General features: G+C 35.6%; 1 protein-coding gene across 4 annotated transcripts; it reads left to right on the top strand.

Moving 5' to 3' along the window:
* The first annotated feature begins 106,089 nt into the window (after nt 1-106,089).
* LOC149569808 (uncharacterized) lies at nt 106,090-270,040 on the top strand. Of its 4 annotated transcripts, none has more exons than XM_089822533.1 (8): nt 106,090-106,373; nt 106,998-107,149; nt 107,702-107,835; nt 108,233-108,574; nt 193,483-193,557; nt 225,315-225,448; nt 225,870-225,963; nt 229,268-229,397. In XM_089822533.1, the coding sequence occupies exons 1-8, from the start codon at nt 106,224-106,226 to the stop codon at nt 229,270-229,272; spliced, it is 1,086 nt and encodes a 361-aa protein (XP_089678659.1). In that variant the 5' UTR covers nt 106,090-106,223; the 3' UTR covers nt 229,273-229,397. The 4 variants fall into 4 exon arrangements, with proteins under 4 accessions (XP_089678659.1, XP_089678657.1, XP_089678658.1 ...); XM_089822531.1 differs by lacking the exon at nt 225,870-225,963 and adding an exon at nt 269,704-270,040 and having other exon boundaries at nt 106,096-106,373; nt 229,268-229,443; XM_089822534.1 differs by lacking the exon at nt 225,870-225,963 and adding an exon at nt 269,704-270,040 and having other exon boundaries at nt 106,180-106,373; nt 107,099-107,149; nt 229,268-229,443.
* The last annotated feature ends 18,318 nt before the right edge of the window (nt 270,041-288,358 follow it).

Genomic DNA, 288,358 nt, shown 5'->3' with positions numbered 1-288,358 from the left:
TAAGCTGAATGAAGATGGAAAAGTGCCAAGAAACAAAGAAAGGTTGGTATGTAAAGGCTATTCTCAAGAAGAAGGTATTGATTACAGTGAGACTTTTTCCCCTATTGCAATATTAAAAGGTGTTAGGACTTTAATAGCATATGAAACTCACAGAGGATTCAGAGTATATCAGATGGATGTTAAATCTACATTCTTGATGAGGAAGTCTAGATTGAACAGGCAAAAGGCTTTGTTGATCCAAACAAAAGAGACATAGTCTACAAATTACATAAAGCCCTATATGGTCTAAAACAAGCTCCTAGAGCCTAGTATGAAAGATTATATAACTATTTGTTACAGATTGATTTTCAAAGAACAAATGATAACAATAGTTTGTATATCAAAGAAGGACCAAATAAGAAAATTTTGTTGGTAGAAATATTTATGGATGATACTCTATTTACAAAAAATGATGACTTATGCAAAGCATTCTCAGAAAAAATGAATAAAAATTTTGAGATGTCCATGTTTGGTGAAATAAAATTCTTTTTTGGATTACAAATACAACAAAACAAAAATGGTATCTATATCACTCAATCTACGTACATCAAAGAGATACTCAAAAAAATTGGAATGGAAGATTCAAAACTAGTTGGAACCCCATGTGTACTGGACTTAAGCTTACCAAAGATGATGACTCCAAAGTGTTTTTACTTAAATTTACTTAGTTTAATGCATTTATTTAATAGTTTTAGTTGATGAGTTTTTGACAACATAAGAGTTTTTTCCTATCTAGTCATACTTATCCTCTCACCTTGATCGAGGATATTCCACCTTTTGTGGAGGTATGCTTAGTTGTCCACCTTATCTTCTAACACTTTCTAGCTTGTTCTAAAAGCTTCTTTGAGACCTTTATATTTGGTCTCTCTCATTGTAAATTCATATCATATTGTACAGCAATTTTCATTTTATCTAAGAATACAATTTTCTTATTTTCAGACCAAACCCTTGCCTCTTCATGTCTTTTTCTTCTCTATGATAGGTTTTCTATGTGCAGGTGATTCGAGGGCTTATGAATTTTATTTGCATATTTTCTCAAATCCAACATGGTATTAAGGCCTCCCTACTACTTCTTGATTGAAGGTTTTTTGAAGCCACAATTCGGAGACACAAACCTTAGTTTGTGATTTTTTCTTCAATCAAGAGGTAGAGAATTTGTTCAGTATTTGGAGAAAAAGGAGAAAGAGGGTTTGACATAATAGATCTAACATTTTTTGAACTTTTTTTTTAATTTTTTGGAGGTTTGACGATGGCGATTCAAAAAAATTAACTACAGAGGTGATTTTCAAACAGCAATATCTCCCTCATACGGTAGAATTTTTTTGTTTTAGGGTAGAATTTCATGATCTACACATTGGTACAGGAAGTTTGACATCTCTATTCCTAAATTTTTTTACAACTTGAAAATCTCATTTTTTGCACCTTCAAAGGCTTCATTCAGGCTCTTATGGACACATATTTCAATTGTTTTTTTTTTAAGTGCATTATTTATTGTCTAATCTCTAGATCTAGAATCAATTTGGAGTAATATTGAGCTCCTATTTTTGGTGTTGAAGTAGAGGCTTCAGTTTCCTCCTTCTCTACAGCCAAAATCCAAGTTTTTTTTTAGTTTTCATGCTTTCTATATTTGTTTTTTTGGTACTTGAAGGATATCTTTATACATTGTGGGGGGGGTGCATTTTCTTTTCTGTAATCTAATTTAGAATAAGACCTGTCTACTTCCATCTTTTTCTCTCAATGTTGGATCCATCTATGACCTAACTCATGCCACACAACTATCATACTTCGAATGTACAAATGACAAGGCTTCTCATGTCAAGAGGCTTATGGTCATGTCTAGATGAGAACCAACCTATTCTAATACACCCTTTTGAGGTTCTTTAGCACAAGAATAAAATGGATGAGACCATGGGATTGATTGCACTAAACATCTCAGATAGTCTTCTATTTCACTTGGATGGTTTGACCACTTCGTAGGCTATTTGGATGAAATTCTAGTCTTTGTTTGGCATAGTGAATGAGTTTTGGGCACTTCAGCTTGATGCAAAGTTTACATCTTTGACACCTACCAACTTCTCCACCATTGAGGACTTCTTGATGAAGTTCAAATATTTGTGTACACCTTTGTAGGGATGTGGGAAAAATAAGACAGATGATCAGTGTATCTTTTTAATACTCTCAAAGCTAAGGGGACAATATCAGATCTTCTTTGCCACCTTCTACTCCACTATGGATGCCTTGGGTGATAGACACAAGATGCCTTCATTTGAGATATTTTGTGATTAGTTAACTCATGAACAGTCTAAGATCAGTCAAATGGATTCATTTTTAGGTTCATAGTCATAGCCATTGCTTGCCAAGGATACACAAGAGCAGAAGCTAAAGAAAATATCTAATTCCTCCTCTCAGCACTCTACTAGTTCATCCTCTTCTTCTAAGAAGAAAAAGAAAAATAATACTGAGACTCCCACTTGTTCCTATTTTTAGAAAGGATCTCATGATGAGTCATGTTGTTTTCAAAAGAGATTTGATGGCTATGAGAAACAGATTATAGATTTGCAAGCTCTCCTTCAAAAGAGCATTGTTTCCTCTCCATCCTCTTATACCTCACAAGGGCCTTCCTTTTAGGTTTCTTCCACCTCTTTGATATCTACACCAGATCCTAGAAAGGGTCATGCATTACAAGCTTCCATTGCATCCTATTCATAGGTCCCTTGGATGCTAGATTTAGATGCTTCTCACCATATGACATCTTCTCAAGGTGTCTTCTCTACTCTTAACGCTTCTCCCATTCCTCATATTTTCATGGGGAATAATAATGCCCTACCAGTCTATAGGAAAGGTTTAGTTCACATCCAAGATGGTATATTTAATGATGTATTGTATGTTCCATCTTTGTCTACCAACCTTCTCTCGATTTCTCAGATTACATGTAGTGGATCAGGGAAGACAGTTGAGTTCACTATTGATTCAATCTTCATTCAGGATCATGTAATAGGAGGTCTTATTGCTATAGGGGTAGTTGATCCTTTCACTTGTCTCTACACCTTCTCACACTTTGGTCCACCATCTCCATTTTTGGAGTAGACTACTTCTTTTTCGCAAGAGCATCATGTGGTGCAATCAGGATACTTGAACCTTCGTATTGTTCCTAAGATCCCTATTTTTACTACCACACTACATCCAGTTGAGGTATTTTCTCTTCAATAGGATTCTTCTTCTACTCTTCCTAATCCTCCAGCTCTATTCATCAAGCCTCCAAGTGCACCTATTACAGATTCTATAGTGGACATTCATGATAGTGTCATCACACCTGCCTTAGGGATTCCCTTTTAGGATCCTCATATTTTCTCCTTTGAGCATCAACTAGGCCTTCTAGTTTTCCCTCTCATTTAAGGGTTCCCTTGTTTTTTTCCCTTGTTTCCTCCACATTGGAGTTTCATTGGTTTGGTTCTTTCTCTAGGGGCTCCATTATTCTGGGGGAACTTTGGCATCTTTTCTATCTCTCATAGGGGGGCTGGTTGTACTTATGGTTTTAAAAGAGTCTCTTGAAACATTTTTGATGGAATTTTTCCTTTGGGGGTCTTGTTGAGGCCTTCCTTCACTTTTTTTTTAGCATGTTTGTACTTACCTCTTTTTGAGGGAGGGTTTTTCCCATGAGGTTTTTCCTCTTTTCCCATTTTCAAAGGTTGCATTTCTTTGCATTGTACATGGGTACCTAACATGGCCTTGTTGTTAGGACCCATTCTGCATTTCATCTTAGTTTTTGTAAGCTTAAGACATTCCCCTAAGTTGCACTTAAGGGGGGGGTGTTAGAGTAAATAATTATTTATTAATTATTTATTCTTTTACTTAAGTTTACTTAGGTTAATGCATTTATTTAATAGTTATAGTTGATGAGTTGTTGACAACACGGGAGTTTGTTCCTATCTAGTCATACTCATCCTCTCACCTTGATTGAGGATATTCCACCTTTTGTAGACATATGCTTAGTTGTCAACCTTATCTTCTAGCACTTTCTAGCTTGTGCTACAAGCTTCTTTGAGGCCTTTATATTCAATCTCTCTCATTGTAAATTCATATAATATTGTATAACAATTTGCATTTTATCTGAGAATACAATTTTCTTATTTTCAGACCAAACCCTTACCTCTTCTTATCTTTTTCTTCTCTGTGATAGGTTTTCTACATGCAAGTGATTCAAGGGCTTGTGGATTTGATTTTCATATTTGCTCAAATCCAACACAAAGAAGTAGATCACACCTTATACAGATCAATAATTGAGAAATTACAGTATGTAGTACATATAAGGCTTGATATTGTCTTAGTAGTTGGGATAGTGGTAAGATTCTAAGAAAAACCCAAAGAAAACCACATGATGGCAATAAAAAGAATCTTAAGATATCTAAAAGGTACTGAAGACTATGGCTAATGGTACAAACTTGGAGGAAATCTTGACTTAAAAGTATTTAGTGATGTTGATTGGGCAGGAAATCTTGATGACAAAAAAAGCACTAGTGATGGAGCATTCTTTCTTGGTAAAAGGCTAGTATCTTGGACAAGCAAGAAGCAAAACTGCACATCTCAATCTATAGCAAAAGCAGAATATGTAGCTACAATAGTAAATTTCTCTAACATTGTTTGGTTCAAACAATTGTTGGAAGGAATGAAGTTTGAAATCAAAGAGCCAATATTCACGTATTGTGATAACACCAGTGCAATCAACATATCAAATAATCTAGTGATGCATTCTAAAACAAATCACATTGCTATAAAATATCACTTTGTAAGAGAATTAGTATAGGACAAAGAAATTAGATTGGAATATGTGCATACAAAAGAATAAATTGCAGATATATTCACCAAGCCATTATCTAAGGATGCATTTTTGTATCTAAGAGGTAAGTTAGGGGTCATTCCCCTATCTAGAGCTCACTAAATAAATTTTAGTGATGCATCAATAGGAACTCAATTGAAGATCAATCAGTTGATGCAGTATTGACAAGGACATATTGCAAATGAATCTATACTCAATGTACATTGATACTAATCAAAATTGTCTTTGGCATGTGTTTTCAAAGAGGGAGAAGTTTAATGTCATATATTTCAGAAATTTAATCATTCCAAGAAGGAGAAGTTAAGTAGTTCATTCACAGAGGGAGAATACTATAGAAGAAGTTTTCTGTATAAAATCAAAGTGGGAGAAACTTTCTAACAGAGGGAGTCTTATTCTCAAAATTTTCTTGTACTATGACATGTTGTATTACCATCAATGCAAAAGAGGGAGATTTTTGGATACAATTGATTAATTGTGTGTTGTCTTTGATGTTACACAAATGTCATATCAGTTGATAGTCAGTGCATGCTGAGCTCACTTGGTCAGTAAAGATAGTTTTCCTTGTCTACTGAGTGTTCTTGAGTCTGCTATGTACATAAGGTAGTATCTACCAAGCTCACTCGGGCGTTGAAGGAATTTATGCAGAAAGGGGTGTTAACCAAGCTCACTCAATTAACAAAGGAAAATTGAGTAGAGCTAGTATTAATTGAGTTTACTTGGTTACCAAAGGAATTTTTTAAGTTCATAGTGTTAACCAAGCTCCTATTGGTTAACACAAGAAATCACTTTAGAATTAGTTTCTACTGAGCTGGGTCAGCTACCAAAGGATTTTCTTATTTTGGCTTGTAAAGCTTAGTTATTTTACCTATTGATTCTAGCTAACTATGGTAATGAATATTGGTTATTCTAATTCTTATTTGAGTTGACTTGACAATCTGTAAGTTATAAGTAAAAGATCAATTCATGATTTCAAATTATGCAAGTTAAATGAAGTTGAAAAGAGATAAGAAGAGAGGAAGTGAACTTGAAGGATAAGAAGGTATCCTTGTGGAATAGAAAAGTGTTATTCAATTAGGAAGGATCAAGTAAAAGCCAGAACAAAGATCTGTAATCAGCAATTTAGTTGCATCTCAATCATATCATTTCATTATTACTCTCTAACCATTGTAGCAACAATCTAAAATTCTTAACAGAGTTGGTTTAGTAGCCATTTGTAAATCTTCTAACAAGGTGGAAATTCCTTTGAATTGTTTCAAGACCTCTCATAAGGCCACTCCTAATAGGGTGATCAAATCCTTTAACAAGGTCACACCTAATAGTGTGTTTTGTAACCTTTAATAGGGTTGGCTCCTAACAAGGCTTATTCAGAAGAGTGAAAAATAGTAACTAGTTGCATTTGGTTGTTTTTCCCATATTGGGTTTCCACATTAAATCTTAGTGGCATATTTTCTCATGTTATTTCTTTCATGCTTGCAAGTAAATTACTGACAATATCTTAAGGTTTGTTAAGTTAAACACACTCTACATTTACCAAGTTATAGCAATTTCTGTATGCTTACCAAGTATCAGCAGTAATAAGTTTTGTCAGTCTAAATTTTATTTGACATCTAAGGGATCTAGGATTTATTTTAGTAGTAACTAATTCACCCCTCCCCTCTCAATTACTCCTCTTATATTTCCAACATCAACACCCTATGATTTTTCTTTGGGCGGAGCAAAGGTGTGTGGAATTTGGGAGAGCTGATAGTCCTACTCAGGTTATGCTACCTGGAACTGCCAAGTTTTGCACATATTTTTTTTTAAGAGAGTAACTTTGGGATGGTACACTTTTATTGGAGCACATGTCTACTCCAAGGTCACTACCACCTATTTTGAGACCACATGCCGAGACTACACCTTCTCAAAGTGTCATTTAGTAATTTCCATGTTTCCAATAATGATTCTTGGCAGTATTTTATGGGGATGGTGTTGTTTTAGATTTTTTCATCCACGTGCAGATTTGGTTCCTTTTTCACTATACACTTGCATACTTTCATGTTGTTTTTGGTGGATGCATCTTCTTTCGTGGGAATTAGGCTTAGCCTTGGAGATTGTACAGGTCATGCACTCAATTTGAGGAATTTCATTTTCTTTTTGGGAGCTTCCATGCGCTTGGTCCCACGTGGCTACAAGACTGGTATTGGTTTTCAAGCACATATCAGACTTTTCCATTGATGGAGATGTTATCAAGGCACTTGAGGGTTTTGATGGATTCATGCCCTCAAATTTGTAGGTCCTTTATGTGTAAGGTATTGTAAAGGAATTTTTCAAGGTTTCTTTTGCACGATCAATGGGCACCAATCCTACTTCAACATTCATGTCGTTGCCTACATCATCTGACCTCTATCCTTGTCTACTTGTAGTAATTGGACTCTACATGAGATATGCATATGGTGGATGCACTCTTTGGGAATCATCAACATCATTCTTCTTAGGCTTCTCTCTATTTTGAGAAAACCCACTGATTGCAAAGAGGCCACATAGAGTGAGTGTTAGGAGGCCAATGATTCATGGCATTTTTTTTTAAGAACTTGTCAAAATATTTTTAGACTTTCTTCATTGGCTACCAATTACTTTTACTAGCACTGGCTTTTATTGGAGATTTGGCAAAAATTTTAATTACCTCCTTAGGCATCTTTTTCATTAACATTTGTTTCCATACAAAAAAATTTATTAAACTTTTTTGGCACATGCTTTTGGCCACTGATTTTTAATCTAACACCAACCCTTTTCCCAGCATAGTGTTTTCGATGATCAAAAAAATTTCTTGATAGGGATCATTTGTTAGGCTTTTTTTTTGCCTTGACAACCTTTTTCCCATCAAATTTAAGCTCATCACTTGCTGACATCAACACCAAACTAGCACTGGACCAGTGTTCCTATCACCTCTTTAGGCTCTAATTAGACCTACCTTCACATTTTTGCTCATATCTCGAGCATATAGAGCCCATTTTCCACAAACAAGATATCATTAGAAAGCTAGTTCTAAACCCATCATAGTGGTATAGTTATTTTTTAGTTTTGATGTTTTTTTTATGGCTTTTTCTATTGTCAAAGTTAGGTGTTCTATCTTTCACTCCTAGAGACATATCTTGAGCATCGAATCTCTAATGTAGGATTTCTTTTTATCATTGGAAAGGTCTTTCTAAGCTCTTTCTAGTGATGTTGGTTGTTTTTCCATATTATTCTCCAAGAATATTCTATTCAATCTTTTTCATTTTTGCATTCTTGTAGATATCTTGATTTTTTCAAGTCTGGGGATTGATTTTGTTGTTCAAATGATTCATCATGACTTGTACTATCTATTGTATTAGTCTTATGTCTCTTCTAATCTATTTAGACATCATTTGTATGCATTCTTGCAAACACGTTGAGATAAAGTGCCATATTCCATCTGTATTTTTTTGTTTCAATTTTTTTTCCTTCTTTTGCCTTCTAATTTGAGTGTCATCTAAGAACACTCATGTAGATTATTATATTCTTTGGATTAACCATATCTTGTGCCTTATTGTATATGCACCACTCATGATTAAAGTTCCCTAGCGGATTTTTTTTGCCTTTGATTTCCATCTTCCTTTGTCGAGTGAGATTCCCTTTTGTGACATTAGCCTCATATAATGTTAGAGATTGATCACATTAATACACACATATGTACCCTTTTGTGCATCTTGATAGTGGTTCCTTGACTTGCAGTTCTTTTGGTCCACTTTTCTAGTTTTCTATCACCTCACCCTTGTCTACATTAGGGGGGTTCTATTGTTTCTCATTCTTCCTTGGTTTGATGGAGTGATCTATGTATTCAGTATCTGTTCCTATGTACTAGGTGGATGTAGTAGCTGGGTACTTATGAATTTTAGTGAGATGGACCATTTACAATATAGACGCTCTTATTTTCATTCCTACTTTGGTTGCAACCTTCCATGTTTGATTGATCAGCTCTTCGAGCTTTGGTGTTTCATGTCATCTGTATCTTTGAGTTTAGTTGTTTTCCTTATAATGCCTCCTAATTTGATGCAGATTAGTATCTTATCTACCTGGTTAGGTTCTATTTGAGTGGAGGTTCTTTAGATCAGCAAATACTTTCAATAAATCTTTGCAGCTTCTATATGCTTCAGTGGTGTTCTTCATGATCATCTTTTGTTCCCATCTTTTGGGACATTCCCTAGTTTGGAGGCTTCGTTAGTCCTTCACTAGTTTCTTTTAGCATTATTTCCATCTCATTTTGGAGTAGGGTTTTTCCCATGTGATTTTCTCTATTTCTCCTCTTTTCAAAGATTTGCTTGCACTTTGGGTACCTCATCAAGCTTTGTTTTTCGAGACCCATTTCTACTTTTAATTATATTTTCTACATTTTTAGCTACTCCCTAAGTTTATCTTAAGAGGGGGTGGTAGAGTAATTAGATATTTTCTAATTAACTCTAGCCTAGTTAAGCTAAACTTTAGGCATCTACTAATTAATTTCTTTATTAATTACTTTGATGCAACCTAGGTTAGACCTTTTTAGGGTTTTGATCTCCTTTCTAAGGATGATCTCTCATTGCAACCATTTTTTGTGAATTGAGATTAATTCATTGTTGATTATAGCAATCTACTTTTTTGCTCATCAACAATGTCTCATCTATGGATCTAGCAATTTTTGCCTCCATAGCTTTTTGCTTCTCTCTTTTGTAATAGGTGTTTGCATGTAGGTGATTCTTGGGAGCTATGGGTTTGATCTTTCATCAACTTCAACATAAGATGTAGGATGAAATAATATGAAGCTAAGATGCAAGACTATAATTTTCACATCACAACAGAAGTAATTCTTTTAACTTTAGTAATTCTCTAATTACATGTCATTTCATTAAATTAAAAAGAGAAACAAAATTATTTTTGTCTTTAGATTTATAATCTAACTTGAAAGACATACACAAACTAACATATACGTGGAGCAGTAAACCAATGGTATCAAATACTTATATTCTTGTCTCTTCAACAAAGAGTATTTCACACCAAAACTTTTTGACCTTTTCATTAACTATAAGAGTTACATTTATAGGTCTTTAGATACTTGACTATTATAATTCAATATTACATTTTAGAGCACTTGAATTGTTCATAATAGGATAGACAAGTAGTCTCTCATTGCATAATAATGCATTAGAGAGAGAAGGAGAAACTATAAAGATAAGGTTGATAATGAAGTGTCACGCAATATTTCTAGCATGATCTTGGTGGTTGACCTTCCTCGCCGAACCCAAAACCACCCATGGCTTTTTCAATCCTCGGATTACCCTAAGAAACATTTAATCTTCCTTTGGTTCCATCAACTACATCTTCATATTCTAATAGACACCCAAATTAAAATTACCATTGTTGATATATCTTTCCTTATTGCCTGAAGGAAGGTCATGATTAAGTCTTCACATGTTGACAAAGAAAATGCCTTTACCTTCTCTTGACATGTAGTGCTTTTTAATTTGTTTTTGGGCTTAAACCCTTTAACACGATGTCTTTCCTTTACTTTATCTTGGGATACCATTGATTATGGGTCCATTTGCAACTTGTCATTATTTCATAACATCATGTGCCCACCTTTACTTCTAATAACATGTGTTGCTATTTCAGAAGATTTTCTAAAATGAGTTTGTACTTGTAAGAAAACTTTCGAAATAAAAAAGCATCATTGATCTTGGGCTTAATCAGTGGTTGAGATTTATCCTTCCTATTGATGCTTCATGGGTCCACCTATACACATGTGTCCAGTACTCACTTTCCTATATTGGTTATTCTTCATGCATCTTTGAAAAGCAGGAAAATGACATTCATGGATCCTTTAAAATTTGACGGTTGAATGATATCTCCTCTTTCCATGTTGCATCTTTACTACAGTTCAATATTTAACATTTCTTCTAACTATGAAAAAATGATGGCTAAAATAATTAAAACCTTTGGATCTAACCACATCACTTCTTTGGAACTATTAATCAATTAATACCTTTATCCCTTGTGATGTTGCAATGATAATTTGACTTAATCATTGTTGTCTCTCATAGCTTCATAGCCTTCTTTGAGGTTCAACATAATCATGGTGCGATGATGTCATTTATATACTTTTTCCACTTTGCAACTTAATATGAAATTTTAGCTGACTACATGTGATGCAGCAATCATTGTCTAATGTTTAACCATTATCACTTTCACTAGATTGCAAATTGAAATCTCAAGTTAACTTTAATCTTGTGATGCCACAATCAAGGTATTTTTTAATTTCTCCACTTTAATCTAGGTTTCCTTTAACCACTTGTGACCATGCGATGTCATTGCTTCATCACTTTGCTACCCAGACCAGAGATTATAATTAACTCTCTGTAAAGATGAGAATACATGTTTTTGCTTTATCAAAACACTAACTTTAGGTCAACTTTAACTGCCAATGAACATGTGATAAGCATTAATCTGACAGCTGAAGAGATGCATCGTTGAATACTTACAATTCCATCTTAAAATGTCATCTGTTGATCTGCTCTTTGTCTAACAATTTGGAGTTAACCTCTAAGTCGTTTGTCTTGTCAACTTTGTAATGTAGATGCATAGGTTAAATATAATCCATCTATTGGATTTCAAAAGAGTCATACCACCTTTGATAAGGTTCTTTCACCATTTCTAAGGATTTTTTTGCTTCTCTTGCATTGAATATGATTTATATTTCTCCTATGATGTACCTATGATCTATGCATTCGTCCTTGTTGGTGTAAATAAGTATTTACTTATTACACCTACTTAAGTTTACTTAGGTTAATTCATTATATTAATAATTATTTATTAGTCACCTAGGAGTATGTGTACTCTTGTGAGTTGTCATGATGACATCACATGGGTCCGCACCTCTTTTAAGCACATGTTGTCTACAACATAAGAATCTTCTACACACATATGACACTTTGTCATTCTTATCCATTCATCTAGAATGTTGGATAAGGTGCTTAGTTTTCTTATCTCCTGGTTGTTTCTAGAGACATTTCAGGTGCTTCCTAAGAGGCCTTTATATAAAGGCACTCCTAGTGTACTCTTAAGTTGGCTAAGCTAGCATATTGAATGAATATTGCTATTCTGATCATACTCTCTCTATTTTGGTCTATTGTGTGCTTATGTTGAGTTCTTTAGTTCTTGGGTTAATTATGGCCTAAGCCAAATTCTTACAATCCTCAACTTCAATCCTAATTCTTTTAGTCATCTTCTTTGAATCTAGTGTGATCTCTCCTTTTAGATATCTTTCTCCTTTAGATAGAGACCTTTGACCATTAAGTTATAACTTCTTAGAAAACTAGAATCGCTTCCCTCTCATATGGGAATGGACTGATACTTATCCTCCCACCTAAATCCCCGAGTAGGACGTGAATGCACTTTGACTTGATTCATTCCCACCTAGGAAAACTTAGGGAAGAGATGAGAGAAGAAGCCCTAAATGGAAAACTAGACCCAAACAAGACATCACATTGACTCAACCCTAATCCTAGAAGTTCAAAAACTATAGTGGACTGAAATCATGGCAAACTTGGCTTTGATTAGGGACTTGCACATTTCCATGTCTAAGCAAGGAATCCTAGATCTCTAGTTTTGCAAATGAACAAACAAAAGGTGGCAACACAACCAAACAAAACAAGGAAAAAGAAAACAAAGAAAGGAGAAGAAAGCAAAGGAAACTAACTAGGGAAACAAAAATAAGAACTAAATGTAACTATAATACAATACATGGGTTACATATTTTCAATTAGAAACTTGGTATAATATCAAATCTTAACTGTTATAATTCAAGGGTAATACTTCACCATCTGGATACACCAACTTGAAAGAGTTTCTCTCAAAATCCTGATGAATGGTGAATGGACCCTTCCAAAGTGTCTCAAATTTTCCATGCATACCTTTAGGCACTCTTCTCTTATCCCATAACAACACCACATCTTCCGCCATGAACTTATGGGTTTTGGTTTTCTTATCAAACAAATTATTTACCTTCATATGATGTATAATGTGATCTACAATCCCCTTTCTTTCATCTTTGAGTTTTCTCAGATACAGGATCTACTTTTCTAAACCATCTTTGTAAATGTCATCTTCTATCACGGTTCTCAACTTACTAGTAGTCAATTCTAAGGTAGGGGAAGACTTGCCTCAACTCCATAAACAAGCTCAAAAGGGGAAATTCCAATTGCCCTCTTTGAAGTCACTCTATCAGCCTAGAGTGATTCATGAATTTTCTTGTGCCAATTTTGTGTTTATCTGACACAAGCTTCTTCACAGTGTTGATATAAAAAAAATTATTGGATTTAGCTTGACCATTTCCTTGTGGAAAATAATCAGAGTAGTGACTAATTTTTATTACCATATTCAAAACAAAATTTATTAATTTCAATAGTGGAAAAATAAGCTGCATTATCTGTCACTATTTTTTTGGGCACCCCAAATGTTACCATGATGTTCTCTTTGATAAACTTGCACACTGCCTCAGAAGTAGTTTTTTTTTGTTTCCTTGGCTTCCACCCACTTTGTGAAGTAATTTGTGGTGGTGATTATTTAGGTATGACTAGCACTAGATGTAGGATTTATAGGACCTATGAAATCAAGACTCCACTGTTGAAATGAGCTATCAATTACTACTAGCCTGAGAGGTAATGTCGTTAATTGAGGTCTATCTGTGAACATCTTGCACTTCACACATTTAGGTACCCAATGGTAGGCATCTTTGAACATTCCAAGACAATAGTAACATTGCCTAAGTATCTTGAAAGTAGTGACTGAAGAAGAGAAGTTTCCAACATAGGCTTCATTGTGGAATGTCTTCAACAACCTCTCTTGTTGTTGCTTATCTACACATCTGAGGAAGATTCCATCTATGGACTTTTTTTATAATTTGTCCCCCCATATAATGTATTTGGTTTCCTTCAGCTTCAAATCTCTCCTTTGATTCATTTTTATCCCTTCGGAACATTCTCCATATGTTAAGAAGTATGTGATATTTTTAAACCATGGATCCTGCAAACTCATTGTCAAGACTAACTGATTCACTTCAGGTTCTTTATCTATTTTTTTTTTCTTCATAGCTCTACACAATACATTCCCCCTTACCAACTTTGTGGGCTTGATCTCTATGTCATATTCCTAAATTTTCACTATCCATGTCCCTCTATTAGTACATCCCATATCTTGTTGGATCAATATGCTTTTGACCACTATATCAGGAATATACACTACAAAATGAGAATGTGGGACATAGAATCTAAAATTCTTCAAGGCCTTTACCATAGTGAAGGCATTCTTTTCTGCTTGAGAATACCTCAACTCATGATATTTTAGGGGTATACTCATGAATGTGATAGGAGCTTGATCCCCTTCACTATTTTCTTGCATAAGGATTGCTCACAATGTATGCTTAGAAGTGTAGCAATAGATCATGAAGTCCTTCTTATAATGTGGGTGTTACAAAACATGAGCATTAGCTATAGCTTCTTTAATATATTTAAAAGCTCATTTTCTAGGATCACTCGATTCAAAAAATGAATTTCCTCTCATCATATCCATGATACATTTGGTGATCTTGGAAAAGTTTGGAACAGATCTCCTAAGAAAGTTTACTTGACCAAAGAAAGATTTGACCCTAGTCTTATTTGTAGGAAGACTCAATTTTTGTATAGAATTGACTCATTATGGGTCAATTCTTATACCTTCCTAACATACTATGTGGCCAAGTAGTTTTCCTTTAGTCACACAAAAGACTAACTTCTTGAGATTCAAGGAAATCTCATGTTCTTGGCATCATTGCAATGCTTTCCTCAAATCTCCTATATGATATTTCCTCTTCTTTGAAAACATTATCAAGTTGTCTAAATATATGACAATAGTCTTATCTTCCATATCTGCAAAAGAGACTTGCATATCTCATTGGAAAGTGGGACCAACATTGATGAGGCCGAAATGCATTTTTTGATATGTGAAAGTTCTCCATGGGGTGGTGAAATAGGTTTATGTTGATCTTTTTTTTCCACTTCAAACTAATTGTAGCCTAAGAAGCCATCAAGCATAGACATCATTTTTTCACCTGCCATTGTTTGTAATAGGTGATCCCTATTAAGAAGTGTGTAATTATCTTTTAGTGATGCTTGATTTAGGCTTTGGAAATCTACGCATATCCTTATCTCTCAATTTTTCTTCCTAATTGACACTATGTTAGCTATCTAGGTGGAATGATGGATTGAGTATGTGATTCTTGCCTTAAGCATTTTATCCACATCTCTGAGTATGGCATCAACAAACTTCAAATTATAGCTTTTCTATTTTTCTCAAAAAGGAGTAGCATCTAGTTTTAAATGAATTTCATGCTTGAAGTTTTTGTTCATGAAAATTGTTAAATCTTCATAACTCCATGTGAACACATCTTAGTATTCGAGAAAAATTTTCTCAACATCTTCCCTTTCTTCTTGTGTGCAACATTTTCTAATATTAATCATTTTAGGGATCTTTTCACATCGGGTGTTCACTCCTTCATATTCACCAATGACAGGTCCTTTCTCCACTCTTTTCTTCATGATATAAGTATCATTGTGATTGAATAATTTTTCCAATGATACAAAGTAGGGGAAGTAGTGTTTCCTTGTAACTAGATGATGCCAAATTTCTCTTTCTTCTATTTTCCATGATGATCCTCTTGACAACCACTTGAATCATTTCCATTAAAACTCCTAGCATTATTTAGAAATAGTTGTAGGCTCTTATCATCTTTGAATATTTTCTAGTTTTCTGTAGATGGTATGTATATGACTTCCACATGATACTTTTTATCTTTAAATTTTGGGTGGGGAAATAATAGGGATGTAGATACTACTAATGAGTCTACCTTTGAATTCAAATCTATTTGCACAAACCCTATTGAGAAGGCATCCAATCCTTCAATCTTGTCCCATACTCTATCGTGATAGTTTTGCAATTGATAATTTTTCATAGAATACTGACCCTTTACCTGGAAAACAATCAATTCAACCTCCCCTTGAGCTTTTAGAATTTTCACTGCCTTCTTTTTCGTGACAATTATTCTGAGGAAAAGGGCCTCATACTTGGTTGTATTATTTGTGTTCCGAAAATTCTAACTTGGAAGACGTAGGTTCTGGTTCATTATCTAAAGGTATCAATACAATTCTTGCACCTAAGCCAGAGGAAGAGCAACTTCTATCAAATTCTAGTATCTAGATCTATGATTTTTGTTCCTTAGTGGAGTCCTAAATTTTTTATTCTTCACCTTTATGCTTATCAATATTATCATTAGTTAATAGCATATAATTTCCAAATTCTAATTCTTGATATAGGATCTGAGCTTTGGGATAATTGAATAGTGAGTTTGGCCTTCTCTTTAGGTTTCAGCTTAACTTTCTTGTTACCCACCAGAATTATGGCTTTTGACTGGTCTAATTCTATTTCTTCACCTAAATCTCTGCAAAAACTTCTACTCAACACTAACCCATAGGTAGCAAGAATATTAGTAACCAAGATAGTCAACAATAGTTTCTTCTCCAAATGAATAGCCAGGGCTATCTGAGCATCATTGATTTGTCCAAGCAATGGGACTTGCTTGGCATCCATACAATAACATCTACCATGAACCGCGATGAGAGTGAGACCTAAGGTTTTAGCTCCAGGGTAGGGAAAACATTGTCAAAAGCCCCTAAGTCTATAATATAGGTATTCAACTTGTAGCTATTTATATAAAGGGATACATACAAAAGATCAAGCTTTTGGCTAGGAAAGGTGGCTAGAATAGTAGGTTCCTCTTTTTCAAAAAGAATGGATGTCAAGAATTTATCTTCTAAAGTTGAGGCAACATTATGATTCAAATTTATATTAACACCTTTATAGTGGTTTATGAATCTCTTTAATTCAATGGGATTAGATTTCAAATAATCTATGGGAGAAATTTGAATTTTGGACTCTTTATAGAATTTAACAAAATCAAAGGGACCTTGTTCCTTGCCTGATTGAAGAATCTTCATTCCTTGATTGGTATCTTTAGTACCTGAAGTAGATAGATCATGGGTTCCTAAAGGAGAATTAGGAACCATGGTTTTTCCTTTTTTACTTCTACTAAGCATGGCATATGTAGTACCATCTATAGTAGCATGGCATTCTTTGTGCCTTTTGGAGTTAGACTTGTACTCTAAAAATAAATTTACAGTCACCAATCAAGCACGAATCTATTTTAGCCCCTGACATTGAGGTACTCAATTTGTTAGTCATCGGCAACTAAATCATGCAAACTAATTATGGGCAACTTTCTTCATCATTGTTCATTGTCAAATGAAGTACACACATGCTTCCATTTTTAGGGGGTGCTTCTATAGCCAATCTTGGTTGTGGACCAGTCAATTGTAGGGTTCTACCTTCATTATTTCTTCCATCATTATTCCTTCTAGTCTAGTCTTGGAAATTCCACTAATAAGGGTTATTGAATTTGGGAAGTTGTCTCTTCATGGCAATAAGCTCATTTGATAACTTTTGAATCATTTCCTCCAAAGAGGTAGTACCACTAGTACTAGTCTTAGTTTGTATCTCATGTTTCCATCTTCTTGCCAAGATCATATCATCTTCTAATTCCATAGTCATTCTTTGCATTGCTTCCAAATCAATAGGATGGGCCCTTCTTAAATAAAATTTGATATCAAGTGGCACAGCACTTATGAAGAAGATTTTCAAGTTTCCTACACTAGGCCTATCTGCCACAGGAATCTTCTTAGTGATTTTGTCAAAATTAGCAACAAAATATCTCATGCTTATAGAGGATTTTTTCTTGATGGATGTTAGTTGTGCTAGCAACACATGTTTATCTTTAGCCATTTTGAATCTCACTTTGAAGGTCATCCTCATTGTCACCTAGCTTGTAATTGTGGCATTACCTAAATAATAGAACCAATCGGTCGCAGCTTTGACCAAACTTTCAACAAATAACTTGACAGCCACATCTTCATGTCCAACTCTCAGAATATGAGTTGCTACAAAGAAAGCGTTGATATGTTCATCTGTAGAAGTTTTCCCATCTCTTGAAAATTTAGGAAAATTCTTCTTAGAATCTGAAGGAAGTATGTTGCAAGTTGTAAAGGACCAGTCAAATTGGCCCAAGGCACTTCCATGACTGTTTGTGCAAAGTATTGCAAAAAAATAATAATAGGAGGAGCAACTACTCTGATTAGGGTCAATCCTTGGCAAGTGGTAGATAACAGAGTTCGTGCTTTGGGAGGTGAAGGTGGTCTACTTCTACTCTTCCTATCACTTCTTCAATAGGGTATTTCTAGTAGAGGAAAACCAAATTCTATAAGTTATTCAAATGTAGGATCTTTTCCACCTTGTTCCTTAATGCTTATGAGAAACCTATGTTGCTCCAAAGTGTTAGATTAGTGTTATTGTCAAGCTTCATGCTCAGGTCTTCTTTGTGCTCTATGAAGTTCCTTTCTTTGGATTGCTCTTTCTAGTGTTTTCGCTCTAGCTTCTTCTTCTTCAAGCAATTGACTAGTGTATCTATAGTGTTTGAAATATTCTTTCTATATCTCTAGATGAATGTATTTAAGGAAGAAATAACTTCTTCTTGGTTGTCTTGGAAACCAAGGCTAGGTTGAAATGTAGGGCATACATTTTCATGAGGTAGCACCATCTATCCTAATGATATATTTCTTCTAGTCTAGTGATTGTTCAATTCCATAGTAGAATCGCCAAAAATTTGTTGGTAAACAGATTGTTCTTTCTTATAATAACTCTCAAACTGCCCAAATGTATAAAGAACAATTGAATACAATAGTTGGGAAAAATTTATTTGATAACTAATTTCCCTCTGAATTATAGGTATAGCTCCCTTGCCTATGATTTTGAAAGAATTTGTTTATTTCTAATTCTACTATGGTGTGTTCTTGACTAGAGAACAAAAGAGGTAAACCAAGTTAGGTCTAGGTAGAACTAACTCAAGCAATGGATTGATCTTGGAATGAGATCAATTCCAAAAATTCACACATCTTATGAATCTACACAATTGATAATGCAATTGTGAAAACTTGTAATATGAATAAAATGCAGGATGAAATGATATGAAGCTAAGATGCAAGACTATAATTTGCACATCACAAAAAAAAAAGTATTTCTTTTAAATTTAGTAATTCTCTAATTACTTATTAGTTCATTAAATTGAAAAGAGAAACAAAACTTTTTTTGTCTTTAAATTTCTAATCTAACTTGAAAGAAATATACAAACTTGTTAGAAATAGGGAATACTAAGAGGGGGAGTGAATCGGTATTCTACAAACTTTTTCCACCAATTGGATATTATTAATTACTTTGAACCATGAATAAGAAAGTAAATAAGTAATATTGAGTAGTAATAATAACCATGCATAAAGAGAACTCATAACACCATATTTTGTTAACTAGGGAAACCCTAGCCAAGGGAAAACCCCGGTGGGGGTGATACACACTAGATATATTGATATATATGTTCATTGTTAGAGGATGGACCTTGTTAGGAGTCAATGAGAAATTTTAGTATATAGATTCCCTGTTAGGAGACTTTAAATCCTTGTTAGGAGATTCCAACCCTGTTAGGAATTTTAGTACAATGGATGCGAGAAGAGCTCATTGCCCAAACATGTACTTCCAATTAGCAGAAGAGCTCATTGCCTAAACAAGTAACTAAACTTTAAGCTCCTCAAATATAGATGTATAGATTTTTTAACTTCTTTTTGGCTGATCTCTAACCTCAGCATGATCTCAGATCACAAAATTAGGTTCTCAAAAACTTTACATATATCACTTCACAAAAGTTTGTATATCACTTTTCACATCACAAAATGCACACTTAATATTGCAAGATATCCTTTGCATAAATACCATACCTTTTCACAAATGTTTCCTAGGTCAGCTAAGACCACAATATATTTTTCCAACTTAGAGTAAACATCTAGGATGTTGGCCCTAATTGGTCAAGTAATTATTTTGTAAACAAAATAATTCCTTTACCTTTAATTCTATTGTTTCGTTCATTGGTAAATCATGAATATCTCTTTTTTGTACTATTTGTACTAATGTTCGAGGTTATACACATCATCATCAACATGTATACTACCTCCATATATCTTCACTAGTCATAATATGATGTCAGAAACATTTGACATATAAAATAATGTACTATTGTAAACTATTTTCATGCTTAGACAATTTGTTGAGCACTAAAAGCTAAGTATCTTTATTTCTAAGGTTTTCTACAAGTATGTACATTATGTGTTTCCATTAATGACAATAATCACATCACTAAATATAGCCAATTATCAATTATCTCCCCCTTTGGCATTGATGGCAACAAAGTAAGGAAAATTGGCTAAGTGATAAAAACTTAACAAAACTTACAATACTTATCATCTATTACATTACACATACTTCAAATTACAAATGCTCAATTACTCCCCCTTTGGCTACGATTACTACACAATTTTCTTCTACAACTTCTCCCCCTTTGACATCAATGAAAAAGGTCGGAAAGTCCAAAAACTATCAAAAATTGGTGTATATTTGTTGTCAAACATTGTCAAAAAATTATGTCTTGCTTCCTCAAGCTACTAATATCTTCATACAATCATCAAAATATCCCTTCAAACTATTCATACCTTTTTCCCATGTGTCCTTTTCTGCTTCGATAGTAGTGAGCATTGCACATAAGACATATGATGCAATCTCAACTGCATTAAGGTCAGAGTAGGTGAAATTAGCATAAGTGTCCTTGGCTTTGACAGATTCTTCCAATTGTCTCTCAACAGTTAATATCTTCAAAGCAATAGATTCTCTAAATTCTAATAGACTTCTCAAAATTTTCTCTTTTTCAAGTTGTAGTTTCCTGATGTTTGTGTGAACAACAACAACTTGTTCTTCAAACTCATCAACTCTGCAAGAGGGTTGTTGTATCTGACTATTTAGAGCTTCCAACTCACTCAGCTTCCCTTGAATCTTACAATCTAGATCTTTAGTCAACTTATGAGATAAAATACATTTGATGTACAATACTTTTGCAACTTTTTGACATCTTCAGAGTTCCTTGATACAAGTATCAAGACTCAGCAAATCATTTTGAAATTTTTGACAAATGGTGCTAAAAAGATTAGCATCATGTGAAATTTGAGTCGTAGACTCAGTCACATTCAAAAAAAATTTAAACTCATCATCAAATGATTTTACAACTGCTTGAGCTCTCTATTTGGGATTTGTTTCTGTATGTTTAGTGTGAGGGTGTTGTGCAATATGTCAGTCACCTCTATTAATGCTCTCTATAGACTCTTGACTCTTTTTGTTCTTCTCAAACAATTTTTTCAAGGATGAGATCAAGTTAGATTGATCATCATCATAACCTATAATCTTAGCAAGAGATATAAGAGAGGATGAGCTAGATGCTTTCACCTCATCTTCCTTTTGTTTCTTCTCTGTTGCCTTCTTTGATTTTCTCTCTTCTTCTTCCTTCTCCTCTCTTTCTTTCCTTTCTTTTTCTTTCTTTTCTTCTTCCAACTTCTTCTCTTTTTCTTCTTCTCTCCTCTTTTCTTCTTCTTTCTACTTCTTTTCCTCTTCAAGCAATTTCAGCTTGGTTTCTTCAATCTTCTTATTTTCTTCATCTAGTTGTCTTTTCTCTTCTTCAATCTATCTCAACTATTCCTGAATATCTTTGAAAAGAGGCTCAAGCTAATCATAACTTACAAAAGGATTATCATCAATGTTGACTATGACACTTGTTTGATCAATTTGCATAGTATCACCACTAATTGATACTTTCAAAGTTTTCTCTGTAGTGGTAGGAGCTATCTCTACCTCAATCATCATTTTATTGATAGCCACAACAGTCTCACTTCTTATTACATTCTTATCACCACCCATAAATAGGATTAGCCTCATTTTTTTCTATAGATAATGTGCTAGTTTACCCATCAATTTCTTTACTTCGTCTTCATCTTTAGTCTTGCACATGGTTCTTATCATTGATTTTTGAAGTTCCATTTCTTCTTCCCAAACTAATGCCTTCTTTGCTATAAGTTTGTTATAGAGTTTTTGATTTAAAATACCTTTAATGTCTTCAAGTTTCAAGTTATTTAGAATCATATATCTCACAATAGAGATATCAATCTATTCTTTCTCAATATCACCATACAAAACATAAAGCTTATTCATCTTCATAAAGTTCCCTTCATTAACAATGGCTATGTTAACCTTCTTTATCTTTGGTTTCCAGGGTTGCCTTGTTTTACCTATTGGCTACTTGGAAACAATGACCTTCTCTAGTTGTTTGTCTTTTTGTTCCTCTTCTTCTTCTTCATCATTGGAGTCTTTAATTGTCAACAATTTCTTCTTTCTTTTTTCTAGTCCAATAGCTTGCTACTTAACTCTTTTAAACTATCTTTTAGATCCACTTGGTTGTTCATCTGATACAGTAGCATAAGGGATGCTATATTCCATAGAAGTTTCTACAATGGATAGATCGGATGCTTGGCCACCTAACAGAAGTGTCACATACATTACACCTTGTTCACCAAATTTTTTTAGGCCGAATATTGTTTGCCTAACTACCTAAGATTCTTCTTTTGACATACTGGCCTCAAATAGTGCTTTGTTCATTACAGATGCAACCTTCTTATGAGATGTCTTCTCTAATGATGTCTAGTAAGATGACTGAGTTATCCCCTCATACATTCCAAATTTGTATGATGCTTGATCTATTTTAAATTTCAACAATAAATAAATATAACCAATAGTTGTATCATCACTCAACTCATAACCTAGGGGCTCAAGAAATGTTTCCCTAGGTTCTACTACTTCAATATGAGTTACGTTTGTATCCACCATAAGACATATTTCATTCTTAAATTTTTCAACAATTGCAAGGGTAATTCGGAATCTTTGTTTCATCTCATTCTAAAATGTCCTCATAATCAAATTACCATTGTCTAAGATTTTCTTTGTAGGATGCCTTCTGCACACATTTGTTGTTTTGTCCATAGTGCATCTTTCACTACTCATAATATTAGTAATTGATAAGAATGGAAATCTCTAAAGTACATGAAATAAAATATTATTAATTAGAGACTAGAATCTTAATACACCATTCTTAGTTCTCTTAATATTTTCCAAATTCTCAAGGATTTGTACTCTCATAATCTCACTTAAATTTACTTGCTCCTTCTCAATGCAAATCTTATAGGCTACATAGATAAAAATTGATGACAACACATCACTATTAAAACTTGCACAAATAGAATATGTGATGATTCTACTCAAGAATCTCACATCATATGTCTGGTGGTGCTGATCACCATTGCTTTACCATTATAAACTACTATAGTGTAATTTTCAACCTTTTTCTTAACTAGTTTCTCGCCAATAGGTACACTACCTTGTTTGCTAAGACTAGTGACCTCATGAATAAGGTCGACAGAGATGTCAACTACATTTTCTCTCATCCAAATCTTTCCATTATGAATTATGCTTAATATGATCTGAGTCCACTCTTCAGTATCAAGTTCACAGTAAAAGTGATATTTAACTAAGTCTAAGTCTTTCAGATGCTCATTTCTAGGCTTAATAGTCTAATCATGATTGAAAACAATTTCCATATCTTTTTTCATAAACTCACTTCCAATGATTTCAAACTTACTACACAAGTAACTTCCTACATCTTCCAAGTAAACTAAGTTGTTTAGAGTAAGTGATAAAGCTAAATTAGGGTTTTCTTCTAGGGATTTCACTAGAAAAACCTTTAATTTGGGTCCCTCAACATTCTCAACATTCTGAGCAACTGACATATCCATGATTACACCGAATATAAATTTATCAAAGAATTTTTGTGTAGAAAATGATAAAATGCCTCTTTTTCAAAGTAGATATTTTCTTGAAATCACTTTTCCAATTTTCTTTAGGGTGCTCTAAGCTTCTAAGATTATCGCAATGTATAAATAATCAAGTTAGTACTCTATTTATTGAACTAGAACTTGCATTAATTATGTACTTTGTTAAATTGAAAAAGTTGTTAATTTTGCTCTAAAATCAAATATCTACTCAAGATCTTTTCTCTGATCTCTAATGTTATCTGAGGTTCACCATAGCTTCTTTTCATCATGACAATTCTTTAGAAAAATTTGCTCCATGAAATTTGCTATAAAAACATAGATCTCATCTTCTGTCATAGAATAAACTTTCTCTGCTATAATAGTAACTCTTATTTCCTTCACAACTTGTTTCAATAAGCTCCAAATTGTAAGTGACCTTAGGTACAATCCAAACTCATCAAGATACATCTTATCTCAACCTCGCTACTCATAGCTCAATTTCTAAATGAAGTTTCATATTCTAGTGTTGTGAACAAGCTTAATTCAACTTGGTTGAATCAAACTCAATTGCTGACTTCAATTTTCCTATCTTAGCATCATCTAAATTTTCTTCTAAAATGTCTAATCCCTTTACAAATGTCTCATTAAGTTCTTCTCAAAGTTCACTTACTACATTTGTTTAATCTTCATTGTCTTTCTTAGTTCTGGAGTTACTTTCTTGATTCCTTTTATCATTTCCATTGTTGCTTATATTTTCGAAGTTTCTTTCATGATTCCTTCTTTCATTTCCAAAGTTCCTTCTATCCATTCTGTAGTACCTTGACGTATGTCCAAAGTTTATTCATAACTAACATATTGGGGTTCTGCTTCTAGGATTTTGCTGATCAATAGGTGTTTGACAATTATGGGCTATGTATCCAAAGTTATTACACTTCTAACACATGATATGATTTCTTTCTTCATAAGGTTTTTTTTCTCTTTATGTAATTTCATTAGATCTTCCTCTATCTATAGGGTTAGTGTCTCCAAACATTCTACTATTTATTCCATCATTGTCATATTTAGGTTTCTTACAATCAATTGCCTTATGACCAATACCATGACAATTATGATAGTAAAAGTTTGTAACATGATTAAATGACTTATTCATACAATCTCTTTTCAAAATGACCTATTTCATTACATGAAAAACACTTACCTCAAAATTCATACATGGTTTCCTTGGGAGATTCCACTTGCTTAGGTTCATCCAATTTCTTAGTTTCCTTCTCTTGTCCAACTTCTTTGGATTTATCAAAAGATTGACTGGATTTAATATTATCATTAGATTTATCTTTCTCTTTCAATTTTGATATGCTTTCAAGTTTCTTTGTAGACATATTAAATAAATAACCAAGACCAGTCTTATCATAGGTAGGTCTTTATATTGACATTGACTCATCAATCTTTTTGTTAGAAATAGTAGTCCACCACTATAACTGAGAGGAGGGAGTGAATCAATTATACAGTAATCTAAAAATTAAACCTCTTAAACAATTATTAATCATTCAACCAAAGCAAATAGCAACCATAAAGAAATGTGCATACACAATTACACCAAATATGTTGACTAGGGAAACCTTGATCAGAGGGAAAACCCTAGTGGGAATGATGCCCACAAAATAATGTGCTAATCTAAATATTCCTTGTTAGAGAATGGACCCTATAAGGAGTCTACTACAATGTTTAGTACAAATAGTCCCTATTAGGAGACTTTGAATCTCTGTTAGGAGATTCGAACCCTATTAGGAGTTATGGAAGGTAATTGAACCCACTATCTAATTGATCTCGGTACTATTCCTTTCAAAATCATAGATGTGTGATAGTCTTTTGCTTCTTCCTCTATCCAATATGTCAGACTACTTCATCTTCAGATCATGCAATCAAATCTGGAACTATGTATCCATCAACAGTAACCCTTGAGGCCACTTACATGCATTAGCAGATTGCTCTACTCCTCTACTTCATAATTCACAAGTTCTCTTTACTTCTCAATCACAATCCTGATAATTAAAACTTATAAAACAACTTTCCTTTATGCCACACTCAATATTAATTCCTTAAGTCAAATCCATACTTTATTATAAGTTAATTAAATGAGATACACATTTAATTAATGCTGTCGGCCCATACTTACACACAAAATTTCACACATGCGACTTTCGTACCTATGCACTTGCTAACATTATCAATAGTTAGTGTGCTACCTCCAATTAATTGCACAACCCTTAATTCCAAATACAATGCTCTATATTGGTCATACAATAGAAACTATTTTTCCACTACTCTATTTTCCTATGGTTCTTTGTAAATTATCAATATCTTTCGTACACTATCGATTCAAGTTTTGCACACTTTCCCACATGTCAAATACATGTTGTAGTATATGTTGGTAACTGCACATAGGTAGATACACAATGTGATGTTTGTAATACATAAGTCTCAGTCAACTGCTTTGACAGTATTATACAATCTTATTGCTATGTTGTCATCAATGACAAACAATGTTCTATAATGCTCCCCCATAGCATTAGCATCAACATTCATTCTAACAATCTCCCCCTTTGGTATTGATGGCAACATAGATGAAAAACATCTAGTTCCAAGAATACCAACAATTTTTCTTCATCACTAATATCTTTATGCAAATATTCTATTGCACCAATTCTCCCCCATAGTACAAATTATTTCTAATGTTTTTCATGTCACTCTCCCCGCCATTGACATCAATATCAAAGGTAGTACAAAAATTGAACATATAACAATCTATCAACACGACCACAAGCTGATCTATTGCTTTACAACTTTTGCATATAATTCTATAAACAACACAAGTGTCTAAAGACAATGTTGTACACCAATTATCACTTACCAAGAGTCCTTGCTAACTCTGTTCATCATAGATATTCCCCCATAGAGGAAGCATCAGCATTCAGTCCAGTCTAATAATGGTGTTATGTACCCTAGACTGATGCACTTCTGCAGGGACATAATCCCAAGCATAAATCTTATGTACTCAAAGGTATAATTTGGTAAGGCCTTTGTGAAAATGTCTGCAATTTGTTCCTTAGTGTTAATGTACTCCAGTCTAATTCCTTTTTCTATGACTTCCTCCTTCAGCACATGATACTTTATTGCTATGTGCTTAGTTTTGGAGTGCAAAATAGAATTCTTAGACATATTAACAGTACTTGTGTTATCATAGTAAATGATAATGGGTTTTGTGAATGTAATTCCAATATCCTTCATCACCTACTTCATCCATATGAATTGATTATATTTTTTTGTTGTTGCAACATATTTTGCTTCAACAATAATTTGTGAGGTACAATCTTACTTCTTGCTAAGCCAAGAAACTAGTCTTCCTCCATATAAAATTGCTCCTCCACTAGTTCTTTTTCTGTCATCCCTATCTCCAACCCAATCAGCATCTGTGTGAACCAATTTCAGCTTTTGTGTAGTACAATACTGCTTGCTAGGAAATGAGACTCTCTTTTTCTTAGCCAAGATACATTCCTTACAAATAGTGTCAGTGGGCTTAGTGATCTTGGGTAAATCTCTTACAAAAAGTGTATTACTAGCCTTCACAATGTTATCAAAGTTAATGTGACAAAATCTTTTGTTCCATAACCAACTGTTATCAATCTTTGCTACTAACATGTTATTTTAGTGGAGTTTAACTAAAATACATTACCTCTAGTTTTTGTGCCAGTACCAAGTAGTTTTCTTTCCTTGTTCTTGATAATGCATGTGTCATTGCCAAATTGCAGTTGATAGCCCTTGTCCATAAGTTGTCCAACACTTAACAGGTTATGCTTCAATCCATCAACAAAGTAAACATCATCAATGTATGTTTTACCATCAAGAGTGATAGATCTAATTCCCATAATGTGACAGGTTGCATTGTTCCCTACTTTGACAATTCCTCCATCATAGTTTTTGAATTTGACAAACTTGCTCATATCGCTAGTCATGTGATGTGAACAACCACTATTAATGATCCAATCTTTCTTTTCAACTTGTGAGATCAGTGCACTTTCTTCTTTGATTTCTCTATCAAGATGTCCTCATTTATAGCTATGAACCCTAATTCATCTTCACTCATGTTTTGATCAAATTCCTCTTCTTCTTCTTCATTAGCATATAAGAAATTTCTAGATCTTCTTGACTTGAACCTTCCCTTAAACTCTCTTTATCTTTTAGGATACTTAGATTAATAATGGCCATATTCATTACATGTCCAACATTTGAAGATATTCTTACCATATTTTTCTTTTTCCACAAGAAGAGCTACTCCCTCTTGGATCTTTTCCTCAATGGACTTGCTGTTACTGGCAATGTCTCCTTGCACTTTTGTGTTCCTTGCTAAACTAGGTTTGATGTTTAATGCACTGAGTCTCAACCTTTGCTAATTCTTTAGATTGTTTTAGATCAAATTCTTTAGCTTCCAATCTCCCAAGCAATGTTTCTTTGGTGAAGTTAGTGGTGCAAGGTAACATTACTTGAATCATCTACGTTACTGTCTTGAAGGGTGGTGTTAGACTTTTCAAGATCTTCCATATTACTTCATCGTCAGATTTCTTTCCATCAAGAGATTTGATTCCTACAACAATCTCAGATATTCTGCCAACATAACTTCTTACAGATTCATCTTCCATCATTTTAGCATCTTGGAATGTAAAATACAAATTTTGCAATCTGACCCTCTTTGCATGTGTATCACCTTCATAATTAGCCTCTAAAATTTTCCAAATTTTATGAGATGTTTCTCATAAACACTTCTCTCTGTTCCTTAGTGCAAGTTTCAAAATTGTCTTCTTCTGCAATGTTCTTAGATGTCTTGGTTACAAGCCAATATCTTGGACCCATGCACAAGAGATGAGTCTTCATTTATCTTTCCAACTATCATAGTTTGTGCCATCAAATCTAGGACTTTTCTTCCTAAACAGATTTGCCATGGATCTCCCAAAGTTGTTAGAAATTCCCTTCAAGGACTTGATGCTCTGATACCAATTTTTAGAAATACTAGTCCACCAATATAACTAAGAGGGGGCATGAATCAATGATACAGTAATCTAAAAATTAAACCTCTTAAACAATTCTTAATCATTCAACCAAAGCAAATAGCAACCATAAAGAAATCTGCATACACAATTACACTAGATATGTTGACTAGGGAAACCCTTAATTAGAGGGAAAACCCCAATGAGAATGATGCCCAAAAAATAGTGTACTAATCTAAATATTCCTTGCTAGAGGATGGACCCTGTGACAAGTTTGTTACAACACTTAGTACAAAGAGTCCCTATTAGGAGACTTTGAATCTTTGTTAGGAGATTCCAACCCTGTTAGGAGTTGTCGAAGGCTTAATCCATTGTTCAAATAGCTTCAAGATCATACCAACAAACCCACTATCCAAGTGATCTTGGTACTATTCCTTTCAAAATAATAGATGTGTGACAATCTTTTGCTTCTTCCTTTGTCTAGTATGTTGGATTACTTCACCTTCAAATCATGCAATCAAATCTAGAACTGTGTATCCATCAATAGTAACCCTTGAGGTAAACATCTACTTTTCCAAAATAATTTTTTAACTTAGAATAAACATCTAGGATGTCGTCCCTAATTGGTCAAGTAATTATATTGTAAACAAAATAATCCCTTTACCTTTAATTCTATTATTTTTTTAATTAGTAAATCATGAATATCTCTTTTCCATACTGTTTATACTGATGTCTAAGGTTATACACATAATCATCAACATGTATACTATCTCCATCTATCTTCACTTGTCATAATGTGATGTCAGAAACATTTTACATATAAAACAATGTATTGTTGTAAACCATTTTCATACTTAGACAATTTTCTGAGTACTAAAAGATAAGTATCTTTATTTCTAAGGTTTACTTGTCTGTTCATTAAATTGAAAAGCATAAAAAAACTATATTTTTCTTTAGATTTCTAATCTAACTTGAAAGAAATATAGAAACTAACATATGCATGGAACAATAAATCAATGGTATCAAATACTTCTACTCTTGTCTCTACAACAAAGAGTATTTCACACCAAAAAATTTTGACCTTTTCATTAACTATGAGAGTTACATTTATAGGCCTTTAGATACCTAACCATTAAAATTAATGATTACATTTTGGAGTAATTTAAGTGTTCAAAAAAGGACAAACAAATAGTCATCTATTACATAATCATACATCAGACAGAGAAGAAGATTATGTAAAGATAAGGTTTATAATGAAGCATCACACAATATTTTTGGCATGATCTTGGTGGTTGACCTTCCTCATTGACACTTGACACAACCCATGGCTTTTGCAATCCTTGGATTGCCCTAAGAAACATATATTCTTCCTTCCACACTGTCAACTACATCTTCATATTCTAACAAACACCCAAGTTTAAGTTTCTATCATTGATATAACTTTCCTTATTGCCTAATGGAAAGTCATGATTAAATCCTCATGTGTTACCTTCTCTTCACACATGGCACATTTTAATTTATTTTTGGGCTTAAACCTTTTAACCTGATGTCTTTTCTTTACTTTTTCCTAGGAGACCATTAATTGTGGGCCCACTTGCAACCAGTCATTATTTTGTAACATCTTGTGCCCATCTTCACTTCTAACAACATGTGGCATTATTTTGGGAGATTTTTTGGAATAATCTTGTACTTGCAAGAAAACTTTCAAAATGAAAAAGGTGTCATTGATCTTGGGCTTAATCAATGGTTGAGATTTATCCTTTGTATTGATGCTTCATGGGTCCACTTATCTACATGTGTCTAGTGCTCACTTTCCCACAATCGTTATTCTTCATGCATCTTTGAAAAGTAGGAAAGCAATAGTCATTGATCCTTTAAAATCTGACGGTTAAATGCTATCTCCTCTTTCCATGTCATATCTTCACTACAGTTCAAGATTTAACATTTCTTCTTACTGTGAAACAACAATGGCTCAAACAATTAAAATCTTTGAATCTGACCATGTTGCTTCTTTGCAATTCTTAATCAATTAACACCTTTATCTCTTGCAATATTGTGATGACCGTTTGACTTAACTACTACTGTCTCTCGCAACTTCATAACCTTCTTTGAGGTTCAACGTAATCATGGTGTGATGATGCAATTTATATACTTTCACCACTTTGCAAATTAATAGGAAAGTTTAGCTGACTGCATGCAATGTTGTGATCATTATTTAATGTTTAATTATTATCACTTTCACTAGATTGCAACCTGAAATCTCAAGTTAACTTTAACTTTGTGATGTCATGATCAAGGTATTTTGCAATTTTGCCACCTCAACTCTTGGGTTCCTTTAACCACCAATGACCATGCGATGACATTGCTTCGTCACTTTGTTGCCCAAACTAGAGTTTAGAATTAACTCTTTGCAAAGATGTGAATATATTTTTTCTCGTTGTTGCAACACTAACTTTGGGTCAACTTTAACCAACAACAAATATCAGATAAGCATTGATCTAATTACTGAAGAGATGCATTATTGAATACTTACAATTCTATCTTAAAACACCACCTCTCAGTCTGGTCTTCATCTAATGATCTAGATGTAATCTCTGAGCCATTTGTCTTGTCAACTTTGTAATGTAGACTTGCAGATTAAATATAAACCATCGATTGGATTTCAAAAGATTCATACCACCTTTGACCAGGTTCTTTCACCATTTCTAAGGACTCATCTACTTTTGTTGCATTCAATATTATTTCTCTTGCTCTTATGATGTTCCTATGATATGCCCATTTGTCCTTAGCTTCAATCCTGATGTTTTTAGTCGCCATCTACTTTGAATCTAGTCTGATCTCTCCTTTTAGATATATTTCTCTTTTAGATAGAGACCTTTGACCATGAATTTATAAATTCTCAGAGAACTAGAACTTCTTCCCTCTCATCTAGGAATGGATTGATACTTACCCTCCCACCTAAATCACCTAGTAGGACCTAAATGCACTTTGAGTTGATTGATTCTCACCTAGGTAAACTTAGGGAAGAGATGAGAGAAGAAGCCCTAAATGGAAAACTAGACCCAAAAAAGATATCACATTAACTCAACCCTAATCTTAGAAGTTTGAAAAACTATAGGGGATTGAAATCATGGAAACAAGAACAAAATGTATTTATTACATAGCATATAGATGAATGTAGACATGATTGTGACAATGGTTAATTAGGATTTTAGGCTAGAGAACAAAGTGTCCGCTTGGACGAATGACCTAGAGGCATTATAAATATTAAAGGGCCAAAGATACCAAATGTCGCTTAATGTTTATATGAGAGAGGAGCTAGATAAGATTGATGACTGGATTGAGAAGATTTGATTAGGGAATAAGGTCGTGTTGGCCTTATATGATGACATCCAAGACATGCAAGCTAGAACTAAGCCCCAAATTTTTGTAGCAAATAAGTATTATAGTGCAACTAGTCTAGAGATATTTTATGATGACTCCAAGACCCATCTATGCTCAATGGAAGTAGTAGTACAATAATTCCATTCAAATTTTGAAGAAGTATCCTCTAAGGATCATGTACAATGCATATTTAAAGACAAAGAGACACTAAAGGAATTAGACTCCAAGATGGATTTGTTGAAGTAAGGTAGGAGGTCTGAGATTTTCACAAAGAAGTGATATAAAAATATCAAGCCCTTGACCTACTAGAGCTTCAAGAGATTATTGCCACCATCATGAAGTTTAACCAAACACATCTAGACATCATTTTGGTAGAAGGTCAACAAGATCTAGATGCTAGAAACTAAAATTTTGGGACTTAGAAAAATCCTACTAGTTTTGACCCTGTAATACCTTAAGGTACGTACGTGCACAATTTTCCAAGGTGTGCAGGTGCATCAATTTTTTATCATTCACAGTGGCACTAATAGTTAATAGCCAGTTCTATTTTCTTAGTGTTTCATGCACTAAAAAAACATTTTAGTGGTAGTTTAACTAGTAGAGATACTCAAAGAAGGTGGATTTTACAATCTTAGAAATCCCAGAGACTCTCAAATCATCTAAAGTCTCCTCTCTTACTATCTCTTTTTTCTTTTCTAGTTCTAGAGTCATGTAAAGGTTCATGTACCATGTAATTAAATTAAATAAAGAGTGCATGCCTACTTATCACCTAGTTAGGAATCTATTTGTACATAATTTGCTTAATATTAGTTATTTTAGCATGTTTTTGCAAGGAAAAATCCCTAGCTTCAAAAAAATTCATGAAGAATAGGGTTTATTATAAATACCAGGATATAATATGTATTCAAGGTTGATATTTTGATGCAATAGCATAAGTTATTGGTGCTCTTATTCCATGTGTAGTCTTTCTAGCTGGAATGTGTGTTTCCTTTATGAATTTTATATTCATGAATAGTGATGGAGTCAACAGTTTTATTATATTTTAGTGCTTGTGTGATCAATTAATTCTTGTGTTTATCATATTTTCTTAAAAAAATCATTTATTATGATGAATTAGAGAAATGACCACCTTCAAGTTCTTGCGTAGTGATTTGTCTCATGTGCATGCACTTGAACCATGGCTACATGATTTCATGAATCATGAAACATTATTTAGTTGTGATTAGTTCCCTTTATGATAGCATTGATGGAGTTAAGGACATGTTGCTCAGATGATTTCATTGATTTTCTACTTAATAATTTTGAAGATTTAATTCATAGACACATTGTTTCTATGACTTATGTCCATTAGGAATTTCATTTTCAGTAATTTACTTTAAGTTCTTGTTACCCTATCTGTGCAATTTTATTTTGAACATGTGGTTAGAATAAGAATTTATATAGTTACATTGTTAGAAACTTGCATTCATCATAGAATCTAAAGAAAAATTTAAAAAAATTATTTTGCGGTTACATTTCTAAGTTTTCTATTGGATTTACAAATACCAACAAAGACGTCCTTGTGAACATACATGTTTATCTTCAATTGAGCTACCCATGGGTTGAAAAATAGTCATCTAGAACCTTGGAGTTGGTTAACTTGATCAACTTTTTAGGAAACAAATTAGTAAGGATTTATGTCATTGTCATTGTGCAAAATGACTGCTAAACAGGTAGTTTGCACTAAGGTTTCAGCGGAAGTACAAAAATGCCTCCAGAGATCATAGCATTAGAGGTGTTACACATAAAGGTTTTAGAGGCCTGTAGTGAAAAATGTAACCATTGCAAGAAAAAATGTGTAGAGGGACAACTCTTTCTATATGAGATGAAGTGAGGATGATAGATAAGGAGGATGCATTAATCAAGAAGAAGGAAATTTTTTAACCAAGAAGATTAGAATCTTTTTATGGTCATTTTCAAGATTGGAAAAATACCTAAGTTTGAGGTCCCACATTTTTAGGAAATCTTAACCTGGAGTAATTAATCAGTTGGATCAATATGTTAGAAGAATACTTTAAGTATGAAGATATTGAAGATCCTAATAGGGCCAAGTTTATGAAAGCCAAACTGAAGGGTTGTTCAAAGATCTGGTGGCAGGAGATTCAATTAGAGAAAAATAGAAAAGGGAAAAATAAGATCAAAAGATGGGATTGAATAATAGCTAAACTAAAGTGATAGTTCATTCTTGTGGATGAAATGCAAGGGTTAAAGCAAGCGGGAAGACATGTTCAAGAGTATACAAAAGAGTTATACTAAGTTCTCATTAGAATAGTCCATGTAGAAGCTAACAAGGAGAAATTTGTTTGTTATCTTAATAGGTTGAGGCTAAGAATTTAGGAGGAGTTGATTCTAGTCTAAATGAATGGTGTTGAAGAGGCATACCAATTTTTCTGAAGAGTTTAGGAAAAGTTGAACAAAAGGCCTAACAACAAGAATAGTAGTAGAGGTTGCAGTGGAGGATTCAATGGATGATCTTATGGATGCCAAATTGATGATAAGAAGAAGAAGGTTGAGGCTAGCAGTAGTAGTTAGAACCAAAGGGGAAAAAATTACAATCATTTCCATGATCAGAATAATAGAGATTAGAGAGGAAGAGGAAGAGGACAAGGACTTGGTGAGAAGGCTTTCATGGAACATTTTTCACTATAGAGAAAAAGGGCATATGGGCTTTGAATGTCCTCAACACCAAGAAGGATAATCAAAGGTCAAGCTACAGTTGCACATGTTGATGAAGATGCTTGTATAGGGTAAAAATATGGATGATGAATAGGGTTTAGAATAAGGCACATAAAAGAGACCCTAGGCTCATATCTTACACATACATATAGATTCTTATGATATGGGATGTAAATATAGGAGATTAATATTGAAATGAAGAAATAAAGGTACTTTCCTTTGAAAAAGAATAGGCTGAAAACCCTATCAAACGATCTCAAAAATTGTCGATTTTTGCGGTCTTGAACCAAAACTATGAGATTTTCAAAACATAGAAATATATTTCTTTTTTGAGGCTAGGTTGACCTTGACCTAAATAATGGGGCACAATTGTACCCTAGGACACAATTGTGCCCCAAAAAGTTGACCTTGACCTGCACAACTCCAATGAAATTTATATTCCTGGATCCCACAAGTTTGACAAAAAGGGTATCCAAATATGCACTTTAATTTATTGTTTCACATGTCCACCTGTAAGAAAAAGGGTTTTGTTTGTTGGATGGGGGTTTTTCCTTAGTCAAACCCTAGTTTGGAATTAACCTTAAAATTGAATTGAAATTGCAATATGTATAAATAAAGTAAATGGAAAAATTCACCTTGTTTATATTGAAATCCTTGTGGAGGATTCCAATCCTTAAATCTACAAGTATCGATGCTCTAAATGAAGGTAGAAATGAATGTAAGATTGAAGGATTTGAGCAATATGCAATACAAATCCACAAAGCCCTCGAATACCTGCATGTAAAAAACCTATCACAAAGAAGAAAAATACAAGAAGAGGCAAGGGTTTGCCCTAAAAATATGTAAGTTGTATTCTCAAAAATGAAAAATATATAAAATTACAAAGAGATCAATCCTTATAAAAGGAGATTGAAACCCGAAAAGGGTAACCTAAAAAGTTACAAAGGGTAAACTAAAAGGTAAAAGCTATTCAATAATTACTAATTAATTATTAAATAGAGAATGCAAAAAGTGCATAAAGCCAAATCTTAAGAAGGGAGAAAAGGTAATTTAATTAATGAAATTAAATTAACCTTTCTACTCTAACACCCCCCCTTAAGATGAGCAACAATACAGTTCAAAACAATGCAAAAAGAGCAAAGAAACTACAATGCAATGCTGAAAGCAAACTTGGGTCCTGGCAACAAGGCATGATGAGGTGCCCAATCACAACCAAATCTCTATGAAATAGAGAAATAGAGAAAAGCCAATGGGAAAAAATCTACTCCAAACAAAGATGGAAAAAGGATGCACAAATGAAACATCTCAAGAGAATCTTTCAAGACCATAAGTACAATGAAAGCCTCCATAATAGAAGCTTGAGACTCCATAGCCCCCCTAGAATCTTAGAAATCCTATATCAATGAACATACCAATGTGACTCTAATCTGAAGGAAACAAATGTAGTGGACAAGGATGATAAAACCCACATACATAAGGTGCATCTAGAAGTCCTAGCTAATGCTCAAAGGAGAAAGCATAATAATCCTAAAATAGAATCTCCAATGAAGGTGGAATAATAAGTGTGTTGAATTTGTCATCTAAGAGGAGATGTGTGTCCTCTAATATATCCTCAACAACTATAGTAGGTGGCTCAATGACTAGAGTTGTAATAGTAGGAAATGCTAAAGAGTAATCCTATTCAAGAGATGGAATTTGAATATGAGGTGCAAGTGTAGAAGTCACAATATTGGTCTCGGGCACAACACATAAGTTCAAGCAACCCAACTTCACCTTATTAGACTCTCATGAAAAAAAAGAGTCAACCTCTAATAATGGAGATGGTGGACCAAAATGTGAGAAGGAATATAGGTGGGAAGCATGATCAATAGTCCTTGTAGCAATAATATTACTTATCTCACTATCTTTGATGCGCATTGAATCCTATGCAAACTCAACTGTCTTCCATGTCCCACTATGTGTAATTTGATAAATAGAGAGAAGATTAAGGGACAAAGATGGAACATAAAGTACATCATGAAATGTACCATCTTCAATGTCAATAGAACCTTTCCTGCATATAGTAATAAGAGTGTTATTCCCCATCAAAATGTCTGGAGTAGGAGAAGCCTCAAAAGAAGAGAAAAAATCCTAGGAAGATGCCATATGGTGTGAAGCACCTAAATCTAGTAACCAACTAGAAGAATGAGGGATAGTAGTTGCACATAGTGCATGACCCTTTCCCATATCTTTACCATCTATTTGAAATGATGATGATGAAGGTTTGTGAGAAGTAGAAGGAATATCAATTTTTCTCTTCTGAAGAAGAGTTGTCAAATCTAAAACCTGTTTGGCGTAGCCATCTAACTTCTTCTCATAGCAATGTGACTCATCATGATTAGGTTTATTACAATAAGCACACTTCAATCTTTCTAGTTTTGATTTACCCCCTTTAGGAGGAGGTGGCCTTGATGAATTGTGAGTGTTAGAATCAATCTGAAACTCTATAGAATGAGATTTTTGAGTCTTTTCCTTCGTCCCTAAAGATGGTCAAGCTGCCAATGCATGACTCTATGAGCCTATGAGAGAATCTAACTGAGAGAGCTTAGCTTGCTCTCGAGTCAATCGATCACATAAAATTTCAAAGGATGGAATGGTAAATCTATTACCCAAAGCATCTTTGGTGGAATAGAAGGTAGAAGAAAAAATCTAAAAGTTTCCATGAAGCTTAGAAAGAATCAAGTAAATACATTCAATGTTAGTCTTCATTTTCCCACAACCCTGCAATAAAGATCTCAGTTGTTTGAATTTCATCAAGAAATTCTCAATGAAGGGAAAATAATTTGGTATAAGTGAGGTAAGCTCTACCTCAATCTAAAGTGCCCTAAACTCATTCACTATACCAAACAAGCCTTCAAGCTTGGTCCACATAGCTAGAGGAGTATTGCATCCATCCAAATGAAACTGTAGACTATTAGAGACCTGTAAAGCAATCAATCCCAATGCCTCATCCATCTTGTTCCTGTGTTGTATGACCTCAATAGGCCTCTGTAAATATGGTTGCACTACATCTAAACATACCACAACCCTTTTGGCAAGAGAAGTCACGTCATCAAGGTCTTCTATGTGTAATAATTATGAGGGGTTAGAAGTTCTAAAGAAGAAGAGGTCACGGCCATTGTTTTAGAAGGGGTTTTTTATGTTTTTTGATATGTTGATATAATAATAGAAAGTAATATAAAAACACCCCCCACAATGAAAATAACCAAACCCCAGCTTATAGAAAGAATGTGTAATTGAGAGAAGAGCAAAAAAGCTTCAAATATGAATCACAAATACCTATTTTTTTGTAGGCCCAAAAATGACCAAATGATGAAAGTATGATTTCCACTCAATATTACTCAAAACTGATTTTAGATCTAGAAAGTAGACAATAAATCATGCACTTTAAAAAATATAGCATCAAAATATGTGACCATATGAGCATGAACGAAGCCTTTGAAGTTGCAAAAATTGGGATTTGCAATTTTCAAAAAAATTTAGAAACAATGATCACAAACAACCTACACCAATGTGTATATCACGAAATCCTACCCCAAAAAAAAGTTCTCAAAAAAAGAATTTTCTATGAGGGAGATATCAGTATTTGAAAATCACCTCTGTAATTATTTTTTCTAAATTACCATTGTCACACCTCCAAAAATCAAAGAAAAATGCCCAAAAAATGTCAGATCTATTATGTCAAACCCTCTTTCTCCTTTTTCTCTAAATAATGAACAAGCTATAGCAGATCTAGCTCTGATACCATGAAGGATTTGAGCAATATGCAATACAAATCCACAAAGCCCTTGAATACCTACATGTAAAAAAAACCTATCACAAAGAAGAAAAAGAAAAGAAGAGGTTAGGGTTTTCTCTGAAAATATGCAAATTATATTCTTATAAATGAAAAAGCTATAAAATTTGATGCAGGAGCATCCAGTGGTGTAAGGGCAATCCTATGTCACCCAAAAAAAATATACCTAGACATAGTTTCTGTTTCATGTGTTTTCTTTTCTAGATACCCATTTGGGTCAAATAAAGGTTCCAACTCTCATAGTTCCACTATTAGTGTTTTGGCTTAGAGTTTTTATGCACCTTGGAATTTGTGAAAATGACTTAAAAAGGGGATTAGGTAATTGACCCATAATTATGGTGAGTTAGAAAGTGTAGATTGGAGGGATGATTATAATTGTAATTTAGAACACTCCAGAAAAAGAATCAGGTCAAAAGGCTCCACAATTAGAAAGTTATTGCAATTTTTTAGTTTCTAGAGACCTCCTAAGAATAATTCAAAGTCAGGTTTGAGACACTAAATGACCTCATATGGGCCTGAAAAATGGGGGATGAGCAAAGCTAGTCAATAGGGCTATATAGAACTCCAAGAGTTTTCTAGAAATGTAAATGGTTCATCAATTGAAGCTACGGTTCAAAAGTTATGCCTCCCACAAGTTTGGCTATTGTTTATGGATTCTTCTAATTTTGCGTTGACTTCTAACGTGACTTCTGGAGCCTTCTGTTTTGGTGGTGGATGCCAACTAGCACTTTTTAGAATGTATTCCTAATCCTTATTCCATTGGGGTCTATTCAAGAACATTTCTACCATTGTAAAAGGCAATTCGGAGTGGAGTTTGAGAGAAGGTATTGCAAGAAGAAATTATCTCCAGACTTATATTGTTGTAAGCCCATAGGGCATGTTTTGGAGTCTATTTTCTCTGTACTGAGTGTATTAGCATATTTTCATAGTTAATAAGGTTTTCCTTTCCTGTTGTGTCCATTTTGGTCTTGGGTTGTGACCCCATCAAGTGGTATCAAAGCGGGTTTTCCTGAGTGTGTAGATAGAGCGCTAATTGTCAGGCAGTTTGCACCAGGACTGTGGTTGTGGGTTTGAGTTAAGAAGATGCCTCTACAAAGAGAGCACGGTGGAAGGGCCAGAGCTATTAATCTTAAGGAGGTTAGAGCCCTCCAAAGGCAGATTCAAGCATTGCAAGAGGAGCTCCATAGAGGAACAAATGTTGGCACAGGTGATAAAAGCGAGGACGAAAATGAACAAGAAGAAATTGGATAGGAAGGGGAAGGTGAAGGGGAATTTCTCAATCAGGTAGAGGAGAGGCTTTTTAGGGCCATTACTAAGTTTGGAAAAAGACCTACAATTGATGTGGGTGTATTTTCACGAAATCTAAAATCGAATGAGTTGATAAAATGGATTAATGAACTGGAGGAGTAATTTGAGTATGAGGATATTAGGGACCTAGATAGGGTTAAGTTTGCAAAGTACAAATTGAAAGGCCATGCCAAAATCTAGTGGCAAGAGGTTCAACTCGAAACAAATAGAAGAGGAAAGGAGAAGATCACAAGGTGGGATCGCATGGTGGACAAACTAAAGAAGCAGTTCATCCCTGTTGACTACGAGCTTGATTTGTTTAAGAAGATGCATGGGTTAAAGCAAGCAGGAAAATCAGTCCAAGAATATACAGAGGAGTTTTACCAACTTTTGATTAGGGTAGGGCATGTAGAAGCAAATAAGGAGAAGGTTTCACGTTATCTCAGTGGGTTGCGACCTAGCATCCAGGAGGAATTAAGTCTGTTAAGAATTACCAGCATTGAAGAGGCATAACAGTTTTCCCTACAAGTTAAAGAGAAGCTAAATAAAAGGTTTGAAGGAAGACAAAGAGGGTGCAGTCAAGGAGGAATGGGTAGTGGTAGGTCTGGAGGCCAAAATGAAACCCAAAAGAAAAATGAAGATGTGGGTACTAGCAGGAACCATAGGAACAAAGGTTTCAACCACTCCTATGATCAAAAATTTGGAGATCAGAGAGGAAGAGGTAGAGGACGTGGACAAGGTTCAGAAAGAGGAGGCTTTCATGGTACCTGTTCCCATTGCAATGAAGAAGGTCATTGTGCCTTTGAATGCCCTCAATGACAAAGAAAGATAGATAGAATAGCTGAGGGTCAAGCTAGGGTTGCTCATGTGGATGAAGATGCACACTCATCACATTCAGAGGATGTAAAAAGAGGAGAGACTTTAGTAAATGAAAGGGTCCTACTAAGTGGTGAGACTAAACCAGGACAAAGGAGTAGTCTATTTCGTACTAGGTGCAAGTGTGAGGATAAATGTTGTAATGTGATCATTGATGGTGGTAGCACTTGTATATGAGCAATGTTAGTATGCTAATAGAAACCAAATTTAAATAAAGCTTCTACAAACTAAAAAAAAATTCATAAACTTCAAGATAGACTAAGATGAGCTCTCAATTGAGAATATGAGCCATTAATGGGCTCTCTCAATAAGAAGCTCTCTTGTTGAGTGGCTTTGTCTAAATAGATAGGATGTATGCTCAAGCTTATGCTTCAAAAAAGGCTTCAAATGGAGTTGAAATTTGGGTGTGAGTGTATGGTTTTGATGTAAAATGGCTTCTTAAAATGGAATTATGACTTTACTTCATGGATTGTATTGTTTTGCAAAGGGGAAGGATCCAATTTATAGGCAAGAGGCTTGAGGGATTGAGGGCTAAGATGCAAGGATGGGAAAAAGCTCATGGAGGGCTCAGATTGCATGAGAGGAGAGCACATGGATTGTGCTTCCTTACAACCAATCAAGGAGTGACACATGTCACAGGGTGAGAGGATGGAGGAAAGGGGAAGGATGAGTCAACAAAGGAGGCTCAAGGGATAAAATCTTCATAAAGACCCTCATAATGGCTTGTAAGAGAAATGAAAGGGCTTTGGAAGAGTCATTTATGGCCTAGTGGGCTTCGTAAAGTTTTATGGTTGAGATATTTTGAGGGAGATGAGAGAAATTTCGACTTGGGCTTGATTAGGAGGGTTTTAAGCTTGCTTAAGATTGTGCAAATGATTAGAGGATGGATTAGGATGGTTTAGGATTAGCTTAGGGATAGGCAAGTGGATGGCATTTAATGAGGGTGGGTGAAGGAGGAGATATTTGTTAACTTTGGCTTGGGTTAGTAAGTCTTAACCCATGTTGAGAGAATGTGACAAGGTTAGGAGGGGATTATGATTAGGTTTAAAGAAATCTTCTAGAAGAGTCTAGACTTTGGATGAGGATAAAGACTTTCTAGAATAGTCTAGAACTTCCTAGGATGAGGAAGAAGACTTTCTAGAAGAGTCTAGAACTTCTTAGGATGAGGATAAATTAGATTTTTAGGAAATAAATAAAGGTTTATTTATTTCAAGGGTTTGGGTTAAGGAGATATTTATTAAAACTTTTTTAATAAACATGAGGATTAATATTTAATCTTAATTAAATATTTTGAGTTGGGATTAGGGGTAGAAAATGATGGGATTAGCCTTTAATCAAAATTAAACGAGGATTAGAAGATTTTGGAAGAGGTTAGTGGTCTTAAGGAAATTGGCCAAGTTTTGGGCAAAAAATAAATTTTTTATTTATTTTGGGTTTTTTGGTCAATTTATTAATTAAATAATTAATAAATAAGGAAATAATGTTTAAATAAGATTTAAACATTTTTGGGAGGGATTCCTTAATTAAATATTTTTAATTAAGATAAAGGGATTTAATGGCATAAAAATAAATTAATTAATGAAATAATTAATTAATTAATAAATGATGATGTCATCAAAATTTTTTTAGAAAATAAAAATATTTTATTTTCTAAAGGTTTTTAGGTGTCTACATTTTGACCCTCTTTGATGTGATGCCGCAAGTGGCATGGCATCAAAGATAAGAAAATAAGATGCCCAAGGCTAGAGTAGAAGAGGAGAGAATGGACTGTGAGATGCCCCCTCAAGAAGGCGGCAAGGAGAGAAAGCGAGGCTCGATGGCTTCTTGAAAAGTACAAGAATCTCGGATGAGCAAGGAAACTCAGATTGGCAAAGAGAAGGGGTTGAATTAGCTCAAACTCTCACTATGGGAGAATGATAAAGGAGAATCAGATGCACAAGAGGAAGCAAGCTTAAGACTTTAGGGAAGGTGGAGGATGAGGATAGGGAGATGGATGAGGGGATTATAAAGCTGATGCAATAGGATTTCAAAGAGTCAGATTGGCGAAAGATGGGTTTCGGAGATCCCTAGGACTAGGATTGTGGATCTCGAAAGATGAGGCTTGGTGGATTGATTTGGATTGGTGGATCCCTAAGACTAGGATTGTGGATCCCTAAAGCTAAATTTGAGGAGTGATTCAAAGAGATACTGATGCATAAGCTACGGTAGGAGAGATAGATGTTGGATATGGATGGGGGATAATGGAGATGAAGGAAAACCATTGAAGCTTTTCGAGCAGGGGAATACTTCAAAGAGAAGTACCACCACGTAGTTGAGCACTAGATTTGCTATAGGACTATTAGTTAATTGCCAAGGTTACCAAGAACATTAAGGCCTTTTCACCAACTATCCAGAGGACTGACGAACTGACTCAAAACAAACACGAAAGGATTGCCCCAATATCACACATGAATCCCAGAGGAAGCAGTGTGGAAATGGCACTGGGTAACCCACAAGCAGAAAAGAAAACAAGCAAAAGGTATGATCAAGACCTTATGCTCTGATTTCCCCATTCATAGTATACCATGATATGGAAGATCGTGGCAACCTTGAGGAGGGAACAAGGAGATAGCTTGGAAAAGATATTTCAAGACCCAACAGGGAAGAGTCCAAATCAAAAGAAAGTGAAAATCCAAAGGAGAACCATTTGCCAATGAGATGGGTAGGACGAGGTACTAACGGACCAAGATTAGACATGAGGAAAGCTATATCCTGCAAGGACCTATCGGAGAGCATCTAAGCTAGTGGATTTGGATGAGTGATGCATCTAGCAAGCTGAACTAAGAAAGATAACACTTTGGTGACAGGAAATCTAGCTAAAGGATGCATTGGAATAGCTAACCAAGATGTGCAATGGGTGCAAGATGTTGATCAAGGACGAACTGACACGAACGTTGGATAGATACAATGGTACTAAGCTAAAGAGGATGTACAAGCTGATGGACCAAGATATGTTACAAATGTAAAAGTTTGTTCATGTTTTGGTTTTTGTGAGATGGAAATGTTTGTGAAGGATGGGATGTCTATAATAGGTGATAGGTGGATAGGTAGATGGTTTGCGAAAAGCTTAAGTGAAAATGGGGTTTTGTGTGTGCACGTGATAGTATACAAGCTAGGATACAAGATTATTTACAGGCTGGAATATGGTACAAACTTTGGACAAGATTCAGATATACAAGGTATGGTACAAGATTTACAAGGTATAATACAAGCTTTGGTACAAGATTTTACAAGTTGTACAGGAGGTATTTACAAGCTCCATTAGATTTTGGATATTTGTTTGGAACACCAAGGGAACAAGCAGGTGTTTTATGGGATGGTGGGTGAATGGATGAGGGATAGGATAGTGATAGATAATGGATTAGTCTTACTACACAAGGTGCCTAAATTACCAGGTTTTCACCAAGGTACCTATCCAAGGCGCTTGAATTGCCAAGTTTTCACCATTGGACGCTTATTTCTCTTTACTATTTTTTTTTGTATTTTTCAAAAGTTGGATATACCAAGGATCTTCAAGCATAGAACTTCTTGAGATGAATGATGTTAGTAGGATCATTCAAGAGTTCTCCTTTCGATGTAGATAGTTGATAGGCTTCAGCGCCAAAGGAAGCAGTGACAACATAAGGACCAAGCCATGTAGGTTCAAACTTGCCTTTCTTTTCTCGATCTACTTGGACTTTCATGTTTTCTTTGAGGACCATGTCACCTGGCTGAAAGTGTTGTGGAAGCACCTTCTTGTTGAAATTCCTTTTGAGACGAGTTTGATAGACTGTGAGATGATCATAGGCTTTTTGTCGCTTCTTATCTAAGAGATCTAGCTGGGTGAGCCGAGCTACTCTGTATTCTTCATTTGATATTTGCCCTTGCAAAGATATACGCAAGGAGGGAAGTTCAACCTCTATAGGTAGTACCGCTTCAGCACCATAGACTAGGGAGTATGGAGTTGTGCCTGTGGATGTACAGAAGGAAGTTCGATAGGCCCATAGGGCTGGATTTATTTGTAGGTGCCAATCACGGCCGGAATCATTGACAACTTTCTTTAGGATTTTGAGGAGGGTTTTGTTAGTTGCCTCTGCCTGGCCGTTACCTTGTGGGAAATATGGGCTATAAAAGCGGTGATGGATGCAGAGGGAAGTGCATAATTCTTCCATGTTGAGATTTTCAAAGTTACCTCTGTGGTCGGTGAAGATGGTGGATGGGATGCCAAAGTGGCAAACAATGTGGTACAAGATGAACTTGGAAACCTGAACTCCTGTAGCTGAGACTAGGGGGACTGCTTCCACCCATTTAGTGAAATAGTCTGTAGCTGTTATTATCCATTTATGTCCATTAGATGAGAGGGGTGTGATAGTTCCAACTAGATCAAGGCCCCAACAAGCGAAAGGCCAAGGTGGTGCAATAGGCTGTAGATCCTGTGTTGGAGCATGCACAAGATTTGCATGCTGCTGACATGGGAGACACTTTCTAACAAAGTCATAGGAGTTTTCTTCAATGGTAGGCCAATAGTAGCCTGCTCTAAGGATTTGTCACGCTAGGACAATACCACTCGTGTGGGCACCACAAAGTTCAGATTGTACTTCCTTTAACACCATCGCGGCCTCATTTTGGTCTAAACATCAAGAGAGAGAATCGTGATAATCCTGACGATATAGGGTATTGGCTATGATAACATAGAGGGATGATTTTCGGATGAGGTTCTAGCATTGGGTACATGTGAGGTGAGGGGATATGATACCATCGTTAAGGTAAGTGTGAATCTCATGGTACCAAGGGGATTGGGGACCAACCAAGATACAAACACGGTTTGAATCCTCATTCGCATAGGTGGGTGTGAGGAGCTACTCCACTAAAAACTCATACTGTGTAGCTGCTTGGGAAATTTCCAAGAGCGAGCCTATAGTAGCCATAGCATCTACTGCTTTGTTCTGTATTTGAGGCACTTGTGTAAACTAAAGCCTTGTAAAATGCTGGGTTAGCTGATCAACTAGCTCTTTGTAGGGTAATAGCTTTTCATCTTTGGTTTGATATTCATTTAGGGCTTGCTTGATGATGAGCTGAGAATCGCCAAAGATTTGTAGCTCAGCAATGCTCCATTCTGCAGCTATCTTTAATCCTGCTATGAGGGCCTCATATTCAGCTATATTGTTGGTGCTAGGGAATTGTAGCTTGAAGGCTTTTGGAATGTAATCTCCTTGAGGTGTGACCAACAATATTCTTGCCCCTGATCCATGAGATGTGTATGAGCCATCAAAATAAAGTTTCCATGGGGGTTGTTCTTCAATTAGACAGATATGCTCATCTGGAAATTCTGTGATCAACGGATAAGCATCTATTAGAGGTGCATCAACTAGGTGATCTGCTATAGCTTTCCCTTTAATTGCCTTTCTGTCCACATACTGGATGTCAAATTCACTAAGGAGCATAACCCATTTGGCCAAACGGCCTATAAGTGTTATTCTGGAGAGCATATACTTGAGAGGGTCAATCTTGGAGACTAGTTGGATGGTATGACTTAGCATGTAATGGCGAAGCTTTTGAGTTGAGAAAACAACTGCCAAACAAGCTTTTTCCATAGGAGTTTAATTGAGTTCATAACCAACTAGGGTTCTACTAATGTAGTAGATGGCTCTTTCTCTGTTGTAGTCATCGAGCTGTGCTAGAAGTGCCCCTAGAGTAGTAGGTGTTGCTAATATGTACAAAATCAGGGGACGACTAGGAACTGGTGGAACCAAGATAGGGGGATTGATGAGATACTGCTTGAGATGGTCGAAGTTGTGCTAACATAAAGAATCCCACTTGAAGTTCTCATCCTTCTTCAGTAAATGTGAAAATGGTGTACACTTATCTGCAAGCTGGGAGATGAAGCGCTGAACAGATTGAAGCTTTCCCTGAAGAGAACAAAGTTGTCGCAGTGTCTGGGGAGGAGGCATTTCTAAGATAGCCTTGACCTTTTTGGGGTCGATCTCTATACCTCGTTTAGAAACTATAAAGCCTAGAAGCTTACCAGATGTGACCCCAAAGACACATTTCTTGGGATTCAGCATGAGATGATATTTGGCTAACCTATCAAAGACTTTTTCCAGGTCAGCAAGATGATCCATGAAGGTATGAGACTTGACCAAGATATCATCCACATAATCCTCCAAAATGCTATGGATGAGATCATGAAAAATGGCTGTCATAGCTCTTTGATAGGTAGCCCCAGCATTCTTTAGACCAAAAGGTATCATGTTGTAGCAAAAGGTTCCCCAAGGGGTAGTGAATGTTGTCTTATGCTGATCCTCTTCTGCAATCTTGATTTGATTATACCTAGAAAATCCATCCATGAGGGACAAAACTTCATGTCCAGCTGTAATATCTACAATCATATCTATGTTGGGCAAGGGAAAATCATCTTTTGGACAAGCTTTGTTAAGATCTCTAAAATCAGTGCAGATTCTGATGTCACCAGAAGGCTTAGTGACGGGGACCATGTTGGAGATCCATTCTGAATAGTCGATAGGTCGGATAACCTTAGTAGCTAACATTCTTTCTAACTCAGCTTTGACCAGTAATGCCACCTTGGGGTGCATTTTTCTAAGCTTTTTTCTGACGGGCTTGATCTGTGGATTAACTGCAAGATGATGAACTACAAGCTTTGGATCAAGCCCTGGCATGTCCTCATATGACCATGCAAATCGGCCAATGTTCTCTCTTAAGACCTCAAAGAGGAGATCAACTTGGTCTTGTGATAGGGATACAGCAATGTGAACAAGCCTAGGGATCTCTGAAGAACCGATGTTGACTTCCCTAGTATCCTCAATTAGAATAGAAGATATCTCTGGTCGATTATCTTGAGGAGGTAATGCTAAATCCTCATGTTCTACTTGTGGCTCTGGATGTTCTTGCTAAGGGGTTCTCTTTACTGCCTTAGCTAGTCTTAGATTCACCTTAGTTCCAATTTTGGGTGTATCGAAACTAGGTTGGGGATTTTCTCCAAAATACCCCTTGGGATCTAGCTTGTAGATATAGGCAGAATCTGGCTTTGTTTTCTTGTGAGGTGTTTCAGCTCCCATGAATCTCAAAAGCGCTTCCTCTACTATGAACTCATCAATGTGTATGACGCTTGGTTGGTCCCAATCTATGAGTTGTGGATGGGCGAGTGGTAGGTCAATGAGGTGGATGGATAGTTCTTGGAGAACAGAGTCTCTGAGGAAGATTTGGTCTAGGATGTCGTCGTAGGCTCTCTTTTCAACTTCCTCAGGAATGTCTTCGATTTCGACAAGGTCGTGGTGAATGTTCAAAAAAGCGTGACCGTCTGTATTGGTGCCCTCAGTTGTGGGTATGCCAAAGCCAAGACCTGACTTCGATTCCCACTTGTGTGCGTCGATGGGGCACTGCATGCCTCTTTCTTCTGGTCCTAGACCACCACCTTGATAGTTCCATTTGTCAGTGATGAGCTTATATTCTTGGGGATACTTCTGGCTGAAGTGATCAAGGCATGCATGATTCCTTTGAGGTGCATCCTTATGTAACCAATTGTTGATATCTGGAGTGAGCTCCTCATGAAGAGGGATTTTCGAGGATACAAAGGTTGTTGGGCAAAATTTTTTGTATCGAGGAAGTGGAATCTCCTTAGCTTTGTGATATGTCGGTTGTCCATGAGCATGTGGATCAAGTGGGAGTGTCCTGACAGCAAATGCATCCGACAGACTATACTCTCCACAACCCTTGTTATTGATCTTCACGGTAGACAGCATAGAGGCGAGGATGGTTTCTGGGTCATTACAAGTGTGGGATGAGCTGGCGATGGATGTGCCGATATCAATTCTAGGGCAATGGTTTGTATATGAAGCTTCAACTGCATTGCAGTAAGCAAAGGGTTTTGGATCGGCATGGATGGTTACCTCAGTGCCTTGATGCAAAAATTTGACACACTGATGGTAAGTGGATGGAACGGCTTTCATGGCATGAATCCATGGGCGACCAAGGAGGATGTTGAATGGTAGGTTTAGATCAATAACATGGCAGAGTGTTTCTTGGATGACTGGCCCAACCTTGATTGGTAGCAAAATAGTTCCTTCTGTGGTTCTTTCCAAGTTGTCATAAGCTTTGATGGTGATAACCTCACTGATGATATCTGCCTCAGTATACCCAGCTTGTTTTATGAATTTTAGGGTGCAAATATTCAAGGCTGATCCATTATCTATCATTACTCTTTTCATGGCAAAATTGGATACCATGATGGTTATGCGAAGCGGAAGGGCATGATCTGGCTCGACCATGGGTATGTCGGTGGGTTTGAACGATAGGGCACATGAGGATGAAAGGTGTCCAACAAGATTGCGAAAATTAGTAGCATTGATATCAGAAGGGACAGGAGATTCTATGAGAGCACTGTCAAGGATGTTCTTGTACACAGGACTAGTGTGAAGAAGGTCTAAAATGGAGATTTGGGATGGCATGTTCCCAAGGTGTTCCAAGATATTGTACTGGCTTTTTGATGGAGCTGATGGTGCTAGTGAAATGGGTGGGCCTGCGATGTTAAATCGGGCTCTTCGAGTGGTGACCGCACACTCATTGTTTGGTCCTTGGATATTGATAACATTGACAAAAGGCTCTTTCTCAGATATACAACCTATAAGGCTACCATAGTCTATATAGGATGAAGTGTGGTCATTGTTCTTCCCATGCTGTTGGTTTGGCTGGCGATTGTTGGTGTTGTTGTTGTTGGTTTGGATAGGTTCTTTTCCAGGATTTTGATTGTTGTGAGGAGGAAAAGCATTTTGATAGATCTGTAAGCCTGCATTGGGAGAGATTTGGGCACCAACAGTGATTTCCTTCCAATCAATGAGGTCCTGCACATAGTCTTTCAGTTTCATGCATCTGAGGGTAGTGTGACCTTTTACCCTATGAAATTTGCAGTACTCATTGCCTTTGTACCATGCAGCTTTGGATTGGCTTGGGTCAATTTGCTGGGTAGGAGGAAATTTGATGAGGTTTTCCTTGACTAATTTCTCAAAAATGACATCCAATGGCTCACCAAGGGGTGTATAGTTTCTAGGTGTAGGTTGGAATCTGGGCTTTTGTCCTGCAACTACATTGATGGCATTAGCTTGATTGCTAGACCCTTGAAAGTTTGGTCTTGGATTGTGGTTTTGATAGCTGTGGTTATTCTGCTATTGGTAGTTGACAGCTTGTTGATTGTTTGGTTGATAGGGTGGGTTGGACTGGTTGTGAGAAGGACCAACAATATTCACATGTCTGGCGTCAGTGACGCCATCTGTTGCAACATGCTTGTTTTTGTTCCAATACCTAGACTTGTCATTGGAATGTGATTGATTTTGATTGGCTTCCTTGTAAAACTTGACCACACCATCTTTAATGAGTCCTTGCTCAAGGATCATTCCTTTCTCTTTGATATCTTTGTAGGTCTACAAACAGTTCATGGTCATGTGGTGAGCCAAGCTAGGATGGGCATTATCAATAAACATTTTCACCAAATGGCGCTCTGGCAAGGTGCAAGATATGCGGGTGGTAAGGGTTTTTCATCTTTGCAGATATTCGGGAAGGCTTTCTCCACCTTTTTGCTTGGTGTGGACAAGATCAACTACTAATAGCTCTGTTTCAACAAGATGGGCATATTGGGCTACAAATGCCTCAGATAATTCAACAAAAATTTTAATTGTGCCATAGGGGATTCTATAAAACCATTTAGGAGCTGGTCCGGCCAAGCTTTTGGGAAAGAGACGCAAGAGGAAGACATCATCATATGACACTTCTTGGCAGTGCATGTAAAATTCTTTGATATGTGTGACAGGGTCTCCTTTTCCTCTAAATTTGTCAAATTTGGGTGTCTCAAAATGCTTGGGGAATGGTGTCATGGTAATGGCTCTGTCAAATGGGTAAGGGCACACATTCTCAAACTTGAAAGTTTTTGGATCATTTCCCTCTTGGATGTTCTTCAAAGTTGTTTTCATGGCTTCCCATTCTGAATTAATGGGTGATGGCTGGGGTGCCCCCAATGTAGGAGTGCCTTGAGGTAGGTATGCACTAGATGGGGCCACTGAATATGGATGGTTGTGAGGGATTTGCTGATAGGGATTGTACATTTTTTGGGTAGCTACATGGTGGATGATGGTTTGCTGAGGGGGAGGTGGCGCATAGTGCTGCATGTACTGCGAGGCTTGCTGTTGATATGGGATTTGAGGTTGGGATTGAGGAACATAAGCTGGTTGTGGGATAAATGAATTTCTTTGTAGAGGTAAGGTATAAGATGGTTGTAAAGCTTAGGGAAAGGATCGGGGGGCTTGTGGGGTTTGACCAAGGTATGTGGGATGTGCCCCCATTTGGGATGGTACCTGCAAATAATTGGTGGTTGGCTAGATTGGTGGGTTACCTCCTAGAAGTGGCATTGAAAAGTAGTTGGTAATAGGAGGTAATGGATTATTTGGTGGTGGAGGTGGTGGGAATTGAAAGCTAGGAAATGGAATTGATGGGGTTTGATAGCTTGGTGGCTAGATTTGGAAGCTTGGTAGAGTGGTGGCGGGAGCTTGGGTCACTTGAGAGCTAGGTAGAACATTGGTAGTCGCTTGTGGGGTTTGATAGCTTTGTGGAGTGAGGGTAGTAGCTTGTGGATTTGTGGTTGATGGCACTGAGCTCCCAAGACCTAATGGAAATGATGGGATTGTGCTTTGGGCTATGGTGAACAAGTTGGGGGTGATGAAAGGTTGATTACTTGGCCCCATGGGCGGCATCCCTATTTTATATTGCTGAGGTTGGCCAAAGATGCTAGCACTGATTTGGGAGATGGGTGGATTTGGAAGGCTAGGTTGGGGAGCAGCAGCAGCAATAGTGAAGGGCATGAATGGTGAGGTGTTTTGGGTAAAGGGGGTTTGGAGCAGAGAGGTATGAACCAAAGATGGAGTGGTGGTGGCTGGGTTGGCTTACGGCATGGAGATTTCAACTTGGGTGGATGATGGTATGTTTGGGTCTATTGGATCATATGGATTGGCTGGAGGCTCTTCTTTTGGCATATATTGAGGATAATTTGGATCATAAGAGCCTATGGGTGGTGGCAGCTGCCCAAACAATAGGTGAGATGGATCTGATAATGGAGGGGGTCTTCCAAAGTCAAAGGTTCCTACATTGTCCCTTCGAAAAATTAGCCATGATTGTCTCTTTGTTCTTGTCTATAATGGCGTTTACCAATACTGAATTTCCTAGTTGGTTCATGAAAGCTTCAATGTCAGTAGATGATGGCATATCTTTATCTGGGCTGAAGGATGGTTGAGTGCTCAAGGGGGGTGAGGTTGTTCGATCCAAATGATAGGGCTCCATTGTTTCTTTCTTCTTGGCTAAGCGAGTGACGGGTGGCATGAAAAATGCTCCTAGGGATGAGATGCAACAAATGCTAGTGGATGCAAAAGGGAGGAAGGCTTTTCTATGCAAATGATTTCCTAGGTTGAGGCAAAGCTATATGAAAAAACCTAAGGAGGATTGGGTTGGGGATTCTAACTTCAAAGATATGTTGCCAAAGCACAAAAGGTCTTCTTTCCTATGTGCAAGCTTGGTGGTGATTGTGTCAACTTAAGGATAGACTGATGATCCTTTAGGAAGAATACGAGATTGACCACTTGTGGATCCCAACTTTTAGCTCAAGGTGATGAGGGATAGCAAGTGGCAAAGCTAGATTACCCTAGACAAAGCTTTGTCAAAGGGATAACCTTGGTGAGATTGGTGGTTTTGAAAGATTTTAGGAATGGCAAACTTTTAGCAAGGTGACAACAATTTTTGAAGGCTTGGATGTGAAGATTTTGGATTGCTAGCTAGATGGTTTGGTCCTAAATGAGATGGATGAGCTAATAATGCTTAAGGGGATAACCTAAGATGGCTGACTTTTCTACAAAGATGACTCTAAGGTGAAGCTTATCCAAGAAGGTGTCGAGAAACAAGGGTGTCTAATCATAGAAATCATGCCTAGTTGGTAAGGCATAAGTAGGATTAACTCCTGGATGTTGGCTAAATTTGATGGTGCGCTCTAACCAGGCCTCTTGAAGTGCTTCGTTGGTAGCTTTATCCTCTGCTTTGTGGAGTTTGGCAATTCGAGGACTTGGTGTTAGTTCCTTTCTCTTGGCTGAAAGTTCTTGGTATGCCTGAGATGGTTTGAGTTTAACTTTGTGGAACTTCTGTTTGGGTTTGGGTTGCTCTGACATCAATTCTTGAATCTGCTTGGCTTTAAGAGACCTTGATTATTTTGCTTCAACTTGTTCAACTTCTGGAATAGGCAGTGACTACGCTAAGTGTACCCTAAGCTAGGATTGACCAAGTTTGGCAAACATTCATTCAACAAATAAAAAAGCAAGCAATAGATAGGAAAAACCAGATAGAAGTTTTTGATTCTCAGAATGTGATACTTGCGCTGAGGAGTGTGTATGTTTTACAAATGTTTCAATCAATCACTTCAAACACATTAACACTCTAGATGGTTGTCTACAAGGCTGACAGTTGGTTTAGCTAGGGAGTCCTCAATATACCCAAAGGTACGTGAGGCCCAAATCCATAGATGAAACCAACAAGATGTCACACAGTCGAGAGGAGCGGTAACCCACTTCTTCTCTTTCACTTCTCAAGGGTATAAAGTTCCTTGAGGCTTAGCCCAAGTGACAAAAATCTGGATTCCAAGAGAGGTGTCTTTTGATTCACCTCCCGATTCTTATACTCCGTCAGAATGCTAGAGTTGAGGTCATCCAAGGGGTGATGAAATCCCCAAGCAGGCCTCCTAAAAAGAAACAAGGTTTTGGATCCTAATCTTATGCACCCAAGATGGCCTCAAAAGATGACAAGGGGAGAGAAGACTTGGATGACCTTGGGCTAAAAAAAAAAAAAAGCTTGTTCTTTTACCAACTAACTCTTATGTGTGCTAATCTAGACTTTGCAAGCACTCATGTTTAAGAGACAATGTTCAATTCCAACTTGAAGCACCAACAAAAGTAAATCGATCGAAGACTGCAAACAAGAAGAAGAGTTAGGGTCAACAAAAGCAAACTCGCGCGCCTAGAGGCCCTCCACGTCAAGTATCGATTAATTTCTTTGAAAGCATTCAAGAGTTGGTGTGATTTTGTTTTAAGCCCAAAGCAAATATGTGTGAGACTCAATTTGTCAAGTGCGCGCCCAAAGGCCCTCCACGTCAATAGTTGTTCAATTTTAGTGCCCAAACTTGAAGTGTGATCGATTTAATCTAGAGTTTTGGTCATTTAAAAATTTTGATAAAGTTAAAGTAAACGTTCAAAGACCAAGTGAGTGAGTTAGATTGTGGAACATTTAACACCTTTTTCAAGTAGAACCATCCCCATAAATGGCGCTGAGATTGCAACCAATGGTTGAATTGATGGGTGATTAGAAAAGAGGTGAGTCCAAGGAACTACTCAAATTGATTTTTGCAAATTTGTATTTAACTTAAAAAAGTTTCTTAAATGTCCAAAAATCAAACTTTACCTAAATTGCATGTGGAAAGGAGATTTGTTTTGTTCAATTTTAGAAGCTCCAAATGAAGTGTTTGATATTGCAATGGTTAATTGATCCTTGGCATTCAAGATTGGATTTGTTATTTTAATCATGCATTCAAGAAAAATTTGATTTTAATCCATGGCATTCAAGAGTGTGTTTAGCAACATGCATTCAAAGACAAGGGATTAAACATTCAAGTTTTTTACCTTTGAGCATTCAAGATTGAGATTTTGTGTGTTGTTTTAAGAACTTTGAAGTGCTTTGTTTTAACCTTAGATCATTCAAGATTGTTTTGGACTCAAAAGTGAAAATGACTCTTTGGACTTTGGTTTTCATTCAAGATTTTGTGTTCTAGTATATTTTAAGACCAAAAATGATATTCTTAGATTGTTTTGATGCATGAAAAACCTAAGAAACATTCAAGATTTTGCAACAAGACATTTGTTTGGAACAAATAACAAAGCTTTTAGGACAATTTTTGGCAACCATTTAGGATTCTTAGTTTTCATGAGATTTTTAAGAGAACTTTAAAATATTTGCAAATGAGGTTCATTTTATCCTTGATTGATGCTTTGAGTTTGACTTAGATTTTAGTGTGCACTTAGTGTTGATTTTGAACCTTTTGAAATGGAAACTTGAAGTTCTTTTTAAATTTCCAAAAATGAAGTGTTCCTAACTTTGCATGAATGCATCTAAAACCTTGATGTTGCAAGGATGCAAATGATTGAATTGGTTTAGTTTCACTTGTTAAAAGGCTCTTTTTTTTTTCTTTTTTTTTGCAAATTTTTAGTTTTTAATGGATTTAAGTATGATTTAGGGGTTCATTTTAAGCACTAAAAAGAAGTGTGTATGATTTTGCTTCCTTCAACAACAAAAAATGGCCAAGATCTCCCACAAGAAGAAGAAGAAGTAGATGGAATAAGAATAATATAGACAAGAAGAGGAAGAAGAATTCCAAGTGCTTTGTAGACCTATAAGCTTGAAAAATCTGCAAACACTATGAGATAGATTATGAGTTCCTTTGTCTTTTTCATGCTCATGTGGACCTACAAAACCAATTTATACAATCCTACCAATCACAAAAACAAACAAAATTAGCCAAAATTAGCAAATGACATAAAAAACTTGACTAAAAAAGCTAATGAAAATGACCCATGCGGGGTCCCACCGGGCATGCCAAAATGTATATGAGCAATGTTAGTATGCTAATAGAAACCAAATTTAAATAAAGCTTCTACAAACTAAAAAAAAATTCATAAACTTCAAGATAGACTAAGATGAGCTCTCAATTGAGAATATGAGCCATTAATGGGCTCTCTCAATAAGAAGCTCTCTTGTTGAGTGGCTTTGTCTAAATAGATAGGATGTATGCTCAAGCTTATGCTTCAAAAAAGGCTTCAAATGGAGTTGAAATTTGGGTGTGAGTGTATGGTTTTGATGTAAAATGGCTTCTTAAAATGGCATTATGACTTTACTTCATGGATTGTGTTGTTTTGCAAAGGGGAAGGATCCAATTTATAGGCAAGAGGCTTGAGGGATTGAGGGCTAAGATGTAAGGATGGGAAAAAGCTCATGGAGGGCTTTGATTGCATGAGAGGAAAGAACATGGATTGTGCTTCTTTACAACCAATCAGGGAGTGACACATGTCACAAGGTGAGAGGATGGAGGAAAGGGGAAGGATGAGTCAACAAAGGAGGCTCAAGGGATAAAATCTTCATAAAGACCCTCATAATGGCTTGTAAGAGCAATGAAAGGGTTTTGGAAGAGTCATTTATGGCCTAGTGGGCTTCATAAAGTTTTATGGTTGAGATATTTTGAGGGAGATGAGAGAAATTCCGACTTGGGCTTGATTAGGAGGGTTTTAAGCTTGCTTAGGATTGTGCAAATGATTAGAGGATGGATTAGGATGGTTTAGGATTAGCTTAGGGATAGGCAAGTGGATGGCATTTAATGAGGGTGGGTGAAGGAGGAGATATTTGTTAACTTTGGCTTGGGTTAGTAAGTCTTAACCCATGTTTAGAGAATGTGACAAGGTTAGGAGGGGATTAGGATTAGGTTTAAAGACATCTTCTAGAAGAGTCTAGACTTTGGATGAGGATAAAGACTTTCTAGAATAGTCTAGAACTTCCTAGGATGAGGATGAAGACTTTCTAGAAGAGTCTAGAACCTCTTAGGATGAGGATAAATTAGATTTTTAGGAAATAAATAAAAGTTTATTTATTTCAAGGGTTTGGGTTGAGGAGATATTTATTAAAACTTTTTTAATAAACATGAGGATTAATATTTAATCTTAATTAAATATTTTGAGTTGGAATTAGGGGTAGGAAATGATGGGATTAGCCTTTAATCAAAATTAAAGAAGGATTAGAAGATTTTGGAAGAGGTTAGTGGTCTTAAGGAAATTGGCCAAGTTTTGGGCAAAAAATAAATTTTTTATTTATTTTGGATTTGTTGGTCAATTTATTAATTAAATAATTAATAAATAAGAAAATAATGTTTAAATAAGATTTAAACATTTTTGGGAGGGATTCCTTAATTAAATATTTTTAATTAAGATAAAGGGATTTAATGGCATAAAAATAAATTAATTAATTAATTAATAAATGATGATGTCATCAGAAATTTTTCAGAAAATAAAAATACTTTATTTTCTAAAGGTTTTTAGGTGTCTACAGCACTAACAACTTGGTGTCAGAGGAGATGATCTCTAACCTGAAGCTCAAGAGGGAGAAACACCCCCACCCCTATCGAATTGCTTGGGTGAAGGATGATCATAAGGTCCTAGTAAGTGAAAAATGTTTAGTGAAGTTCAAAATTGGGAGTTACCATGATGAAGTTCTCTGTGATATTATTCCAATGGATATCTACCATCTATTGTTGGGAAGACCGTAGCAATTTGATAGGCATGTAGTACATGATGGTCATGCAAACACATACTCTCTACCAAAGGATGGAGTTCACCAAAAACTGAAGCCCATGATAAAGGAAGGTGAAAAGGTATGCAATAGTGCTAGGATTTGTCTTGTTGATGGAAGAAAGTTTTTAGATGGCTTGAAACATCAGCATATGTGTTATGCTTTGATTCCTAGAAAAGATAAGGAAGGTAGTAGTGAAATACCACTTGAAGTTTTAGATTTATTAAGTGAGTTTGGAGATATCATCTCTAATAATGTTCCAGAAGGATTACCACCAGTAAGGAAAATTAGTCATCAAATAGATTTAATTCCTGGAGCTAGTTTTCCTAACAAGGCTGCTCATAGGATGACTCCTATTGAAACTAAGGAGCTAAACAGACAGGTTCAGGAGCTATTGAGGAAGGGTTTGATTTGAGAGAGCCTGAGTCCATGTGCAGTACCTGTAGTACTGGCACCAAAGAAGGATGAAGAGTGGAGAATGTGTACAGACTCTTGAGCTATAAACAAGATAACTATCAAGTATCAATTTCCTTTGCCAAGAATAGATGATCTTATGGACTGCTTGAGTAGAGCTCAGTACTTCACAAAGATAGATCTCAAGAGTGGCTATCATCAGATATGGATACCAGAAGGAGATGAGTGGAAAACTACATTCAAGACCAAGGAGGGTCTCTATGAGTGGCTAGTCATGCCCTTTGGATTGATAAATGCCCCAAGCACCTTCATGCAGCTTATGCATTAGGTACTTAAGAAGTTCTTGGGAAAATTTGTTATTGTCTATTTGGATGATATTTTAATTTTCAGCAAGACTTTGGAAGAACATCTATTGCATATTCGTAGTGTCCTTGAAAGGTTGAGGGAAGAGAAACTGTTGATTAATCTAAGGAAGTGTAGCTTTTCTAAAAAAGAGTTAGTCTACTTGGGGTTTGTTGTATCACCTAAAGGTCTCAAAATGGATCCAAAGAAGGTAAAAGCCATCTTGGAATGGCCTACTCCAAGGTCTGCTACTGAGGTGAGATCATTTCATGTTCTAGTTACTTTTTACAAAATGTTCATTAAGAATTTTAGTGGCATATGTGCACCCTTGACTGACACAATAAGAGGGGATAGAAAAGAGTTCAAATGGACTGCAGCAACTACGAGAACTTTTGAATTACTAAAGAAGAAGGTGACAGAACAACCTGTGTTGGCACATCCTGATTTTAGTAAGGTGTTCCAGGTGGATTGTGATGCTAGTGGTAGTGCTATTGGGGCTGTATTGAGCCAAGAAGGTAAGCCTATTGCATATTTTAGTGAAAAATTGAATGATGCGAAGAAGAAGTATTCTGTTTATGATCAAGAGTTCTATGCAATAGTTCAGGCCTTAAAGAAATGGAGGCATTATTTATTGCCAAAGGAATTTGTTTTATATACTGATCACCATGCATTACAGTACCTAAATAGCCAAGATAAATTGAACCAAAGGCATATGAAGTGGGTAGAGTTCTTGCAGAGCTATACATTTTTGTTGAAGCATAGAAGTGGAAAGTCTAATAGGGTTGCAAATGCATTGAGTAGGAGGCAGTTGTTGCTTATAGTAATGAAAGTTGAAGTAGTTTGGTTTGATGAACTCAAGAATCTGTACCCTAAGGATCCTGATTTTGCTGAAGCATGGAAAGCTTGTAAAGAACCTGTTGCTGTAGACAGAACCAAGTGGATAGACTATTTGATTCAAGATGGTATGTTGTTCAACGGCAGTCAATTGTGCATTCCAAGGAGTTCCATGAGGGAAAATTTGATTAAGGAGAAACACAGTGGAGGGATGATAGGACATTTTGGTCAAGATAATACCATTTCCATTCTTAGAGAACATTATTTTTGGCCTCAAATGTCACAGGATGTGAAGAAGTTTGTATAGAGTTGTCAGGTTTGTCAAGCGGCCAAAGGATTTAGTCACAATAATGGACTATATTAGCCATTGCCTATTCCATCAAAGCCATGGGAGGACATAAGTATGAATTTTGTTCTTGGATTGTCGAGGACGCAAAGGGGTAATGACTCAGTATTTGTGGTCATTGATAGGTTCTCCAAAATGGCACATTTCATTTCATGCCACAAAACTCATGATGTTGTCCATATTGCAGACTTGTTTTTCAGAGAGGTGTTAAGACTACATAGTCTCCCAAGGAGTATAGTTTCTGATAGAGATACTAAATTTGTGGGATATTTTTGGAGAACATTGTGGAAGAAGTTGAGAATGGACTTGAAGTTCAGTTCTACACATCACCCGTAGACTGACGGATAGATAGAAGTGGTAAATAAAAGTCTGGGCAATTTGCTGAGATGTTTAGTTGGGGATAAGTCCAAGGGATGGGATTTGATTCTACCACAAATAGAATTTTTTTACAATAACTCTATAAATAGGAGTACTGGTAGATCACCATTTCAAATTGTATATGAAAGTAGCCCAAGGAATACACCGGAGTTGATGAAGATGGAGCAAGGGGAGAGGACAAGTGTTGAAGCAGAAGAATTTGTTGAACATATCAAGCACCTATGTGAGGAGGTCTAGGCACACATTACCAAGATGAATCAACAGTATAAAGCTAGGGATAATCAAAGGAGAAGACATAAGGAGTTTCAAGTAGGGGATCTAGTCATGGTACACTTGAGAAAGGAAATATTTCCAATAGGTACTTACAACAAGCTAAAGATGAAGAAATTTGGCCCCTGCAAAATTCTGAAGAAACATGACTCAAGAAATGCATGTGAGGTGGAATTGCCAAATGGAATTCACATTTCTCCTATCTTCAACATTGCAGACTTAGCAGAGTATCATGATGATGGTGCAGATGAGGGGTTGACATTGGAGCCATGTCTAATTCCTACTTCTAAGAAGGAGGAAATAGAAGAGATTCTGGATAGTCATGTGGGCAGGAGTACCAGAAATAGGAAGTATGAAGAGTACCTGGTTAAGTGGAAAGGATGACCAATAGAGGACTCAACTTGGATATTAGCAGTAGAGGTTTACCATTTGGGTTTTCCTCTACCATCCATAAAGTGATAGGGTCACTTTTCAATCTACCCTGGGTGTCTTATGCAGGAGCATCTAGTGGTGTAAGGGCAATCCTGTGTCACCCAAAAAATATATACCTAGACATAGTTTATGTTTCATGTGTTTTCATTTTTGGATACCCATTTGGGTTAAATAAGGGTTCCAACTCTCACAATTCCACTATTAGTGTTCTGGGTTAGAGTTTTTAAGCACCTTGGAGTTCGTAAAAATGCCTTAAAAAGGGGATTAGGTAATTGAGCCATAATTATGGTGAGTTAGAAGGTGTAAATTGGAGGGATGATTATAATTGTAATTTAGAACACTCCAGAAAAAGAATTAGGTCAAAAGGCTCCACGGTTAGAAAGTTATTGTAGTTTTTCAATTTTTGGAGACCTCTTAAGAATGCTTCAAAGTCAGGTTTGAGGCATTAAATGACCTCGTACAGGCCCAAAAAATGGGGGACAAGCAAAGCTGGTCCATAGGGCTATAGAACACTCTGATATTTTTCAAGAAATGTAAACGGTTCATTAATAGAAGCTACGGTTCAAAAGTTATGCCTCCTAGAAGTTCGACTACCATTTTTGGATTCTTCTAATTTTGTGCCGACTTCTAATGTGACTTCTGGAGCCTTCTATTTTGGTGGTGGATGCAAACTAGCACTTTCTATAATTTATTCCTAACCCTTATTCCTTTGGGGTCTATTTAAGAACATTTATAGCATTGTAAAAGATAGTTCAGAGTGGAGTTTGAGAGAAGGTACTGGAAGAAAAAATTATCTCCAAATTTATACTATCATAAGCCCATAGGGCATGTTTTGGAGTCTTTTTTCTTTGTACTAAGTATATTAGCATATTTTCATAGTTAATAAAGTTTCCCTTTCCTGTTGTGTCCATTCTGGTCTTGGGTTGTGACCCCATCAAAATTACAAAGAGATCAATCCTTATAAAAAGAGATCAAAACTCGAAAAGGGTAACCTAAAAGGTAAAAGCTATTTAATTATTACTAATTAATTATTAAACAGAGAATGAAAAAAGTGCATAAAGTGAAATCTTAAGAAGGAAGAAAAGGTGATTTAATTAATGAAATCAACTTAACCTTTTTCTCTAACAAATATGTCTCAAATCAATGACATTAGATCTTCAACACCAATCTTGAACAGATTTTTAACAAGAGGTCTCCATAGAGCATGAATCCTTAAATGGCTACTAATTGATCTCCTTAATGAATTGAATGCTTGAATATGGATACTTTCTTGAATTCTTTAATGCTTGAATGCTTGTTCATGAAAGACTATAACTTTGTCTCATCTCCTTATACCTTATTAGAGAAAATGATGAAAGAAGGCTTCCTTATATAGAGATCTAGGGCACAAAATTCTAGAGAAGGCCAACATGGGAGCATTAAATCCAAATTAACCCTAACCCCTAGAAATAGACCTAGATTAAATGCAATTTAAGAGTTTACCATCTCGAAGACCAAAACAGCAAACCTAAAAGCAAGAAAACAATTCTTTCCAAAACCTGACATCCGAAAATCATGGAACCTTAAAATTTGGACCTAGTGTTAGGGATGAGGTCAACCCTACCCTAGGTAAGGGTTGAGGTCATCCTTGGCCTAGGTCAGGGTTAAGGTTGACCTTGACCAAAAAGGTCTACTTTAACCCTAAGGTCAGAAATCTTAGGATCTCAATCCAGAATGCTAGAAAAATGTAGAAAGAAAGTGGAAAAGGGGGCAGAATTAGGAGAAAAACTAGATCTAAGCCAAAACCCATTCAAGGTGCTTGACATGACACCTAATCACATACTCAAAAGGCTAAACACTCTTAACTTGGAAGTGCTTCCATTTTAAGATGATATATTTTGCCCCCACTTTACCAAGAGTATGGACTCAATGTAAATTCTTGGTAAAGTATATCATAATGAAAAGATAATCTTATTAAAATCAAAGGGACAAAGAGATCCTCAAGCCCCTAGGGCCTCAAGTCTTCATCAACTCCACGATTACAATAAGAGAGACATTACTAGAAAAGAGAGAGAATAGGGAGAGAGGAGTGGCTAGCTCACCCAATAAGATGTGTGTATCTCACTGTGAACCATAAAAAGGATAGGATGGCCCACCAAGAAATAACTTGATAGTCACCCCATAAAGCTTTACACCTTTTGGTGGCTTTGTGCATGTATATAGTACATCTTCTGATGGACTTTATAAAGTAACCATGGATCAATATTCTTATATCACCATAGAGTACATTTGTAAAATGTGTATCTCTTCAAGATTGAGCAACTTATGTGCATTACCTTCCAAGGATTTAGCATATTTGAAAATAGAAATGTATGTCTCTTCATAATTTAGCAACTTATGTGTGCTACCTTCCAAGATTTATCATATTGAAAATTGAAAATGTGTGTCTCTTTAGGATTTTGCAACTCATGTGTGTTACCTTCTGAGATTTAGCATGCTACAAAACAAAAGGTTAGAACAAAAATGTATAATATAGAATGAGGGAGGCCGTATATATGCCCCCCTCCTTAAGATGGAAAAAATACATACTATTTTGACATGTTAAGGAAAGAAAATAACAAGGATAAAACCTTCTTCAACATCAAGACAATATCCATAGAAAACACCCAGTCTAAGCCAAGGTCATAGCTCCTATGAGGCCTTGGAAGAGATGAATGCAAAGAGATATCATGCAAGAAGAGAAATAGTAACCCTTGTGAGGGATAACACATAATTCAGCTTCTATGGTGAGAGATTTATCAACCATGGAAAACCAATGTCAAATAATGAAATAGGTTATGATCAAGGATATAGATCCTCAATGCAAACTATAATTTTCATGTATGATTGGATATCACATAATATATAGATACTTCTTAACCAAGGAAAAATGGATCCCAAAAAGATGGAAAAGAAGGAGATGACATTCTTTCCCCCCAAGCATAGGAACAAGGATGAAAGGAGACCTATTATATCACTTGCAACACTATATAAGACAATGAGCCCTCTAAAGATTAAGCTAACATTTTTGACATAATGCGGAACTCCATAATAGGTACATAAATGTTATTTAAAGAAAATAGGATTGAAATACAACTCATTGCCACATGATGCATAAATAACCTTACTATCGGTTAGTTGCCTAATCCTATAATGTAAAGCTTGACATTCATTAGTAGAGTGATCATGAAATCTATGATATAAATAAAAAGGAAGAATCTTCAAGAGTATACTACATTTTATTTTTATGTTTAGGTCTATTAATCATCTTAGAATGAAGGAGTTTAGACAAAAGAACCTCTTGGTCAAAATCCTTCATAGTGTCATCATGTTTTGAAGTGTTATTTGAGATGTTGTTAACATTGATTTTTTGTTGAGGATTAAATCCCAATCCACAAGAATTATTATGCCCCCCATTCTGTAAGGGCATTTGAATTCCCTATTTATGCTTACCACATGCTTAACCATTGAATCCTTGTTTAAGTAGGAAATGATAACCAAGACCATAATTAGAAGCCATATTAGAAGGATTCCATGGAACTTTAGTAGTCACAATGTCATCATTAGTAGGTTTGACAATTTCATTATGGATAGAAGCAGTGAAAAAAAAATTATGAAGGGATTTAGAAGTAAAAACTCATTGTTCAAACTCTCTTTATGGCTTCACAAAATCAAGATCAGAAACCTTATACTCTCTAATAAAGGTAGGAGCAAAATCCAAGGTTCCCCAATCATCACTAGGAAGAGCATTAGAAGAAGAAAGATTACTATTAGAAATAGGAGTAGTATGATTTTGAATATTCCAACAAGGATTTGGTGCATCATCTAGCATGAATTGTGTACATCATGTTATTATGTATAAACTTAACTTTACAGTGAAGGGTGGAAGGGATAGCATGCATCTCATGCAACCAAGATCTACCCAAAATAAGGTTATAATTGAGAGGTCCAAGCATAACATGAATAGGTGTATTCAGGATGGTTGGACCTACTTTGATAGGTAAGGTAATGATTCCCATAGTGTTCTTAGAAATGTTATCAAAGCCATGTATAGGAACATTGTCAGGTTGAATAGTTGAAAGATAGGCATTAATTACTTTGAGCATGTCCATGCTACAAACAATAATCCCAAATCCATTATCAATCAAGGTCCTACGAATGATACTTTTATTGATAGTAACAACCACCATAAGAGAATCATATTGATTTTGAACTTATTTAGAAGGTAAATCCTTTTGAGTAAAAACAATGTCAGGAACACTCGAGGTACTATACATACATTGTAAGAAGTTCTTGACTAGGAGGTGGAGTGGGAAGAGTTGATAGAGCTTTTTGTAAGGCTTCATAGTAGGTAGGTGAAGTTTGAAGAAACTCCCATAAATAAATCTTGGTAGGGGTATTTTGAAATTGGTTTATCAAGCCATAATTCTTGCTAAGAAGATGAGGTGGAGGAGGAAGAATGGGTTGAGAAGATGGTAATAAAGTAGAAACCACCAGATTAGGGTGAAGGTTTCTCCTTGTATGGTATGTGTGATATATGAATCTTGGTCACTAAAAGACTCTAAAGATTCCATAGGTTTACCTTTGATAGTAATTTGAGGACAACCTTTGATAATCAACAAGGGTTTTGGAAAAACCATGTTCATTGTCTCAACACAACAAAAAAATTCAAAAGAAGGAAGAAAAGAAGACATCCTAGGAGAAGATGAAGTAGAATCTTGATTCTTCATAAGATCATCATTAAGAGGGAGAGCATTAAGGGATGTCTTATCATTCTCCACTAATGCTCATCACTAGAAGGAATCTCAAATAAAGGTAAAACATCTATAACATCATCTTCTTTCACTAAAATGTTTACATAAGGAGAGTGTGTTTTAGAAAACAAGTTATCATCATGCATGAATATTCCATCCATTAACAAATCACCCTCTTTGTGAGGAGGGGATAAATCAATGTCTTTATCCATAGGATCATCCACAATGGTTTCATGAGAAAGAGAGTAATCAACATCCAAATCCAAAGGTTCATCTCAAATAGGAAGATTATCATCCCTATCAATAATAGACATTGTAGGAGTGCCATAAATCACTAAATATTAATCCCTAAATGGGGGAAGAAGGTAAGTTATATTCTAAGTAGGCTCATAGAAAGGAAATATAGTAGGAGAAGAATCAATCCTCAACTCATCTCCATAAATAGAAATATGATGGAGAGATAGATTAAGGTCATCTTCTCGCTCTAATATATCCTTACAAGGTAATTCAAAAGAGGACAAAGCAACATCACACACACTACCCAAAGTATTTCTAGGTGTAACACCATGCAATGGTAAGATAAGAGGAGAATGTTGTGTAATCCCAAAATTCATAAAAGAATGTTTGAAAAACATTTGAAACATCTTGTACAATATGATAACGAATAAAGAAATGCATAAAAATAGATCTAGATGCATTCAAATAAACCTTATAAGGATGAAAAGGAAATCAAACACCATAAACACAATAGGGAATCTAATTCCACAAAGCATAAAAAATGTAAATGTTTTTGTATTTTTGAAGAAATGTTGAAATTTGTTGTATCTTCTAAATATAAATGAAAACAATCTAATGCAAGAGTTAAATCTAACACCAAAAAAAAAAAAAAAAAGTTGTCGTAAATAGGTTCACCAAAATGTATAGTGAAGGTGAACACACAAGATAATATGAAGATAAATCTAACACCAAAAATACAATAGAGCATCTAATTCCACAAAAGAAAGGGGGTAAGTGTGTCAAGTTCACCAAAATGTATAGGGTAAAAATATGGATGATGAATAGGGTTTAGAATAAGGCACATGAAAGAGACCCTAAGCCCATATTTTACACATACTTCTTATGGTATGGGATGTAAAAATAGGAGTTTAATATTGAAATGAAGAAATAAAGGTAGTTACCTCCTTAAAATAATTGGCTAAAAACTTTGTCAAACGATCTCAAAAACTATCAATTTTTGTAATCCTTAACCAAAATTGTGAGATCTTCAAAACCCAGAAATATTTTTCTTTTCTAAGGGTAGGTTGACCTTGACCCAAATAGGGGGGCACAATTGTACCCCAAGAAACAATTGTGCCCCAAAAAGTTGACTTTCACTTGCACAGATCCAACAAAATTTATGTTTGTGGATCTCACAAGTTCAACAAAAAGGGTATCCAAATCTACACTTTAATTTATTGTTCCACACTTGTACATACAAGAAAAAGGGTTTTGTTTGTTGGATGGGGGGTTTTCCTTAGTCAAACCCCAGTTTGGAAGTAACCTTGAAATTGAATTGAAATTGCAATATGTATAAACAAAGTAAATGGAACAATTCACCTTGCTTATGTTTAAATCCTTGAATACACAAGTATGGATGCTCTAGATGAATGTAGAAATGAATGTAAGATGTCTCAAATCAATGGCATTAGATCTTCAACACCAATCTTGAATGGATCTTGAATTTGGAAGAGGCTTGAATAGAAATAGATGAATCTTCAACAAGAGGGCTCCATAGAGCTTGAATCCTTCAATGGCTACTAATGGATATGCTTGATGAGTTGAATGCATAAACATGGATACTTGCTTGAATTATTCAATGCTTGAATGCTTGATCATGAAAGAGTATAACTCTGTCTCATCTCCTTATGCCTTGTTAGAGAAAATGAGGGAAGAAAACTTCCTTATATAGAGATCTAAGGCACAAAATTCTAGAGAAGGTTGGCATGAGAGCATTAAATACCAATTAACCTTAACCACTAGAAATGGACCTAGATTAAATACAATTTTAGAGTTTACCATTTTGGAGACCATAAAAACCAACCCAAAAGTGGGAAAACAATTCTTTCTAAAACCTAAAATCTAAAAATTATAGAACCTTGAAATATGGACCTAGGGTCAGGGATGAGGTCGACCCTACCCTAGGTCAAGATCGAGGTTGACCTTGACCTTGAGGTTAGAAATCTCAGGATCTCAATCCAAAATGCTAGAAAAATGTAGAAAGAAAGTGAGAAATGGGGTAGAATCAGGGGAAAATCTAGATCTAAACCAAAGATCCATTCAAGGCACTTGGCATGACCCCAAATCACCTACTCAAAGGGCTAAACACTCTTAACATGGAAGTTATTCCATTTTAAGATGATACAATACCAAATCATCGCATTCTGAAGATGTTGAAAGAGGACAAAACCTAGTTAATAGAAGAGTCTTATGGAGTGGTGAGAATGAACCTCATCAAAGGATGAACTTGTTTCATACAAGGTACAAATGTGAAGAGAAGTGTTGTGATGTGATCATTGATGGTGGAAGTACTAATAATCTAGTGTCAAAGAATATGGTCATGAAGCTAAAGCTCAAGAGGCGAAAATATTTGCATTCATACCATATTGTATGGGTGTAGGATGATCACAAGGTCATTATCAATGAGTAGTGCCTAGTTAAGTTCAAGATTGGAAGCTACCAAGATGAGGTGCTTTATGATATCATACCTATGGACATATGTTATTGAGTAGGTCATGGAAATTTGTAAGCATGTTGTACATGATGGGCATGCAAATACCTACAATTTGACAAAGGATGAAGTGAAACATAAGTTGAAGCCATTGAAGGATACAGATGAAAAGTTATGTAGTGTTTCTAGAGTATGTTTTATTGATGAAAAGAAGATCCTAGAGGGTATGAGGCATGTAGATATGTATTTTGTTGTAATTTCAAAAGATGGTAAAGAAGAATTAGAAGAGGTGCCTAGAAAAGTTGTAGATTTGTTTGAAGTGTTTCAGGATATTGTATCTAATAATGTACTAGGTGGATTATCACTAGTAAGGAAAATCAATCACCAGATGGACTTGAATCTAGGAGCCAATTTTCTAAATAAGGAAACATATAGAATGAAAAGGGGTTGATCTAAGAGAGTTTGAGTCCATGTGTTGTACTAGTAGTATTAGCACCAAAGAAGAATGGAGAATTGAGGATGCGCATAAATTCAAAGGCTATCAACAAGAACACAATCAAGCATAGATTTCCATTGAAACTGATCGATAATATTATGATTATTGGAGTGTGTTGGTCATTTTTTCCTTCCTACAAAAATTACCATATTTGAATTCAGACATAGTAATGTTCACATATTTGAAAATTCAAATAAAATGGGGCACAAAAATACTTTACACTAAAACCTTGGGTTATCCCCCTTTTTCCCAAGCATTGGTGTGATTTAATATCTTTGTAGGCCACAAATTTTCGCACCATCAGATCTTGCTATATTTTTTATCATCACCTTGTCACCTTGTGGAGTTACAAAGGTTTTATGGAAGGTCACAAAGTAACAAGTGGATACATAGTAGGGTGGACCCTCTTCCTCAGTTCTGACGAAGTGCATCATACATCTTCCTAGTCATCGATCTTCTCGAGATAAATGGTCCTCGCTATGGCGTTATAGGAAGTTGTGAGTATTTTAATTCATGCAAAATAGTGAGCACTTGCCATCTGGATCTGGTGATGTCATTCCCTTGGTAAGCTACAAAAGTAAAAAATTTGTCAAATAGGTTGGCATATGGATGGGTTCTGATTGGTTCAAATCTTGGCATGGTCATTAAATTGTTGCATGTTTCTAAGATGTCAGATAGAGGCAGATCAATATCTCTCATTATGTTGTTATTGAAAATTGATTGATCTTTAGTTATAGTGACATATCAAGGTCTTGATGCATGTCCCTAGTGAGCTCCTTTTCTTCAGATCGTAGGAGGTGAAGGGCTAGGGTTACAATAATATGACCAAGTTCCTATGTTATGATCTTACAATCCAGTGTAAGATCATAAACTCAATTGCCAAAGCTATCAATGTTCTGATATTTAGCTATCATAACATTGAAATTGTGTATGGTCATAGGAAATGATCAAGAAGGGTTACGATCCTACGATATATGGTTGTCATAAGATCATAGGAGTAGCTAAGGAAGTCTTTCGAAGGCACAAAGTAAGGGATTTGTTATAGCATCATGGCGATCATAATATTGTAAAGAAAACTTCAAGAGGGGATCGATGTTAAGACAAGTTGATGATTGTAAGATTGTAGAACCTTAGGTTGACCATGATAAAGTTACTTCACTTAACTAAACTAGAAAAGAAATGGGTCTTCATCCAATAGAATTGCAGGAAGGTACGTGAAAGAATCTTGAAAATGATTAACTTGCTGACACATCTAACTTGGTGTGTTGGTAACAAAGATGAAATAGCTCTTTAATGGTGAATCATATTTTTTGATTATCTACAAATTGCTTTTAGCATCCCCATGCCTAGTAAGTGCAAAAGGAGCATGCATTCATTACCTGGTTATCCACCTACCCAATTGTGCATTGATTGGAATCATTTCTATCACTTTAGGGTTTACTATAGTTAGGGTTTCCATGATTTTCATTCGTTTGCAAGTGTACCAAATCAAATATATTGTTTGGATCATCTTGATTGTTCTCTGAGCACTTAATGGTAGTGGTTGTGGAGTAACTCCAATTAGATATATCTCAGTTATGCTTGAACTATAAAAGAAACGTTGTAATTCTTTCTTAGGGTCAACCCTTCTCTATTTCTCTAATATTTCTCTACAAATTCACTATAAATTCCTTTTGCCTCTACACCTAATGACATCCTCCTTTATCTACTTTAGCCATTGATGATTGTTAAAGATCCATTTACCTCTCTTCAATGTTTTGTGACTATCTACAATTTGCATGATTGTATCTCATTTTGACCTATGAATAATATATAAATGAATTCTCCTCTTCCTTGTATGATTCATTTTGGTTGTTTGATCTACATGTGATTGTTGGATTTCAACAAGTCTAAATTTGTATAGCTTTGATGTCATAATAGTTCAAAACTGCATATATGGGTAGAGATTGGTTTGAACACTCTATTTTTGTGCATCGCCTCCTTAGAATAGATTAGGTAGTTTTCTTTTATGCATTCCTTCTCCCTTTTCCTCTCCAAGTGTAGTTAGGTGTGCCCTGATAGTAAAGGAAGCCAGCCTTCTTTGAAGACTCAAGCTCATAGTTCAAGTCCCACAACTTGGAAGTTGTTTCCATGTTTAGCAAGGATTTCCTAAGGTAAAAACTTTGGACAAGGGTGCAAACTTTTGTGAAAATATTATTTGGCTTGCTCGGTGGGACAAATTCAAGAAGATTTCAAGTCTATTGGTGTCAAAAGAGAAGATTTTAAGGTTGATGCTAAGAAGATAATGTTGCTCTCAACATTCTATGCCTTCAAGAGGCTCATTTCCATAAAGCACTTGGTAACTCTACACCCTTCATATCTGGTTTCAGATCATACTTACTATGATTCATGCCCAAAGTTGAAGCAAGGGCATCTTCTAGAGGTAATTTCCAATATCAAAAGCTTTCATCTCCCAATCCTAGAAGAAGAAAGACTAGGGTATCTCTATCACCAGTTAGGAGTACAAAAGAAATCCATACACCTACAAGATCAATCTCCACTCCTCCTATTGTTAGATCTCAACCTAGAATATCATCTACTCATATCAAGAGACCACTTATTTACATGGCTAGAGCTCATGCCTTCACCACCATTAATGGTGGAAGTCCTCTTTTGTTAGCCCAAAGACATGACATACTAGCAGCTGCACTTAAAAGTATACCTAAATTTAATGGTGAAACTTCCATCTCTCCCTTAGAACACATTAAAGAGGTTGCAAATGTCTGCAAGATCCATGGTATTATAGAAGATGATGTGGTCATTAGACTCCTGGCTTCATCTTTAAAAGGGAAAGCCCTACAATAGTACAAGGGCCTATCACATGGTTCTATAATGGATTGGGATGGATTAGGAGCAGGACTATGTAAACATTTTGAGGACAAGAGTGACTATTTGTCACTTTTAGAACAACTAACCACCACAAAAAGATCCCCCCATGAATGTATGACTAATTTAAACTATAGATTTCAAAAGAAATGGGATAGAATACCTACTTCAGTAAACCCTACCCCTGGTATTGCCTTCTTGCATTACCTCAAAGCTTTTAACAGTGATATTGCCACCACAATTCAAACCATGGGAGGAGACACCTTACCTGATGCTTATGAAATAGCAACAAGGGTAGAAAACATATTGATACAAGGAGGAAATTTAGCTCGAAGGCCTCATATTCCTTTCTTCCTTGATATCCCAAATCACCAACTAGTAATGGCCCCTATTCTCACAGCTTCCACATCATAAACCCTTGCTCTAGTCCCTCAAGATTCTACATCTTCAAATGGAATGGATGAAATCAAAGAGATGATGTAGTCTATGATGTTGAACATAGATAAAATATTGCATGATTAGGAGAAGAAGCTAGAAGATAACTTCTTTGTATGCAAAAAGTGAGCAACAAGGTGGTAACTTTGGAGAGACAATAAGCTCAAGGTAATAAGGCTCCTCAACTACAATATCAAACTTTGAATAATGGTAGGCCTCAAAATCATAATTATGGGAACAATTATTTTGATCAAAGTAGGCAGAATAGTCATGCTTCTAGCTCAAATGCAAATCAAAGTAGGGCCATAGTCCCTCAAAACAATATGGCTCAAGACCAAGATTTTTGTCCCTCCTACAACTACTCCTATGCCTATTGCATGTACCAAAAGGTTGAATCCTTTTTCACTCTAACCACTCTAGGGCCTATAATAGGATAATCATATAATGAAAGCCAACCCAAGGATGCCTCACATGTACAAAGATAGGGTGATTGCTCCATGAATCATCAAGTGGAGGAATATTAAAATGTAAACTAGGATTCCATTACTCACAACACTAGGAGCAAGAGAAGAGTTGTTGAAGATGCTACCCCTCCTCCTCCTAATAAATCTTCAACATCAAATGCAGTACCTCATGTACAAGTGGAAAATATCAATCCAAGCTCCTCAACAACAAAGACCAAATAATTGCAGAGGAGATATGAATGGCCCCCAAGTTACTCCAGCTCAACCCTTACGCATGCAACTCCCAAGGCTTCCACCAAAACACCTAATGCTTCATTTAGTGTGGTAGAATAGATGAAGAAAAAAAATGTAAATATTTCCATGTGGGATGTTGTTGCTACTATACACATGCAAAAGAGACTGTTGCAACAAGAATTGGAGAGTATTGAACCAAAGGATGAACCACATAGCATGGAAAGTGCCACAAGCCTAGTACAACCATCAAGGGAGGTAGAAACAAGTAAAAAGGTTAGGCCTCCTCCATTTTATGTTTCTTTGATTATAGGGGATAAACTAGTCCACAACCGCATGATTGATTCAAGGGCTAGTAGTTCAGTGATGCCTAAGTGTATTGTTGATGCTTTAGAAATGAAATATGAGCCCATTGTTAGGGATGTATTACAGTTGGATGGTAGCATTGTCAATACTATAGGGATCCTTAGGAATGTTAAAATGGCCCTACATACATGACCTAGTTGTACTATAACTCAAGATATATCGGTTGTTGAGGCTAAGAAACACTTTTCCATATGTCTTTCAAGAGACTTTATTGCACAAATAGGTGGTTACATATCTTCTGATTGGTCATATATGTTTTTTAGAACAAGATATGGAACCAAGGATTCAATTAGAGTAGAACCTCTAGCCCTCTATCATATTGATCCCTACACCCCTAATCTCATCAATATAAATTGCACTATCTACAAATGGAAGAGAATGACATAGTAAATGAGCCCGCCACTTCTCTAGTAGAGATACCTAATTTTCTCTTAGATGAATGGGCTAATGCATATCAATTTGATCCCATATCAAAAACCCTTGAGACAGGCCTTAGTACATACTATATGTCAAAAAAGAATGCTCTTGTCCCTAACCTTTTGAAAACCAAAGAATATGAGTGATATATGAAGTATGTATTTTGATGGATCAAGAAATAAGAATGGATCAGGGGTGGGTGTAATGTTGATTTCTCCTGCACAAGTAAGGTACTACTTCTCCTTTAGACTCCAATTTAGTTGTACCAATAATGTGGCTGAGTATGAATCCTTAATTCAGGGTCTTTTACTTGCTCAAAAAAGAGGAATTCAAGCATTAAGTGTATATGGGGATAGCAAGTTGGTGGTCAATCAGGTGATAAATTAGAATAACACTAAGAATTGTTTGTTTAAGTCTTATAAACATAGAGTATGAGATTTTCTTGAAATTTTCAATGCATTTAATATTCAGAGCATCCCTAGAAAAGAAAATAGACATGATGATAGACTTGCAGTAATAGATGCACCTTATGATATCCCAAAGAACCTTGAAGCTGAAAAGAAGCAATAGATTAAAGTGTTAGTTAGGCCTATTATTCCTAACAACAACACCAATTGGCAAGTGTTTGAATCTAATGCACAAATTGTGAGTTTCTTGTAGAATGATGCAAAATTCTCAGATAGAAACTAGTCAAGATTGCATTGCTAGTATGGTGATCAGATCATCAATCTTAGTTATCATAAGTTGCCTAAGGGTCTCATTACTTTGGAGATTGTCTTCAACCCTAATGACCAAACAAGAAACAAAAGCATAAACCTAGACACTAAAAAAGATGATTACACACCAGCTATGGTTGCTAGTGGGAAGACTTTAAACATGGGAAAGGTATGCTCTAAAACTGAGCAAGAAAGTTTTATTCATCTATGTCAAGAATTTAATGATTTATTTTCCTAGACATTTGATGATTTAAAGGGGTTTGACCCTAGTTTGTTTCAGCATACCATAGATTTAATTAATAATGTCAAACCTATAAGACAAATGCAGAGGCCAGTGAATACTAAGATTGAACCATTAATGAGAAAAGAGCTATCCAAGCTTATGGAGGCTAATATAATTTTCCCTAGCAAGCACTCATCATGGATATCAAACCTCATCCCTATCAAGAATAAGAATGGAGAAATAAGACTATGTGTAGACTTTAGGGACCTTAATCAGACTTCTCTTAAATATCATCATCCCCTTCCTTCCATGGAGTAGATACTATCCAAGGTCAATGGTTCAAAGAGGTTCTCTTTCCTAGATGGATTCCCTGGTTACAATTAGGTGTTAGCCAAGGAGTCTAACAAATACAAGACTGCATTCACCACTAAATGTGGCACCTACTCTTATAGTAAAATACCCTTTGGGATAACAAATGCAGGTGCCACATTCCAAAAGGCAATGGAGATGGCCTTCAAGAATATGATTGAAAAATTTGTGTTGGTTTACCTTGATGATATCATAGTGTACTCAAAGGATATAGAAGATCACTTTGGCCATCTCAGACATGTATTCCTAAGATGTAGAGAGTTTGGAGTATCCCTTAACCCAAGAAAGTGTGTCTTTGCCACCAATCAGGGGAAATTATTAGGACACATTGTATCTAAGGATGGTCTGACCTTTGATCCAGAGAGAACTAAAGCCATACTTGCTCTCCCCCTTCCAAGTCATAAGAAAGGTCTTCAAATTTTTCTAGGTAGAATAAATTTTGTAAGGAGATTTATCCCTAATTTAGCTACCATGTTGAAACCTCTTACAACTATGCTTAAGAAGAATATGATCTTTTCATGGACCAAGGAAGGGAAAGCAAGTTTTGAAGAGATCAAAGCAGCCATAGCCTCAGCTCCTACTCTCATCAATCCAAATTTTGATAGTCTTGCTTCTGATAAAATATGAGTATTTCATAAATATAGTTAGGATAGATTCCTTCTTGTGGTTTCCTATTTTCCAAGAAGTGCACAAGTACATGTGTTTTTGCAAAGGTTGCAAAGTATTTTGTTTCCTAGTTTTAGTTGCAAAGAGGTAGTTTTGAGGTTCTTGGGCATGTTTTCTATGATTTCAAGGTTTTCCTAAGTTGATCTTCATGGTTTCTATGACTCTATTTCCCTATGGATGTGCAGGATACTAGCCTTATGCATAGCTGGCTTGCATTCCCTCTAAGTCACCATATTTTTTGGTCATTTTTGCCTTCTCGCCAAAATTGCAATATTTGAATTTAAACATAGCAACGTTCACATATTTGAAAATTCAAATAAAATGAGGCACAAAAATAATTAAAACCTTGGGTTATCCCCCTTTTTCCTAAGTGTTGGCACAATTTAATATCTTTATAGGCTACAACTTTCCCCACCGTCAGATCTTCCTAGATCTATGGCCATCACCTTGTCACCTTGTGGAGTTACAAAAGTTTTATGGAAGGCAACAAAGCAACAAGCGGACATGTAGTAGGGTGGACCCTCTTCCTTGGTTCTAACAGAGTGCATCCTACATCTTCCTAGCCATCAATCTTCCTAGGATAAATAGTTCTTGCTATGTCGTTATAGGAAGTTGTGAGTATTTTATGTCATGCGACATAGCAAGCACTTTCCAAGTGGGTCTGGTGATGTCATTCCCTTGGTGGGTTGTAAAAGTAAAAAATTTGTCAAACACCCTAGCATATGGATGGGTTCTAATTGGTTCAAATCCTTGCATGGTTAGTAAATTATTGCATGTTTCTAAGTTGTCAGATGGAAGCATATCGATGTCTCTCATTATGTTGCCATTGAAAATTGATTAATCTTTAGTTATAGTGACACAACAAGGTCTTGATTTGCATCCCCAATGGGCCCCTTTTCTTCAAATTGTAGGAGGTAAAAGGCCAGGGTTACAATAATATGACTAGGTTCCTATGTTACGATCTTACGATCCAACATAAGATCATAAAGTCAATTGCCAAAGTCATTGATGTTACAATATTCAGCTATCATAACTACGTATGGTCGTAGAAAATGATCAAGAAGTGTAATGATCCTATGATATATGGTTGTCATAAGATTGTAAGAGTAGCTAAGGAAGTCTTCTAAAGGCAAGAAGTAAGGGATTCATCGTAGCATCATGGCAATCATAAGATCATAAAGAAAACTTCAAGAGAGGCCTGATGTTAAGACAAGTTGATGATCATAAGATTGTAGAACCTTAGGTTGACCATGATAAAGTTTCTTCACTTGTCTGAGCTGGAAAAGAAAGGGGTCTTTGTCCAATAGAATTGCAGGAAGGTACATGAACCAACATTGAAAATGATTGACTTGCTCACATATCCGACATGGTGTGTTGGTAGCGAAGATGAAACAACTCTTTAATGAAAAATTAGATTTTTTGATTGTTTACAAATTGTTTTCAGCATCCCCATGCCTAGTAAATGCAAAAGGAGCATGCATTCATCACCTGGTTATCCACCTACCCAACTATGCATTTATTGGCATCATTTCTATCACTTTAGGGTTTACTCCAGTCAGGGTTTCCATGATTTTCATGCCTCAACAAGTGTACCAAATCAAATCTATTGTTTGGATCATCTTGATTGTTCTCTAAGCACTTAATGGTAGTGATTCTAGAGTGACTCTAGTTAGAAATATCTCAGTTATGCTTGAAGTATAAAAGCAAGGTTGTAATTCTTTCTTAGGTTCGACCCTTCTCTATTTCTTTGGTATTGCTCTACAAATTCATTGTGAATTCCCTTTGTCTCTAGACCTAATGATATCCTATTTTATCTCCTTCAACCATTGATGATTATGTAAGATCTATTTACCTCTCTTCAATGTTTTGTGACTATCTACAATTTGCATGATTGTATCTCTTTTTGACCTAAGAATAATATATAAGTGAGTTCTCTTCTTCCTTGTATGATTCATTTTGGTTGTTTGATCTACATGTGATTGTTGGATTTTAACAAGTCATAATTTGTATACATTTGATGTCATAATAGTTCAAAAGTATGTATGGGCAAAGATTAGTTTGAACACTCTATTTTGGTGCATCACCTCCTTAGAATAGATTAGGTATTTTGCTTTTATGTATTCCTTCTCTCTTTTACTCTCCAAGTGTAGTTAGGTGCACCCTGATAGTAAAGGAAGCCAACCTTCTCTAGAGACAACCTCATAGTTCAAGTCTCATAGCTTGGTTTTTGTTTCCATGTTTCACAAGGTTGTCCTTAGGTAAAAATTTTGGACAAGGGTGCAAACTTTTGTGACAATAGAGTGAAATTGTGTACTTCACAAAGAAAGATGTGAAGAGTACATACCATTGTATTAGGATCAAAATAGGAGATGAATGTAAGACTACCTTCAAGACAAGGGAAGGATTGTACAAGGGGTTAATCATGCCTTTGGGGATAACCAATGCACCAAACACTTTTATGCAGCTCATGAATGAGGGACTGAAATAATTTTTGGGTAAGTTTGTCATTGTTTACTTGAATGATATTTTGATCTTTTGTAAGACATTAGAGGAGAATATGATGCATATTTGTAAGGTGTTTGAGAAGTTGAGGGAATAAAAGTTCCTAATAAATTTGAAGAAGTGTATTTTTGTGAAGAAAGAGTTGGTGTACCTAGGATTCGTAGTATTAGTAGAAGGTCTAAAAATGGACTAGGAGAAAGTGAAGATTGTCCTCGATTGTCCCACTCTAAGGAATTTTATAGAGGTCAGATCTTTTGATGGACTAGCTAGTTTTTATGGAAAATTCATCAAAGGTTTTAGCAGTATTTGTAGACCCTTGACTGAAACAAAGAGAGGGTATAGGAAAGAACTTAAGTGGACTGTAAATGCAAATAAGGGTTTCAATTTGTTAAAATAGAATTTTATAGAATAACCTATTTCAGCACTTCCATATTTTATTAAGGTGTTTCAAGTAGACTGTGATGCTAGTGGTATTGCAATAGAAGTTATTTTGAGCTAAGAAGGTAGACTTGTTTCTTATTTCACTGAGAAGTTGAATGATGAAAAAATAAAGTTTTGTGTTTATAATCAAGAATTTTACATTATAGCTTAGGCACTGAAGAAGTGGACACATTATCTTCTTCCTAAGGAGTTTTGTTTTGTATACTAATCATCAAGATTTACAATATTTGAATAGTCAAGAAAAATTGAACCAAAGACATTTGAATTGGGTTGAGTTTTTACAAAGTTATACATTTTTTTTGAAACATGGTAGTAGGAAGTCTAACATAGTTGTAGATGATCTTAGTAGAAAAATGAACTATTGATACAGATGCATATTGAGATAGTTGGGTTTAAGGAACTCAAGAATTTGTATCCAGAGGATGTTGATTTTGCTAAAGCTTGGAAGCTTGTACATAACTTGTTACACTTGATAGGACGAAGTGGTTGGATTTCGTAATCTACAAAAGAGAATCTCATCAAGGGGAAGCACAATAGAGGATTAGCTGGATATTTTATTAGGAATAAAACCGTTACTTTGGTTGTTGAGAATTTTTTACTGGCCACAATTGTTGCAAGATGTTAATAAGTTTGTAAAGAGTTGCAGAGTATGTTAGATGTTAAAAGGAGTGAAGCAGAATGTGAGTTGTATCATTCATTTCTTGTAATAGAGAAGCTGTCGGTGGCGAAGGATTCAATGAGGGCATGATTTGATCTTTATAGTGGATGACAAGTTTTCAAAGATTACACATATCATTCCCTCCAAGAAGACTAGTGATGTTGTCAATGTGATAGAGTTGTTTTTTAGAGAAGTGGTAAGACTATGTGGTCTACCAAAGAGTGTAGTTTATGATTGAGATACCAAGTTTTTTGGGTATTTATGGTGTAGATTGTGGAAGAAGTTGAAGACAGTTTTGAAGTTTCACTCTTCACATCATCCACATGCTGATGGACAAACAAAAGCTATGAATCATAGTTTGGGGAATTTTTTAAGATGCTTGGTTGGAGATAAGCCAAAAGGATGAGATCTAATTTTGTCATAGGAAGAATTTGCATACAATAATCTAGTCAATAGGAGTACTCTTAAATCACCATTCTAGATTGTATATGGGAGAAATTCTAGAAATGCTTTTGAATTGAGGGAGTTGGATAAATGAGAGATAAGTAGTACTAAAGAAAAATACTTTGTTGAACATTTAAAGAACATCTGGTTAGTGGAAAGGGAGACCAATGGAGGATTCATCATGGCTACAAAAGATGAGATTGACCATCTTGGTTTTCCTTTAATTACCTTAGACATGATAGGGTCACTTCTCAAATTACCCCACGTGTCTGATGTAGGAGCATCCTAGGCATAAGGGAAATCTTGCATCACCCAAAAATGTTTCTATTTCTAGTTGTTTTTTTTCCATAAGGGTTATTCCTATTCGGAGTTTCTATTTGTGGAAGCTTGCTAATTTTAGTAAGTTGGTCTTATATGCTTAGGTTGTTCTAATCTCAAATGTGGAGGTTCATCTTAGACATATTATCTTTCCAAATGAGTTTCATTGCCATATCATATGTGTTAGTGTAGTTAATATAGATTTTTGGCATGAATTTTGGCGATCCAAACTTCAAGCTAAATGATGAAGGCCTAAATGGCTCTGAAATGAGGTCAAACCTTGTCTAATAGATGTTTGCACAATCAACCATTGTAGAACTTTAGCTGAAGATTTTGGAATGGGGTATAATAGTGCATCAGGTTAACAATTTGTCAGTTATGGTCTCCAGAAGTGGGTCATCCAAAAATAGATTTTGTAAATTGTCTTTAATTGATTCTATGTAATAAAATAATTTATAATATGAGGTTGGTTAGCCTCAATAGGTATGGATTAGTCTCTAGAACCTTCCTAACCCGTGAAAAATGTTGATATAAGGAAGGCCCGTAGGTTTTTAGGGTAGTTATGGGTGATAGTCGCAACTTTGTCTTGTGAACTATTGTAAGGAAGGCACCCATGTGGGTTTGCATAATATAATTCTGAATTCTATAATTCCACACTTGTGGAGATAATAAGAAGCCCATTTTTTTTTGATGTAGGAGCATCCTGGGTGTAAGAGCAATCTTGCATCACCCCAAAACTATTTGTATTTCAATCTTTTCTATTTTAATAAGGACTAGTAGACAGGGTGGTTACTATTTATGGGAACTTGCTATTTTTAGTAAGTTTGTCATATGAGCTCAGAATGTTCTCATTTTCTACAAGAAGGTTCATTTTAGAGTTTTAAGCCTACCATAAAAATCTCATTGCTCAAGCATAAGTATCAGAGAAGTTATTGTAGATTTTTAGTGGAAAAATTTGCTGAAAAATCTTCAAGCTCACTGTTGGAGGCCTTAGAGTGCCTAAATGAGATCCAAAAACTCGAAGGAAGGGTGCTAGTGCCATTTCAAGATTGTAGATCAAGAGCTGGCATCTAAAAACTAGTTATAATAACCAATCAGAGTAGCGGTTCATGAGTTATGGCCTTCAAAAGTTGGGCTACTGAAATTTCAAAAATAAATTGTCAACGATGTATTTGGCCAACTCTATGTGTATTGTTAGGGTCTGTTGGCCCTAGATATTAAGTTTGAGCATCTAGAATCTTTCCAAGTGGCATAAAAACTACCTATTTAAGAAAGGCCCAAACATTGTCTAAGACAACTCTGGGTGATAGTTGGCAGCTTGTCTTATAGATTGTTGTAATGAAGGTGCCCATGTGGGTTAGCATATTGTACTTATGAAGTCTATAATTTTGCATTTGTGGTGCAAATAAGAAGTCCATATTTTTTTCTTGCATTTTTTATTATTTCTATGTTTTTGTTATGAGTTTATGGTATTAAGGGGAGCTCCCTGCATCAAGTGGTATCAGAGCTAGAGTTCTTGAGTGTGTGGATAGATCATCAACTATGAGGCAATTCACACTAGGACTGTGGTTTGGGCTGAGCATGTAGATAGATCACTGATTGTGAGGTAGTTTGCATTAGGATTTCAGAGGAAGCACAAAAATGCCTCTACAAAGAGAGTGTGGTGGAAGAGTTGTAGGTGTTACACTTGATGGTTTTCGAGCCCTCCAAAGACAAATGTAAGCATTGGAAGAACAAATGCATAGAAGAATGAATCTTCCCATAAGAGATCAAAGCAAGGATGAGGATGAAGTAGAAGAAAATTTTGAAGTAGAGGTAGTTCTAAATCTAGAGGAAGAGAGGCTTTTTAGTTCCATTTCCAAGATTGGAAAAAGGCCTAAGTTTTAGGTTCCCACATTTTTAGAAAATCTTAACCTAGAGGAGTTGATTGATTGGATCAATGAACTAGAGGAGAAATTTGAGTATGAAGATATTGATGATCCTAATAGGGTCAAGTTTGTGAAGGCAAAACTAAAGGGACATGCAAAGATCTAGTGGCAGGAGGATCAGTTGGAGCAAAATAGAAAGGGAAAGGACAAAGTCACCAGATGAGATCAGATGAAAGATAAACTAAAGTGACAATTCATTCATGTGGATTATGAGCTTGATCTATTAAAGAAAATGCAATGATTGAAGCAAGTAGTAAAATCTACTCAAGAGTATACCAAAGAGTTCTACCAAGTTCTTATTAGAACTAGCCGTGCAGAAGCTGATAAGGAGAAAGTTGTCTGTTATGTTAATGGGTTAAGGCCAAGCATTCAAGATGAGCTAACTCTAGTTTGAATGAGTAGTATTAAGGAGGCATACCAGATTGCCCTAAGATTTGAGGAGAAACTAAGCAAGAAGTTTGACAATAAGAATAGTGGAAGAGGTCGTGGTGGAAGATCTAGTGGACAATATTTTAGTGGTCATAATGATGATCAAAACACAAGGATGAAGTTGGAAGTAGTAGTCAGAACCAAAGGGGAAACAATTTCAATCATTTCCATGATCAAAATAATAGAGATCAGAGAGGAAGAGGTAGAGGACAAGGATCTAGAAGAGGAGGCTTTCGTGGAAAATGTTTTCGCTACAAAGAAGAAGGGCATAGAGCATTTGAATGTACCCAACACCAAGGAAGGATAGATCAAAGAACATAAGGTGAGGAGAGAGTTGCACATGTTGATGAAGATGCTAGATCCTCACATTCTGAAGATGCTAAAAGAGAAGTTCTAGTTAACCAAAGAGTCTTTTTCAGTGGTGAGAATGAACCTGAACAAAGGAGGAGCTTGTTTTGCATAAGGTGCAAATGTGAAGATAAGAGTTGTGATGCAATCATTGATGGTGGTAGTACTAAAAGTCTAGTGTCTAAAATGATGGTCACCAAGTTGAAGCTAAAAAGGCAGAAATGCCCATGGCCATACCATATTGCTTGGGTGCAAGATGACCATAAGGTCATGGTCAATTAGTAGTGCTCAATGAAGTTCAAGATTGGAAGCTACTAAGATGAGGTACTATGTGATATCATACCTATGGACATATGTCATATGTTGTTGGGTAGGTCGTGGCAGTTTGATAGGCATGTTGTACATGATGGGCGAGCAAATACCTACACTCTAACTAAGGATGAAGTGAAATATAAGTTGAAGCCATTGAAGGATAAAGAAGAAAATGTATGTAGTGCTACTAGAATATGCTTTGTTGATGGAAAAAACTTTCTTAAAGGTATGAAGCATAAGCATATGTGTTTTGCTATAATTCCTAAAGATAGTAAAGAAGAAGTAGAGGAGGTACCTGTAGAAGTTGCAGATATGTTGAGAGAATTTTTTGATATAGTATCAAATAATGTATCTAAAGGATTGCCCCCAGTAAGGAAGATTAGTCACCAGATAGATTTGGTTCTAGGAGCCACTTTTTCAAACATGGCAGTGCACAGAATGACACCAACAGAAAGTGAAGAGTTCAATAGGAAAGTTCATGAGTTGTTGCAGAAGGGGTTGATTCGAGAATTTGAGTCCATGTGTTGTACCAACAATATTAGCACCAAAGAAGAATGGAGAATGGAGGATGTGCATAGACTCTCACGCTATCAACAAGATCACAATAAAGTATAGATTTCCATTGCCAAGAATGGGTGATATTATGGACTGTTTGAGTGGAGCTAAGTATTTGACAAAGATAGATCTGAAGAGTGGGTACCATTAGATTCATATTAGAGAAGGTGATGAGTGGAAGATTGCTTTCAAGACAAGGGAAGGACTATATGAGTGGTTACTCATGCCTTTTGGGCTAACCAATGCACCAAGCACTTTCATGAGGCTCATGAATGAGGTACTCAAGGAGTTTCTAGGGAAGTTTGTCATTGTTTACCTAGATGATATATTGATCTTTAGTAAGAAATTAGAGGGGCATTTGATTCATATTTACAAGGTGTTTGATAAGTTGAGGGAAGAAAAGTTGTTGACAAACCTAAAGAAGTGCAGTTTTGTAAAGAAAGAGTTGGTGTACTTAGGATTTGTAGTCTTAGGAGAAGGTCTGAAAATGGACCCAGAGAAAGTGAAGGCTATCCTTGAATGCCCTACTCCAAGGAGTGTGATAGAGGTAAGATATTTTCATGGACTGGCTACATTTTACAGAAAGTTCATAAGAATTTTTAGCAGTATTTGTGGACCCTTGACTGAAACAATGAGAGGGGATAGGAAAGAGTATTAATCTATTAAAATAGAAAGTTACTGAGCAACCTATTTTAGTACTTCCTAATTTTAACAAGGTGCTTCAAGTAGACTGTGATGGTAGTGGTACTGCAATAGGAGCTATTTTGAGCTAGGAAGGTAGATCAGTTGCTTATTACAATGAAAAGTTGAATGAGGCAAAAAGAAAATATTCTATTTATGGTCAAGAATTTTATGCTATAGTTCAAGCATTGAAGAAGTGGAGACACTATCTTCTCCCTAAGGAGTTTTTTTTGTATATTAATCATCAAGCTTTGCAATATTTTAATAGTCAAGGAAAATTGAACCAAAGGCATTTAAAGTGTGTTGAGTTTTTGTAGAGTTATACATTTGTTTTGAAACACAAGAGTGAGAAGTCTAACAAAGTTGTAGATGCTCTTTGTAGAAGATAATTTTTTCTAACAGAAATACAGATAGAGGTGGTTGGGTTCAAGGAACTCAAGACATTGTATCCAGATGATCCTAATTTTGGTGAAGCATTGAAGGCTTGTACAGAACCTGTTACACTTGATAGGGCAAAATGGTTGGATTTCTTGATCCAGGATAATATGTTGTTCAAAGGAAGCCAATTGTGCATTCCCAAGAGTTCAATGAGAGAGAATCTCATCAAGGAGAAGCATAGTGGAGGATTGGTAGGACATTTTGGCATAGATAAAACCATAGTTTTGGTTATTGAAAACTATTACTAGCCATAGTTGCAGCAAGATGTGATGAAATTTGTATAAAGTTGCAGAATATGTCAGATGGCGAAAGGAGTGAAGTAGAATACAAGGTTGTATCAACCATTATTTGTACCAGAGAAGCCATGGGAGGATATCATCATGGATTTTTTTCTTGGATTACTAAGGACACAACATGGACATGATTATATTTTGTGGTGGTTGAGAGGTTTTCGAAGATGACACATTTTATTCCTTGCAAGAAGACTACTGATGTTGTTCATGTAGCATAGTTGTTTTTCAGAGAAGTGGTGAGATTGCATGGTTTGCCAAAGAGTATAGTTTCAGATTGAGATACCAAATTTGTTGGGTATTTATGGTGTACATTGTGGAAGAAGTTGAAGACAAATTTGAAGTTTAGTTCATCACATCATCCACAAACTGATGGATAGACAAAAGCTGTGAATCATAATTTGGGAAACTTGTTGAGATGCTTGGTTGGAGTTACACAAAAAGGATAGGATATGATTTTACCATAGGTAGAATTTGCATATAATAATTTTGTCAATAGGAGTATTGGTAAATCACCATTCCAGATTGTATATGGGAGTAGTCCCAAAAATGCTTCTAGATTGAGGCAGTTAGATAAAGGAGAGATAAGTAGTGTTGAAGTAGAAGATTTTGCTAAACATTTGAAGAACATCCATGAGGAGGTGGGGAAGCACATCATAAAGATGAATACATAGTATAAGGCTAAGATAGATGTGAAAAGGAGATATAAGGAATTTCATATTGGAGATGAACTCATGGTTCATTTGAGAAAGGAGCATTTTCTAGTGGGTACATATAATAAGTTGAAGATGAAGAAGTTTGGACCATGCAAGATAGTGAAGAGGCATAATTCTAGAAATGCGTATGAAGTGGGGTTGTCTACTAAATTGAATATTTCACCAGTATTTAATATTTTAGATTTGATAGAGTATTATGAAGGAGGTGATGGAGATGAAGTTGCATAAGCACAGTGGAGCATTCCAGCAGCTAGTTTGGCTACAAAGGAGATTGGGGAGATACTAGACAGTTGTGTTAGAAAAAGTGCCAGAAACAGAACTTATTAGGAATATCTAGTCAAATGGAAAGCAAGACTAGTTGAGGATTCATCATGGTGAGCAAAGGAGGAGGTTAATCATCTTGGTTTTCCTTTGAACACTTGAGACATGACAAGGTCACTTCTAAAATTACCCCGGGTGTCTGATGTAGGAGCATCCTAGGTGTAAGAGAAATCTTGCATCACCCCAAAAATATTTGTATTTTAGTCTTTTTGATTTTAATAAGGATTAGTAGATAGGGTGGTTACTATTTATAGGAACTTGCTATTTTTAGTAAGTTTGTCATATGAGCTCAGAATGTTCTCATTTTCTATAAGAAGGTTCATTTTAGAGTTTTAAGCCTACCATATAAATCTCATTCCTCAAGCATAAGTATCAAAGAAGTTATTGCAAATTTTTGGTGGAAAAATTTGTTGAAAAATCTTCAAGCTCACCGTTGAAGGTCTTAGAGTGCCCAGATGAGGTTTGAATACTAGATGGAAGGGCACTAGTGTTGTTCCAAGCCTGTAGATCACGAGCTGGTATTTCCAAAAAGTGGTTATAATACCCAATCAGAGCAATGGTTCATGAGTTATGGCTTTCGAAAGTTGGGCTACTGAAATTTCTAAAATAAATTGTCAAAGATGTATTTGGCCAACTTTATGTGTATTGTTAGGCTCTATCAGACCTAGGTATTAAGTTCGAGCATCTAGAACCTTCCCGAGTGGCATGAAAACTGCCTATTTAAGAAAGGCACACACATTGTCTAGGATAGCTCTAGGTGATAGTTGGTAGCTTGTCTTACAAATTGTTGTAATGAAGGTGCCTATGTGGGTTAGCATATTGTACTTATGAATTCTATAATTCCACATTTGCGGTGCAAATAAGAAATCCATATTTTGTTATTACATTTTTTGTTATTTCTATGTTTCTATTATGAGTTTATGGTATTAAGGGGAGCTCCCTTCATCATGTTCTCTTAAATTGTTGGTATTTCTCTATTTCTATTGTGTGTTATGGTATTAAGGGGAGCACCCTTTATCACCTGGGGATCAAAGTGAAGGAAGGTCACCAAAATTATAGGTTGAGGTCCTGTGCTTTAGCCCTTTCCCTTAGTGGCTTATGCCAAATCCATTTTGTGGTTTGGTCTCTTCCCCTTGATCTCCCAATTGTGAAGGAGGAAGTGCATTTCCCCTTTATAATTGCAATGTTGTAGATTGATTTAAATAAGTGATTATTAAGTGCAAGTATAATGACTAATTGAGGTTCAAATAATGAATTGACTTGTATGATAGTAAAAGGCATGAAAGGATAATATTTGAATCATAAAGATAAGTGTTATGAAATGAAAAATAAAGAATTAAACTCACCTTGGAAGACAATAAGGAGGATCTTTTAGGATTAGAGAGACAAAAATAACAATTACATACAAATATAACCAATATCATGAAGGAATAAAGCACACATAAGTGAATAGAAGAAACAAAGATTTGAAGTAATTTACCCAATCCCTTAGTTATATCCACCAAACAATGGGTCCAATATTATTATCTAGTTATTTTAGCCTGATCATAATCTGCAATCCCTTGCAACTTAATATTGTTGCAAGAAGCTACGAAGTCATCATACATAGTAAAATCCTTAATCCTAAGCCATTTTATACAACATTTATGCCAGTTACAAAGGGCTAGAATATGTCTTCTAATAGAAAAATAACTTATAATGGCTTTTGTAATAATAAAGTCATTTTTGGCCTTACAAGGCATTTCCCTTTGACCCCACTCTGTCCAAGACCCTACAAGGGGCATTGCCCCTTGATCCCATCATGGGGGAGCTACCCCCAAATCCTTATAGAAAAAAATGGGGAGAAATTGCACCAAAGGAAGTGGGAAAAATTAACCTCTAAGTTCTATAAGGTTCCACATAAAAAGAAGATCAAATTAGATCTAAAAATTTGTTGTAAAAATTTATTAGAATTTGAAAATGTTTTATAGCTAGGACTGACAAATTGATATTTTCATATTCTATGAATCTATGAGTCTCTAGATTGGAATGACTTGGGTGTCAGGAAAGACCTAGAGGTAAGGAATGACTTGAGTAAGGTATGAGGGTGTTCCTTACCTAACCTACACAAAATTCAAAAATCTTGAGCTAACCTATAACTTGAAACCCTAGTTTCAAGATCTGAGTTTGCTGCTCCAAAAAATTTTAGATATGCACTTGCAAGCAAGAAAAAAAGTGTTTTTTGGGAGGAGGAGATTGCATCAGTAAATCCCTAGTTGAGGAATCAAACTTAAATAGATAAAGCATGTAAAAAGAGAGACAAATATAATATTCACCTTACTTTTCAAACCTCCATGGATAGATTTAGATCCACCATCCACAAAGATGTATCAATGCTTGTATGTATATGATGATGTATGATGTCTTGAAAAATGCAAATAGATCCACTAATACTAAATCATAGATCCATGAATGAAGATATTCTCTTGAACACTTGAAGGATTGAACTCTTGAATACCCCTTGTAAGCTTATTTGAACAAATGATGCCTTGGATGACTCTTGTTCTCAAATGAATGCTTATGAATGGAAATGAATTTGCTTGCACCTATCATAAATGTAATGGATTTCCAAATGAAGAGAGAAATCCTTCTTTTTTATCAATTTCAGAAAAAAAAACCAAGAAGGAACAACTCAACAAGGCATGAAACAACTTAGCACCCTTGAAATAGTTGTGTGATCTGAGGAAAAATGCATCGGTTAAGGGACAACCTTGTCCCTTCCTAGGGGTCAAGGATGAGGTTTCCCCTTACCTAGGCATTATGGATAACCTCAATCCTAACCCCAAGGATTCTAAACCTCAAGATGCATATTAGGGCCTCGTGGATAAAAAATAATGACTAGATTCAAGCAAAACCTTGAGATGGAGCAATTTGAGCCTAAGTGCATTCGTGAACCTAGGAGATCAAAGAAAGGAGACTAGAACATGTTACAAATAAAGTGCTTACATTTTAAGACTATATTCTTATTATGTCAACAAATCTCATCCCATTCACTTATTTCAAGGACACATTTACACCTTTGGTCTATATTACATATTAGACCTTAATGCCTATTAGGCCTTGGGTAACAAACACAATTCCTTGATCAATTCTTCAAGTAAACAATAGCAACCAGTATCATCTTATTAATCAATAATAAACATTACCTTTCAAATCACAAGAATCCACTATTTTGGTCCTTTCATCATAACTCCTCAATTGCCGTTATTTGTAGTCCACCGCCATGTCTACACACAACTATTAGATTTCCACCACAATCAAAAACTTATTAGTTTGATCTCAATAACTTCATTCATCATCCAACATCAGCCAATACTATGTCATAATACTAATCCCTTGTTCAGACATTTTAGATAGCTTATTCAACAACCATCTTGCAAATATGATGGTTACACTCCAATGATAGTAAAATCTTTGACAAAGACCTTGATTGGGTAGAAAAACTTAACACAACTTTATTTAGACATGTTAAAAGATTGAAACAAATAAATGAAATGTTTCCTTAATTTGATTGTCATTGATAGTTTTAACTATACTTCTCAAACTTAGTCAATCCACTCTCTCCATCTATGGTGCATGGGTGTGTTAGCCCAAACTAATAATATAATTGGTAATGCTGTGAATATATGTAAAAGAGTCATTTCATCTGTTATGTTGTCATTGATGTCAAGCCTTAGTTGGCTAGACATTATCCTAATTTAGTAGAGTACTATATAAAATATGATTAATGAAGAGGATTTGATTGATGAAGAGGATTTGAAGAAAGTATGTTGAAGATGGAGTTGATAAGTATGGTATACAATGATCACTAAACGAGTTGGATAATGATAACGTAATGATGGTTTGATTATTTTATAATAATGTAATATTGTAACATATTGAGCTTTGCAAGCTTAACTGAGTGACAAGGTTAAAGAAGGAAGACTATATTCACTCAGTGACTGTAATTTTCACCAAGAAAATGAAAAATTATGAGGGAAATTTAGTACTGCCTAAGTATGTCTAGTATTGACCGAGTACTATATTACCCAAGTGAAATGTTATGTTCATCGAGTAACAACTGGAAGAACAAGTTGAAAAAAATGGAATCTATGCCTGACTTTTGATGGAAATATGGAATGTTTGAGATGCTCAAAGGTGTGAGTCAAAGTTTCTTTCAAGATCAACGATTGGGAAAATTCAATTAGGATCAAGGATTATGATTAAGTGGCATCTAAATAGTTGTTAAGATCAAAGTGATTAAGTGGCATCTGAGATCAAGGATTGTGATTAAGTGGAAATATATGGAAGATTCTCAAAGCACAAAAATAACTATTCCAGGAGGAGATGAGATAGTTTTAGGCTTCTAATTTGGTGATGTTGATCAAATGCTAAAGAGAAAACCAAAGTGAAAACTATTGAATTTATTGAAGGTGAAAGAAGATAGTTGAGTTAGGTGAACTCAGAAAAGGTAAAGGAAGAAGAAAGAGTTGAAAGAGAGAGTCAACCAATCAAGAAAATAGAGAAAGAAGATCAGAAGACAAAGATCAGACACATAATTTCTAAATGGTAACATCAATTAGTGGTGTTTGTAAGTCCTTTAGAGAAGATCACTCTTTAGTAATTATCAAGGAGTGATAAGGTCTAGATGAGGTTTTGGTTAAAATCCTCTAACAAGGTCACATTAACAATGTGTTTGTAATCTTTAACAAGGTTGGCTCCTAACAAAGCTCACTTAAAGAGTGCATTTTTTTGGGTTATCAATCCCAGGTGGTTTTTACCTTCATAGGGTTCCCACGTTAAAATATTGATGTCAAATGTGTTAATTTTATTATGTTGCAAGTTATTTTCATTTTACTATAACTCGGTAACAACTAAATTTATGGTCGGTAATAACTAAGTGATATTGTTAAAATAGAATAGTGAATGAATGATTTTGAGTAAAGTGATTAAATGAATTAATTGTGAAGTTGAATGGTTACACTGAGTAAAAGTGTGTGATGATTATGAATGGTTTTTGGTACTAAAATAATTTAAAGAGATTGTGGATAATTGATTCACACCCCCCTCTCAATATTTAACAATTGGTATCAGAGCTCAGTGCTTGGAGAAAGAAATTTAAGGGAACTTTAGCTAAAGATCAAAGATAAGAGAGAGGTACCAAGATTGAATACAAAGAACTTCTCATCATGAAAGGACATAATAAAGTTGCATCTAGGTAAAATTGAAGACAATGTCAAACATTGGTTTGAACATGAATACACTACCCATGTTGATCCTCTAACTATGGAGCAAATGAATGGAAAGTGAAATCACAATAGCCTGATGATTGAGATTAATTGTGCACTCAATGATGCCAAGTTTGATGATATCAATAATTGCACTACTGCCAGATAGATGTGGGATAAGTTGACACTTGTACATGAAAGAGATGATAATATGAGGAGAGATAATGTTGAAAGTCTCAGAGGAAAGTATGATGACATGAGAATGAAAGAAGGTGATAATATTGTACTATATATAAACTAAATCAAAGAAGTTGTGAGTGCAACCAAAGTGTTTGGAGGAGTTATCAATGACTCTAAAATTGTAAGTAAAGTTCTCATGACTCTTTTACCTATTTATGCTATTAAAGTTTATGCTATTCAAGAAGTGAGAGCTATGTTTGGTAATGTATTGACATTGATAGTTTAGTTGGTTGGTTGACTACATTTGAATTGAGCAATTATGACAATAGTATGGTTACAATTAGAAATAATTTTAAATCCTCACTAACCATTAGAAATTCAAAGAAACAGAAGAAAAGTAAAGAAGAAAGTGAATTGGGATCTAAGGATGATTTGGATGAACTTGAAGCATTTCTTGCAAGAAGGTTATCAAGAGGCAAAGGTAAACTACCCTTTATTTTTTTCAAATGCAATGAGGTTGGTCACTTTGCTACTAAATGTCCTAACAAAAGTAAGAGTGACAAAAATGACAAGAAATACTACAAGTACGAGAATAACAAAGATTAAGACAAAGGGAAGAATTTATGTTACATTGCTAAAGAAGAGCACACTGAGTCTAGATTTGATGATGACAAGGAAATAGTTGAAATGATATATGTTGCAATCAAAGATCCCAATAGAGAAAGATATGAAAGTGAAATTTACCTTATTTCACATGTTAGAAAGAATGACTCATGGATTATTGATAGTAGATGCTCATGTCACATGACTAGTGATCTAAATAAATTTGATAAGTTTGAAGAAATTGACAATGGTAGAACTCTTAAGCTAGGTAATGATGCTCCATATTTGATGAAAGGCAAATGATTACTAATTTTGAATGATAAGATCATATGTGATGATGCATATTGGGTACAAGGACCAAAGTATAATCTTTTGAGTGTTACACAGTTGAATAACTCAGGTCACAAGATGGAATTTCATAATAGAAAAGTCAAGATCTTTGATGATGAAGTTAGTTTTATTGGAACAAGAATACAAGCAAGAGGTAACTTATTCTATCTTGATCCTACTATTGAGACATACTTATTTTCTAAATTTGAGTATGTGTGGTTATGGCATAAAATGTTGTGTCATGTAAACATTGAGAACATGGTGAAAATTAGTAGAAATAAAAGAGTAAGAGGTTTACCAAATCTACAAAAACCTAAGAATGCTATGTGAAACAATGTTAGCTTGGTAAAATGACAAAGTTTAGTTTTTCAAGTAAGTCACATGGTTCAAATGATATCGTGGAATTAGTGCATACTGATCTATATGGTCCAATTGGTACATTAACAATTACTATGGTGACAAGTATTTCATATTGTTTGTTGATGACTATTCAAGGATGATGACTAATGACTATCATGTTCGTTAAGAGACAATTATATGCATTGAGGACATCACAACAAAATGGGATTGTTGAGAGAAGAAATATGTTAGTTGTGAATTGTGCAAGAACATTGATGAACAATTAACCACAGAGGGGAAATACAACACAAGATGCAAGATATAATACCAAACTCAACTCTTTATTCATAAAATAATTAATTACATGCAATGTGTCAGGCTATAAGGCCTTCCCAGTTATGACCAAATACAAAGAAAGTAATAGTTCTAATAGATCCCTTAAGATCCAACCTAAACCCTAGCTAGTCCAAATCTATGGGACAACAACAATCTAGTAGAAACCTCCAACAAGATCTGAACTTGTGCTCGCAAGCCACCAAGCAATCTCCTTGTTTCCCAAGTCGTAACTACTAGAAAGATTCACAAATTCACAACTCTAGATTCCTAAACTTGAATATTTTCAGTTCTCTGATTGAATTGAATGGCTACAACTTTACCTAAGCCCTACTTAAATACTTGCACGACCACAAGTCGACCTATTGCAAATAGAAGCATCTAGAAACTCAATAAACCTAATATGACACAAGCTAGCTTATACTAATCATTAAATACACATAGGATAAATAAACAAGACCAAAATAGGTTCACACACATCCCCATGCTTGATCCATGTCACAATCACATGCGACATGTATTACATGCACTAAATCATCCTATCCAATCTGCAAGAACAACATTTGGTTAGCCAAATTGTCGAGCATCAGCAAAACCACCAAGCATCATCGAGAAATAGTATACACCAAGCCCAATATACACAATATAACATAATATATGCAAAAGAATAGTATTTTTTGAGCAATATAAACTTTGTCAAGTTCCTTCAGCAATCAAATTCCTTTCACAAACAAGCTCCTTCAAAGACCAAGCTCCTCGGTCAACAGTGGAACCATGAACTATGAACTACCCCAATAAGGACCAAGAAACACTTCTCAACTGAGCAACACTTTTCAATCAAACACCAAGCTTCTCCACCAAGCCCATTCGGTCAAGCCTCCAACTGAGAGATACAATAGAGATGGTTGGTCACCTCCAATCTTCTACCAAAAATGCCAAAATCTTTAGGAACCTTGAATTCCCCTACATAGCACATGACTGTTGTGAAAAAGATATTCAGATGTCTCAATGAAACTGAAGATTATGGCTTATGGTACAAATAAGATCATGACTTTAATCTTAAAGTCTACATAGGTTTTGATTGATCTAGAAACATTAATGATAGAAAAACCACAAGTGGTGGAGCTTTCTTTTTAGGATAAAGATTGATTACATGTATAAGCAAGAAACACAATTGTATTTCACAATCTACTGTTGAAGTTGAATATGTTGCTACTGCAATCAATTGTTCCAATATTGTATGGATTAAGCTACTATTGGAAGGTATGCAAGAAAAGGTAACTGAGCCTGTTACTATTTATTGTGATAACACTAGTGCAATAAATATTTCAAAAAATCCATTGATGCATGCAAAAATAACACATAACAATCAAGTATCATTATTTGAGGGAGCAAGTACAAGAGAAACAAGTGAGGTTTGAATATGTGAAGTTTAAAAAGTGAATTGCAAACATATTTACTAATTCATTACCTAAGGATGTTTTTGAGTCTCTAAGAGGTAAATTGGGGGTTCTATCCCTATCCAAAATTCACTAGGTAAAGATGCATGTTGCATCAATTCATGGTTGAATTATAATATATTTATGGAGTTGGTGCAAGAGTTCACACTTTAGGAACATTTCCAAATTTGTGAAAATGACTATGATGAAACTGATGTATATTGTACATGTAAGTTACAAGGATAACTGCAAGGTTTTATAAGTTTCATATTGAAATTTATAATGACCTTCAACATTGTTGTCAAATGAGGAGAAGTATGGAGATAAATCTGTAAGAGAAGTATATCAAATGAGGAGAAGATTATCAAATGGTGAAGTATACCCAAAGGGGGAGAGAATTTAAAAAAGGGAGAATATTAGAGTAAGGAGAATTTGCAAAGTAGAAATGTTGAAGAAGATTGTTGTTGCTGAAGGTACATACCGAGTTACATAGAACCTACTGATGAAGACAAAGAGCTGCAAAGTTTTATTATTGACAATGCATGCATTTGATTATCTTACAGTAATATTTTGTAATGTAAAAACATATGTTATGTTTTGCCATCAATGCCAAAGGGGGAGATTGTTAACCCCAACTGGTAATATAATTGGTAATTTTATAAATGTATGTAAAGGAGTCATATTAGTTGTTATGTTGTCATTTCTATCAAGTCTTAGTTGGATAGCAATTATGCTAACTCAGTAGAGTGCTATATCAATATGATTTATGAGGAGGATTTGAAGAAAGTATGTTGAAGACAAAGTTGATAAGTATGGTATACAACAAGAACTTGAATGAGTTGGACAATGATAATGTAATCATGGTTTGATTATTTTATAATCATGTAATCTTATAATGTATTGAGCTACGCAAGCTTAACTGAGTGACAAGGTTAAAGAAGGAAGATTGTATTCATCGAGTGACTATAGAGTTCACCAAGAAAATGGTAAAGTATGAGAAAAATTTAGTATTTCCTAAGTGAGTCTAGTATTGACCGAGTACTATATTTACTCGAGTGAAATGTTATGTTCATCGAGTAACAACTAGAAGAACAAGGTGAAAGTATTGGAATATAAGGCCAACTTTTGATGGAAGTATGGAATGTTTGAGATGGTCAAAGGTGTGAGTCAAAGTTTGTTGCAAGATAAACAATTGGAAAAATCTAATAAGGATATGATGATGGAGATTAAAGAAAGATAAGGAATAGCATAAAGTCCTATGAAAGTTCCATTTTCTATGTGGTTAAGTACATTGAATATGACATGAACGATTGTGATTAAGAAATAATAAATGGAAGATTCTTGAAGAACATAAATGACTATTTGAGAAGGAGATGAAACATTTTTTAGGCTATTCATTTGGTGATGTTGATCAAATGCTAAAGAGAAAATCAAAGAGTGAACTATTGAAGTTATTGAAGGTGAAAGAAGATAGTTGAGCCAAGTGAATTGAGTACAGTTAAAGGAAGAAGAAATATTTGAAGGAGAGAATTAACTAGACAAGAGAACATAGAAAGAAGATCAAAAGATAGAGATTGAACAAAGACAAGATCACAAAAGGAGATCTAAACAAGCAAGGTAGTGCTATACCTAAATAGATAACTTTTATACTATCACTTTCTAATCATTGTACCAGAAAATCTCATAGATCGAGTAGACCTAACAAGTCTATGAAATCCTATATGGTAACATCGATTAGTGGTATTTGTAAGTCCTTTAGAGAAGTTCATTGTTTGGACAAGATCAAGGAGTGATAAGGTCTAGATGATCTATTGGTTAAAAAACCCTCTAATAAGGTCGCATTCATAATGTGTTTGTAGCCTTTAACAAGGTTGACTCCTAATAGAGCTCACTTCAAAAGAGTGAATTTTTTTGGGTTGATGATCCTAGGTGGATTTTCCCTTCACTAGGTTTCCACATTAAAATATTGGTGTCAAATGTGTTAATGTTGTTATGTTGCAAGTTATTCTACATGTTATTTTCATTTTACTACAACTTGGTAACATCTAACTTTATGGTCGATAATAACTAAGTGATATTACTATCAACATGTTTAAACAAAACTATGAATGAACAATTTTGAGTAAAGTGATCAAATGAGTTAATTGTGAAGTTGAATGGTTACATTGAGTAAAAGTTTATGATGATTATGAATGTTGTTTGGTACTAAAATTGTTTAAAGGGACCATGGATAACTAATTCACCCCCCACCACCCCCCACTCCTCAGTATTATGACTATCATTGATAGTTTTAAATGTAGTTCTCAAATTAGACCTTAAAAATTAGTGAATCCACTCTCTCCATCTATTGTATAGGAGGTAAACATGTTGTCTTAACCTTCTTTGATCACTTAAAACCATTTACAAACATGGATATTTTACATTCTCATTTGCATAAAAATCTACGAGCATCCACAAGATTACATGAATCTGTGAGACAGTTAGAGGTATAGAAGATGTAACCTCTCAAGCCTTTCCTCCAACTTTCCTACTGACTAAAACTAAAGCATTACATTAAATTTATAAGACTCTCCCTCCTATAACTGATCTAACCACCCTTAGGAACAAATGATTATCATTTTGCAACTTTTGACTAATGTTGCACTTGACAACTTCTCAACAATGTTTACATCTTTTACACGAATGACTTATAAATTTGAATGAACACTTTAAACATATTAAAATGGACTAGAGATGATAATTCCATCATTATTACCTTTCCTTGGGAATATTTGATCATATTGACCTTATAAAAACTTAATACCCAACTTAAACATCTTGATACAAATGTCTTGCATTGCCTTACATAAAGACTTACTATGACTTGAAATACATTAAAATGAGTTTAAAGACTCAAACATAAATAAAATTGTGCTGACCACTTGCCATGATTTTGTAGAACCAGATTAAGATCAAATCTAGCACCTATCGACAATGACTCCTCCTACACTTCTTGCTTGAAGTATTTCTTCTCATCACCGCCTGCCAAATGATCTCCTAAAGGCAAAAAAGAGAGCTAGAGATGATTCCATCTCCCATAAAGCCACAACAATAACATGCTATGCTATGAATAAAAAAATATAGATTGGAAAATGTACGATTCAATTAAGATCCCACTAACCAAGTGATTTCTTTGATGCTCGGAGACAAGGTCTCTCTTTATAGAACTCTGAAGAATTATTTAAATTCTATACTGATGCAAGAGTATCTTGGGTCTTTGAGCAATCTTGCATCGACCAAAAATATTTCTTTTTTTATGTACCACTCTATTGTTCGTGAAGTGGTTGTTGCTACTTTTGGTCTCAAGTAATGTGTAGTTGATATTATGTCAAGGACCTATCCTAGATCCATTTCCTAAGTTTGCATAGTTTGATGTTTCATATTCTTTGAGTTCTATCTCATTCTATGTAGTCTCTATTTCCTACAATTTTCATCCAACGAGGCATGCTATTTTTGATAGTGCAATTTCATATGATGATGTGGCATCTTGCATAGTTAGAAGGTGACTCCTAACTACTGTGTGGATCTATCCTTAAGAGCGAGTGATCTTATGTTGTTCTTTTCTTGGGTTTTGCTTATTCTTCCAAGACTAGACCTATAATGTAATTAAATGCTTGACTAGTCGACTTGTGGTTTAGCTAGCTATAAAAGAAGCTTGGTTAGATGTAGGAAGTAGATCATCTTAGAGAGTAGAAGGTAGTAGATGCGAGGTTGAAATCTATTAAGGCCACAACCCAGAAGGCCTCACAACGAGCCATGTTGCTTTCTATAAATGTGAAGTGAAATAAATACACCTATTGATATGCTACATATGGCCTCTTGTTTCTTATTGCATAATTGATTAAGCTTCCATGTGTAACTCTTAGCAAAGGGGTTGTTTATAGGTTTAAGTTGGGTTTATTCCACCTTAAGTTCTACTTACACTTCTTCCTTTACATCATATACATTTTAAATTGGACCTTTTTTGATCATGTATCAATCATCTTAAACTTTAAAAAATAAATTCTAGTTTACTTTTTATTTTCTATCTACTAAATTCAACATATTAAATAATACAATCCATGATATTACTAGTATTTATAAACATTAGAACATAATTTCTTATAGGGCTCATTTGGCTGCAAGAATTGCCCAATGTGGCATTCATCTATGCTAGAATAAGTTTTCTTCTTGTATTCGTGCATTCTTAAAATATGTCTCGGAATATCATTTGAACCTGTTAGGTTAACCTAGAAGAGGAGTCAAAATATGCATATTCTATGTTTGGTTGCAACAATTGAAATAGGAATTGGAATGATCTACTAAATTCAACATATTAAATAATACAATCCATGATATTACTAGTATCTATAAACATTAGAACATAATTTCTTTTAGGGCTCATTTGGCTACAAGAATTGCCCAATGTGACATTCATCTATGCTAGAATAAGTTCTCTTCTGGTATTCGTGCATTCTTAAAATAAGTCCTGGAATATCATTTGGACTTGTTTGATTAACCTAGAAGAGGAGTTGAAATATGCATATTTTATGTTTGGTTGCAACAATTGAAATAGGAATTGGAATAAGTTTTGTTTTACAACTTTAATAATTAAATTATTATTTTTTAGTTTGGTAATATTTTAAATAAACTAGAATTTTTATTTATAAAATCTAGTTTTTTAATAATTAAAAAAAAAGCTAAATTATTTTAATTAACGTGTTTTTATTATTATAATAAATTGACTTTATAAGTGAAAGATATACCACAACTTCTAAAATTCATCAAAATTTAAATGACATGTTATATTGTATATTATACATTTAATTTTAAATCAAATCAAATAATTTTAATGAGAATAAGATAAAAAATAAAATCATTTTATTTTAAAATATATTAAAGTAAATAAAAATACAAATAAGTCGAGATCATTAATATGATATCTAAACAATATTTCAACATAGTTTTAATTATAAGACTAAACATAAGATTTATTTGTAAAGATAATTTTATGAAAGTGTGGAAAAGATATCAAATTTGATATTAGTCTTTTTTGTCATTTAGAAAAAAAAACATATTAAGTGTTAAATAATGTTAACCTAGTTTATATCTTATGATGAATGAAGAAAATAGTCCAAAATGTTGGAGTACTTTAGAATAATTGAGGTTGTGGGGGGGGGGGGGGGGGAGGGAGGTGTTGAATCAGTTATCCAAGGTCCAGATGTATAAATAAAACTTTTCATAGCTTAGTGAACCCTTAAAACATTTATCTTCATGCATGCATTCATAAGATTATGCAATTACTTAAAACTTGTAGGTTGCTATCAAATCAACTTGCAAAAATGTAAATATGAAACATAACAGATTCATCAACACACTTGACACAATGATTTACATGGAAACCCAATTTGGAAAAAACCACGAGTAACATGCTACTCTTTTTCACTCTTTTGAAGTGATGCCCTGTGAAAGGCCAACTCTATTAAAGGTTACAATACACACTGTTAAATGTGACCCTGTTAAAGGATTTCAATCACCCTGTTAGGAGTAAGCCTTGTTAGAGGACTTTAGACCATTCGCTTGGAATGTCACTCGGTTAAAGGAATTACAAATGATTGTTAGGTCAACCTTGATTCAAATGATTTACCCTATACTGATACAATTATTAGAGAGTAACAATAAGGCTTGATTTGATAACAACCTACAACTTTATTTGCAGATTACAGATCACTGTTTCAATCCTCCATTCTGGTTTCAAAATGATAGGCCAACACTGGGGCAAATAATAATAAAGAATTAATGATTTATAATGAAGTTTGGTTGGTCTATATGTGTCAATCTGAGAGCGTAAGCTTGCGAAAGATGTTCAAGCAATATGCCATCAAGGGGTGAGAGTTGTGATTTGAGCAATTATGAATGCAACTAAAACACTTGAAAATAAACTTGCAACAAATCGAAATGGTTTTGCGACAGGAATTGTCACTTCCAATGGCAAAAACTAAAACACTTAACTCTTAAAGTAATCTATTCTAACAAACTACAATAATAGATGAAGATCAAATTAAGATCCAAAAACTTATAGTAAATAAATAATATGTTGAGATATGATATTTAAAAGTATTATTATTTACAACTAACCAACATATGAAAATAAAATGGATTTAAAGACACTGTCTGGTAGATAATTTGCACAAATCTTCAGTATTGAATCTCATTAATTTAACTACAATTGTAATCAAACAGAATAACCATTTCATATTGCTTAGAATTTAGAAGCTGATTCAATCATATGTACTTCAGGATAATCTACTAGATAATGCATAAGACACCACACAAAATACAAACTTCTAACTAATGCAAAATATAAAACAGTCTCACCAGACATTCCAAGAGTGGGCCCTTCCTTTGGTTTGCAAGGTGAGTGAAGAGAAAGATGTCTATTTATGTGAGTTTGATCAACAAAATGAATATTTTATTCCTTAGATGAGAAATGGAGAATAATACATTCCAATCTACATTAGGCTACTTTATATATATGAAAGCTAACAAGTTTATAACTGCAGGCTTAACAAAGAATAAACATTACATATCTAGTCTCTAAAAGAAATTTGCATCGTGAAGAATTAACAATTTGTTGTTATCATGTAATGTGGAATAATGTTGTATTCATCCATATTTGTGGGACCACAGGTTTGAAGTGGTTATAAATATAAGAAGAATCAGATTAGTGTGTTTCCTGTCCATACCCCACATGGTGGTTGATATTAATCCAAATCTTATTTCCATCTATAGTTTTCGAGCTATGGCTTTGAAAATAGTTCAGTTGTAACAGAGTACAAATATGGAGCAAATATGGCTGACAGGTATTTTGTTCATGTGATTCGCACACCCATTTCCTAAGAATACTTAGCAATGGTTAATCTTTGGTCTTGCTTTATTCCCATCCTTTGGCACATAACTCTCCTTCATATTCATGTCAAACGTATGAAGTCTGCAACAAATATTATAGTTAATATGTTATTTAAAACCTATACAGCTAGAAAATGCATCCTTCACCAGTCTGCAATGCCCTTTTGACATATTTACGTAGGGTGGATGATATGTGCAACAAATGCATCTTATTTCAAATTTGATGGAGTTTTATATTGATGAAAGAGCTACAAGAAGATGCATAGCAGGTGACAGGAAGAACCATAACTTGTTAGATAAATACAATCTCATCTATTTATTCACATATTCTATCTAATAACTATATTAAATATTACTCATAAATATTTGATCATATGCAACATAGAAGGAGAAAATGGAATAGAAGATGGGGATTGAAATGAGTGTGAAGGCTTGTATGAAGGTTGAAATATAGTATAATTTAGGACATAAAATGCTCTCATCAGCCTTCACGCATTTCAGCTTTGATAGCGTGCTCATCCTTCAAGAATTCATACCCTTAAGCCTTCTTGCTTAACATGCCATAATAGATTCTTCTTTTAGGTCACTTGATGAAGCAAAACCCTTTTCTCCTTGTCTTCCTTAGGTTCTCACACATGGCAACCTTTGCTTCTGACCAATCATTCCTATAAATAGGAAATTAAGATCTTTTGCCACTCATTCTCCACCGTCCAATTTAAGGTTAGGACAGATTAGGTAGGATACAATGAGTCAACCCCTTATTCCATATCTCTTTTAGATTTTTCTCATTGAGTCCTCTTTGAATTTTCCTAAAAATGGTTTACTTTGAATTCTATGCCTCCAACTTATCAATCTTATCTTCCACCCAGTTCACATAATCTAAGAAAACAAACTTGTCAACTCAAATCCATCAAATTCACGATCCTTTAAATAATGCAGCCACTCAGCATTAACTTGCTTCTGATGCTCGACACATACTGCATTGCTTGGCATCTTCTATAAAATCACTTGGCACGAGCTAAAGTTTACTGGTGCTCAACATCAACTAAACTTTACTCGACATCCACTGTTTTGCTCAGCATACACTAAAGTAGACTTTCACTTGGTTGCAAATGATTTTCTGCTCAGCTTGCACTGACTTTGCTTGACACCTATTATCTACTCGGTCAAGCTTGACAGACAAACTTTGTGTAACTTGTTCTTCTAAACTTTCTTAGTGTACTAGCCTTTGTAACCTTAAGTAGACTATCAATACATCATATTATCACTGTCTTAACTAATTTTTGTACTTCTTTACATAACCATAACTCAACCTTTCTTTTAGGTACTATTGTTACATCTTTTGGTCAAATCCTCTTCATCAATCAAATAAGTGGCAGTACTTAATTCATATAAGAAGTTGTCTTACCAACAAATAGTAGGTTTGACATCAGTGGCAAAACAATGATCGAGACATATTGATCACACTTGTATGTGCTCAACAACCACCCTCTTTGTACTGTTTTCAATCTATTCTCAACACAAAAATGCATTTGAGTGACAAAATACAATCAAATGGAAAAGTCACAGACCCAACAACCCATCAAATTGGGTTTATTAAAAACTGGAATAAGAATAAGCTATTCTTATTCCATCTTTTTTTAGGAATTCCGCTATGCTCATTTTTGGGTCAAATTAGGATAGATGAACTCTAATTCCAATTTTGTATTTTGCAAACAAACATCAAATTGACAAATGTAGGGATTTATATTTTCCTATTCTCGCCCAATTCTTGCAACCAAACATAACCTTAAGATAAACCAAAATACTCCATATTTGTTTTTTTAACATATAGCCTTATTACCTAATTTCCACCTTTCAAACTTCCATTTTATTTTCCAAATACAAAATTATTTTCCACATTCATTCTGACACGAATTTATTTTTGAATAATTTTTTTTTTTTTTTTCCATTTGTGGTGTTTTTATTATTTTCTATTTCTTTCAACATGTTTTTAACCTTTCTTCCCAATGTTTTTTTTCCCTTCCCGTTGCTTTTTTGTCATGTTTTTTCCCCCTTTCTTCCCATTGTCTTATGGACTTTTTAAAGTTTCCTTCCCGTTGCTTGTTATTAGTTCCTGCCAAGGCAGGAATACTTATGCATTCATGTCAATTCAAATATGACAATAACACTAACCAATCAAATTCAAGAATTTAAAAGATTATATGAAATTTCAAATGTTTATATATTTTTCTGATTTTTCATTATTTTATAAATCACATTTTTCATCAATTCTATTGGTCCATACTATTTTTGGTGGGGGAGAAAATTAATTTTCTTCAAGAAAAAATACAATGATTTTCTAACAACCTCATCTTGCATTAATGAATGTATTAATTATAACTTTATCTTTTCCACATATGTGACAAGTTGATAAGATTTTATTTTTTCAATCATTTTATCTTCCACCTCACACCACATGTCTAAACAATATTAATTATCACAATCTATAAAATATTTTTAATTTCTTATTTTAAATATATTTATTATTAGTTTTACATTGATTTTTTTTTGACTATTTGATATATAGAAGTATAATTTGAACTTATGCATTACATGAAGTTTTAGGAACAAGTTATATATATATATAAAACTAATAAATATGTCTTTTTAATATAATTTCAATATGTTATATCTTTGTATTTGAATTTCTAATTTATTTAAAACTTTTCTTTTTAATAAAAGTAGTTAAATTATTACTATTATTTTGCTTTAATAAGAATAAATTAAACAATATTATTTTTTAATTATATTTTATAATAGTGTTAGTAATATGTATAATTGATAAGTGTTACAATTTTTTAATTATATTATTTATTATTATTATTATTTATTTAAACAATTTATCATTTAGTTTAAATACATTTAAAACTTAAATATATATTTTAATATTAAATTAATAATTATATTTTATATCAAAAAACATACTAAAGAAATAACCACAAAATAGAAACAAGTACCACATAGTGGCTTAGTACTTGCCTTTAATAGTATTAGTTTTAATTTTGATATAAATTTAGTTGTAATTTTATTATATATTTATTATATGTATCAAACATATTAATGTGTACTTTCATAATTTTTCATAATCATATTCAATATATTTCAAATATATTTTATATATAATTGATTTTGTGCAATCATGTAATTGTGGCAAATTGTTCAAATTAATTTTTTTTTTTTTTGTAACCAACACATTAATTCACATAAGATTCAGAAATAAGTTGAAAAATAATTTTAATACTTTGACAATATATTGTTAAATATAATAATTGAAACAATATTTTTTGTGTACTATGCTATATAATTTGATAAAAAATAATTCAATTTTGTTTTATAGTATATTATTTTTAAAATTTTGTAATATAATATTAAAATTTAAATAATAATAATTGAAAGAACTATTTAATAAATATTAGTAGTGGATGAATGAAATAAATACAATATAATTTTTTTTAATATAATAAAATATTATAAATCTTTCAAACAAAAGTTGAAGAATTGGAGGGAATAAACTCATCTAAGAGTTGTAATAAATAATTAAAGTAAATGATTAAAATATTTTTAAAAAATTATTTCAATGTATTTCTTTATAATCAAACAAACTATTTATAATAGTTCTCAAATATAAGAAATATAAATAATTGATTATATTATTATAATATATAGTTTTCTATAAAGCACTTTGACCACAATAAAGAACAAATGTGTTAAAAATTAGGAATAAGAATAACAATATTCTATAAAAAAATACTTCCTGCAAACTCACAAATCCCCATATAAGACTCTAATCCATTCATCCAATTAAAAGCTAGAAAATTAATATATATAAATTGTAAAGTTAAAAAATTGACATGTATTTTTTCTATAAACATAATATTTATAGAAATATATGAAATGAAATGAATTTTTATTGGTAGAATAGAGATAATTTAATAACAAATTAACGTGAGTAATCCAAAAAAGACACAATCGTACTTAGCCTACTGACAAGTACTAATAATTTAATTCTAAAAGATATATACATTATTATTAGATTTTCATAAATTATGTATTAAAATTAAATAGTTATATTTTATTTCTTATTTATTACATCATATTTATTCATCAACATCTATATGTATTACATCTATTTATTATTTAGAAATGTACATATTAAATTATATAGATATTCTTTCATAATTAAAAATTACTTAATTTTATGAAAATTTTGGAAATACAAAACATTAAATATTAAACATTCTCTAATTGTGTAAAATCAAACAATTAGTTTTACATATAAAATATTTTTATATTTCAATACATTTCATTTTTTCTTTTAAAAATGTGAGTTTTAATATAAAAATTAAATTCTTAGTTTCATTAATTAAAATATAATATATTTTAATTTTTTATTATAGCCATGATTTTATTTTGACTATCTGTTTTATTAAGAAAATTAATTATATTTAACTCTCTCTCTCTCTCTCTCACACACACACACACACACACACACACACACACACACACACACACACAACTTACGTTGGTATCACTCTATCTTACTATTTTATCTCTCTTCCTCTTCCTATCTTTTTTACCTATCCTTTTTCCCTCTGCATATATGTTTAGGTTGTTATTGTTGTATATTACTATTTATCTATATCTATTCCTATCTTAGTTTTTGTCCAGTGCTAATGATTAAAAGTAATGAGTTCTATTTGATAATCAAGATGAGAATAATACATAGTTGGGGGAGTTATTCCAACTACTCATGGTTGTCTAGTAGCATGCATGGTATGCTTAAACATATAATGCGATGCTCCAAATGCTTCATCACTTTTTCAAGTTCTCTATTTCAAATATTGGTATGGATATCTTTCCTCACACATAATTTAAGTTGTAAATGTAGAATGTGCAAATTTGTCTAAAGCATATGTATTGATCGTAGTATGATATTAAGTACTTAGTGAAATATTGGGTACTTTGGCCTCTTATTCTTGAGCTTAAATGGCCAAAGATATAATAACATAGTACAAGAACTTAACAACAAAATATGAGCCATCCTATCAGATCACAAGCACATTTCTATAACGAGAATTTAGCAACAAAATATGAGCAATCCTATCAGATCATAGGTGCATTTCTAGGAAAAAATAAATGCATTCATAATGCTAATTTAAATTCTCACTCATCTCCACCTCTACAACTATGATGGAACTATGATGCATTGCGTCTATTGTTTTAAGTCGAATCAGAATGCATCTTAATTTATCCCATATACACATCTACATTTGATATTTCAAATTTCGTGACAGACGTTTATGGCAGACCTGCGAGGAAAGATGGAAAACCTGGGTTGCTCAGCGAAGTCAAATGCAGAAAACCTGCAGAAGCGTGATGTAATTTTGCAGACCGTTTCTCAAGCTTTTGCTCATAGACTTGTACTTTATGCATCTTCTGCAACCCTCTCTGTAAGTATTCAACAATCCTCGAGCTAACAGCAATGCGTTTTCTTCATAAGTCTCAGCATTGCTGGATTTGAACCCTGGTAAAGAACTTTAAAGCAATAAAACGCATATTATTTGGTTCACTCTGTAGTTTCCAGCTTAAATTTCTTGCAATCCCTATTTTCGTATAATTGCATAATTGAGAAAAGAAAAATACAATTGGGAACGCCCTAATTTTCTCTCTCTTATAAGTTTGTCCCTTAAATTTACTCAGGGCTTGGAGCTTCCTAATCCTTTTGTTACCCACCATGGGATATATTTGAAATGTATATATTTCTGGATTTTAGTCTTGGTTTCTGTAACATTTAAAAACCAAGAACAATATTTTGTACACAAGTCTTTGCTGCTTCAATTGGCTACTAAGAACATTGATTCTTGTGAAGGCGTCTTTTGAAACATTTTGTTGATGATAGAATGGTTATACTGCTAATTGTAGCTTTTTTAATTTATTTACTTTATGGGAAATCTATTGAAACTTTCTGGTAGTTTCAGTCTGTATGCATAAAAGAACGCTGAGTTTAGATGTTTAGTTGTGTACGTCTCTAGTTACAATATCAACTTGGATAGGTGAACATTTTTTTAACACAGGCTTTTCCACGAGAAAATGGTTTTTGTGATAGTGCCGAGGAATTGGGTTATGCGGAATCAGAATATAATGGTCCATGCTTGGTGCTCTTGCGGAATTGCAGATTAACAGCTCAAGAACTTGTGCAGTATATTCTGTCAACGTTCCTCCGCGGGTGAGTTCAGTTTTAATTTTCTAACAGCATTGGACGCTTGAATAGTTGATTTCACTGCAAGTAATAAAGTGGGTTTCAGCTAGTATTTGGTGTGTCCAAATTCTCCATACTGTTTAGTTCACTTTTAAGTTTGCCAGCAGCTTTTGGAGTGGAATATGTTTTCTCTAATCGTGTATAATTTTCAATAGATGAGATAAGTTCCATCTTTCTTTTAAAAACACTGTCTGAATAGATGGGTTTTATCCTGTTTTTGACTGGTAGCGTTTTCTAGTGGCTGCTATTGACTGATGTTATATGCAGTTATTTTGCCTGATTATGATGTGGATTCGCTCTAATCTTGTCTCTTCTGGGCTGCATCTCCAGTGATATTCTTTTGCTTTGTAGCCGGAAGTTATTTTGTGCACACAAAAGATGGTGTAGACACCAGGGGTTGACTTGTTTTTAATTCAGGAAATGAAACCCTAAATGTCACCTATGAAGCTTATCATGCCTGTGTTTCTTTGTTTGTTATGCTTTGATTTTTTACTGTCTTCATGATCTGCTGCTGTTCAGGTACATCATGAGAATATACTGGTGCCATTATAGTGGCTCTAGCAAAAGTCAAATGATCTTACACATCAGGTCATTGGTAGAGCTTTTGAGGGATACTGGAAAAACATCAGTTTGTACCAGTAGATTTGTGAATGGTATGCCAATAAGATTTTTTGTGAAGAGTTGGAATTTGTAAGCTAGGTGAAGGGAAGATCATGATAGAAATATGAAAATTGTTGTTAATAGTTAATATGCATTTGAAAGAATTAAAAAATGTGATCCCGATCTCCTTGTGTCCTCCCATTAAAAAATGTTGTTTATAGTTTGAAAGTATTTAAAAATGTGATCACAATCTCCTTGTGTCCTCCCATTAAAAAATGTTGTTCATAGTTTGAAAGTATTTAAAAATGTGACCACGATCTCCTTGTGTCCTCTCATTAAAAAATGTTGTTCATAGTTTGAAAGTAATTAAAAATGTGATCACGATCTCCTTGTTCTCATTATCATTTTAGTTAGTTTGGAAAAATAATCACGTCCACTATGTTCTAACAGATGATGAGATTCATGAAAAGGAACATGGTAGACCACAAAACACATTTGATGATTTTGGTAATACTCAATTGAAATTCAGACTGCAAACACATCCCAGAGGACTTGCAGAATTGCTACTGGATGAGCTACCAGAACTTGAATGCACTCTTCATGATTTTACATATAGTATATATGTGGTCGAGATTGATGGTACTTTTCACTATGGAATAGACGTTGGCTCAAACATGTATCTGCTGGGATCCAACAGAGATTCTCTTTCCAAAGGTTGTGTATCTAAAGCCTCCACCAAAATAGAGGAGGCATTACATGTTTTTAACTTGAAGCTAAGGGAAGGCATGCTTGGTAAGCATTTTTCCTGGTCTCTCATGGCTTTTGGTTGGTTATATTATATATATCTATTCAAGTTTGTTGGGCTTGCTCGATGGGACACATGCTTTTCTGAACAACATTGTTCATTCATTTGTAGTGCCTGAAATATGAATCATAATTGTGAGGATGTTAAAATATTGAATTATCAGTAGTGTATGTTACAGTCTATGCTACACCACCTTCTTAGATGTCATTTTAGCCTTTGAGATTACATTTTCAAACTTTCTTTTATTGTACTTACTTTGTGCTCTATTTATACATTAATGATTAAAACAAGAAATTTTTGATTATAATGCTAATATGAATGCAAATCAAGCTGAGCACTCCTGCAATAGTGATAGTACCTAACACTTCAACAAAACGGAGAGTCCTTGTGCCTATAGGGAAATCTTTATCGCCAATGGTTTCCAGCTTCTTATCACATTATTAAATAACTCATATGACTGTACATCATCAACAAATAGCTTCTAGCACAAATGACAAGCATTATTGCTTTGCAGCTCCTAACCAGAAAGAAGTAAATGTAATGTTGTGACTACGAGTTTGGTTACCTCCTCAAACTCACTATTATTTACATTGTATATTTAGAACATTGACTTTGGAAAACTTAGTAGATCAAGGTGGAAGTAATCATACCTTGTATATATTATGAGATTTAGGCACGTTAGAAAATAGTAAAAAATTTAGATATAGCAATGAATACCCTATTAAGATAATGTATGTTGCCAAACCAGCACATATACATGCCAATTCCAGTGGAGAACATCTCAGAATTGGATCACCTAAGGATTTAACTCGGGTTCAAATTTATCACACTCAAAGCTTTGCTAACTTTTCCATGAATCCGAACAACTCCAATTGTGACGTGACAATTCTAGAGCAAATCCTGAGTTTCCAAACTGCAAATATGAATTTCAAGGCCTTTTGTTTGACGTTTTGCCTCATAAAAGCTCTGAACCTTATCATTTTTTTGGGCAAAAATTATATTAATATAAATATGAAGATTACAATGCAAATAAAAGAGAGTCCAAAGCTCATAGGATTCACATGTAATACATGTGACAATTCTAGAGCAAATCCTGAGTTTTCAAACTGCAAATATGAATTTCTAAGGCCTTTTGTTTGATGTTTTGCCTCATAAAAGCCCTGAACCTTATCGTTTTTTTGGGCAAAAGACTAAATGTTTGGATTATATTAATATAAATATAAAGATTACAATGCAAATAAAAGAGAGTCCAAAGCTCATAGGATTCACATGTAATACATAGTCAAGTATTGTTTTGTTTCTATGTTCCAAAGACGTTTTGGGGATGGGAACGGGAGGACAACAGGGAATGTGGTTTTGAGATGTTTCCCAAAGAGACAAAAATAGGGGAGGCAGGGCACGATAGTATACAAATTTATAAAATTCATATATATATAAAATTTCAAAATATATTAAGATATTATTGATAGAGGGAGGGAAAGGGAGAGAGAGATATGTCAATACTTGGTAACAATAAGACAGTTTGCAAATCAATCACCAATTCACAAGTTACAACTATTAATGTTTTACCCAGAAATAAAGATAAACAACAATAAACAAAATAAAGAACATAAAGAAAACAATTTATCCTACGACAATATTTCAATGACAATAATTTCCTCTTGGATGCCTGAGGTTACCATGCAAAGTTATGCAGTATATGACATTCTCACACAACAAGTTGTCAAATACTATTAGAGAATATTTAAGAGAAATATCGTAAGTATCCTTGCAAGCGAAATCTAAAAAGGAGATATTGGTATTTAGAAGTGAAGCCAAGGAGTTCAATAAGAGAGACATTAATGAAGTATCAATGATGCACATATAAGTATTTATTATTCTTAAATATTTTTTCAATCTACTGTTTAGGGGGAAAAGGGAGGTGCTTTATTCAGACTGTAGGTCTCCCTATTTCCGGGCCACTAAGCCATTCAAATATGTATGTGAGGGAAAGAGGGGAATTTCCAAATATGATTCCACTTATGATCCAAATTAGATTAGCTAGGACCCAAAGGAAGAAGGGTGCTAATGCTAAATTTAGATTATTAAGAGGAATGCAACATAAGGAAATGTACTCTTTGGTCCTTGATAGGATAATGTGAATATGAAATTGAACTTATTGCTTAAATAATGTAAATCTAGATGCTAGGTGAACACAATTAGCCCAAGTAAGATATAGATCTAGGATAAAGATATGAAAGGAAATAAAATATGAAAGACTCACCTTGAAATGTGTAGAGGAAGATGTATTTTGGCTCAAAAACTCATAGATCTGAATTGTTTTTGAATATTTGTCCGTAGATCTTGGAATAAAATGACGAAAGAAACAAAACCCACAAATTTCCTTGAAAAAGGAGACTAAAGGACTAGGTCGACTTGGGAAGACATCTTATAACCAGGTTGATGTAGTCTAGTCACCTAAAATTGACTTCTCTAGAAAGCTCCCAAAAAGTAGGTTCCAGATATGTACACCTTTTACTAATATCCTGCAAATCAATATAGAAAAGAAGGGTTTTGTGTTTGGGATTTGACAAGGGCTTGGCTTGGTCAAGCCCTAAGTTAAGGAATTAACCTTAATTGAGAAATGTAAATGTAAATCACTGAAAGACAAGATAAATGTTAGGATTCACCTTGCTTGAAACCCTTGTTAGTAAGGATTTTGTTTGTACATATATTGTGGATGTTGAACTAGGAATGTAGGGTATCTCCACAGTTTGCAACGGATCTACCATAATCCCATCATGCTACCATGGATGTAAAAGTGCATGAATGAAGAAGATGAATGCTTCAATGTAGATATCCTCCCTTAATGGCCAACAATAAGCTAGATCTTGAAGAGGAAATGCTCATAAAGGATCCTTCAACGCTAGATAAAAATCTCCTTGCTTAAATGTTTGAAAATATTGAATACTTGAACTCTTTGAATGCAAAAGGCAAAAATTTGAACTTGAGAGCAAGAGCTTGAAAATATAATCTTATGTTATGAAAATGAAGCCTCCAAGTCTCCTTATATATGAGTTTTTAGGCAAAAAAACAATACAAGCCAATTGGAGAGTGGAGTAAAACTAATTAAATCCCCAAGGTAGATACCAAGAGAAATAGGATGGAAAGATGAAGAAGAGAGAAGAAAGGAGATTGAGCACAGGCATATCCATGGTTCGAATAAGGCATTATGAAGAGGGAGCTAAAAGGTCTTGAAAGGCAAGTGCATCCATTTAAGACAGTACATTTAGCCCGCACTTTAGTGAGAGTATGAGTTTCCTCAAACTCATGGTAAAGTAGATTAAGAGCAAAGAGACGATCTTATCACGATCTAGGAGGCAAAAAAATCATCAAGCCCCTAAGAGACTTGAGTCTTTGTCACATCCAAAATCGTAATAAGAGAGATAAGCACTACGAAGGGGTGTAGTTACTTGCCCAATAAGGTTAGTGTGCCTTATTGTGAACCACACAAGAACAAGGAAGAGAGGGAAAGGTCTCTGAAAAAATAGATAACATTGAATGGTCTAGCAAGTGTGTGTGGCATGCTAGTTAGTCCATCAAGGGATTCAACTTTAAGGGAACTCCATGTCTTAAAAAAGAAGAATCAAAAAGTGACCTGGGCATAAGGATGTGAGTGTCCTTAAGGGATCAAAACAAGACTGGGCTTCTTAGATTGTTAGTAGTCAAAAGAATGGTCAAAACAAGGATTAGGCTTCCTAAACTGTCAATAGTTTCGAGAGAGATCTGAAAAGAGACCAAACCCTCAAGAACTATCAATAGTTCCCAAAAACTTGAAGGAAAGAGCACAAGAGGGGTAAACATGAAAGAACAATGCATAGATTTGGGTATACCTTAGAAATCATACCAAGCACTAAAGGCTGAAGAACTCTAAGTTAGACATAGAATCCGTATTTGTATTTCATGGTCAAAGGATGAGCGGAGTGTATGCCCCCACGTTAAAGCGATTGCAAACACCTTAATGGGTGCATTGACTTTAACGAAAGCGTACATTCATCTACGGAAGAATATTTCCACTAGGACATGTCCCCAAGAACAGAAACATATCAAGGGAAATGAACACATAACAAAAGAAAGAGCACAAAGGGATCTAACTTTGGGGTCAGTATGATCATATGATAACATTGAATATTATATCAAGTATGAAAATATCATCATTCCCCAAAGGAAGTAGAACTACGACAGAATGGAGGAAAAGACATAGAAGAGTCTTTTTGGGCCAATAACATGGATACCAAAAAGAATCGGTGCTGCCATATCATAAGCAACTAAGAAGCCTATACAAGAGCACTAGTACAAACAATAGCAAAAGTACATCATAACATATAACAACACAGAAGAAAGAGATACAAATAGAAGAATGTATACGACAAGGCATTTTATTTATCCTCTTGAGCTCAACGAAGCAACAAGGATTGTCTAAAGCAATAAAAAACAAAAACATAAAACAAAAACACAACACGGGAGAAAACACCACATGAACACAAAGACTACCAAGATAGATGAAGTCCACATCAAGTGTTCCGCGTGCCTTCTCTCCCCATCTTGGTCTAAAATGCTAGGGGAAGGATGGCGACTCGTGAGAGGAACAACATCCATTATAGTAGGAATCACAACGAATTCTAAGCAAGGACTTTGGGAGTCACTATGCTCATTACTAGGAGTGATTGTAAGCTACGTAGAAAGCATGTTAGGCAAATCATTATCCATATCAATTAACTCTTCATCACTACTAACATGTTCGTTATCTAAAGTATCTTTCATATCTAGATTAATAGAATCTGAAATACGAACAAAATCATCATGTTTATCCATATGCCTAATGTTACCTTGTATAGCTTCCTCCAAAGACTCACGCATGGTTTGATCAAAGGAAGGTTAAGGTTGAGAAACAAGAAAACGAGCTTTAGCTTGACGATTTGCGATGCTGACAAGCATGTTGATTATGAATAGTCTTACGAGATATAGTAGGAGGATTAGGATCAACTACCATAGGTTCCGAAGAAGGAACACCAATGGGTTCAGGTATAGTAGCTGAGGGAATAGATGTAGAAGGTAAAACAGGTTTAGAACCAGATGGAGTAGAAGGAGTAGGCAAGATAGGCACAGGCAAACAACCCTTAGGAAGACTAAGTTCCCTGATCTTGACTAACTTATGCTGTTTATAGTTTCTATAAAGATGATCAAGACAAGAGGTTTTTTTTCAGGATGAGATGGCTAATAAAAATCAATCTCAGCACAATCTTTAGGACGCGATAGTTTATATAGAGAGTGATTAGTAATGATAATGTCTCCATCACAAGGAAATTTAAGGCATTTATGAATAGGAGAAGCTACAACTTGCATGACATAAAGCCATGGAATACCAAGCTTAACTTTAAATTGATCGGAAATAGGAATAACAACAAAGATAGTAAAAACAACTTTTCCTAATAGAGTAACAGATAAAGTGATAAAACCTTGAGGACGATAAAGAAAAGCATTACAAGTTTGAATCCATATAGGAGTTGAATCATAAGTATCTCTACACAACCATTTGTTAAAAATGTGTTCTTCGGTGATAATATTCACAACAGAGGAATGATCAACCAAAGTACCACGAGAAGTAATATGAGCAACTCTAGTAGTGATGTAAGGAGGACCATTAGGTGCCTTAAACATATCCAGGTGGAGAAGAAATTGGAGGTTGGGGTGCTAACTCAACATGATTTGCTTCTTGTATCTTCTCATCATAATTAATATGGTGATCAGAAGAAGAAGGTTGATTAATAACATTCGCTGAGTGTGAAGGTAAAGGATTAGTGTAAATTTGCAAATCTTGATTAGGTGACGCGACAAATTTTTTGGTCTTATTGACTTGAGCATCAACAAATATAGCCTTAGAATCAATAAGGTCCTAAATTGCATTCTTTAAACCATACCACTTTTGATTATCATGACCTGGTTGATGGTAATATCGACAAAAAACATTTGAATCAAAAGACTTAGGCAATGGTTTACTAGTATCAATAGGACGAATAGGAGGAAGGTTAAGAACTCGAGCATGAATCAATATAGTCATCACCTCAGAGAAAGGCTCAGATAATTGAGTGTATTGATGATAAGGATGATATACAAAGGAAAAAGTAGCTGCACCTCTAGATGTAGTAGTCACTTGATCAACAACTGTATTTGTAGACTTGATTTTGATGAAATTGTTAGGTTTAGAGAACTTGTTTGAATTTCTGACAGCATCACTTTTATCACTAGAAATAGGAGCCATCGAAGTAGAGTTCTCGAGTTGACTCACTTGTAACTAGTAATGGTGGAGTACTATACATAGATGTGAAAATGAGGTATACTCAGTAAGGAGAATCTTATCCCTAATGTCTTTTTGTAAATTAGAAATAAAGATACGTTGAATATCATGACAAGAGTAGGATAAGAAATTTGAGTATACAAATGTTTAAATCTACCAATAAATTCAGTAACTTTCTCTTTAACATTCTGCTTACAATGCATTAAATTAGTTAAAGAAATTTGTGGTTCAATGTTATTTTGAAAATGTTGAATGAAAGCATTAGCAAGAGTTGGAAAAGAATCAATAGAATAAGGGGGTAGAGAGCAACACCATTGCAAGGCTCTATCCCTTAAAGTATGTGGTAACAACTTAGTCGTAAGCCTATAGTTGTGAGCGAAACCACTACATATAGTCTGGAAAGCTTTAACATGAATTACGGGATCTCCCTTACTATTATAAGTCTCAAGATGAGGTACCTCAACATGTTGCAGGATAATAGCACGAAGGATATCTAAGGAAAGGGGATTAGTGACATCACATGTAGGAATATTGTACTTAGATTGCGGTAATTGAGTGAGTTGTTGTTGTAAAGCAATGACAGTTTGAACCAAGGTACTAATGGTAGGATTAGAAGAAACAATAGTAGGCATAGGTATGCTAGATGGATTAGGAATGTTATTAGAAGTGGAAGGAATATGTAAGGATGTCGGTAGAGGATTAGAAGGAACAAGTAAAGGGTTCGAATAAGTAAAAGGAACCGCATTATATGAAGGTAATGAAGAAGGAATGGAAGTAGGAGGAACACTCATGAGAAATGAAAGGCTAGGAAGACCAACACTTAAAAGAGCGGAAAGTTGTGTAGCAGTAGTCATAAGAGGTATAGCATATGTATGTATGCTAGGAGTGGTAGAAATCAGAATAGAAGGTTCAATGGTTGTGGAAGGAGGAGGATATTCTAACTCTTGAGCACATTCTGCCAAAGACTTAGCATGAGTATAATAAGATGAGATATACCATGCAAGATAGACAGGTTATTATGATCATTGTTAACAAGCTTCTTAAGAGCTTCAATAGCAGCAACACTATCGGGATTCTGATTTTCTTGAGCAAGTCAAGTTTTCAGTTTATTAAATTTATTAGAAAGCTTATCAACTTGCGAAGGAGGAACTCTTAAAGCATCATCTTCATCATGGGATAAGTGAGAAGAGTTATGCTCCATTATAGGATTAAGATCATGAGTAAAGATGTGTCATCATGAGTCCTAGGAAGAAATGAGGAATCATGATCAAGGGAGCTCATAAGCTGACAACTTTGACTAATGGGAATGCTATAGGTTGGGCTTCGTGTAATTAAACTCTAAACTCATAAAAGAGGAGATCACAAAAGGAAAACCTAATGAGATCTAACCATGCAAATGTAATAAAGAGCATAAAAGAGAGATTTAACCACACACAAGATAGCTAAATCTAACTCTATGAAAGATGGTAAGAAGGAGGTTCACCAATAGAAAGGTAAGCACCTAAAATAAACAATCAAGAGATCTAACTCCAAATTAAAAAAAGAGAGGACTTGTCAGGTTCACCAAAAGAAGTTAAATACCTAGAATAATCAATCTAACTCCAAAAATAAAGGGGTACAAGTCAGCTTCACCAAAATGTTTAGGTGAAGCTGATGCTAACTAAATAAGAGAGATCACAAGAAAGAAAGATCTAACTCCAAGAAAGAGGTTAAGAAGGTCGGGTTCACCAAAATGTTTAGGGGGAAAAGGGAGGCGCTTTAATAGGACTGTCGGTCTCGCTATTTCCGGGCACTAACCCATTCAAATATGTATGTGAGGGAAAGAGGGGAATTTCCAAATATGATTCCACTTATGATCGAAATTAGATTAGCTAGGACCCAAAGGAAGAAGGGTGCTAATTCTAAATTCAAATTATAAAGAGGAATGCAATACAAGGAAATGTACTCTTTGGCCCTTGATAGGATAATGTGAATGTGAAATTGAACTAATTGTTTAAATAATGTAAATCTAGATGCCATGTGAACACAATTAGCCCAATTAAGATATAGATCTAGGGTAAAGATATAAAAGAAAATAAAATATGAAAGACTCACCTTGAAATGTGTAGAGGAAGATGTATTTTGGCACCAAAACTCGTAGATCTGAACTATTTTTGAATATCCATCCATGGGTTTTGAATTAAAACGACAAAAGGAACAAAACCTAGAAATCTCCTTGAAAAAGTAGATCGAAGGACTAGGTTGACTTGGGAAGACATCCTATAACTAGGTTGACACAACCCGACGATCTAAAATTAACTTCTCCAAAAAACTCCTGAAAAGTAGGTTTCAGTTTTGTACACCTTTCTCTGATATCCTGCAAATCAACACAGAAAAGAAGGGTTTTGTGGTTGGGGTTTGATAAGGGCTTGCCTTGGTCAAGCCCTGGGTTAAGGAATTAACCATTATTGAGAAATGTAAATGTAAATGACTGAAAGTGTAATAACCCTGTTTGGTTATAGTTTAAAGAAAACATCAACTTCTTTAACTAATCAGAAGTTTTGATATTTTGTCAAACGCTTGGCAAACAACTTAATAGCACTGATATGAATTCCAAATGCTATTGGTACACCATTTTCCCCAATTCCAAATAATTTAAAGATAAAGACAATTTTTCAATAACAATAATGATTCTCAAACTAGTTCAGATTTAAAGGAAATATTTTGCAAATTGTTTGCTAGGCCAAATGAACACTAAAATTCTGAAATTCTGAATGAAGACTAGTTCTGACATTTATTGCAAATATATTCTTCAAACTAATTATGAAATCAGAATTTCAACATGAATTGCTTGGACCTGATGTTCACTACACATACCAATTACAAATATTTAGACCACTATTAAATGAGCAGCAAATCTGAAAATGCCGAACCCCAAAAACAAGAATGTAGACCTCAACAATTTTGAACGTAGGTCTGTAATTATGTTTGCAGATTTCAAAGATACCCAGAATGTTGATTACTTGGGCTGTCAAACAACAGTATTAATCTGGTGTCCAATGCCAAATCAGTCCAGTCTCTGGATTATCAGAACTGACACTTCAATCAGTAATTTCTTCAGCCAATAGCCACCTCACAACAATAGCAAAATCACAGATAAAGAGATTGTCAAATGCATATAGATTCAATCGCCCAACACAATTGAATTTAGCTTGACCAGTCCACAGTATTACATCTACCAAAAACTCTCAGCACTGGTGATTTATAACACAAGAGGAAGGAAGCTTAATTCAATGCAATCAAAGTCAAACTCCAATCTACTATGCCTCAGCAACAGATGAAATGCAAAACTTAAAGATTCAAAACCCTCTTAGGAATATCTAGCAATAAACAGTATCTCCCAACCATAGTATATACAGCAAGAGATATTAATAATAATTTTCATAACTTTAATCCACAATACCTTAGCTATGGATTAAAGGAAAATCCTAGATTCGAAACCCTTATACCTAAGCAAGTGAATGAAAATTAGAACTCAAAAAAAGCCACAAAGGCAACAAAAACAAATAAATATCCAAGCATGCTTTTTTCAACAAATGGGTATGTATGTATAACCTCCAAATTCCCTTTTGTTGCCAAAATGTAACTTCATTGAAGCAGCTTCACTAGACAACATTAATTAGAAGCTTCCTTTAGGTTCTCTCACTTGACATGACTTAACTAATTAATAAATGACACTTTCCAATGATAGCTCAACTCTCAACTTAAGTGAAATTATAAAGTTAAATTATAACTTTATAGTAAGCCATTTAATAATTAATAATAATTTGGCCACTAAAAAAAATAATAACTCCCAAAATACTCATCGTTTAAATGTCGTTTGAAATAGGAGTCATGCTTATTATTTCTCCATGTGACCAAATGCACTTTCCAAAAATAGAAAGGGTCCATCTTGATCAACACCAACTTATCACAAATAGTAAGTACCCAAAACTAAGCCCAGACGAAGTCCGATCTAAGCCAAATGAAGACCAACTAGTAGTTTACTGAAATGTAGAGAAGATAAGACCCTCCCAAGCCAAGCCACTGCCACAGAAGACCCTTTATCCACAATAATTAGCCTACGAGGATCACAATAATAGGCTAATTCCTGAAATTCTGATGCCGACAAAATTGGGGACATTACAGAAAGACAAGATAAATGTTAGGAGTCACCTTGCTTGAAACCCTTGTTAGTAAGGATTATGTATGTAAACGTATTGTGGATCTTGAACTAGGAATGTAGGGTATGTCCACACTTTGCAATGGATCTACCATAATCTCGTCATGGTGCTATGGATATAAAAGTGTATCAATGAAGAAAATGAATGCTTCAATGTAGATCTCCTCCTTTGATGGCCAACAATAAGCCAGATCTTGAAGAGGAAATACTCACAAAAGATCCTTCTATGCTAGATAGAAATATCCTTGCTTAAATGCTTGAAAATCTTGAATACTTGAACTCCTTGAATGCGAAAGGCAGAAATCTGAACTTGAGAGCAACAGCTTGAAAATATGATCTTATGTTATGAAAATGAAGCCTCAAAGTCTTCTTATATATGAGTTTTCGGGTGGGAAAACAATACAAGCCAACTAGTGAGTGGAGTAAAACTAATTAAACCCTTGAGGCCTTTCAGGCCTTGAGCCCCTTTAACCTCTAGGGACTAGGTTGTTCTAGTCTAGAACAGGTCATCCTGAGTTGACTTGGTCCTGTAGATCAAGTCTGGAAAGCCACAAAAAGAAGGGGCAAATAGCATGAGAAATAGGGTGGAAAGAGGAAGAAGAGAGGAGAAAAGGAGATTGAGCACATGCATATCCATGGTCTAAAGAAGACATTTTTAAGAGATAGCTAAAAGGTCTTAAAAGGCAAGTGCGTTCATTTTAATATAGGTAGTCTCTCTGTTAATTGTATTTCTATACGTACTAAAAGAGCTATTTTGCCTTGATCTTTTCCTTCGAGTATGTTCTTGCAGGAAAAGGGAGATTGATATCATATTGAGAGGCAATGTGACTTCATTAGAGGAAACATTGGACAAGGAGCTCAAAAAATTGATATTTAAAGGGAGTTTGAAAATCCATGTGTGTGACTGCATGATTTGAATCGGCCTACCCTCCTGTGTACTTATGAGGAAGTGACGACTTACAAATGATTATCACTTGTATTTGTAGAAGTTATTGAAAGGTGACAATCTTTCAATAACTTAATCCTCTATTGTAATAGACATTTTATGATGTCAAAAATAGATCATAATAGATTATAAATTGCATGGTGGATTAAGCTTCTTAAATAGACCATGGCCTTTTGTTATGATAGACATTTTATGATGTTTCAAACATATCATAATAGATTATATTTTGCATGGTGGATTAAGTTCCTTATACAGAGCATGCATGTTCCCGTGGTGAGTATCATTGAGGTGCACAAATATTATGAAAATTTATGAGTACTAGGTGAATGTCATGTAACTTGATGTTTAGGAGGCCATTACTCAGATACTTGGTGGATTTCATGTGACTTGATGTTTAGGAGGCCATTACTTAGAGAACTTGGTGAATATTATGCATCTTGACATTCAAGAGGTCATTACTCAAAGAGTACTTGGTGAATGTCATGTGACTTGACATTCATGAGGCCATTACTCTCAATATCATGAGATGATATCTAAATAGTGGATATCTTATGATCAAAGATATCCTTAATCATGCCAACTTGATATTACATTGAGTTAATATCTAAACATGTGTTTATCCACCCTAGCTGAGAGGGAGTATTGATGTTTTGATAGCTTTGGTCGGATGACAAACTCATTGGGAAAATATACATACATACATGCATGCATACATACATACATACATACACACACACACATATATATTTGTTCAACGCTCCCCTCGCGATTCGTGACAAGGGCTTAACCACCTCCTGTGTACTATAAGTTTAGTGGTTGTATCGGGCATTGAAAGATCAGTCTTTTGGTGCAATGACAACCCCACTCTAACAAGTGGTATCAGAGCTTGGTCATAGGTTCAAATCCTCAGACCCTCAAGTAATGCTAAGGGGGAGATTGTTGGAAATTTGTTCAGTGCTCCCCTCAGGATCCGTGACAAGGGCTTAACCACCTTTGTGTACTAGAAGTTGTATTGGGCATTGAAAGATCGGTCTTTTGGTGCAACAACAACCCCACTCTAACAATATATTCTCTAATATATCTATTTATATTTAATATTATTATGATAAAATATAATGACGAGAGAAATATTAATTTTATATATATATATATATGTATATATATATATATTCTTAATTATAATTATAATTGTCAGTGTGTTAATTATATAATAATGAATAGACATGTCTCTTCTTGGTTTATTCTCCATATAAATGGAATAGATTGCTGCATTTGGAAAATACATACCGAATAGGCAATTCTATTACATTTGAAGTGATCCATATTACTCAACAACATTATTCAAGAGATAATAGAAATAAAAATAAAAATAAATCTAATCTACTTTATCAATGACGTCCAGTGGTGAAGCATATGGAATGATAGCTTTTCAATAAAATGTGGGTAGTTTTGTATATTTATTGCCAATAATTCCAAATATTGGGATTTCTTTCTTTTACTTATAAACTTTATCCCAAAAATTCAAATAATTGTATCATACAAGAGAGATACCCCTCTAAAATGCAATGAAGATTGTATCTTGGAAATGATCTCTCCAACTATTGTAGGCAATTTGTCATTCTCTCATGGGGCACTTTGTCAAGAAATTCAAAGTGAGAAATTTGTTTTCCAACAAATATGATAATGTGTATCTTTGAGGTATACTTCTCTTTGCATTGGTCATATTTGTCACTACTTTTCCACGTTCCTAACATTTCATAATCTATCTTCAACATACAAACCTCTTTTTTTGATTATTGATGCCTATATATTTGAAACGTTTTATTTTTATCGGTAAAACAAGTATTTATATTAATATCATAAACAAAGGTACATTTTGATGATGCTCACCTAGTGACCATTGCTTTGACATGCCAAAAAAAGTAAACTGATATCTCGATCATCTACTACCACTCGAATACTTTCAACTAACAAAACAAAACCCCAAAACCATACCTACATAGACTTTGCACATACCCAAACAAAGGTTACCAACCATCGCAAAACATACCAAACAAAAAATGCATGCATCCGACATTTACTTGAACCATGAAGCAATGTCCTCTTTGGAAAAATTAGGAATGACATCATTTTCTCCGCTAGTGGCAAAGGCACTCCACCACTAGCAGACCCTTCACCATAAACCACCTGGCGATTAGCCAAGATAGACATGTCCACCCCTGGTACCACATCACTATGGGCCAAAGCAGAGCCATTCTTGGTTTCCTTCTTCTTGTAGCACAACTTCATCCGAGTATATTGACAAACTAAGGGGCAATCATCTGCACCAATTTGAGTCGATGATTTCACTGTAGTTACCCTGCACTTCTTGTGCACAATACCAAACCCTAGAGTATGGGCCTGCTCACAAGAATGCAAAAAGGAAACTAGTTGTGTCAATCCCATGTGAGCAATAGGAAGATGCACCTCTGCAGGCGCCTCAGATTACTACACCAACAACGACTACAACTCTCCCAGCTTGCCTCCAATCAAACGCCATTGACAATCCCCCATGTGCAGTCCAATACCAATCTCCGCCCTATTGACAATTTCTTCCACACTAAATCCGCATTTAGGCTCCAAATAAACCTTAACCACCTGCAAGACTAACATTTTTGCCTCATCCACCATTAGTGCTAATTCCAAAAACAAAGATGAGATACCTAGTTTCAAATGGGGCCTCTAATCATGCAACAGGCAATCCTCACCAAAGATTAACTTCATTGCCTCCCTGAACATTTCATCATCTATTTTGAAGACATTTTGCAAGTGTTTCACCGTTATCTGCCTTTCAAAGGAAGGAATCCGATTGTTTAGCCAAGTTCAAAAGTCACTGCTTTTGCAAAATGAACCCTTCATTGCAAGTTCTAATAAGCACTATTGAATTCTCTGGAAGGATCAAATTTTGATGATTGGTTAATCATTTACCATTGGCCTTGCTAAGCATATACATGCCAATTTCATAATACCACACACTTTCTCTTTCATCTCCACCTCCATTTACTTAATGAGGGGTGTACTCAGGATTATTAATAATAATCAAAGTTTGACAGGACAAGTCCGCTAAAATCTTCAAAAATTCGGAATTTATCATTTGTCAATCCTATTACTCCCACATTGGATAGTTTGTCATCTAAATTGTTGGCCTGTCTAGGAACATGTTGTTTACCGCATAAAGTAAACGGATTAACGCACACAGTCAATGAACAAGAAGAACAGAACTCCTTATATTATTCGCGTATGCCAAGACATTACACTATGCTTGATAAGATGATTTACAATGATCTCAGATGGGGTATAAATACTTTTTGCTGAACCTTCTTGAAGGGGTTTGTCAGCTACATAACAATCCTAATCTACCCGTTGGCTACAAAATCTTTACGGACAACATGAGCCCGTCGGCTACACAGTTTCTACCGACAACATCATCCCCCCAAAAGAAAAGTCGTCTCCTGGCGACTTCAAAACTAACAAAAACAGGAGACCACCAAATACAATAGAGAAAGAATTTACACTATAGAGGAGGTTGCAATCCTGAAGAATGCTACTACCGGCACAACTCATAGACTTGCTCCGTGCAGATGCTCAAATCCTTCTGAATCCATGTGTTAACCTCGACGGCCTCCTTCAGGAGAAGCGCTGCATTCAAAGCCTGGGTCTTTGCCAACTGTAATTCCTGCTCCGTTGCTTCCTTATCCCGCAATAGTGCTGCACGCTCAGCTACCCACGCTGCCTGCTGACTGCCTAGATCTGCATTTACCTTTTCCCTAGCCTCCTTTGCTGCTAGAGACCGCTCCGCTGCGACCCTATCTGCTACCCTGTCTGCCTCCGCACACTTGTGAGCATAGTAGACTTCTTTGTAAAATCCTACTATCTTGTGCGCCAACTTCTCCATGGAAATGTTGCACGGACCCAACTCTGGCTCGGTTGCCCAATCCGCCAACATCTCTGGTGTCTCAATTGTTGGCCAACCTTTGTCCTCAAAACATGAACGGAACCGCTGCAGACAAATCCTCCTGATATAAGCTCGAACCAAATGCCACTCTCTCCGTCGAGTCATATCCTGCAATGCCACATTGTGTCCCTTCTGCAGCGCAGCCCACATAGCCCTGAGGTAATCTTTGCATCTGTCCTCATTTGATCCATAATCTTCCTTCGGCACATCATCCATGGTCCACTCCCCATCACTATTCGTCTTTGCTACTGCTGCTGTAACCATGTCCACATCTGGTGCCGCCTCCTCCCTGGGCGCACCCTCCAATTGTGGAACTGCCACCTCCTGTGGCTCTTATACGGCTGTTGGTCCTGGAAGGACTCCTCCATGGCTGGGGGACTGGATAGACGGTTCGACCTTAGTAGGAATGAGCCGGAACTGCTGCCCTAGAAATTCGCTCGCTCTATCTATCACCTCCATTCTCTCGGGCTGTTTTGACTGTGCTTCCGTTAACAAGGAAGATGAAATGGTGACCACAGCATCTGAACCAACCACATCCAAACAAACCTAGGGTTCGGACTCTGGCGCTGACAACTCTATCAACTCTGGCTTTGTTGATGCAACAAGGTCTGGCGTACAGTCCTAGGAAGGCAAGCCCTCGGTCAAAGCTATAGGAGACACAATATCCGTCATGGCCATGGAGAAAGCAACATCTAGAGTGGTCGCCGGTGCAACAAAATCTGTCGTCGGTGGGACACCCTCAGCCACCGCCCGTGGGACATCTACTACTGACCATGGGACAACATCTGCCACCGTCAGTGGGGTCATAGTGCATGACGTTGACCAAACGGGGGAATGAGTGAAGTAGAGGTGGACAAGTGCACCGAGGTTGGCAACTGCGGCGGGCTGAAAAATGTCGACGCGCTAACTGTTGATTCGCTATCAACTTTTGCAGAAGTACTTTCTTCCTCGTACTGGGCGCCACTGCTCTGAAGTCTCCTCCCGTCCACTGTCGGTGTCCCCGTGAGCCTCCAATCCTCGAAATACTTTCTTTTGCCCCGTTGCTGTTCCACCCTGTCCAAATGTCTCCAATAAAATATTGGAGACTCTCCTAGCGCCAACTTTCCCCGTTGTGGAGCCTCAAAATCATCCATTAGTATCTGATTAATTGCTGCCTCCAGAAACAAGTCAATGGCATGGTGCGGCATAAAGAATGTGCGGTGCTGGAGTGTGTAATGAGCCCTACCAACAGGCCATGTAATGACCCCTACCAATAGGCCGCTAAAAACCTCTAATGCTGAACTGAGAAATTTTGTCAAACACTTGGCAGGCAACTGAAGACTACTACTGAAAGTAAATGCTGAACATAGGAAATTGCTCAAAACCATATGCCATTCATATATCAACAATTTGCAACAATGCCGTACATATTTCAGCCAATAATATGATCATCAAACCCTAGGTTGGCAATATAGATAATCTAAAAATTACAATACTCTTTCACTTGCAAAATCCTAGCCTTCCTTTGATACCAATAATGCCAAATGGCAAACAAAGACAAGTACAATGTAAAATAGTAAAGTGCTGAAGCTATATTTTGTACTCAGCAGAAAACATACATTTCTCAGAAAATATGCCAAATGCCAAATGAAAAGTGAAGAACCTGATTGTAGATGGCTGTAATAATTTTTACCAATGCTGAAGATGCCAACACCCAAGCCAAAGTCACCCCAAATCTGAAAATGTACTTCCTTGCAATTTTCGAAAATGTCTACGAGTTTTGAAAAATTCCTTAAAAATAAATCATGGCATTTTGGAATTCCACATTGCACTATCTTTTTGGAACTCCACATTGCACATGGCATTTTGGAACTCCACATTGCACTTAACATTTTGGAACTCCAAATTGCACTTATAAGAGGATAGAAATCCAATGCAAAAATACCCAGAATGATATGCTGAGTAATGAGGAAGATATGAACAAAAATGTGGTTTCAAAGCCCTATCTTGAAATTCTGAAAATTGGATTAGACTTGTAGCAAAAACGAACCAGCAGCTATAAATCTTTCCTCCACCACAATTAAGCCTTCTAACGATATCCTGCAATCAATCCATGACTGAAAATGAATAGTCCTCAGAAAATGCCCTCCTATAATTTCGGGTTTGCTGAAAGAAGCCTCTTAAAATTCCAGATCTGCTAAAAATGGCTTCCTATAATTTCGGACATGCTAAAAATGACCTCCTATAATTTCGGACCTGCTAAAAATGGCCTCCTATAATTTCGGCCCTGCTAAAAATGCTTCCTAAAATGCTGAAATGCTGAAAATGGCCTTAGGCCCAATGACGCTCTAGTTGAAGTGACTGTAGTATCACCTCCAAATGTGCAACCCTTCGAAGGATATTTCACCTCCTTAGTTATGCAAAATCCTTAGGAGACTCCATTCCCAAAGACTTGAAACCACTTGGCTCCATAATAGACTATGTGACTGAATCACAATCTGATGTCAAGGGAGAAAATACAAACTGGATGATCAAATGCAAGACCCATAGGTCCTATTTATTCACTTTTTAGTAGCTTCCTCTAGAAGTTACTTAAACATTCTAGAAGCATCCAAATATTCTTATGAAATAAAGTGCGCTTTTATAAAATATTACTTTATAATAAAAAGTGCATCTCAACATCAAATTATAAAACTGGGCCCGAATAAAGTAACTTTATAGCAAACGTAGGCCCACATCACTAATCGACTATAAGGACAAAATACTGCCAAATAGTCGCTAGTTGACTCTCTCCACATCACCACCAGTCTACGAGAGCTTGTGATAGACTGATCCGACACGCTAAATGATGTCAACCAAAATGGGGACATGACAGTCCGCCCTTCCTGAAATTGCTTGTCCCCAAGCAATGACTGAACAATAAACCAATCAACCTACCTGGATCCCAAATATAGTCATGTACTATACTGTTGTCAATCAATGCAGGCTCCTGCAATATCCTCTGCAATATAACCAAGAAGAATCTGTGAATGAAGCGTGAATCACTGCTCAACTGAACTTCAAATCCACTACTGCCATAGTCAGGAACCCACGAGACACAAACTGCCAAAATATCATAACCCAAGTAGAGTGGACATCCTAAATTGCCAACACAGTAAATACCATCAACACATCCCACTGGCCTATGCAGGATGTACAGTCCAACTCTGTCACAATGGTGGACACTCTCGAATGAAACTATACCAAGTACGGAGAATCCACACATTGTACACCTACTGCAATCAGCACAACTCTGCAAATCATCGGCCACTGTCTCATAACCATAACTCCCATGCATCGTTGATGGTGAGTAGACATCACAAGATAAACAACAAGAACTAGAACCCAAACCAAGTCTGCCTGCCATCAACTCCTCAACACATGGATCAAATGCAAACTAATGAACATACCGCACAGCATAATGCTGATTAAAAGAACCAGCCTTAGTCGACAGCTTGCCATGCATAGGTGATACAACCCACTGCAACTGATCACCAGCTAAGTCGAGAGATGACATAGCCAAAGGAGTAGAATCAATAACAACCGCTGAAGCATCACTCCCAAACTCCTGCTCTAAGTCATGTACTATCAAGTTGTCAACCGCAGAACCTATCACGATGTCATGCCCATCACAACTCTCATCTCGTGGCGTCAAACCGTCCCATAATTGATGACAAGCACTAGGAACCAAAGTACATCTCCGTATCATCATCTCATCAACATGGTTATCAAAGGTAAATTGATGAGCATATCTCACAGTGTAATGCCGATAGAATACGCCAATCTTAGTCAATGGCTCAGACTGCAATCCAAATGAAACTAACTGCAATCGATCACTAACAAAGTTGGAACTAACTACTACCTCCAAAGACATCACTAAGGGAGTAGTGTCACTAGCAGGAACCATGCCAACTACCGGCTCACCAACATTACACATGATCTCTGACACAACATCCCTAGTCTCTGTGCCATCAGTAGTAGAGGCCATCACCATGTTAGGCATATCGCAACAATCTGCTGTAGCACCCAACTCAACTGAACCTGACTCTAGTGGAAACGAACCTGATATGCCAATGCTAGTATCAAGGATGGATGCATCCCCATCTCCACTGCCTGTGACAATCTCGACCATGGACATCCTCGGATCACTAGACCCCACAGCCTGTGATTGTATAGAATCTGGTAAAGATTGCAGTCGCTCTAACTCCATGGTCACCTTAGCCAAATGAAATTGTGACTCCTCAAAAGCCAACTGTGTACTCTCAAGAATCTCAGAAGTCACCTCAAGCTGCTGAGTAAGCTCACTCACCTCATCTTCCTTGGCCAATAATGCATTGTATGTTGTACTCCCCCACTCCATAAGATAATCTCTGTCGGCTACCAACTGCATATAATTGTGTCTCAAAACTCGGATAGCCTCTCATAAAGAGTGGATCTCTGTCAAAGAAAGATAACTGCCTCCCTGCTCATCACTAGTAGGAGTACCCCATCCATAAATTGCTAACAACCGACGAGCAACATCGAAATGTTGGCAAGTGATAGCAATGTCTCATTCACTAACTCTCAGTTGACTAGACACATGATGGCGCTGGCTAGATTGTCTCCTACAAACCTCCTCTGACGCACTGTCCAAAGGAGTATCCTTAAAGTTACTAGTCTCTAGAGTATTACCATCCACATCCTGCGAATCAACTCCAAAACTCATATCAACACACGGAGTATCAAAAACTGTAGCACCGTTGCCCAATTCCTCTGTACCAAAAGAAACTGCCAAGAAAAACTAAGTCCTCAAAACTGCCCACTGCATCCTCCTGGATGTCATCAATGCCAATATGATCCTGGTACTCATCTGTAAACACTGCCAAATGTGAAAGATCATCAACATATTCCAGCAAGAATGGTCGACTGAATATATGAACAAAGCCCAACACCGGTGTATAAAAACTAATACCAACATCGAACAAGCTGCTGGCACAAGAAAGGACAACACCGTGCAATCCGCTAATCAAATCCATGATAGCACCCAAACAATCACTGCTACCAAAAAGTGATAAAGATCTCCAGTCAACTGAATTCCAAATGCCAATATAACAATCTTGAGTCCATATCTGTAAACTAGAATCCGTTGGTAACTCAAGCAAACTCCTCACCTGAGTAATATGACTAATACCAACTAACTCCACGTACCTGTCTGACACTATCCTTGTATCATGGATGTGAATGCAAGATGAACTCACAACATTATCAACGACCACATATGATCCGCCTGCCACAGGAACCTGAGTATCAGGTGTGCAAGATGGTACTAAACTCAACTCCACGCCATGCTCATTCCAAGTCCTGTAATGCCAATGGAGTATTCACCAAGGAAGCTCGAGTGTCCTCAAGCTCATGAGAAAGCCTGTCAACTTCCTTCTCCTTCCTCCTCAAGGCATCTAAATAGTCACCGGCAAGGCTAAGAAGATGGTCATAATCTGATAGAAGATGTAAATAACTCAACTTCATCTTTCCCATTCCTTCCCTAATCACTTGTAAGTTAACACAAGAAGACTCTGCTTGAACTCCCTTATGTCTGCCCTGTAACTGAATCATCCGGATGTGATCTTCTATCATATCCCGCATCCTGTCATGATGAGATAATGAAGTCACAATATTGTCTTCGCTCACTTTCAGCTGGTTGGACAAATCATGCGAAGTACTACCAACCTCAATCTCATGTGACGAAGCTTCCAAATGTGCTTGGTACTCCCTCTCAGCAAAGTCATGAATACTCAATGTCTGCTCATCTCTACCAAGTATCTCACCATTGTGCACAACAACATCCTCAAAATCATCATCTGAACCCTCTACGCTGTAGTCACTGCTTGTCGTAACTAAATCATCCCGAGTACCTGTGACATCACACTCTGGCGACCTGTATACAATTGTCTCAACTTGAGTATCAAGTTGACCGTTACCATCAATCTACATAATATCCTTTACCACTACCTCTTGTGGTGGAGTAGAATTTGAAACCTTTGCCTGGCTGTAAACTAGTTTCTCGAACTCCTCATGCAAGTTCCTGGTAATTGTGTCATCTGCCCTATGAGAAGATCTGCCAAATAGAAATCCAGTCAACTTATCCACCTTAGCTGGGTCGGGCAGCATGTCATTCATCATACGGTGGTGCTTAACCAACTGTTCAGACATGTCATGGCTTATTTTCCTAAGTTCATCTCGAATGTCTAAATAACCATCCTTTCTACTGTTCCGACTCTGGATCTTCCTACTTTGTCTATCAACTGTCCAAGATCGTGTCCTTTGAGACTCTGTACTATACCTGTCCATTCTAGATAAAGTAGAGTGCTGATTACTCATACAAGACGACTCTTATCCAACAGGATGGCAAGAAAACCGCTCTAATACCACTGTAATGACCCCTACCAACAGGCCACGTAATGACCCCTACCAATAGGCCACTAAAAACCTCTAATGTTGAACTGAGCAATTTTGTCAAACACTTGGCATGCAACTGAAGACTACTATTGAAAGTAAATGCTGAACATAGGAAATTGCTCAAAACCATATGCCATTCATATATCAACAATTTGCAACAATGCCGTACATATTTCAGCCAATAATATGATCATCAAACCCTAGGTTGGTAATATAGATAATCTAAAAATTACAATACTCTTTGACTTGCAAAATCCTGGCCTTCCTTTGATACCAATAATGCCAAATGGCAAACAAAGACGAGTACAATGTAAAATAGTAAAGTGCTGAAGCTATATTTTGTACTCAACTGAAAACATACATTTCTCAGAAAATATGCCAAATGCCAAATGAGAAGTGAAGAACCTGATTGTAGATGGTTGTAATAATTTTTACCAATGCTGAAGATGCCAACACCCAAGCTAAAGTCACCCCAAATCTGAAAATTTACTTTCTTGCAAATTTTTCAAAATGTCTAAGAGTTTTGAAAAAATTCCTTAAAAATAAATCATGGCATTTTGGCACTCCAAAATGCACTGATCTTTATCTCTTCGACGATAGAAATCCGATGCAAAAATACCCAGAATGATATGCTGAGTAATGAGGAAGATATGAACAAAAATGTGGTTCCAAAGCCCTATCTTGAAATTTTGAAAATTGGATTAGACTTGTAGCAAAACGATCCAGCAGCTATAAATCTTTCCTCCACCACAATTAAGCCTTCTAAAGATGTCCTGCAATCAATCCATGACTGAAAATGAATAGTCCTTAGAAAATGCCCTGCTATAATTTCGGGTCTGCTGAAAGAAGCCTCCTAAAATTTCAGATCTGCTAAAAATGGCTTCCTATAATTTCGGACCTGCTAAAAATGGCCTCCTATAATTTCGGCCCTGCTAAAAATGCCTCCTAAAATGCTGAAATACTGAAAATGGCCTTAGGCCCAATGATGCCCTATGATGCCCTAGCTGAAGTGACTGTAGTATCACCTCCAAATGTGCAACCCTTCAAAGGATATTTCACTTCCTCAGTTATGCAAAATCCTTAAGAGACTCCGTTTCCAAAGACTTGAAACCACTTGGCTCCATAATAGACTATGTGACTGAATCACAATTTGATGTCAAGGGAGAAAATACAAATTGGATGATCAAATGCAAGACCCATAGGGCCTATTAATTCACTTTTCAGTGGCTTCCTCTAGAAGTCACTTAAACATTCTAGAAGCATCCAAATATTCTTATGAAATAAAGTGCACTTTTATAAAATATTACTTTATAATAAAAGTTGCATCTCCACATCAAATTATAAAACTGGGCTTGAATAAAGTAACTTTACTTTATAACAAACGTAGGCCCACATCACTAATCAACTGTAAGGACAAAATACTGCCAAATAGTCGCTGGTCGACTCTCTCCACATCACCACCAGTTTATGATAGCCTGTGATAGACTGATTCGGCATGCTAAACGATGTCAGCCAAAATGGAGACATGACAGTGTCATGAACTCCTCCATCCTGTCGGCAAGAACTATAGCCCAATCATACATTGTGTCGTTCATGATGCCATTCATGAATACAATCTGTGACAATGCTATATCTGAAGCCCGAGTTGCCCCTGTCAACTTGCTTTTGATGACATCCATAATGCACCTCCAGTGGCCTTCACGAATAAGATCTCGCCGAAGCCCTCTGCATTTAGACCCCTTTATTACTGACTCCATCTCCTCGGGTGTAAGATTGCGGCCCACTAATCGTATCCAATGTTCTTTCCATTCTTGAGAGAGCTTGTGATTCTTGATTTCCACCTTTCGACCTCCAGGACCAGGGATGCCAAGAACCCTAGTGAAATCCCTAGGCTTAAAAGAAACCGTCATCCAATGCTTTTTGTATAAAAATGTGTTGGTTCTGCTGTGCTGATTATATGCTTCTATCATAGTTCGCAAAATTGATTCAAACAATTGGATGGAAAAAATTGGAAGCTGAATAGCCCAATGCACCTATGCTCGTATCAAAATCTCTTTAATTATCTCTGTGTCTAGAGTCTCTTGCCACCATCTTCGGCATTCGCTACCATTGAGTCTCTCAAACTGAATAGTAAGATGTGTGAGTTCAGCCCTTACTTTTTGTTTCTTACTGCTGGAAGCGGATGGCCCTGCAATGCGGATTCTAGAAGTTAAAATCTTGGCATTCTTCTGCATACTTGCCTTCAACTGGTTCTTCCACTGCTTTTGTTTTCTTGGCGATTCCATATAATAATGGCTTCTTTCCTCCTTTTATAATATAGAGTTCCCGCTTTTGCCTTCTCGCGGGTAATATGCCTTAAAAAATATATTTCCCCATTGCTTGCTTCTTTCCAGACGGTTCCCTTACAACACTGAAAATGATATTAACACCTCTGCCGGAGAACTAAAGGATTTAATGCAGTGACATGACGCTGCATTCCCAATATTACCAAATTTGTTATCTCCAACCGAAGAAAAGAAATCTCCTTTCTATCAAACCATATTGATCTTATGGAGTTGCTGTGTCTCGAACCAACTGCAATATCGTGGCAACCAGCAGGGTTGTCACTCTCCAAAGCTGAAGATGTGAAGATTTGGGCCAATTGCAACCACGACAATTTTGATGAACTGCAATGAGGGTGGGTACTATCTCCTTCGCACCATCGATCCTTATCTTTCTTGGCTGTTAATGCTGTCCGAATGAACAAGGTTGCATGCAGAAATATAAACGGCAACCCATGGGCTTTTACAATCAATCCGTGGACAAAAAAGGACTAAGCTGTGGCACAAAAAGTAATTTGCGAGCGAAAAGGGCTTAAGCCACGACACAAAAGACAATCCGCGGGGAAGAAGATGGAGCCGCGGCTAGAGAGAACCAAACACAACCTTAAGGTGAACCCGACGTGAAGAATAATGCCAACCCGCATTACCAAATCAGGATTATAGGGTTTCTTCGTCAGATTTAAGCAACAAAAAACTTGGTCCCAATCAAGCAAGAGGAAGCAGTCAAGAAGAGAGGCATTTAGATTCCATCACAATTGTTGGGGGTGTGCGTCTCCAACCCAGCCGTAAATGGATTAACGCACACAGAGAATGAACAAGAACAACAGAACTCCTTATATTATTCGCATATGCCAAGACATTACACTATGCTTGATAAGAAGATTTACAATGATCTTAGATAGGGTATAAATACTTTCTGCCGAACCTTCCCGAAGGGGTTTGTCGGCTACATAACAATCCTAATCTACTTGTCGGCTACAAACTCTTTACTGACAACATGAGCCCGTTGGCTACATAGTTTCTATCGACAACACATGTGATATCTTAAACTCCTCGACTCTCTCCAATAAAACTTGAATATATTTAATGTGCTTGTTTAGGTACCGACTATCCATTTCCTCTTTTGCTATTCCATTGACCTCCAGTTGCAAATCGCTCTGAAGATGAATCTTGGGGGCCCCTAGCTTGATTGCAAGTAGGACAACCTCAACTGCTGAAAGGAATTCTACTTGATTGTTTGTGCCATTTGGCACATACTTGACCAACAAAGCCACAATACAGCTGTCCTCATTCCTGGTAACCACTTCGATTCCTGATGGGCCGGGACTCCCCTTAGAATGCAATCAAAATTTATGTTGATCCACCCCAAATCTGGTGGTCTCAACTTAGGCTTTTCTTTGACCATCGGCTGAGGATTATTCCTCCCAAACCCATTAACGTGCCTATATATATGAAAAGTTTTAACAACTTGTCAAATGATGATTATACTCAATTTTCACCATAGATTGTTCATTATTACTTTACCTCTTTTACAAAGCAACAAACAAGTTCATAAGATTAGCACGTGCTTTAGAATGCTTTGCTAATTCAAAGATTTCAAGACTTTCGCAAAATCCATTTGTGCCCATTATGAAATTCTTCCATTCATTCCTTGAGATAACATCTTTTGTCAAACACTTCATGCATGTTGTCTTTGGTTGCATTCTCTATCAAAATGATTTGCTAAACATTTCAATGCCATGTTCCATATGTTTGTGGGCATTTTGTCAAACAATTCACATGCTGACATTTTTCTGAATGATTCAAGTGCATTATGTCACATCATTCATCTCTACAATCCTCAAAATTGCTACAAATTATCCCCATTTCCATTACTCTACCGAATGTCTTGGATGGTCACAAGCTTTATAATGCAATCATTGGATTAGATGAGAAGGCATCTCTTTAGGAATCCTGTCAAATAGTTATTTGTCCTTCCTTGTTCATGGTTCCACATTTGTCATACATATCTACCAGAGCATTTTCAAACTATAATATTTGATTAAAATTTACATCCACTGTTTTTTGTTAACTAATAGGTCTTTCTTTGAAACATTCCATCCTTCCAAGCATTCAGTCAAATGACCCACAACCTTTTCCACAGTTTTGTATTTTCTTGAGTACCAATATCCCACATATCAATGAATTCCTATAATGTAGAGTAAATTTCAGCAGCTTAATGATCCATAAATGTAAGGGTTGAAGAACTGCATAGACATCCTTTATAGTTAATACTTTTTATAGCCATTGAACAACATTCCTTGTGGATTGAGATCATGTATCTTCCCCAAACATTCACAATCACAATCTTTGACAAAATGTCGGGCCATTTGGTTGAAATTTTCTCAAGAGCCTTTGAAAAATGTTGTAAAACCCCGACCGGTTATGGCTTTAACAACATCAATTTTCCTTTACTGTTCAATAGTTTGGCATTATGTTAAACACTTGGCGAACATGTTCTGATCCTAAATTGTTTGTTTGTGTCTCCTTGTTTTTCAAGATAACATGTGTTTTGAATTTCCTTGAGATATATAAATAAACCAAACAAGTAAATGTAATGCTAGGTAATAATTCACACATCTATTAAACCAACTTCTTGCTTAGCATCTTATTGGTTACATCATTAATGATATTTGAAACTGAGATGGCAAAAAGCAATTATATATGTATTCACAATGAACCTAGATTTTATGCAGAAAATTCTCGAACAACCACTTCACACTCCAATGTGCCTCATTGTTCATTGATAATGCCCATGGCAATCCCTGTAACAAGCTAAGACAAATGTATCACCCAACAAACTTAACCCAGCCTCTAGGATGATGAGTGTTTGCAGCAAACAGTCAAATGTGAGCCTTTAGACAAGAACAGAACTCCTAATTGAAGTGCCATGAGTTCAAGCTAGGCCACGATTTCCTAAATGGCAAACGTCGACCTTTTGAAATTGATGCAGGCTCTCCAAGAAATGATCGGAGGCCTCTCAAAACAAATCCCAGGCCAGAAATGTGTGAATGCAGGCCTCTAAAGAATGATTGCAGGCCTCTAGAAACCAACACAGGCCCTTAAAAATGAATCACAACCTTTCCTAAGATGAAATTGGCCTTGCAAATGACAAATCACTGCCTTGAAAGGTAACGAGAGCTCACCCAGACACCAAATGAACTCTCCCAATCAGCACCGCAGGTGTACTTAGTGCAAAATCAATCTCTCCAAACAGATTGAACTCCTCAACAATGGATAACAAAATTAATAATAACTCTACATTTGCCACCAAATGATAGACTTCTCAGTCACAGTGAAAACAGTGAGAGAAGCAACATTGAAATTCTTAGAATTCACAAATTCCGGTCTCCACTATACTTCAGCAATGGAGGATAACCTAAGGCTTCAAACCCTTATACCCCAGCAAGGAAATTGAAATCACCACTCAGAAAACCCTCTAAAAAAACAAATTAGACAATTGGATGCTTTTTTTGTTCACAATGAGCTAATATTTATAATCCCCAAATGGCACATAGTTTCCCAAATGCAACTCCTCTAAAGAGGTTTCATCAAAACAACACCATTTTATAACATTAAATATAATAAAGTGCCTTTAATAATGTAAACTTAATAATTAATTAGTAACTATGAGCCTGTGCAATGAATAGCCCCATCTAGTGTAGGCAATGACCAACTTCTAGCATCACCAACTGCACTCCCAAATATGGCAACAACCCAAATTAGACTTACCAAAAGTAGTAAATCCACAATTGAGACCCTCAAATCTCAATGTTGGCTAATGAGGGTCGCTATGATGAACCGACTCAATCAACTGTAGGAGCTCGCCAATAATAGGGACATTACTTGTCATGTCCCCAATTTTTTTAATGTAATAATTAAATTAAATTAATTAATTAACTAGTCCCAGAATTTAAATAATATAAAAGGACCTTTAATTAGTTACTTTAATTAATTAATATGGGCCCAAGTAAATATTTGTATTTGTGGTTCTGATTGATTTAATATATCTCTGACCTATTTTAATTTTTAGCTTCCATTAGTAAGTATTGCCGTCGGCTATCTTTGTACACCCTCGGAAAGGTTTCCCCGACGGGTATTTAAGCACGGCTTGTAGGTAGTAGTTGGTAGGCTTTTCGGATTATTTTCTTTGTATTGCGAATTCCTGTTGGAGTTCTCTATTATTCGCCATTTTGGAAGTGAAAGATCTTCCCTACTTGGCTTTTCAGTTTTAGTGGGATTCAACCCTCACCCTATTCCGTCGTCTATAATACTTTTCTCGAATCTGGCAAGTCGGAGCACCATCTTTGGCTGTGAGTATTAATTGGAGAATATCAGTATTCAATATCTATTCATGCTTGGCATTTACTTGATGGTGTTGTATTCTAATATTACTTGTATATGAGTTTGTATTCTCTTTCCAATACACAATACAATACCCTGCGTACTCTTCCCTGCATACTCCTCCCTCCATCCACCTCTCTCTATACTCCTCCCTCCACCTCTCTGTACTCTTGGTACTCCTTCCGCCATCTTCCATCTTGCAACTTCCATCTCCATCTTCCATCCGCTATCTTCCATTTGTCATCTTCCACCTGCCAACTTCCATCCACCAACTTCCATTCGTACTCCTCCCTCTGTACTTCTTCCTCCATCCTTTCCTACTCCTTGTACTCCTTTCGCCATCTTCCATCTTGCAACTTCTATCTCCATCTTCCATCCATCATCTTCCATCTGCCAACTTCCATCCACAACCTCCACTTGACGTACTCCCCCCATTTGATGTACTCCTCCCTCCATCCACCTCTCTTTGTACTCCTCTCTCCACCCCTTTGTACTTCTTCCTCCATCCCTCTGTACTCCTTGTACTCCTTCCGTCATCTTCCATCTCCATCTTCCATCTGCCGTCTTCCATCTCCTAAACTTCCATCTTCCATCTGCAAACTTCCATTCACCATCTTCCAACACCATCTTCCATCCTACCAAATTCCCGTACTACATTCCATAACTCTATACAGGCATATCCATTCCACCCTACAACATCTTGCTCCACCGTGTGGATTAAACATTTCCCCCTTCAGACTTGGACAAATGTTACGGCTCGGAAAAGGAACATTACATTACTGTCCCCAAGATTGCTTGTCCTCAAGCAATCCAACAACACACTGAATCCTCCACCAGGGTCCCATAAGAAACATGTAACATCTCTGCCATCACTTAACTGACTCTATGCCAAAAACATCTTCAGAACTAACAACATAGCACCTAACACCTGCACTGATGATGTAGGAGTAAGGACATCATTAGAAAAAAACTTTGTAGGAGATCTCGACACAGTGTGCTTCAGTATATCTACCCAATCATCTTGCAAACAATCTAGCTTAGGCACAACCCAACTCTACACCCGATGCAAATCCTGAACATGTGAGTCAAATAGAAGACTAAAAGCATTCATCGTAGTATAAACTATATGACCAGTATGACCATCCCCATTGCCATCCTCATACTGCTGTGATGACTCAACCTCAATCACATTAGTATAAACCCACATGCCACAGTTCGCTGCCCCTTTTGGCCTCAATGCATAGGTATGACCTTTAGAGAAAGGCCTCTTGCACCAATAGAAAAGCTATCTCCTCCTTAGGTCCTCTTTGGATGTATCATCAAACTTCCCCATTGACTTTACCTTGTCCTCAACAACTGGTACTAACTCCTCATCAATAGGCGGAGGAACAAAAGATTATGACTCTAAATCTTGCGCTTTCCTCATCGGCCCAATGACTTAATTCATCCTTGGAGTGGCTCAACCAATCCCTCTATGAACAACATAACACGGCTTTGCTCTAATATATCATATACCATAACTGAGAGCCTTTGGAACTCACTAACGTAACCCTGTAATCCACCAAACTGCCTTAGCTGAGCCAACTAATGAAAGTACACCTCAAGTACCTTCCTATCAAACTTCTCAATAAGATGATCCACAAACTCCTGATAGGAAGTGATTTGATCATGCCACAGGGAAACTAACCCATGGTACCACCAGTCATGGGCAAGTCTATCCAGATGTAACACTTCAAATCTGATTGAGTCCTCCTTAGTCATGGGATGCAATGCCAAATAAGTATCGAGCTTATGGACACAAGCTTGGGCTTAAACTGTCCCATCACTGTCGCAGTGCTCTAATGTCATCTTACTAGAAACCTTGCACAAATTAGTTTGTTGAGGCCTTTGTCTCTTAGGTGTTGACCTCGCTCTGGAATGCTCTCGTTTTTGAGTTAGAAATCTATCAAAATTCAAATGTTCCTTAATTGCTTGTTGTAGAGCACCACATTGCAAACTGTGCCACCACGTCATCCGCAAAAGGCGCGGCCTCAAACACAACATTGACTGCATTGGCTCGGGTCTCAAAAACGTGGGCCTCTGCGGCCTATCATATGTGCTAGTATCTCTTGTCCTGTCAACCTTGTTAGCTAACCTGCCTCGATGCTCTGCTCTAGTCCTGTCACCATTTTTGTACTCATCATCTGCTTGGGATTGATGTGTGTCAAAGTATTATTGGTAATATGCTAAAACTCTTCTTTTTTGTAAGTCTGAAATCACTAGTCCAAAGGGAGGGAGAGCATTAATTGATTTTGATGCCTCTCTTGGTTGTTCGACTAGGTATTAGTATAGTTTCAAAAGACATGAAACCAAAAGGCATGTCATGAGAGGATATGTCTCATGTCCCCTCATGATAGAGACATATCCGCTCATGAGATGACTGTTCATAAAAACAATTATTAACCTTATACTAATTAGTTTACTTAAACCAAGCATGATTTATATCAAGTTGCCAATCTGTATAAACATAAATGGATCATCTGCTTGATCTTATTATGACTTAATGTGAATGCATCTGATCATTACTTGATCGATATTATGCAAGAGATCATTACCTGATCACCAAGAGATAATATACTTAATTTGGTATGTATAGTTTTGAATAAATGCAAGGATATGTTGATGCGAGTTTTGTATCACTTAAATAACATATTAGTAATTGAATATCCGATACGGAGTATCAAACATACAATTCCTCTCTTGAAAAGTTATTGCTCATGGGATATGAGAACAACTCCAATGTTCCTTACTCTTGTGGATGCTCAGTTTTATCGATGTGATTTGCTGGTAATCACGTAGGCGGCCTTATGCAAATTGTTGAGGATGACTTGGACTTTGATGGGATGATGGAGATGGTGGTTTGGTGTGAATGCTAGATGATGTTGATGGAAAGTGATGGTGGTGAATGGTTCTTACGATTGATGTTTTTCTAACTCTCTTCTCCTAAGTCCTAAATTACTTGCTATCCTACTCCTACTCCTATGGATGGAAGACTAGCAAATGGACTGGGATCGAACCTAATGAAAGCTAACCAGCAGCCTCACTTCCACAGGTGCAATGATTCAAAGGAAAAATAAACTAGTTTGCCACACAAGGCTCCCTAACTAGCCGCTAGGATGCTAGTGGTCTAGTATTGATTCCTATCAAACACCTACTAATGCCACTATACAACTATCCATCTACTTTACTCTTACTAATCAACTTGAAATGAAATTTGCTTCAACAACTTGAAAAGAAATCTACTCTAACTTTTGGAAGTAGAAACCATGCAATAATACCAAAGGCCCTTAATCACTATGCAAGTCACAACAATGAGAAAGAAATAGCGAATTTTGATATTATCTTTTGCAACAATTTTCTCCGACCCTTACAAATGAGAGCAAATGGCCTTTTATAGATGCCAAAATTACAACCGACAGTAGAGATCAAAAGCAAAATTGATGATCCAGATTGAATCGTAGAAACCTTAATTAGGGTTGCCACCCCATCGGCCAATGAGAAGAAGCCACCTCGTCAATGGACCAATGAAAAAGTGTAAGAGTGGCAACCAATGAGAAGGCACCAAAATGGCGGCCAATAAAAAATAGACACTTGTCCTATTCTAGAAGAAAGAGAAATGGCCACTTGGGCTTACATTAAATGATCTTCTAATATGACTCTTCCCTTTTCTTTTGTTCTTTTAGCTAAAGCGATGAACCTAGCTAGCCTTTTGTTGACTTCCTCTATAGGAGGACAAGGTGTGTGCTTCATCTTGAGTTCAGCTGATTTCACCATGCTGTTTGCTGCTTGTAGTGTCTTCTCATGATCTTTCTCATATTCCTTTGCGAATCCAATGAAAGCATTTAGGGAGGAAAGGGTGTTCAAATGTTTCTTCTTGATGGCAACCTTTCCGAGCTCATCCAATCTCGATCCAAGTCTTGTCTCATTGATATCTTCTTCTCTGATGTCTTCAAAATCAAGCACCATCCCAACGTCGCTCATCATGGTTGAAATGGAAGTGTCGACACTTGGGCTGTGTTGTGCAACTGCTTCCCTTATCTCTTCGACTATTCTCAATGTGGTAGTCAAGGCGACAAACCAAGATTTGACTGTACTCAATCCTTTCTCATCAACCAACTTGGCCCTCTACAGATATGCCTCCAGTAGCCCAATGAACGCCTTTAGCCTAGGAATAGCTAAATCTTCGATGGGAAGGAAATCCTTCCACTCTTCTTCAAATAGTCTTAACTTGTTTCTGACAGTCACCAATGACTGGAATGTCGAGATGAAGGAAGGCAAGAAATTTCGCCCATCTTGGATTGTATCATGGATCCAATCCCTAACTTCATGAAGCTGAGCTGATATCTCTTCCATATTGCTCCTGCTATCTTGAGGAAGGGTTGCTTGGTGCAATTGTTGGATAGGTTGGCAATCTCTCCAATATTTGTTCTCGGCCTCCAACTTTACAATCCTTTCATTTGCCTTCCTCAACCTTTCTCTGATTGAAGCTATACCCTCTTGAATCTCTTCACATTCCATATCATTCGTGTTTCTTCCCAAGTTATGTTCCACTATCTCATATTCTTGGGCTGTAATCTCATCCACTGCCTTATTGACTGTTGGTATAGCAATTTGAACCTTTTGGTGACCATCATTGTCGCTTCTGATTACCTTTGCCATCGTCTTTGTCATTTGTTTTTGGTTCTCGCTATCACCCTTTTCTATTAATCCTCGGATGTCTTCTGCCGTTCTGGCAGTTACTACCTCACCTCTTGGCATAAGCATTTGCCTTAACCATAGTGGTATGGTGCATCTCCCCAGATCTAGATTTGGTTCGACTAACAAAGCATCACCAACAGCCTCGAGTGCCTGACTTATTGCCTCAATGTCAATCGACCCATCTTCTTCTTCACTATTTACTGCCATATCATCTCCTTGCTGGTTTTTTGAGAGAGGGGAATACTCGGTGCTCTCACTATAACCACTTGATTTTGAATTAGAGCTTACTTCCATTGCGGCCCCTTTATCGCTTGAATTGACTTCTTGGCTTCTAGCCTCAACTATGCTTTCCCTTGATGGAACTGTATGCTATCTCTTGGCTGGTGGTTCCGAATGTTCTTTGCCCTTTTCTACCTTCAAGGTTCTCTTCTTGTCTTTGGCTGCGTCTTGTTGCCAGCTACTTCCTTCATTCCTTCGTTCGACTGATTCTGTTTGTCTCTCTTTTGGCTTCATCATCTCATAGGTAAGGGGAATCCTTTGTCTTTGTAGCTTCCTTAGTCTTTCATTATACCACGATTCAGTATGTAAATCTACTGCCCTTGTGACTGCCTCCAAGGAAGGATCTTGATGGTCATCCCGATCCACTGGATTCAATTCTGTTCCTTCTACTGTATCATAATCTTCTCTCAGCACATTTCCATCCTCCTCCAGTTGATCGGGAATATCAAGGCCTCTCCATTTGATATCTCTCATCATGTTCACCGACAATCTTGAGAAAGCTAGCTTTCTCACATGAAAGTCATCTTTGGCATTGGCCCAAAAGTCTTCTATAGTGGGAACATGTTTAAATTCATTTCCATGAGATAACTTGATAAGACCATTAGGATCAAACCCTTGCCTTGCTCTGTACCATCCTAGATGACATCATTCCAATTCTCTCTCCGCAACTGCAAAGGCGGCCCGATTGGGGCAACTATCATTGCCAATTGCGAGTGAGAAGTTAATGCCTATTTTACCCTCACTTCTCATTATTCCATCATAGTGCTCAAGTTGCCTAGCCAATTCCATTAAAACTACCTTGTCAGGTGGGTATCTTGGAAGCCTCTTGGGACAAACTGTACTCCTTGCTACTCTAATGTAGGTGAATTGCGGAAATTGGATGAACCAACTTCCAAACTTCTTTATCTTTGCCTCTGCTTCTGATGAAAGTCTCTTAGCAGGTGTCCCTTGTAGTACCCTTATTGTCTTCATGGCAAAGGCATCACAGAATATCTTGTAATCCTTGTTGTGCAAATGAAGTTGTGGATAACATTCATGCACCAAATATTGCCTCGGCCCCTTGCCAACTTTGCCTAAAGCCTTAAGTCCCGGACTCTTGTACAATCTAGCAATTAGGTAGAACAGATAGGATCCCATGTAGAATTGCTTTTGGTTTTGGACGGTTTTGAGTTGCAATTCTAGGTTCTCACTTATGATCCTAGCCTAATCAAATCTTCTTTTCTCCTTTTCAATCTCATCAATGAAGAAGTACATCCAGTTTTCAAATTGCATCCCTTGAGCTAGGCCCATGATCCGATTGAGAAGCACTATGAGATCTCTGTATTTTGACTTGAAGTCCACCACTGTAAGCCTCGATGATCTGTTGACGCCTTTCCCACCCTCGTGTGGCCAATTTTGCTTTAGGTGTGTGAAATAGGCTTCCTGGTTTTCCTGAAGTGATTTAACTGCTTGATCCATCATCACTACTGTCATGTTCTTGTACTGGGGAATGTTAAATGTTTCTTCGATTGCTTGTCCGCCAATGTTGGCCAACACCCTCTTCCCTTTGCCAAAGATGATGGATTTACTTATTAGATCAAACCGGGAGGCACATTCCATAATCAATTCCGGATAGGGCAATGTAGGAGGAAAAACTGCTGCGTGTACAGTTCCGCTTTTGTATATCTTCTTTGCCAAGGGGGACTGTCCTTCTCTTAGTCTGTCCTTTACCCGTATTATGTCTATTGAACCAATATTGGTGTTGGTTATTTGCTTCATTTTCGAGAAGAAAGGTGTTTTGGGCATCATATCCTCTTTGTCTTTCTTAGTGTTTGTCCCCTTAAGATTCTTGCTTGTTCTAACATCCTCGATCTCGTCACCCTATTACGGGATGGTAAAGAGATGGACAATAGACAAGCAGAACCAAGGGAGGCAATCCTTAGATTAGAACGAAAGAAGGAAGTCAGCTTAAGGACCCCTTTCAACTCTAAATGATTAAAAGTCACCTCTACCAATAGCCGGATCTTGACACTTTTGGAATTTAGGATCAGACTTTGAGAATTTTAAACCCTCTTGCAAAATCAGAAATTTAAACATTTGAAACTATCCACCATTTCTCCACAAAAATTAGACTTCCGTCAATGTATCTCCTCTCCCAACCAAAATCGCCTAAGTCTGATATAAAAAGTACATTCTCAAATGGAGAAAAATCAGACTATCAGACTTTCACCATGTATCTCCTATGGCACAAAATCAGGTCTGCTCTTCAAAATTTGCCAAGAATAGAAAGTTTTTCCTTCAAACACATCTGCCCAAGCATGGAAAGTCTCCAATTTGCCCTAAAAAATCACCTAGGGCATAAATCACAGCCCTAATAGAAGGAGAAAAGATCACCAAATAATGCAAAAATCTGCCACCAAGAGAAATCGCCGAGGTCTGAAAATGGTTGATTGCAAACAAAATTGCCCCAAAATGCAAGAAAATCTGCCTCCCAAAAGAAATCGCCTAGGAGGAGAAAAGCTGCTCCAAATCCAAATTCGCCCAAAATGGAGAGAGGACTGCTCTTGCTAAATCGCCAACCTTGAGGAGGAAAAGTGAGAAGTGAGGAGAAAATGGGAGGGAGGCCTCCTTTTATACCCAACTTTCCAATTTCCTCCTAGCTGGCCGACTTGGTCCCTGGGAGCAAGAAAAACAATAATTAATGCAAAATTATGGCTCAAAATTAAATACTTAGCCAAAAATTAATTTTGTCTAAATGAAAATTGCTTTTTAAAATTGCCAATTAGTTCCAAATTGTAAAAAGAAATTAAATGGTGCCTTGGGGGTGTTAAATATTTTCATTTAATGAGGAGTTGGTAATTAATACGTCATTAAAATTGGATTTTGGCTAACCAAAAGCTATTTTTCAATATTAAATTACCAATTTCATTAAAGGCTAAAGAGTTTTCAAGGCAATTTTAATCCATTAAAGCCAAAACTTTTGCAATTTTCCTCCAAATCGATTTTGCTATGCCATTTAAAATTTTTGACGAAAATAAAATTACTTCTAGAGTCTAAAATCGATTTTGCAATTTGGCCGCATTTCTACAAAATTAATTTTTCACCAAAGAGATTTTTTAAGATTTTCCAAAACTCAAGTCTAACAAAATTTCCCTTTCGAAAATTATTCAAATTTACACAGTTATATCCAAATTTTCAAAAGAAAACATCTAAGTACAAAATTTACAATTTTATCTTGCCAAATGTTGTTTTGAAAATTTTGTTTGGAATAAAGATGAAATTGGTTGCACTGGAAAATCAAGCGGAACCGGGTGAAAATAAGCTAAGTCTCTCCCACTGGCCTGAAGGTGTCCAAGGCTCAAAATTCTCGAAAAATCAAAATTGTTGGACAATCCAAAAATTTGCCGAGGCGATTGAAAAAAAAGGAGGGGTCCCCAAAATTTTGGGATGATGGTGTGAGAACTTCACAATAGGATAATTGCTCATCTCCAACGTATATGGATGATAATGCTAATTGAGCACAAGAACTATGCAAGCATGTATGTATGCATGTATGTTAGTACAGATAGTGAACTGATATATATGTATATAGTCAACACTATTTGTTATCCTTGTATCTAACCAAAGCTATAATTTTTTAACACTCCCTCTTAGCTACGGAAGATAAAACAAGTATAAATCAATTTAGATATCATCTAACTTGTAATATCAAGGAATATAGAGAACATCAACATTCTTATAAAGTCATGAACATTGTAAAGTCGTCACCTTACAATGTTAGATACAAGTATATATTATCAAAAAGATCGTCACCTTTCAATAATGTACATAGGGGGCCCATAAATTCATAGAGTCACACATATGACATTCACTATGAACCATATAAGAGGGTAGATCCACGAGATACTTCCTGAGGGTGGAATAAGGTTTCTTATAGAAAATAATGCATTAAGAGGGATTTTACCTTGAACTTCTCCTTTACAAGTAAGAACTCATGAAGTCAACATTGACCTTTTGATCTTCTCGACCAAGTTTGCCTCTTTGTCAGACTCCTAAATTAGATATCAATTTTTAGATCTCCTCATTCAAAGTTGCCTGAGATGGTTTTCCAGACTCCCTCTGAATGTTTATTCTTCCTTTTCAAAGAACTGATCTAGATGTGTTCCCATACAGCTGAAAGTGCCAGATTCAACACTACCTTGGACCTGCTGTCATAAGATCATTCTATCATAGGCTTCTCTCTCTCAAAGGAAGAGCCCCTTGTCTTGAGTTTAATTCATAATATGGATGTTATCACCTGAAAAGATGCCTTAATAGCGTTCCTAATGCATCATTCTTCTCTTCCTGGAAAAATATCCCTGTACATCAATATCCTTGATACAAGTAGTTCCAATGAGGATCCATGTACATCAAATCAAAGGATGGTTCATACTTGAGCTCTGATGGTGTCCTTTCTCTGATGGTTCATACATTGTTTATTATTCCCCCCCGCCCCGCCCCCCCCCCCTCCCACTCATTCAATTTTATATAGTTTCCAGTCACCAATAAGTCCAATGAGAGACAATCACATCTAGTCTAAACAACTCCACTAATGTGTTTGGCTCCAGGTTTCTGTGCCACAAGAAATCTAACACTGTATATTCCTAACCAAGTGGAAGAAGCTTATTGGCCATCGTCTGGACAAAATCATTAGCCAGAAATTTGTCCTCTAATATATTCCATGAAAATGAATTTTAGGACCACGCAGTAATGTTGATCGCAAAGACCATGCTTTGAATTGTGTTGAAATTTGCTTGAATATAAGGATCCCAAAATTATTATTTCTAATAATAAGATGACTCATCTGAGCTGGTCCCATTATGAAACATTCTCAGTTTCAAACTTCATCGAGTCTGCTACTTATTCTGTCATAGGCTGGTGAATTCGTTCGCTACATTTGAAGGTAATAAACAATTTTCTCTCATTAATATTTTCCATTTCACACTTTAATAGATATCTGCACCATACATATTTTTGCAAATTGCATCACACAAAAGTGTCCATATGTTGTTCTTTGCCACCAACCAGTGTATTTGAACTCATGTCAGAAGAAATGGGACATAGGAATGATCTGAAATAACTTTCTTGCAACAAAATTTAGCCTCAACAATAGTTACAAATATCATCATTGGACAATTCAATGTCGTCAGAGTCAACCAGTCCCAGACCCAGTAAGTCATGATCCCCCCTTCTAGCATGTAGATAATGAGCAGCACCTAATGTCTGACATTTAGGAGACTCCACTACCTATTGCAATACTTTTGAAAGAAACTCAAATGAGTACTATAGAGCAGACATCGTGCTCCTGTCTTGATATATGTACCCGAAACTCCGTCAATTAATACACCCCTTCATGTTATGAAGAAGGCTATTCATTACATATTCTGGTTAAATAGAGATTGAAGACGTTTGCACCCCAAGTTTTCAATGTTTTCAATCATTTGTAATATGAACCATATGAAGTTTCTGCCAACGTGCCTTAAATGTGAACATGTAAAGAAAGCTTGTTTTGCCTGAAATCAAGAACATAATGTTTTCCTCAATCTGCCTATCTACTTGTAGTATCCTTGTGGGGGCATCTCCATTTGTTCAAGCATCATCATCTCCATTTGTTCAAGCATCATCATACTCTTAGATGCTTGATAATGATTTCCTAATAATGTACAATAATGACCCTTTGATGGCACTCCCGTTTTCTTGAATAGGTATTGCTATGTTGATATTGCGGACAGATAAATGTCTGATGTGATACAGATAATACTGATCCTCCATAGAAACTGTAGTTACTCCAGAAATATGACTTACACCACTTCGGATATCAATGATTATCGTAGAGATATATCCAGACTCAACCTCATCAGTAAGGCTTCTGCGATCTTTCAGAATTATCCCTGTAAATGCATGTCTTTCCAATATTTATAATCCAACCAGTTTTATAAGGCTCAAATGTTTACTATTCTTCTTGCAGTAGAAACTATTGCTGGTGATTTTTGATGATAATTTACTTGAGTGTGGTTATGATCACATACATGCAACTATAAGTCACCTCCTCTGAGCCACGTTTTCCTTCTTATTTGCTAAACCAGATTGTTAAGCATTGTACTTGCTTAGAAAATACATACAATAAGCTGGCAAGTGGGTTGCAATACCTGACAATAGCGACTATAAGTCTCATCTATTCCTTTCTGCTTATACCCACCTCCAAACTTATGCCAAGGTAAAAGCGATGGTAATGATTAGTCCCCATGCCCAGAAAGAAGTCATGTACAGGAGGCTGGAAGACCTCCAAATGCCACAGAAAATTGGCTCCAATATACTCATACAAGTCTGAGAATTCTTTCCCAGTAATGCTTCCAAGGTTGTAGCAGATCCTCAACGACCTTCTTCCAGACCTCACGCACCAACAAAGGTATCAATTTCCCCTTACAATCTGCAGTGATATGGCTCCACTTCCACTTATGGATATGAGATTTGATACAAAAATGAAGGACCATGCTTCGCTAAAATGAAGCCCACACACAGAATCCCATATTCAAATTCTTTGAGCCAAAATTCTGGAAAGTAATATAATTATATATATTTATATTTCAGATGCAAGCTAACAGTGACTCCGAATCATGACACCTCACATCCTAATTGTATTAATGGGGTTGGATGCTACTGTGCACAAGGATCTTTAGCACATAATGGGCACGCCATCAACCATGGGATTCCTATGATCACTCACAACAAATTCTCAAGCAAGGATGTGCAATGAAGATTATTCCATAAAAACAATTGATACCTCTGCACTTCCTTTTCCTGTTCCCAGATACTCCTTCACTAAATGTTTCGCCAATATTTATTAGTTTTGACTGAATTAAACACCCAGGCTTTGCTCTAATACCATGTCAAAGAATATTATTGGTAAGATGCTGAAGCACTTCTTTTCTTTAAGTCTGAAATGTAATGTCCCCAATTTCTAATTAGGTTCGAAAGCTGTAACCTGCAACCATTTGTCAGTACAATATTGAAAATTGTAGGTAAAACATATTAGCAACATTAGACTTAAATAAATACTAATTTAAATACTACCCAAGCTACCCATCCTAATCCTTCAGGAGAGATCCTTTCTCCAATCACCTAACCCTTTAGTGAGAACTACGTCTCGATTAGGTAATTGTCATAGAAAGAGCTTCTCTCTTAGGCCTCTGTGGGATCTTTGGTAACACAACTTGGTAGAGATCCCACCACTACCAAGTCTCTTATCTTTGACATATGCATATGTTTGACCACTACAATATATATTGTCTCTAAGAGATTCTCTATAAATCTCTCTCTGGGTTCCAATTTGGAATCCCGACATTCTATTAAGAATGCCCTCTAGTCTTTGAGTTCTCCTTATGAGAAACTCAACATCCATAGTTGAATGCCCTCTACCAAGAATGACTTGGTCTCTATATGAACCATAAAGTTCTCATCTGTTATCACATAAGCATTAGATACAAAAATAAATACATTGTATCTCTAAGATGTCCCTGAATCTGCACTTGGATCTCTATGATATTATTCTGCCTTAGTTTTTCTTCTCTGAAACTGTTATGGTTTCTTCTTAATTCTGGAACTTATTTATATCAGAATAATTTTCTTCTTAAGTCAGGGTAATGGACTGTCTTGGTGGCCTTAGATCTTATAGTAATTACAATTGGTGTCCTCATTAATATTTTTCCTTCTTTCCTGATCATTAGTCTTCTATCTGTACTCTGTTGCTTGTGTGCCTGGCAGATATGTATTCATTTCATGTTCTCGCTTCGATGGATATTCTCTCTGTTCACTGCTTGTTTTCGAGATATTAATTATTTTCTTTTGTATATCTCTTCTTTCAGTATCAAGTCTGTCCTTTCCTTATTTTCCGTCTCTGTGCAAGAAGATAATTTTCATCAATGTTTTTTGCCCAGCCTGGACTACTTCCCGAATCTGCAAATCGATTATGAATGCGAGTCTTGGAATATTGGATGACTGGATATATGAATCAATCCATAATTTGTTATCATCGTTCTTGGTAATGGACTATCTGTTTATGAGATTATTGATTGAATGAATTCTGAGTGTGCTAGATCTCAAGGTGATGTTTGGGATTCTAGTAGGTGAATATACTTGGTGTGTGCCATCATGTATGCTCTATATCTCATCTTCATTGTTAGCTTCCTTTGTATATGACATTGTCATTCATGTAGTTTTTGTTGATGTATAGCATCAGTAGAAGTAATAATGTTCATCAGACATGCAAATCTGTATCAGGTTTATTGAATAATATTCATTGATGTTACTTATATGTGTGTGTGTGTGTGTGTTGTTTAAGATTAATATATATTTGATATTATTGGCAGATTGTATTATTGATAGGCAACATTATATCGGCGAACATCATAAAGTAGATTCCATTGGTGGTCTTGGCGCCGATTGCTTATATTAAAAGCATTATTAATATTGTTGTTGTTTACTCTAACAAACAGGTGCTAGTTATGCCTCCGTAGAGGCATGACTCTTCATGGCCAAAGGCCACGTAGAGTCATGACTCTTCACCACATATAAGTGCATATGCAGATCGCCAAGGAAAAACAACCAATACATGACATTATAAGTCCCAGCGATCTGCATTATAATTATAGAATTAATTCTCAGCATTCCTCTGTGATCTTCATTGAAGGACAATCAGTACATTACTTCTGCAGTACAAGTTATCAGCAATATCCAAGTGGAAGATATTCTACATCTCAGCAATATGAGGACATTTACCATTAAAAAACAATTCAATTCTGCAGTTATTCGAATAAGAATTTTACTACTGTTCATATCTACTGTAATAGTTTTATCTATCAGAGATCTCTAAAACTAACATGGTATCAGAGCCATTCTGATAAGAAAATATATTACTCTGAATTAAAATCGAAAGTCACAGCTTTATAAAAGTTAAATCATATCCTTAATCAAGATAGTGAATCATGTAAGGCTAGAAGATAGGCTTGAGGGTGCATCAAATTTTTCATCATGGAAAGTTCGAGTCATAGTAATATTAAAAGAAATGGAATTAGAGGAGTATATTGAAACAAATATATCCATGCCTGAAAATGAACAAGAAAAAGTAACATGGAAAAGACACAATAACAAAGCAATGGCAATTATAATAGATTCTGTAAAAGATCATATTCTTCCATCCATATCTAGTCTCAAGACTGCATTTGAGATGTTCTCCACTAGCAGAGATACATTTGAAATCAACAATACTAGTAGATTATTAACCCTAATACAAGATCTACTATATATAAAGATGAAAAATGGAGAATCTATTACATCCTACTTTCTAAGAATTTCTGAATTAAAAGATCAACTTGCAACAATGGAAAATCGAGTTGATGACAAAGAACTCAACATGATAGCATTAAGAGGTCTTCCTCTATCTTGGGAAACATTTATTCGAGGATTGAACTCTCGACCCGAACTTCCTAAATTTGATTTACTAAAAAATGAATGCACACAAGAAGAATCAAGATTAGTCTCAAGAGGACTAAGTATAAATCAAGTGGGAGATATTCGAGCACTTATGCAAATTCAAACAAGAAAAGAAAATTCAAACATAATAGAAGGGAAACTGACAAATCATATAAGAAACATGATTGATCCAAAGTTAGATGTTTCAAATCTGATAAAATTGGTCACTCCCATAACTTCTGCCCTGAAAAGAAGAGAATTCAAGCAGCCTTAGTAGAAATCAAAGGAGAGGAAGTAGAGAAAGAAGAAAAAGAAAACTATGCTTTTTACTTAGCCCTTTCAAGTGAATTAAATTCTAACAACAACACTTGGATCATAGATAGTGGAGCATCTCGACACATCAGCGGCTTTAGAGACAAATTTGAAACTTTCTCAGAACACTCCTTAGAAGAAGTTACCATTAGAGATAACTCTATTCATTCTATCAAAGGCATTGGTTCCTGTTCAATTTACCTAAATTTAGGAATTACTCTCCAACTCAAAAATGTTTTATACGTACCTGAAATAAAAAGAAACCTAATCTCTATTTGTGGTCTTGCTGATCAAGGATTTAGAATCACTTTTCAAGAGGACAAAGTCCTATCTTGGCCAAAAAAACTCTAATATCAAGAAAGCCATTTCCATCGGATTTAGAGATGGAAGTCTATATAAACTTTGTAATAATCAAAACCTAGCTCTTAGTCATGAAACATCAAATTCAACCGAAATTTGGCATAGGAGGCTAGGTCACCTTCACTATCGCGCATTATCATCTATAAGAAAAATTGTAAAAGGTCTACATAGCATCAAAACTAATCACTTAAGTATTTGCAAAGGATGTGCTTTAGGCAAAAACACTAAGCAGCCATTTCCTATAAGTGTTCACAAATCAAAATCCATTTTTGAACTGATTCACATTGACCTTTGTGGTCCTATGTCTGTACCTTCTCTTAACGGGTACCTCTTTTATGTAATTTTTATTGATGATTACTCTAGAAGAACTTGGATCTACTTTCTGAAACAGAAAGAATCAGCTGAAGTACTATCAAAATTCAAAGAATTCAAAGCCCTAGTTGAAAATCAGTCAGGACAAAAAATAAAAATCTTAAGGTTAGACAATGAAGGTGCATACATCTCTGAAATTTTTAAAAACTTTTGCATTGCTGCTGGGATTAAGAGGGAGTTTTCTGTACCATATAATCCTCAACAGAATGGAGTTGCTATACATTAAAACAAATCAATTGTTGAATCAGCTAGAGAAATCATGCACGATCAAAACCTTCTTACTTCCTTCTGGGTTGAAGCATCTAACACTACAGTCTACATTCAAAACAGATGCCCACACTTAGTATTATAGAACACCACTCCTAAAGAAGTATTTACGGGCATTAAATCAAATCTAAGTCATCAAAGAATATTTGGATGTCCTGTTTATATCCACAATCCTAAAGAGAAAAGAACAAAACTAGAACCATTTGGAAAGAAGGGGATATTCATTGGATATGGTAAAACAATCAAAGGCTACGGGGTCTTTATTCCAGGTCAAAGAACAATTGAGATTAGTAGAGATTTCAAATTCGAAGAAGATATCGCCTTTAATATCTTTAGAAACAGTGATGAATCTATTCCTGAAGTAGATGAAAATCACCAAGCAGAAATTGAGAGGGAAAATGATATTGAACCATCCTCTACCACTACATCTAATCATGAAGATTTTGAAAATGTCAACAATAAAAAGAGGCCACTTTGGGCTAGGAAAATGATAGAAGAAAATCAAGTTGAACCTAATGATGTAATTTGAGAAAGTAAAAGAACAAGAAATCAATCATGTTATGTTGCATTATAAACTGAATTTATAAAATTAGAACCTTCAAATGTTAAAGAAACACTTTCAACTCAGTCTTGGAAAGAAGCAATGATTGAAGAATATAACTCCATACTAAAAAATGATGTATGGGATGTTGTACTGAGACCTAAAAACAAATCAATTGTTTCTTCTAAATGGTTGTTTAAAATTAAGCATGCATTTGGTGGTAGCATTGAAAAGCACAAAGCCAAATTTGTAGCATGGGGTTTCTCACAGAAAGAAGACATCAGTTATGAAGAAACATTTGCACCAGTTGCTAGTACTTCAGTTAGAACTATCTTGGCTATCGCAACATCCAAGGGATGGAAGGTTCATCAAATGGATGTCAAAACAACATTCCTAAATGGAAAAATTGAAGAAATTAATATCAAGTGACCAAAAGGATTCAACACTCTTGACAACAAAACTCACGTTTGTAAATTAAAGAAAGCTCTATATGGTCTCAAATAGGCTCGCAGAGCGTGGTATGAAAGGATAAACAACTATCTAATGAAGTTAGGATATTCTAAAAATGAAGCTGATCCTAACTTATACTTCAAAATAGATGGTGATGATATGATTATTCTTGTGTTATATGTTGATTTGTTAATAACAGGTGAAGAACATCTCATAAAGAAATGCAAACAAGAACTCACAACAGAGTTTGAAATGGAAGATTTAGGTCTTCTTCGTTACTTTCTTGGATTGAAAGTCTGGCAACAGGATAACTACATTTTCCTGAATCGAAGAAAATATACAGTCCACATTTTAACAAAATTTGGAATGATGGAATGTAAACCAGATTCTACTCTTATGGAAGTCAATCTACACAAGTTGAAGGAAGATATGATCAAATCAGAACCTTTAGATTCTACTTACTACAGGCAGATCATTGGATTTTTAATGTATTTGTTGAATACTTGTCTTGACATATGTTATGCTACTAACACCTTGAGTTAGTCTATGTTTGCACCAAAGAAGATACATCTACATGCAGCTAAATACATTTTGAGATATCTAAAGGGTACTATTGGCATGAGAATCAAATATGATAAAGTCAACATCAAACTTCATGGATATTTTGATTCTGATTGGATAGGCAGTTCTACTGAACATAAGAGTACTTCTAGATGTTGCTTCAGTCTAAGATCTGGAATGGTTTCTTGGTTCAGCAGAAAACGGTCTTCAGTTGCATTAAGTTCTACCGAAGCAGAATACATTGCATTTTCCTTTGGTGCTAGAGAAGCAGTATGGCTACGAAAGTTATTAGTAGATTTGTTCAAAAGACCTTTGAAGCCCACTGTGATTCATTGTGATAATCAAAGTTGCATTAAGCTTTCAGCTAATCCAGTTCTCCACAATCATTCCAAACATATTGAAATTCCTTACCACTACATTAGAGATATGGTGGATCGAGGAATCATTCAATTGGAGTACATCAGTACTAATGAGCAAACAACAGACATCTTTTCTAAGCCTTTTGTAAAAGTGAAGTTGAAATACTTCAGAGAAAAACTTGGTATGAAAAAATTGTAATATTGAATATTGAATTTAAGTTTTCAATTCATGTGAGTTTATGCTTCTATTGTTGTTTAGTCGCATCGGATATGTAATGAAAGGTGACGATCTTTCATGGATATATATATTCAGAAGGTAATCATTTGTAAGGTGATGATCTTGCAAATGATAGGCTTGTTATGGACATCTCTAGATATTGTTTCAGACAATTAGAGATCATAGATAACGAATCCATTATGTTATCATGGACATGTCTAGATATTGTTTCAGACAATTAGAGATCATAGATAACATATCCATTGTGATTACTCTAGATATTGTTTCGGACAATTAGAGTTCATATATATATATATGTTATGATAGTGTTCATAGTATGGTGATTATAAATTATTTGACTGGTCACTGTTTTAGAGTGTTAAGATCAGATAAAGTGTTTAGATATTTTATTCTGAAATTTAAAGGTGTATTACTTCTCCCTTGTTGAGAGGGAGTGTTGATGTATAGCATCAATAGAAATAATAATGTTCATTAGACATGCAAATCTGTATCAAGTTTATCAAATAATATTCATTGATGTTACTTATATATATATATATATATATATCTGTGTGTGTCTTCTTCAAGATTAATATACATTTGATATTATTGGTAGACTGTATTATTGACAGACAACATTATATCGGCGAACATCATAAAGCAGCTTCCATCGGTGGTCTTGGCGCCAATTGCTTATATTAAAAGCATTGTTAATATTGTTGTTGTTTATTCGAACAAACAAGTGTTAGTTATGCCTTCATAGATAAGTGCATATGCAGATCGCTGAAGAAAAAAAATCAATACATGGCATTATAAGTCCTAGCGATTTGCATTATAATTACATAATTAATTCTCAACATTCCTCTGCAATCTTCATTGAAGGACAATCAGTACATTACTTCTGCAGTACGAGTTAACATTCACCATTAAAGAACAATTTTGTTCTACAGTTACTCAAGTAAGAACTTTACTACTGTTCATATCTACTGGAATAGTTTTATCTATCAAAGATTTCTAAAACTAACAGTTTCTTCTTTGCAATCTCCCATATGAGAATTAGGGTCAATTGATGAATTTCTGCATTGTGGACTTCAATTGCAACTCTTTACATGACTGCAATCTGCATTAAAACGCTGCTCTGCTCACATATGTTGATTTAGTTAATAGTTGGATGAACATACAAGCTTCTGTGATAACTCTTTCCCATACTCCATTTCGATCTCTCATCCATTATCTCTTTCTTTGAATTGAGACTTAATTTGATTTTTATTCACTCTTTCTATCCGTCCAATTCATCTTATTTGATTTTTGTACATCTTTTCCCCATGGCAGCTGTCGGTTCGTGCTTGTCATTTGATGGGTATTACCTGCTACTCTATCTATCATGTCTTTCGTTCTACCTACTGACAAATCAATGACCCTCATTCGATTGCTCCTCATTCATGATGCACATTTGATGCGGGGTTCTTGTCCTAATTCTCCCTTTGTTCGCTTCTTATCCGCATGTATGATCCGGTCTTCAATTGTTCCTCCTCCTTTTATTCGTAGGTATCTCTTATTCTTTTTCCATCATGCTCCCCTTTTTCCCTTTTTATGATTATGTTATATATTTTTTCTAAGTCTCTCTAATAGTCGTGTCTCTACAAGATCCATCCTTACCTTTACTGAACCAAATTATATATATTATCCCATATGTTATCATATTTAGTTATAAAAATTTATTAATTTTTCCTATAATATTGACTCATTTATGTAAGTTTTCATTCTTATAATATTTATATAGAATAATAATTTATATGATTATTATTATAATTACATTTTACTATTTAATTATTCAATCAATTATACAATCTCTTAATGTTTTAAATCATAATTTTGTATAATTATATATATAATTATCTCAAGAGAGGGGATATTACAAGGGGAGAGAACATTAATTGAAATTTGATTTCGATGCCTCTCTTGGTTGTTTGGCTGGGTATAAGTATTGTTTCCAAAGACATGAAACCAAAAGGCATGTCGTGAGAGGACATGTCTCATGTCCGCTTATGGCATGATTGTTCATAGAAACAATCATTAACCTTATACTAGTCAGTTTAGTTAAAACCAAACATGATTATATCAAGTTGCCGATCTGTATAAACATAAATGGATCATCTGCTCAATCCTATTATGACTCAATGCGAATGCATCCGATCATTAGTTGATCAATATTATGCAAGAGATCATTACTCAATCACCAAGAGATAATATAATTTGTAAATACAGATTTTTGCATACTTAATTTGGTATGTATAGTTTCGATTGAATGCGAGGATAATTGCTTGTCTCCAAGGTATATGGATGATAATTCTAATTGAGCACAAGAACTATGCAAGTGTGTATTTATGCATGTATGTTAGTACACATAGTGAACTGATATACATGCATATAATCACCATAATGAGTTATCCTTCTATCTGACCAAAGCTATAATATATCAACAATGTGAACTGATAGAAGCATCATGAGCACCTCGCTCCCTACTCCGAGCTGTGGGGGGGACAATCCTTTGCATCGTGTCAGAAAAATGCTGCAACACCTCAGCTACATGGTGCTGACCATGCACAATATTCCTAAATGTATCCCAAACCTCTCTATCAATCTTAGATATCGTGCCAGCATCTTTGTAACCCATACCAACAAAACCACCCAGACTATCAGCACCCCTGTTGCTAATAGAACCAAACTGAATATCAGGGTCTCCATCTTTAGGTGGTGAAGCATGCGCTTTGCGGGTATAATGTCTACCCAGAATAAACCCCTTATCTCCATCCATGATTACTGAATACCAATCACTGAATCAAATGCTCACAATCTCTGAATTAAGCACTGATCAAAATACTCTAGAGTCCAATTCATGCAGGGTGGTAGGAAACCACTCTAATGCCACTGTAAAAACCCTGACTGGTTATAGCTTTAACAACATAAATTTTCCTTTACTAATCAATAGTTTGGTATTATGTCAAACACTTGGTGAACTTGTTCTCAAACTGTAAAGACTAACTGTCTCTGCTGAAATGCTGAAGGTGCAATTTGTTTGTTTGTGTCTCCTTGTTTTTAAAAAATAACACGTGTTTTGAATTTCCTTGAGATTTATAAATAAACCAGACAAGTAAATGTAATGCGAGGGAATAATTCACACATTAATCAAACCAGCATCTTGCTTAGCAACTTATTGGTTACATCATTGATGACATTTGAAACTGAGATAGCAAACGTAATTATATACGTATTCAGAATGAATCTGAATTTTATGCAGCGAATTCTTCAGCAGCCACTTCACACTCCAACGTGCCTTATTGGTCATTGATAATCCCTTCGTAATCCTTGTAACAAGCTAAGACAACTGTATCACCCAACAAACTTAACGCAGCTTATAGGATGATGAATGTTTTGCAACAAACGGTCAAATGTGAGCTCTTAGACAAGAATGCAGCTCCTAATTGAAGCAACATGAGCTTCCAGCTAGGCATACAATTTACCAAATGGCAAATGCTGGCCTCGAAAACTGATGCGGGTCCTCCGAGAAAGGATCGCAGGCCTCTCAAAACAAATCGCAGGCCACAAATGTGTGAACACATGCCTCTAAAGAATGATTGTAGGCCTCTCAAAATAAATCGCAGGCCACAAATGTGTGAGCACATGCCTCTAAAGAATGATCGTAGGCCTCTAGAAACCAATGCAGGCCCTTAAAATGAATCGCAACCTTTCCTAAGATGAAATCAACCCTGCAAATGACAAACCGCTGCCTTGAAAGGTAACTACAGCTCACCCAGACCCCAAACAAACTCTCCCAATCAACACCGCAAGGTATTTAGTGCAAAATCAATCTCTCCAAATAGATCAAACTCCTCAACAATGGATAAAGAAATTAATAATAATTCCAAATCTGCCACCAAATGATAGACTTCTCAGTCACAGTGAAAACAGTAGGAGAAGCCACAAGGAAATTCTTAGAATTCACAAATTCCAATCTCCACTATACTTCAGCAATGGAGGAAAACCTCATCCTTCAAACCCTTATACCTCAGCAAGGGAATTGAAATCACCACTCAAAAAACCCTCTCAAAAACAACAAAAGCATATTAAATTGAAATAACTACTCAAAAAACCCGCTAAAAAACAACAAAAATAAATTAGACAATTGGATGCTTTTTCCTTCACAATGAGCTCATATTTACAATCCCCAAATGACACTTAGTTTCCCAAACACAACTCCACTTAAGAAGCTTCATCAACACAACATTTTATAACATTAAATATACTAAAGTGCCTTACAATAATGTAAACTCAATAATTAATAAATAAATATGAGCCCATTTAATAAATAGCCCCATCTAGTGTAGATGATGACTAATTGCTAGCATCACAAACTGCACTGCCAAGTATGGTAATTACCCAAATTAGACTTAGTAAAAATAGTAAATTCTCAACTAAGACCTTCATATCCCACTGTCAACTTACGAGGGTCGCTATGATGAATTGACTGAATCAACTGCAGGAGCTCGCCAAAAATGGGTACATTACAATTGTAGTGTATGCATTTCATGCAATCATTATGTTTTAGGAGACAATGACATATGTTCAGGGGTATCTTTAACAACCTGTAACATAGTTTATGACTCAACAATTCTCTTGTGTGTGTCTGACAGTGCTTTATTGATTCCATGATATTGAGAGCTCCTTTGTGCAACTTGGTTTGGATACAACTTGCAACCTTGTCATGTTAGTCTTTGAGATGAGGTCCTCTATTAAGGTATTTTGTCAAACAATTTGTTGCCTTTGTTTGTGCTACCACAACTCACATGCATGCCTTCAACAACTAGAGTCTTTTTTGACAAATATGTGGTACCTTATTATTACGAAGTAATTGGTAAAATACTTGCTGCTTATTAATAGAGACCGAAAGATCAAATATATACAAAAGAATAAAATGATGTTTCCTTAAGAAACGATTGTAAAGAATAGAAACATTCTATTCTAGCTGAGAAAGCCAAAAAAGCTACAACTAACTAAAAGCTAACTAGATATTTACAATAGATTACCATTAACTAAAGATGATTATCTATTATTGTAATACCCTCCCTTAATGGTTAATCTATCTAGAACACCAAACTGTCCTCTGAATTTGACAAACTTATCAGGACCAAGAGGCTTGGTAGAATGTTTGTAGTCTGATCTGTGGTAGGAACATACTGCAAATCTATTGTCCCCTTTTCAACTAGCTATTGTATGTAGTGACAGTGAGCATCCACACGCTTGGTTCGTTAATGGAAGACTAGATTTTGTGCTAACTTGATAACGCTTTCGTTATCAACGAACAGAGTAGTTGGTTCTGCTGGTGACATTTGCATATTCCCAATCATCCAATGAAGCCAAACAACTTCACATCTTGCCTTAATAGTCCCTTTATATTCGGTCTCTATAGAGGAGAGAGAAATTGCCTGTTGCTTCTTATTGGTCCATGTGACTACATGAGATCCCAAACTGAACACATATCCAGAAGTTGACTTTTTATCATCAACAAAGCTTGCCCAATCTGAATCTGCGAACCCACTGAGTTTAGCATTAGAACTTCGAGAGTACAAAAGTCCATAATCGGAAGTTCCTTTTACATAATGAAGCATACACTTTGCTGCCATTCAATGATCAATTTTAGGAGGTGTCATAAAATGTGAGATATAGCTGATTGCGAAGTTGATATCAGGCCTAGTAGCAAAGAGGTAGATGAGGCTGCCTACTACTTGCCTGTATGTAGTATCAATAATGGAAGGAGAATTAGACTTTGTGGATAACTTGAGACCTTTTGCCACAAGTGTAGATGCAGGCTTGCAAACTTGCATATGGAATTTGTCTAATAGGGCCTTGACATATTTGGACTGAGATGAATATACCAGAAGACTATTGCCAAACCTCAACACCTAGGCAATAATACATGAGCCCAAGGTCAGTCATATCAAAAGATTGACATAAATTGTGTTTTGGTCCTTGAATCAAAGATGCCGAACTGCCAGTGATGATCAAATCATTCACATAAATAACTATAAGGATGATATCATTGTCAGTAGACTTAATGTATAGATTCGAGTCTAAAGAATTCCTCTTGAAGCCTTTATCAATTTTTATGTACCATGCTCGAGGGGCCTGCTTTATGCCATAGAGAGCCTTTACCAATCTAAGAACTTGATGGTCTTTACCAACAACCTTGAAACCAGGAGGTTGCATCATGTAGACCTCTTCATGCAGATCACCAATTCAGGAAAACACTCTTGACGTCCATTTGATGGACCTTCCAGCCAAACTATGCTGCTATGGTTGGGACTAATCTGATGGTGCTCATCTTTGCAGTAGGAGCAGAAGTCTCCTCATAATCAATGCCCTGACGCTGAGAAAAGCCCTTCGTAACTAAATGAGCTTTGTACTTAACCAAAGTACCTTCAGATTTGTATTTGATTTTGTAAACCCATTTGCAGCCAATGGGTTTTTTCTCTTGTGGAAGATCATAAAGGACCTAGGTGTTGTTCTTCAGCAGCCTCTGGTGTTCAGATGTCATGGCCTGTTCCCACTCTGGAATTCCTTTAGCCTTGGAGTATGTTTGAGGTTCAAACACATTGTTAATGTTGGCCATCAGAGCAAAGTTGACAGACTCTGTAGGTTTGCTCATTTTCCGAGCAGTTCTCCGATCAACGAGCTCATCATCACAAAGATCAGCAAGTGTCTTAGTCTACCACTTAGGCCGGAGAGGAGAACGACGAACATTAGTATTAGGAGATGCTTGGTGATCAGGTTCCTCATCAGAAGAATATGGATCAAACTCAGGTGAAGCATCTACAAAGCGAGGTGATCTTGCAAGAGAAGCTTGTTGCCTGACTTTCAGTCACCCATTTTTTTTTTTTTGGCAATATTGGAGTCATATAGTCCTCAAGTCAGTCTGGTGTCTAGGTCTAGATCTTCCCTAGGATAGGAAGTCTTTGTAGGGTTCATTTTCATTTGCTGTCTTGTTTCAAGCCAGTTGGGTTATTATCAAGGTCTCATTATTTAGGTACGTTGTAGATCCTAACCCGTCAGAGACTTGTGCTCTAATTAATGTTCTGTTTCAGGCAAAATAATGATTTCAAGTCATGATCTTCAAATGTTGCGAGGAATCAGAAAAGGGTGGTTTCTGAAAGTTATCAAGACACATTGGATCTAATGTTGAAAGAAAATTGAGCTCTTGGTGATTAGCTATGCAAAAGATATGGCTGTGAGATGATTTGTTGCATATGTCACATTGCTAATGATGATTGAAGTTTGAAAACATTTGATCAAATTGATTTTAGAATTGTAATGAAATATGGAGCTATGCTAATCATTGGTATAAGGCATCATTAGAACAGTGACATGAGTAATACAATGAGGGTTGTGCATTAAAAAGAGGTCGTATTCTAAGCATAAGGTTCGAAGCTTGAAGTGCACATTTTATCCTTAACCATGTTTCGAAGGCATTGATCTGCACATTAATAACATGAAAGTTTCAAAAGAATTAATTTCCAAATTATGATGAAGTATGAGACAATGCTGATGTTTGGCAAAGGCATCAATAGAATGGTGATAAATATGATATGTTTTCAAATTATAAACAGAGAATATACCAATTATGCTGGCTATGCATTCAAAGGTGTTCATTTCCTAAAACACGTTCCCAATTTTGGTTCGAAGATGACAGTAGAATGATTGTTTATTAACAAATGATATGCCAAATGCAATCTTTCAAAGCTATAACGGTCATATATGGTGAAGTTTCGGCTTATTACATTGTTGTAATGCAATTGATCATTTCTCAGAGGTCTTTTGAGGTTAGAACGGTTTGATATGAGCTCATAATAGTTTCTAAACATCCAAAAGTTTGAAGTTTAAAAGTTTTAATTAGATGCGGGTGAAGAATTGGCCATTAAAAGGCATAACAGAGCCAAATAAGGCTTAACAGACAATAAAGGTCGATGCTTCCCACAAAATGAAGCCATGCATCAATTCTTTAGGCCTTTACGAAGTTAATGGAAGAAATGGCAGGCAAAATGATGAAGAAACGAGTGAGATATTGCCTGGCGAAAATTTGAAAATCCGCTACGCCATTGCTTTTGTGCACCAACAGAGGCAGAAACTCGCCAACGATTTTTTGACATTATATGGCTTGTTTTCAAAAACTATCCACTTGGGTCTTCTTAAAATGCTTCGAAGAACACTTCATCTTCAGAGAGTTTGGCTTGAAAGTATGTGTAAAGGGTCGAGGCGGAAATCTTGAAATCTGGTGCGCCATTGTCATTTTCGCACTTGTTTCTCCAAAACCCGCCAGCTCGAATCTTGGGAATCTCAATTTGTTTTCAAAAACTAATGATCTGGGTTGTTTTCAAATCTTTCAAAGATCGTTTTTGGTTTTGGAAGCATGGCCTAAAGATGCTTCTATCATTTAGGGCGGGATTTTCATGTGTCACGGCATGATAAGGAGCAGATGTGGCAATGAATTTCAAATTGAATTGTGATTAAAGGATTATGTCGAGACAAAGAGGACTATTGTAATACAAGGCATGCCGAACATAGTAGTTTCATTATATATTTGCATAATGATGAAAGCTAGTGTCATTGTTTTCGGTTATGATGGTAACTTCTTATGAGAATACAATTAGTACAGGAGGATTAAAATGGCACCTTTATTGTCTTATATTCCATTAACAATGATCAAAGCATGGTCTGATCATTAAGATTGCAGAGATTAATATAAACAAGTTCTCAGCATTTTCAAAATTCAGCTGTCACATTTGAACAGAGAACGTTGAATATATTATATGTTAAGGAAGTATACCTTATTGAAGTTGTGAAACAGAATTATTCTTATGAGTTATATTGGTTAATGCATCTAAAATGAAAGAATAGTAGACTAAACATGTAAGTCACGGCAAAGGAAGGAGGTCTGTTCAAGTATAGCATGTCGTGGAGTATCTTCATATAATCAGTCACTGTTCATGATTGATCTAAATGGTATCTTAATCTATTCTAAGGTTGATCTCTTAGGAGGCAGAGAAGTAGATTAAAATTGGTGCATTGAGATAGATGAACGTCCAAGGATGATGATCCAGTTTTGATCAACATGATGATGTTCAAAGGTGCAGAAGCAGGAACATTGGCAGTGGCAATGCTTCTTTGTTGATTCCATTATGCAATTGTCATTCAATATTCCAGGATCAAGTCGACTGATGGAGTCTTTTCATTTCATATTCTTGGAGGCAGATCAAAGGATGAGACAGAGTCTTTTGGGCTTCTCCTTATGTGTAATTTCAAAAATACTATTCAAAGTCTTTCCAAATCTCTGAATTCGAAGCATTTCATATTCTCATGAAGGCTTACGCTGGTGTTTTATATATAAGCTGTTGTAAAAGATGTAACAAAGGGTCGGAAAATTGTTGGTATGAAGGGAGATTGCAGAGACAATCACGTTTGGTGTCAATTTTTTACTGTCCAAGTGCTTCCCTTTTCTACATATAGTCAGAGAGCTGGAGTGGAGGAGAGAGCACCTTTAATGTCTGTAATTTCATTCATCTATTGAGATTAATGTTCAGTTTTTGTAATAGGTTTGGCTATAGTCTGCAAGCAAATATGATCAGAGTATTGTATCTGTGTGTTTAAAACAAGGAAAGGTTTTGTTATGAATTCGAGTATTTGGGCAACACGTTTCTGATTACTTTCAATCAGAGTATTGTTATGATCAGTTTTAAGCACTTTCTTCTATTCTTGGTCAAATGGTGATTGGAAGATAGATCACAGTACTGTTAACTGATCCTATTGCAAAGGTTGGAATCTTCAATCTTCATTTTTCATCTCATGTCATTGCATTTGCATAACAAATAGCATTCTTGCATCACCAATGTTGGGAAGTCATAGGATGTGTGAGTTCCTGAAATTGGATAGGATTAGAATCTAAATCTGCCTGAGTTAGTCCTGGATAGGATTAGCTTGGTTTTGCCTCTGCTGTTCTCTGGTTAAGAACATACCCCGCAGTAGGAATTAGAGGTAAAACATAATTCATTGAATATCATTTACATAGGGAGCTATACCTCAATTCAGAGGGAAACTAGATATTCTTAGAAACGGTTTCCTAACTATTGTGTAAAGTTGTTCTTCGTTATAAGTTTGGGCACATAAAAAGAGGAAAAGAAGAAGGACAATCTGTTTACCAACAAAGCTGAAGATGTCTGGACAGGGATCACTGGTATAATTGGAGCTGCAGGAGCTACTGGAGCCCTCCCATCAGGTGGACCTAATGGAAGCCTAACTCCCAAATAATGAGCCTTCATAGGCTGGTCTGCTGGATAAGGAACAGGAGAAACATGCATGAAAGGTCCTTGCTACTCATCAAAGACTTCATCACGACTATAGATGAGACAAGATGTCTCAACAATGATCAGGTGGTAGGCTTTGTGAAGACTACTATCCAGCAAGCATGAGTTTTTGACTCTTGGCATCCAACTTGGTGCGTGACGTATCAAAGATCCAAACAAAAACAAGGGAGCCCAAAACCTTTAGGTGACTGATTCTAGGCTTGTGACCTGACCAAGCCTCTTCTAGAGTTTTACCTTTGACTGGCACTGTGGGTGATTGGTTCAAAAGATAAAACTGCAGTGTTGACTGGTTCTGCCCAAAACATCTTCGGAACATGTTTGTGTTTGAGCATGAATCAAGCCATCTCAGTGATTCTTCTATTCCGACGTTCAACTACACTGTTCTATTGTGGTTTGTGGGGTGTGGTTAACTGGCATTTGATGCCATATGTATCCAAGAAGCTAGAGAAAGCATTAGAACAAAATTCCCCCCATTGTTCGATCTAAGAGTAATAATAGATTTCCCAGACTCTTTTTCAACTAAAGTTTTAAACTTTTAAAATATAAGAAATGCATTTGATTTCTTTTAAAGGAAATACACCCGCATTTTTTTACTGAAATCATCAACAAACAATAGAAAATACCCAAACCCAAGAATAGGAGGAGTGGCGATAGTGCTGTAGATATTGACGTGAACAAGTTGAAGTACCTGAGAAGTTCGCCATGAGTCGCCACTAGTGAAAGGTGTGCGATGTTGCTTCCCAGCCTGACATGCATCACAAACTCCAAGTTGTTGAGTCTAAATCTCTGGCAATCCAAGAACAAGCTCATCCCGAGCAAGTTGTGAGAGATAATGCACATTTAAGTGCCCATATTGCTGATACCAAAGTGTGCTAACAAAAGACTGCTGAGCAGCCATAGCTAAGTCCCGAGAATCACCAGAATCAGTAAGTCTAAAAAGACCATGATCCTCAAGACCCATTGCAATAGTAGACTGAGTCGCTCGATCAGTGATGATGCATTGATGTGAACTGAAGGTGACATCCAAGTGTGGAGAATGTCGCATCAACTGACTGACTGAGAGTAGATTTAGTTCCATTCTTGGAACGTAGTACACATCAAAGAATATGAGATTCCTCCCAGCATACTGAATTTGAATGTTGGCTTTGCCAACAATAGTGTACTCTTCTCCACCACCAAACTAATAGAATTGAAATAAGGTTGGTAGTCAGTAAACCAGTAGTGAGTGAAATGATGAGAGGCACTTGAATTAATGTACCAAGCAAATGACTTGACATGATTTGCAAGTCTTTTAGCCATGAAGGCGTAAAAGGTAGACTCCGTCTACTTAGTGTGCTCTGCACTGTTTGCTTAGATCACTTAGATTGTTTAGACTCCGGCTGTGAACCTGATTGCTTAGATTGTGCAACTAAGCGTTTCTAGCATTCAACCTTCACATGTCCAAACTTGTGGCAGTAGTTGCATTGAATGTGCTTCTTTTGGGAACTATCTAATGCTGGAGTAGAAGACTTCTACTGAGATGGCTTCTGAAACTTGCCTTTATCCTTCTGAAAGGATTTAGCAGGAAAGGATTGCTCTGTGGAGGTGGAGGTGGAGCTGCCACCGAATTGTTGTTTCCACCGATCTTGCTGAGTAGAAGTTTGCAGAGATTAGTGAACTTTAGATCAACACTAGAAGACGTGATGTTGAGTCTCGATAAAATGCTCATAGGACTTTGGTAAAGTCTGAAGAGTGATAACCACAATATCCTCTTCCTCCATCTTGCGACTGATGGGAAGCAACTGCTCACAAATTTCCTGAATCCTATTCAGGTGTACCTGGAGCGAGGTTCACTTATCCACGACAATAGAAAATAGAGTGTTCTTAAAAAAGAAAGCTCTGCTTTTGTTAGTTGTCTCATGAGGACCTTTGAGATGTGTCCAGATCTCAGTAGCTCTCTTGCCCAGATGGAATTTAAGAGAGTTGATCATTAGCCATGGATAACTTGAGAAGCATCACTGCCTCCCGATTATTCAGATCCCATGTATCCTGGTTAGGACTAGGAGTAGTCAGATGCTTCGTAACACCTAGAAAAAGTTGATCGGTGTTTCAATATTCAAAAATTGCGACGATCCGCTGCTTCCAAGTGCCATAATTTCGACCATTGAATTTGGAGTTGTGCTTGAGTAGAATGTTTATCAGAGATGCCATGGCATGTTTTCCAATGAAAGACGTGAAAATTTGTGAAGGTACGTTTTAAGGCAAAAAAATGGAAGACCTAGAAAAAGGGAGAGTGAACTAGAAGAGAGATCGGAAAACCTAGAAGGAATATGTTGTTGTTTTTTGGATCCATTGGCTCAAAAATCGAGGCACCCAGAAAAAAGACAACCTAGTTGAGCTCTCGAAAAACCCACCAAGAATTTGAAATCAAAATAATTCTTTGAGCTCAAAAATTAGGGTTTTGAAGAGAACTCTAGTGGACAATAATGGAGGAAAAAAATTGCAGAAAAAATGGTAGAATGTTGTAAAAAGATGCCCAAAAATGGACGATGTTGGTGCTGAGAGAGGCGTTTAGGCTGTAGCAGTCAAGAAACGACCCCAATTGTTGCAAGAACGTGATTTCTGCAGGTAGAAATTGTGATTTGTATTAGACATTGTAGGCCCCTTTTTTTGTCTCTACAAACGACTGTATAGGGTGCGTTCCAGTTGCAAGAGAAGACACCGATGCACGTAGGGGTTGAAAACGCCACTAATCTATCATGTCGAGGTCGTAAAGCAGAAAAAAGTAATCTAAAGCTCGCAATTTTCAAAGGCAAAACCGCGATTTTTGCTACTCGTGGATTCCCAAACAAAAACCCTAAGACAAAACCCTTGTTTGGAAAACATAGGATTTTGATATGACGAAGCAAGGATCACAGAAAAATAAATTTCGAAAATGGGTTTGATAATTTCGAAGAGGAAATTATGATTTTCAAAATTTTTTTTAGACAAAGGCTCTGATACCATATTTCAAAATAATTCGTAAAATACTTGCTTGTTATTAACAGAGACCGAAAGGTTGTTATATACAAAAGAATAAAATGATGTTTCCTTAGTATATGATCGTAAAGAATAGAAACATTCTATTCTAGCTGAGAAAGCTAAAAAAGCTACAGCTAACTAAAAGCTAACTAAATATTTACAATAGATTACCATTAACTAATAATATATGATTATCTATTATCATAATACATATTTCTACATTTGGCATCTTTCTATTTTCATCCCCAAGGTGTGTAGGTGAAGAATACATTAGATATTTTTTTAGTTAAGCTTATGTTCTAGATTGGTTCATTTCTAAGGTTTTGAAAACTTCTTGTGAACTCTGTTTTGTACATATGCTGCCATCATCTCAAACTATGAGATAGTTGCATGTCCATTTTGTGTGTTAGCATTCTTCAAACATTACCACCACAAGCTTCTTGCAAAAGTCCCTGAATCTTTATCTACACCTACAAACTGCATTTTCTTGAATTCAACCAAATTCACCCGTCGTAAATTATCTTTTGATTGTGGTATTTGTTCAAATATTTTCTGTTTCTTCTTCCAACTTTGCGTAAAACAATTATGCGAGGTATTAAAGAGAGGCTAAGAAAGCACATAATTTCATCATTCACTATCTTTCAAGTTTGAACTGCTTACATTTTTAGTAGTCAAAAGCCAATTTTGGTTTTGATTTCTGAAACCTTGAGCGTATAAACTTGGTTTGGTTGCAAATGCTCATTTTTGAGCATTGCTAACTCTTTAAGTTAGAAATTTTAATATTTTGAGCATTTTTAATACAAGGGCATCACTTGAGTTTTTGCCCTTTTTCTTAAAAGTGGTCTTGTTTTGAAGGTAGAAAATTAAGGAATATTAAAATAATTAATCTCAAACTATGAGATAGTTGCATGTCCATTTTGTGTGTTAGCATTCTTCAAACATTACCACCACAAGCTTCTTGCAGAAGTCCCTGAATCTTTATTTGCACCTACAAACTGCATTTTCCTTAATTCAACCAAATTCACTCCTTATAAATTATCTTTTGATAGTGTTTATTGTTCAAATCTTTTCTGTTTCTTCTTCCAACTTTGCGTAAAACAGTTATGTGAGGTATTAAAGAGAGGCTAAGAAAGCACATAATTTCATCATTCACAATTTTTCAAGTTTGAACTGCTTACATTTTGAGTAGACAAAAACCAATTTTGGTTTTGATTTCTAAAACCTTGAGCATATAAACTTGGTTTGGTTGCAAATGCCCATTTTTGAGCATTTCTAATCTTTAAGCTAGAAATTTTAATATTTTAAGCATTTTTAATTTGAGGGCATCACTTGAGGAGTTTTTGCCCATTTTCTTAAAAGTGGTCTTGTTTTGAAGGTAGAAAATTAAGGAATATTAAAATAATTAAGATTATTTTAAAAAATAACTTTAATTATTTATTATAAATTTAAAACTTGAGCAAATGTAACTTGGTGAAAAGATCATAAGAAAAAACAATGTGCTATAAAGGATCGATTAACAAATGCACAAATGGTACAAGGATTTAGGATACTATGCTTTTAGGGCTCACATAATTTTTTTTCTTCGAAAATCAGACTAACAAGGGAACAAGGAAACAAATGGCTCTACGTGGGGACAAGGACTTCTATATCCCAATAAAATAAGATACGTCCCCAAACAATAGAACCAGAGGATGGTCAATCTAGAAAATCGGTGGTCCTCATTTTAATTTGCGATGAATATGAATAGTCATTGGGGTTATTTAGCTACTCTCACCATATAGTTAATGGGGCTCATTAAAAAGTGACAATAGAAAAAATTGATGAAAAGATTATTTAGTATGCTTAATCAAGTGTTATGAAGAAATGTGATTTCTGGGGAAGACATGGGACACGTCTCTCATCCTCCTCTAGCAAGGCAACCATATATATAGAGATTAAATTCAGTTAATGAATCATCATCATCATGGAAAAGAAGAACATACCATGAAAGGGAATACTCATAGCAATATACAAACACACACTTAAAAAGATTAATATCAACCCATGTGTATTTAGTGATAGTATGGGCAAACTGGAAAAGGGACATTACAAGTGGTATCAAAGCATCTTTCCCGCCATCTTGTGAAACGTAGTTGATGCAACTTAGCCAAAGGGCTCTAATAGCATGAGAGAGAGAGAGAGAAAATAAAGCTTATTACTATCATGAGTGACCAAATGAGTAACAAATTGAGAGCTTCTTGGAGCACACAACCCAAACCACCTAGGTCCTCATAGAGTGAAATAGTTAACTCTTTCATGCCATGCAAAACATGAGTAATAGTGGAAGAGATACAAATTCCAATAATTTTTGCAAATGATAGCTATGGTCCTCCTAGGATACCAAACTCTAGACTGGCAATACCATCTTTCTTGCTTGGAGAAGATCAATTGGAAGAAGAAGAAGAGACAAATGCACCTGTAGTGAATAATATTGATGAGATTGTAGAGGCATATTCTAGAATTGATCTAGAGCTGAGGAAGGATACCTCCTTTAAAGATTATTGTGATGATAAAATGAAAGCTTCCACTAATAACAAAAGAAAGACACACCCTAAGATAAAGACCTAAAAACATAATGATTAAATTAACCCTTCCAAACTTTGAAGGATAAGGGAAAATCACAACTTGTTCATGGGTGTGAAAGCTAGACATCTACCTCTCATCAAGTCCCATGGTAGAAGAAAATGCCATTAAGTTTGTGGTGCTTCATTTATTAGGGGCAACCCCTAAGTGGTGGCATCATGGTCTTATCGCCTAAGGTAAGCAACAGACAAAAAGTTATGATGAGTTCACACAAAAACTTATCAAACGATTTGATAGGACACAACCAGATGGTGTTTCAAACGATTATTTCATCTTAAGCTAGAAGGGATAGTAGAGGAGTTCACCACCAAATTTGGAAGGTTGGTGGTCATGGCACTAGAAATCTGTAATGTCCCCACTTTAGTAGTTGACCAAGTGTGTGTGCGTTAGCCTAGTTCTATATGATCTCGAGGGCTAACAAAGGGTTTAGAGGAATCTTAGAGTGTTTTGGCCTAGTCATCTCCAGTTTTGGCCAAAACGGAATTGATTTACTCAGTGTTAGGCATACTTACTATTTTTAGTAAGTCAGTAGGACACATGGGAGGCTAGTTTTGGTGATTGGATTTGATACTCCTTGGCGAGAGCTTTGTGATGAGCTATCACTCATGCTGTTTGGAGTCTGATAGCTAATATATTTTTATGCTTGAAGTATTATTAAAGTAATTTAGTTGTAAAATATTAAAGTATTACTTTAATATTAAATTTTATTGTAATGTGTGCAAATCAAAAGGGGCGCCTAAGGGAGACATAGGTGATTATTTTAATATGTTTTATATTGCACATCTTTTATCCCACATTGCTCATGAGAGTGGAATCGACCCTTGGAGAAAGAATAAAAGAGAGCATTAGTGGCTTCATTAGGCAGGTTGAATATGAGAAGAAAATTGATGTGTGAGTTGCAGATTCGTTCTTGGCATTAGAGGATGACTATCCTCTCTTGTGACATTCTAGAGGTCATTCCCATGGGGTTTTGCCTTTGGAATTCATTGCTATCTGCTTCATTAACAGACAAATTGGGAGCTTTTCCAGCTACAGGCGGATTGGGTGTTTGCTCATAGCATCCCCGCTTCTTGTCCAATACCTATGCCGTTTTGAAAGGATGATTTTATGAAGATCTTGGACTCATTGAAGACAATTTATACTGCAACAGCACTGTAGCGCAACACTATTCACGTTACTGTAGCGCAAAACTATTCACGTTACTGTAGTGCAACACTATTCACATCACTGTAGCATGACACTATTCATGTTGCTTTAGCAGCAAGATGGGAAGTCATTATTGGAATATTATGTTATAATGCTGGAGTAATCAGTGAGTTGAAAAGTCTGCTATGTATTTGGTTTTATTAGTTTGAAAAATAATATTATTTTAGTAGTAGTTCAATCTCCAGTTTGCAAATTATTATAAATTTCTTCTTGTTCATGTTATGTGATTTCAAATCTATGCAAAGACATAAAAACAAACAAACATTTCACTTCCAAAGCCATAAAGGGGTTTGAACATTTAACAGAGAAATAAAGAGTTGGATGCAAATTATTTGACTAAATTCCTATCAATAGTTGGTTTAGCTTTTGGGCATTTCTAGGGTGCTCGTTACAAAATCTCTCAAGAACGACTTACCTTATTTTAGAAGGTTTGAAAGATTCAATCAAAAGGTGGTAAGTGCTTGGAGCCAACGAATTTAGAATGCACTATACTTTAATACCCTTTTGACCTAAGATAGATACAAAACTCTTACATCAAGGACACACTCCAAGCATTCTAATAAAGAATTGGATGCAAATTATTTGACTAAATTTCTATCAACAGTTGGTTTAGTTTTTGGGCATTTCTAGGGTGCCCATTACAAAATCTCTCAAGAACGACTTACCTTATTTTAGAAGGTTTGAAAGATTCAATCAAAAGGTGGTAAGTACTTGGAGCCAACGAATTTAGAAGGCACTATACTTTAATACCCTTTTGACCTAAGATAGATACAAAACTCTTACATCAAGGACACACTCCAAGCATTCTCAGAAAGAAGAAAGACATTTCCATATGAAGAATGGACAAAAAAGAATATTTTGACATGAAAGTGATAGGGAGGAACTAAGGAGGAAACAATTATGCTTTGATTGCAAGGTAAAGGGGAACTAGGATATAAATGTGGACAAGAGGAAAAAATATGTTTCAGATTTAAAAATGTAGACACTAGGACATTTATGTGATAAAAAAGATAGGAAGAGGTCATGCCTCAAATGCAGAGAAAATTAGGAGAAAGGACACATGTAGAGGAAATAGCCAAGCACACCAAACTAAACTAACCTTTGAAAGTGAGGAAGATAACCCAAGCAAAAGAATCGAACATGAAGTTGACGATAAAGAAGGTGGAACCTTAGCACAAATATCATCAGGATCCAAGCACAATCCTTTTAGGATCCAAGGAGTTGTAGAAGGGAAGAAAGTAACACCCCTTGTGCATAGTGGGGCAGCTCACAACTTTATTGATGAATGATTGACCACAAAATCCAGATTAGAAATAGAAGACTTACAGGGCTTTCAAGTAACTTTGGTTGTTGAATGTCTACCACTCCATATAAGATGAAGACCCCTCAATTAAACATTACCTTAGTGAAACACCTTGTTAGTGGGAAATTTTACATTATGAAATGGGGGACACCGATATGATTTTGGAAAAACCATGGATATATGCCTAGGTTGTGGCATAGTTGACCTTCTAAAATTGGAAATATGCTTCATACATGAAAGGGAGAAAGTAAATTTATGTGGGCTCTCCAATGAATCTCCAAGAGTAATATCTTCTAAAAGAATGTAAAGAGACCTTAATCGAGGACAAGTTGAATGGGTCGTCCAATGCTTAGACTTGTATAAATCTTCTAGCAAAGGAAACTCCATCCACACAGACATACAATCTCTACTAAGGAAGCTTAAGAAGGTATGTGGGGATATTTTGCCAAGACTTCCTTCAAAGAGAGGGTTTTAGAATTTCCATTGAAGTAGGGGAAGGGGAAAAGGTAGTAGTCACCACCCCCTATCGTCAGCCTCACAAATGCAAGGGATAAATTGAAAAGGCTATTATAGAACTATTAGAGATAGGACACATCCAACCTCGTTTTAGCCCCTATGCATCATCAATAGTACATTTAAAGAAAAAGGAGGGTACAATGAGGATGTGTATAGACTATAAATAATTAAGTAAGAAGACAATGAATAATAGATATCTTATTCTTAGAATTGACGAGCTCCTTGATGAGCTGCACATAGCAGTTTATTTCTCAAAAAATAACTCAAGTTTAGAACCACCAAATCAGGCTAAGAGAAGATGATATACCTAAGACTGCTTTTAGATGCTTCTGTGGCCATTTTGAATTTATGGTTCTACCATTGGGGCTCAACAATGCACTAGCCACCTTTCAATCTTGTATGAACCATATTTTCAGAAGATTGCTAAGAAGATTTTTATTGGTTTTCTTTGATGATATTCTAATCTATAGCAAAACCTTGTGTAGATGAATTACTTGAGATACTTAAGAACTTATGCTAAATTATTTAATGTAAATTCAACATGGAAAAAATTTTGTACTTTGGGCACAAAATCAGTGCTCAAGGAGTGGAAGTAGTTGAAGCAATTAGGAGTGCATGATGTTCGTTAGTTCTATCAACCACAATTTCCCTTTTTCTTTTCCAATTGGGTCAAATACGAAATTGTCTTGTTAAGCGTGTCCTCAATTTCATAATTCTCTAGTACATCTTGTAACTTGATGGAGGATAATTCTGGAAGAATAGGCAACTTGGCCTTCTTGGTTATGCATTCAACCCTCATTGCCTCATATAAATGCTTGTGCCACATTATCTAATTCTCATCCACCAAATAGCCACAATGTTTTTATTACTGGCCTTAGCTTGACCATTCCCATGAGGGTGATATTCAAATGAGTGTGACAAGATGATCCCATATTTGTAGTAGAATGCCTGAAATTTAATGAGAAGAGAAATTGGTTGCATTATTGGTAACAAGTTTGTGAGGGACCTTGATCCTTATGAGAATATTGTGTTGTAAATCTATTGAGAAGTGTCGTTTCAAATTGGGATTTATTAATGTTGTAGCTTTAGTCGGATTGAATTGACCTAGAGATAATCATTCTATGATTATTGGTTAGTAATTAATTAGACAAAATCTAATATATCTACTTATATATTATTATATATATAATATATATATTAATGTTAATATTGTCTAAGTGGTTATTAACTGATAAACCATAGAGACATGTCTCACATGTCTCATTAAGAGACATTTCACCTCTACACATTTATCTACATTTGAATCTGCATTTGGACCACACAAAAAAAATGGCAGTGCTATTACATTCGCAGAAAACGATCTTAAAATTAACATGGGATCAGAGCCAGACTGCAAATATAGAAAATGAGATAAAAATAACAATGATCAAAATTTTCTGGCAGCTTTAAGAAAATATTTTGCAGAAGACAATAATTCTTAGATCCTTCCACATAGGAACAAATTATCAAGAAGGAAAATACATCAAATGTTCAACACATAGGAGACAAAATAAATCATCAACAAATGGAATAGCAGAGACTTTTCATAGAGCGTTGTTAACATAAATTCCATAGCCATATACGAGCAAAGGAAGACACCGTCTCTGCTCAGAAATATGAGCAACAAATACAAGATGGGATTTTCCTTTCCGAATGACAATTAAGAACTTGAAAATAGCATCAATGTATCTCTTCCCATCGGTGATAAAGGAATCTAAAGACTTATAACTGAGTTGAGGCATATAAGACTTGTCAATGTGCCTCATAATCATTGCCTTTAACTTCAATAGGAAAGGAAGGGATAACATGACAAAGATCGTATAATGATGAAAATTATTGTACCATCAACTGCAAAGGATCTATCTATAAAATCAATCTATATACCATTTACCATAACTTTTGCAACTTGTGAATGAGATCTTGAAAATAGATATTATCGTCGCCAATTCTAATGAGAGAGACTGAATCGACCTTGTCATCCATACTTTTGTTGCCAATGATTATTCTACGAACAACGACAACAAATATATTCAAACCAAAAGGCACTTTTGACGTAGGGAAGAGGTGAATAAACTAGGGCCAAAGGCTCACCCAGCTATCCAAACCACCTTACAAGAGTTAACACAACAGAATCAAACACAAAGAACAACAACCAAAGGAGGAAGAAGAGTGAAATACCTTTATTGATTCATCAAAAGATCTTCATATATGCCTAGCTGTAAGGCCTTCTAGGTTTCGGCCAAATGCAATATATTCACATTCAAAGATCCAACAAAAAATTTGCACTTTCCAGTTCTGCTTTGCAATTCCATTCCACAAACTTGCCTAACTCTAAGCCTAAACACTCTATATATACTTGCGAAAACGGCTTACAGATCATTCTAGAACATTACATAAGAGGAAAGCCGACCCAACAATGGTCTAGACACATCCCAAGAAAATATCTTAACATAAATGTCGTGATCGAAATAAATCCCACAAGTTAGCTCGCAAAAATCACGTCCAAATGTTAACACTAGACATAAACAGGAAAACTTGGCACATGAAGGGTCACTCGGCATACACTGGGTAACTCGGTACATGAAGAATCACTTGGCATACATTTGGTAACTCGACACATGAAGGAACACTCGATCAACACTAGATTGCTACAGTAACTTGGCACCAAGTGCTACAGTAACTCGGCTCCAACTGAGTGCTATAGTAACTTGGCTCCAACTGAGTGCTACAGTAAGTCGGCTCCAATATGTAGAATGAACAAAAATGAGTAGGATAACAAGGCAACCTAGGATGCTCTTGCATCAGACAATCAGGGATGAAAGAAATGATTCTCCTGAATGATTGAGATATAGCAATCTGAGTTGAATCCAACTCAGATTGAGAAATCCATGAAGCATCTTCAATAGGCCTGTTCCTCCACTTCACCAAATATTCATAGTAATCTTTTTCTCTTGTGCTCTTGCCAACTCTCTAATCCAATATCTATTCAACTTCCTCAATCTACTTCTTAGGATAATCTTTTGATACAACAACTTCATCATCGGACTCATGATACTTATGCAAATCAGCAATATTGAATATAGGAGATATATCCATGTTATCAGGTAACTCAACTTCGTAAACATTACCACTATCAAACTTCTTCAAGATCTTACAAGGTCCAAATTTCTTCATCTTCAGCTTACTATAAGTTCCAATTAGGAATCTTCCTTTCTTCAGACGAACCATCATCTCATCACCAACTTGAAAATCATGATGTCTTCTGGAGTTATCGGCATTCTCCTTATACTTCTAATTACTTTGTTCCAACCTCAATTTCACTTCCTTATGCAAAGACTCCATAAAATCAACAAATTCTTCTCTTGCAGCACCTCTCTTTTCTTCACCAACAACATCTCTCAAATCTGATATACCTCTACGATGCATTCCAGTAACAATCTCAAAATGTGTCTTCCCTATACTCCTATTCACAGAATTATTATATGCAAATTCAGCTTATGCCAATACCATCTCTCAATTACTTGGCTTATTCCCAATTAAACATTTCAGCGAATTACCCAAGCTTCTATTCACAACCTCTGTCTGTCCATCTATCTGTGGATGGAATATAGAACTAAACTTCAACTCAGTACCCATCTTCTTCCACAAAGTCTTCCAAAAATAACCAAGAAACTTACTATCTTTGTCAGAAATAATGCTTTTTGGTAATGTATGCAATCTCACAATCTCTTTAAAGAAAAGTTCATCAACATGCTCATCATCTGATGTCTTCTTACATGGTATGAAATGAGCCATCTTAGAAAATTTGTCCACTACAACAAATATGGAATCATACCCCTTCACTGTCTTAGGTAATCTAAGAACAAAATCCATACTAATTTCACTACCAGGTTTCTCAGAAACAGTAATAGCTGTATACAAACCAGTATTTTGACTTACTCCTTTTGCAATTTGACGAACTCCACAACTCTTTACAAATTTCTGAACATCCTTATACATTTGTGGCCAATAATATTTCTCTTTCAGCAAACTCCATGTCTTATTAATTCCAAAATGTCCAGCCAATCCACCACTATGCTTTTCCTTAATCAGATTCAACCTCATAGAACTTCTAGGAATACACAACTGAATGCCTTTGAACAACATACCTTCTTGAATTAAATACTCATCATACTTACTTATGTGATCTGTTAGATTTGGTGCTCTGCACTCTCTCCACGTCTTAGAAAAATCAGGATCAACACCATACAACTCTTTCATTTCATCAAAACTAAGAACTTCAACCTTCATTTCAGTCAACAAAGAACGTCTTCTACTCAATGCATCAACAACTTTGTTAGTAACTCCACTCTTATGCTTAATAACAAATGTGAAACTCTGCAAGTACTCAACCCACTTCATATGTCTCTTATTCAATTTATGTTGACTTCCCAAGTATTGTAAAGCTTTATGATCAATATACAACACAAACTCCTTAGGGATCAAATAATGTCCCCATTACTTCAATGCTTGAACAATAGCATACAACTCTTGATCATATGCAGAATACTTCCTTTTAGCATCATTCAACTTTTTACTAAAGAAAGCAACGGGTTTACCTTCTTGACTTAATATAGCTCCGATTGCATTACCACTTACATCACATTCAACTTGAGATACTTTGTTTAAATCAGACAAAGCCAATATAGGTAATTCAACAACCTTTTGTTTCAAAGTCTCACAACTCTTATCAGCTCCATGTGTCCACTTGAATTCCTTTTTATCTCCCCTCATTGTTTCAATCATAGCATTACAAACAACACTGAAATTCTTTATAAAATTCCTATAAAAACTAGCCAAACCATGAAATGATCTTACCTCACCCACATTCTCAGGTGTAGGCCATTCCAAAATTGCTTTAACCTTCTCAGGATCCATCTTCAATCCATCAACTGAAATCACAAATTCCAAATAGGAAATCTCCTCTTGCATAAAAGAACACTTTTTTCAGATTAATCAACAACTTTTCCTCTTTCAACCTTTGCAATACTTGGCTAATATGCTCAAAATGTTCTTCCTTAGTCTTACTGAATATCAAAATATCATCCAAATAGACAATCACAAACTTGCCCAAAAATCTTTTCAGAACTTCATTCATCAACCTCATAAAAGTACTAGGTGCATTAGTCAAACCAAAAGGCATAACTAACCATTCATACAAATCATTTTTTGTCTTGAAAGCAGTCTTCCATTCATCACCTTCTTTGATTCTGATCTGATGATAGCCACTCTTCAAATCAATCTTGGTAAAATACTTTGCTCCACTCAAACAATCCATTATGTCATCTATCCTCGACATAGGAAACCTATATTTCACTGTGATTTTGTTAATAGCTTTGGAATCAATACACATTCTCCATTCTCCATTCTTTTTAGGTGCTAATACAACAGGTACAACACATGGACTCAAGCGTTCCTTGATCAAACCTTTCTGCAACAACTCATGTACTTGTCTATTAAGTTCTTCATTCTCTGTAGGTGTCAATCTATATGGTGCTTTGTTTGGCAAACTAGCTCCTGGAATTAGATCCATACAATTACTTATGGTTCTCATTGGCGGTAAACCATCAGGATTATCCTCAGCAACAATATCTTTATACTCATTCAGCAATTCTGTAATTTCTACTGGTACTCAGCTATCACTATTTGATGTCACTCAGTCATTACTAGCTTCTGCTACTCAGTCATTGCTAGCAACACTCGGTCCTCTAGGAATTATGGCAAAACAGACTTGATTCTTCTTCACTTCCTTTTCAAATTATTTCCCATTAACCATGCAAACTTTTATTGTAGTACAACTAACCTCATCTGGACTTTCAATCAAAGGCAGCAATGTTTGTTTCTTCCCATTTATCCAAATAGTATATTATTTCAATCTTCCATCATGTACATCATATCTATCATATTGCCAAGGACTACCCAACAAAATATGATAACAATCCATGGGCATAATATCACACAAAACTTCATCAAAGTAATGTCCAATCTTGAACTTCACAAGACATTGCTCACTTACCAATATCTTATGTTCATCTTTGATCTATGAAACATGATATGGTTTTAGGATGCTTCAACCTCTTCAATTGCAACTTTATAACCAGTTCTGCTGATGCCAAATTTGTAGAACTTCCACTGTCAATGATCACTTTGTAGCATTTTCCAGCCATCTTACATCTTGTCTTGAAAAGACTTCTTAAAACAGGTTCCTCATTACTTCCCTTATTACATAAGGTTCTTCTCACCATCAGATTTTCTCCAGCCTCAAGTCCACTTGGTGAACCCTCATCATCTCCTTGAATCACAACATTTCTGTTACCTTGCCCACTTTCAGAGGATCTACATTCAAAAGATCTATGTCCCTCTTTACCACATCTGAAACAATTACCATGAAATCCACCTCTAGAATAAGAATTACCTCTTCCTCGATAAGAATTAGTACCTCCTCGGTAAGAATTACTACTTTTCCATTCGTTCTTGCCTTTGTCATCATTCTTCCATTCAAATTTTCCTTTATCCTGTACAAAATTGTCATATTTGCCACCTTCACCATAAGATCTACCTCTGCCTCTCTGGAATCTACCACCTCTACCTCTTTGTCTTTGTTCATGTTTCTTTGCTAAGATCTCCTCAGCTTTCAAGGCATATTGGTATGCTTTTTTCACACTTTCCAACTTCACAAAACTTATTTCATCTTGTATTCCAAATCTCAATCCATTAATGTACCTTGCAATTTTCTCAACATCATCATCCACATGTTCAGATCTGATGTCCAATCTATAGAATTCCTCAGTATACTCTTTCATAGTCATGTCCTTTTGTTTCAAATTTTGCATCTTTCTCAACAAGCTAACTTGGTAATTAGCAGGAAGGAATTTTTTCTTTACCTTGTTCACCATCTTTGGCCAAGTTCTAATCTTTTCCTTTCCTCTCCTTTGTCTATCAGTTTGCAAATGTTCCCACCATAGTGATGCATGACCTTTCAACCTAGTGACTGCAATCTTCAGCTTTCTATTATCATGAGTTTTTTCATACTCAAAGAACTTCTCCATATCTGAGATCCAATCCAACATAGCATTGGTATCCAATTTTCCATCATAAGGAACAACTTCTACAACAGGCTTTGAATTTGCGTTAGACAACACTCGCAACAATCTTTCCTCATGTTGATCTTCTTCAGGTTTTGGATTATGGTTTGGTGTTGCTACTTCATCATCACTTACATTATCAAGATGCGCTTCTCTCCTCTGGGCTGTCTCTACAGCATCTAACCTGGCTACAATTTGTCTCAATTGATCCAATATGACATTATCAACATTGCCTCTACCCTGAACCATCTTTACAAATCAGGTTCTTGCAAGATCGTAGCCCTCTGCAAGTTATAGGTCAAATCCGTAGATCTGTCACCCTACAACCAAATCCAAATTAGGGTTCTACACAATCCAATCTCCACAAGGATGAACCTCAAGCTTTGATACCACCTGACACAGGGAAGAGGTGAATAAATTAGGGCAAAATGCTCACCTAGCTATCCAAACCACTCTGTAAGAGTTAACAACGGAAGCAAACACAAAGAACAACAACCAAAGGAGGAAGAAGAGTGATACTTTATTGATTCATCAAAAGATCTTCATACATGCCCAACTGTAAGGCCTTCTGGGTTTCGGCCAAATGCAATACATTCACATTCAAAGATCCAACAACAAATTCACACTTTTCAGTTTTTCTTTACAATTCCCTTCCACAAACTTGCCTAACTTTAAACATAAACACTCTATATATACCTGCCAAAACGGCTTACAAATCATTCTAGAACATTACATAAGAGGAAGGCCGAACCAACAACGGTTTGGACACATCCCAAGAAAAGATCTTAACATAAATATCACGATCGAAATAACCTGCAAGTTAGCTTGCAGAAATTACATCCAAATGCTGACACTTGGCATAAACAGGAGAACTGGGCACATGGAGGGTCACTCGGCATACATTGGGTAACTCGGGACATGAAGAGTCACTTGGCATACATTGGGTATCTTGGCACATGAAGGAACACTCAGTCAACACTAGATTGCTATAGTAACTCGGCTCCAACTGAGTGCTACAGTAAGTCGGCTCCAATATGTAGAATGAACAAAAATGAGCAGGATAACAAGGCAACCCAGGATGCTCCTGCATCAACTTTAAGAATAAGTCTGATTATGTGAAGAGCCCTATCCATGAATCAGGCTTATAAGGAGCATGAAAGATTATGGAGTAGAAGCTTGAGAGCATTCTTGTATTGGCTCCCTTTAGAGGCATAATGAATTGAATACCCTCCACTCAGCTACCCTTTCTCCACCGAGTAGGAATTCATGCAAAACTTAGTATGAACTTATCTGGGCCAATGCCAACAAAGATGTAGGGTCTATGGATTAGATGTGAATGATGTATTTGAATACTTACGTTTCTAAATCTCTCAAAGCTTTTGACATCAACTACATAGAGCTTGGTTTTGGTCATGCAGAGAATTGCAGATTGACGAAGCATTCGGGTGATCGACATAGCTATCCCTCCAAGTAACACAAAGAATCCAAGCTTCACGTATATTGAAAGAGTAGAATGCTCATCATCTACATCAAAGGAATACACATTGAGATAGATCAAATATCAAACATCTGTGATACATTCAATGCATCTCAACATTATTCGTATGTGGCTTAGTAATCATATAGTCTGTGAGCCAGATATATCTGGTGGAGTGATCCTGAAGCCTCCACCTTGCATTCTCAATATTGGGATTTTATCATCTCTACAAATGACCCATCATTAGTTTTATTGTACCCATGTGTGGACAATGTTAATGGTATGGACATAAAATAGATCCCGCCCCTTGTCTAGAATAATAATGACAACATCATAAATACAAAACCTAGAAAACTCTAAGTGCAAAATTCATATCGTGCTACTTGTAGGTTGAAGATATTATGAATATGGAAAATTATCAAGTAGAGACTGAACAATGGTAATAGATATTGACTTCTTAGAGGACAGTGGACATACATATAAAGATTCAAAAATAGGACAACTTGTTAATCAACAGAATGGACAAGATGTTCATTTCATATGATAGCATGAGTTTTTTCAGTCAAATGTTTCTCAACGTACTTATTATATTCACGTCTCATCTTTTGTTAGTTACCGCTTAGAAGTTTCTTAGTATAAACATCACCAAATATCACGTCTAGGAATTTTGACATCAAATCACAGAGGATGCATTAGTTTGTAAGGAAATCTCTATCTGAGTGAAGCAGATTACACTTTTAATTAAGGATGCCAACAAAATGAAGAAATCATTCTAAATGGAAGAAAACATATTTGAGATTGAAGATAACTCATTGCAACTTGTATATGCTTGTGCGTAGGATGATATAAAATGCTCAATGGTTATAAAACTCTATATCTAACGGATGCAATAATTGGAAGTAGTTATAGTGGCGTTTGTTAGTTGAATCAACTTCCCAACTTGAAACTTTTGATGACAACAAGAAATTTAATTTAGTGTTATTTCACAGCCTATGAAAAAGTCATGAATGATATGTTGGGCAAATTTTTCAGACTTGCATCCCTACACAGAAGGTTTGCATGAGCTTCCATAGGGCTGACTATTATATACCTTTGGTGTGCAAAGTTTAGGATTAATGAATTGAGAAAAAATGTTGAAACTCTGCCTCTAGCTGGCTGCGTATACACACAGTCTTATAACCTGTTACGTAGGTTTGGTTGTTTTTTTGAGAAGAGAGTTGCAATTTTCATTTGCAAACACAAAGATTAAACCCCTTGAATATTCTGGAAGTTTCGAAGATAATTAAATATGGTATATTTGCAATATCAAAACATTGTTGGAGAATGGATAAAGACATTGAGCATCATTATGCAAGATGCTTATTGACATACTAAAGAAATTTCAGATATCTATTGTGGAAAGTTTCATTAGATTTATTGTGAATATCTATTGGTAGGATATTGAAGATTGACTAGTTTGCATAGGATTGGTAGATTTAGTTATACCTATGTAAGAAGATCTTGTCATTTTTAACTCTTCTCTAACTAATCACCTAATATAAGTGTTACATCCCAATTTTTGACCTCATTTAAAATGTTCATATAGCCGTTGAGGTTTCATGTGAAGTTAGTTGACAGTTGAAATTTGTTATAATCATGTGAAATGGTAAGATGGTTAATCGTTATAATTTCATATGAAGATGACATGCTAGTTAACTGTTATGATGATATTTTGAAGCTATTGCAGATGGTTATTTATCATGAATTCCTGGGAATTGAAAAGGCAGTTAGCCATTATGAGCATTTATGATTAATAGCTTACTATGGTAATATGATTTAACTGTGGAAAATTTTCTTGTAGGGGGCACGTCAAAGGGGTAGAAGCATTGTCAGAAAAGAATTGGGCATAAGAGCATCACCATCATTGGGCAAATGGGTATGAATCTTAAATCACCATGGTTGAGGACCTAGCGACTGCATAATAGGATACACACATGCACTAGTTGGTCAATCAATTAAACATTAAACACTTTAACATAATCAAAGTACATACCTTTAATGGTTTATATTGACATTCTCATCACTTCAAATAATACGTATATATGTATGTGCACATAGGTATAAAAGTATGGTGCCATCATAGTATTAGTTTATACAAGCTCATATCTATTAAAATACGTATACCTAAACATGTGTTTACCTTGAGAAGATATGAAGAGAAAATAATCTTCCAATTCATACACGTATTTGGATATGCATACCTTAGTAGGTATAACCTTGGACAAATGGTAATAATATAATGTCACCATTCGAAATAAGATATATATGTGCAAATATATATATAACTTTATAATTTATCCTTTTTGATTTAATAACCTTCGAATTCTTCCTCATAATTACTTGTCTTTATAGGAGGCCATAATGTACACTTGGCATCTTTTATCAATGGTTCAAGAAGATGACTCTTCTTCCTTTTTTTATAACTGCTCAAGGAGTCACAACTTATTGGAAGCCTATATTTTTTTTGAATGACTTCATTTATATAGAAGTTAGAAGAACAGGAAAACTAGAGTTTTGCATTATTATCTCTGCTCCCTCTTTTATTCACCTTTCTATTTGATGCATATTCATTAAGGACTATTCCGAGTCATAGCCTTTTATCTTATCAAAGCTCTGCATTTGGATGTGTATTTCAATAGAGCCAATTGTACGGAAATAAAACCGAGCTCCATACGTTAATGATCAGGTTATGTGGTCAGATCTCCCATTTCATATTTCTTTATGCATACACTTGAAATTGCAGATGTAAGAATTATTTTGATGTCTCATTGTTTGACTGATTATCGAATAGTATATTTGATGAATCCATTTCTCCCTGATTAAGTTTGAATCAGATGTATTTGTTATGCCAAGACGCCTCTTGTTTTCAGTTGGATTCCATATTCAATCTACTTCCTTGTAAATTCTTAGGAAAAAGTTCTCGGCTCATAGGAATTGTATTATGATAGTAATGAAATTATACTATTCTTTTCATCAGCCGAAGTTCAACAAAAGAGTTTAATTAGTCTGAGATTTAACACCTAGGACTCACCTAGCTGGATAGCCAAGAAAGAGGGTTAAGAGGTGAGAGAAAATCTGCAAGAACATGAAACCAAAATCAGAAGCAATTCAATAAATTTATTACTTTTTAAAAGAATCATTAAATAACTCATGCATGTCCAATTCATATACTCTGTTTTCAAGTCGAGTGGTGAGATTAAGTACCAGGATGCTCAATGGCTAACAAGGTGTTCCATGTCTATTCCGGGTAGGGAGGGCCTTTCTAGTTAGAGAAAGTGTGGGGATAAGTTTAAGTCCGTGGTTGGGTGGTTAAGCCCCTGACAATGTTTCCCCTCTCCACAACATGTCAGGCCGTGCTTTCGACAAAGATTAGTTAAACATTCAAATATTTATTGGTAACATGTATTTTACTTTTATGATGTTTATTCAAGTAGAAGATAAAATGGTTTGATTTATATCATTGATTCAGTTATTACTTTAATGAAAGAAACTATTCATCAATGTAATTGGTAACCAATTAGATCGATTGATCTTTCAACTAAACATGAAATATAATTATATGCAAGAGATGATTTATTTGATGGATTGTTATTTCTGTCTTCATTTATTTTATATGAGCGTACCTTCTAACTGAATGTTATTGCCACAGTTAGCAATAGAAAGAAAAAGAATGATATAGTAGTATTTGATGCCCTAAATGACACAGTAGTATTTGATGCTCTAAATGATACAATACTATTTGATGCCCTAAATGATACAATGGTATTTGACACCCTAAATGATATAGTTGTATTTGATGCCCTAAATGATACAGTAGTATTTGATGCGCTAAATGATACAATGGTATTTGACGCCCGAAGCAGTGGTATTTGATTTCCTAAATGATATATTAGTATTTTTCATTACGATAAAGTGGTATAGCTATTTGTTCCTTAAGTAGTATTTATGGACTAACTTGGGTTTTGCAGAAGCATCCCTAGACAAATTTCGGTTTTGAATTCTACGGTATGTAGATTTTAAATTCATTGATGATGTCTTCAAATGTTAGTTATGAAATTTTCGTTTAACTGGTTGTAACCATTAATCACATTCACATGTGTTGTCCTACATTTTGTCACCACAAAATGCAGGTATCAATATGAAACTTTTTCAACTTAGTTTCGCATTTATCTGAGTTTAGTGCGTTATTTAATTGGTTAGTATTGATCAACCAATTAGTACCAATTGATATAATGAATCTTTTTATTGAAGGCCTTCGTCAAGTGTTTTTTGTTTTGCTTTCTGTCGAGCCTTTGCTTAATTTTTTAAGCCTTCATCGTCCATTCTTTGTTTTTGAGTTTGCATTTGTTTGTTTTTAATCCTTTGGTTTTGCTTATATCATGCCTTTTAGTTTTTTTTTTTTGATTCGGTCTAACCTAGAGGTCAATCGGAGTTGTCAGTCAAGAGTTATGACCATTTTAGTGCTTCAAAAATGGACCTTTTGGGTGCAACAACACGAATTAAAAATATGATGTTATATTTTCAATTTGGCTTTCACTTTTTGATAGATATAACTTATATTCACTTTTTCTTATGTTTTTAAGTTACTTTAACTTTAAATTTTTAACTTAAAGTGACTATAGTGCATTTTATGTTATAAATTTAAGTTGAGTTACTTTTTAATTTTTCACTTAAAGTAACTGTAGTGCACCTTATAGTTTCAGTTTAATTTTTGATTTTAAAAATCAAATGTTTATTTAAATGTTACTTTTTAAATGATGTTTATATATTATATTTCTAAATATGATAAATAAATATTGTTTATGGCCCATTTTGTAACATTTTTATAATTTAAAGTGAATTAAATGACTTAAAGTCTTCAAAAGTGAACATTTCATATGCAATTGCATGTAAAATCCATCAAAAGTGGACATTTTACATGTCATTGCATATAAAGTTTACTTTGGTGGAACTTTTTGATGTCATTACATCGAAAGTCTATCATAAGTGGACCTTTTTGATGCTACTGCATCAAAAGTAAAGATTTCATGCTTTTACATCTAAAAAGTGAGATGCATTTTAAAACATGCATCCTCCCCCAAAAAGTCCGATTTTGACTACAAGCATATTTTAAAACATGTAATGGCACCCAACAAGTGCGATTTTGATGAGATGCACATTTTAAAATATGTAAGTGATCCAAAAAGGTCCGATTTTGATTAAAAAAACATGTTTTAATATATGCAATGACACTCAAAAAGTCCGTTTTTGAAGAACATGTTTTTGCCCTCCAAGAACCCGATTTTGATCATAAGTTGAGATTTTCTCAATGGATTTGCATGAGATTTCTTCTATTGAAGGCGTTTTTGGTTGGCAATGATTTATCTTGCATTTAAAATGGATTCAATAAGCTGAAAAACGTTTTTAAAAGCTTCATTCTAGGGCATGTTTTTGGAGAAATGAGCGAATAAATCCATTTTTAATACATGCTTTAGCTCCCAAGCAAATCAATTTGGCTTCTTTTTGGGATTGCATTGCATATTGATGCACATTTTCACCTTTGATGATCAAAATGTTTTGATCTTGCATTATGGAGAAATATGTTTTTTTTAAAAACGTCCCATATGCATGCAATCCAAAAATGTTGGATCTTGGAGTGTTTTTAGGGCACATTTTGGTATCTTCTACCAACTTCTCCTTGGTTGTTGCTTTCTCTCATTCAAATTTGTGAGAGGTTGAAAGTTTCAAACATTTTTGAAGAATTTTTCAAACACTGGAGCATCTTTTCCCTTCATTTGTGGCACATGTAAGTGGACTCTTTCTTTCTTGCTTTAAATTCATGTTTATCCTGGTGATTTTATGCATGTAGTTACTTGATGGTTGCCATTTGTTAAAATCTTTGCCATGGAAAGTGCATTTTTCCTTTAAAAATAAAGTTTTTCTTCATTTTTATGTTTTTGGTTCTTTCCGAAGTCCCAATTTTGAATTTGAGTGTTGAAGTGCATTGCATCTTGGTATGTTTGAGTCAATTTCCAAAGGTATGTTGTTTTTTTTGTGTTTTGTGCTTTGTGCTTGCTTGTTAGTTTTCTCCACTTTGGAGAAGTCACAAGTTTTTTCCAATAACTTGTTGTTTCACTTAATGCGAAAGCATCATTACGTTTCACTTCCATCTTCCATGTCACAACACTTCACATCTCATTCGACAAATGCAATTATATGTTTTCCATCTCATTCACCATCCGCACATACATGTAATCCCATTTTTTGCTTTCATTTTCACTCACTTTCCATATCCACGCGCAGGACATGATTATATGAAATGCCTTGTGTAATTGTATCCAAAAAGTCCGATTTTGATTAAAAGTTACTTTTTGAAAAGTCAAAAATGTCATATGCATATTTTCCCATGCACTTTGACTTCACCTTTTCACCAAAAGTGACTATAAAGCTCATTATCAATCTTCCATTTTCCATTTCCATCTTTCCATATGCACTTGCACCTCTACGAGCAAATACATATTTTTGCTTCTTTCCATGGTTTGCACCTCATCCCATCACCCACACTTACATGTAAAGTGTGTCCTCCATCGGCATTCGCATGTCATATCACTTTTCATTCCTCATTACATGTTGCATTTACATGTAATCCATTTTCCGTGCAATGACATTTTGAAAGCCCAAGTCACTTTTTAAAAATCAACAATCTCCATTTGCACGCATTACCATGCGCCAAGCACTTCACTTCAAAAAAAAGAAGAAGAGGTAAAGGTGCTGATGGAAAATTATTCCGAGTTTACATCCAGACATTGTTAAGAAGGCTTTCAAAGTGTTAGAGACACCAGTTTGTGCTGATCTACAAAGGAGAGTTCACGACAACTTGAGCGAGGAAAGCTTGAACATGTCAAAGTTTTCAAATGACAACGAACAATTCATCAAAGAGAGTTCGAGGTTATCAAAAGACACAAGACCTTGGTTATCAAGGTGAATGCAGCGGTACAAAGTACAAGAACTTTCGATCTTGTGATCATTCGGGATTGCATCGTCAAGTACAAGACCCTTCAGAACAATCTCTAGGATTGTTTCCTTCTCTTCCATCTTCTTTCTTCTTTCATATTTGTAGTTGGAGAGGATGCATTGCATGAAAAAATGTAATTACATGTAATGCGAGTTACATGTACATGAAAAGATGGAATGCGAGTTGCATGTGCAAGTGTATGTAACCCTATATTTTCTCTTCTAGTTAGACTAGGTCAAAGTTGGTTGAGTTGCTCCCACTTTTTCCTCCACCTTTTTCTCAACTCCTATGCCTATATAAAGAAGTGCCCCCTCATTGTAAAAATCATCTTTTGTTGTATGCAAGAAAGCTCTGCCACATTTGTGCAAGCATAACTTTGATTGTGTAGTACGGATTTGAGAGAAAAGTGAATAAAAGAAGCAATTGGATTCGAAGCTTTGATTGGAAGCAATTGTGATAGAGCAAATTAGAAGCTTTGACCGTAATTTGTGCTTGTTCTCTTGATTCATGTTATCATTGTGTGTTGATGAAAAGAGCATAGTGATTTAAGAAGCAATCGGAGCCGAAGCTTTGACTAGGAGCGGTTGTGGAAATATATAGTTAGAAGCTTTGTCTGTAGCTTATTTTCTTTCTTAATTCACAAAATAGTTAAGTTATTCTTACTTTTATGAGTCTTTGTGCCCTAATTGTAAAGATTTTCCATATAGAAGTACGACCACACTTAGAGCTAAACCAGTACAATTTTAGCTAGCCTTTGAGTTAGTGAAGGTTTATCGGTATCATTGTTTCCAGCTCTTGATAAAAGTGTAGTGAGAGATTCACCCTGCCCATTACTAACGCCACGAGTAAGTGGATTCTTTCTTGAAAGATAATAAAAAAGGATATTGGTAACACCCATTATATAAAATCTCTCAACTTCTTGCTTACCTTGAATTGATCTAAGGAATGGTGAGAAGGGGGTGCCTTCCATTTAAGGTAGGAGAGATTGTCTCACACGCTGTGGCTGGTCACTCAATTTTGCGACTAGAGTTTTATCCAAAACTGTTAGTTGCAAAATATCCACCCAACAACATGAACGTATATGTTATAACTATCTTCCTATGAACATGAAGTATTAATTGCTTTAGGTTCGACAGTCCAACACTGTTTAGAAAAACTGATTATGTAATGTTGAAAGAGTTTAATTTTACATAATTGAATATTTTACAATCAAAATTGGAGAAAATAAAAAACACCAGGGAATCATTTAGAATAGTCGGGAAGGGTTGAGATGATGGTGTGGTCCATATGAAATGGACAGATGGATAAACTGCAAAATCATAAAGATGAATCAGAACTTGGAAAATGATGTGGTTGGCAAGTTGAGCGGTAGTGATTGGGCTGTTCATTTGCCCATCTAAATCCTTGGCCAAGGTAGATTAAAAGCATGCTTGCCTAAATGGATCACTAAGAGGTTGGTAGTGCAAGCTGACGGGGAGAAGGTTGGTGGAAGTGTATCCTCAATTTTGTCTGTTGCTGAGCGGACACTCTAACACCAGATGCTTGGATGACAGGACCAAAATGGTACATGTGCCTTGTCCCGAGAGGGAGGGCCATTCTCAATAGAGAATAAAAAGATTAAACTAGGTCCAAATGCTGAGGCTTGCCCAATACAAATCAGTTGCTACAACCTAGATGCAATCTAAACCCTGATGATGGCTAGATATTTCTTTTCAGTTGCATGTTTCCAACATTATATTTTATCCAATTATATTCTTGTTCATATGAAATGGTATTAGTATTTTGTTATCTATTTTGGACTTGAATTGAAGGAAAAATAAAATTGTGAACAATGATTTTGATAACTCTTTTAATTTAACAATGATAATCCTTTCTAATGTTGACTAAATGACAAGAAGGCCATTTTGTGCTCCAATATTGAGTAAGCACACTTCCATAATTGAAACTATCAATGATTATTTATAGTTGCGAACTTTTGTTTGACTGGGGTTTTTCCTTGAAACTTTACAGTGACAAGATGGGCATGAAAGCCTAGGTCACACAAATGGGAAATGTAAATCCCCAAAATTATATAGGCAATTGGCGAGCACGCCCAGATAATCTACTCGATAAGAACCCTATGTAAATTTGTTTCAGATGCTTATGATCAATCCATGACCCAAAGATGGGTTGAGCTAAGAAAATGCAGTATGGAGTTAGAGTTCCATGAAATGTAAGAGTTTTGTAGACTTAGAGTCTAAGCCACAATTGGAATATGGTGGACAAAACATACAAGCATCAAGGTTGTACCCTGTCTTAAGAATTGTGCGTGGGCATGTAGTCCAAGTGCTAGGAGATTGGGATACATATAGTGTAGTACCATGTTAAAAATAACCTCTAAGATTTTATTGGATGTATGATGATCTTTCATAATATATCATGTTTTTTGACACACTATTATACATATATAATACACATGCGATATTGATTTTATATGGTAATGAAATAACAAGACATATTGAGCTGTTTTATATTGTTTAGAGATGAAGTATATTTCTTCTTGAGATGATTATTCTAATGAAATGTTATTTTGATAAGATGGGCTTGAAGGCCGAGGTTATGTAAATAGAAAAACATGGATCTATTAACCTTTTTTAGGTGACCTGTAAGTTTATAAGGATGATCTACTCATTAATGAGTACCATATGGTAGATGGGTGTATGAGTGATTTAAATTATGTGATCAAGTTATGATTGAGAACATGTTAGTTAAGGAATTACAAATTTTGAATACTTACCTTACTCTTAGTTATTGAACATTGAAAATTCTCTTCTATGAAGATATCAATATGAGAATGAACTAATGATATGATGAGTGTTTGCATGAGTAAGACAGGAATATGAAATAGAATATCCTACAACATAATCAACTCAAGTGATGTCGAGGGGACCACAAGTACAGTAAAGTAAACTCAGGTGTGTGTTTCATTTTTGATTTTATGATATCGTGCATGTATTTTTCTAGAAGCATTGAGGTAAAGGAATAACAGACCTTGAATTTTGATCATGACTTAGATTTTTATTCAATTTTGAAAAGAAACGATATCATGATGCTATATATACATCTTGTACTTGGAATATTCTTTTAGTGTTTAAAGTTGCAGAGATCATTGAGGACGATGAAACACAAAGGGAAATGGTATGTTACATCCCAATTTTTGGTCCAATTTTAAATGCTCCTTTGTAATGTTTGTTAAAATTTCAAGTTCATCGAGGATGATGAAAAACAAGAGGAATAGTATGTTACATCCCAATTTTTGACCCAATTTAAAATGTTCATATAGCCGTTGAGGTTTCATGTGTAGTTAGTTGACAGTTGAAATTTGTTATAATCATGTGAAATCGTAAGATGGTTAATCGTTATAATTTTATATAAAGATGACATGCTAGTTAACCATTATGATGATATTTTAAAACTATTGTGGATAGTTTCTTATTTATTATGAATTTATGAGAATTGAAAAGGTGGTTAGCTGTTATGATCATTTATGATTAATAACTTATTATGATAATATGATTTAATTGTGGAGAATTTCCTTGTAGGGAGTGCGTCAAAGGGGTGGAAGCATTGTCAAAAAAGAATTGGGCATAGGAGCGTCACCATCATTGGGCAAATGGGTATGAATCTTGAATCACCATGGTTGAGGACCTAGTGACTGCATAACAGGATACACACATTGGACACACATGAGCTAGTTTGTCAATCAATTAAACATTAAACATAATCAGAGTACATACCTTTAATGGTTTATATTGACATTCTCATCACTTCAAATAATACGTATATATGTATATGCACATAGGTATAAAAGTATGGTGCCATCATATTATTAATTTATACAAGCTCATATCTATTAAAATACGTATACCTAAATATGTGTTTACCTTGAGAAGATATGAAGATAAAATAATCTTCCAAGTAATACACGTATTTGGATATGCATACCTTAGTAGGTATAACCTTGGACAAATGGTAATAATATAATGTCACCAATCGAAATATATATATATATATATATATATATATATATATATATATATATATATATATATATATATATATATGTGCAAATATATGTATGTATGTATGTATGTATGTATGTATAACTTTATAATTTATCCTTTTTGATTTAGTAACCTTCAAATTCTTCCTCATAATTATTTTTCTTTATAGGAGGCGAGAATGTACACTTGGCATCTTTTATCAGTGGTTCAAGAATTTGATTCTTCTTCTTTTTTTCATAATTGCTCAAGGAGTCATGACTTATTGGAAACCTATATATATTTTTGAATGCCTATATATTTTTTCGAATGACTTAACTTATAGAGAAGTTGGAAGAACAGAAAAACGAGAGTTCTGCATTATTACCTCTGCTCCCTCTTTTATTCATCTTTCTATTTGCTATGTATGGATTAAAGACTATTCCGAGCCATATCCTTTTATCTGATCAAAGCTCTGCATTTGGATACGTATTTTAGAAGAGTAGATTGTATGGAAATAAAGCCGAGCTTCATACGTTAATAATCAGGTTATGTGGTCATCTCTCCCATTTCATATTTCTTTATGTATACACTCAAAATTGCAGATGTAAGAATTATTTCGATGTCTCATTGTTTGACTGATTATCGAATAGTATATTCGATGAATCTATCTTTCCCTGATTAAGTTTGAATCAAATGTATTTGTTATGCCAAGACACCTCTTGTTTTCAGTCGGATTCCATATTCAATCTACTTCTTTGTAAATTCTCAGGAAAAAGTTCTTGGGTCATAGGAATTGTATTTTGATAGTAACGAAATTATACTATTTTTTTCACCAGCTGAAGTTCAACAAAGGAGTTGAATTACTCTGAGATTTAACACCTAGGACTCACTCGGTTGGATAGCCAAGAAAGAGGGTGAAGAGGTGAGAGAAAATCTGCAAGAACATGAAACCGGAATCAGAAGCAATTCAATAAATTTATCTTTTTAAAAGAATCATTAAATAGCTCATGCATGTCCAATTTATATACTCTTTTTTCAAGTCGAGTGGTGGGATTAAGTACCAAGATGCTTAGTTGTTGACAAGGTATTCCATGTCTATTCCGGGTAGGGAGGGCCTTTTTAGTTAGAGAAAGTGTGAGGATAAGTTTAAGGTCCATGGTTGGGTGGTTAACCCCTTGAGAATGTTTCGCCTCTCCACAAGATGTCAGGACGTGCATTAGACAAGGATAATTGGTAACATGTATTTTACTTTTATGATGTTTATTCAAATAGAAAATAAAATGATTTGATTTATATCATTGATTCAGTTATTCCTTTAATGAAAGAAACTCTTCATCAATATAATTGGTAACTTGTTAGATCGATTGATCTTTCAACTGAACATGGAATATAACTATATGCAAGAGATGGTTTCTCTGATGGATTGTTATTTTTGTCTTCATTTATTTTATATGAGCATACCTTCTAACTGGATGTTATTGCTACAATTAGCAATGGAAAGAAAAAGAATGATATGGTGGTATTTGACGCCCTAAATGATATGGTACTATTTGATGTCCTAAGTGAAACAGTACTATTTGATGCCCTAAATGATACAGTGGTATTTGACGCCCTAAATGATAGAGTAGTATTTGATGCCCTAAATGATACAGTAGTATTTGATGACCTAATTGATACAATGATATTGACACCCTAAATGATACAGTGGTATTTGACGCCCTAAATGAAACAATGATATTTGATGTCCTAGATGATATATTGGTATTTGTCATTATGATAAAGTGGTATAGCTATTCGTTTCTTAAGCAGTATTTATGGACTAACCTGGGTTTTGCATAAGCATCCCTAGACGGATTTTGGTTTTGAATTCTACGGTATGTAGATTTTAAATTCCCGGTTGAATTCATTGACGATGTCTTCAAATGTTAGTTATGAAATTTCTGTTTAACTGATTGTGACCATTAATCACATTTACATGAACATATCTGTTACAACTATCTTCCTATGAACATGAAGTATTAACTCTATTTCTTTGATATGTTAGTTGTTAGTTAAGACTTGGGAAAAAGTGTTTGTTACAATAAGGACACAAGGTAGTCAAACATGATGTGGGAGAGCATTGATTATAAATCTTCTTGAGAATATAAATGAAGAGGATGCGGTGGTAGGAGGAGATGCTCAACTTGGTCTCAACCTTTTGGTGGGCTCATTTGTATACAAATATGAAGGTGAAATATGATTATACAAAATTGAAAGGGCATGCATCCTTTTGGTTGGATCATAAATAAACTTCAAAGAGGCAAAGAGAAAATAATGTCATTGGACTTGATAGTGACTGAAAACTCTGCAAAGGGGAATGAGTGGGAATTTTACATTGTGGAGGGTGGCAGGGGGATGGGGGGGCGGTGGGAATAATAACCATTCTTTTATTCTTATTGTTTGATAAATACTTGTATAGAGGTATTTTCTGATTTGTTGCATATGGACCTTCTGTTGGTTCCCAAAACTGTAGATTGGAAATCCAAGAGCCTGCCACTTTTTAGATAAGACTTCTCAATCAGTTCTGGGTATCGAACAGGAATACTTCTCGATTCCCCTGCATTTCAGGCTCCGCTACACCCAGGCGAGTAAACCTTCATCTTGAACTTGATCACTTGGTTCAGAGCTTTTCTATAGTGAATTTAAGCTTTTGGAGTTTTCTAGCTGGCAAGGTCCTCAAACTCAGTCAAAATGAAACTGGATGCTGAATACTTGATAATTATATGTTTTGTATAAAGTTTGTTAATAATGAATTTGATGTTTGTAGAAGGAATATATAGATTTTCTGACTTCAATAATAAAAGACCAGTGCCTCTGCTCATCCGGGCAATAGAGTCAACCTTAGTGAATTATCACGTACAACTTTATAATGTTTTACACACTTTATTGCCAACAATTAAATAATCAAGATGCGATAGATCAAATATATATACAATCTTAAATTAGTCCAGATTGAATTTTAACTCCTCTGGCAGGGAGACAATCTGGACACAAATGCGGAAACAATTAGATATTTCACAATATCTGTGATTATCGAATTTAAATGCTAAATGACCATGTCCGCTTATTTGACATTTAAATTGTATACAGAATTCCAAAAAGTAATTACAAAGGACGATTCGCTTGTAGTTTAAATCTCCATGCCTTTAATAATAAGCAAAAAGCATTTTATTTTATTATAAAAATAAAATAATGGAATTTATTACAAAATCATAATATACTTTTTATCCCTTCGTACAAGTAATATAAAAATACTTCTTGTGAATCTGAATGAATGTTCGAATATTACAATGATGTCCTTTTTGCAAATAATATATCCTCCTTTTATATCTTTTCCTTCCAAGCAAATGATGTGTATGTTGGGGAAAGAAGCATCTCTTCGGTTTATACTCTTTAATAAACACACCAATTACCCCTTAATTTTTATGAGTTTTTAAATATGGCCAAAATAGGATTATCAGGCTTTTAATTATTGATGGCATCTCTATAAACTATAATTATTCTTTTATTTTTTGAGTATTAATCTACCGCTCAAGATTTTGGATAAAATCGATCTTTGTGTTGTTGATAGATGATAGCTTTATATCTATGTGTATTCGCCCATAATTGGTTTCCTATCTTCAACATTTTCACATTTGCATAAAATAATTCCCTCCAGTGCACATTTCTTGGACTTGCTACCAACATGGGATATCTGTAATTAATCTGCATCTTGTATGTTTCGTCCTTGTGTATCTTCGTTTTGGTGCACATTGCTTTGAATAGCATTCTGTGTGGTAGTGTGGCATGTTCAACATAGTTCCTTGGTTGATATCCTTTGTCTTTGTGTGCAAGTGATGCAAGTCTGTTGGCCAGGTAGAATCTCCGCTAATGATCTGTTGGTGCCTTGCTTTGAGCTTACATTCTTTCACCTCGTAAGGTCCTAGCATTTCCATTCATAAAGCCTTGCACACAAAATGGTTGCCTCTTTCTCTTTGCACCTTCAAGGCAAAAAAGTCGTGACCCATTTGCTGGATTTGAATCCTGAGATGTGCTCATCATAGTGAGATATTGACCAACGATAGTGCCCATAAATCTTTGCTCTGGAGATTCTTCATCTTTGAGATGCATCTTGAATCTTATGCCAACTGAGAGATTGTTATTTATCACATCCATGTATTTATCATAAGTAATAATAAATTTTGAAGGACTTGTTCTTGAGTTGCAGTATACATGGTTCTTGTGTACAAGATTCTAGAACAAGATGACTGGGCCATAACATTTGGGATTGAGCATACTGGTATTGTCTCTATCATTCTGAACAACTAGAAGAGTAGCAGTGTTTCTTGTTATTTGGGAGATGATATAGTCTTTGTAGAGTGCTATATGCATGATTACTAATGAGTTACTGAGTTGAACATACTGAAGATTAGATAGGTGCATGAGTTTGTGAAATCAAATAAGCCTATACAGGGCTATAGTAGGTAGCAAATGCATTTACTATTTCTTTGAGATCTAGCAGGTAATGAGTTGATCAGATTCATAAACAAGTATGATGATTTAACTTTAAGTATGATTTTTTTATCAAGGGATGTATGATGTTCTGTTGCAACTTTTCATAGTGCAGATCCTATGATCAATCCATCTGTATAGAATACTATATCCAGCAAATGATGAAGCTCTGATACAACAATGCAAGGTGCTGAGGCTTTGTGTGTCAAATGAATTGACTCAGTAAAAAATGTCGAAGGTCAATTGCAAGGAAAATCAAGGCCTTAGATACACTGATTGATGAAAATTCTCAAATTCAGAAGAAGTTGCTCTGATACCGTGTTGGCGTCAACCACGTTTGAGGAGTGTCAACCTTTGTATTTTGCTGCCTTTGACTCCATTGTTGTGCATGTTCTCATTGGTTGAGAGCAACAAAAAGACTATCGATTATCCTTCATATCTTCATTTACGCATATAGCTATTCTCGGTAGTGCCTGACCAAGAAGACTGTGTCTATCACTTACATCCTTGTATGAAGATTCCTCTAACACTTCAGAGTGTTGGAAGTGCATGCCAAGATGGACCACTACGTTCATGACCAAGGAATACCAATCTAAATAATGTTCCTCCATGATTTCACATAGGTCGTCAATGGGAACTAACAGTCATTGATTATGCAAAATGATAGGAAGATGCATCGTATTTCCTCAATCATTTTATCTTTCTCCTTGTTGTTATTTGTCTTAACCATCATATAAACATGAACATCAATGTGTGTCTTGTGATGGGCACCTGCAAGCCATCGATATAGCAACTCTAAGGATGATCAAAGGTTCTGGTCTGTCATACCCAGACCGAATGAAGATTGTGAATTCCTTGTATAGTTCAGGCTAAGTATGCTCTTTTTTGTTAAACTTGCTTAATCAAGATACTATCAAAATATCTCCCATATTGTAAGCAGGTTATGTTATCTTCTAGGATTGTATACTTCCTCTGAGGTTCACATTTCTTCCTTCACTCTAATGAATGATACCTTCTCTCCATATGCCACTCTTCACAAAAAATGGAGACTAAAATTGGGCTCCATCACCTTCATTGGAGCACTTGTATCAAGGATGTTGATGTGCAGATACGTATTTGTTATTATTCTTGAGTATTAAATTTTTTACTCATTCTTGTCTCTCTCTTAATTGTATTTCCATATGTACTATAAGAGTTATTTGTATTGATCTTTTCTTTAATGTTCGGGGATGTTCTTGCAAGGAAAGAAGGTTGATACTTTATACATGCTACCAAATATTGTGCAAACTCAATCTTATGACAGTAGCTTTAAAGAAGTTGTGATTTGGAATTCATTAGTCATCTGATGATTAGGTTGATTAAAGTGAGGCTCTTGAACCAAATACCTTTGGTGGTTGAGGTTATGAGTATCCTTTAATATAAAGAGGTAGTTTGTCACTTCATCAGAGCCAACCTTGTACGAGGAGGTCATAAGGTTGATATCAAATTTAGAGGGAGTCTGACATTCCATTAGAAGCAATCTTAGATAGAAAAAGTCAACCGATTAAGAGGGAGAAGTTCGAGGTGAAATTCTTTGTTATGCATTCTTCTCTGTGAGAGAGAAGTTTGAGGTGAAAATCGTTGTTCCACTCTCTAGGAGTAGCTGTGGTGGGTCCACCCTCTCACTCGGTTCATGGTGGATATCGTATGCGTTATTACATGATTATGCTGGAAAACATCATCAGAGATAATTATCTCTCATCAATGCTTATGTTGTGAGGTTGCTATTGTAAGGTGACGATCTTAATAATTACTTGACCTATTATCATGATGGAGACTACACTAAGTTGTCTTGGAATTTGCCGGAGATCATGATAATGAACATATCATGATAGACTAATTAAGTTTCTGTCCCAGAATGTTTCGGAGATCATGATACTTGTCATGATGGAGATGATGACAACATGATTAGTTGTAATTTGATAGACTACATTAACTTGCTGTCCCAGAGTGTGTCGGAAATCAGATAACGCGGATTGTGCCAGAGATCAGTTATACTTGAGATCATGATTGTTATTTGATAGACTACATTTAGTTGTTGTCTTGGATTGTGCTGGAGATCATATAACACATCCTTCTAGGATATAACATACTCCTTTTGTAGGCATCATGATCTTGATGCCAAGGCACATACCAAGAGAATATCAGTATGATGAATATCATATGGTTGATATTTCTTATTGAATCATACTTTTGATGCTATTGAAAGATAACATCTATTTTTGTTGCATATATGTTGATATCATATGGTTGATATTCCTTGTTGAATCATAATTCTGATGCTATCGAAATATAACATCTATTTTTGTTGGATATATGTCGATATCTTTAAAATATGTCATTCCAAGAATATCATATTGAGATGTTGATGAAGGGTGCTCCCTTTAATACCATAAACACATAAAAGAAACAAAGAAATATCAACAATTTGCGAGAACAAAATATGGGCTTCTTATTATTGCTGCAAATGTGGAATTACAAAATTCAGAATTACAATATGCTAACCCACATGGGCTCCTTCATTACAATAATTTGAAAGACAAAGCTGCAAACTATCACCCAGAGTTGTCTTAGACAATGTTAAGACATTTCTTAAATAGACAATTTTATGCCGCCCGGGAAGGTTCTACACACTCAAACTTAATACTTAGGGCTAATAGACCCTAAAAATACATAGAGTCGGCCAAATACATTTTTGACATTTATTTTGAAAGTTTTTGGTCGACCCAACTTCGAAAGGCCATAAATTTTGAACCGTTGCTCTGATTGGCTATTATAACCACCTTTTGCAATCCTTAGCTCTTGATCTACTTAATCGAATCCATGCCAGCTCCCATCCGTCGAGTTTTCGGGCCTCATCTGGGCACATTTAGGCCTTCAATGATGAGCTTGAAGTTTTTATACCAAAATTGCAAACCAAAAATCCATAATAAATCCATGAATACTCGTGCTATAGCACTAAGCATTAACTGGTAGGTTGATATATCTAAGATGAACATCCACCTCTGAAATTAGGACATTCCGAGTGCATATGACTAACTTACCAAGTAGCAAGCCTCCACAAACAACAACTCTGCAGTGAGACAACTCTTATTTAAGAAACAAAAAGGAAATATTTTTGGTTGATGCAAGATTGCTCTTACACCAAGGATGCTTCTGGTTTAGATGGTATCTCTCATCTCTCAATATGCTTGAGAGAATAATTTGTTCTATAATAATCCTCCTTAGCTAAGAGGGAGTGTTAATGTTGTAGCTTTAGTTGGACTGAATGAATGAAGGATCTAAATAGCGTCCACATGTATTATATATATATATTGTCTAAATGTTTATTAACTTATGTACCATAGAAACATGTTTCTTCATGAGACATGTCTCCTCTACGCATATTTATCTAGATACAATCTACATTTGGAACACACAAAATATTAGAAGTGTAATTACATTTGTAGAAAACAATCTTAAAATTAATAAGATTGATATCTTTGCATCATAATCTGAAATTAGTGCTACCCAACGACACATAGAAGAACTGTGATCTCTGTGATTAGAGATGCATAGAGAACCAACAACAACGTCCAAAGTATCTGCTTTTGGTGTCACATAAACTATGTTGCAATTTGGGAAATTATAGTGTTTTTTGCATCAAGAAAGGAGGCATTTGATTTGAGATAGGTGTGAAGGCAACGTTCATACTTTTTGAGCTGCAAGATATTTACTTTTCAAAAGCCACAAGGATTCAGCATCATCTAGGTTACACAATTTCAAGTTGATAGATGCTTTCTTTTTCAGAGAACTGGATTTGAATTTCAGTAATTGTTTAGTTTGTTTTAAGCATTCTATTAAATTTTAAAAATCACAAAAAAAGTATATACATTGCATAATTTCAAAAGCAAAAACAAGGTGAAAAATTCTCTTGCATAGTTCTTGAGTGACCTAGTATGGCTCTTATAGTGGTATGATAGTGTTTTTCTGCAAGCCTATAGGGAACTAGGCTTACTATGGCACAACGGTTTGTTACAAACGTAAATGGCAGAACAGTTGACTTATTAATCAAAGATCAAATGATCTATATATACAAAGAGGAAAGTTGAATAGAATAGAAACATTCTATTCTAGATTACACCTAAATATTAGAAACATTTTAATATTTACAAAGATACAATAAAATACAATAGTGAGCACTAAAAAGAAACATAAAGATTATTCTAATACCCCCCCTTAATGCTCAATCTATTTACTACACCAATAAATTGAAAATATCTGTTGGTTGCTCTGAGGTAGGGACACAGAGTAACTGAATAGATCCATCTTCTACTAACTGTCGGATGTAATGGCAATGAAGCTCTATGTGCTTGGTTCGTTCATGAAACACTGGGTTCTTGGCAAGTTTGAGTACTCCCTGATTGTCTAAAAATAAAGAAGTCAGACCTGCTTGAGGAATATGCATATCTGCAATTATTTGACGGAGCCAAAAGGATTCACAAGCTGCCTTGACAGCTCCTCTATATTCTGCTTCTATAGAGGAGAGTGCGTGTGCCTGTTGTTTCTTATTGGTTCAAGTAATTGCTGCAGATCCAATACTGAACACATAGCCAGAAGTAGATTTCTTGTCATCAATTGAGCCGGCCCAATCAGAATCGGTGAATCCACTAAGCTGAGGAGTAGCACTCCTTGTGTAAAGAAGACCATAATCTGAAGTACCATGTACATAGCGCAACACACGTTTCGTTGCAATCGAATGATCAGTCTTGGGGTTCGTCATGAACCGTGAGATGTAGTTGACTGCAAAACTGAGATTAGGTCTAGTAGTAGTAAGGTAGATGAGACTTCCTACTAGTTGCTTGAAGAGTGTTTCATCTATAGGAGGAGAATTAGATTGTGCGAACAATTTCAGACTAGTCTCCATAGGAGTGGAGGCAGGTTTGCAATCTTGCATTCGAAACCTATCAAGCAAATTTCTGGCATACCTGAACTAAGACAAAAAAAATTACTGTTGTCAGTCTCCTAAACCTCAATACCTAAACAATAATGAAGCAAATCGAGATCTATCAGAAGTTCTGCATAGATCCTGTTTGATTTCTGAAATCAAATTTTCTGAATTCCCAGTAATGATCAAATCATCCACATAGACAACAAGAAAAATAATATCATCTCTAGAGTGTTTAATATACAAATTACTGTTTGAGGGCTACGCTGAAATCCCTGAGCAACCAAGTACTGATCAATCTTTATGAACCAAGCCCGAGGAGCCTGTTTGAGACCATAGGGGGCCTTCTGGAGTCTACATACTTTTGGTTCTGAACCGACAACCATGAAACCTGGGGGCTGCGTCATGTAGACTTCTTCCTGTAACTCATCATTGAGAAAAGCACTCTTCACATCCATCTGATGAATTTTTCAACCATACTGAGATGCAATGGCAAGAAGAAGGTGAATAGTGCTCATCTTGGCTATTGGGGCAAAAGTCTCCTCATAGTCAATGCCTTCGCACTGGGTGAATCCTCGAGCAACAAGTTTGGCTTTGTATTTGTCCAAGGTACCATCTGCATGGTACTTGACCTTAGAGACCCATTTATAGCTAATGGGTTTCTTCCCAGGAGGGAGATTGAAAGAACCCAGATGTGATTCTTTTGAAGACTCTGAAGCTCAACATCCATTGCCTGTTCCCATTCTGGAATTCCTTTGGCATTTGCATATGTTTAGGGCACAGGGATACTGTGGATGTTGGCCAGAAGAGAAACATTAACTGTGTTGTGCTGCACGCTCTTATTTCTAGAGGTTCTACCCTCAATGAGTTCATCAGGATGAAGATCACTAATCGTTTGAGCCCACCATTTTGGCCAAAGAGTAGAGGAGCCAATATCGGATGTTGTTGGAATAGCTGGATGAGGAGCAGGAGTAGGAGCAAGAGCTGTATTGTCTGGAGGTGGCTGATGTGGTGTATTAGTAGCATCAGATGACTCATATAAAATAGAAGGGCCCAAGTCAGAGATTGCTGAAGACTGAATCTCGGAATGCGGCGGGGAGGCAAAGAGTTGAAATGGTCTGAGTTCCTCATCAAACACAACATCACGATTGAAGATTAAATGATAAGTGTTTACATCAATCAGTCTGTAAGCCTTCTGTGTGTGACTGTATCCTGTAAACATGAGTTTTTGGCTTTTGGAATTCAACTTAGTGCGTTTGGCATCAGGAATCCATACATATGCTAGAGAGCCAAAAACTTTCAAATGTTTAAAAATGCAATAAAGTGATTTGATAAAAATACAATAAAGTGATTTGATATCTGCGTGCATTTTTTTTGTAATCAAGCCATGAAGTGTTATGACAACCATGACTATAAATCCATCAAACAATATTCATGGACGATATAATATCTATCAAAAGTAATAATATTGAATGATACAAGATAAGTTTAACAAGGGAGACGATTGAAAAGTATTAGAAGTATAACTAAATCAAAATTAATAATAAGGTGCCATTTAATTTTGAAAAGGAATAACTCTCCAAGTTGAAAATCAATCTTCAGAACAAAGAGGATATAAATATATAAAAAATTATGAAAAATAAGATGAAGTGAATGAAGATGTAAGAGTAAAAAGAGGGAAATATATTTAAAGAATATAAGAAAAGAGAGATGTGGTGAGTAGTATAAAATAAATATCATGTAATGAAGAGTGAGTGAGGATTAAATATATAATTAGATTCATAAATATTTTGAGGTTGGCTTGATGTAAAAGAAAATAAACAAAGAAGAGTGAATATGGACAAGGATTAAATGAATTTACATGTATTAGATTGAAGAAAAGGAGTTTGTGCAGCTAAAATATCCATCATTAGTTGCGTAAGCAAAATTGTTGAGGTGGAAAAGAAGTTTGTGTGTAGTGAGTTGGTGCTCATGAAGACAAGTGTGGGAGTAGGAGCTTCTAGTAGGTCGGTGCTTGCGAAGGGTGGGAGTTGGAGCTTCCAGTGAGTTGGTGCTCATAAACATTAGGGTTGGAGCCTCTAGTAGGTCAAAGCCTACAATACATTGTAAAGATCAAGTTTATATATAAAGAATTTATTGTCGTGATTTTCTACCACATTGGGTTTCCACGTAAATCTTGTGTTATTGTGTAATATCCCTTTCCAGATATTTTCCCAAAAACCCGTGATATAAAAGTGTAGATTTAAACCCGAACAGTAAACCAGTATCCAATATAAATACCAGAATTTAAACGGATTTCTAACTAGCACATTTGCATACAAGAAAACTCAGGAAAGATTATTTTATTTCTCCAATATTCGGAAGTTTGTACATAACCAATAGATTACTACAAATAACTATGCAGTAACGTCACTGTATTATATAACAATACAATAATATGCAACAATCTCAATAATCCAATCTTATAAATAGAAAAGACAGTCAGATTGGAAATATAAATTGAACCTGTAAGAAGGCTAGGTTTGCATCCAACTTTCAAAGATCCTTCAAGGGTTTGCGTCCTCGAAGACATAACCAACAACTGTTTCCAGCTCTTAGATTAATATTTGTTTTGAATATTATAATCTTCATATCTCCTCTCAAGTGGAGCTTGTTGTACGTTTATTACTTTTCCCAATGAGATGCACACTCATTCAAGCAATGTGGGATAAAGCAACTTTTTTTGTCCTTTAGTCACTTAAGTGAACATAGTACCTTTTTAAAATAAAGTGACAAGTGAAATGAACTTTAATAGTCACTTAGTCAGTAAACCTTATACTCATCAGGCATTAAAATAACTGACCAAATGAACTCTGATGAGCATGTGCAATAGCTCGTTGGAAAGCTCTCAGTGAGACGCTTCCAACTCAGCACTGAGGTACTGAAAATACTGAGCTCTGATTACTTACTAAAAATAGTAAGCATCTGGACAATCTACCAATACTGTTCTAATGGGTTTCGAATTGGAAATGTCTAGGCCAAATCTCGAACTGAACCTTGTAAAGAACCTTTTCGCTCCCAAAACCTAGGCGAAGTGAGCTGGCTACACAGAATTATAATGTCCCAGAAAAAGGGGACATTACAAAGCCTCCCCTCTCAAAGATTGCTTGCCCTCAAGCAATTCGCTTATACCTGTAGAAACCAAATGCCAGGATCCCATACTCGCCTCTAGAATGTGGTTTTACTCCTTGATCGATGTACCCCGACATGCACCTTCCCAAACTCAGAATGGTGAAATAGTACAATAGGAATCAATGTGTCAAATAATTGAATGCTAGGATCCCAAGTCTCACCATAAAGGGACACCAACTGCCATGTGCTGTTGTCCTGTGTGCCAATACCCTCAGTTAGGATGAAAGCCTCACTCCATGAGTGACCGTGTGAGTCTCTACTGTCAAGTGAAGATGAGAGCTCAACAATATACCAATATCCACCCCAAGATGATAGCAACCAAACTCTCCAACAAGCTCCCCAATAAAAAACAATACATAGGGATGCTCCACCTGGATCCCAAGTGAGAACTCGCACGCTGTCTAAAATACTAGTGACTAGTTCCTGTAACATTTGCACCGATGACAATGACAGATCCGGCCAATCTAACTTAGTCACTATATCCCCCAGGTGAAAACGAAGTAATCCTGTAACATTTGCACCGATGACAATGACAGATCCGGCCAATCTAACTCAGTCACTATATCCCCCAGGTGAAAACGAAGTAATCTTGATCTCTAGATCTCTGATATGTCAAAAGGCTGAAACACATAGATCATAATCATGTGACTGTGTAGCAACACTGCATAATCCGCTAGATGTAAGATACTATTAACACCTAGATTCCTGACTACCCAATCAACATGATCCTGGGTAAATGAAAGAGTGGTTGGTGAATCACCAACATTATGAGTGCTAACACTGTCTTCAATACCTTGCTGAATAAAAAATGTAGACACCTCGTGAAGAACATATGATAATGTGTGCTCTCTCCACTCTCCTACAAAAAACTAATTGACCCTTGAAAGCCAAATAGAATCAGCAAATAAATTACCAACATACACAGGCAAATCACTGATAATTGGAGTATACCAGCAAGAGAAATCCCCAATCAACAAGTAGGACGTGGCCATCTCATAAGAGCTAAGTGATAAAACTCTAGGTAAGCTGAAAAATCCTTCCGAGCATGCCAAGGATAAATCGGAACTTCCCACTCCACCATAAGTACTCTTGCTCATGTCAAGGTCTTCATAAAAGGAAGGTTCACTATTACTTGAAATTTCTGAATTATCCTCACTTGTGGTATCACTAACCATGTGCTCATGTGAAGATGTACAATTGCTGTCATAAAAATTAGAATTTTCGGACTCATCAACTTGCTGATCCATAAAATTTTTCTCACCATAGGAAGTCTCAAATGGGGAACACGTGATTGAATCTCATTGTTTGCCTTTACATCTACCCACTTTATGAATTCTTTCAATGATTTTCATGATTTCTTGTGCCCTTGAACCCCGGTTATCTTCTTCATAAGTGGTTGCCCCACTCGTTTGATTTTCAGCATTGTGATGGAATAATGTGTTAAGCTCAATTAAAGGCATAACTCATCTATCTCACTCTCCTTGCCCCTTTCAAATTTTATTGCTAGATCTCTGTCCATTAATAGTTGCAAATACTCATATTTTATCATTTTCAAGGTTTCAAAAATAGTATGTAAGAGAGGACTTGTGACACCACATACACTACCATGTCTCTCTTCTATCACAACCTTCCGCATGAGATCCTCAACCAATTTGGAAGAATCATCCATACTCGTCAACACTTGGACAATCTTGTCCTTTTTGACCAAAAGCATATCCACTAAGTCAAGGAGTGATAATGGTTTTTGACCATCTCCTTCAAACACAAGTGGGTTGTTCTCCATAGAATTTTTTGATTTTTCATCATTTAGGGGAACAACAATTTCAGATATATCCTCTAACTCAGTGTGTGCTAAATCATCTATCTTGCCAACATTGTGGCCCATTTGCTTCTCCTCAATTTTTGACATAATTTCCAACCTAGTATCATCATAAAATTCATCCAAATTAATTTCCATGTTACCAAATAAGATGCTGAAGTTGCCAATGTTGGCTGTTTGGCCAACTCTACTACTTGGGCCATCAATGTGCTCATCAAAAGGACTAGTGTAAATAGTTCCAAGAGATACTTTTGTCTCCCAATTACCTGCTAGGATACTGGTGCCATTATTATTGTTTTGTGTGTTATCATGCAAAGATTGCTCTTCTTTTTAGGTATTGCTATCAAGTTGATTAATGCCTTCTTCATGCAAATTCCTATAACTGTCCTCTGCAAGGAGATCTCAAGCCAATTCAAAGTATTTGTTTCTTATCATATCCGACTTGTCTTGCGGCTCTAGCTGAAAGTCAACATAGTCCATGAAAGGTAATTCTTTCTAACTTTGTGGAGGAAATTTGTGAATCATCATATATGCCCATTATTTCAGCCCTCATATCGGATTGGAAATTTTGGGCTAACTGTTGTTGCAACTTATAGCCAGGTATTTTCCCCATTTAATCTTGTTAAGTAGTTTGCAAGCTTGCTGATATGATGTTTCAGTTTGTTAAGTGATAATGTATGTTGTTGTTTGGACTGCTAAGATGTCTTTGTAGTAATTCCCATCTGTCCAAGTTTTGTTTGCTGTCTCAGGCAATGCTCCCAACAATCTTCAGAAACCAATCCAATATACTATAGTATTTTCTGCCCAAATTATGACCAAAATGCTGGAAGAAAGACTAGAAGGAATTTTATCAAATAGTTCTCAAGCCACCTATAACATCTATATTATTACTATACAAAGGTTCTGCCAATACTGAGCATTAAAACTTTAAGAGCATGCTTTTACAGTAGGATGGCAAATTAGTAGATATGGACTAACAGTCACCAGCATCATACATTCGTATTCTTCATACAACTATTTACTGAGATATCAGCAGGGGGTAATAGTTGGTAAAGAAAACTCAATCACAGTCTTATACTATTATTAAATTCATAAACGATTCATGCCTTGCACAAACGTGGAGTTAATTTCTAACAGCAGACGTTACAACCATGGTAGGATGAATAATATTGTTCTAAAAGGCTAACCATATTTTCAAAGTAAACTTGAGCTGAACCCCTAGGTTTCAACAGAAAAAATTTTGATTTTGCAATTTCTCTTGTGACTGTTCCTAGCTTCCTTGACAACACATTGATATGGTGCTTCTTGGAACATCAGCTCTTGGAAAAGGATGTGATCCATTGTTATTTGCCACTGATACCACAAAGATGTTCAAGTATTGTGTGAAAAGGACTGGAAGTAAACATTCCCAGTCAATTGTGCGACAATTTTTTATGACATGAGACATGATGGGAGCCCACTGAAAATCCCAAAACTGACATTTGGGCATTCCAACCCATAGATCCAAGGCATCCTTTATCTAGTTGCTATTATAAAAATCATAGTTGATTGGATTTGTTGGCAGAAACAACTGAAGAAATCCAACACCTTCCAATGATGAGTGCTTCACATTCAACCGAATCCTCTGATAATCCATTCAACAAGCCGACCTCCCTTTGCGATTTTTCCAGACCACGAGCAATGAGCAAGGGCCACGAACTCCAACCCGTGAATAGGAGTTAGTCACTGGCCGTGTTTTCCAAAGATGATGGAAGCTGAGGTTCAAATCTCTGTGAAGATGATTGGCGCCCGCAATGATAGTGATAAACCACTGATATTAACACATATGCATGAGTAGAAAGGTTCTTGTAATTCGTGTCAGGTTAAAACGCCTTCATTCGAAAGATTTTCACCTCAAAACTCTACACCTGCACCGTGCTTATTGAGTGTTATCCCATCATGCGAGTTTGCTGGCTGCAGCTTGTATGGATGAAATGGTGTAAAGCCTTGCTAAACGTTGCGACTGGAATCCAGAGGCGAATCAAGTTATTGGTTGAAGTCTACACACAGCTTGCTAATGATATACCCAGCAAAATACACCTGTGTCTGCAGCCTGACTTCCATATAGAGTCACACCGCCAATATCCGCCTTCCGATACCTGTATATGCCTTCTAACGCGGGTTGTTAAAATGGCTACCAATCCCACTGCGTATAGTTCTTCTTTGGAGTATGGTCAACTGCGCACCAGTTCTTCCTAACCTATCACTAGCATCAACATGCCGGATATGGAAGTAAAAACCCCGTGTGAATGCCTGCCGGTGTTTCATATACAACAGTTGAGTATGTTATTCAAGTGCTTAAACCCGTCCAATCTTCTCACGTGATGAATGAACACCTGGGAGTAAATCTCACCACGTAGGAACTATTATAGGCGTTATTTGTTAAGCTATTGCCACAACCTGATAGAAAATTTGTAGCTGATAATATTTGCTATCTAGGCATTTGTTATTTAATAAATTGTATTTAACTATACCACTTGCATAGACTAGACTGTACTTACATCATTCTTTGAATTGTGTCTTCATGACCTTGCCGATTTTTCCTGCCCAATAGCATCAATTTGCTAGCACACAACAATGAGAAACAACACAGACTATTCCCAGAGCATAAAAATCCCTCTTCCAATACAATGGTTTGCAGTGTTACTTTTACCCGAATAAGTTTCAAATTTTGTTAAATTCTTGAACAAGCCATGGATCTGTCTTCCTAGGCTAGATGTCTAGAAAATTTAATATCCTACAGATTAGATGAAATATTTTAGGCCCGTATAACACTTCAGTTTCTTGACTTTACAGGTTGGCAGGATACACGACTCTGATACCACTATAATATCCCTTTCCGGATATTTTCCCAAAAACCCGTGATATAAAGTGCAGATTTAAACCCGAACAGTAAACTATTATCCAATATAAATACCAGAATTTAAACCAATTTTTAACTGGCACATTTGCATACAAGAAAACTCAAGATTGATTATTTTATTTCTCCAATATTTAGAAGTTTGTACATAACCAACAAATTACTACAAATAACTGTCCAGTAACGTTACTGTATTATATAACAGTAATACAATAACATGCAACAATCTCAATAATCCAATCTTATAAACAGAAAAGACACTCAGATTGGAAATATAAATTGAACTTGTAAGAAGGCTAGGTTTGCGTCCAACCTTCAAAGATCCTTCAAGGGTTTGAATCCTCGAAGAGATAACTAGCAACTGTTTCCAGCTCCCAGATTAATATTTGCTTTGAATATTATAATCTTCATATCTCCTCTCAAGTGGAGCTTGTTGTACCTTTATTACTTTTCTCAATGAGATGCACACTCATTCAACCAATGTGGGATAAGGCAACTTTTTTTTCCTTTAGTCACTTAAGTGAACATAGTACCTTTTTAAAATAAAGTGACAAGTTAAATGAACTTTAATAGTCACTTAGTCAGTAAACCATACAGTCATTAGGCATTAAAATAACTGACCAAATGAATTCTGATGAGCATGTGCAATAGCTTGTTGGAGAGCTCTTGGCGAGACACTTCCAACCCAGCACTGAGGTATTGAAAATACTGAGCTCTGATTACTTACTAAAAATAGTAAGCATCTGGACAACTTGCCAAAACTGTTCTAAGGGGTCTGGAATTGGAAATGTCTAGGCTAAATCTCGAATTGAACCCTGTAAAGAACCTTTTCACCCCCGAAACCTAGGCGAAGTGAGCTAGCTATAATGTCCCACAAAAAGGGGACATTACATATTGCGTTCATGTGCATAATTATTCATTTCAACATTTGAAGTTAATTGATTGGATATAATTTTTAAATTGGCAAATTTGTTAATATACTGATTCATTAGCCCCGCTATCAATATATTCGTGTGCTTTCAAAATATTTATGGCCCTTATAATATATGTGACGGCAACACTGATTTTAATTATTTATGAGATTATCCACATGGATTGGGCTTGCTGACTTAATTTTTTTTTTTCACATTATAATTTCAAAGGACAATATGTGAAAGGGCTTTGATCATTTACTTGACAATTGCATTATAATATAAAACTCAATAGTCACGGTAATCTTTAATTTTCTATTTGTTTTTTTAATATAATTTCCGCAGGTCATTCAATGTATCAATACCTTCTTATTGCAAAATTTATCTCCATTTGAAAAGAAATATTTTTATTTTTGAAGCATCTCTAAAGGTTGGCAAGATACACTACTCAGATACCATTTGTAATGTCCCTTCTGGGGACTTTACATAATTTACTTAATTTCCTCATACTGAACTTTTTGCAAACCGATTCATATATTGAATTTTCTCTTGTATATCTATTTGGGTGATTAAGATTTCTTTTATTTATTAACAGTATTATTGTTGTTATGTTATTATTTATTATGAATATTGATATTATTACATATATAATGCATAATATATTCACTTCATATATTATAATTAGTAATCTAAATATTATATTTTATCATTTAATATTATAATATTTAATTCTCATTCTTAATGTTAATATATTATGCAATATTATAATATGATTATAATAAATTACAGTGTAACCCGGAGACTCGCACCCCTCCCAAACCTTGAAGTACCCGTCCTTGAGACGTCCTCGCACCGGGTACTTGAGTACCCAAGCACCCCCACCTCCGCCATTCCTCAACCATATTGCTGTTGGGATGTGTACTTGAATTTCTAGTTGAATTTTGAGTTTTGAATGTTACTATTGGGTATGTAGTATGTTACTATGTTGAATGTCAATGATTCTAATTCATGTTGCAATTTTGCTATGTTTAAGCATTTTAATTTGGTATGTTCTAGTGAACTGCCAAAACATCATTTCATAACTAGCATTTCAAGTTCTATATGTATAATATACAACACCCCTCTTTGGCCCGTCCCTTGGCTGCCCCCCTGACTGTCCCGAAAATCAGGCCCATTTCCCCATGTCCTAGAAACTCGCCTTGGCGTCCCGCCATCTTGAAGTACCCTTGTACTGGTGTAACACTGATAAATTATAATTATACCATTATTTTTTTTGATAGGTAATGGGCAAAAGCCTTGATTAATTATTTGTTGAGATTAATTATTATTATGTGTTAAGCTTGAGTGGACTCGAACCGAAGACCTCCCATATGAGAGGCTCACAAGTTACCATTGTGTTGTAGGCTCTTGCCTATAATTATAGAATTATTAATATTATTTTATTAATTTATTATTTACCTATTTATTTATATTTTAATTATTGTTACCTATTTCACCTAACAACTTTATTACGTAGAGCCATGCATCTAAATGTTCATGTTTAATGCTAATGATAACCACTTTGAATTATTCCATGCATATAAGTTCACATTTTATAATGAAAAGTAAAACAACATCTTATAAAGCAAACTGATACAACATATTAACTTTTTTGAAAATGTAAACTTTATTCATCATAGTGTTTATCAAATGCTTCACACAGACCGTGAAACTAAGCAGAAATAAATACAGAAAAGCCTGATCTAATGAACATAAATATAAATGCGAGATAAACATGAAAGTGACGAGTTTCACAGGTGCCAGCCATTGCCTGGAAGGAATGGCCATGTTGTTTGTTGCTTGCACACTTTGTGTTCCGGCTGTCCCGCATTTCCTCGTCCCATGCCAAGTCTTGCAAATGAAACAAGAAAAAATTTGATCTAACGATCTAGGCATTGACTGGCTATCTCACCATCCTACCCCCCCCATATATGTATTCATATTTCTAAATCCCAAGCCTCGATTTATTTTCTAACTAGTTTGTGTTATGTGCAGCGAAAATGAATTAACGACATGTGGACATAATATGTGGCTCCCACAAGGGTTAGAGCCCAGTGTGGCTTTAATCAACAGATATCAGATAAAGAAAGAAGGAAATATAATATCTAAAGGACATATTAATTCATGATGTGAAACCTTTTATTATAACCAGAGAAAACAAGCATAAATTGTTTAAGGGTCAACATTAATGGCTGAAACCTTATAGTTTCTTGCAGGAAGTTATCATAGCAACAACAATGAATACTTGTCAGCAGTAGTCATAAGATAAGGCACAAGGGGAAGTTGTAGAAACCCCAAGTAGGCTCCGGCAGAATTACCAGTGTCAATGAACAAAGCTCTTGTGTTTCTTGATTTTATTTATAATCCAGTAGATAAGATGAATACCAAACAAATATTGATTCTAGCAATTCACTCCACATTTATTGTGTACATTTATTAATGAAGGGAAAAAACAGAATCCCATGATGTTTGACTGAATTTCCAGCATTACACAATGGTGAGATTATATATTATTAAATACCAAATTCCAGACATATAAAACAGAACCTGGCTTGAGAGGTAACTTGCAATGGCTGAACAGAGTCTTCACGTCCAGGGTCAAAGCCAATTTGAAATGCCACAGGAAAGCAAATCGGATATCTCAGAAATACTGCAGGCGGCCAGCAAACACATTAGCCGATAAATTCCCCAATGAAGTTGTCGCTGGCTGGGTTGCAGTACCAGCTCTCTGAAACATATTGCAAATAATGTTTACCAAAACTAACTACGAGACCACCAATACTAGGAATTGACTCTGCATATCATTCCATCATTCAATTTGCTAAATCATCAAAGTCTTAACAATAAATGCTATGGAACCTGTATGTGCGTTGGTCTTCTTCAAATACAACTTGCAGGCACCAAGAACAGAGACACAAATGCCAAATGGCAGATCCAACTGGGCGCTTGAATGTAGAGATGAAGTAACGCCAAGTTGCAGGTAACAACGAATAAGCCTTGTCAATTTTTTTGGAGAATGATAGCGTTCACATTCACACAACTGTGCACTGATTTATTGCAGATTAATTGCCGTCTATAAGCAGAGATTTAGGCATCCGTTTCAGAACTAATATGCAAGAGAATGCCACACCAAATAACAAGAGATTTTGCACTCAGAGAGCACTGATTACCCTCGCACAAATTCAGATGCAAATGCCCCAAAAATCAGAGATAAGAACACCCAGCAAACAGATATAGCTAGCACCTAGAATTCGGAATTCTCCTCCCAAATTTGCTCACCCAGCAACAGGAAAAACAATAAGGGTGATGTTCAATTCGCAGAATTCTAATACCAACAGACAATCTCCAAAAATACAGTGTAAACAGATAGGAGATTTCACCAATCGTTATACCTCAGCAACAATTGCGACAATACTCAAAACAATAATACCAATCTCTCAAATATAGATAATCACAGATAGGAGAGTTAATAGATGAAACCACCATGCATCAGCAGTGACTTCAAACATCAGAAACCCTTATACATCAGCAAGGGCTCGCAGTTCAGACCTCAGGAAAAAGCCACAAAGGCAACAAAGCAATTATATTTCCAAGTGTGTCTTTCCCAATGAATGAGCTCTTACTATAAGCTTTTCGTTGGCCAAAGTTTCCTTAAAACTCCGCTTCGAAAATTGTGGAAGTTTCCTAAAAGAGCTCAACACTAGAAACTTTCCAACTTGCTTTTTAGAAATATCAGTTAAAGTCATTATTATAACAATATAAATATTATTATAATAATGCAACTCAATGAATAATAAATAAATAAGAAATCATGCAATTCTTAACTTGATTAACTACAAGTGACAACTAACTGCCAAGCCACCCACTGTACTGCCAAGAGTAGAAACTTCTAATAGACTTACGAAAAATAGTAAATCCATAACTGAGGCCCCCCAAAACGCCCTGTCAGCTCATGAGGGTCGCTATGATGTGCTAACTCTATCAACTGCACAGACTGACCAAAAATGGGGACATTAAATAAGTCATGGTTACGGAATGCAAAGGTACCACAGGGGATCTTCTCTTTTCAACACAATACTATTGATGTTTAGAGATAAGTCGCAAAACACAAACAACAGATATGTAACAAAATATAAAGTCTACGGGAAGCATTTGATTTGTGCAGCCTTTAAATGCATGACAAAAGTTAATACATTGAAGAAGAGTCTATTTACATCATCATAAAGAAAAACATAAAATTCTTTGAAGTTTCTTAAACTCATCCTCAACCAACCATTTCCTATAAAGAAAACAACTCATCAACAAGGGAATACCAGATGCATCACAAGGAAATGAAGGGCAGCAAAGCAATGCTAATGATGAAAATCACAAAGGAAAATGATTCCAATCATGAATGCAAGTATCAAAGATTCTTTAGAGCTGAAGAACATAATGCATATTTAAGCACCTAATTATTGATATTGTAGAGTGAGTAAGCTATGTATTCAAGAAAATAAATAAGAAGAGAAAGGTATAATTCAAATTCTACTCATTGACAACAGTCACAAGCTACAAGAATATGCAACAAGCAAAATTTGCATCAGCTATAAGGATTTCTCAAAATTCTATGGGCATGCTTAATATGATTGTGGCAAACACTAATTAAGGGGATGAAATAGAATGCATTAGAGGAGTAAGAAACCATGTTATATTTACATTTTGAAGTGGAAAAGTATCAAAGCAATCCTACCTTGAACTTAGAGGTCAAACAACATGGCAAGAACGTCTAAAGTTTTGGAGCAAAAGCTACAAAGCATGCATAAAATAGTGGTGCATTTTAATATGTCAAGAAAGGGAAACATTATCAGGATGGTGTATGGAGAGGATTACTTTTATAATGAACTAAGCACAATCAGGCCCGCAAATATCAAATGGAAGAACCTAGAGCAAGTACTTGAGAAGTTTCAGTGACTAAGGGGGTAAACGTGACTTGTTGTTTGAAGAAGCCACACAACTATAAAGAGCAACACAAATTTGTCATATGATTTATTCAAAGAGAGACAAATGGTAATTTCATAACAATGGTCAAACACATTTAGACAACAATATGTTAATATGCATCTTTCAGGAAAACATGATTGATGGATGTGGAAGATTAGCAAAGAGAGTGAAGGCATGAAAAGAATGATGACTGTGATGACAATATATTGCTTGTTAGTCAAGCAACAACAAAATATGTCAATGGTAGAATGGGTAATTCAGTGTACAGGAAAATGCATTGTCACACTCTAGTGAAGAAGGTGAAAGTGTCTAAGGCATGATTAAGGTAGTGTCCCAAAAATATGATGACAATTCTCTAAGCCATGATAGTGGGGAAGTATGGCAATAATTGCCAGAGGCGTAGTTATTTTTCAAGCTGCCCAAGATCAACACGGAGAAGGTAGATTCTAAGTATGGAGTTCCTTCTAAACTGTCAGCACAATCACCTTGCACAAGTGCCTTGAAGGCTCTTTGCTAGTGAGAAATACATGTAGATAATCGAGATAAACACAATATAATGGACGACAATTGATCGAAGAACTTACTACGGATAGGAAACTCTATCGATCTTTGTGAAACAAAGATCTATTCCAGTAGGATCCAAGTGCTTTGAAAATGTTCTAATTCCTAAATGTAACAGCTTTCCGTAAATGTTGATAATGAATTTGAAATCTACGATGATTCAAAATACCAGAATAACCAACAATGGCACAATTATGAGAGCTCCTGATCATTACTACATGTTAGCCAAATATATAGTAACTATAGCAAGCAATGGTTTTTACATAGCCAAATCTGGGAAAAATTCTGGTGTACGACGCCTGCATCCAAGATGGGTAGCAGAAAAATTACAACTTTAGGATCCGAATGCTTGTGACAACAAACTCAAAGAAGAGTTTGAACCTGCAAATGGAGAAAAAATTTCATACCCACAAAAGCCTAGGTCAAGAAACAGTAAAATGGCATATCAAAATAGAGGGACCTGGAGACTAAAACAGAGGGTGTGGTGGAATTGTACAATCATAAGCTTGTGAACGTGTATGCGGCAAGGAGACATGTGAGTTAATCCTGTAAGAAGTTTTTAACATAGGGAGGTCATAAGAGCAGAGCTTGAGAGAAATTATTCAACCCAGGTCACAACTAGAATGATCTCTAGCAAAGTCAAGACATAGAAGGAAGACAACCCTTATCAGCAAAATGAACTCTAGCTGCGAACTGTTTAAACAAAGAATGCAAATAAAATACAGAGGAGTTGTGCAAGTGTTGTAGAAGATACTAGAAAATGGAAAGAGAATAACAAAATGACATAGAGCTGGTAAGCACCAAATTGTTTCAAAATGAAAGCTTTCAAAAAAAAAATGGATCCGCAACCTAGGGAGTATTATTACCTTCATATGCTAGCTTAAGAGCCAGATATTCACTGACCAAATTGTAAGGAGAGCTCATTCAGTACACATGATTTCAATGGCGGCTTACTCAAACCCTCACTATGGTGGCCAAGTCCAGAACCTTCAGTGCAAATGTGTGAGAAAATGTTGAAATGAAATCACTTTAGGTTTTGGATTGATTTTTATGAGGCGAACTTCAAAGTTTATTTAAATTCCCTTTTGAATCCGCAAATAGACATTTTGATGGGATTTTTCTTAATTTTATTATTTATCATGTGTCGTGGGTGTATGGCTAGGGGTGGTTTAGGCTTCAACATTTTCTGTAAGTTTTATTTCCATTTGTATTAACTCTTTGTAAAATAATATTACTTGGGTGATGTTTTTATTAATCATCTTTTGTTAATACTATTATTAAATACAAATGTGAGTATTCAATTCCTTTTGACTTCTATCCTCATGATTTGAGTTACTTTGAAGATGCGACATGTATCATAGAGATGGAGCCTTAAAGATAAAGTCATCATTTTGTATTGACTAGGTATTCGTCAGTTTGGCAACATGAAGAGTGTTTCTAGGAGCCTAAAGGTCAAATTTGACTTTGCCTTGGCAGTTGAAGTGCCTTTATTTCCAATAAGAGCATTTTGTGGACAGTTTTTGATGAATCATAGGTGTGTTTATGACTTAGTGGAGCTGGGAGAGTGATTAATCTTCATTTTGGAGGTTCTAGACCCCTTTTTGATAGGCTACTTTTCTGGATCTGAGCCCAGGAGGTTGGAAATTGTACTTGTTCTGTCCGGGCTCATTATACTAAAGTTCTGATTTTGAGTGGAAGGGACTTAGTGATTCTTTCTATCCTTTGTCTTTTTGCATCAGATTTTCTGTAACTCTGTGATTTTGGAAGTGAATACAATTTGCAGGTCTACATCATTTGCAGAAAGTTTATTTTTGTCCTATCTGTTATTATAGTTCAGTGAGTCATGAAATAATTGATAACTGGAAACGACATGAAAACTTTAAAATCAATCTGCATAAACCTACAATGGATACCAACTGTTATGGAGATGAACACACTTGATAATGGTACTAACTCAAATGTAGAAAAACACCATATCACAACATATTATGGATTATATGTGCATAAATATTTCATTAGCTGGTTTGGAAATAACAAGTACCAAGGAGGAAAGGATGATTTTCACCGAAAAGTACTTGTCATTCAAGTAAACACAAGTAATATACTCTGAACTGATCACTTACAAAAAGGTGTAAAAGACGTGAGACATAGGCTACATGTGAAGGTGTTAACCACACTTCAATACCCACCTAAAATACTTGAGACATAGGCTACATATGAAGGTTGTAACCATGGAAGTGTGGCTAAAACCTTCATGTGTAGCCTATGTCTCACGTATTATACCCTCCTAAAAGATGTGAGCCATAGGCTACATATGAAGGTTTCAATAGCCACCTAAAAGACGAGAGACATAGGCTACATATAAAGGTTTTAACCACAAAGTTAAAACCTTCATATGTAGCCTATGTCTCACGTCGTTTACACCTTTCTGTAAGTGATCTGTACAGGGTATTAGCTGTGTTTACTTGAATGATAAGTACTTTTTTTGTGAAAATCATCCTTTCCTACTTAGTACTTGTTATTTACAGACCAGTTAATGAAATATTTCTGCACAGATAATCCATAATATGTTGTGATATGCTGTTTTTCTACATTTGAGTTAGTACTATTATCAAGTGTTCATCTCCATAACAGTTGGTATACACTGTAGGTTTTTAAAGTTTTCATGTCATTTCCAGTTATCAGTTATTTCATTTAAGTTTTCTTTCTCCCCTTTTCCTAAAAAAATCAGTAGTTTAGAGTGTGAACCAGCTAGGAGCCAGCCTTATCCGAAGATTCACTTCAGTTTATAAGTAACCTACAACTTAGGAGTGTTCCCATCATAGTAACACGGGGAAAAGTCCCCACTGTTTTTGGCTGCTGCACCCAAGATGGGAACGTAACCAGGACGGGGGGACAGCATTCCCGTGTGCCCAATGGTGCCACCAACTCGCCACCGGGAGGGGGACGTCCCCACGTCCCCGTTTGGGGACGTGTCCCCCAACCTAGATGGCGATGGCTGGCTGTCCCCCTTTCTGGCACATAAAAAAATGCAATTTTTATTTTTATTTTAGAGGTTTTGTTTTGTTGTTTTTTAATTTTTTGCTAACCGTAGGGTATGTGGAGCCCATTTAGAGGTTGAAATCCCATTAAATCTCTATGCTTTCTCATTTCTATTCATTTCATAGTTTTCTAATTTTTGAAACAGCGGCAAGAAGAAGAGTTTACATAATTTTCTAAGTTTGTAGTTTGTATTTGAGACTTGGATATTTGAAGTTTGAAACATTGAACATTGAACGTTGTGATCATATCATGGTTGTTGCTATTTGATTTAATTAAGTGTATGATGTCATTGAATGATTGATGAGATAATGATACTCGTACTTTTGCTAAATTGATAATATGATTTATCATAATAGATATCTATGACTTTTAAGTTTTGAATTTGAATCTTCAATCTTTGATTATATAAGTTATTTGATAGAAATTAGAAGTTTGAAGTTAGAACTTAGATCTCTTTCATAGTTCATTGTTCAATGTTCAATGCAATGTAAAACAAAATTAGCAATAGCGGATTTGATGAACTTATACTTCATATTTATGTCTTATATTGTTATACATCTTTTCATAATTAGCATTTTAAGTATTATATGTATAGTATATACTATATACCCCCCGTTGCCTCCTTCCGTCTCCAAATTGAGGCCCCTTTGTCCCCCCGTTCCGAAAACTTGTCCTCCCGTCCCCACGTCCCCCGGGCTGGTGTAAGTATGGTTTCCATGTATCTTTAAAATGCAAGTTATTGTTTAGCTTAGCAAGGGCACAATTTTAAGTGATAACAATTATATAGATCTTACGGGGATATCACACAATGGATGTCTGCTCTAATAGGTTGAATTAATCCCTTTAGAATTCACTGATATCCATGATTCCACCTCCATATTGTCTATCACATTTCCTAGTTGTATACTTACTGCGAATCAAACCCAATCAATGACAACCATACACTCATGGAAATTATATATAGTCAACATGTTCTCTCCTCCACCGTGTGTGTATATAATAATCATCTACTCCTGTTGAATTTATCACCAGCTTGATAGCAGATTGAAACAAGTCTTCTTGTAAGAAGCTGATAGAATCATGTAGGCATCTGCTCCTCAATTATTGCAGATAGCCATGTGCTCTCATTGTGGAAGTTTGAGTTGCTTGTTTGAATCAGAAAGATGTCTATTGTGCTCACTAGACAAAACAATGACCTGGTCTTCAGCAGTTTTAGAAATGACGCCTATCTGAAATGCCCAACACAATCAATGTTTAATACATCATCATGAGAAGGTATCAAATATTAATTAAATACTCCGGTTCTCCTATCCTGGGCATGTCTGTCAGTGCTGAAAATAGCAATGTAGTCAAGCTCTGCAAAAATTACAGAGGTCGTTCCTATCCTCTAACATGCAGTTAACTAAATTCAGATCTGTAAGATACTCCACTGTCATCCTCAGTCGATTCCCCCCTGTTTTATTCTCTTCCAAAAATCAGAACTGACGTGTCTTCTTGCCTCCAGCTTCCCATGTTTGTTTGTCTTTTGACCCCTTCAAATATATGTATCCCTTGTTTGAGAAATTCAATTCTTTACATTGCACGTCAGACACGTACATACATATAGTTTTGTTTTTTAAATTTATTACATTCAAAGCAAAAGCATTAATAAATTTAACATTGGGTGTGTAAATTAAGGCGGGCACTTTACAAAGGAACCTTTGCAAGTGAATAAAACTTACTTTTAATGTCAGTAAAAAGACCCAAAACTGTACAATACAAAACAACTTAACTGAAAAATATAGCAAAGCACAAAAAACTTGGCTAAAATAGGATGCGAAGAGGTCTAGGAATGTAGGCTTGCAATTCGGGTCTTAGAACCTGAATTCCAGAGACCTGTTTATGGACAAAAGACTGCAAAAAATTAACTTAAAAGCTTAAAAATACTTGACAAAATGAAATATCAAGGACTTGGGTTTGTCAATGAACACCTTACGAGATGTAAATATACCTTGAAATGTGTTCCATAGCCTTAAAAGATTAAAATTTAATGGGTTACCTCCAATTTATTGGATTTGAGACTTATAATGTGCTAACATTGAATATCAATTCTATTGGTGCTGTAAGAACTCATTGCACATATCTGTAGCTAAGAGTGGTTTACAGTGAAATCAGGAACCACAATGGATGCCATAAACTCTTCCTTTTTACCTAGATACATCTTCTAAATGACAACAATGACGATGTTAAAAAGATGCAACAATGATATTATACTTAGTAGCAATAATCTTGCCACATTAGAAATAATGTTCTCATGTAAGTCCATCGCCTGCAGAGACTATCGTGGAGATTACCCGGAAATGTGAAACCAAAGGAACTAATCCAATTGTTAGTCATTGCTTATGTATAGTAGCAGAATACTTAAATCATTATGTATCTATAAAATTATATATTGTGGAGTCAATTTGTCTTGGGCATGATTTAGATTAATACTTACCAAACATATGACAGCGATTACAAGTAAATGACCAATGTGTTATGAAATACTTCAACGATATTAGTAACTAGTGTGTGATAAAGGAAATGCAATTAGTTACAAAGGTTGGCAATTATGAAAGGATATGGGACATGCCTTATCACTCCAAACACACGGTATATGAAGGCAGTCCCATAATTCATCAAAGGGGAATGGAAGAATGAATAATGAAATGGGATCATGGATTTAGATGATCAAAGAATTATTATTGATTTATAAAGAAAAGAATCAAGGAATATAAAATAGTTTTATTATTTTTTGTAAGGAAGAGATAAGAGTGGAAATGAATCATATGTATTGCTGGCAAGCATTCAATGAGACAATACTACAGAATGTAATATCTGAATCATATTAAGGATAAAGAATCATTATATGGTCTAACTTCTATTATATTAATATACATCATATATGTATATCAGTTAATAATTAATAAAATAAATTATATATATATATCAGTTATGTTGAATTTTATGTATAAATTTATATTTCGTAATACATAAGATAATAATTTATACTTGTCTATTCCCTATTCACTCACTAATATTGTTAAGAGGATGGGTTGATTTTGTCAGGGAGAGATGGAGTAATGCCTCACAATGTAGGAGGAAACTGCCAAGATGAATTAAGGACATATATCATGAATCCTTGAGGGAGAAGTCCCAAAATAGGTATGCATATGTGTTTTGGAAACCTTGAGGGAGCCTACCAGTAGATTGATTTCCAAGTGCCCTAAGGGCAAGTAAATCCCTGTCCTCAAGGTTATTGATTAGAGGTTTAGGGTTTAATTATGACTATGAAAAACTGATTGTTTCTTAATTTAATCTTTTTTAAATGCATAGTGATATATGTTAATCAATGGGAGTTGGCAGCCCCTAGAAGGGAACGTCACAAATGGCCATTCCCAAGTGCAATCCCAACCCTAGTGGGGGAGTTTAGGGTAAATCAAGTAGAGTCCTAATCAATGACATTTCAATCGCTGTTAACTAACCAACAGGGATAAAAAACTCTATTTAATTCTAATAATCTAACCAAACTATAATAATCCAAATGCATATTAACCTATTATACAGTAGTAACCCTTCACATATGGTTTCCACAAGCTAGGTATCCATGTAAGCAATGTGCATGTCTCTTAATGATTATATGACAACAATATTCTTTAATGGTCATGCGTATAGCATTATTGCCTTAAAAGGTTTATATTTTACCTCAATTTTATCCATTTACTGTTTGAGAACATGGAAAAAAGTTTATAGGTAATAGCAGAAATATTATCAAGGCAAGACAACAAAGAAGAGTCTGAATATTTGATGACAATATCATTTGAATTGCAGCATCATAATTATCATACAATAAATCTATGACACAGATGCTAGTATGCTTGAATCTATTAACATGAAGAGAGCCAATGGGCAATGGTAGATTGATTATCAATATATGGCAACAATGAACCATCTGAGAATGTCATGATGCTATCATTTGAATTGCAGAACCACTTGTAATTAATAAATACCATATTTTGACGCCGCCATCATCATCTATGTTTCAATTTTTGATATGCTTGCATTTATTAATCACTTACATATTTTTCTAGGTACGGAGGCTGATTTAGGGAAAAATTCCATGGTCAACCTACAATCTTTGTAATTTATCAGTTAAGCTATCATTGCAAGCCCAACTATGAACTTTCTACGAGTTTTGTAAGCTTTATAATAGATGCCCCAGGACTGAACAAATCTGTCTGAATCTGAACTAGAGAAACATAAGCCTGAATTTTGAATGTACGCTGAAGCAAGTTAATTGTAGTTTTATCTATTTTACTAATATAAGTCTGAAACTTGATTCTCAGGTGCATCATTTTTTCGTAATTAATTTCCTTCAAATGCATACACTACTTGCTATCTCTTACATCTAGAATTCAATAAATAAAATAACTTTGTAACACTCTTTTCATGCAGTTCTTGATGTAGGAGCAGCACCAGGAGCATGGACAGAATACTTAAGTCGATATGCAAATAGTGTTTTGGCAGTTGATCCTGGGAAGCTTTGTTTGGAAGCCCAGAGGTCAAATGTCAGTCATATTTGTAAAAAGGTTTGGCACCAGTTTAATATTTAATTCTAACAAACTAAAGTCGTAAGATTTTAAGCCATGCTTGTCCAATTGTAAACTCTTTTGAGTTGTATTCACGTATACTTTGCTTGATTAGCCAACTGATTAGTTCAGAAGGGTGTTGGTTCCATTTTGTCTCTGGTTCTTGCCATTTCTAAGTTTATTTAGTAATGGCACCTTTTATAATCTTTGGCTGGGATATTTCAAGAGTGTTAAAGTGACATATGTCTGATGTTTCAGTTTCATTGGTCAGCAATAGCATGTAGAAGATGATAGAAGAAACGTTAGAAATCTTGACTGCCCTCCAATTGATAGCAGCTTGCAATCTAAAGCTAGCAGGATATGTGTGTGTATTCGCATGAAGGCCATAACTAATGGTCTTTTTTATTCTTCTACCACTCAGATTTTCCAAGGGATTACTGCCAAGAGAATTCAATACGACAAGAGATCCAACTCCCTCGGTGGCAATGTAATCATGGCCCCAGCAATTATCTTCTGTGAGACCAATAATAAACCACCTGTGAGATTTATGCAAACGAAATAAAATTTTCTAAGGATACTAGTTTAACCACTCTTTTCGATTCATTGTTTTCTCCATCTTCTTTCTTTCCTGTATTTGTTCTACGAATTATACATATGAGCTGCTTATTCAGGACTAAGGATTGAATTTTTCACATTCATGCTTTTAATCTACCCTTACATGCAGAGTTCTGACAATTTGCTTCTGTAGTTGTTTAGTATGGGGTCTGCAAACCTTGTCTGCGTTTCTATGCTATAATACTTTTGTTGCACACAGAATTGGATGAATACGCTCATGGAACTATTTTCACTCCAGCAATCACTAAATTGGCCTTATTTGGCACACCACCATGCTTATAGTCGGATTTCATTTTTGTACATCCTCCCTTTTTCTTTGATGTTTGTTAGAATTTACTGAAAACCCTACAAGACTAGTGAGATCTTCATGCGCGGTAATAAATTAGGGCAGAATTATGGCCACCAGAGTTTAAGACTTATTCACCAGGGCTTTCCCCAAGGCCCAATAAACCCATCCTGACTTTAGGGAGGTGGTATGGGGAGATGGACTTTGAACTCCACTTGCAGATTTCCCATTGTTGTGCTATTAATGTGGTGGGGATATAAAGTGTGCTTGGATAACTGCAATAGGTGGCTGGTATTTTTGAGTAAGAACATAATTCTCTCTTGGACGCACCATAGCAATTTGTATGTTTGTCTACCGCTATTTCTGATATATACATACATGGAATAAAAACAAAGATTACAGCCAGCACCAGATACAGGAGTAAAAGATATCTTTATTCGCTCATGGTTTCATTTCAGAGAAGAAGACCAAAGATGGTCGGCCAAGGATTACAATTCATCCAAGTACACCATGCTAACTCCTTGGCAGTGCATAATAATAATATATTTAAAGGACTTGAGGGTTGCCAAGAGCACTACTGTCAATCAACCAACACTTACAACTACCTGAGAGTGACGCCAAACTTAATGCAGACAATTAATGCATTGATGTATAACCGATATTATTAAACATAACAATAGACATTGTACACTAACTGCAATGTTCAAAAGGTAGCCAATTACCTTATTAATCCTGGCCTACAATTACATACTACATTGCTCTCTTGCATCAACTTCACTGATGCTCCGAACAACCTGCCTTTGTGGGAACAATCCGAATAGCATCACATTCAGCCCACACTGGAGCTCATTGCCAAATACCATCAAGCACAGTACAAAGCTGACAAATCCCATAATGTAGGAGTTTCATGTGGTCCTTCCTCTTCTGTTACAGAGGATCTCCCTTCCATTCCATTTGTCCAGTTCACAAGCACTTTCAGCAATTTGCATTTAATTGACTTCCTCCTAGTAAGTATCACTACACTGCAAGCCTGTTATCTTGTATATGGATTGGGATGATCGGATATGTCAAATGTGTACTTTGGCAGAGTTTGAGACTGAAATCCACTTCATATTTTGATGTCCTCTTTACTATGAGATTAGAGGAAGATTTTACTGCCTTTTCAGAGGCTGTTCTTCTCTTTCGATGTTCTTCAGCTATATTGATCAGAGGTGTCTAGTGCTTTATCTTCAGGAGGCCACCCATCTTCAAGAGATTACCCTACAGTCTGTTATACCTCAGGGGCATACTTCAGACCAGCTCATTACTGTCTTTTTCTCTCCCTTGTCTCCTCCATGGGTTTGAAACGGCCTTATAGTACTTCTCATTCCAGATCAGTTAGACACTGTACCAGTCTCTCTAGGTAGCGACAGTCCTACAACAACTCTACAAGGCATTCTAAGACAATGGATCATTCACGGGCTTACCCCCCTATTACTGATTTCTTTGTGACAAGGAAAGATCCTTAGTGCTTACCTTGTATTCTTTCTTGTTTTTGTTTTTTTGCTTCCGTTTCTTCTTAGCCACTGTTTGGTGCTTCTGCTTTGGCTGGCTCTTCTGTTTGTATGTTCAGTCCCATAAACCTTTTTGGTTTCTCGTGGACATTAATATTATTGTCTTATCTTATCTTATGGGTGCAGTAATAGACAAAATTGAACTCTGCAGGGTTGTCACATTCAAAATCTTCACTTTTCTTAAAACACTAACCACCAAGAAAATTCATCCGATAATTCAGTTGGCCAAACATCAAGAGCAACTGGTTATATAAAAGCAGCAGTTCAATGCTATCCCGCCACATTATATTCCGAATATCTCTGTTACTCAGAGTCAGACATTCCCGTGGAGAACACCAGGAGAGGAATTTGTTTAATGCCCCGCATGAAGTGGATGCACAGCTTATGCTTTCTCCATACAAGAAACAGAAACACTGAAGGCTACATGCCTTTCTTTTAATAGCTCATTTGGACACCAAGCAAAGAACTTTGAGTTTACTCATTCTAAGGAGAACCTTAACAGAACCAGAATGGTCAATGAAGACCATACCAGACAATATTTCCCTATCTATCATTGGGAGTGAACTCAACAATATACCAATTTGGTCATTGTACAACTACCATTAATTATCACAGTCTCAGTCTTATTGAATCTTTATATTTGTTGTGATATTTTCTTAGTTTATGTTGACTCCCAGTTCTGATTTTTCTGTTTGTTAGTGTTTCTTTTAGCAAGTGCTCTTGATTTTGTATGTTGTTCACAGATGCTAGCATTTATAATTTTATCATTGTGTAGAATAAATAAAAAGTTTACATCTTTCTTCTTTAGCCAACATGCTATCAACATCTAAGCTAGTGGAGCTTGAGAGAAGACCTAAAATGTTTCATTAGCATTTTCTTTCCGTGCCCTCAGAATTCCACAACAAGGTTCATGAAAATGGAGAGGAATTGCTAGAGCAAATTGGGTGAACAGGTTTTCTTACCTGATAATTTTACAGCAAGCTTAATGAAAAAATTATAAATATATTGAAACCACTACATTAAAGAGGACCAAAGCTTAGAACATTTATCATCTTTGCATGAAGGGATTTGCAATCTAGAACACTGTACACAAGTTTTATAGATATTGATTATTATTATATTTAGCCTTCTCACCAACATTTGACAGTGATGAAACACTAAGACATAAATAGGGAGCATCCCATATCATCTACTTTCCTTTCAGATACATAAGCTCAATATCATCCATTTTCATGCTTACCATGTTAGGTTATGCAAAAAAAAACGATGTTGATATTTATATTGTTTTAAAGTTTTTAAAGATGCTTTAAACATCCTACTTTCATGAAGAGCATGCTAGTTCTGACTTTGTTTTGTGGACATTAGGTTGAAGATGCACATAGAGAACTTCAGGCTTGGACAAGAACTAGATCCTTTGACCTTTTGGTTTGTGATATTAACAAGCATCCTGTTGAGGCTGCAGAAATAATTGCTGCATTGCTGCCATATTTGATGTCTGGTGGTAGCCTTATTCTGACATTAAAATTTTATGGACGTGGCAAGTATGTATGCTTTTCCTTTTTGTAAAAGTACAAATAGACTAATAGTATAAATTCAGACTAAGTAATACTTTAATAGTTCTTTTGGTATTTTTGAAATATCTCTACAAACTAGAAGATTCATGTGAACATGATTTCTCTACTAAGCTTTCAGTCATTGGACAAATTATATGGCTAACTTTAGAATTCAACTTAGAGACCACCATTTCCTGTCATGTCCCTTTTCTAACACCTTGGCCAATGAGCACATAAATAATAGCCCATTTGATTCCTGTGTTATTAGTTCTAAAAATAAGGGAAGTAGCAATATTTTGAGTAACGGGCCCATTTGTTTAATTCAAATTTGATCATCAGGACAATTTGATTTATTATTTTCTCTCACATCTCAGACATGAAGTCTTGGAGGGAAAACTCTCACTAAGTATTACAAATAAGCATTTGCTGGGTTGCATGATCATCATCATTCTTACTTCTGTTTCCAATGGTTGGAGCTTTGAAACTTCATGGTTTCAGTGGTTTAGAACCTAGCATAGTCTTCCCATCACTCCTCAATTTCGTGGAGTCTCTATAGACAAATTTGCAATCAATGAAGCAATTTAGAACCATCAGGAAGAGCATGAAATCTGAAATTATCTAACATCACAGGTCGCATTGATTTATTGAAGCGTGGTACTCATTACTGTCAAGTCTTTACAATTGGTCTCCTTCATTCAGAGTAGTGACAAACTAGTTGTAGACTGACCTACTGCAACAATCAAAGGACCAATCGCATTACTTTTATTGTTGAATCTTGGAATTATATCACCGAAAATCTATTGGTTGCCACATCTTGTTTACATATTGTGGGTTGGATACAATCCGACCCACATATCAACATTTTGTTGATTCTCACGCAGCAGCCTGACATTGAGAATAGATTGCAGTTTTTTAACCAGAGTGATAGATTGACCTAAATCTTTAAGTTGGTTTGATCTCACTAGAAGGAATACACATCTAGCACTTTGTTGTTACCTTTTCACACATTGCCCCATAGCAAATGGGGACCCTCTACTTTTTTATCCACTTGGCTTTTTTGGCTTTTGTTCTTTGCAGCGCTTGTGTCAGTTCCCTAAGTTTCTTTGTGTTTCAAATGAGAGTTGAGTGAAATTGTCTTAGTTTGATTTGAAAATATTCCTGCCTTTGGTTGCGAAATGGTTAAGTTTAAAGATTATCTCTTGAAAAGCATGAAAATCACTAAGTATGAAGAAGTCTTTGGCCGTAAATACTTGAAATGAAATGGTGCAAGAGATTGTCTAAGTGTTGGTTAAGAGGAGGTGAAAATGTGTAAAAGTGACGAAGTCATGAAAAAAATTCAATGGTACCCTCTTTAATGTGCCCATGTTGGGGAAGAGTAGGGTCAAAGTGAAAAAATGACAAGTATGAATTGAATGGAGAAATTAAAATTCAATTCCCAAAGACGAGGATTTAAGGAAAGTGTCCAATACTTTAGTGCTAAGTTACTGGTTCGACTTCGAAGAATTTGTTCGCTAGTATGGCAAAAATTTGGAAAGGGGTTTGGGTTCATTTGTACAAAAATATGTGAAAATTATATATATATATATATTTCCTAGAAGCATGGGTTAAAATTAGAATGTCACGTAATATCATAAAATCATACGATTTAAACAATAAAAACACTTTAAACTTTAAAACGTGTAATCATAGCATCATGAATCATAATCGTACCATCATATATTACAAGTTCAACATCAAAGATTCAAAACATTAAAATTAAATCATAACAACAAGGTCATTATCATTGTTTAAAGTTCAACTAATGGATTAAAAACTGCAAGGTTGTCAATGTTGTCTTGTTAAAGTAGCATTTGTTATTTTTTGGTTATGGGAAGTTGGTAGTAAGTTTAGCAGTTGGAAATGCTTGTAAGTGCATAAATATGTAGCCAAACTTGAATGCACGGATTGGAGAAGGATGAAGTAGCTGGTTAGGCCTATTATCATGGCGTTTTTCACATATAGCAGTCTAATTTCTTGCTTTTGTACAGACGGTACCTTCATGTAATGTTTTGCACGTGTTTGAGGATGTATTAATAGTGAATTAATTTTTCATAGTATTTGGTTTCATTCGATTCAAAATAACATGCATGCACTTCCCAAATGAGAATGAGAAGCCAACATAAGCCTCACTTCCCAAATGAGAATTAGAAGCCAACATAAGCCACAACATAAGCCATTCATGGGGACTAGCTCGCCCAAGCTCGGCCTTGGTTTGATCTAGGCTAGATTAGTTTGCCTAGGTCTGTCCATCATGGCAACAAGTTGAAACTTGGGTTTGAGAATTCGAACCATGATTGAACTTGGTAGCGAGTTGCACTCGAACTAGGTACCAATTCATATCGAGGCATGGTCTAGAGGGGATATGGGCGTACTAGGGTAATTAAGCTTTAGTGCTAAAATCAAAGGAATTATCTTCAAAACTTCAAAAATCCTTTACCACGATTGAACAATGACCTTAAATGTTAGTTTTGAATGAGTAGGGAATTGTGGAAAGTTCAAGAAATGGAAAGGAGCCTGTCTTTCTGTAATAACCCCAACCGGCTATAACTTCTTGAAATACCAAATTCTTTTATACTTCAGTTGTTTGACATTTTGTCAAACACTTTGCAAGCAAGAGATATATTGCATATGTAAATTTTGATTGCTTTCTAAATGCCAAACTTTAATAAATATGCTTCCAAAGAACTCACCAAACAACTAACAATGAAGATGCAATTGTTTTTGAATAACACCGATTACAAATAGGAAAATATGCATCTATATCAATAAGACATTAGGGCAACAAATTCTGTTATAAAACTCTGATATAAATCATATTACAATAGATTTTAAAAATCCTACCAATGCCCTAAATATCTACTCTCAAACAATGCAAAATGTAGTAGATAAAAACCTAGAATTGCTCCAAAAGCATGAATTTTCCTGTAGCAAATCATTGTAGCAAATTCCAACTTATTCCTTACTCCACAAAGTTGGTCCTAGGCCACAAATTTGGCACACTGACAAGACTGATTTGTCTTCTTCAACAGCCACAACCCTTCGGAAGATATTTCACCACCTTAGTTATGCAAATCAATGGGAGTGTTTGTTTCCAACGATCAATATAACGACTGCAAAAACCCTTGGCTCCACAAGCTAACCGAAAGAGTAGATGGCAACACATTCGATGCTCAACAATGAGGCTGCCCTCCCTATTTATTCTTTTCCTTCTAGAAGGAAATAAAATATTATTTAAGTGCACTCTCTAGAACCTTCCCCCTTTCCAAGGCAATAATTAGTTGTACTTCTAGAAAATGCACTCTCTAGAAGCTTCCCTCTTTCCAATACAATAATTAGTTGTGCTTTTAGAAAATTAAATTAATTAAATATAAAGTCACCTTTTAATTTTAATTTATATAATGACTTTATAAGAAATTAGTGTAATCAATTTCTCCTTATTTCTCCACTTAGCCTTCGGAAAATGTAAAGGTTAAGAACTCCACTAGGATGCTAAAAAGATGGGGACATTACACTCTCTTCATCATGAGTGCTCATGAGTGCAAATCTATGGCTAGCTAGGAAGTGTCTGGAGGTGACAAAATCAACCTTAAGCTCAGAATACACCTGGTAGGGCTAAAGCACAAATGCTAGGGCACTTGTGGTAAAATGTTGAAAATCCTCCACAAGGAATTCACCCAGGTTGGAGAAGGCCTAAAACAATAAAGAAGATGTTTTAAGTATCGATCAAGATAGGCACATAAATGATAAAAATGGTTAAGACAATTGAAAATCCTTAACATACTCTGATTTGCGTCCAAGTTTGAGAAGGAAAATTGTTGAAAAATAGCCAAGTCTAGATCAAAGAAGTGGGTGTGATGTCCCCATTTTGAAATGAGATTCAATAATAAATATTAACTAAGCAATAGAAATTTTACTAAATAAAAGTATTAATAAAAGTAACAAGATAAAATCTATCCTTAATATAATAATATGTTATTTAATAATACTAATATAATATTTAATAATATATAATTGAAGTAATGATATTATGAGTATAATAATTAACAAGAGATATCACAAGTATACAGTTAATTAAGTTATATGTATAGACATACATTAATGTACTAATGGCAATAAAAATATATTATAAATAAATTGATACATTAATAAATAAATTTAATCTATGATATATTAATATAATCTTTATTATTATTAGAGATAATCAACTATTTACAAAAGCAAAAAAAAACTTAAAGTAATGACAACACTACCTTTCAATAGTGCCAATCATATTCAAAGTATAAAAGCAAAAAAAAACTTAAAGTAATGACAACACTACCTTTCAATAATGCCAATCATGTTCAAAGTATAAGCTTAACATTTACAATGGAAGAGACCAAGCTCCAAATAGAACTTACATAGAGTAATATGATAGAAACGTTAAGGCTCATTATGCCTCGAAAAGATAATCATACTAAGCTGATTAGTCCAATCCATCATTGTTGCTTCTGACATTAATATTACTCCAACTATCTTAATAGAAAGTATCTTCCACATGTGTACCACTGGCCTCCTCCCTCTGAGTGCTACTATCATGTTCATGCAAGCTCCGCTGTTGAGTCTGCTCGGGTTTAGTGTACCTATCATGATCTACTTGCCAAGGTGGTTGAGTAGGGGCATTGAGGTTGAGCCTATCTTTATCCTGTTCTTCAAGCACAAAATTGGAGATTTGAATGTCCTTTTGAAACAAGACCATGTTGCCTTCTTTAAGAAGCTCTAGGAATCTCTCCCTTGAGACTTCAATAATGATTGTGACCTATGACATGATGTAAGAGTGGGTGAGTTTTAGGAAAAACCTAGTAAGATCCTTTTGCCTTCCTTTGAAGAGCTCCTCATTCCTTTGCTTCAAGATAAACCACAAAATTGCATTAGTAAGAGAAAACAAAAAAGCATTAAGTTTTATATCAAAGGGCTCCACAAACCTAACAAGGATCTCATGCCAAGATAAACTAGGCTTTTGATTCCAGCTCAAGGGGTTACCAAAGGAAAGAGCCCATATATTGCAAGCGAATTTGCACTAAAAAAAATGCTCAAAAGACTCCTTACAGTGACACATGGAGCAAAAGATAGATTATTTGCCACTGGAAGTCAGAAAAGAGCCCACAACAATTTTCTTATGCATAAGCAACCACCTAAAGCACACCTTTTTAGGTTCTACATGAGAATGCCGGAACAACTCAAAAATAAATTGCCATCTTGAACATAACCACCTAAGACTCTAGACCTGTTTGATTCCGTCAAAGATATCCAACTTATAATTAAGCAACTTATGAATCTGCTTGCTAGAAAAGTCACCAAGAGGCTTACCATCTATCCAACACATTCACTCCAAAAACTGATGAGTATTAATACTTTTACCAGGGAAGAACTTACCAACAGCTTTATTGATTAGGGTGTAAGCTTTATTTTGAGAGTTCGGGATATTAAATTTAATCCTTAGTTCTTCCCTAGAACCCATCCCATTATCCGCCACAATATCCTGCAATAGAGATATGCCTCTTTTGTATTAAAGTTTAGCAGGGCAACATTGAGTTAAGGTTAGTGGCTTTGTTGTTAAGATATACTCCCCACCAAATTGATCTGTTATTGACAGAATAGTAATAGGGTTGTATTTGTTAAGGTACACACCCACAACATTCCTCTGAGTAGATCAAGTGCTTGATCTGTTCCCATGCCTTCCAAATAGAATGAAACACCTTAAAGCCTCCAACTCTGACCTCAAAGTCCCCAAAAGTAATATGAATAAGAGGGACATCTGCTGACTGCTTTCCCTGCTTGATTTTGGCTCTTGTTAGAATGTTTCTAATCAAAATTTTCAAAGGTTCATTGCCAACAAGAGCTTTGAGGATGCATTTGGATGCTAGAGCAATGCCTGGCTTTTTGATATCTCTCATACCAAGACCTCCTAGCTCCTTAGGATATCAACACCAATCCCATTTCACACCATGTCTTTTGTTATTACCAAAGCTATCAGACCACAAAAAATTTCTTAGAATCTTTTCAATGTTGTTATTCTAGTATTTAGCAAATAACAAAGCCGAGGCATAGTAGATAGCGTGAGATAAGAGAACCTTTTGGACAACTTGTGCTCTCCTTGCAATAGAAAGCATACGTGTCTACCATTTCAAGTGCTTGTTCTCAATTTTGTTATAGATCCAAGTCCACATGTCTTTCTGCGAAGGTTCAATAGAAAAGGTAGTTCCCAAGTACCTTGCAATGCTGTGAGGACCAATCCACTGCCACTCTTGTTCTCTAGCCCAAGCAGGAGAGGAATCTTCCCACCCATTGATGGAAGATTTCATAGGAGAGACCTTGGCTCTAGAGTCCTTGCAAAAGAACCACAATCTATTAATAAGATTACCAAAGTTAGCCTCAAAGAGTTCCACAAAGAGAACAATATCATCTGCATACTGCTCAAGGATCAACTGGTCACAGTTGGGTAGGGAGACACTCTTGACCGGAGGACTCAATTCCTTGGCATTAAGGATGTAAGTCAGTGCATCTGCAGCAAGAACAAACAATGAAGGAGCTAAAGCACATCCTTGTGTGATTGATCTACCCAAGGGGATAGAATTAGACAGCTCTCCATTGACTTCAATAACTGTTGACAATTCTTTAAAGAGGATGTCAATGCATTTACATAAGAAGGGGGGGAACTCTAGGGCTTTCAAAATAATAGTTGCATACTTCCATTCAATTCTATCATATGCCTTCTTGAATTCAAGAAGCACCATACCTACATTTTGGCCACTATCCTTAGCTTGCTGCATAGCCTCCCAACTAGTAATGAGATTCTCCAGAATTTATCTCCCTCTAATGAAGATTGTCTGGGAGACAAGTGCAATGTTGTGGAGCATACCAACAACTCTTCTTGCCAAAAGTTTGGCAATGATTTTATAGGACAAGTTTAAAAGAGTGAATGGTCTCTAGTTTTTGACTTGAGACCTATCCCCACCTTTTGGCAACAATTTAATGATACCCTTGTTAATATATACACCAAGGGATCCATACTCAAAAGCTTCCTCATAGAACAATAACAATTCCTTTGCCACCCACTCCTTATTCTTCTTATAAAACTCAACCGAGATTCCATCCACCCTAGGGATTTACCATTGGCTAAAGAATTGACAGTGTCTTTAATCTGCTTTATATCAATATGCTGACTCAAAATTTTAGCTTGTTCTTTGGGGACTTTCTTAGGAATAAGCTTAGCAAATTTACTTACCATTGGCTAAAGAATTGACAATGTCTTCAATCTCCTTGATGTCAATATGTGGACTCAAAATTTTAACTTGTTCTCTGGAGACTTTCTTGGGAATAAGCTTAACAAATTTACTTAGAGCTTCATTATTATCATCTCCATGTTCAGAGTTGAAAAGGTGCTTATAGAACTTGTTAAAGGCTTCTAGGATCTTTTGTTGTTACTAGTGAGACCATTCTCAGTAAGAATTCCCTCAATCTTTTCTCTATTATGTTTAGCTCTGATCAAATTGAAGAAGTACTTAGTACCTCTATCCCCTTCATGGAGCCAACTGGCCTTGGATTTTATGGTTTTGAATCTTTCTGAGTTACATCTTAGTATTGATCAGTTCCTTTTCTAGGTTTAAGTCTTTGCCTTTGTCATGCAAATCTTTTTCAACTTTACTAAGCTTTTTTTGGTATAGGTTCTCCTCCCTCTTTCTATCTTTAGCTTCTTTGCACCCAATAATTTGAAAGACCTTTCTCCAGTTATCAACCATAAGCCCCCAATTGGACCTGGCAGAGGAACTCTTATTACAAAACTTGGTCAAAACTGAGACCATTCTCATGGTGTTCCATGATCCTCATCTTGCAACAGAGAAGTATTGAGCTTGAAAGAGTTTTTCTTGATGGGGACTTCATTATTGGAGGCTTCAAAGTTGTTGATGCAGACATAAATAGGGGAGTGATCAGACATACTTGCAGGGGAGACCATAACAAGGTCTTTACTAAGCTGGTGCTTAATTTCAAAGAGGAAAGGGTTCAAGTAGATTCTGTCAAGTCTACAATAAATTCTCTTATTGTAAGCTTGGTTGTTACACCATGTATACTAAATCCCCTCCAACTCTTTCTTATTGTTCTCCAAAGGATCCTTAACTTTGGATCTTCTCTTCAATTTGGACCAGAAGTAGAGTTCATTACCTTTCCATTCATGCCTGGAGCCACCCACTTTATCCTGCTCATTCTCAATCATCTTAAAATCTCCTATAAAGATCCTCTTTGTCTTAGGCAGATTTTCAGCCAACCAATCCCATAATACTGTTCTCTCTCTATGGTCATTAGGAGCATAGTATTACAAACACCAACAGATTTACCACTATCATAAAAAATTGCCCATAAGGATCCAGTGCAAGGGGAGGAATCATGGGAAACCAACTTATCACTCCACTTGGGGCTAATCAAATTTCCTAATCCACCTTTCCGTCTTTAGTGTCTAGAGAATAAGCTTTTTTCCTTATCCCAGAGGAACTTCAGGGTATTAAAGGCATGATATCCCTAAACTTTGATTTCTTGAAAGTAGATAATCTCCTTATTATGAATCTTATCACACCAATTCCTCACAAAATACTTTCAGTTTGGCATTTCAAGCCCTCTAACATTCCAATTATGAATGTGTAAGTTCATGTTTAACATGCGGAGGGGGGGGGAGGTGGTGGGTGGGGTAGGTTATGGAGTTCTTGAACAATCTATTAAAACAATTTGGAGTTTCATTGCTCTTGGCCTTATTGGTCTTTTCACTAACCTTTACACTATTAGTCCTTTCACAAGTTCTTTTCTTCTTACCAGTGACTTCAATGAATCCATCCTCCTTATGCATAAGAGGCTCGGGGAAGCATTGGGTTTCTGAATTTAGCAAACACTCAACATGGGATGAAGTTATGGGACCAGGGAAAACCTCATTTCAACTGAAAGAAGGTTGGCATGGCACCAAATCCATATTATTACTAAAATCTATTTTTTCTAAAGCCAATTGCTGTGCATTGAGGTTCAAGGCATTATCATCATTAACTTTTTCTCTATCAATAGGAATGTACAATGGTCCAGAATTGATTGGGTTAGAAGATTCTTTATTCACATTAGGAGTAGCAGGAAAAACCTCAAATTCATCCTGAAATAAATAATTGTTTATAGTGGCAAATATGTCCAACGTATCACTAGTTTTTTCCTTAGAATTCGTGTTAACATTTTCCAGGTTATCTCTAATATCTTTTTGGCTGTCAATTTTAGTATCAATGTTATTATCAGACTTGTCCATATTCTCTTGGTTAGGGGAGTTCTTCTGGGCTGTGGTATTAAAATCTTTGTGAATATTTTTCAACAACAGAAAATCCTTACAATTATGACCATTCAAGTTGTAGTGATAGCATGCATCAACATCACCAAGCTTAAATATCTTCCAACAATAAATTTCATCATCAATTTTGATCGAGATTTCTGTAGGAAAGACTATATCAAGATTAAGGGAAATTAGGGCACGAGCATTGAGATGTAACAAACATTTATTTCTCTATTATTCTACTAAAATTAACAATTATTCCAAGTTTCTTTCCCCAACATTGTCAGTCCAAACATCCAAAAACTTCCTAGTTGGTAAAAATTTAATATCCATACAAGCAAAGAATGTTGCAACATTTTTTAATCTAATTTTCTTATTTCTAATGACCTTTACCATGCCTTATTTGATTCTAGATCGAGGGGCTTCACAGAAGGCAACGGGATCTTACCTTTGTTTGCCTCCCCCACAGTTACTGTTTCCACTCCTGGTTCCACTTCGTCAATTCTATTGGCATCGAGCCCTCCTCCCTCATCTCCTACCTCCCTTTTGGAGAGAGTTCCATTAAAACTCATAGTCAAAGGCAATAAAGAAACTAAAGAGTCTGCAACCACAACAGTGTATAAGGGTTTCTCAAAGGCAACATTTTTAGTACCCCACCGAACATTTATATCCACTTCTCCCTTTCCTACCCCTCCTTTCCATTATTACCTCCGTCTATTGTCATCAATCAAGCAGGATTGAGGCCAAGATCAGCCACTAATTAAATTGCAACTATTAATGAAATTGCTAAGACACACATGCAAGCCCTAATCCGGGTTGTTAGAAAGAGAGAAAAACAAGAAGCCACTAAACACAATAAAACCATAGATGCAACACACGCAAAAAGGTAGGACACCCGACAATCAAAAAACAAGCGAGCTAGCCAGTACTCTCAAGCGATAGCCAACAGATAGGTTACTCTTGCAGGCAAGCATGGGTGACGACAACTGATATATTAATATGAATATGTATAAGACTATTAAGGATATGATCGACTAGAGTTAACTCCTTAGGGAAAAATATCAGATGGTATTTAACAACAACGACTGATGTCAATCCAATGATTATTCATGAGGCAATGCAATTCACGAGGGATAGAACTGTAATGCAGAAAAAGGATATTAAACCAGCTAGTAAGGAGCATACAATTCACAGTCTTTGGACTGTCAGTCCTTAGGCCCCGAATCTTCCAATGTTTATATTCTAATCTATTGAAAAGAAAACTAATAGCGCATGTGATAAAGGAAATGATTACATCTGAGACTTATAAGGCTCGATGTCTACTATAAAAGATGAGTTGCCACATACCACAAAGATGATAGATTAGGCCAAGTATCAATCATAGAATATTGATCTTAAAGCAGGGATGATATCTAGTATTAATCATTGGTATCAAATGATAAATACACCTGATAAAGTTAAGAAGAAGAGCGAACTAACAATTATGTTGAGTAATGGTGGATGAATTACAATAACTAATAAATCCGCTAATAAAAACAAGGAATCATCAATTAAAAATAGCATGGTAGTAGTATAAAACCCTCGTAATTAGTAAATAGGGTAGAAGCCCACAATAAGTCCTACTTTCAAATCCCGACAATTCTAACTAAGATGTAGCTTGTTGGTAGACAAAGTAATGCTCTTACAATGATATGTGATAATCAAACCAAGTTAACAGTCAAGCAACATAGATTATATTCTGCGAGTAGATAAGAAAAAATAAGGGATAACCATCAATCACTGAGTATGAAGGATACGGGTTACAAGTAAACAAATCCTGGCATGGTATAATGTAAGAGAGAATAATTACAACACTAAGTAGAATGGAAATAATAAATCATTTTATGATAAACTGATTGATAAAGTGACATGACTTTCTTATGGGGGAAATACTTATCTCTTATGACTAAAGGTTGTAACAATTGGAAATGACAAAGTATATAATGGATATCCAATCCACTCCTTGGGTAAAGAAGAGGGATATATAGAAGAAGAAATTACAATGACGTGAAATAATGAAGCAATCATCTTTGGTAAAGAACATCCACAAACTCCAGATATACAACAATTGTTAAGTAACATGGATCGTGTTTGCAAATGTAATAATATTACCATTGTTATAGATATGTTTCAAATGCAGATTTGGATCTCATATAAGTATGAGAGAAGGAGACATGTCTCCAATGTTTAAACATCAGTAGTTAGTATAAAATAATATAACTAACCATATGTATAATATATACATTATTATATATATCTATAATTAATATAATATGATATATGTAATAAATATTGTATTATATATATATATATATATATAAAGGAATATTTATATTATCATCAATAATGAAACTCATGATCATATCAATCTGATTCTAACTACAAATTTAACACTTCCTCTTAGTTAGGAAGGATTGATACAGAACATATAATGTTCTTGAGTATATGAAGAGATATCATCTTAGTATGATATTCCTAGAATGGCATATTTAAGGATATCAACATAAATCCATCAACACACATATTATATATGGAATTTGCTACAATTCCTAATGAGACTAAATTTCTCAACACTTTTCCTTCTAGCAAGAAGCGAAATTAAGCAATTACTATAACTTTAATAGAAGTTTGAATACCACCTTAAGTGTGGTCTATAATAGATTTAAGTTGTGGTGTCCGACAATATTCGACCCGAAGAACCATAACAACTTTCATGGTGTTCGGCAAAATCCGGCCTAATAAAAATGACACCAATAATTTTCATGGTGTTCGGCAAGATCCGGCCTAATAACCGTGATGGATATCAATGTGTTCGGAAAGATCCGACCTAATAATTATGATGGATATGAATGTGTCCGGCAAAATCTGGCCTAATAACAATGACACCAATAATTTTCATGGTGTCCGACAAGATCCAACCTAATAACCATGATGGATATCAATGTGTCCGGCAAAATCCGATCTAATAATAATGACACCAATAACCTTCAACACTTTTTTTGTTAGAAGGTTGGTCATTTATTGATAAGATCGTCACCTTACAATAGTTACCTTCTATTCGTTGTTATAACTTCCGATACACCAAGACAACAACTTAATGTAGTTTATTGCAATAACAGGTCCAATTATTGATAAGATCGTCACTTTTTACTAACTCCCCTTTAAATATGTACATCAATGAAAGATCGTCATCTTTCATGATATAATTGAAACAACATCATGTAGTAACTCACATGATATCCACCATGAACCAAGTCAGAGGGTGGACCCACCATAGTTGCTACTAGAGGGTGGAAAAAAGGGTTTTCACCTGATACTTCTCTCTTATAGAGAAGAGTGCATTACGAAGAATTTCTCTTAGAACTTAACCTCATAGAAAAAATATCATCTACGAAGGATTGCATCTCAAAATTTCTCCCTCTGAACATCGATCCTGGGAAATCAGGTCCTCTAGTTACTTCCTCAAAAACTCTCTTCACCCAAGGATGCCTGTCGAACTCACTTTGAATTTGATATCAATCTTTAGATTTTCTACTGATAAGTCAATATTGCCTCATAATATACATAGGAGTAGGCCCATCAACATGGAGTCACCCACATGTATTTCTAGACTTTTTCTGAGTATCAATCTTCTAAGCTCCTGCGTTGCCTTCGAAGAAGTGTCATACTCTCTCTTAATATAGAAAACTCTCATAATCTTAATCATCAAAGATGAGAGCCTCATTTTATCCATCTTGATCATCAGGGTCTTCGGAGCTACTATCATTAGGTTGAGTCTGCACAATATCTGGCAACATGTTTAAAGTACCAGCTTTCTTTTCTTGTAAGAACATCCTCTACCATAAAGGAAAAGATCAAGGCAAATAAACTTTATAGTATATATAGAAATTACAAATAAGAGAGACATAAATGTCATAAATAAGAATACTTATTTGCACATGAAGATTCAAAGTTTTCTTCTTAGATTATTTGAGAATGGAACATCACCCCTCTAAAAGTGGGAATGGAACATTGACTATTATTCCCCCTACAATGTAAAATTTCCACTTATTCGTATAATGTTGAACAATTTTGTATCAAATATGATAACTCCTTGCTAAGTTCTAACTTGCTCTTTTTATCCATTGAAAATCCAAACATTCATTTAGCTTAATAGTAGAAGTGAACACAAACTCATCCACAATATGCCAATAGCTTGATTGAGTATGATTGTGTCACGTGAATGACTCTACAACTCATACGTAAAGTATCATTAATCATTTATCGTAGATGGTTCAAATGAAGTCACCACTTTCATATGATGTACACAATGGGTAGGTCCATTAATATCACGTAGTTTCATGAATTATAGTCCTCTTCACTGTTACAATTTATCGATCATTGAAGATTCTATCACAACATGACATACTCCCTTTGAATCAATATGATCGAGATCACCGAAGATTGGTTAAATCATATGCTCTATCTGCACCCTCTCTTTCAAGGTTTTTTGCAATAACAATCTTGAAGGAAAAGATCAAGGCACATAGCTCTCGATTGTATGCATACATATAAGAAAGAGAGACAATGATGATACTCAAGGATAATAAATAGTTTTGTATAATTATATAATATCATTCAATAAAATATAGATAAATATCTTATATGCTTCGAACATATATACTCAATCTCCAATATATATATTTTAATCTATATTTTAACCATATTATTTGATTATCAAATAACTAACAATGAGTATGGAATTCTTATTCAAATAATGAATAAGGAAGTATTACAAACATAGTTATTTACATAACTGAATAATATATTAGTCGCCATAATGATAATAGAATTTACATAATTTTCTCTATCCTCAATATAATATATTTATTGTTTTACAATCCATGCAATTATGTAATTAAGATAAGCACATGTATAATAAAAATTATATTAATTTATCATTTATATAAAATTAAAATTAAATTAATCATACCAAATATACCTCTTATTTGGTAGGTGGGTCCTGCATAGTTGCATGGATGATATCAAGCAGAGGATGGACTTTGCCCTTTGTGGATGCCCTTGGTCTTTACTCTTTGGAACTCGAAGCTTTATTTCTTTCTTACACTATCCACCAACTTATCAATTTTTCTGACTCATGGAAGATTGATCCCACTTGGGACTGAATTTCTTATCCCGACAAGGGACTCATAACAATTCAAGAACATTCTGCAGACTTTATTTTTAATATTTCAAACTCTCCCTAAATGTTCTTTCCCCTGGTTGGATATGATTGCTTGATGTTTAGGAAGCCATGATAGGAAGCCCTTTCGAGATTCCTTGCTCTCAGGATGACAGCTACAAATATGTTCTCCTTCAGCAATAACAATTCACACTAAATGAAGAATAGGCGACCAATATAAACTCAACAATGCATAGACCACAGTCTCAGGAAACGGGAGTATCGAGCATTGAAATGAAAGGAACCCGCGTCCAAAGGAAGAAGCCCATGATCTTAATAAGATGTGCCTTGAACAAGTCACGTCCCACAAATTAGTTATTTGTTATACTTGGCCGAGGGGATACAATTCTGAGTCGTGAACATTTTTCTTACTTGACTATATATCGCACCACAGTTGTATATATAGACGACAATTCTCGGAAAGTAGTTCACCTTCAAGTACTGCTCATTGGATGAATGGATCCTTTGTATATATACGCTTGATCAAATGATTTGTTTTTGGGTTCGATATGGTTGTCATATCCATGATTGCATGTGTTTGCAATTAGTCCAATACTTAATGTTGTTGTCTCTCATTTGTTGACTGTATGCTAGATCGACTTATGCCCCATACATTTTTCTACAAAACTTGTCAAGCTTTGATGTCTCAAAAGACTGTAACATATGCCACTTTGAAATTCTGATGGCTCTCTGGATATTGAAGGCCCCTGTTTCAAACATCAGTATGAATTCAATCATTGGGATGTGCCATTGTGATAGACAACAAAATCTTCTAAAAAACGTGCTCCTTAGGGCCCGTTTGGTTGCAAGCGTAGGAATTGAGAATTAGAATAGAAAATTTCAATGAGAATGGAGAATGAAGCATAGGAATGGAAAAATGCAATTCAATCTTGTTTATCCCTTGTTTGGTTATGCAAGCTTAAATTGGAATAGGGTTAACTTGCAAGCGGCGCCATTTGAAAATATTTCTGAAGATGCAATCGGCGCCATTGGAAAATCGCTGAAATATTTGAAAATATTGAAAACAAAGTTCTAGCGCTGACCCCAAGTCAAAGCGGATTTGAAAATTTAATCAAATTTGAGAAAGTTAAAATGAATGCAAGGATAGCAATTCCAATTATAGGTATTTTTTGGAATGGACAAAAGCTCATTTTGGGGCTAAAATGAGAATACGTATTCCTATTCCCTATTCCTATTCCATGCACCAAACAAAGAATACAAATCATATTCTAATTTCCTATTCCTATTCCGGTTGTATTCCAGCAACCAAACGGGCCCTTATATACAATCGACTTCATATAGTGGTAAGGAATGCAATAAATTGTATGACCACCCTTGTCATTTCTTTGTAATGAACCCAGTTTAGGGGTCCATCATTTATCTACGACTTTCCCTTTTATCTGTATCCTTTTTGCCATATGTTTTTCTAATCTGCTTATCTGACTCCTTATATTAATGTATAATAGAAAATAAATCTGCATATTTTAGCACCTTTTCATATTTCTTCACCCTATACTATTTTTGAACAGATCTGCTCTACACTTCGCTTTTTTATACTCCTTATTCATGGCTGAATCTATTCCTCCCCATTCCACCGATGACTCTCTTATTCCTTTTATCTCTTGGTCATTTCAGGTTGTGATTTTTCAAAGAGTCACGTCTTCTTATAAATAAAACAACTCCTCATTTAGACTTTAATTGCACTTCTAATATCTTTCAATAATAGTGATGCCTCTTTAGAAAATGCACCCTTCATTCTAATTAGTTTTTAACTTGAGACAAATGTACTGCCGGGTCCTTGAAACTTTTAATAATATATTAATTTTATCACTGTCGTCATTGATTCATACCTATTATCGCTGCCTACTCATTGCTTCTATTCATATCATGACTGGTGTAACATTAGTTTCTCTTATCACTGCTCTTTTCACAAATCGTTATTGTGGTCACCATATTCGCTGCTTCTATCACTTATAGCAATGAGGTGTCTCACTATTCCACACTGCTCCTGATTTATCTTTTTAAGTCTATAATGTATTTAATATTGCTTACAGTGATGCTAATGTTATTTCTTATTTGTCTGAACAAGTATGTGAGTATATTCAATATCACATAAAGCGATGTTATTGCTGTTTCTAATCGTGATCCTCAAATGTATGTAATTGTCTTGAGTATTGCTGTGTCTGATCTAACCTTTGGAAATATGCAATGGTGGTGCTCTTCCTGATTTCTTTCCTTACTTATATGCAAACTGATTTGCCAAGAGGCCAACGCTCAATAGAGTGATCCAATAAGGATGTATATGAAAAAAAGAAGTAATTGATTATTACGTGAGAATGGGATCAATCTCCATTATGTATCTTTCAAGATTGAAGAGTTGCATGGTTTCAAATGTTTAAGAGACATATCTCTTCCTAATCATATCTCTTCCCAACATAAGAAGATCTATTTGTTATATAAATTGCATCTTTTCATGATACCAATAAGACTATAATGCAAATCGCTTTTCATAATTAATGATTAAGCACTACTCTCTCCAATTGTTGTTAACATAATCATCCTTAACCAACCCTTGATTGATCCTTCTTATACAATGCTAATATATTTTCCCTTGCTTAATATGATTGATTCAAAGCAATATTAAGTAATGCTTATGATATACATTGATATGCCTTCTGATGGTAATATATTGACTTTTCAATATAATAATTTTATTATAATAATATCGTTATATAATTATTTATTTATATTAAATTTAATATTTATATTAATATCACAAAATATTATATTATAATATATATTAATTTAATCAATAAATTATTATTATATTTTATCAAACTACTAATATTATCAATCTTTTATTTATTATATTTTAATACTATTATCACATTATAATTATAATGTAATATCATACTGTATGATAATAACATTATCATATTATTATTATTATTATATTTATTAATAATGATTTGACCTTTAATATTACCTTATTACCTTAGTAACGTATTATTATTATATCAATAATATATTATTATTTATTCTTTAATAATATATTATACCATTAACAATATATCAATATTTCTTTTAATATATTATAACATTAAGAAATAATATATTTATTTATTCATAATAATTTACTTATATTACCCTAATTAGGGGACATGACATTCTTTCCTTTTACAAATTTCTAGGCTTCTTGTGTTTGTTTGGATGCCATTAATGGTATTGGTTCTGATTGTAATAACCTCGGCTGTGCCGTTGAAGCTTCAATCTGCTAACTCTAGGTGTCTGCTAAGTATCGATAATAGAATATCTCTTGGTCCATATGTGTTTTGTCGTGGATGTAAGGACTGAGTCGTTGCTCATCCTTTAAACAATTCCTGAATATACTCTTTCATTGCAGTTATTTTCAAGAGAAAACCATAACATAGCCCTCCTACATATGGTAGGATTTTATCATGAAAGTTGATTAATATTTATTCTATTCACTGATGAAAGTTTGATGCTTATATCTCTACATCTTTGTAACATAGCTTTGACAAAATACAAAGTTGAATGGTTGCAAGGTTTGCACAAAATGGATTTATTGAAAGGACTTCAGAAACTTTCAAGCAAATCAAATGGCGGGCATGAGCAGAATTTCACAAGCTTTGTCATTCCTAATCTTCCACAACCTTGTAGAAGATTTCAAATGATGAGGTAAGCATGTGGAATCTGACTTTAAAATCAATCGTCCAACTCAATTCTATAGGAATAACTCAAGATTTGAGCATCGATCTTCTCCTAGTGGACATGACCCTACATATTGGCAGTAGTGACTTCTTTGCGACATACCAACTTAGGTTCATTATCGTGTGGCCCTCTTCAATTCCACCAAGCAAGTCTGTGTATTACATATTATTGATCTCTCTGATTTTATTTGCAGCCTTGCTGTGATACCATGTTATGTAACATGGATCGTGTTTGCAAATGTAATAATATTTTGTTATAGATGTGTTTCAAATGCAGATTTGGATCTCATATGAGAGGAGACATGTCTTTGAAGAGACATGTCTCCAATGTTTAAACATCATTAGTTATTATAAAATAATATAACTAACCATATGTATAATATATATAATTAATATAATATATATATATATATATATATATATATATATATATATATCATCAATAATGAAACTTACGATCACATCAATCTGACTTTAACTACAAACTTAACAACAATTACACTAGAAAAGAGATTATTTCCCTGATCATATAATTGTTTTATACTTCTGATATGGATTGACAGATATAAGAAACATAAATTAATACTTGAGGGTATTCTATGCCAATAAAGGAGCAAGATACAAATAAAGATATTAGATCTCAAATAGATATCCAAAACTAATTTATGAGACTTCTTATCAAACTATCCAATTGATCTTAATAATCTAAGTATTTCAATGTATTGGCCAAACCCAAGATGTTCTTCTGCATTTGAGTTACACCAAGGAAACAAATATCTACAAAAGGCATGTGATCTCCATCCAGTGTAGGTTTTACTAAAGGTCTCTTATAGTGTGGATCATTGGAAATTAGTCTCAAGTTTGGAGGATGTTAATGAAGGGACATTACAAAGCAGCAGAAGTCTATAATATGGAAGGATGTATTTCACACAATATAAATCAGAGAAAGCTTCATGGCAGAGCTACACAATTATAGGAATTTTAATAGGTAAAGCAGTCAAATTCCAAGGGAAGTATCTGTGACATTCTGCAATTGGGACTTGATCTCAGTCAATCCATCAAAACCCGCGAACTTGGTTGCCATAAGTTTGTGAACGAGATTTTGAATGGAGAAAGTGAATGAGACAATGAATGCAACAGTCACAGGCTTTTCAAAAGCTATGCGTATTGATAGAATGCAAAATCAAAGAAAAAGCGGTGACTTAAGCAACTGCTTGTGCATCTTTATATGAGAGCTTCAATTCATCCGTTGATCTTCAAAATTCGTGCCACGGATGAAATTTAAGGAAATACCTGTTGGATAGTAAATACAAGAGTTCAACGGACATCTAGGGGTCTTTTTGCTGTTTCGTTGAACTCAATGGTAACTTTCTCTATGCCCACTATTTACTTTCCCATTTTCCTTTAAGTTTCAGAAAGTTACCATTAGAGTACCCCGTTGAGGAAAATCTGCTAAATGAGGTTCTTGCTATATTTCTTCTTCCTTAATGACTCAATCCATTCCAATATCATTCCGACATACTCTGAATCCAGTACGACGGTTGAACTTAATCATTAGCTTGATTTTCTTGAAAAATCAGAAAACTGTCTTCATGGGTTGGAAACCCGCCGAGGAGAAGACAGTTTCCATTTTTGCGCCAATGCTTCTCTCTAGGTCGAAGCTTTGACAATTGCATTTCTAGAAGTTGGGAATGCTTGGTTAAGATGTGAGGACTTGTTTGAGAATCATTAAACATCTTGTTTTTCTCTTGAAGCCATTTTGCGGAAAACTATCTTCATGGGTTGGAAACCTGCCGAGGAGAAGACAATTTTAGATTTTTTGCCAGTGCTAAACATTTGAGTAACAATGAATTTGAATAATGCTCGGGGGCTTAATTTAGATTAAAACATTAATTTATTGTAGAATCCTTTACCCTTTGCATGTTTCTAATCCATATGCATCTTCAAGTGGTTTTTACGGGAAATCACCTTCATGTGTCAAAAACCCGCTGAGGAGAAGATGATTTTCAAAGATCCACCGACGCTTGCTTATCAAGGAGTGGTATGCTGTGAGTGAATATGGAACATGATTGATCATCAAATGAGAAAATTCGATCTCTACTGGACTAGGCATTAACTTACTCAATCAATCACAAGGTATAACAAACACCCACCCGATAACTGATGTAGGAGCATCTTGCATGAGAAAATTTATTTAAAAAAACAAAAAAAACAAAATAAAATTTCTAGAGAGAGAGTGGCGAAAATAGAAGGAAAAAAAAAATAACAAGGGAAAAAGGGAGAAAAGAGGAATTTCTATTTTCGAGGTGCATAGGTGGCATGATAGAAAAAATAAAATAAAAATGGTTGTCATTCCATTTATCGAAGTGTGATGGTGGCATCTTAGAAGTTTGTGGAAAGTTCCTTAAATCATGCATTTAATATTTGTTGTGATCCACAAACGAAATGTAATTTTCTGATTGGGCCACATGGTGGTGCTTAGTTGTATTCTAGAAAGTTGTCGATATTGTAGAAGGTTGTGGATATTGTGTAGGTGGAATTCTAGAAGGTTGTCGATAAGTCATGCATTGGGTGGTAAGTACCTATTTAAGCAAGACGTATGAGCATTTCTAGTCAAGCTCGAGAAGTAGAAGCTGTGGAAGGTGAAGCTTGGGAAGGTAAAGCTTTGGAAGGAAAAGCTTCAAGGTGTGAAAGCTGGAAGGCGTGAAGGCTTGAAGGTGTGAAAGAGAAGGGAGAAGTGAAGAGTGAGTTTTCCTGAGTCTGTGGACAGAGCGCCGAATGTGAGGCAATTTACAGCAGGATTGTGATGGAGTTGTGAGTGTGTAGATAGAGCACCGAATGTGAGGCAGTTTACACTTGGATCTTGAATAAAGTTGGAGAAGAGCTAGTGACTGTGGTTTAGAAACAAGGAGGTTGCTTGGTGGCTTGCAAGCACAAGTTGAGATCTTGGAGGTTTCTACTAGAGTGTGGATCTGGACTAGCTTGGGCTTGGATTGGATCTTGAGGGATTTTGTAAAAATGTTATTGTAATTAATATTGGATTTTCAAGTATAATAAAATTGTTTGAAACATTTTGTCATCTCTCGTCTTCATATTGTGGCATTTTTGGTTATGAGTTGGTAGGGTGGTGTGGCCCTTCATCAAGTGGTATCAGAGTGTACCTTCATCAATAAGAGTGAAAGTGAAGGTGAAATGGGAAAATCTGATAGAGATCACTTAGCCTTAGGAACTTAGACCTAGACTCAAACATAACTGAGAACTAGACTCACTTTGCCTACTTCAGAAAACTCACTTTTGCCAATCAGTTAGAAAACAAAAAGTGGGGCAACAAAATGATGACATACCTTCAAAATCAAAAACATAGTCTTATCCTAGTTATCTTGCAATGCCTTTAATATGTGCAAATCTATCTGAAGCTTTGCTGATAATCCAACATGTGTTCTGTCACTGAATGGTTTGTGTCCTTAACTAGTGTCTTTGCATGATACATTCTCTTCTGCATAATATCCATATCGGAAAGCATCATACTCTAAATGTCTACCAAGGTTGCCCTTATTCTGGCCTCTTCTCTTAATAGTTCTTCCTGAAGATCTGTCAAAAATCTGACTTTTGCAAAATGATTTGAACTAGAACTTGGGTTGAGTGCCAACTGACTGGCACTAGCCTTCAAGTCCATATCAATCTTAGCCAGTTTATCCTTGATTACCTTGGTAAAGTTTGTTGTATCACTCAACTTTACAAATAAAGATACAACATTATTCACAACATTTTCTAATGCAGAAATTAAAGTAGACAATTCTACTTGATCAATAGCTATCTTCTGTAATACATTTTCTAGCACTTTATTTTCAAACTTATTTTCAGCTTTCTCAAGAAGTTTATCCTGTCCATCTGCATCTTCATTGAACTTATGCACAATTTCAACTAGTTGTTCAATGATAGGTGCTTTTTCATTTACCTTTATAGACAGTGCATCCAAAAATATTTCTTTGATATCCTCGAGGAATTTACTTCTGCCCCTTTTTGCCCTTAGCATCTGCTGCTTGGCTCTTTTCTTTCATAATTCTTCCATTATGTCCATTTTCTCAGCAGACAGATTAGATTGGTCCCAATTTGGAATTACAATCTCTTCATCCATATCAATATCATCAACCATCTTTCCTTTTCCCTTGCCCTTGGTTGCTGAAGAAGGTATGACATCTTTCCTTTTGCCTTTGTCTTCTTTATCAACCAAATCCTTCCTAGGCTGATGCTTGATTGATACCCTGGGAGCCTGTTGCTTGGTTACTGCAACGGAACTCGGTAAAGATGTAATAATCTTCACTTCACTGCTCAGTTGAACTGGTTTCAACTCGGTAGGCTGTAGCTAAGGTGTTGACTTAGGAGGAGTTGATGGGAGATATGCTATGACTTCTGCTGCAATTTCTCAGGATCAGACTTTTCAATAGTCTGAACCTCTGGTAGATCTCGCTCTTCTCTAATATCAAAAATGATTTTTCACATATTGGATGTGGATTGTACAACATCCTCTATTTTATTCGACAAAATTTGAAAGGCTTTAAATCTAGGAGTCTATCTGCTTTCATGTTTAGACATTGCCTCCCTTATTCCTTCTCTGAGAGATTTGGCATTGTTTTCCTTAGAGTTTGTTCTCTAATGTTTTGCTTTGTGTTGATTGCATTTGCCCAATGGTCAGAAACAACTTTCAATAATGTTTCAGGAGCATGCCCTTTGAGTTCAAAGGGGTTATACTTTTATTTAACCATTTTCTCAACAGTGCCTCTTCAGTCGGTTTCTGCTCCTCCTTGCTTCTGGTTTCATATTTAAAGAATTTGAAATCAGCCATACCAATTCCTCCCCTTACTGTATTCAACCATTGTACAAAAGTAGGTGGGGGCTTCTTTAGTGAAATAATTGGAGTGTTATCTTCATCTTCATCATCATCCTCATCCTCAAGCCTCAATTCTTTTTTGGCTTCCTAGGCTTGGAGGCAGTGATCACAGGAGTCGAAGACCTTGCTCATTTCCTTGATGGTGTCTTTGCTTTCTTCTTTGGTGGTTCCTCAATCTCTTCTTCTTCTTGATCACTTTCCTCTTCTTCTTCCTCTTCTACATGATCACCTTTACCCTCAGTAAGCATGAGAGGGGAATCATATTTGACAAACTTCTTCTTAAGGTTTTCTAACCTTTTCTCTCCTCTCTTCAAGATTTGAGGAATCTGAATCTCAAGTTAGATTCTGGTTTTTGCTTCCTCATGAGTTCCAAAATATGTAGCTTTAGGATCTACAGGTTCATTGATGAGAGCTTCATTGATGTCTCTCGTTTCATCAATGTTCACCTCATATGCTAGAGGTTTCACCCACTCAATCCTAGGTCTGATTGCCTGAATATGCACTTTATGACAGTCAACCAAGAAAAAAATCTTGCTCATAATCATCAACCAACTGTTTAGGGATCCTAAACCTACTCCGCATCTTCTCCTTGAAGTACTCAAAATATGCATCCATGATGCCTTCAAAATTCTCACCCATTTCATCTATATGAAATCATTGATCTGATATAGCAACGTCTAAAAGATCTAAGCAATGTCTAATTCCCTAGGCATACTCTTACCATTGTCTACATACATATTCATTCTTATAACATTAAAACAGTGGAGCCTAGCTGGCTATGCTCAAGACGTATGAAAGAAAACAAAAGAGGGATGCAACCCTGCAAAGCATCATTTGTTTTATCTAACTTGTTTGTTCCATGTGCAGACACAGGTAAGCTGCAGTTGCTGAAATCATTCCCAAATCCTCTCTCAGTGCTAGCCATCAATCTTGTGAGGTAGGCTGGAAGCTCCATCATTAGGAGTTACCAGACCCACTTCGGGATTAAGAAGCAGCATGGCTGAATCCAGAAGAAGATCATGTTGCTGGCCATGAAGCAAATAGAAGGGCAAAAAATGAGATAGAGCAGATTTGCAAAGGAATACATCAAGTGCAAAGATAGTATGAGAATCATAACCACATAAGAAGCAAAGAAGCATGATGAAGACACATTTTGGCATTCCTAGCAGCATCAGTAATTATGAGGAATGCTATAAAACGGATGAACAATCATGATGAAACATAGGACAGCATGCATTGCATCACAAAAGCTGAAGATAGCCTCATCAAATAATTCTATGCATGCATACACAGATGCATACGTACATATGATGGAAACCAAGCATATATGCATGCATACATGTACACATGCACAGAATGGAAAACAAGAACAAAGTATATCAAGCGCCAGCGGGATGAAATCTCATTCAGCTGCCTGCCAGACAGGCATCATAGGTAAAGCCGTGAAAAAATATGAAGACAACGGAACACATAAAACAAATGTCGAGCCCCAGTGTTGTAGGCCGATGAAGCTACAACTTGCACTCAACAAAGTGTGAAAGCATCAACTCGAGGCTACAATAAGAGAAATACATAAAGAAAGAAAACAATTTCATATGCAATACCACAGATTCATGCCCCAAAGCAAACAACTAGGAAGAATCGTACACAAGGAAATAATGACTGCAACCCTAGACCAATTTTCCTCTCCATCAGAGTGCGAAAATAATCAAATGAAGCATCAAAATTTGCCTTATAAACTCAAGATGCTGTTTCCAATTTTCACTCAAAGAGAAGCTGTGAGTTTCCATGTGAAAACTGGAAGCTTTCCAAAACCATAGCCAGTTCAAACCCTTGCTGCCATTTTCCAAGGCTGAGTCGACATTCTTCCTTTTGAAATGCCTCAAGATCTTATCGTGCCCTTTTGTTTAAAACTAGGACATTCTTGACCTTTTAAGAGTCTCAAAAGATAAAGTGCAGCTAAGTGGCCTTAGTTATTTGTTTCACATCAATATGGCATGTAGAGATGGGACTGCATCATAAGTTAGGCACTTTTAACATGCAAGGAGGGGAGTTTTGTTATGATATGAGTCTAGGGTATTGTTAAGAGATTAAAAAATAGAGTTTGCTCCTATTGTAAATATTTAATAAAATTATATTTCTACAAGTCATTTTATTTAAAATATTATTAAGGAGGAGGGGAAAGTACAAAAAATTAAGGGTTATAAATATAATAAAGGAAAGTTTTAAAGGGAAGGCATTATACTTTCTCTTTGCAGATGGGAGTCATCAGCTGATTATTTGGGGTACCTAGCACTCATTTTTGACAAGCGCAATTTATGCAGTGGGGTGCAGTTTCTTTACCCGTTCCCAGATTTGATGGGAATGACAAGTCATAATTCAATATTATGGGCAGGGGATGTTGGTATTGAAAGGCTATATATTCCCTTTCTCCGTGACATTAAAAAGTTAGTTCTTGATGCAGGAGCATCCAGAGGTATAAGGGCAATCCTGTGTCACCCAAAAAAAATGTACTTAGACTTAGTTTCTATTTCATGTCTTTTCATTTTTGGATACCCATTTGGGTCAAATAAAGGTTCCAACTCTCACAGTTCAACTATCAGTGTGATAGAAAATCCCGAAAAAATAGGAGCATGCAATTTGGCCATCATTTTGGTGACCTAGAAGGTGTAAATTGGCCAGATGAATGTAATTGTGATTTAGACCATTCTAGAAAAAGAATCAGGTCAAAAGGCCCCACGGTTTGAAAGTTATTGCAATTTTTCGGGTTTTGGAGACCTCCTAAGAATGCTTCAAAGTCAGGTTAGGGGCATTAAATGACCTCGAAAAGGGCTGAAAAATGGGGGATGAGCGAAGCTGTTCCAAAGGGCTATAGAGCGCTTCGAGAGCTTTCCAAAAATGTAAACGGTTCGTCAATCAGAGCTACGGTTCAAAAGTTATGCCTCCCGGAAGTTCAGTTACCGTTTCTGGATTCTTCTAGATTTGCACCGACTTCTAACTCAGCTTCTGGAACCTTCTATTTGGTTGGTGGATGCCTACTAGCACTTTCTAGAATGTACTCCTAGTCCTTAACCCTCCGGGGTCTATTTAAGGAGATTTCTGGCATTGTAAAAGGCAGTTCGGAGTGGAGTTTGAGAGGAGGTACTGAAAGGAGAAATTATCTCTAGATTTATACTATTGTAAGCCCTTAGGGCATGTCTTGAAGTTTATTTTCTTTGTACTATTTGTACTAGCTTATTTTCTCAGTTAATACAATTTTCCTTTTCTGTTGTGTCCATTCTGTTCTTGGGTTGTGTCCCCATCAAGTGGTATCAGAGCCGGTTATCCTGAGTGTGTAGACAGAGCGCCGACTGTGAGGCAGTTTGCACCAGGACTGTGTGGTTGTGGGATCGAGTTAGAAAGTTATTTGTACTAGCTTATTTTCTAGAAAAAGAATCAGGTCAAAAGGCCCCACGGTTTGAAAGTTATTGCAATTTTTCGGGTTTTGGAGACCTCCTAAGAATGCTTCAAAGTCAGGTTAGGGGCATTAAATGACCTCGAAAAGGGCTGAAAAATGGGGGATGAGCGAAGCTGGTCCAAAGGGCTATAGAGCGCTTCGAGAGCTTTCCAAAAATGTAAACGGTTCGTCAATCGAAGCTACGGTTCAAAAGTTATGCCTCCCGGAAGTTCAGTTACCGTTTCTGGATTCTTCTAGATTTGCACCGACTTCTAACTCAGCTTCTGGAACCTTCTATTTGGTTGGTGGATGCCTACTAGCACTTTCTAGAATGTACTCCTAGTCCTTAACCCTCCGGGGTCTATTTAAGGAGATTTCTGGCATTGTAAAAGGCAGTTCGGAGTGGAGTTTGAGAGGAGGTACTGAAAGGAGAAATTATCTCTAGATTTATACTATTGTAAGCCCTTAGGGCATGTCTTGAAGTTTATTTTCTTTGTACTATTTGTACTAGCTTATTTTCTCAGTTAATACAATTTTCCTTTTCTGTTGTGTCCATTCTGTTCTTGGGTTGTGTCCCCATCAAGTGGTATCAGAGCCGGTTATCCTGAGTGTGTAGACAGAGCGCCGACTGTGAGGCAGTTTGCACCAGGACTGTGTGGTTGTGGGATCGAGTTAGAAGATGCCTCCACGAAGAGAGCGTGGCGGAAGGGCCAGAGCTGTTAATCCTGAGGAGGTTAGGGCCCTCCAAAGGCAGGTACAAGCATTGCAAGAGGAGCTCCATAGAGGAGCAAATGTTGCCGCAGGTGACAACAGTGAGGATGACAATGAAGAAGAAGTAATGGGACCAGAAGAGGAATTTGACGGGGAAGTTCTGAATCATGCAGAGGAAAGGCTTTTTAGGGCCATTACTAAGTTTGGGAAAAGACCTACAATTGAAGTGGGTGTATTTTCAGGAAATCTGAAACCAGATGAGTTGATCGATTGGATCAATGAACTGGAAGAATACTTTGAGTATGAGGATATAAGGGACTCAGATAGGGTTAAGTTTGCAAAGGCCAAACTGAAAGGCCATGCCAAAATTTGGTAGCAAGAGGTTCAATTGGAAAGAAACAGAAGAGGAAAGGAGAAAATCACAAGATGGGATCGCATGGTGGACAAATTGAAGAAGCAGTTCATTCCTGTGGACTACGAGCTTGATTTTTTTAAGAAGATGCATGGGTTAAAGCAAGTAGGAAGATCAGTTCAAGAATATATAGAGGAATTTTACCGACTCTTGATTAGAGCAGGGCATGCAGAAGCAAATAAGGAGAAGGTTGCTTGTTATATCAATGAGTTGCGACCTAGCATCCAAGAGGAATTAAGTCTGGTAAGAATGACCAGCGTTGAAGAGGCATACCAGTTTGCCCTACGAGTTGAAGAGAAGCTGAATAAAAGGTTTGAAGGAAGATAAAGAGGGCGCGGTCAAGGAGGAAGGGGAAGCGGTAGATCATTTGGAGGCCGCAATGAAACCCAAAAGAAAAATGAAGATGAGGGTACTAGCAGGAACCAGAGGAATGAGGGTTTCAACCGCTCCCGTGACCAAGACTTTGGAAATCAGAGAGGAAGAGGTAGAGGACGTGGACAAGGAAGAGGAGGCTTCCGTGGTACCTGTTTCCATTGCAATGAAGAAGGTCATCGTGCCTTTGAATGCTCTCAACGACAAGGAAGGACAGATAGGAGAGCTGAGGGCCAAGGTAGGGTTGCTCATGTGGATGAGGATGCACAATCATCACATTCAGAGGATGCAGAAAGAGGAGAGACCTTGGCAAATGAACGAGTCCTACTAAGTGGTGAGATTGAACCAGGACAACGGAGGAGTTTGTTCCGTACTAGATGCAAGTGCGAGGATAAATGTTGTGACGTGATCATTGATGGTGGTAGCACTGATAACTTGGTATCAGAAGAGATGGTCTCTAAGCTGAAGCTCAAGAGGGAGAAACATCCCCAGCCCTATCGGATTGCTTGGGTAAAAGATGATCATAAGGTCCTGGTAAGTGAACAATGTTTAGTAAAATTCAAAATTGGGAGTTACCATGATGAAGTTCTCTGTGATGTTATTTTGATGGATGTTTGCCATCTATTGTTGGGTAGACCATGGCAGTTTGATAGACATGCAATGCATGATGGACATGCAAACACATACTCTCTGACAAAGGATGGAGTTCGCCACAAATTGAAGCCCATGAAAAAGGAAGGTGAAAAGGTATGTAGTAGTGCTAGGATTTGTCTTGTTGATGGAAGGAAGTTTTTAGATGGCATGAAACATCAGCATATGTGCTATGCTTTGATTCCTAGGAAAGATAAAGAAGGTAGTAGTGAAATACCACTTGAAGTTTCAGATTTACTAGGGGAGTTTGGAGATATTATCTCTGATAATGTTCCAGATGGATTGCCACCAGTAAGGCAAATCAGTCATCAGATAGATCTGATTCCAGGAGCTAGTTTGCCTAACAAGGCTGCCCACAGGATGACTCCTACTGAAACAGAGGAGCTAAATAGACAGGTTCAAGAGCTGTTGAGGACGGGCTTGATTCGAGAGAGCCTGAGTCCATGTGTAGTACCTGCAGTACTCGCACCAAAGAAGGATGGAGAGTGGAGGATGTGTACAGATTCTCGAGCTATAAATAGGATAACCATCAAGTACCGATTTCCTTTGCCAAGGATGGATGATCTTATGGACTGCTTGAGTGGAGCTCAGTACTTCACAAAGATAGATCTCAAGAGTGGCTATCATCAGATACGGATTCGAGAAGGAGATGAGTGGAAAACAGCCTTCAAGACCAAGGAGGGTCTTTATGAGTGGTTAGTCATGCCCTTTGGATTGACGAACGACCCAAGCACCTTTATGCGGCTCATGAATGAGGTACTTAAGAAGTTCTTGGGAAAATTTGTTATTGTCTATTTGGATGATATTTTAATTTTCAGCAAGATTTTGGAAGAACATTTACTGCATATTCGTAGTGTCCTTAAAAGGCTAAGGGAAGAGAAACTGTTAATTAATCTGAAGAAATGTATCTTTGCAAAAAGGGAGTTAGTCTATTTGGGGTTTGTTATATCACTTGAAGGTCTCAAAATGGATCCAGAGAAGGTAAAAGCCATCTTGGAATGGCCTACTCCAAGGTCTGCTACTGAGGTAAGATCATTTCATGGTCTGGTTAGTTTTTACAGGAAGTTCATTAAGAATTTCAGTGGCATATGTGCACCCCTAACTGATACAATAAGAGGGGATAGAAAAGAGTTCAAATGGACTGTAGCAGCTGCGAGAAGTTTTGAATTGCTGAAGAAGAAGGTAACAGAACAGCCTGTGTTGGCACTTCCAGATTTTAGAAAGGTTTTCCAGGTAGATTGTGATGCCAGTGGCAGCGCTATTGGGGCTGTATTAAGCCAAGAAGGTAAGCCTATTGCATATTTTAGTGAAAAATTGAACGATGCAAAGAAGTATTCTGTTTATGATCAAGAGTTCTATGCAATAGTTCAAGCCTCAAAGAAATGGAGACATTATTTATTGCCAAAAGAATTTGTTTTGTATACTGATCATCAGGCATTACCGTACCTAAATAGCCAAGGTAAATTGAATCAGAGGCATATGAAGTGAGTAGAGATCTTGCAGAGTTATACATTTGTGTTGAAGCATAGAAGTGGAAAATCTAACAGGGTTGCAGATGCACTAAGTAGGAGACAGTTGTTGCTTACAGTAATGCAGGTTGAAGTAGTTGAGTTTGATGAACTCAAGAATTTGTACCCCGAGGATCCTGATTTTGCTGAAGCATGGAAAGCTTGTAAAGAACCTGTTGCTGTAGATAGAACCAAGTGGTTAGACTATTTGATTCAAGATGGCATGTTGTTCAAGGGTAGTCAATTGTGCATTCCAAGGAGTTCCATGAGGGAAAATCTGATTAAGGAGAAACACAGTGGAGGGATAGCAGGACATTTTGGTCGAGATAAGACCATTGCCATTCTTAGAGAACATTATTTTTGGCCTCAAATTTCACAGGATGTGAAGAAGTTTGTATTGAGTTGCTAGGTTTGTCAAGTTGCCAAGGGGTTTAGTCACAATATTGGCTTATATCAGCCATTGCCTGTTCCATCAAGGCCATGGGAGGACATAAGTATGGATTTTGTTCTTGGATTGCCAAGGACACAAAGGGGTAATGACTCAGTATTCATGGTGGTTGATAGGTTCTCTAAAATGGCACATTTCATTCCATGCCACAAAACTCATGATGCTGTCCATATTGCAGACTTGTTTTTCAAAGAGGTGGTAAGACTACATGGTCTTCCAAGGAGCATAGTTTCTGACAGAGATACTAAATTTGTGGGGTATTTCTGGAGGACATTGTGGAAAAAGTTAAGAACCGACTTGAAATTCAGTTCCACACATCACCCACAAACTGATGGCCAAACAGAAGTGGTAAACAGAAGTCTGGGCAATTTGCTGAGATGTTTAGTTGGGGATAAGCCCAAGGGATGGGATTTGATTCTACCACAGGCAGAGTTTGCTTATAATAACTCTATAAATAGGAGTACTGGAAAATCACCATTCCAAATTGTATATGGGAGTAGCCCAAGGACTGCACCAGAGCTGAGGAAGATAGAACAAGGGGAGAGGACAAGTGCTGAAGCTGAGGAATTTGCTGAACATATCAAGCGTCTACATGAGGAGGTTCAAGCACACATTACCAAGATGAATCAAGAGTATAAAGCTAAGGCTGATCAAAGGAGAAGACATAAGGAATTCCAAGTAGGAGATTTAGTCATGGTGCACTTACGAAAAGAAAGATTTCCAGCCGGTACTTACAACAAGCTGAAAATGAAGAAATTTGGCCCCTGCAAAATTTTGAAGAAACATGACTCAGGAAATGCATATGAAGTGGAGCTGCCAGATGGTATTCAGATTTCTCTCATTTTCAACATTGCAGATTTAACAGAGTATCATGATGATGGTGTAGATGAGGAGCTGGTGTTAGAGCCATGTCCGATTCCTGCTTCTAAGAAGGAGGAGATAGAAGACATTCTAGATCATTGTGTGGGTAGGAGTACCAGAAATAGGCAGTATGAAGAGTATTTGGTGAAGCGGAAAGGACGGCCGATTGAGGACTCAACTTGGATTTCAGCAGCTGAGGTTTCCCATTTGGGATTTCTTCTACCATTCATAAAGTGACAAGGTCACTTTTCAATCTACCCTGGGTGTCTGATGCAGGAGCATCCAGAGGTATAAGGGCAATCCTGTGTCACCCAAAAAAAAAGTACTTAGACTTAGTTTCTATTTCATGTCTTTTCATTTTTGGATACCCATTTGGGTCAAATAAAGGTTCCAACTCTCACAGTTCAACTATCAGTGTGCTAGAAAATTTTGAAAAAATAGGAGCATGCAATTTGGCCATCATTTTGGTGACTTAGAAGGTGTAAATTGGCCAGATGAATGTAATTGTGATTTAGAGCATTCCAGAAAAAGAATCAGGTCAAAAGGCCCCACGGTTTGAAAGTTATTGCAATTTTTCGAGTTTTGGAGACCTCCTAAGAATGCTTCAAAGTCAGGTTAGGGGCATTAAATGACCTCAAAAAGGGTTGAAAAATAGAGCGCTTCGAGAGCTCTCCGAAAATGTAAACGGTTCATCAATCGGAGCTACGGTTCAAAAGTTATGCCTCCCAGAAGTTCGGTTACCGTTTTTGGATTCTTCTAGATTTGCACCGACGTCTAACGCAGCTTTTGGAACCTTCTATTTGGTTGGTGGATGCCTACTAGCACTTTCTAGAATGTACTCCTAGTCCTTAACCCTCCGAGGTCTATTTAAGGAGATTTCTGGCATTGTAAAAGGCAGTTCGGAGTGGAGTTTGAGAGGAGGTACTGAAAGGAGAAATTATCTCTAGATTTATGCTATTGTAAGCCCTTAGGGCATGTCTTGAAGTTTATTTTCTCTGTACTATTTGTACTAGCTTATTTTCTCAGTTAATACAATTTCCCTTTTCTGTTGTGTCCATTCTGTTCTTGGGTTGTGTCCCCATCAGTTCTTCTATCCTATCTCCTAGGAGATGGTGTTGTTTGTAGCTCACATAACCTTGTGATGCAGATGTGAGATATTTTTTTTGCTCCTCTGGAATAATATGCAACAGTGTTCTTTATGGCCTTGAGTATTTTTCCTTCTCTCTTAGTTTTAATTCCCAAGTTATTGTGATCCCTAGGGGTCCTTTACTTAGTTATTAGATATTTTCAAGGCATGTGAAAAGAATTTTCTAAAATGAAGTATTGTGACTTAAGTGTGTGACCAAGTCTTGAGGGTTGTGAAAATCGATTTCCTCCTTTTGAACGCTTGCACTTCTTCACATTATAGGATCCTAAGGTCATTTCATGATAAAGTGTTGTGTGGTTTTCCAAGTGTGAGTTTTTCCTTCTTTCAAATTTGTGTTACCCCTAGTCATGTTGGTGGATCACCTTTTTCTTTTCTCTTGTTTCCTGAGTTTAGTTTTGAGTTTAATCCTTCTTCTATCCCTTTCCCTAGCAAATTAGTCATGACTCACTAAGTAGTTCGAGGGAAACCGACCCTTTGTTCCAGAGACTGACCCTAATTCGGCATACCACAAGCCTAGGATCATTCCATGTTTCACTAGGTTGTTGAATTTTTCTTTATAGCATTAGGTTGCAAACCTAAGTGATAACATGCACATAAAAGAATAAACGGACCAAGAGTGAACCAAACTTACATGAATTGTTTTTGGAGGCTTGGATGCTCTCTGTGTTCTTGCTCAACTGAATGTGCTAAAGCTCAGCGAGGTCAAATGACAGGGTCTTCTTCACAACTTTATATGCCAGGTCAACTGCTTCATCGAGTGCGCTGTTTGGTTGGCTTGAACTGTAAATCGTGTGAGCTATGGCATGAATGCCGAACTTGATTTCCATGTCAGTCACGTTATTCAACTTCATGCCTTTGCCATCCAATTTAGCTAGGGTTAGCTTAGCCAGTTTTGCATGTTCTAGGGTTTTGGTTGCTTTAGACTTCTCCATCATTAGGTAACCAATGATTTGATGGATCATCTTCTTGGTGATTGGAACTGGTTGCGACTTGGCCCAATACAAACCTAATCCACTTCACTTGAAAGTTCCTCAGCATATGAAGGATGTGGGTCAAAACCTTAACTTCCAGATGCTTGTGTACTACTACTAACACTTCATTCTCACACAATGCACTGTATGCCTGATCTGGATCGAAATTACCCAATTCTTGAATTGAACAGTGATAAAACAACCTTACATCATGAATGAGTACCTTGGGAGGAATGGTTGAGTGTGCTCCTTTGGGATCTTTTTGCTCAGTGATTTTAGGGTACAATTTGAAGTTGGGTGCATTGCAATCTATGTTTTTGACCAACATTTTAGAACCCTTCTTGACCTTTGTGCTTGATGAAGTTGCCATATCGTTCGGTTGATGAAAACCTCTTGATAGCAGACTTGCCTTCAATTTAGTTTGTCAGCAACTTCCCTTAAGATTGCTTGGGGCTTGAAGAATGCTTTACTCCGTTTGATCTTTGGATTCATAGTGAAAAAAACACCTTCAATTTCTCCCTTTATTAGAATTTCAACTTTTAGGGCCTCATAAATGCTCCATACCATGGTAGTTGAAATAAGCTCAATTGAGTCTTCAAACTTGAATGTATCGCGAACTTTGCTTAGAACTAGCTGTCAACTTTACCTAGTTAAGTTATATGATTCAGTTGAGTCATAGAACCTGACTTTGCTTGGTTATGCTTGAGTAACTCGGTAAGGTCTGACAACTCGGTTATAATTGAGATTTGACACATTTTTTCCATTTTCCCTAGTGCATCTGTTATGTTGATTTGGACTTTCTTGTTTGCATGATTGGAACTAATGTAGAATATGATTTTGTTCACAGCTCCAATGGTCTCCTTGTATGCTTATACAAAGGTGATTGGATCACCCAACTCATTGCCTTGGGTGTCAATAACTTCACTATTTTGGCTTGAGCTCTCTGGAGATTTCCTCATCCATTGCTATTTCATTTAAGTCCTGATTTTATCAGCTTTTGATTTCTTTTTATCTTCAACTATAGCTCTATTCATACAGTTCTTTGCTAGATGACCAAGTTCTTTGTATAGATAGCATCTTTTGGTAGGATTCCTTTTTCTGAAGTGAGTCCTCATACAGTTAGCTCCAATGTGTCCATACTTACCACATAGATAACATCTGTACCATGTGCTGTAATCACAACCAAAGATAGCTTTAGCAAGCTATTTAGTAGGACTAAATTTCTTGGTTCTGCATTATGAAGATTTATGACCTTCTTTGTTAAATGTGAAGCATTTTCCTTCAAACTTAGTTTTCTCTAAGCATTCACTTGCTCTATGTCCATGCTTATTACAACTGTAACATTTACCATTAAACTTTGACTTTCCATTGCTCCAACATTTGTTTGATGAATACCCTAACTTTCCACAATGATTACATGTAGGTCTTTTGTTGTTTTGAGCTCCTCGTTGTGATGATTCTCCTTGTTCAATGTAGCCCAGTCTTGCTTTCCCTTTGTGCCTTTTTTGAGATAGCTCAGCCAATTGATCCATGCTTTTTTGTGATCTCATCATTCTTTCATTGGTTTCTTTTTCTGCTCTAAGATCATTTATGAATCTATCATTTTTTGACCTTAAATTGATGATTTCTTGATTTGCACTATTGAACTGATTTATCATATCTGGGTAATGTAGTGAAAGCTGGTGGATTTCATTGTCCTTTTCTTCTAGTTTGGTGTTGAGTAATCTTTTGTCTTCATCTGCCATCTCTGTCATTTTCAGCTTTGTTCTTCTATTCCATAACTTGACATGGTATATGAGCAATGTTAGTATGCTAATAGAAACCAAATTTAAATAAAGCTTCTACAAACTAAACAAAATTCATAAACTTCAAGATAGACTAAGATGAACTCTCAATTGAGAATATGAGCCATTAATGGGCTCTCTCAATAAGAAGCTCTCTTGTTGAGTGGCTTTGTCTAAATACATAGGATGTATGCTCAAGCTTATGCTTCAAAAAAGGCTTCAAATGGGGTTGGAATTTGGGTGTGAGTGTATGGTTTTGATGTAAAATGGCTTCTTAAAATGGCATTATGACTTTACTTCATGGATTGTGTTATTTTTCAAAGGGGAAGGATCCAATTTATAGGCAAGAGGCTTGAGGGATTGAGGGCTAAGATGCAAGGATGGGAAAAAGCTCATGGAGGGCTCAGATTGCATGAGAGGAGAGCACATGGATTGTGCTTCCTTACAGCCAATCAGAGAGTGACACATGTCACAGGGTGAGAGGATGGAGGAAAGGGGAAGGATGAGTCAACAAAGGAGGCTCAAGGGATAAAATCTTCATAAAGACCCTCATAATGGCTTGTAAGAGCAATAAAAGGGCTTGGAAGAGTCATTTATGGCCTAGTGGGCTTCGTAAAGTTTTATGGTTGAGATATTTTGAGGGAGATGAGAGCAATTTCGACTTGGGCTTGATTAGGAGGGTTTTAAGCTTGCTTAGGATTGTGCAAATGATTAGAGGATGGATTAGGATGGTTTAGGATTAGCTTAGGGATAGGCAAGTGGATGGCATTTAATGAGGGTGGGTGAAGGAGGAGATATTTGTTAACTTTGGCTTGGGGTAATAAGTCTTAACCCATTTTTAGGGAATGTGACAAGGTTAGGAGGGGATTAGGATTAGGTTTAAAGACATCTTCTAGAAGAGTCTAGACTTTGGATGAGGATAAAGACTTTCTAGAATAGTCTAGAATTTCCTAGGATGAGGATGAAGACTTTCTAGAAGAGTCTAGAACTTGTTAGAATGAGGATAAATTAGATTTTTAGGAAATAAATAAAGTTTTATTTATTTCAAGGGTTTGGGTTGAGGAGATATTTATTAAAACTTTTTTTTAATAAACATGAGAATTAATATTTAATCTTAATTAAATATTTTGAGTTGGGATTAGGGGTAGGAAATGATGAGATTAGCCTTTAATCAAAATTAAAGAAGGATTAGAAGATTTTGGAAGAGGTTAGTGGTCTTAAGGAAATTGGCCAAGTTTTGGGCAAAAGATAATTTATTTATTTATTTTGGGTTTTTTGGTCAATTTATTAATTAAATAATTAATAAATAAGGAAATAATGTTTAAATAAGATTTAAACATTTTTGGGAGGGATTCCTTAATTAAATATTTTTAATTAAGATAAAGGGATTTAATGGCATAAAAATAAATAAATTAATTAAATAAATAATTAATTAATCAGGACTTTTTCAGAAAATAAAAATACTTTATTTTCTAAAGGTTTTTAGGTGTCTACAGACATATCTTGACTGAATGAATCTCCTGTTCTCTTTTTAATCTTTTGACTTCTTCTTGCAGAATGAGGTTCCTTCCAAGTAGATCTTCTATAGCTGCATCCGCTTCATTTGAACTTCTTTCTCTGCAAATATCTTCAATTTTTTCTTCTGTGTATAGATTGTCTTTCATTTGTACTGCCAATTCTTTTCTTCTTTTCAGGTATTGAGAGAGTTGATTCTTCAATTTCTTGATTTGTTCCATGGCCACATGTAGATATAGTTTTTCATTTTCAATGGCTTTCTCTAGCTTGTACACTTCCATTGTCTTTGATCTTTGCTCTCAAGCTGCTAAACTTTTGATAAGAGAACCTTGCTCTTATACCAATTGTTGGAAATGTAATGATGACTGAGTGACTGGTGGGGGGGGTGGGGGGGCGTAATTAGGAACCACTTAAAACTTTTTTCATTTAATCTCACTTTATTATATTGTCTAATCTACCTGCATGCATGGAACATAAAGCAATAAAGTAACAACACCATAACATAGTATTTGGTAACCTAGAAACCCTCCAAGTAGAAGGTAAAATTGGGGTGGGGATGGCACCCAGAATGCTTCACTACTGCAGTAATAAAGTTGGCCTATTAGGGCTTACAATTGATCACTTTTGGTGATCTACTCAGTTAAGAGTAAGAAGTACTGTTAGGTCCACCTTGTGAAAGGATTTATACAATACAATTAAGTATGCACTTTGTTAGGAGTTTCTACAAAGGACTGTAAGGCCCAACTTGTTAGAGGATTTGACTAATGCACCTCTTAGGATGAATCAATGGATTGATCTTTGCTATGCAACTTAGTTTACTGAATAAGATCCTTTGATGTGAATCGATCACCTGGCTATGATAGATGATCTCTACCTTTCTTGGATTTGTTTGATAACCTCCTAATCAATCTACTCTTCCATTATCCATATTTGCTTATAATAAGAAATGTAACTCAATACTTGTGTCTTAGGATGAAACAAAGTGTCTTCTATTATATATATTAATCCAAATAATAACTTTGCATTAGATCAGCTAAAATAACAATACAATAGTTTCAAAAACAATTACCAAGTCGGCTCAATGCTGAGACTGGGGTCCAATAGCTTACTCGGGTGATACTGTACTTGTAGACACTCAAGCAACACTGTCAACTCGGCTAACTCTAGTACTCAGTTGATATTGGATGCTTGGTTCATATTGATCACTCGGAAAACTCAGCTGACTCGATTCACATTGCTCTGCCTGCTCGACTCTCATTCCGAAACAAGAATTCTAAACTGATTCAGTTTACACTTGAGCTTGGTAGATACTGTCAACTCGGTTGACACTATAATTCAGTGGATACCTATCAACTTGGTTGACACTGCTCACTACTTGCTTGGTTAACACTATTAACTTGGTTCAGAGTAAGAAGTATTGTTCAATTCACACTGCTCTGCTTGCTCGGCTCTCATTCTGAAAAAAGAATTCTATACTGATTCGGTTTACACTTGAGCTCGGTAGATACTGTCAACTCGGTTGACACTACAACTTGGTGGATACTGTCAACTTGGTTGACACTACTCATTCCTTGCTTGGTAACACTATTAACTTGGTTCATACATGAGCTCGGTTAACACACTTCTTTTTGGTAGCTCAGTCATTGCTGTCTTCTCATGATGACTAAGTATTTTGCAATAATTGACAATATGTCATGCCATAAGGTCTACAACTCTTACAATAAAGGGAGAATGAATGAGAACTTAGGAAAATAGAAAAAGCAACTAATTTTGCAAAGGGAAATTGACCTTAATGGAAGTTGTCATAAGGATGCAACATTTAGCAATCTAAGATAAGTATTTTTTTAAAGTACAATGTCTAAGTATTGTATTCCTAATATAGTAAAACTCTCTTATTTGTATTTTTATATATACTATAAGAGCTATCTCCCTTGATCTTTCCTTTACTCTCCATGGATGTTCTTGTAGGAAAAAGAAGATTGATATGAGATTTAGAGGGAGTTTGACACTTAATTAGTTGTAGCATTCGATGAGGAGCTAAAAAGATTGATATTCAAAGGGAGTTTGAAAATCTATATGTGTAATTGCATGATTTTAATGGTCCTGCCCTTGTGTACATCTTGAGGAAGTGACGACTTCCAAATGATTATCACTTGTATTTGTAGAAGTTATTGAAAGGTGACAACCTAACAATAACTTAATCTTCTATTATGATGGACGTCTTATGATGCCTAAGCATACCATGTTAGATTATGACTTGCATGGTAGATTAAGTTCCTTAACAGACCACGGCCTTCTATTGTGATGGACATCTTATGATGCCTATGTAGATCATGATAGATGATAGCTTGCATGGTGGATTAAAGATCCTTAAATAGACCATGAATGTTTCTTTGGTAAGTATATTTGAGGATACAATGTCTATGGACATTTTTGCGTATTTGGTGAATATCATGTGCCTTGATATTCTCAGGACATTACTCTTGATATTATTAGATGATATCTAAATGGTAGATATCTTCTAATCAAAGATATCCTTAAACTTATCTTTCCTGATTTTACATTGAGGTAATCTTGTGTTTATCCTCCCTAGCTAAGAGAGAGTGTTGATGTTTCATAGTTTTAGTCGGATAAACCCGAGTGATAACTAATGAAGATATGTATAGATATTTAGTATATATGAGATGTATATATACACTTAAATATATGCATATATAAATATTATTATTATCTAAATATTAGAGAACCAGCAGCAAATCAGCAGCAAATCATCAGCAAATCACATCAACCATTGAGTTTATCCACAGTCAGGACTTGATGTTGAAGGAACCTTGGAGTCATCGTATGATCTTCTAGCAATCTTAGCATGCATGAGACTTTATTGAAGAGAGGATAAGATATTTTGGTATTTTTTTCTACCCTTTGGTGGGTCATAAAACACACATCAACAAATACCCTTCATCAAATCTGTATTACTTGTGTGTATTAATAAAAGTCTTCTATGCACATACTTATTTATAATATTTACCTGCTTATTTTGTACATAAATTTTGGTTATTATTCAAAAGATTTAGAAAACAGTGTAGTGGGATCTTGTTTTGTTCAATGGAATAACTCATTGTCCTTTTATAAAAGACATGAAGTTTAATAGTATTCTTTTAATGACAATACCTGCAGATTCAAGGAATCGAAGATCAATGAGATCTTTGACATCTTTCATGGAAGTTTGGTAGAGATGGAATGTGTTTGGCTCATGGCAAACAGTATATATGAAAGGACATTATTTGGCAAGAAAGCATAATTTAATGTCATAATTTCAATACTTTTATGTTCAATTGAAAAAAATTCTTTATTTACCTGAACTTTAGTTATTTATCAATTCATTTACTGTGTTTGACAAGCTCAACAATACAGCTGATGGGACTGGTATGTGTTGCAAATGATTTATCAATTGGTTCTCATCTTGTAATTGTTTTCAGCAAATTCTTTTAGTAATGAAGTTTTAATTTTATCTGATTTTGCTTCCAAATGAGTCAGGATGCTCAAAAAACTTGTGAGCCCTTAAGTTTCTTGAGCAGAAGATTTGTCATTCTTGGAAAATCATCAAATGTGGAAGATGATTGAAAATATTGGAATACAATAGAAAGGTAATATAGTTTAGGTTATTGTAAAGTGTCAAGATATGTTAAATTTATAGAAGCAATTTGATGAGGATTAAGCTAGCAGACCTGTAATACATCTTCTACAGAATTTACGTACATTTTGTTATTGTTTTCCAGTCCATGGGAATTTATGGGTTGGCCATTTAAGGGCTTGTGATTGTTGTTCATAAGTAATTTGTAGACAAACTTTTGAAGAAAAAGTGAGTCGTTTGGGTCTCATAACAACAACTTCTTTGTGCTCTCTGTGGTTGAATCAACCCTGTCAACTAATGCAGAAATATTCATTAAGTCAAGGTCAATAAGGATACCTTTGAGATTGCTAGTAAGGATTTTGTTATCTGCTGAGGTTGGATGAGCTTTTAGCAGTTTGGCAGGGTTCCATTCCATCAATGGTCAGCTCAACCCATATGTCATCAGAACAAAGAAGGGATGAACTTCATGCTTTGTTTACAATGTTATATATATATATATATATATATATATATATATATATATATATATATATATATATATATATATATATATATATATAGATACACACAGACACACACCAATGGTGCCTCCTTGTGAAAACAAAATACACACAAATTTAGAATAGGCTCCAAGACAGTTGTGTCCAATGTTAAATACATTTGGTGGATATAGTTACATACGACAAAAATGGTTGTGCAGTGAGCCAATCTCTAAGAAATTTGAATGTAGTGGCAAACACAGAAGATGAATGCAATGTTTGCTTCATAAAACCTGGTCAGGTGCATATAGAATCAATTTCCAAGACGCTTCAATGCAATGCCTAACACATCAGACTGCAGTTATACACTACACAAAGTCGAGATCTTATACCCCAGTTCTCTCGGATCAGCAGCTGCCTAAGAACTCTCAACTACACAATCTTAGTCAATGGAGTGGCTGTCCGACCTTTGATGCCATTCAGGGTCGACCTTATTATGATATTATCCAATAGTTGGGCATCCTTGTGGGTTAGAAATAGAGTCCATTCAGACTATTCAGAGCAGGCAAAGATGATTAGTAGGATCTAGGGTATCCCAGCTCAAAATAATGTGTCAGATTTTCTAATTTCTCAAAGCTTAAAATCCTGCTGTGTAAATATCAGAGATCCCAGAATTGCCGTGATTCAGGCAATTTTTTGATTCTATTCAACTTTGCTGAGTTTTGATGACTCGGTAACTTGGATCGACGATTAATAGTCAAAAATTGCCTAACTTGGCAATTCATGTGATTCAAGCAAAAATTACCATAAATTGCTGTCATGAATTAGGATTCTAAAACTGTATATTACCCAAGTCACACTTCTTTTCACCCAAGTTGGGATGCAAAATTAAAATGACATGTGCAGACAGTATTTTACCATGAATTTGTTACTATGTAATTGTCAGATGTGAATCAGAACAGTTACCGTTTACATCCAAGATTTCATACAATTTGGGTAAATTTAATCACAAGACTTGTCAACTAAGATCGACCTATAAACATTAATTTCTACAAAGACAGAGAATGAACAACAATGGGCACAGTTACTAGTGGTTAACAATTTAACAATTATCCTCACTGAACCAACATGTAATATAAATGCGATGAAGACACAAACCACAACTAGAATGAATGCAAGAGGGGAAAAGGGGAATATTATTATCAGTAAAATATGCTACTACATTCAGTATATGTAAACAGATCCAAATACATACCCTATGGGCTTACAATGGTCAGATCTTGGAGAAAAAAATCCTCCTCACAGTACCTTCTCTCAAACTCCACCAAGAACTTCCTTTACAATGCCAAAAGTGTTCTTAAATAAACCCCAATTAGGTTTAGGGTTAGGAATACATTCTAGAATATGCCATTTGGAATCCACTGCCAAAACAAAAGATTCTAGAAATCACGTTAAAAGCCAGTGTAAAATTAGAAGAATCTAGAAATGCTAGTCCAACTTCCAGGAAGCATAACTTTTGATTTGGGACTCCGATTGACGAACCATTTACATTTCCGGAAAGCTCTTGAAGCACTCTATAGCCCTATGGACTAGCTTTGTTTGTCCCCCATTTTTTAGGCCCGTACGAGGTCGTTTGATGCCTCAAATCTGACTCGGAAGTGCTCTTAGGAGGTCTCCAGGCAACTTAAAATTGCAATAACTTTCAAACCGTAAAGCCTTTTGACTTGATTCTTTTTCCAGAGTATTTTAAATTACAAATATAACCATCCCTCCAACTTACACCCTCTAAATCATCATAATTATGGCTCAAATACAAAATAACTCATTTTCTGCATTGACACGTATCCCAAGGTGCTCAAAAACTCTAACCTCGGAAACCGACAGTGGAACGATGAGAGTTGAAATCTTTATTTGACCCAAATGGGTATCCAGAAATGAAAACACTTTAAACAGAAACTAACACTAAGCATTTTTTGGGTGATATAGGATTGCCCTTACACCACTGGATGCTCTTACATCAAAATATCTTTTAATATTCAGACAGAATACATTAAGAAAATTTGAGGGTAAGATTTTGGGAGAGAAATAAGGAAAATTCTCTCATCCTCTAAGCATTTTAAATACTTGAATCCCAAAAGCCTCCATTTTGATTCCAAGTCATGAGAAATAAGTGAATGCTATTTGAAATTTTGGATTGACATGGAATGAACTATAATTAAACTAGAGCATTGAATGGAGTTGCTAAAAAGGAAAGTTAGAAATTAAAGTGGCATAAGAATTAGGGGCACATGCAACAAAATTGGGGGCATTCTAAATGACTACACATCATTTTACGTATGTGATGGATTTATCATTTATGTTCCTTTCTTATGTATGTTAGCTTCTATTTGATGATGTCATAGTGTGTTTAAGTTATATTTAATAAATGGTGCATGAAATAATTTTTAAATTGTTAAAATCTCTAAATTTCAAGGTTTTTTTTCATTTTGCTGATTCGTAGCTAATTCACGAGTCAAGTTGGCCTTGTGGATTCCGATTTGATTCCGAGTTTTGGTTCTTTGGTAAATATCAACTGCTATTGAGAAGCAAATGAAAACTTGCCATGAAAATACTACCTACCTTTGGGAAGCAAATAAAAGAGATCAAAATTGGTTTCATTTGTCTTATGGTCTTAGAGAATGGAACAAATACTTGACCACCTTGAATTTTTGAAAGGTTAGCTTGCAATAAACTATTTCAGTTACCCTCTAAAAGAACTAAAATAAACTGTTCAAATGGAAGTATGGGCCAATTGATTTCTGATATTTTCTTTATGGTTTCAATTGTTTCAGGCTGTTCTGTAAGCAATGAGTTATGATGCTTCTTCTTTAAGTACCCAAGGTCACTTAAAATCAACTACTCAAGTTTCAATGAACATATTAATGTCAAGGAGTAAACAGTAATTGTAAGCATCGATTATTCATTGGACTAAAGGTTGCACTGGTTAACAAGCTGGAATTAACATTAAATCATTTAACTCTTGAACCAATATTCTGGCTATGAAAATTGCATGGTGAGTGTAAAAAAAAATTACTTTACTGTGGAGCACAACACAAAAAAATAGATGTTATGCTCAGGCGAAATTCTTATAAAAGTAGCTGGAGGACTAACCTCTAAGGTATCACCAAATATTATCTAGTTGTATTTAGTATCTCAACAGCAATCTTTAATGCTATGAATGTACCAGGTAAACTGATTCATTTTGGGTTCATTGTTGGAATGACAAGAATGCTTTAACTCAGTTGAATTGCAGAGATTTGCAGCATTTTCTGGAAGGACATGGTTGGCTCACTTGTGATTATCATCAACAGATTTATAAAAATCTATGGATAGAAGAAAGAGAACATCTCTTCTTTGTTTATGTGTCATGGTGCCCAGGTCTGTCAACTTCCTTGTGAATTATCTACCCATCCAGTCATTTCCTACTGCACAAATTCATACATTAGTTTGCTCTATACTCCAACAGCAGAATGCACTGTCATTGGCTTATCAATCTCTCAGTGATCAACATCCTGCCTCAAGATTCTACCCCAAAATAAAGGCATTCTTGTGGCTAGGTATATCATATGACTTATCACTTCTGCTTGTCTCCAAGGTTGGGTTGACCCTTCCAAATATTCCAATAGGCGGAATAACACAGACAGAATGTGACCAACTCCTTTTTCTTTAATGGTAGCTAGCTATAAATAATAAAAGTAGGGTCCTTAATGGCAGCCTAATTTGGTCTTGGAAAACTGAATATCTACACCATGAAAACCATTCATCCTAAATGCAGGATTTTATAAACATAATTGAAAGTTTTTCTCAATCTCGCTCTTTCATATTTAAGGAGTGTGACAGATCATTTTTTTGAAACTAAGGCCTCCATGAGCTTATTTGTAGTACATAAAAAATCAGCTGTATATGATTGGCTTTTTTTTATGTTTACGCCTTCAAAAGGAAAGTATTGTTTTTTCTAGATGATGTACTCAGTTGTTTAGAGCTACTGGGTTATCCCATTCTACTAAAAGCTAAAGTGGTTTTCTGTCAGCATCACTCCCAGTTGAACACCAATTTCGAAAGAGTATTACAAATTAAAATATTGGTATTTCTGCAAATTAGTCTGTGATCCTGGAATAGGGTGGTATTTTCAGTGATGCCAAGGATAATCCTTTGCTTTGTTTTTGAAGGCGTAGTTATACATTCAAACAACTAAGTGAGAATATTGTCTCTCCTTAATGGAGTCAAACAGTAAAACCCCCATAGGTTGGAAAAACTTCAAATTTGAGGTGATTCAAGCTTAGTTTTCTTTTTTATCTCTAGGTGTAGTTATACATTCAAACAATCAAGTGGAAATACTGTCTTTCTTTTATGGAATCAAATAGTCAATTATCATAGGTTGGAAAGAATTTGAATTGGACGAGATTCAAGCTTGGTTTTCTCTTCTAATTGAGAAAGATGGTAACTGCCTTACTACATTGGATCTGGCCTTGATGATTAGTTTCTGGTTGGATGCAAAATGCAGCGCATGGTTCTCCATATTACTTAGATACTATGTGATTTTCAGTAGATTTAGATTTAGCATGACAAAAATCATCAAAATGCATTTGCTGGTTACTTCAGCCAGAACAGTCATTGATCCCAGATTTTCAGTAGATTCAGATTTAGCATGACAAAAATCATCAAAATGCATTTGCTGGTTACTTCAGCCAGAATAGCCACTGATCCCAGTTACAATTAAGAGCTTTTAATACTTCGGGATATAACTGATTTGTCTGATCTTGTTCTTATTTAGTGGCCTTCAAGAAGCCTGAGACAACCGAATATTTTAAATTAAGCTCAGTTTTGTTATTCCGCTTTTGTTTCCCAGTGTGGTGGGTTCTCTTGTCAAACAGAGTATGTCATGAGCCCTTCAAGAACTATAATTAAGTTTAATTTTTTTTTTTTCAAAAGTGTGCTAATTTATTAATTAGATGCAAGTAAAAATTAAGATTTTGACAATAATAAATAATGTTGATAATACTTAACCAAATAAATGATAATTGATAATAAAAATAAATAATAATATCTAAGTTATCGGTTCGGTTTTGGGGGCGGGTTTGGTTATGAGAACCTGGTAAATGTGTACGTCAATTATTCTTAAGGGGTTTGGGTAAATAAGGGTACGTGTGTGTATTTATGCATTGTATATACATAAAAATAAGAGAAATACATAGAATTGTAAAACAAAATAATTTTGGAGCATGATGCTAGATCATTGACCCATGCCAAGTATCAAAGATATGTAACAAAAATTTAAATATCTGATCATTGATCTACATTCACGACTGGAAGTCATTACATTGAATTATTTAATTAGAAAATGAAAATGTAGTTTATGAAACATGATTCATCGATCAATGTTCACTAATCATCATAAGGATCATCAAAAAAATCATCGGCTATGTGAATTTCACCAATTACAAGTAGATCTTCATCACGAGAAAGAAAAATGAGAGGTAAAAATGAAATGGAAGTGTGTTTGAAGGCATCATATTGGGGCATTTTATGATTACAAATAAAATATAACTAAAAACCCAATTTTTTACTCAAGTTTGGGACTACTTTTTTAGCACTAGGTCTTGTATTCTCATAGTTTTGCTTGGGTATTCAGTGGGTTCACCTCGGTTTGTGTTGGGTGAGCAGAGTGTGTACACCTAACACTGTGGGTGTGCACAAGTTTGTAGGTGTGTGAATGAGGGTGCACCTGTAGTATTGGGTGTGCACCCTATACATGCCAGGTTGTGCATCCAACATTGTTGGTGCACACAGGTTTTGTAATATCCTGAATGGATATTTTACTTAAAACTTTCTCACAAACAAATTTCAGAAAGTAGCATATATCTTTTGGCAAATAAAGTCCAACAATATAAACTAACAAATGTTTATTAAAATATTCAGTTTAAAACAACTTCAAATTTGCTATTATATTAGAAACCAACAATACAACAACATAAATAGAAAGTCCAATCTTAGGAACAATGACATCAGTTGGATTGGAGATACATAGAAATGAAATCGTAACACCAAATGTCAACTATAATGTGAGTCCACCTCTAATGTTGAATCGGGTTGCTATCTGATCCGGTGATTTGAGCTTGAAGGATGTTGGCCTCAAGTTTTGAACATGAAGCTAAACACTTCACATATTTCTCCAAGATAAAACTTGGCAAAAATAATATCCAAGCACAAGTACAAATTAGCTCCTCCCCCTAGCTGAAGCTCACCCTGTCATATTTGAGATACATAGAAATGAACCTGTAACACTAAATGTGAACTATAATGTGAATCCACCTCTAATGTTTAATCGGGTTGGCATTCGATATGGTGATTCGGGCTTGAAGGTTTCCATCCTCACGTTTTGAACATGAAGCTAAAAACTTCACAAATTTCTCCAAGAGAAAACTCAAGACAAAAATAATATTCAAGCACACTTTAAAATATGTTGTGAATTTGGCTTAATTTCTCTTATGTACCAAATTGCGGAAATTATAGTCTTGCCTCCTCAAGATTGCTTGCCCTCAAGCAATTACGAGTTTACAAACCAATACCAGGGTCCCATATCCATTTGCAAGTTACTCAAAATCTTGTACTAGTACCTATGTAATCAAGATGTAACATATTGCGGAACCAAACATAAGGATGCAACTCATCCATCATTAAGATCCCAGGAGCCCATGTTAGACTATGAAACATTGTTGCATCTATAGGCTGCGTGACTCTAATCATAACTGCATCAAATATTAGAATGTGTAGCATCACAAAATAATCCTCATGGCGCAAAGCATCTACCTTGTCAACTCCTAGATCCCAAATCAACCTACCAAAACGATCCTGGGCAAAGAAATAGATGTCCAATGATCGGCCATCCTCCTAAATCAACCAACTGAACAAGTAGGTGCCAATTACGCCTCCCATATGTATGCAAATCAACGCATCATATCTTCGAATGTTGCTACCATAAGATATATTATCATGAAAAATGATGTTGAATAGTGTGGTCATACTCAATTGAAGGCAAAACTCATCTACCTCCTCTTGATGTTTTGCATGTTTGATAACCATATCTTAATCTTTGATTAACTTCAAGTAATCTGATTTCATTCTTTCCATTGCCCTCTTAAGAGTGTGAATGTATGCACTATTGATTCAATTTGTTATTCCCTTCTCATTTCAACAATATTAACCTCCCACAAAGTTTCTTCAATGTTTCTATGGGTGTTAACAAAATGCACTAAAGCTGCAATGACCATATCATATGATACTTTCAGCTTATACTCCAAATTACATATTCCAAAATTATCAACTAGAAATGGAATTTCTGATTGGTTCTTCAAATCAGCCCCTATAGTAGCTTCATTTTGTTAAACTCTTGTATTCTAGATTTGGCATTGTGTTGGTTGGAAGAATTTTCATTTTCAGTTGCATTAGTTTCAAAATCGTTCTCCATCTCAAAATGTATTGTCTTATCAACTATCATATCATTGTTTTCAAAAAGTTCATCCTCATGGAGAGGTTCATTTGCATTTTCGGTCATATCTTGTGAGTAGACACTCTCATGAAAAGGCTTGTTGTCAATAACCACTTGCAGTTCACCAAATAAGATGCTAGTATATTCCTTACCATTATCCATGGTGGGTTTCCTCTCATTTTCTTCATCATGCGGAAACTAGACTAATGAATCCTTAACTTCTTTAATGCTAATATGTTATTCTTGAGTAACTCAACAACCTTGTTAACCTTACAAATGTGACCAACTGATCAAGCATGTTGGCAAGTGAAACACAACTGCTCTTTTCTCATTTGATCCTTTTTCATTATCCTACAACTTGTAAGCTCATAGAAATCAGCTCACTGTCCATCATGCAATTATGAAACCTTTCTATTTTATGTTCAATCAGTTCTTCCATGAGCTCATGACCCATTGGTGGGATTTTATTCTCCCTTCTCCATATAGCCAACAAGTTTGATTTTAGAAGTTTGCATATGTCATCATCCTCATCTAATATTAATGACATGATTGTTTTGATGTATGCTCTGACATTGTTTAGATGATGCTTCCTAAACTCACTCTAGAAACAATGAAACAATTAGAGAATCATTCCGTCACAACTAAGATTCAACATTATGATAAAGAATCTAGTGTTGTCATGGTTTCCAAAGTATTAGCCTTCTTACCATAGGTAGAGTTGTTGGCATCATGTAATCCACACAAGCTACTCACTATTTATTAAAGAGCCTTCTTCAATATGTTATCATTATAAAGGACATAATGAGTTGTTATTCAGATAATTTCACTGAGGCAAGAAAGAACTGCATGTCTTGTACCTTCACTCAGGTGCTTTATCAACTTGGGTTGCAATAACACAACCATGGAAGGTTGTAAGGCCTAATTCACAAGCGTCTAATTAGTCTAACTCTTCCAACATTGATAGAAGGTCATCCATCGATTTCTTGAATCCTAATTGCCATCTCGCAATGTACAACTTGTTTCCTATTATTTTTTCCTTGTGCAAGTCCCTTAAGTGCTCACTCTCCAAGGTGTCATTAAGTTCCTTCGAGAAAAAGTGAATTTTTCAAATTTTCCATTGGCTTCATTTTGTTCTAAGTTGAATTTCACTAGATTTGATGCATAATTACTTTGGAATCAAAATACGGTCACTGTATCTTTCAACTTGAAGAGGACAAGTCCGTGGTAGCATTTTTCCAATTACCGTAGAAATGGTTGAAGGCTCTAAATTCTGGAATTTACACTAGCAGTGGTATTGTTATGAAGAGTTTGACTTCAAATGTGTTTCACTGTTTCCTTGCCCCCTTGTGGTATTCAAAGATGACCTTTAATATAATCATAATAGCAATTCTAATATGACTTGAATTGATTATATTTTAACTCAATGATAATAGCAACAAACAATGTTGTGATGTGGAGCCTAATTAGACTCAGAGGTTTATTCGGTATGGTTTTTTCCCCATATTATTTCTATGGGGGTTTGGGGGACAAGGTCAAGGGGCAGCGCCATCTTATTCTATTGGACGACTTATTCTAAAAGGCGTTTACTAATTTTTTTTTCTATTAGATGACTTATTTTAGCCTTAATTGTGTAAGCAAAAAAGCTTGTATAAAAAGGCTTAAGGTTAGGGATTTCATGATATAATAGTGATATTGTAGCTTCTTGCGGTGGTATTGAGCTATAAGGGATTGCAGACTGTAATCACTAAATAATAATAATATTGGACTTGTTGTTGGTGGATGTAGCCCAGGGATTGGGTGAACCACGTTAAATCTCTGTCTTGTGTTCTATTTTGTGCGATCTATTATTTTTTGATATTGGTTATATTTGCATGTAACTATTATTTCTGTCCGAGGTTAATCTTAGCAAGTGGTATTAGAGTCGAATAGTTGTTGTTTTGTTTATTTATAGTTAGACCATCATCTCTTTTTTTTTAGCAATTCTCTACAAGAAAGTCTCACAGTTGAGTGGGAGCGATGGTAGACGACGGTAAGCTAAAGGTTGAGAAGTTCAATGAGTTAGAACTTTCAGTTATAGAAGATGCAAATGCAAGACTATCTTTATCAGAAGGATTTATGGAAGCCATTGGAAGAAAAAGCAAAGAAAAAAAGAACTATGATAAATGAGGATTGAGAGATTTAAGACAAAAAGACACTTGGAAGCAATCGATTATGCTTGGCAGCATTAGTGACATTTAACAATACAAAAGTGAAGACAACGGAAGAGTTGATGCAAACCCTAGCAAAATTGTATGAAAAGCCATCTACTTCAAACAAGGTATTTCTCATGAAGTGTTTATTTAATATGAAGATGCCAAAAGGTGGATCTATTGCAGATCATTCAAATGAGTTTAATATTGTTACTAGTTATCTTGTATGGGTATTAATTTTGATGAAGAAATTGGGACTCTCTTGATTTTGTGTTCTTTGCCTGAAAGTTGAAATGACTTGGTAGTGGCTATGAGTAATTTTTTTTTCTGGATCTAATACCTTAAAATTTAATGATGTGATTGGTGTTATTCTGAGTGAAGAAACTTGTACGAAATCCTCAGGTGGATCTACATCAGGAGGTGCTTTGAATGCACAGAGCAGATGCAGAATAACTAAGAGAGGAAATAATTCTAGAAATCATGGAAATGAAGAGGAAAGCCAAAGGGAAAGATGTCTCACTCTAGAGGACCAAGAGATTGCTGGTACTGTAGTAATCCGGGGCATAAGAAGAAAGATTGCTGCACTCAAAAGAACAATGAAGAAGATAAACTAGAAGGGAACAAGGAGACACATGCGGTAAGTAACAAATCCAAAAAGGATGCTTTGCTTCTTTCTTTAAAAAGTGTTGATGATTCATGAGTTTTAAATTCTGGTGCTTCATTTCATGGTATACCTCTTAGAGGTTATTTTATTCATTATGTCAAAGGGGATTTTGAGCTTGTTTATTTGGGGGATAATGAACCCTGTTAGATTGTTGGAAAGAGAGAAGTTAAGATTAAGTTGCAGAATGAGATCATTGGCTACTACATGAGGTTAGACATTTTCCAAGACTAAGTAGGAATTTAATTTCAATAGAGCAACTCGGTGATAAGGGTTGTGTAGTTACTTTTAATGATAAAAATTGGAAGGTTTTAAAAAGTTCATTTGTAGTAGCAAAATGTGTGAAAGTAGGCACTTTATATTTTTGTATAGGTCATATTGTTCCTTCTACTTTGATTGTTTCAAAGAAAAATGAATGTTTAGGAACAATTGTTGCAGTTGAGCAGGGAGAACAAACAAATGTTATAGATTTTGATACAACACTATGGCACAATAGACTTGGGCATAAAAGTGAGAAAGGTGTGAAAGTACTTCATTCAAAGAAAGTTTTACTAGGTTTGAAATGTGTTAAATATGGATTTATGTGAAAGTTGTGTATGGAAAACAAAAGAGAGCGAGTTTTGTGAAAACTGGGAAGGAAAATAAAAGTGAGAAATTAAAGCTTGTGCATACAGATGTATGGAGACCAACTCATGTATCTTCCCTCGGTGGCTCTCATTATTATGTTACATTTATTGATGATGCAACTAAAAAAGTATGGGTTTATTTCCTTAGACAAAAATCTGATGTATTTCAAACTTTTAAGAAATGGAAATGCTTGGTTGAAAATGAGAATGGTAAGAAATTAAAATGCTTCAAATTTGATAATGATGGTGAGTATTGCAGTCATGAATTTGAAGATTATTGCTCCACTAATGGTATTCGTAGACAGAAAACTATTCCAAGGACTCCACATGAAAATGGAGTGGCTTATTGCATGAACATGACTATAATGGAGCGTGCAAGGAGCATGAAGTTACATGCTGGGTTGCCCTTAAACATTTTGGTGGAGGCTATTAATATTGTTGTATATTTGATTAATAGAGTTCCCTCTACTCCTTTGGGTTGTGGTATTCTAGAGGAAGCATGGACTGGTAAGAAGGTGAGTTATTATTTTTTCAAAACCTTCGACTATGAAGCATTTGCTAATATAGATTTTGAAAATAGAACCAAGCTAAAAGCTAAGTCAAAGAAATGTGTATTTGTTGGATATGGCATTGATGAATTTGGTTATAGGCTTTGAGATTTTGAAAATCGTAAAATTGTAAGAAACAGGGATGTCATATTCATTGAGAAAGTGTTGTACAAAGATCTGTTGCAACAAGATGAGAAGAAAGAAAATGACTATGTAATGTTGGATGATACTCCAAAAGATGATGTTTCAACAGTTCCTCAGGATCTACAAAACCAAATACCACACACCCTAGTAAATGTTAGACAGTCAACAAGGTTAAATAGACATTTAGAAAGATTTTCTCCTTCTTTGTATTCTATTTTTCTTACTAATGCTGGTGAACTTGAATGTTATGATGAAGCTATGCAGGTGGATACAAAGATTTAGTAGGAGTCTACAATGAAAGAAGAAATAGACTCTTTTATGAAAAACAAGACATGAGGTTTATGCAAAGTGCCTGCAGGTAAAAGAACTTTATAGAATAAATGGGTTTACAGGTTGATAGAAGAGGATGGAGGTAAGAAACTATTTAAAGTCAGGTTAGTGGTAAAAGGATTTGCACATAAAAAAGGGCATTGAATTTGATGAGATATTTTCTCCTGTTGTTAAAATGACTTCTATTCGCAGTGTTTTAAGTATTGTGGCTACTGAAGATTTGCATTTGGAGAAGCTTAATGTTAAAACAATCTTTCTTTATAGTGATTTGGATGAAGAGATATATATGACACAACAATAGGGATTTGAGGTCAAAGGTAAGGAGAACTTAGTGTGCAAATTGAAGAAAAGTTTATATGACTTGAAGCAAGCACCTTGGCAATGGTATCTAAAATATGACAGGTTTACGCTTAAGCATGGATATAATAGGCGTCATTCAGATCATTGTGTTTATTTTAAGAGGTTGGATGATGCCAACTACATTATTTTATGTTTATATGTTGATGATATGCTTGTAGTTAGGTCTAACATGGATCACATTAAGGTGTTAAAAGAACAGTTGACACATTCATTTGCTATGAAGGATTTGGGGAAAAAAAAACAAATGCTTGGTACGGAGATTTGGAGAGATTAAAAAAAACATAAAATTGACATTATCTCACACTGATTATATTGTGAAGGTGTTGCAACATTTCTCTATGGAGAATGCTAAAACTATTAGCACACCTTTACCTGGTCATTTGAAATTGACTAAGGAGATGTGTCCAAGGATATAAGAAGAGGAGGCTATGATGTCCCAGGTACTTTATGCTTCAGATGCAAGGAAGCTTGATGTATATTATGGTATGTACTAGGTGAGATATTGCACATGTAGTGGTTGTTAGCAGGTATATGAGTCATCCATGAATTGAGCATTGAAATGCAGTAAAATGGATTTTTTAGATATTTGAGAGGAACATCCAGTAAATGTTTACATTTTGGGGGCTCTGCTTTTGATTTACAGGGCTATGTTGACTTAGATTTGGCAGGGGATATTGATACCAGACAGAGTACTATAAGTTATGTATTTATTGTTGGTGGGGCAGCAATGAGTTGGGTTTCTCGATTACAGAAGGTTAATGTTTTATCCACTATAGAGATAGAGTATGGTGTTGCTATAGAGGTAATAAGGAGATGATATGGCTTCAGTTCTTCTTGGAAAAATTGGGACACCCTCGGAAGGATAATTATTTGTTTATAGACAGTTGGAGTGCTATTCATCTTGCAAAGAATTCAGCTCTGCATTCAAAGACAAAACACATACAATTACGGTACCATTTCATTCGGTCAATTTTGGATGATGGACAATTATAGCTGAAGAAGATACATAAAGATGACAATCCAACAGATATGTTTACAAAGGTAGTGACAAGGGATAAGTTGAACTCCTCTTCAACTTCGGTTGGTCTTCTAGACTGAATAGAATAAAAGAAGAACAGAGTCCAAGGTGGTTTGATTTTTTAGTGGGAGCTACAGGTTTTAGCAGTGCTATGATCAGTCTCCAAGTGGGAGATTGTTGTAATGTGGAGCCTAATTAGTTTCAGAGGTTTATTTGGCATGGTTTTCTCCCCATATTATTTCTATTGGGGTTTGGGGGCAGCACCCCCAAGACGGGGTCAAGGGGAAGCTCCCTAGGTGCGCTCCTTATTGCAGTACAGGTTGGGGTCAAGGGCAATGCCCTAGCACGGATTTTCGGGGGTAACGTCCTCGAAGCCAAAAATGACCTTATATTGTAAAAGGCATCGACTACTATTTTTTTTATTGGATGACTTATTCTAGCCATAATTATGTAAGTAGAAAAAGCTTTTATAAAAAGGGTTAGGGTTAGGGATTTCATGATGTAATGGTGAAATTGTAGCTTCTTGCAACGGTATTGAGTTGTAAGGGATTGTAGATTATAATCACTGGATAATAATAATAACATTGGACTTGTTGTTGGTGGACATAGCCTAGGGATTGGGTGAACCACATTAGATCTTTGTGTATTGTGTTCTCTTCTGTGTGGATCTATTATTTTCTGATATTGGTTATATTTGCATTAGTTGTTATTTCTGTCTAAGGTTAATCCTAACAAACAATTGCTTCCTTTGTCGTGAAAGGTGCATCGGGAGGATCAATGAGCTCTGAAACAAACCTCCAAAATGCTTCAAATTTAACACTGACTCCTTTACTACAATCTCATCACATGGACCATGACAAAAAATAGTATATGAAAATTTTATTAATATTAGACCTTGAGTGTTTAGTTCCTTTGGTTCAATCCTCGGGTAATAAGTGTAGTGTTTAAAAAGCTTCACAAATGTAATGGAGAATTGCATATAAATCTCATTGCCTACATAAGGAATGCCAAGTTTCTATGTGCACAACTATCTACAACTTCCAAATTAAACTTTGAGCCTCCTTCCTTGCTCATGTTTTTTATGAAACCTTTGTTTACAACATTTTAGGGCAAGCTCCATCTTCTATGAAAATGTTGAATCTTTTAAGCTGCACAAACTCGATCGTTGTTCCACCCACCACTCACAGAGATGCTAAATTGAAGTCTGTGACAAAAATTATGAATTCCTCAACAATTGAACATCACAAAGGTTTAATTTTTTCTATTGATATTTTTTGAATTTATTTCTAGAATTCGAAATGACACCTATAATGAAGCCTTCCTTTCAACACATGATTATCTGGAACCAATCGTTTGTTTTTGTTTTGAGAAGACCTTATGAAATCCCAACTGCCCCAATAGACTATTCCTTCTTAACTTGGAGACAATATTCTTTCCCTATTTGTAACGATATCAGGTTCTCTCCAAATCCTGACAACGTTGAATGATAGTTGTGCCACAAATAATTCACATAGTATAACTCTCGTCCAGATGCACATCTATATGCTATGTTGGCAAAATATGGAATATCATCCACTGCTTCTGTTTAGTATTCTTAGCAATGCATAAAGTAATTGTCATTTTTGGAACCTCTATAATGTGACGACAACTATTAAGGTTCTTAATTTATTGGTTTGGCCGACCTAGGTGAGCATGAATCCCATTATCTCCATGACAAGGTTTTTTGGTAAAATAATTAAATTACCACCAAATTGGCTCAATTAAATTTATCATTCTCATTAAATCTCTGTTACAAACTCGAACCATGGTTGGACCCATTTCAAACATTACCTATTGTTCTTTGGTGAATTACTTTACAACAAGATTGAAGTAACATCTGCTACACTTCTTGATTGAGTTGCATTGACTACAATGACAAACATATATAAAAGAACCAGCTGGCTATACAAAGTATTAGATATTCAACCGTCCCTATTATAATTCCATGTCTTAGAATACTCGGGGAATATTCAAGCTTGCATAGCTATTGTCCTTTGGTTTATTTTTCGGGCATACTCCATATTCACACGACCATTCCAACTTGATTAATGGCCATGAATTAACAAAAAGCTCCTGTCTGTAACTAAGCAAAATTTTAATTCTATTACATTAGAGCTCTAGATATTCACAATTACTCACAATGGTTTCCAATGTCAGCAATAATGTTAGTTGCTTTTGATTTAACTTCTCAATTGATACACGTGACCATGCCTTTTCTCTATGTCGGTTCACCTGTCTTGAAATCCCACGAAATGCTAAACCATAGAGGTTTCAAGCCAATATAGTTCTATGTAATACACAATTTTCTGATTTTAAGTAAGACCCAATAGAAATTTAATATTGTTCAAGAAATTATGACCTTTGGCATAATAAATTCTCACGTTATACATCAAAATATTCCTTCCAAGAAAGAGCCAAAGAACCCACCGAATATTAGAGACCACTAAATATGGGTCCTAGAACTCTCATGAATCACACCATTATATATCAAACACCCGTTTCTAATGTTCTCCACTTCAACTATATTGCCAACATAATTAGTGAAATTGATTTCTTTTTATAGATAATAATGAATCCAAATCCAATTTTTTTTTTTTTTTTTGCAAATGTTCGATTTTGATAAAAATTTCTAATAGAAATTTCAAAACTACAAATACACCATTACACCATTTGTATATCTGCTAGTGGTGTAGTTTACTTTCTTGTGATGCTAGTGGTATTGCAATAGGAGTTGTTTTGAAATATAGGAGTGGGAAGTCTAATAGAGTTGCATATGCTCTTAGTAGAAGACAACTTTTGCTAACACGAATGCAGATTGAGGTGGTTGGGTTCAAGGAACTCAAGAATTTCTATCTAGGGGATGTTGATTTTGGTGATGCTAGGAAAACTTGTACATAACTTGTTACACTTGACATCACAAAGTGGTTGGGTTTCATAATCCAAGAGAGTATGTTGTTTAAGGGAAGTCAGTTGTCCATTCCTAGAAGTTCTATGAGAGAGAATCTCATCAAGGAGATGCATAGTGAAGGATTGACTGGACACTTTGGTAGAGATAAAATCATTGCTTTGGTTGCTGAGAATTATTATTGGCCATAATTGCCGCAAGATGTGTATAATCTTTTGTAGAGTTGTAAAGTATGTTAGATGGTGAAAAGAGTGAAGAAAAATATGGGGTTATATCAATCAATACCTATACCTAAGAAGCCATGGGAAGATTTCAACATGGATTTCATTCTTGGTTTACCAAGAACAAAGTGAGGACATGATTCAATATTTGTGGTGGTTCATAGATTTTTTAAAATGACATTTCATTCCCTACAAGAAGACTAGTGATGTTGTTTACGTGACTGAGTTGTTATTCAGAGAAGTGGTGAGACTAAATGGTATGCCAAAGAGTATAGTTTCTAATTGAGATATTAAGTTTGTTGGGTATTTCTAACACATATTGTGGAAGAATTGAAGACAAATTTGAAGTTCAACTCATCCCATCATCCACAGATTGATGGACAAACAAAAGTTGTGGGCTAGAGTTTGGGGAATTTATTGAGATGCCTAGTTGGAGATAAGCTAAAAGGTTGGGGTCTAATTTTACCACAGATAAAATTTGCATACAATAATTCTGTCAATAGAAGTACTGATGAATCACCATTTCAGATTGTGTATGTGAGTATTCTTAGAAATGCTTTTGAATTGAGGTAGTTGGATAAAGGAAAGATAAGTAGTGTTGAAGTAGAAGATTCTGTTGAACATTAGAAGAACATCCATCAGGGGGTGATGAAGCACATTACAAAGATGAATACAAAATATAAAGCCAAGAAAGATGTGAAAAGGAGGTATAAGAAATTTTAGATTGGTAATGAAGTCATGGTTCATTCAGAGGAAGGATAGATATCTAGTGGGTACATAAAATAAGTTGAAAATGAAGAAGTTTGGACAGTGTAAGATAGTGAAAAACACGATTTTGAAAATGCCTATGAAGTAGAGTAGCCCACTGAATTGAATTTTTCACTAATGTTTAACATTTTAGATTTGACAGAATATTATGAAGGAGGTGATGGAGATGAAGTTGTAGAAGCACAACAAAGTATTCTAGCATCTACTTTAGTTACATAGGAGATTGAGGAGATATTGGATAGTCGTGAGGGAAGAAGCATGAGGAACAAAACATATGAAGAGTATTTGATCAAATGGTAAGGGAGGCCAGTAGAGGATTCATCATGACTAGCACAGAAGAAGGTTGACCATCTTGGTTTTCCTTTGACTACCTGAGATGTGA

This window comes from Cupressus sempervirens, chromosome 3, assembly GCF_028749045.1.
Source record: "Cupressus sempervirens isolate cs-2001-9-10 chromosome 3, ASM2874904v1, whole genome shotgun sequence".
Classification (NCBI taxonomy): domain Eukaryota; kingdom Viridiplantae; phylum Streptophyta; class Pinopsida; order Cupressales; family Cupressaceae; genus Cupressus; species Cupressus sempervirens.
The sequence above is the reverse complement of the archived record's forward strand: the minus strand, read 5'-3'. Positions and strand labels throughout refer to the sequence as shown.

What these genes read in the sequence shown, in the direction of transcription:
- LOC149569808 (XM_089822531.1), top strand. Translation starts at nt 106,224, where the DNA reads ATGGCAGACCTGCGAGGAAAGATGGAAAACCTGGGTTGCTCAGCGAAG. An exon ending in CATCTTCTGCAACCCTCTCT is followed by an intron (nt 106,374 to 106,997) that starts GTAAGTATTCAA and finishes TTTTTAACACAG; the next exon opens with GCTTTTCCACGAGAAAATGG. An exon ending in TCAGTCATATTTGTAAAAAG is followed by an intron (nt 225,449 to 229,267) that starts GTTTGGCACCAG and finishes TGTGGACATTAG; the next exon opens with GTTGAAGATGCACATAGAGA.